The sequence below is a fragment of the Populus alba genome, chromosome 16 (assembly GCF_005239225.2).
Source record: "Populus alba chromosome 16, ASM523922v2, whole genome shotgun sequence".
Lineage (NCBI taxonomy): Eukaryota > Viridiplantae > Streptophyta > Magnoliopsida > Malpighiales > Salicaceae > Populus > Populus alba.
Genome location: NC_133299.1, coordinates 10,942,099 through 11,230,456, shown reverse-complemented (window position 1 = coordinate 11,230,456; position 288,358 = coordinate 10,942,099). Strand labels below are relative to the sequence as shown.

The 288,358-nt window shown below is 32.0% G+C and overlaps 23 protein-coding genes and 3 pseudogenes across 33 annotated transcripts in view; 18 read left to right on the top strand and 8 right to left on the bottom strand.

Annotated features, from left to right (window-relative positions):
• LOC118045015 (ATP-dependent zinc metalloprotease FTSH 8, mitochondrial) overlaps positions 1-4,477 on the top strand; it is a 7,752-nt gene extending 3,275 nt beyond the window's left edge. For all 3 annotated transcript variants that reach the window (XM_035053493.2, XM_073405280.1, XM_035053496.2), the window contains 4 exons: positions 1-156; positions 482-1,249; positions 1,890-2,117; positions 3,766-4,477. The exon at positions 1-156 is cut by the window's left edge and continues 315 nt beyond it. In XM_035053493.2, the coding sequence (XP_034909384.1) occupies positions 1-156; positions 482-1,249; positions 1,890-2,117; positions 3,766-4,233 (1,620 nt within the window). In that variant the 3' untranslated portion in view covers positions 4,234-4,477. The remainder of the gene's footprint in view (positions 157-481; positions 1,250-1,889; positions 2,118-3,765) is intronic.
• Positions 4,478-11,252: 6,775 nt separating this feature from the next.
• On the top strand, positions 11,253-12,580 carry LOC118045014 (UPF0161 protein At3g09310). The gene is made up of 5 exons (XM_035053492.2): positions 11,253-11,474; positions 11,555-11,626; positions 11,704-11,844; positions 11,924-12,031; positions 12,162-12,580. The coding sequence occupies exons 1-4, from the start codon at positions 11,303-11,305 to the stop codon at positions 11,983-11,985; spliced, it is 447 nt and encodes a 148-aa protein (XP_034909383.1). The 5' UTR covers positions 11,253-11,302; the 3' UTR covers positions 11,986-12,031; positions 12,162-12,580.
• A 4,622-nt stretch (positions 12,581-17,202) lies between these two features.
• On the bottom strand, positions 17,203-24,726 carry LOC118045013 (membrane-associated protein VIPP1, chloroplastic). Its single transcript, XM_035053491.2, has 11 exons — positions 24,469-24,726; positions 23,692-23,816; positions 23,457-23,567; positions 23,111-23,175; positions 22,924-23,005; positions 21,758-21,832; positions 21,370-21,440; positions 21,187-21,269; positions 20,360-20,424; positions 17,793-17,867; positions 17,203-17,449 (listed from the first exon to the last, which is right to left on the bottom strand). Exons 1-11 carry the CDS (start codon positions 24,620-24,622, stop codon positions 17,336-17,338), a joined length of 1,020 nt encoding a protein of 339 aa, XP_034909382.1. The 5' UTR covers positions 24,623-24,726; the 3' UTR covers positions 17,203-17,335.
• Positions 24,727-33,053: 8,327 nt separating this feature from the next.
• On the top strand, positions 33,054-35,963 carry LOC118045012 (uncharacterized). The gene is made up of 5 exons (XM_035053489.2): positions 33,054-33,539; positions 33,856-33,956; positions 34,153-34,260; positions 34,349-34,450; positions 35,546-35,963. Exons 1-5 carry the CDS (start codon positions 33,071-33,073, stop codon positions 35,714-35,716), a joined length of 951 nt encoding a protein of 316 aa, XP_034909380.1. The 5' UTR covers positions 33,054-33,070; the 3' UTR covers positions 35,717-35,963.
• Positions 35,964-50,228: 14,265 nt separating this feature from the next.
• On the bottom strand, positions 50,229-52,228 carry LOC118044970 (uncharacterized). Its single transcript, XM_035053439.2, has 3 exons — positions 51,945-52,228; positions 51,634-51,763; positions 50,229-51,269 (listed from the first exon to the last, which is right to left on the bottom strand). Exons 1-3 carry the CDS (start codon positions 52,078-52,080, stop codon positions 50,537-50,539), a joined length of 999 nt encoding a protein of 332 aa, XP_034909330.1. The 5' UTR covers positions 52,081-52,228; the 3' UTR covers positions 50,229-50,536.
• Positions 52,229-63,641: 11,413 nt separating this feature from the next.
• LOC118044962 (uncharacterized) lies at positions 63,642-66,411 on the top strand. Its single transcript, XM_035053427.2, has 6 exons — positions 63,642-64,112; positions 65,310-65,407; positions 65,514-65,585; positions 65,681-65,805; positions 65,903-65,975; positions 66,153-66,411. Exons 1-6 carry the CDS (start codon positions 63,803-63,805, stop codon positions 66,255-66,257), a joined length of 783 nt encoding a protein of 260 aa, XP_034909318.1. The 5' UTR covers positions 63,642-63,802; the 3' UTR covers positions 66,258-66,411.
• Positions 66,412-68,890: 2,479 nt separating this feature from the next.
• Positions 68,891-71,168, bottom strand: LOC118045011 (uncharacterized; annotated as a pseudogene).
• Positions 71,169-73,593: 2,425 nt separating this feature from the next.
• Positions 73,594-74,849, top strand: LOC118045010 (expansin-A4). Its single transcript, XM_035053488.1, has 3 exons — positions 73,594-73,825; positions 74,128-74,446; positions 74,540-74,849. Exons 1-3 carry the CDS (start codon positions 73,594-73,596, stop codon positions 74,847-74,849), a joined length of 861 nt encoding a protein of 286 aa, XP_034909379.1.
• Positions 74,850-94,347: 19,498 nt separating this feature from the next.
• Positions 94,348-97,085, top strand: LOC118044961 (probable xyloglucan endotransglucosylase/hydrolase protein 32). Of its 2 annotated transcripts, XM_035053426.2 has the most exons (5): positions 94,348-94,627; positions 94,700-94,928; positions 95,070-95,170; positions 95,342-95,559; positions 96,315-97,085. In XM_035053426.2, the coding sequence occupies exons 2-5, from the start codon at positions 94,730-94,732 to the stop codon at positions 96,679-96,681; spliced, it is 885 nt and encodes a 294-aa protein (XP_034909317.1). In that variant the 5' UTR covers positions 94,348-94,627; positions 94,700-94,729; the 3' UTR covers positions 96,682-97,085. The 2 variants fall into 2 exon arrangements, with proteins under 2 accessions (XP_034909317.1, XP_034909316.1); XM_035053425.2 differs by having other exon boundaries at positions 94,348-94,928.
• An 11,696-nt stretch (positions 97,086-108,781) lies between these two features.
• On the top strand, positions 108,782-111,190 carry LOC118044960 (heme-binding-like protein At3g10130, chloroplastic). The gene is made up of 8 exons (XM_035053424.2): positions 108,782-109,306; positions 109,392-109,478; positions 109,582-109,652; positions 109,741-109,842; positions 109,953-110,027; positions 110,145-110,268; positions 110,487-110,596; positions 110,865-111,190. The coding sequence occupies exons 1-8, from the start codon at positions 109,048-109,050 to the stop codon at positions 110,937-110,939; spliced, it is 903 nt and encodes a 300-aa protein (XP_034909315.1). The 5' UTR covers positions 108,782-109,047; the 3' UTR covers positions 110,940-111,190.
• Positions 111,191-118,052: 6,862 nt separating this feature from the next.
• On the top strand, positions 118,053-122,263 carry LOC118044959 (serine/threonine protein phosphatase 2A 57 kDa regulatory subunit B' beta isoform-like). Its single transcript, XM_073405465.1, is given in 2 exon segments — positions 118,053-119,619; positions 121,640-122,263. Coding segments are annotated over 2 exon segments (1,479 nt in total). The 5' UTR covers positions 118,053-118,464; the 3' UTR covers positions 121,964-122,263.
• A 20,750-nt stretch (positions 122,264-143,013) lies between these two features.
• On the bottom strand, positions 143,014-144,224 carry LOC118044965 (probable aquaporin TIP1-1). Its single transcript, XM_035053432.2, has 2 exons — positions 143,730-144,224; positions 143,014-143,606 (listed from the first exon to the last, which is right to left on the bottom strand). Exons 1-2 carry the CDS (start codon positions 144,111-144,113, stop codon positions 143,232-143,234), a joined length of 759 nt encoding a protein of 252 aa, XP_034909323.1. The 5' UTR covers positions 144,114-144,224; the 3' UTR covers positions 143,014-143,231.
• A 17,447-nt stretch (positions 144,225-161,671) lies between these two features.
• LOC118044993 (zinc finger protein ZAT5) lies at positions 161,672-162,888 on the top strand. Its single transcript, XM_035053466.2, has one exon. It carries the CDS (start codon positions 161,849-161,851, stop codon positions 162,740-162,742), a length of 894 nt encoding a protein of 297 aa, XP_034909357.1. The 5' UTR covers positions 161,672-161,848; the 3' UTR covers positions 162,743-162,888.
• A 5,117-nt stretch (positions 162,889-168,005) lies between these two features.
• Positions 168,006-171,589, top strand: LOC118044976 (uncharacterized). 2 transcript variants are annotated; one of them, XM_035053443.2, is made up of 7 exons: positions 168,006-168,221; positions 168,504-168,759; positions 169,952-170,043; positions 170,137-170,215; positions 170,336-170,430; positions 170,750-170,845; positions 170,927-171,589. In XM_035053443.2, exons 2-7 carry the CDS (start codon positions 168,591-168,593, stop codon positions 170,987-170,989), a joined length of 594 nt encoding a protein of 197 aa, XP_034909334.1. In that variant the 5' UTR covers positions 168,006-168,221; positions 168,504-168,590; the 3' UTR covers positions 170,990-171,589. The 2 variants fall into 2 exon arrangements, with proteins under 2 accessions (XP_034909334.1, XP_034909335.1); XM_035053444.2 differs by lacking the exon at positions 168,006-168,221 and having other exon boundaries at positions 168,257-168,759.
• A 7,723-nt stretch (positions 171,590-179,312) lies between these two features.
• Positions 179,313-182,690, bottom strand: LOC118044992 (ras-related protein RABC2a). Of its 2 annotated transcripts, XM_035053464.2 has the most exons (6): positions 182,208-182,689; positions 181,682-181,750; positions 181,255-181,320; positions 180,373-180,494; positions 180,079-180,207; positions 179,313-179,680 (listed from the first exon to the last, which is right to left on the bottom strand). In XM_035053464.2, the coding sequence occupies exons 1-6, from the start codon at positions 182,335-182,337 to the stop codon at positions 179,570-179,572; spliced, it is 627 nt and encodes a 208-aa protein (XP_034909355.1). In that variant the 5' UTR covers positions 182,338-182,689; the 3' UTR covers positions 179,313-179,569. The 2 variants fall into 2 exon arrangements, with proteins under 2 accessions (XP_034909355.1, XP_034909356.1); XM_035053465.2 differs by lacking the exon at positions 181,255-181,320 and having other exon boundaries at positions 182,208-182,690.
• An 11,055-nt stretch (positions 182,691-193,745) lies between these two features.
• Positions 193,746-195,195, bottom strand: LOC118044991 (expansin-A4). Its single transcript, XM_035053463.1, has 3 exons — positions 194,964-195,195; positions 194,310-194,628; positions 193,746-194,195 (listed from the first exon to the last, which is right to left on the bottom strand). Exons 1-3 carry the CDS (start codon positions 195,193-195,195, stop codon positions 193,886-193,888), a joined length of 861 nt encoding a protein of 286 aa, XP_034909354.1. The 3' UTR covers positions 193,746-193,885.
• Positions 195,196-205,343: 10,148 nt separating this feature from the next.
• On the top strand, positions 205,344-207,193 carry LOC118044990 (UDP-glycosyltransferase 73D1). Its single transcript, XM_035053462.2, has one exon. The coding sequence runs from the start codon at positions 205,489-205,491 to the stop codon at positions 206,968-206,970; it is 1,482 nt and encodes a 493-aa protein (XP_034909353.1). The 5' UTR covers positions 205,344-205,488; the 3' UTR covers positions 206,971-207,193.
• A 10,197-nt stretch (positions 207,194-217,390) lies between these two features.
• On the top strand, positions 217,391-224,232 carry LOC118044986 (uncharacterized). 4 transcript variants are annotated; one of them, XM_073405422.1, is made up of 7 exons: positions 217,391-217,851; positions 218,241-218,445; positions 218,543-218,651; positions 222,947-223,039; positions 223,275-223,349; positions 223,595-223,653; positions 223,853-224,232. In XM_073405422.1, the coding sequence occupies exons 1-7, from the start codon at positions 217,741-217,743 to the stop codon at positions 224,038-224,040; spliced, it is 840 nt and encodes a 279-aa protein (XP_073261523.1). In that variant the 5' UTR covers positions 217,391-217,740; the 3' UTR covers positions 224,041-224,232. The 4 variants fall into 4 exon arrangements, with proteins under 4 accessions (XP_073261523.1, XP_073261525.1, XP_073261524.1 ...); XM_073405424.1 differs by having other exon boundaries at positions 223,587-223,653; positions 223,853-223,993; XM_073405423.1 differs by having other exon boundaries at positions 223,554-223,653; positions 223,853-223,993.
• Positions 224,233-224,256: 24 nt separating this feature from the next.
• On the top strand, positions 224,257-228,960 carry LOC118044989 (increased DNA methylation 1-like). Its single transcript, XM_073405427.1, has 15 exons — positions 224,257-224,296; positions 224,686-224,778; positions 224,955-225,047; positions 225,187-225,268; positions 225,344-225,403; positions 225,490-225,542; positions 225,638-225,804; positions 227,074-227,285; positions 227,460-227,517; positions 227,783-227,839; positions 227,911-228,003; positions 228,180-228,273; positions 228,413-228,494; positions 228,570-228,768; positions 228,864-228,960. The coding sequence occupies exons 5-8, from the start codon at positions 225,365-225,367 to the stop codon at positions 227,259-227,261; spliced, it is 447 nt and encodes a 148-aa protein (XP_073261528.1). The 5' UTR covers positions 224,257-224,296; positions 224,686-224,778; positions 224,955-225,047; positions 225,187-225,268; positions 225,344-225,364; the 3' UTR covers positions 227,262-227,285; positions 227,460-227,517; positions 227,783-227,839; positions 227,911-228,003; positions 228,180-228,273; positions 228,413-228,494; positions 228,570-228,768; positions 228,864-228,960.
• A 2,845-nt stretch (positions 228,961-231,805) lies between these two features.
• Positions 231,806-233,901, top strand: LOC140954252 (increased DNA methylation 1-like). Its single transcript, XM_073405426.1, has 4 exons — positions 231,806-231,852; positions 231,939-231,991; positions 232,087-232,253; positions 233,522-233,901. The coding sequence occupies exons 1-4, from the start codon at positions 231,814-231,816 to the stop codon at positions 233,707-233,709; spliced, it is 447 nt and encodes a 148-aa protein (XP_073261527.1). The 5' UTR covers positions 231,806-231,813; the 3' UTR covers positions 233,710-233,901.
• A 24-nt stretch (positions 233,902-233,925) lies between these two features.
• LOC118045009 (increased DNA methylation 1-like) lies at positions 233,926-251,795 on the top strand. Its single transcript, XM_073405428.1, has 11 exons — positions 233,926-233,965; positions 234,355-234,447; positions 234,624-234,716; positions 234,857-234,938; positions 235,014-235,073; positions 235,160-235,212; positions 235,308-235,474; positions 236,743-236,954; positions 237,129-237,186; positions 237,450-237,506; positions 251,503-251,795. Exons 5-8 carry the CDS (start codon positions 235,035-235,037, stop codon positions 236,928-236,930), a joined length of 447 nt encoding a protein of 148 aa, XP_073261529.1. The 5' UTR covers positions 233,926-233,965; positions 234,355-234,447; positions 234,624-234,716; positions 234,857-234,938; positions 235,014-235,034; the 3' UTR covers positions 236,931-236,954; positions 237,129-237,186; positions 237,450-237,506; positions 251,503-251,795.
• LOC140954264 (uncharacterized) lies at positions 237,634-239,980 on the top strand. Its single transcript, XM_073405425.1, has 5 exons — positions 237,634-237,926; positions 238,118-238,228; positions 239,074-239,138; positions 239,226-239,263; positions 239,757-239,980. Exons 1-5 carry the CDS (start codon positions 237,828-237,830, stop codon positions 239,954-239,956), a joined length of 513 nt encoding a protein of 170 aa, XP_073261526.1. The 5' UTR covers positions 237,634-237,827; the 3' UTR covers positions 239,957-239,980.
• LOC118044988 (protein RGF1 INDUCIBLE TRANSCRIPTION FACTOR 1-like) lies at positions 239,878-242,115 on the bottom strand (annotated as a pseudogene).
• Positions 251,796-253,738: 1,943 nt separating the features above from the next.
• Positions 253,739-257,042, top strand: LOC118044984 (vacuolar protein-sorting-associated protein 37 homolog 1). Its single transcript, XM_035053453.2, has 7 exons — positions 253,739-253,949; positions 254,140-254,358; positions 254,844-254,931; positions 256,086-256,125; positions 256,216-256,262; positions 256,363-256,483; positions 256,595-257,042. The coding sequence occupies exons 1-7, from the start codon at positions 253,936-253,938 to the stop codon at positions 256,756-256,758; spliced, it is 693 nt and encodes a 230-aa protein (XP_034909344.1). The 5' UTR covers positions 253,739-253,935; the 3' UTR covers positions 256,759-257,042.
• A 775-nt stretch (positions 257,043-257,817) lies between these two features.
• On the bottom strand, positions 257,818-259,823 carry LOC118044985 (uncharacterized). Of its 3 annotated transcripts, XM_073405335.1 has the most exons (4): positions 259,709-259,784; positions 259,499-259,669; positions 258,576-258,906; positions 257,818-258,227 (listed from the first exon to the last, which is right to left on the bottom strand). In XM_073405335.1, exons 1-4 carry the CDS (start codon positions 259,747-259,749, stop codon positions 258,141-258,143), a joined length of 630 nt encoding a protein of 209 aa, XP_073261436.1. In that variant the 5' UTR covers positions 259,750-259,784; the 3' UTR covers positions 257,818-258,140. The 3 variants fall into 3 exon arrangements, with proteins under 3 accessions (XP_073261436.1, XP_073261435.1, XP_034909345.1); XM_073405334.1 differs by having other exon boundaries at positions 257,818-258,241; positions 259,499-259,823; XM_035053454.2 differs by having other exon boundaries at positions 259,499-259,818.
• A 15,572-nt stretch (positions 259,824-275,395) lies between these two features.
• LOC118044983 (uncharacterized) lies at positions 275,396-278,221 on the top strand (annotated as a pseudogene).
• The last annotated feature ends 10,137 nt before the right edge of the window (positions 278,222-288,358 follow it).

Sequence of the window (288,358 nt, the reverse complement as noted above, 5' to 3'; positions counted from 1 at the left end):
GCCCCAACGGCCATGCTTCTAGGAGTCCTGTGGTTCATGGGGCGAAGAATGCAGAGTGGCCTTGGTGTTGGTGGTCCTGGTGGACGAGGAGGCCGTGGAATATTTAACATGGGAAAAGCGCATATTACAAAGCTGGATAAGAATGCCAAAGATAAGGTATCATGACTCATACTCTAGGGCAGCAAGCTATATATGTTCTGCTATGGTTCTGTTCATCCCGTTCCACAAGAATTAAGCACCATCTGGTTTGGAAAACATATTGTATGCTGTCAATATTTTGTCCTTGTGTCCATATAATGCTTCTTCGTTGTGGAACAGGATTCACAGTGCACAATGCACTATAGTCACTGTAACTGAGTTCTTCCCCACCTTTGCTCGCTTGGATCATTACAGTGCTCCGATTATATCTCTTTTCTCTAAAATGATGAAATAAAAAATTTCTCAGCCTTGTAATCCTGGCATGTTTCATTTGCCAATCTAGGTATTCTTTAAAGATGTAGCTGGCTGTGATGAGGCAAAGCAAGAGATTATGGAGTTTGTACACTTCCTCCAGAATCCAAAGAAATATGAGGAGTTGGGAGCTAAAATTCCAAAAGGTGCCCTCCTTGTAGGTCCACCAGGCACAGGGAAAACGCTTCTTGCAAAGGCAACTGCTGGTGAATCTGGTGTGCCTTTCTTATCCATGTCCGGGTCTGATTTCATGGAAATGTTTGTTGGAGTTGGGCCATCCAGAGTTAGAAGCTTATTCCAGGAGGCAAGACAATGTGCACCTAGCATTATATTCATTGATGAAGTAGATGCAATTGGTCGAGCAAGGGGTCGTGGAGGCTTTTCAGGTGGCAATGATGAGCGGGAAAGTACTCTTAATCAGTTGCTTGTGGAAATGGATGGATTTGGGACCACCTCCGGAGTAGTTGTGCTTGCTGGCACAAACAGACCTGATATCTTAGACAAAGCATTGTTGAGACCTGGTCGGTTTGATCGTCAAATTACCATTGACAAGCCTGACATCAAAGGCCGAAACCAGATTTTCCTGATCTATTTAAAAAAGCTAAAACTTGATAATGAGCCATCTCATTACTCTCAGCGACTTGCTGCTCTTACTCCTGGATTTGCTGGTGCAGACATCGCAAATGTTTGCAATGAAGCTGCTTTAATTGCTGCAAGGAATGAGAGTGCACAAGTGACAATGAATCATTTTGAGGCAGCCATAGACAGGGTAATTGGTGGTTTGGAAAAGAAGAATAAGGTATCTTGTCCCTTTGCTGCATTTTTTCTTTTTTTATACTAGTTCATGACATGTTGATTGTGTCTTCTCCATGCTTCACACAGACATGGATGTGCCATGTATAAGGACATGGTTTTATGTTGTCGGTAGACATGGCACTGCTTTAATAAACTTATCCTGATCATCTGGAATATACCTTTCTTCCCTTCCTTCTGTGCAGTTCTCACATGCAAGTGTGTGGGAACTTTAACTGATCTGATGAAGTATTGCATTGAGATGTCTATCTTGTGCTCACTCCCCCATGACCTCCCATGCTTTTTGACACACAAATTTTTCCATTTTAACCTTTTAATCTCACTGCCTTCTCCTGTTGTATATCCTTCTGAATTATTTCTTCTTAAAACATGGAGCGGTAAGTAAATTATACTGCAGAATTTATGTTCATGAAGTCTTTCTTAGTTTTATGTTTAAACCCATAAGTTGAAACATGCTAAAGGAAAATCTCTTGCTCTCCACAGTTAATTAATGTCTCTTGTTGACATCATTTGAAATTCAATATAGTGGACCTGAGATGTATGTTTTGTCTGGTCCCTGAAAATGCATTTTGTTATCATCATTGGTTAGAAGCTGAGCTAAATTATTTTACTGTTTCATTGTTTAGGTTATAAGCAGGCTTGAAAGGCAGACTGTTGCTTACCATGAATCTGGCCATGCTGTTGCTGGTTGGTTTTTGGAACATGCTGAACCCTTGCTTAAGGTAACAATTGTTCCACGGGGTACTTCAGCACTGGGTTTTGCTCAGTATGTTCCCAATGAAAATCTTTTGATGACCAAAGAGCAGCTTTTTGATATGACTTGCATGACACTTGGTGGTAGAGCTGCCGAGCAGGTAAATACCAATCCCTCTCATCCTGTTTTTTTTTTTTTTTTTTTTTCTCTCCCCACAGTATGATCTCGTATTAGTTAATCAGGATTTCTTGAGAAGTTGGATTCTTGATCTATCAATACAATTTTTAACATATATTTAATAAAACTGCATATTGCTTTAGTTTTAAGGGTTAAAATGCATAAAGATCTCCTGAACTATAGATTGCTTTGATTGACACCCCCTATTTTTATTTTTTTCTCTCATTTGAATTTAGTACCTAAACTACGAGGTGTTTGGATTGTGACCCCCTCTATTAGGTTTTGACCATGATTAGTGGTGATACCACCACCAAATGAAAGGTTCAATCGATGACCAGGACTAGTGATGATACCACCACCAAATGAAAGGTTCAATCGATGCTAATTCTTGAATGCCAATTTTAAATCCAAGCATTACTGGGATTGACTGTTTTAAGACTTGGACATTTTAAATCAAAAACTAAAAACTCAAATTTTCGAGTTTAAAAATGGTTTTTAATATCAAAATGTTGTTTGGGAGGTTGAAAGGATTATTTTATTGATTTTTAAGTTGATTTAGTGGTCACGAAGGTGGAGTTTCAATGGTGAGTTCCAAACACATCATAGTTCCTGTAATGAAATCAAAAGAAAATAAATATAAGTGGTGACAATCAAAACGGTATATAATTAAGTGGGTCTTTATACAATTTAGCTAGTTATAAGTATTGAGTGAAGATTCCTTAATGTTGTGACCATCTAAATTTATTGTATGACCCAGGACTTGTACATAAATAAGTTTAAAATCTCAATCAGTTCTTAAATGCATGCACTTTATAGGTGTTCATTTAGATGTGTGCTGAAGCTTTTAGCTTCTTGAATTAAAGAAAATGAGCCTCCAATCTGAGACCTCAAAACATGATGCCTTTTGTGCAGTCAAGTTGCACCATGACCTAGTAGTATTGTGTATTATCATATAAAGGAGCTGCTGCATCATATGTGAGACTACCTTTTTTTTCTTATAAAAAAAATCACGATACTTTTCTTAATCATAATGTTGGTTTTCATTACTAATTAAATATCTGCTATTCAAAGTCATTAAAATTTTAAAAAACAATTCTGTATTATGCTATCATGTTTTCTTTATTCCTGCTGTTTATTTTGTGTCTTTATCTTTTGACATCTCATTGACAACTGATGCATAAAAACCGTGTCAAAGTTATATGAGGAAGCTCTTCACTAGATTTGCCTATGCATATTCTTAATGTTGTCATAACATTTGTGAAATGTATGAGGTGTAAGGCTTAATAGATCTTGAGTTTACTTTATAGGGTCAGTTTTCAACATCTGGTCCCTCACTTTTATGTTAAAGAGAACCGTGTTTTAATAGAACATGTAGTTTCTAGTAGCCATAGTTTCAAATTGTGGTTGTGGTTGTGGTTGTGGTTGCATTTGATATAATCTTCTTTTTTTTTTCCCTCTTTTTACATCAATCAGTCTTTTTATCTGATTTGCTCGCGTCACGGGTATTTTATTTTAGCTATAGGAACTGTGCTCATTACACCATTTAATGGAATAGTTTTTTTAAGGGCAAGAACCTCAGACTCTTTAAGATTCTGTATAATGTAAATGGTGCTGTAATTTACCTATGGTAGGTTTTGCTGGGAAAGATTTCAACTGGAGCCCAAAATGACTTGGAGAAGGTCACTAAGATGACTTATGCCCAGGTGGCTGTTTACGGTTTTAGTGATAAAGTGGGACTTCTTTCCTTCCCTCAGAGGGATGATGCGTTCGAGATGAGCAAGCCCTACAGCAGTGAGACCGGAGCAATTATAGACAGTGAAGTACGGGAGTGGGTGGGCAAGGCATATGGCTCTACCGTTAAGTTGATAGAGGAGCACAAAGAGCAAGTGGCACAGATAGCAGAGCTGTTACTTGAGAAGGAGGTCCTACATCAGGATGACTTGGTTAGGGTTCTGGGAGAACGACCATTTAAAACTAGCGAGCCCACAAATTATGATAGGTTTAAGCAAGGATTTGAACAAGATGACAAGGAGACAGCAAAGGGTGAGACCTTAGATGATCGATCATCACCGATGGAGCCGCAGGTTGTTCCTGCATAGTGATCGGAAAAAGACAGTGTAAATGGTTTATTTTATTTTTTCAAATTGTAGTGCTCACTACACATGGAACCAAACAAAAACAGTGTGTAAGATTCACTAAATGTGCTCATGCTTTGTCGAGCGTTTCCATTAAATTCCTAGCATGATATTAGACATGTGAAAAGCTTTGACACAACATGTAAATGTAATAGGTGAGAAGGTTTTAAACGACTTTCTTGCGTAGAAATTCAAAAGCATTCTTGAATTGGCTTTTTTTTTTTTAATAAAATTATAATTAATTCATTTATGTCAGAAAGCCTGTGTATAATAAAGGACACCTGGCATCCTGATTGAGTTCAAATTGTTGGAATTAAGGATTTGTGTAAGGTATTGTGGTTGTTGTTGTGGTTGTGGTTTTAAAAAAGTGTTTTATAAAAAGTATTTTTAGTTGAGGTTGGTTTGAAAAAATATATGTTTGATTAAAACTGTGGTTGAAATTGGAGTTTGAATAAAAAATAGCTTAATGTGTTTGGTTAAAAACACATACTTTTTAAAATTGAGGTTATAAAATAATTTAAAAATATTTTAATTTAAATATTATAGATTTAACTATTATTATTATATCATGAAATAAATAATATTGATATCAAATATTTTTTTTATTATTTAATTAAACTATATGCAATGTCATCACAATACGAAATCTATCCAACAATGACTATTTTTCATGGTTTCTTAAGCACGCAACAACAAAAACTGAGTTTTTTGTTACGTTATCAAGCGATATCCTTTTAATTTTTTCAATAAAACACAATTAAAATAAAAATAAAAACTGAATTTTTTTTAACTGGGTCGGACCCGGTAAGAACATAATTAGAATTGCGATCAAATTCCACAAATGCTACGTCATCATGCGATATTCTTCTAATTTATGTAGTGTTATTAAATAATATAAATACTAGTTTTTCGAGTAAAACTCAATTTTTTTTAAAAAAATTTACAATTTCATTTACGTACAAAATTCATTCGACAAGAACTATAGTTTTCATGATTTTTGAGCATGCAATAAAATTAAGGTAAAATATTATCAAGAATAAAATTGAGATTATAGTACGAGTAAATTTAATTCATCTTAAACTATTTTTTTAACAAACAAAAAAAAAATATTGTTTACGTTCACGTGAATAGTGCGAGTAAAATCAATTAATTGCACTGGTTTTTCAAAAAAAAAAAAAACAACCTAAACTTTTCATGTGAAAGTGTAGCACACTGGTTTTTTGAAAATTAAAAAAAAAAACTGTTTCACTTTAGTGAACAACTACAGTGGAGCATGGCTCCATTGTTCACTAAATAGTGGAGCCATGCTCCACTGTTAGACGAGAAGCATTTTTTTTTTGGTTCTCATGAAACTCCGGTTCCATGTAGGTCTTATCCACCAAAAGCAATTTTTTTTTTGGTTACCAAACATTAATTAACATGGCTGCGGGTGAACCTCACTCGCAGCCACGTTACCAAACAACCTCTAAGTAGCGTAAGGCAGTGGATGAATTGTGGCCACATGCTTTTTTATGACGTCCGTGAATGCGATATGAAGCGGTTGTGTGATCTCCCAAGAAAACATCCCGTGTGATAATGAAGCCCGATATTTTCTACAAAAGATCAAGAATTCCATACAGGGCATTTTTTTTTACCAAACTAACATAATTTAGTAGAAGTTTAGAGAATATAAAAAAAAGAAAAAAATATTTAAAAAATAATACATTTTTACATAATTACAAATTAGATTATTGATTTTAGTAAACAATCGTCAATAGAAATAGTGGTTGAGTGGCTAGGAAAGTGATTTTATTATTAACCAAAATTCTAGCCCTAACCCTAAATTTACCCTAAGACAAATCCTAAACTACTCTAACCCCAAACCAAACTCTAAAGTACCATAACTTTAAATTAACCCTAAACAAAACTCCTAAATTAACCCCTCACATAACTCTTAACTCCAATCTCCAAACCCCTAATCTCTAACCATACCAACCCTAAACCTAAAATTCTAAAATCCAAAACCTCAAACATATAATCTCTAACCTTAAACCCTAAATTTTAAAATCCTAAATTCTAACATCAAAACCCAAACCATAATCCCTACCTTGAATCTCAAATGAGTGTAGCATGATAGTTGGTGCTATAACCATAATTGCCATGATATTTTAACATTGTTTTTGTATTTTTTAATTATAACTATAACGATAATTCATGCAATTTTATTTATTAATTATAAAGATAATTGATGCTGATGATAAAAAAACATAAACAATGTGTCTTTTTAACATGTAAAATACTTGATTTAAAATTATTAAAAATCTATTCGCAATATTCACATGTTTACCTATAAATTAACGATAGTCGTAACATGTCGACCATTGTGTAACAATTGGCCAATATAATATTAGCAAATACATTTATTAATCGATAAACAAAACACATCGGTTTTCACCAAGCTTAATACTTATAACATTTTGAATCCAACGTGCATATGGATCATACTCCATCTCATTGCATAGAGGAATCTGCGCTAGGTTTGGTGTAAAGATTTAGCATGTTATACCCAAGTATTAGTCCATGTATTCCTTCTTGAAGATTACAGGATACACCTCCTTAAATATCACATCTCTTTGTGCATCCCACATCGATATGTACTGGAGATGGTGGATCATTCAGTTGTAATCGGTGTGCTTACTTGAACAACTAATGTAATGCAATTTATCACTTGTATCTATGTCACATGGGATGTTTTGCTGAAAGCCAAATTATTGCATTACACGATCCAGGAAATGCATATCAATAAGCTTAAAAAAATATGAGGGGGCCACTAATGTCCATAAGTCTATGGTCATCTTCTGAATAAAGATTCCACACAAGCTATTTCAACATCAACAATGTAATTTATTGTCATATGAACATCAACCTATTTCAACATCAACAATGCAATTATTTCCAATATTTTCTAACATCAACCTATGTAAGTATTTCTCAACATTCCCCAATATTAACCTATTTCAATCAACATCAATAATGTGATTTATCCCAATATTTTCAAACATCAACAATACAATTATTTTCTAACATTTTCCAACATAAAAAAATTTCAACATCAACAATGCAATTTATCCGAACATTTTCCAACATTAACATATGTGATTACTACCCAACATTTTCTAGTGTCAGCCTATTTCATTCAGCATCAACAATGAAATTTATCCCAATGTTTCAAACATCAACAATACAATTATTTCACAACATTTTCCAACAAAAAAAAAAATCTCAACATCAACAATGCAATTTATCCCAACATTTTCCAACTTCAACCTATAAAACTATTTCACATCATCATCTGACCGCATATGTGCATCTTCATCTTATTATACAACCACGTGAACTTTTATAAACCTTAACCGGTTTCCCATATGGAAGGGTTTAGGTATACCTGAGGACCAATATATTCATTCCAATCTAATTCATCAGGTAAAGGACATAATGGAGTCCTATATATGTTATTATATATTTAAACACTACAATACGAGTCAACATACTAGGTAACATTAAGATGATTTTTTGTACGACATGCAAAAACATGTGAACAAGGTTGATGAGAACTTTGCCATTTACCATATGTGCATATTTCTTATGCCAACTTAAATGTTTTTTGAGACCTAGTTTATGTATGATCTTTAGATCTAAGTATGTTGGCATACAATCCTAGTTGAACAACAAGAAGCCATAATATCCCATGTGCAATGTAGTTATATAGATTGCCTTTTTGTGTAACAAAATAAGCATTAGTCCTATAAAATATCGATTGGACTAAAATAAAAATAGAAAAAGATCGTGCACCTTTCCAAACATGATTGAAAGATTCAAAAAGGATTTGTTGTCATATTGCTTTATCAGTGATCCCCATCGTAAGAAAGTGCCTATCTTTCTTTTAGTTTACGCTCAAGCTATTCTTTTCATTCTGGGTGACTATTGTTGATATCATCAAACCATGAATCAAATTTATGCTTGAAAGCTTCATAACAATCTTAAGCAAGTTTTTTTTGGCTAAATTGTTTTTGAATTTGTGATTGAAGTTGCTTGCCAGGTATCTAACATAATATTAATGATATCCAATCGAATTAGGCTAAATTTGTATAATTTAAATTTTAATGCCAACACGCCTATCCAATATTATACAAATACTACTATGATCACTTGTAATGTGATGTTGAAGGAAAAGTAAGAACTATTTTGATTTGATATTATTTTCTTCTTAAACTAGTGCATAAGCCAAAGGTAAAATCCTTTTTTTTTTTCATCAAAAGCAACTGCAATCAACAACTTTTCACTAAACCTTCCATACAAATAGGAGCCATCCATAATGATAATTGGCCTACAAAACTTGAACCCTTTAATTGCAAGATCAAATGCCTAAAAAACTCTCTAAAAAATAATTACTTCATTGCCAAGCTGTCCATTATGTTTCCACTAAAAAAACAGTACTAGGATTTGATTCATATATTGCCAAAAATAATCTACGTAGCATTTCAAATGAGTCCTCATGTGTACCAAAAAGTTGTTTGAGTATCTTTTGTTTTGTAGCATATGCCTTATAATAAGAAAATTTGAACTTATACTGTAATTTGATTTTTTATTGGATGCTCACAACAATATAAGTAAAGTTATTTTGAATAAGAGTTGAAACATTAATATAATAAATTTTTTATTGTTTCAAATGTTATGTTATGCATCATATTTGAATTTGATTTTTTTTTAATAGGTACATTTGGTTAGGATGTTACATATGCGAGGTGCTTCTTCATATACATGTAGAGGTAGAGTTTCTCATTATATGAATTATAGTTTGGTTAATCTTTTTATTTTACGGTTGCAAGAGTTGCATAGATTGGAGGCCATATGAAATGAAAATGTTAGTTTGTTTTTATATCACAAGATATTGAAAGTATTATGCTAATTATCCTATAATTCATGTTAACACATTATTTTAATTTTTTTTTATTTTGCATGATTCACGTAAGATGTATTATAGGTTTTATAAGTTGATGTCACTTTTAGATCATGTAATTTCGCTCATTATACATGCGGGTTTTTATTACATTATTCGTCTTTAGTATATTAAGATGGATCATGACTTGCTCAATGCACTTATTGGGAGTGGAGATAGGAGACACACACATTTCATCTTCGTGTAGGTGAGATAAAGCCTACATTATAGGATGCTATCTTTTTGCTAGGTTTGCCCATAGATGGGAAAACACTTACTATTATAGGTATCCAAAATAAGGTTGTTCTATGTGAGCGTGCATTCGAATGAGCACCCCCTTCTGAGATGTTTAAGAGGAATTTTTTTTATATGAGATGGTTTCATGAAAAATTGTTTGAATTACCTGATGATTTTAATGATAAGATGGTATGTTAATGTAGACTAATAGTAAAATTAACATATTTATTTATCTATATTTAATTTTAAGTCGATGTTCTATTACACATGTATGCTAAAATATACATACTTCACATGTTTGACAACATACTCTTTATGGATCTCAGCGGGATATATGTGCCCTTGTCTACCTACCACTACTAGATAACTTCGATTCCATTCCACTATATAGTTGAAGTTTAGGTGTCTCTTCATGTTTGTACAAGCACCTATTTCAAGCTAGCTTGGAAAATGTAAAGCATGTTGGAGGATTTTTATTGTTTATAGGTTAAACAATGTACAATTGTTTTTTTTTTTTTTTTTGTAATTGTATCATCTATCAAATGTTTAAGTTGGCTACTAATTACTAGCCATTTTTGGATACAAAGCTATGGTAATGTGAGCATCTACACTTGAGGTGTCTCCAAATTGAGCCAAAACCTGATATATATGTTTAGGTTTTGAAGGTAATATGTTGTTGATAATGCAATTGATGTTATTAAGATTAAGAATAAATTTTATTTTAATATTATTTAATAATTCTTATTGGTAGGAGTAGGTACTTTAAAAATAACCCAACACACATTCTGTCATATACAATAAATATACGATAAGCAACTAAAATTGAATAAAAAGAAAGATGACTGAAAAAGGAGAACTTGTATATATGAGAAAACTTCTTTGCTAACAAAGTTCGTTTAGGCTTTGATGATAATGCTATTTTTTAGCTTGATACTGGTTTATTTTCTTCAAGAGATGATTTTAATGTTATATATTTAAGGATGAATCCTTTCAAAGAGAGAGGAGATGATACAAACCAAGTTAGGTCCTAGTTTTTTCTTAAACTGCCTATTGACTAGTTTTGCAAGATCAATAATATCTCTCAAACCATACGTTGAATCAAACTTATCTTTCACAATGAGATACTAGATACATGAAACTATATTTTATTATAATTTTAAGTCAATTGAAGTTTGGGAACATATTATTTAAATTAGTCAACGTTGTTGTTACTGTTTTGGAAAATTCATTTGGCCTAACCAGTCTAGACCTATGATAGGTTTATTTTTGACAAAGAAGGGAGATTAAATGAGACTTATTTAGGCTATAAAATTATGCATGATAATGGGCTACAAGAATTTTTAATATGACTTGAATTCATTAAAAAATTAGAATATATATTTTGGAAAGATTTCAAGTCCCATATAGATTTGATGTGGTGGCATCTAAAAAGATTTTTCTTTTAGTTTTTTTTTCTTTCAATATAAAAAACAAAAATCTAGCTATCAAGACAAAGTGTTTTGATTGAATTCTTACACTAAAAGTTTTATTTATTTTATATGTAAAAATCTAACTCACATTAGTTTTAACCAAATATATTTTTTTTAACCTACTCTTTTAAAACAATAACAATTTTTTTAAAATCTATTATTTTAAAAAAAACAGTAATTACAAAAACTACCCCAATGATAGGTTGCCTGGGTAACTTTGCAAGAAGCGGGTGATAAAAACGGTGTCGTACTTTAACCAACCTGATTGGATGTTGAGAAAAGGAATATATATCCTATCCATCTGGTTTGGCTCGCCGTAGCCAAAAGAAACGCTGGTAAGGGGAGAGAGATGTTTGCTGCCGCCGCCATAGCCGCGAACTCAGCTGGTTTCAATGTTTGCGGAAACCAGCGGACAAGGATAAGCTTTTCAATGAGAAGAGTAACTGCAAGGCACCGCAGCCTGGCTATTAATAATAATAAAAATTTAGAATCAGAATCGCACCAAAACGAGCAACAACAAGGTGCTCTTCATTTCTCTCTCTAATTACTCTTCCCTACTTAGCCTATTATTAAAAAAATAAAATGATTAATCTTCAATCAGACGAGGAGGAAGATCATGTTGAAAACAGTTTAGGAGTTGAAGCTGCATTATCCATGCTCAGATTCTACAAAAGTAAGTAGGTAAACTTGTCATCGTAGGTTTTGCTTTAATTTGGTCTTGTAATAAATTTATAATAATCTTACAAGCAGGGGAGATATCGCCGCTGTTACCAAATAGTTGTAGATATGTACCCACCTGTAGTGAATATTCCATGGAAGCTTATAAGAAATACGGTGTCGTCAAAGGCACCGTCTTGACTGCCTGGCGTCTTTGTCGCTGTAATCCACTTGGTAATGTATTCTTTGTTTTGCAGATCGTGTACATTTTTGTTCTTAATTAATTTTGATCGAGTTTTAATTTCTTTTGTAGGTGGGTCTGGCTTCGATCCTCCGCGATGGTTTGATGAGGATCCTCCTTTTCAAGAAGAATGAGATGAGACGAGAGAGCCAGTTTTAATGTTTTCCTCTGCCTCCTCAAGTAAGCTTTTTTTTTTTTTTTTTTTTTTTTTAAACTTGAATTTTATGGCTTCGCCGTAATTGGTTATACAATAATTTTATAGGGAATAATTTATAAAATATATCATCTTTTATTATTCTTTATTTTTCAGGCAGGCGTCAAAGAGGGGATGGCAGAGGACTCTGTCGATACAGAAAATCGAATTTCATTGAAGGTTAAAGATGCACTCTTCAGATTTGCACTAATGGTACTGATTCCTTGTCTATATCATTAGGTTTCTAGATTCCAACACCTTTTTCTTTGTGTATATAAATCGTTAACAAAGAAGAGCTTAGCTGATACAGTCATGTGGTTTCATGAGTGTTAAAAACACAAGTATTTAGTGAAGCTATTCAGTGTTGTTTAAGCTGCCCTTAGAACACCATTCAGTTTGTGGCTGTCTGGCTGAAATACTGCATTCTCTTTTAACACTAATAGTTTCCTAGTCTGATAGTCTGAAATGTAATCATTCTGCTGTATATAAATGGTGTAGCCCACCACTATCGTATTGTCTGCCTCCCAGGTTATTTATTTTTTTGAGTCTTCTTGGAGGCTCATGTTTTCTTATGGACAAAAAACATGATGAGTTAGTTGAAAGCTTGGAGCACCATTTGATCTTGAAACGCCTTCTCCCATGCTTCTGTGCCCATGTTTTAAGGTAACCTATTCATATAATGGTATTGACTGGGGTTTTGAACTTTCAAAAGAAACATGCTCATTTGTTAAAGTTTTCATCCTTAAAGTTTGCGTTGAGGATTCTCATTGTTTATATCAACTTTGGCTGTCACAGTCTCTTAGGTTATGTTAGAGCTGCTGCTTCTGATAAAGAATTCATTTATGATCATGATTGAGGTGATTAACCTAAAATGGTCAAAAGAATAGAACTCCACTATTTTGAACTCATTTTAGAAGCAACTAGGTTAAGCTGTGAAAACACACCCTTTAAAGTAGGCATTTTAAGCTTTTGGTTTTGATCACTAACCCTTTTAAAATTTTGATTTTAACCTCTTCAGTAAGCCTGTATCTACTGTTTGTGTAATTGTGGTCATGATATTGGGCCTTGCATGTTCCCCCCCAACAATTGCAATTTCCAGCCATTCCAATGAACAGAAATAAAAAGCACAGCCTTCTCATCACCTCCTTATCATAAATCACAATCTTCCTGAAATCCGAAGAACCCCCGCACATTTGCTAAGATTTTTCACCAGCTCTTGTCATCAGAGTCCAGGAAACCATAATCTTGTTGCACCTCCAAATTGTATACCTTACTGGTTGTGGTCGTTGCATTTATTGAGAGAAACAGAGAAGAGGTGGCCAGTATAAGGTGCTCTCCTTGGTCTTGAACGAAATGGGGAAAGTTGGGCTTGGATTAGGGCATGGAGGGCAATGTTTAGGATAAGGGTTAGTGACCTCTTAGAGAGTTTTCTGTTTTAGAGCGTGGGAGAGAACGATCCGTTGTTATGAAGACCGAACAAAATGATTTGAACTAGTTATTTTTTTATCACTAAAATGCTAAGAAAAAACAGATACTGGGGAAAGAGTTTGAAGTAACATGCCTGTGAACAGAAGTAGTTGGAATGATAAGAACGCTCTCCTCTTTAACTTGATGCGGGGAAAAAAGAGATTTATAAGAAAACTAAGAAGAAAAATGAAGCTAGGAAGAAGAAAGCTAAAGAAAGAAGAAAAAGCTTAAAGATTAGAAAGAATAAGGGTTAGAAAAGTCTGGAACTTCATAAATTTTATTTAATTTATCAAAAACTATATAATATTTAGAAAAATATTATCTGCGCATGCAACATAAACTATATTAATTAGAAAGGGAAATCTTTCCTTTGAAAACAAATTCCTTCCTTGCTTTCTAGATATGCTATCAAAGGAAATCTATTTGAGACTGAAGATAAACCAAATCTCCTTTCAATGCTCTTTACAACCCCTTTCACAAGGCATCCAATGATGATAGTGTTAATATTTATAATTTTCATCATAATTTCTTCCATTTTAATGAATAAAATATGCACATTAGATTTTAAATATTAAAAGAAAGTTGGCAAGTTGTTGTGAACCTAATAGATGTTAGTTTTCATGGTTGTTATGCAGCTTTGGTTCTAGAAGTTGTGATTCTTTGTTTATATATATGTGTATGTGTGTGTGTGTGTCTGACCTAGTTTGTGTGTATCTTAATTAATCTCACGGGTTCTGAAGTTAACGACCATGTAAGTCTTGTCTGAACTAGTTTGTGTATATCTCAATTAATCTCACGGGTTCTGAAGTTAATGACCATGTAAGTCTTCAATGGCTCTAAGATTTATGGAACTCGAACTAATGACTTCTAGAGACCAAACTTAATACCTAACTAGTTGAGCTACACCTTTCATTTTTGTTATGAATAATTAATATCATAGGTTTTGACTAAAGCAATATAAATGGATGCGGATGCCATTACTATGTTAAAAATATTGAAAAAATATAAATGAAATTTTCATATGTTTTTACTAAATAAATTAAATACACAATGTCTTTCCCCTTTCACTTCATCCATCCTTCCCTCAATTGCTTTGGAAAAATTCCAGCTGTAATAAGAGTTTAATTTACTCGATTCCTATTCATTTTCTTCCATTTCCGACTGAATAGATTACAAGCTTAGTCCATGTAATTAAAAAAAAAATAAATCAATTAAATATACTAGTTAAAAGAATAATTAATTTTTTTTGCTTAAATTATTTTCACAATAATCCTTATACCCTATCTACCTATTCTTTTACTTTTCCTATATCTTAAAATAATAAATAAATAAATAATATGAAATAGAAGAAAATAATCAAGTTATGAATGGATTTAAAAACATAATAATTAAATTATATAGTTATAAGACTATAATTACCAATTAATTAGTTTTTACTTGGAAGAATAATAATTAACCCAATTATGAATTTGTTTAGTTTTACTAGTTTGCATGTCTGCATTACACTACGGGAGGTATCAAAATTCTTTTGAACATAAAAAAAAAGAATGTTAAGGTCTCGAATAATTATTTGGACATTGTTATTAAACTAAAAAATATAGTTGTTTTAAACTTTTCTTTTCACCAAGATAAATTTTCATTGCAAAATAAGGCTAATATGTAACGTTTAATAAAATAAATTGAGATTTATGTATTTATAAATGATAATATATTTGTTTATCTAAACCAAATATTAAAAAAATATTAAGAAAACTGAGATAAAGATACATATTAAGATATCTAATCTCATATTAAATGTATTTTTTTAATCTAAATATAGAATTTTTTTAAAAAACATTTAACTCATTTTAAATAATCACAAACATATATTTTTCAAGTCTAAAATAAATTTTCTTATTAACATATCTTTTGTATATGATTGAAATCATTGTTTTTGTTAAAAAATATATTTAATGGCTGTTCTATATATGTGTTAAAATATCAAAATATTATGTCCAATTTTTTTTTTTTTTTGTGATTGAAAGCTAAACAAATCATATATGTGTTAAACTCATGGTTCAGCATCTATTTAAAAAATCAATTTGAATTGAATTTTCATGAATAATGTATTATTAGAATTATTATTTTCATATTAGATACATAATAATTGAATAAAAAACTATTAAAATTCAAATAAAAATTTATAGTATTATTTAAGAACAATGTCAAAATTGAAAAGTAAGTGAATCATTATTATGATAATTCTTTATTATTGAGTGCTAAAGAAACAAAGGAAAAAAAAAAGACATAAAAAGGCTAGGCCTAGCGTGTAGCGCCCCATAGCAAGCCAATAACACGCAGCCCATGCATTTGTCTTGCTCATTTTTTTTTTTGTTAAAGAGGTGGGCGACATGCCATCCACTTTTTTTAAAAAAAATAACATGAACAACGCGTTCTTTATCTTAACAGATGATATGTCATTTGATTACCTACTTTTTGTCAACCAAGCGATAAAAAACTAGGTAGAAACTCTCCTTTAGTTTCTTTGAACCGAACAACTTGTTTTTCAACCAGTTTTTGACTTGAAAACACATGAAAAACAACATTCACAACTCAATAAATCGACTTGCACTTTTAAAGTTTTTAAAAATCAATCATAAAACAAAAAATTAACTTGAGACCTCAAATATTTCCAAGTCTCGATCTACTTTTTGGCCAATATAAAAGCTAATAACCAACGCCATCCAACTCCCGTAATCGAACAAAATATTTGAGCACCAAACTTGATCACTTTTGTGGTCGAAATCGAGACAATCAATGATTTTCTCTCTTTATCATTGTTTCTTAGAGAGCATTTCTCTTTCATCCAAGGACCCAAAAAAAGAGTAAAATGAACTTGTGGATCAAAATAAACATTGACAAAAAATTTGGATCAAACTTATTGTTGTCCATGTTTTCTAGTTAAGTACTTCTATTATATTTTTAATACTAATTCTATCTAATTAGGTCATTGAAGGATGCACTTGTGTAAGTACTTGCTTACACATGCTTTATACCAACATAATACATAATTGGCAGGATCATTCTTTTATAATGTCCAGGAAAATCTTTCGTGTTCAATATTCTTTATAATGAAAAGTTTTGCCACTTCCTCTTTGAATGAATCAAACATTGGCACATGCTTTCCATCAAACAGCCTACACCTTGTGCCCCTTGACCCTCTTTACATGTAAGATTCTAGTTTCGCCATACTTTATTGGCTATGTTGAATTTGCTTTCCTTTTACATTTTTAGCTGACAAACAATGCCATACAGTCCTTACCAAATTGCATGACGAAGATTGTGATTGAAGAAGAGAACATTTCTGGAAGAAATTGGTTACGTGCATCATGATGATAATGGCTCTATTTAATCTGCTTTCTTCTTATATTTTTGAATCATTCTTGTAAGTTTCCCTCTCATTGGTTTATGACAATGCAATTGTTGAACATGATGCAGAATCAGAAATTATATTCTCCGGCATGTTCCTAGTCGAAGGCTCAAAGCGTATGACCATATAAGCTCAATGGAACGTGCTTGAGAATTTGCCGTGTTGGGCACAACCAACTATTGGCTCGATGGCCACAGTTCACACCGCGGCTACGGTGGCATCTGCAGAAATCATCTCTAATATATATATATATATATTACAACTGCAAAGTGACAAGGTGTGTACCATCAAACCCATTCAACAAAACTTGTTTTATTTTAGTATGGCTCAAACTATACAGCGATTTTCTATTGGCCTTTACATAGTAATTTGCTGGAAAAACAAGACCTGATCCAATATTGTACTTTCACGTACTCTAAAAGTTCTTTCTCTTTTGTCTCAACTCATTGAGCTCCATCTCTATGTCAGGATCTCGGAATGAATTGTTTGAGCTGGTGACAACTGTTCTTCCTGGTGGAAGTTCTCCTTTCTGATACAGAGAATCAAAGAAATAAGTGTTCTCAAAGAAGACAAAAGGAATAGAAGTTACACGAATTTTACAACGAGCGATATTCACAAAATAAGCTTTAAACCCATCAACAATCTTTTCTCCTCCTCCTCTACATCTTGTATACAGAAATTATTGCAGTCCAAAATAATCCAAACCGCATAATTCCTTGTCCTGGTTCTATGGTTGTCATCCTCAGAATGAATACCAGGATAAGATTTTTTTTTTATGTACTCAAACTACGGATTCTGACAGTAATTATTTTTGACAAGAAAGTCTTACAGTGCCTTTTTTCTCATAAACTAGTAAGTTGGATAAAGCATACCTTTGAGCTACCAGCTAGTTCCTTCTTCAGATTCTCAAGGTCATCATCAACTGATGACCCTTCAAGTAACGCAAACTGCATAGACAATGAAACACAAAAAATGGCAAGGATCACAAAGAAATCTGCTTTTCGGAAATAAACAACCAATTGCAAGGTTAAAAGCACTACATCAAATGTATTAAGATTGGGATGATCAGCAGTTTGTTTTGTGTAGGAATTGGGAGTTAAAATCGGGCAGAAATATATTGTCAGTTTCAGATATGGTCATATTTCGGCTGCAGAGTGAGTGGACTGCTGGAAAAAGAGGGGACATGAAGAACAGATAGCAATAAGGAAAGATGAAGCTAATCTAAGAGTAGGAGAGAAGACCTAAGTACCAAGTTTACAGCAATGTCTCAAAACATAAAATTCTCAGTAGTATCCATTGTTTCATAAGAAAGAAACTACAGCCTGAAATAGACTCCAAAACCTAGAAACATTAAACCCAAATCATAGAAGAGTTGTACCATAAGTCGTAAGAAATACATCTAAACTGAAAAAAGAAAACAAAAGGGAGAAAGGCCATGTTCAGTGAACAGTGCCTGAGTGACAAATAGAGGAAATAAAACTGCTACATTAAGTTGACACTAGCTTGACTAAGAACTATAAAAGCAAAACATATTGATTTTTTATGAATAAAAGACTGAAATAGCCTAACTGAAAACCATCATATATCTACAGAAGTTTTATTCAGAAGAAGAAGAAACCACCATGGACACTTCAGGAAAAAAAAAAAAAAAAAAACACCCTCTCAATATATGTAGAAACAGTCAACTTATTCTTGAGTGGAGGATGGTACTGGCTCTATCTGAAAAATTGGCTTCCATTCTCTATGTCATCAAAGGATTCAACTACACTAACAGAGCAGGACCTACTCATAAACCAGAGAAAAAAAAAAAAAACTGTATCTACCAAGGAATGCCTCAAAAAGTAGTTTCTACTGTCTAAGATCCTCTTCAGGCATGTTGAAAATTTTTACATCCAATAAGAACTATGATGTGAATCATGTTTCACCTTTCTTCAAATTATCATGGATACCTTGAAAGAATGGAGCAAGCTTCAAGATGTAGAAAATATATGGCACCTCATTAACTAAACCAGACAATAAAATAACTATTCAATAACTGTTTTGTTGGATATTAGTAGTGGATGATAATCCTCCCTTTCAAATCTAAAATATTCACAGCATACACTGGTTAATACTATCACAAGCCAGAATCACCCAAAGGTGCCCTGCATTTAATTCTAGAGTAAAAGATAACCATGCAACTCCAATCTCCATCAACTTCCCTTGGCACTGGAAGGTTGAAAAGTTCCAAGACAAAGGGAAGCATCTTTCCATCAGTTCGGTGGTATCTATAGCCTCCATGGTCATGGTCTCATAATATTTTAGTTTTCACTCACTATCCTTCAGGTGTATCTTTTATACTAAGAGAGGGACATCACCTTATAAGGGCATCAACCTTGAGCACTGTCCAAAACACTTGAAAGAAAATAAAAATAAAAAAACAAAATCACAAATCTTCCATTATCTTAGAACTCAACATCATTTTAACTGTCCCACTGAAGAGGTTGGTGAATTAATAGATCAATCAAGCAAAAGGTTAGAGCTCCTTTACTTTTGAATTAACCTCTCAAGTTTCACCAGTAAACATTTCTTATGGAAGGTTAATAAGCACGATTAACAAATAATCTATTTCACCTGATGATACCCAAATAAGGAATTTATCTTTGTTATTCCCAATAGTCTACGTTAATAGCTACCCTTTAATTATACATCATTTGTCGCATTTATGCACTGAATGGAAACTAAGCTTGAAGTCAGCTACCATGCATTTTAGCTTGAAGGGGTAAAATGATTTCATTGGATTCTATTCCAATGAATTTTCAGCCCATCAAGGGCCAGAGAAGTCACGTTCTCAGAAAGGGGCTCAAGAACCGCCTTTGGTCATGAGGTAATAAATAGGAAGGGAGAAAGAATAAGCCCTAGCTGCAGAAAGGAAGCAGAATTAGAAAACAAAAAAAACAAAAAGCAAAGGCAAGTGCCAATCCAGCTTCTCTATCATGTTAATCACAATTGAATTCATTTCTAAATAACTTATTTTGACTCTAAAAATACAAGTAGAGAAAATGAATTTAAATTGGCTAAATTCATGGACTTTTAAATAGGACCTGACTGCATGCATCTTGAGTGATTTGGCAGGTGGAAATCAATCACAATTGTACAAATATGTGCATGCATGCACATGATAGTTTTATAAAATCAGTTATGGAAGTCAGGACATGCCGTATGTCTCTGTATTTAGCATTTAGAATAATTTAACTAATGATTCAAAATTAATTAATAAATAAAAAGTTGCCACTCCATTGCTCAATGATAATGCAAGGATCAACAAAAGCGAACACTGATGTTTCCAATAATTTATGGAGGGAGAATTGGACAGCGAATGGTTTAGCTCATTAACATTCTTCAAAATTATAAAGGGCACACATATAAAAAATAGTTGAAGGCCAAAAATAACAGATACCTTTCCATCAAGCTCGTTTGTAGTCAGCTGGCCAAGAGCTTCAGCTTCTGATTCCATTGCCATTACTATCAAGAGAGAGGGGGGGGGGGATCTTAGATACAGTTAGGTGCCAATGGTAATCCACACTGGAATGATCCAATAATTAACAAGGCATCTAGATGTCCCACTGCAAGCATCATTTCTAGTAACCAATGCCAAGGTAGAATAACCATAAACAGTATCCAACTTATGGTTCTATTGATTATTCAATAAAGGAACCATTGATATAAGGAATAGGGGCTTAATATCCAAAATTATAGGTATCAGGGAAAAAAAAATCATTTTCATAAAATGGGCAGAAATGGAAACAGGCACTTGAAAATGCTGGGAGTACAACTTTCGGATGATGCACAAGAAACACAGCGGAAGTTTTTTTATCAACCATTTTAAAGGAGGATACAGAGAAGTAATCATGTGGAGACTAAAAACATGGTTATATAAGCATCCATATACTGGAAAAGAATTGGCAAAGTTAAACAGACATCCTAGATAAGTATCCAGGTCACAGCTAGAAAAATTCAATTTGGAGACATGATCATTCAAATGAAACAAGAGAAAAGAAAGATTGTAGCATGAGTTTTGGATAGACTGAAATGGAAATATAGGAAAACAGTTATGAGCATATATGGTGATGTCTACGTGTAAGTGGATTCTAGAAACACTGGCATAACTCATGTCACAATGTCCTGTTTCCAGCAGATATTACCGGACTCTGACAAAGTCCAAGGAAGACAGGAAATGCATACGAAATAGAACAATGATGAAGAGACTAGATCTAAATCTTTTACCTTTCTCTTCCATCTTTTCAAAAGCTGCAAGTGCATTACTTGTATTAACATTTCCCAACATTTCATTCATTTTGGTTGTAGTCCTACAGGAACACAGAAGTGCACAACAAAGCAAGCATCAGAAAGGTAACACACTTAAAGAAACAATGCTACTTTGAGAGGGGAACTGGGGGTAGAGACAACTTTGCAGACTGAGCACGTGCTTTCAGAGTATCTTTCTTTGATTTTGCCTCCTGCATTTTGCTCTCAAGAAGCTACACAGAAAACTTACAACAAGGTCATTAGTATATCCCAGTAGCTATCAAAAAGATGAAAACCAAAAGGTAGAATGGAAACAAGCACGAAATATGGCCAAGTAAATTTGAAAATTTTTACCGAAAGAATTTTTTGAAAAAATGTTAGTCAGCCCCAACACCAACAAAATCCTAAAACAGAGAACCTCAAGCATGGTTTAAAAGCAGGTCTTTGGTTTATAGTGGAAAGAAAGGAAAGGAAAATTGAGTTTTGAAAATAGCTTCAACTGAAAATAACATAGATGTATGGAAATAGCACTCCAATGGCACAAGCATACCCGAGTATTAGAGACGAGATTCTCAACGACACCTTTCTGTTGATCAAGTTGAGCTTTGAAAGAATTAGCATTATCCTGCAAAAACAAAAACAGAAAAATTAACTTTCAAAAGGATTCCTTTATACTGTGACAACATTTGCACATGCAGATTGCAACATCTACTCAATTCTTTGTTTACACTCACAGCTGAATTCTCAACAACAAATAACAGCAACTTCCACATTTGTTATTTTAGACGTAACAGAGCTTAGAAAACACGAGGGAATAAGTTTGTTGTTTTGAAGCTAACAAGAATTTACTTGAGATGAGGGAATTGACTTGAGCAACATCACTCTAAAATACTTGCTCTTGTAGTTTAAGCATAATTTATCAGAAGTAACATAGTAACAAAGTAACAATACTCATCAAAAGCCTCCTATCCTAGTATCCTAGTTTCTCTACAAACTAGGGATGCTCATAAAGAAAGTAGCTAGAAAATTATGCACGGATAAAAAATTAAGGAAATAGAAGACATTGTTAGTTAGTGACGACATCTCATCATTAACAAGCTAGATCGAATAACTCTCTGCTAGCTCAACATATCAAAGCAGTAATAAAAATAAACAACAAAAGTTGACAATCATGCAGTTAGGAAACTTATGATGAACTAATAGGGAGGTTCCAATTTTACCCATAAACTGGGGATGTGTATGGACTGTTAATTCAAAAGAACCATTTTTTCTTTTCTCGCTCTTTCTCCCTATCTCTTTCTATCAGCAATTTGATAAGGCTTGAATGCCAATCAAGTAACATTTAGCATTGTTCACCTAGCATTGTTCACCTTGTGTGATACCAGTGGACCTTTAGTCCAAGTATCTCTTTCTTTTTTGATTCACGTGGGGTGTTCGGGCCAGCTTGCACGCACTTCGACTAATCCCCACAGGTCCTAAAATTAACGACCAAGTAAACCTCTAGTGGCCATCAATATTAGCAACCACAGAACTCGAACCTGAGACCACAGGAGGAGTAAAACCCTTGGTCTCAAGCTCTTACTACTGTACCACCCACTAGATAGTTAACCAAGTATCTTTCTTGCTTTCGAAGGTAGAGATACTTGGTATGAAGTGCAATCTAGAACTAGACAATTTCATTCACCATGCATTCTCGTTTAGGAAGATTCAACTTACAGCATACGTTTTACGTCTCTTGAGAGCTTCACGTGCAAGGTCTTCCTCTCCCTTTTGAAGGGCAAGTTGTGCCTTACGGTACCTACATGGTGCAAAATAACTTCATTTCTATAATAAGAAAGCAATCATGTAACGAATCTAATTGATTTGTCGCTTGCTGGTAGTAATAGCTCCAACCATGGTTTACCATTCTTCAGAAGCTAGTTGTGCAGCTTTATATTTATTTTCCAACCTTTTTTGAGAAGCCAGAACCTAAATAAAACGTAAAAAGAAGAAAATTAGAAAGGAAAAGGGGAAGAATAAAGAAATTCCACATTAGCAGAAAATTGAGAAGCCTAGAAATTTTATGTCTATTAATGATACTACCATTTGGGGTTAAATGCTTGACATATTATACTCTCGTAGTGTATTAAAAAGTGTGTGTGTGTGTGTGTATAACAAAAATGACAGAAAGTGTAAGAGAAAAGATGAAGAGAACAGGGAAGAAGGAACCAATAGTAATTAAAGAAGGAAATAAATGCAAGATAAATTACTTGTGCTGTGGCCTGACGCATTTTTGTTAAGTCATCATTCATTTCAAGTACTGTCTGCTCTAGAATTTTCTCTGGATCTTCAAAGGAACTTATGATTGCATTTGCATATGACTGTAACAGAAGAGAATTAAACCATGTTGGTTAATGTAGAAAAAGTATAAAATTATCAGCGATGGTGGTCAAAAATGACCAGAGAGTCATTACATAAACATGGATGAACACTCCAAGATCTCACCTTCACAACTCTACCAAACCGATCAAAAAGGTTCATGCAAGTGCCAAGAGCACCTCCACCCTGTCTGTAACATTGGGACCGAGTGGATAGACTGGTCCTTATCCTAGCAACTTTTAGAGCTTCAACTGCAAGCAAAATTAATTCAGCAAAGGGATCAATATGTGTCTAAACACACAAGTGAAGCGCCAACTGCATACATGTGTATTCAGAACCAGATTGCTGACATTTACATAGAGCTACTCTCTTATGCTTGCCTCGTCAACGTTTTTAAATTTATTAAAGATCTATATCAAATTACTAAAGTATCTTGTAACAAAAGCTCACAAATAGCATTCCCCTAAACCGAACAAAAATGAGAAGAATATCCATACAGCCAACCCCATCAACTCTTGTGACTTGCAACACTCAGATGAATTCATTGGACTTTGAACAATCAGCCCCTACAAAAATCCCTCCTCACAATCACAACACTCCACCGTAGATATTACAAATTCATCCAAAAGGGTCTCCTTATATATCACCCCCTAAAAGAAACCAGCTTCAAAAACAAACAATTGGGCACACCGCACTTCGCTCGTATAACTAACATCAGAAACAGTCAATTATCTCATCTGGGTCTCCTCAATTCACATTTAACACTATAAAGCACCAAGCTTTGACGCAAAAAGGACTGAAAATACAAAAAATAAAAATAAAAATAGATTAAATTTAGGAACTAAAACTAAAAACTAACGGATGCCCATTAACACATACGACAGAAAAAAGTAAAGTGCCTACCTCCACCATTGAAAAACGACGTCGTGAGGGTCCTCCTCTTCACCATACATAAAGTATTATTATTGTTACCGTTGTTGTTGGAGCTTGAAGAAGTAGAAGGAGGGTGTGGCATTGGCAGGGTTAATCCTGTAATTAACTGTGATTTAATGGCCATTTTGCAAGTGAGTGTCGACCTTGCTGCTTTGGTAAATAATAACAGAGTTGCTCCAAAATAGAAAGAAAAAAATCTTCCGGATTCTGGATAGAGGAGAGGAAGAGACCAGGATCACTTTATATAACAGTTTTGTCAATCTCGTTTCCGGTTTGAATTTTTTATCTGAGCCGGACCGAAATATTTTAAGGTGAACCGGGTTCGGGTTTTATTATTATATTGCTTGTTTTTATTTATTCGTTTCTTTAAAATGTAATTTTCTTGTGCATTTCTATTTCATATAAACTATCAAAAACGAACCAATTTCATCCTAAACATTTTCTTCATAAATTGATTTTGTTTCTAATCCATCATTGAACCGGGTTTATATCAACTCTATGCTAAGAGTTTATACTATTAGTATCTTGTGTTGGTTCAATAATTGAACTTCAATTCCATCCATAATTTATACTAATAGTAACTAGTTGATTTACTCACATGAATGTTTTATATTTTATAAATGTTTTTTTATTTATTTTATATCATGTTTATTATAATCAAATACAAAGATTTTAAAACAATTGAAAACATAAGAGATAACATGTATATTTTTATTAAACAATTAAAACAATTGCAATTTTAAATAAGAGAAAGAAAGTAGAAGAAAATAAAAGCTTATGCATATTTAAATTTGTTTGGACTCATATAGGATCAAAACTCATGATAAAATAGCATAGAATGTATATGAATATGAGCAAGAAAAAAATATATGTATATACACAAGATAAATTGATAAACAGGTGAGAAAATATAATTATTTAATAAAACTTGTACATGAGATATCTATTTAATAATGAATAAAAAGAAAATAATCCTTCATAATTTTAAACAAAAGGTATCCAAAGCATAAGAAGAAGGGCAATTATATCATTCTAGAATAATCACTCAATAACAAACTTATGCTATCAAATTATCCTCAAACTTCTTGATTATGTAGTCAGAAAAGAAATGTGCACTCATATAAGAAATCATGAAAAATAGTTAAAAGAGATCAAAAATAGAGTATAAAAGCTATAGCGAAAAACTATGACACACACATGAATAATAACTCAAAAAACTCAAACTAAGCACCCTTTTCAAGTTTTAGGCATTATAAAATTTTAGGTTGTAAAACATAAGAGAAACTTCCAGAAACACATGCGCTTTTAACAATAGAAGAAACGCAAGCATAATTTAATGCTAGATTTAGACAATCTTATTCTCTTATTGAGTCAATGTTTCAAATCATCATCGAAGACATTAAGAGTAAGCATGTAATGAAAATCAAAATTATAAGTAATCATTATATAGATTTGATGTTAGCCAACAATCACACATACTATGTTAAAGTATAATATTAAGAAAAGGAAAAATATAATATGAGTAATCAAACATGAGATAATTATCTTGTAAGCTTTATGAAAAGAAGTTTACATAGAGCTAAAGCAAACCCTAATGGACATATACTCTTTTTTAGAGTCTAGGATAATTAAAAAAAAAAACAGATGTAATCATAGCTAACTTTGAACACAATGTTAGAAGCAATGCCTAAAATTTTCAAATAAGTGAATGTAAAAGTAAAAAGTCAAATGGATAACAAACTTTCTAAAGTAATAGGTCAATTAAGTTTTGCTAATGCAAACTCATCTCAGAAGGCATACAATAATTTATATTGAGATGTAAAAGGTTATAATGCAAGAGAAAATCCTTCGTATAAACCTAAACATATGTAAAGTAGGCCTTTGATCATTGGAGAAACAATAATATAAGTGATCCTTTTATGGAACCTCACAGTAACTTAATTTCAAGTTTAGGGCTTCTAATAAAAGACCTAAAAAGGAATAACAGGTTGGAAAATAAAAATGGCTAATAGTAGAGGTAGGTACGGGTAAACCAACCAAATCTATAATTGAAATTGGAATACATAGTAAGGATAGTATAACAGGCTTATGGTCCAAGGATGCAACAAGTATATATGCATACCTATAGTAAACCATGTCCAGAATATATAGATAGGAGATATCCCAACCATGCATGTAGCCTTTAAGTTTGAAGATTTTACCTTTTTTAATGAGTATAAGACTTGTAATTATTATAAAACACATTGCAAAGTTTATATACCAATATAAAGAAGTTGTTGATTTTAACTACCTTAAGCATAAGTCATTTATAAATTCATTGATTAGGGTAAGGGGATTTTCTTGGTAAATAAACATACCATCTAACTTAATATATTCCTAAAGAGAATTGTAAGTCATTTTTAGGCTTATTTTTCAAAACAAATCCCAAAATTAAATTAGTAGATTTAGTAAAGTTAAAACAACATTCATATGAACCTATCAAAGAATACTTAAGTAGAATTATAATGGCTAATCCCAAATGTTAGGCAAAGATTCCAAAGAAGAAATATGTGTTTATAAAGTTTAAAAAGCATTCAGGCTTGGAGATTGAGCTTAAAGAAGATTTTTGAAAGGATAGAGTATAATGATGTGTATGAGTTACAAGCCCAAGGTATATATAAGAGTTTGTTAAAAGAAAAAAAAGACGAAAGAACATTTTTATTTTTGGTAGTTATTACTGAGAACCAATTCAATTAGAGAACCATATTGCATAATTTTTCCCAGAATAACCTTTAGCGTGTGATGTGTTAGCGAAAAAGAATGCAAAGGCTTTAAAGTCATTGAAATCCATTAAAAACTTACTTGAGTAGGTGTAGATCCATAACACTAAAGGCAAATAAATCATTTATGCTAGATTGAGTAAAAGAGAAGATTGAACCTAGAACAAAATAAGTTAGGAAGTATTTAGGTAAGAAAGAAAATGTTAAAATTATAGAAATTAAAGAATTAACTAGTGACTCTAAGTTTGGTTGACGAAGAGCAGTGTTTTATTTAATGTTTACCTTTGTTTATTAAGATGAATATTAAAAAATGTTCTTATTGATTTAAAATAGGCTAATTGAGAAGAGACATTATAGAATATTTGTTCATCATATAAGTAGTAACATATGGGATCGAGAGTGGAACATGATTATATTTCTCCTTTATTAAATTAATAATTATTGGCACTTGATTTTTCATTATTTTTATAAGATAAGTTATTAGATGGAACAAAAGAAAAACCTTTAACTTGTCTTTCTTTAGCCAAAAGAGCATTGTTATAAGGAAAAAGGTTTGAGACCTTAAATATTTTTTTTGGTTAAATCTTCATATTAATAAGGCATAGATGTTGGAATTTTAATAGAATAAGTTAAAATCTTAACAATAATTGAATAACATATAAGAGGTTCACTTCTCATCATCCTCTTTTATTTATCGTATTTATTAATGAACTTTATCAGTCAAACAACCTAATTTCTAAAGTCTTTAGTCAAAGGTGAGAAGTCAATCTTAATTTGTTAGATAATGATTAAAAGGTGTACATTAGCACAATTAAAAAATAAAACTTGTATTTTAAAAAAGAGAAGATAAAATCCTATCGAGGGATGAATTAAGTTTTATATATATATCTTCTCAAATATGGAATCAAGAATCACAAGTTTCAATTTACATCTTTTTAGAAATAATGTTGCTCTAAAAAAATAAGATCCCTAGCTACATGAGAAGATATACTAATAAAACTATATGTGGCTAAAGGTTTTAAAGAATGAATGAAGTCATCATAATCATCATCTCTTTCAAGAGAAACATCTCCTTTTTTTTTCCCTAGCAAGTGCTTTGGCCTTTCCTAGTAACATGAATAAGAGTCATTTTTATATATCTCTTGAACATGTTTAATTTTTAAAGTTGGAAGAGTTAGAGTTTTTTAAAAAGGAAATAATGATAACTTCAAAGTTTGGATTTTTTTTTGATGATTTTTTTTAAAAAAATCAAATATAAGAAATGTATAAATAAAAAATAAGCTAGAAAACCAGCAAAGTACACAATATTTACAGAAAAGCGAAATCCCAAAGACTAGAGAACATGCTTCCTAAAGAAATACAAAGCAAGCATATCTTACAGAACAATAATACAAACTAAAAGGCACGTACAGGGGAATAGACTTCCCAGGACAAGCACCCCAAAAGCAAATCAAGGGAACATACTCCCTTATACAGATAGAAGCAATAACCAGACTATATAAAAACATAGAGAAGCCATAGTAAAGAGCAAATCAGAATTCAGAGCAACAAAATAAGAAACCAGAAGCCAATTAGTAGCAATGTCAACCTGCAACCATATCAGAATTGACCAGCAAAAAGAAATAAGGGAAAAGGGAGAACCACACTGGAGGAATAATAACTCTAGCAACAAAATAGCTGCAACAAAACAACAATCAACATCGAGTTTCAATATAACTAGCTGCACCAAGGACAATAATAAACTGTAATAAACAACAGATCCTAATAACTTGGGAATAACAGAAGCTAAAGGGCTGGGCAAGCATCTCAGAAACACAAACAACAAGAGAAAAGGGCCAATACAACCAAACAGTAAGAACAATAGCCAGCAAGGATCACCAGTTGACTAAGAACCAACAATAATGGTAGTCATTTATTGATGACTAACTGACTTCTTGCAGTTTTTCCTACGACTCTTATTCAGAGGGAGACCATGATTAGGGGGCAAGCCTTTGCTTCGCGTTAGGTAGTTATGCTGAGTAATACGTATGTCAATGCCATTAGAGTCCGATCCTAAGGAATCATCAGAAAGAGTGATAATATTGTCATCTATAGAGTACAGTGCCTGCTGGGATTGGGAAGGTGCCTTAGAGGCCACCTCAGTAGGATCAGAATGCACTACAGGGGTTGATTCAGCAGCCTGGAGTACATGACCATGTTGGGGAGGTTTTAACCTTTTTCCTCTCTTAATACTATCCAAACTCCCAAAAATAGTTCCTACTGGTTGAGATATATGGTCACCTAAAGGTTTGGGACCAGTATCTGCTGGAGGGGGGTAACAAGGGAGTCGGGTGTGTCTTTTAGCATCCTAGAGGTAGATGTATCCTCCGTGCCACAAACAAGTTTCTGGCATGTATTGCTAGTATGACTAGCTACATAACAAATAAAACAAAACCGAGGTCTATTTCTAAACAATCTTTTGCTTGATAAGAGTGCCATTAAGCATGGAAAGATTGAGAGCTCGGGGTAATTTTGCAGACAAAATTACTTCTATCATAACTCGAGCAAATGATACCAGAGACATGGATAGAGTAAGATCATCACATCTAATATATTTCCCAATAACATTGTTGATTTTAGACATACAATTTGTGACCAACATTCTAGTGGAAGGTTGGGAAGCCGAACCTAGACTGGAATAAAGGACATATCAGGTTTAGCGAAATCAAAAAAGGGAGGCATTGACTTAATGACTAGTGGTTTCCCTTAGACAGAGTAAGGACCTCTGCATAACACTCTGCTCATGTCTATAGTAGAGGAGAAAGAAAGATAAGCCAACCAGAGTCATGTAGGTGCAGGGTGACACTACACTTTCAACGAATTTGCTAAGGATAGTGTATCCCGGGGTTTTGCCAATAGAGTAGCCAATTAAACATGATTTCCATGTCTTTGTGTTCACCAAAATCCTTAGGTATCAAAGAACACACATCAAAATTTTAGATTGAATAGACTGTAGCATAAATGGGTTCCGAAATAGCAATGGGCATTGCAGAAACCCTAGAGCAATTAGCTTCATCAAGAGATAAAATAGTACCTATATGAGGTACAGTAAATGTAGGCAGGGCTTGCCCAGAAACAGCCTAAGGGTTGTCATCTGAAGATTGCCCATGAGGACCGTTGACTAGCAATGGTTGGGGAAGGGATGAAGTTGGTTGGGAATTGACCACAACCAGCTCTTGATGAACAATCTGAGCATCATGTCCTTTAAGAGACACATAACAAGCATCTTGCTTTTGTCTAGTGACCTCAACTATAGAAAAGGAATCAAAGACATCCATGTTCCCAGAATCTAGGGTTTTAGAAGGTACCTTATAAACTAACATCTAGGATAGATGACCCTTCGGATTAGAGTCCCTAGGAGGAAGGGGGAACAATCGAGGGTTGTTGTTGCGGGAGGTCTGTGAGGCAAAACAACCCTCTGCTGATGGAGGATCACAAAGCCTCAACATCTTCTTCTTGGATTTACCTATAAGTCAGGTCGACGGACATATACCAGCAAAAAGAAAGAGAAAATTCAAACACTGCACTAGACAACCCGCCGTTTATTGGGCCAGCGCTGAAAGGGAGTCTAAGGTTGTGAACCGAAGAAGAGCCGTGTGGAGGGTAAGGAGTAGGAGCTGAGATGTTGTACAGTGAGAGAACCAAAGGTGTGCAACAGATTGCAACCTTTCTCTCACTACAAGGCAGAGCTTCTCTCTCTTGACCCGCGACAGATTGAGAGCTCTTTCTTCTTTTTTGCTCTCTTTTTTTGGATGAATTGATTTTATTATTGAATGTGATAAGTGGGCCCTTATAAAAGCATAAAAAGTTCAAATAGTTCTCTTAAATATTTCATCATTAAAAGATAAAATGTTTAAGATTTGAATAGAAGTTGATTTAGTGTTAAAAGAATCATAACTATTCTCTTTATAAGAAGGCCTCATTCTTTTGGACTTTATAGACCTTTTATCATGAGTATTGATTCTAATTTTTTTTATATATATAAATTACAAGTAATCAAATGGTGCATATAAGCAAATCATACCAAAGAAATAAAAGAAACAAAAAAGTTAAAATACAAAAATGATGTCCCTTTAGGCTTACTTTATAAAGGGCATTACATGTATAATTTGTGGTGCTTTCAGTTTATTTGTAAAGTCCACATATTTAGATTTTGAAGTTTGTAAAGGATCTAACCTATGAAATCTTTTTTTTTTTCATATGCTTTAGGTTTGATACGAGATGGACAGTATTATGAGTATGGTTTGGAAGTTATATATAGCTAACAAGGAGATTGAAAATTTTAACATAATATAAATTGCCTGGTAAAGAGGTTTGGAAAGTATGGTTCTACCATAAATTGGTTATTCATGAAAATATGTATTTTCTTGCAGATAGTACAACCTTCTGATATTATAAATTCTCCATTTCTAACTCATTCTTTGGTGTGTAGACTTTATACCAATCAAGTCCAAATTTTTCTTTCATAGGATGGGATTTAAGTAGGAATGAGCAAATATGATTAGAGTAGATTTTTAAAACACAATCTTTATAATTCTTTTTTCTTCAAGGTAGTAATGTAATGGTTGAAATTATGACCATAAGCTTGGTAATCACTAGCTTCTCTAAATGTGTGTTTGTTATTGTGGTACATTGTGTTTTTTATTTGAAAATATATTAAAATAATTTTTTTTTATTATTTTTGATATCAGCATATCAAAACCATCAAAAAACACTAAAAAAATTAATTTAATATTTTAACAAGTGAAATGTATTTTTAAAACTCACTAAAAAACTACTCCACTGTCAAATATTCCTTAAAGCCATGAGTTTTGATCATAAAGTTAGTGAAGCATAATCTTAGAGGTTTAGCTTATCTGATCAGGTTTTAGATTTGCTCTTTAGAGGTTACCAGTTCGAGTCTCACAAACTTCAAGACTACTGGAGGCTTATATGGTCATTAACTTCAAGACCTGTGAAATTAATCGAGATGCATGCAAGCTAACCCGGACATCCATATTAATAATAATAATAAAAAAAAGGTTAATGAAGCATGTATTGTCCTAAAAAGTCATCAACCAAAGATGGTCAAAAAGTTTTAGTTAGAACACGATACATGCTATAATTAGCATGGGAAAGAAGTAGAAGGGTAAAAGTAAGAGGTTCTTAACAAAAAAAAAAAAAATATGGTGCAGGTTATAGAAGAACTTTGGTACCTTTGTACTTATCATGGACTCCTGTAACAAATGATATATTTGTAGAACCGATCATTAGAAGCTAGAAGCTTTTCAGTATAGGTAGAACAAGTAAGAACTTTTACAAAGGCTTTTCTTGTAATCCACGAAAAATTATGCTTTTAAGGAAATCCACTTCAATTAGAACACACAGTTAGGGATATTATATAAATGTTTGATATTGTGGTGTAAGGTTTTTTTTTAAAAATATTTTTTTTTTTTTTAGTTTAGATATCAACACTAAAAAATATCAATTTAAAATTATTTTTGACTTTTGTTTAATGAATTAATCTCTAGAACTTTGATTTTTCATCTGATATTTACTATTTTAATCACGAATCTTGACTTAATTTGAATAATGGTTAAATTTGAATTTGAATAATTAGAATTAAAAAAATAATAGTTAAACTTCTCTGTAAAATTCTACTCAACCATAGTTAATTTTAGCTGATCAAATTCATCATCACTGAGGCATGCGCTTAGAATTATGAAACAAGTTGGAGAGTAATATGATGATGACGGAATAAATAAATTATCGGATAATTTTGCCACCGACCAAACATGAGCAGCGCCGCTGGCTGGAAAAAGCCCGGGACCACCCGTTTTTCCAAGACCCGGATTCTCTGGCTCTCTTGCAATAGATGTCATATTGTGCCACGTGCTCATCCATTCCATATGTGGCGTCAAAACTCTCTCCTTTCCCTTCAGGCCGTTTCCTTCATTTTACTCCAGATTCCCTATCCTTCCTCTCTCGTGAATCTTTTTTCCTTTCCTCTTCTGTTTCTGATTCTTCAAATTCTAATGGCAGAAACCTCTGCTCTTTGTTTCTCTCCCTTCTCTTCCCTCCCTTCTAACGTTTATCGTTCCAGAGAACCCAATTCATCTCTCTCCTGTGCCTCTCCTTTTAAATCCTATGCTTCGCACTCTCGCTCCTCTCGCTCCATTCGATTCACTTGTAAAGCTTCAGACTCTGGCAACTTCCTCGGCGATGAATCTCTTGGTTTCTTTCCTTGGTCCGATGGCGACAACGGTATACATGTCTTTTGTTCTTCATCGTACTGTTTTATTATCTTAAAGAAAGTTACGTGATTTCGGCTGTAAATCTTTAATTACCAAATTAGAATGTAGCCCATTTAGTTCCAGTTTATAAAATCAACATAAAGTATGGGACTTTGTATTTTCTATTCTTGGAATTAGAAAATAAAATTAAGGGTTATGTTCTTCGAGTTTTAATACGATTTGAAAATACTGAATTCTTGTTATATTTGTGTAAGAAAGACTCTATTTTTCTTTCTTGGTTTCATGAGATGAAACCAAATGGGGTTGTTCTTGCATTTTGTTTTCAGATATTGAATGGGTTCGGGAAGAAAGAATCACGCTTTTCACAACTGATGGGCTCGTTCAGATTGGAGGCTCTGTAGTTCCTCGACTTGTCGCTTCTTCCAACGTATGCCGTTTTGCTTTTGTTTGTGTTATTTTCTGTTTCTTTCTGTGTTTTTTCTTTTCTTTTCTTCCAATTGAGATAACATTGGTGAAATGCTGCTCATTTACTTGTCTGCATGAATGTAATATGTGTATATTGTTCGCTACTTTCCGCACTTGATTGATTGTAAGTATCTGATTTTTCCAATGGACTTAAACAGAGGAAGCGAGGGAAATCAAAAACTTCTCAGAGATTTCAAGAGAGTGATTACATGGATCCAAATCAAGGCTTATGCTTGGGTGCACTCTTTGATATTGCAGCAACTAACGTAAGTACTTTTTTGACCCATTGTTTTAGGGTCTTCTTTAAAATCTGTAGCCCTGATATCTTATTTATATGAGATGTGGTCATCTTAGGGACTTGATACGGGGAGAAGGCTTTGTATCTTTGGGTTCTGCCGATCGATTGAGATGTTGAGTGATGTTGTAGAAGACACTGTTTTGGAGCATGGTGGGGAGGTAATGCTTATTATGACTAAATTAATCTAGCATTTCCATGGTATATTTTGATATCGAGAGTGCAGTCTTCATCTAATCCTGTTAACTTCACTTGGTTTATTTGATCATATTCAAAGCAAGGAGAAAAATAAATTAGATGTTTACGGTTAATTATTTCATTCTTTCTCTTCCAGCGACAGCTCCAGTGTTGCCTTACAAAGTAGGGACGGTTTTTTTTTTTTTTTTTTTTTATATATATATCTTTTTACTCCCAAATTCACCGGAGAGTGTTTTAATATTTTTTTTATTTGCATGCTTAGTGCTGATTGGGTGTTATTCACATCAGTTTTTTAGTCCACCGAGGAAAGTCACATTGTGTTTTGAGAATTGTACTGGACTTGAAGTTGAAGTTCCCGTTTGAGTTCAATTTGCTTCTCATGAATTTTTTTTTTTTGCTTGAAGTTATTTTTTTAGTGTTTTTAGATTGTTTTGATGTTAAAAATGAATCTAAAAAAAAAAAAAAAAAAAAAAAAATATTATTTTGATGCATTTCTGAGTGTAAAACATTTTGAAAAGCAACTGCTACTGTACTTCCAAACACCCTTTAAAAGAAGAAAATAAACAATTACCCTTCTAGCTCTTAATTGTTGGCTCTAGACTTGATATATACGAAGTAGACAATATTAAGATTCATTATATGTAACTGAATGCCAATATCATATTAAGTTCTGTGTAAATGTTTAAACTAATTTGAGCATTTTTTTGGGGGTGTCATTTGGAGTTTCTGCAAGTGGGTTGCAGGATGATGCAACAGGTAATGGGATCCAATTCAGTATAGGAGAAGGTGTTTTTGTGTATTCCCTAAGCGGCATAGTCATCCTTTCATACTTATCATTCTATTTCAGATTCACATAGGGCTAGTGTTTAGCTGAACGGGAACTATTCTCAAAAATGCCGGTCATGTCTACCTCTGCAAAGGACTATCTTTTAATTCACATAGACATCTTTGTTGCCTTGCTTTTATTTGTAGTCATAATTTAATAGGATTCCTGTCCCTGGAGGTTGTATGTGTGGATTGGCTATATCTGAGAATGCACATGAATCTTCACTTTTCAGGTTGTGACTGCAGAGAAGGCCATCAAAGGTGGATTGCATGAAAAGCTAACAATGACGGTGGCAGTGCCATATCTTTGGGGGGTTCCACCTGCTTCCGAAACACTCCGTCTTGCTGTGCGGAGTGGTGGAGGGATTGTAGAGAAGGTTTATTGGCAATGGGATTTTTTGTAAACAAAGAATCTTTTTACCACCATGGGTCCATTCTGTACATAAACAAAAATAATTGTATTGTGTAAAAAATTTGATTGTCGTTGTATTCATGCTCAATGTGAGCTTGATGTTCATATCTAATTGATTATTTGAGACTGCCCTGTACCATTGGCAGTGCCAAGTTCCAAACCTTGTTTTCTGTATTGGAGTCAATGACAGTACCTAAGAAGCTAATGATAATCTTCTGAACCCCTGGGTTTTCTATTTAGTTGCTGGTTTGGAGCTAATTATCCTGGTAGCGCGTTTCCAGTTGGTTCAGCTGTTCTGGAACAGTGACCTGGCAAATTTCTTAGGATTGGTTTAATGTGGTGGAGCCAACGGCTACTGGCAAGTCATATAAGGTTTGTATTTCTTATCTCTCCCTGTTGTAATATTTTATATGGTAATTAATATAGTTGGGCCTGTTAGTGATCTAAGCTTTAATTAGATAAAGATCTTTCCAAACATATTACATGCAAGACCTAACAAATATATTTATAGACTAGTGAAATAGATTTAGGTTTAAGAAAAGATCTCGTTGTGTCATATAAGAATAACAGGTTAAAATGGTTATAATTTTTTATTTGACTATTAGAGCGTGCTTGAGTTTTCACAGGAGATTCCAGAGGTTGTTTTTCCTTTAGATATCACAAATCTCTTTTTAAAGTCCTGATTTTGATAGTTTTTATGATATTCCTTGTTATTTTTTAATTTCATACTATTTTTGAATTTTATGCTTCTTTCCTTTGTAATTTTAAAATTTTGTTTTATTTTTTAGTTAAGATTGAGTTTTTATTCTATTTAAGGCTTTGTAAACCTCTTGATAAGATAGACTTGATTATCATTATTTTTAGAAAAATAAAACTTGTGAATTTGGGGCTTACATCTGCAACTTATTCACCCATACAACCATTATGTGTTCTTTGTTTAATTGTTATCTTTAATTTTTAGTTGCATCTGTAGTATCATAAAAAATTATAATATGAAATAAAATAAATAAAGTATTGAATGGATTAAATAAAAGGATTTCAAGTATTGTAATTGGATACAGTAAAATGAAATAGAAAATGTTATGGTGTGAATTAAGTAAAAAGAAGAGTTGAGTGACAAAAATAGAAATGAGAAGAAATGAGGGCTAATGTGTAAATAGTAAAAGTTAGAGTATAAATGCTCCATTTGGCCATGAGCTAGAAACAAAGAGAGGGGGGGAAGAATTGTGTGATTTTCTACTTAAATTCTTATTGATTCCACTAATTAAAATGAGTAATTAAAGTAATTAACTTAATTAAACATCAAGAGGAGGTGATTTTAAGGTGGTGAGTGTATTGGAGGGAGATTTTCAAGCTAGGGTTTCAAGAGGGAGAAGAAGAAAACCTGATTTTTCTTGCATTCTTTCCTTAAATCCTTATCAAAGTGAGGTAAATAACATGCTCCAAATGATTTAATATCTTTAATTTTATGTTTGATGAAGGATTATGCAAAATTATGATTATGTAAAGTTGTGGATTTATGTTATAATTTATAGGAATAAATTATGTTTGAACCATGTTAGATAGCATGAATTATGACTGGGTAAGTGTTTAATTTTAAATAAAAACAACAAAAATTATTTTTTCCCTATTTTAATTGAATATTTGGGCAAAAGAAGAATAATTTAGGGGATTTGAGGTTTAATACAATTGCTTGGAAAATATGGGAAGATAAATGTTTATAAGTGTTATTATATGGATGGAGTAAGAATTTTTCAAAGAGAAATGAAAAATCTTCAATTCCTTCCCTAGGTTATTTTCAGCTAAATGGAGAAGAAAAATTAGAGAATGGAATTCTAATAATATTATTGAGGAATCTTACCAAATTGAAGACAATTGATGTTGATAGATTAAATTGAATAGGCATTTTTGTGAAAAAATAAGTAAATGTTTTCAAAAAAAGAGGTTTTATCCCCCTTGAATTAAAAGTTAATTAAGCTTAATTAAGAGTGATGTATTTAATTAAAGAATATGTAATGGGTATTAGAATTTTACTGATTCGAATAAATGAACAATGACAAAGTAATTTTTGTTGGTACAAAGGAGGTCGCAGGACACTAGGTAGGTGTTCGATACCTTGGAGTAATTAATTAGTTTATATTTTTTTTTTATTGTAGAAAGAATTTTATAGATTGTAAATTCTAGTGTTGGTCTGGAAATAATGCCTTGATGAATGGGCAAGCCTTGAAGATTATTTCCTGCTTACTGGAATTTATGCTTGGTTGAATGGTCATGTTAAGAAAAATTAATTTATGAATTAATAGGATAATCACTCTAAGTAAAATAGATTAATTGTAAAACTTTGAAAGTATATATGCTGGTTTGTGGGAGACACTCTTGATATTATTTTAGTAGATTGATCTTTATGTCTAGAAGAGAATTTATGAAATTAGAAATTTCAAAAAGAAAATAAGACAATTTATTTAATGATATGAAAGCAGATTTAATATATATTAATAGTTAGTTCTTAATCAATTACTTACTGAAATGTGTAATTTTTTTTTAATCATGTTTAATGCAATTATGTTTTTAGATGCATTTCACCCTTGATCTGGAAAGTAGATGCTTGGATAAATAATTTTGTTATGTTATTAATGTAATTGGAAGAACTAATATTTTGTTGTAATATACTTCCATATCTAAAAATTATAATGTTTAGCTTATTATCTTGTGTATGAGGTAATTTATAATGTTATTATTATTAAGTTGAATTATGGTTGGTTGTATATATATTTTGGGCACAAATACTTGAAAAAAAAAGAAAGACGAGACGAAGCATGTTATGAATTTATTAGCTTTTATCATAGTGTTTTATAGAAAACAGAATTGTGATATTGAAATATGCTTGAGTTTTGAAAGTCTAAATGATGGAATGAATATTGTGATTGATGCTATAGGTTCAGAAATGATTGATTTGATAACTTGGTTTCTAAATAATACAAAGAAAACTCTGCTGAAATTTCAGGAATACATACATACATACATACATACATATACATACATACATATATATATTGGTAACTACGAATATATATATCATATATTTTGAGTTTACAAGTTGAGACCATTACACATTGCCCGACGATTCCAGATTTATTGTGAGTTGTGTGCTACAATCATATGAAAGAAAATTTGTTTGCTGCTGTGTGCGCTAACAAACCATGCTAAGAAGAGGTCAAGGAGTATGGCTCAGCCAAGAAGGGGATGAGGAGCCCCTTCTTTTGAGACAAAAACGTTTAGGAGCTCATCATTGAAGACATGCAAAGGCAAATCTCAGAATTAACCTATAGACTAGAAGAGAGGGACCTACAAAACTAGGGGTTGCATGACTAGGATTAGGAGAGTGATCACGGGTTCCTGGCCAGTACTGAAAATCTAAGGTGGATTTATAGGAGACCACCCCTTGAGCAAGAAAAGAATAAATTTAGGAATTTTGGATTTTGTATCAAAATTCTTGAGTTTCTAGGTTCTTTACAAATAGAAGAATTTATATATTGGTTGAATGAGATTGAATGAATTTTTTAATACAAAGATGTGCCTGAAAAGACACAAGTAAGTTGGTTGTAATCGAATTAAAGGGCAATGCATCTGCTTGATGGGAGCAGTTGAAAAAGAGACAAGGAAAAGCTAAAATCGATGACTATGACAAAATGAAAAAAAGAAGATGAAACAACACTTTCTTCCTTTTGGCTACTCATAAACTATATACTAAAGGCTTTACATGTTAAAACAAAGGTAAATTTATCAATGACTATACTGATGATTTTACCAACTAGTTTCAAGAAATGATATGGCAGAATAGAGGAGCTACTAGTGGCACGATACCTTAGTAGCTTGCTACAATCAATTCAGGATGTATTGTGTCTTCAGACTTCATAAACAAAGTTAGAGGCGTATTAGAGGGCTAACAGTGGAGATATAGCAGGCTACTAGGACTGTTGATAGAAATTTTAACTAGGATAAAATAATAGAGGATGCAATAATGACCTTAGGTGGACCCCCAACTAGGTTAGGACAAACCAACAAAGTTAATGGGCAACAAGTTAAGGTTTTGGTTTTAGAGTTTGTTGTTTTAGATGTGGTGAGTTTGGATACCAAATTAACAAGTGTAGCAAACCAGATAATTGTCCGAGAAAGAATTTTCTAGTAAAGGAAGAGCCCATGAATTTTACCAAGAATAAGGGTGATTCAGATAGAAAAGGTGGTGTTCTGCACATAAATGACAATATAACCCTTATGATCAGAAAGAGTTTGTTGATACCTAAGGGTGATTCGGATAAAGATTGGAGGCGTAACAATATCTTCCACTCTACATACATCATCAAAGATATATTCTGCAGTTTGATCATAGATAATTGGAGCTATAAGAATGTGGTCTCTACAAAGGCAGTAAGGAAACTTTAATTGTCAACTTAAAATCAACCCTACAAGTTGACATGGTTGAATAATGATACTGACATGGTTTAATTTATGATAGACATTGCCTTGTTTCTTTCTTTATGGGTCAAAAATACTTTGATAGTGCTTGGTGCGATGTGGTCTCGATGGATACTTATCATATTCTTTTAGGGAGGCCATGATAGTTTGATATGACTGTGGTTTATAATGGTAGAAAAAACACTTGGACCCTTAACATTAAAAAGAAGTGTGTAATTCTGACACCTATGAGAGAGAAGATGAAGATGAAGATGAAGATGAAGGTTGATAGTGGAAAGACTTTACTATCCTTATCACAGTTTTTACAGAGGAAATAAGAGTGAGTGAGTGGTATTTTCTCTACTACCTAGAAGTATATCCCTAGAGAAGAAAGAGGATGATAGTCTCGAGAAGACACACAGTGTGTTAGTAGAATTTTCAAATTTAATGCTAGATGAGTTGCCCCAAGTTTTAACTTCTATAAGAGAGATACAACACCAAATTAACTTGATGTCAGGTTTTATCTTGCCAAACAAAGCAGCTTACAGACTTAATCTTAAAGAAGCTCCAGAGTTATAGAGACAGGTGTTGGAAATGCTAGAGAAATGGTATATCTAAGAAACTATGAGTCTTTGTGTCATGCTAGCCCTTTTTGTCCCAAAAAAAGATGGGTCATGGCGTATGTGTGTAGATAGTTGGACTATAAACCAAATCATAGTAAAATACAAGTACCTTATACCGCGTCTAAATGATATGTTAGATCAGTTGGCAAGGTCTAAAGTATTTTTCAAGATTGATATCAAGAGTAAGTATCATCATATCAGAATCAAACTAAAGGATGAATGAAAGATAGCCTTAAAAACTCACCATGGGTTATATAAGTGGAGTGCCATATTATTTGAACTGTCTAATGCTCCCAGTATATTCATGAGGTTCATTTAAGGTCATTTATGGGCAGATTTATCGTCGTCTATTTCAATGACATTCTAATTTATAATCCAACTCTGGAGTTTTATTTGGAGCACCTACAAAATGTTTTCAATACTTTAAGAAATAAACAATTTTATGTCAACATAAAAGAAGTATAAGTTCTTCACTGATTTTGTTGCTTTTTGGGCTTTATTGTATCTATTGATATAGTTCAGGCTGATTAAAGTAAGATTTTTGTAATTATTGAGTGGTCGACACCAAAAAGCATCCACGGTGTTCAGAGTTTTCATAGACTTGCAATTTTTTTTTTTTTTTTTATAGAAGAATCATCATGAACTTCATTTCCCTTATCGCACCAATTATAGAATGCCTAAAAGGATGTACCTTTGAATGGATAGATAAAGCTAATGCTAGTTTTCATTAAGTGAAGTAGAAGATGATTGAAGCTCTAGTTTTGATATTACCAAACTTTGAGAAATTATTTGAAGTAGATTGTGATGCTTCTGGGGTAGGTAATGAGAGAGTTATTAGCCAAGATGGACGCTTCATTGCCTTTTTTAGTGAGAAAGTATCTAGTTTTACCTATAATTTGGAGTTTTATGCTATTGTTCAGACTCTAAAGTATACGAGACACTACTTTGTGTAGAAGGAGTTTATTCTAATTACTGGCCATGAAGCTCTAAAGTACATAAATGGCCAGTATAAACTAAGTAGTTGGCATACAAAGTGAGTGTCATTTTTGCAAGGGTTCACTTTTTTCATTGAGGCACTTATTAGGCAGCCTAATAAAATGGTTGATGCTCTTAGTCAGTGTGTGACCTTACTTAGTACCATACGTACCCATATGCCAGGATTTGATACTTTATGTGAGCTATATTTGGTTGGTGCCTTGTTCAATCAAATTTATGCTGAGTTATTGGAAGGAAGTAAACAAGATAACTATGTGCTTTTAAATTATTATTTTTTTCGTGGTTCATAGCTTTGTATTCCAGCTTGTTCTTTACAAGAACATATCATTCATGAATTATATTATGAATGGCATTTTAGACGGGATAAGATGCTGGCTCTAGTGTCCACATAATATTATTGACCTAAGTTACCAGGTCAGGTTTCCAACTTTGTCAAGAAGTGTGCAATTCGCTAAAGATCTAAGAGGGCTTTATTGAATGCTATGTTGTACACCCCACTACCAGTTCTTGATGCTTTGTGGATAAAAGTGGGCATGGATTTTGTATTAGGCTTACCCCATACACAACATGCTATGGATTCTATTTTTATTGTTAATGACAGGTTCTCGAAGATAGACCATTTCATAGCCTGTTAAAAGACCATGGATGTATCTCAGGTAACCCAAATTTACTTTAATGAGGTGGTTCTACATGACATTCCTAGGATCATCACTTTGGATATGAATGTTAAGTTTATGAGTAATTTTTGGAAGAGTTTGTAGGAAAGGATGAGAACTTAGCTGAACTTTAGCAATGCTTATCACCCTTAAAAAGATGAGTAGATAGAGGTGGTTAATTGTAGCCTTGACAACTTACTATAAAGCCTGGTTAGAGAAGCCGAAACAGTGGGATATGGCATTACCATATACAGAGTTTGCTTATAATAGGATTGAACCACCTATATAAGTCCCTTTGAGATCATCTATGAACAAAATCCTTCTAGCGTACTGGAGCTAGTTCTTATTCCTTGCATTGGACAATTGAGCATCCAAGCTACTGATATGACACATTAATTGCATGGCATTCATGAGAAGGTTAATGAGACAATCATTTACAACAATGGCAAGTATAAGGCCCTGGTTGATAATCATCATAGGAGAATGGTGTTTGAGGTTGACAATTTGATATGGGCAATCCTTACATGTGACAGGTTTCTAGTTGGTGAGTATAACAAATTAAAGGAAAGGAAGATAAGTCCTCGTGAGGTATTGCAGATCATAATGCTTAGATAATTCGTCTTCCCCATCATCTAAAGACTTATGATGTCTTCAATGTCCAACACTTGACTTATTATTTGGAGGAGAAACAGAACTTGAGGATGAGTTCTCTCCAACCTGGGGATAATTGTGTAGTCGGGTCTGCGATAACGGGTGATTTTTAATAATCATGTGTGGGTTTGTCTCAACTAGAAAAAGATTTGCTCTGGAAAAATTACATGCATGGCCTAACAATTGCATTTATGGATTAGTGGGATAGGTTTAGATTTAAAAGGAGGTTTGGTCGCGTTAAACTAAAATAACAGGTCAAAAGGATCATAACTTTTGATTCAACCATTGGATTGCACTCAAATTTTTACAATAGATTTCAAAGGCTGTTTTTCTTATATTGGCAACTATGTCACTCTACTCATTGTTGAATCTTTAGTTATCGCAAATCTTGTCATAGGACATTGATTTTAATAATTTTTGTGATTTTCCTTATTATTTTTTAATCTCATGCTATTTTTAGATTTTATGATTCTTTTGTTTTTAACCTTAGATTTATGTTCTGTTTCCTCAATGGTTTCTGACCTATTTAAGACTTTGTAAAATTCTCAAGGATGCAGACTTGATTATCATTATTTTAAGAAAAATAAAACTTATAAATTTAGGGCTAACATTGTAGCTTCTCTCACCTATACAATTATTCTATATTCTTTGTTTAATTGTTGTTTTAAGCTTCCACATGCATCGGTAGTTTTCTCCATTTTGAGTTTTGCTTAGTGATTTAACATATCAGAAAAATGAAAATTCTGTGTAGCTGCCTATTGTCTACCCTCCTTTTCTAGTTGTTAGCATATATTCCATGATGATTATATATTTGAGGAATCGAGATGGTTCAGTGAAACTGTTGCGCCTATGACTGATATTCAGCAGCCAACGTAGACCTCAACCTCTGCGCTGCAATCTGTGATTCATTGCTTAATAATTTCTTTCATTTTTGAGATTTAAGGGGAAAAAATTATGCCGATCCGAGAAAATCTTAGGAAAGTGCTATGCACATAGATATTCCAATTTCGAAAATGTAGTTGCCGTATTAAATTCAAAGGTAACTTTTGACTAATAGCAACTACATTTTCTCAACCTTGAATATTTGTGCGATATACTTAACAATCGTTGAATACGGTTCCATTCTATTTGCAGATGTTTACCCTCCTCCTTAAGTACTCTGCAAACGTTGTTGGTTTAGATAACTTGTGGCTGTTTAATGGCAACCTACATGTATCAACTCTATGGAATATGCTTGAGAAAGTAAAGAATATACAGCCAATATGGAATTTTGATGCTTGTTTAACCATATATCAAATATAGTTCGTGTAGACTTGGACTTTTTCTATGCTTTCTATGAATCTTGATGCTTGTTTAACCATATATCAAATATAGTTCGTGTGAAGAACTTGAATTTATGACCTAAAGTTAAACTATCCTTCAGATTAAACTAGCCCTCAGAATTCTTTTAAGGCTGGTTCCTAGTTAGCTTGTTGTTGGAAGAGAGGTAGGCTGCCTTCGTTGTTTTGAACATCTTTCTTTATGTTATATTATTATAGCCTCCCGCGAGGAACACGACTATGTACTGGCGGCTCACAGAAAAAGGTGTTGGTTTTTTAGTCTGATAGAGGATGATCAGAGGCAGAGATCGATGTACATTCATGCATATGATCGATCCTTGATTAGTCAAAAGGTATGGTCAGGAAAGTCCTCTCGTGCAGTTCAAGCTACGCAAGTATACATTACAAGTGTCAAACTACAAGTTGAATATCTCCAAAGTATTTCAAGCATTAATTATCGTCAAAATATATATAGAGCTTTTTATCTGGTATCCATGAGTTCCTGTCTGCAAAAAGTCTAGGCTTCCAACCTCGCTTCTGTAAAAAGAAAAGATTATTATTCCCGTAATTATAAAAACATAAAAAGTAGATTTTTCAAGTCATATATGGTATGTTAATCCATGTTCAAAACACCAATCAATGAACTTTTTGGGTTACATGAAGCCATGTACGAATTCTCTTGCAATTAGTAATGATTATATATACTAGCATTATAACTTTTATCAATTTTTTATTTTAAAGAATTCATTGGGTTATATTTTTTTAAGCATTTTAGAGTTTTGATAGTCAAAATAAAGTATCAATAAGGTTTTATATGGGCTAGGATGATTTAGAAATATTATTTTATATTATTTAAGGCTCCATGTGATGTCTAAATAGGAAAAATGGGATTAATATATTTTTAGAAAGTATATTAATATATGTTTAAGTCTTTTTTTTAATTAATTCAAGATGGAGTTGATCAGTTTATATTTTATTATTAAATATATTTTGTATAGTCTTTATTGTATATATATCTATGGAGCAGGAGCATTTTTTTTTCTTTTTTTTCCATAGAAAGTTTTTAAATGCGACAATATATTTAGTATTTATTAATAAAGTATTTTAAATACATGCGATTCTTAAAATTTAAAAATATTTTTATGGAATTAATTATTTTGACATAGATTTTATATTCTTATATATAATATAATTATCGATGTGCATAATAGTAATTTTGGTAGGAGAAGATATTTTAATTTTATAATATTTAAATATAAATATTAGTACATCAATTTTTTTTTGAGAGTTTTTCAAGAATTCTTAATTACAGATATCAATAAATATAAGTCATCAAAAAAACAAATACAAACACTTTTTTATTCTAATTTATGATATATTTACATTTATACTTGATCACATTTATTTTCATCATTTAATGAAAATAAAATTACTTTTAAATAAAAAGATAAGATATTTCTTTTAATTGAAACAATTATTTACATGCATTCCAAGGAGAGATGAAGCATCTTTTAAAAGAAAACTACATGAGACTTTTTTTATAAGAATATTTCTAAATAATAATGTTTTTATTTTAGCTATCCTTACAAGAAAGTTATACAAATTTTTTAAAGATTATTTTTAAATAGTTATTATAATAAATACATATGGGCTTTGAATTCCTATCTATTAACTATGAAATCAACTCACAAAAACTTATTAAAAACATTATATTCATTGTCAATTTCTAATCATAAAATTGAAGTTATTTTATGTTTAAATCTTTAATTATTTAATTATAACCACTTTTTTTTTATTATTCTAAAAAAAGAAGTAATTTTTTTTAACAATTCTTACTTTAACATAAAGGTGGTTTATGGTTCGAAAATCGAGAATGCTTAATTCACCTTGCAGCTATGATTTTGTCTAGAAAAAAAAAACATTAATATCGAGAATGTGTTATTAAAATTTCTATAAAAAACCCTAATATATATATATATATATATATATATATATATATATTTGTTATAAACCAATGCATATTACTTAGTTAATTGTTAGTGCTAAAAGATAGAGATTAGAAAATAATATAAATCATATCTTGAAATTTCACATATTAGCTTAAATCTATTAGGTTGTAATGCTTTTTTTAAAATAGTATTATAGTCTTGATGACTAAGCGATCACAAATTCGAATCTTATTATCCTCATTTATTTGATTAAAACTTTAAACATAAGGTATCATGGACATATGCAAGTTTCAAGCTCAAAGAGCTTTAACTTGAGGGGGTATATTAGAAAATAATATAAATCATATTTTGGAACCTCGCCTAACAATTTAAACTATTGGATTGTGATGGTTCTTTGAAATAAAAAATTAATTTTAATACGGGGCACCAAAATAAAAACACGGTTTAGTTTTGATTAGCTGTGTAGACAAATTTAACTCTTAAAAATTATGGTATAAGTAGCTAGGCAATCTATTGTTTCAATTGTTGTAGCTATATATTCAATTGCATGTGGATTTGCGTAGTGTATTTTTTTCCTATGTAACTATTTGTTTTCGAACTAGTTTTTCTACATTTATTTTATTCATGGTTGGTCTTGATAGTTTGATCAACAAGCTTGTTGTGGGTTTTCGAATGTAAAAACACATCCTATTATTGGGTTGGGACTTGATTTTGCAAAAGATTGTTTTGATTTTTTATTTTGGATTAAAACTAGAGAGGTTGTAATTGAAAATTAGGAAAAAATACATCCCTTTAAAAATTAAAATTAAAATTCAATTGTAAATCCAAGGGTATAAGAGAAAAAAAAAAAAAAAATTAAGGTCATGCCTGGGTGAAATACTAACAAAGTGTTATTTTGAATGAAAACTCTCATCGAGACATTCCTTATATGCCAAGGAAGTTCGCTTTTGAAGGATAAAGGAAGTTACATGCATCACCTAATTGTAGTGACTCCTTTCCACATATTGGTACATGTTTTCCACTCCTCTCAAATTCAATTGTAAAATCCAAGGGTATAAAAAAAAAAGTTCGTTAAGGTCATGCCTGGGTGAAATACTAACAAAGTGTTATTTTGAATGAAAACTCTCATCGAGACATTCCTTATATGCCAAGGAAGTTCGCTTTTGAAGGATAAAGGAAGTTACATGCATCACCTAATTGTAGTGACTCCTTTCCACATATTGGTACATGTTTTCCACTCGCCAAGTGTTTTTTATCCTCTTCATTCAATTTACTTTCTATTATATAATAACTCTTTAATTTAGTCTCAAATTTCATCCTACCTGATATTAAGGCCTCTTCTTTTAATTTTAGTCCTTGGTTCTTTAAAAACTCTTCAATTTAGGCCTAAATTTTACCCGAACTTAGCCTAATGAAGGCCTTACCGGGAAGAGAATAAGAGAAGGAAAAAAAAAAGAGATGGTTGGCCACCCGGTAGCACAATGTGATCATGTCAATAACCTGGGTCGTGAATTTAACTAATATATTATTGTCTTAATGTTATATATATGGGTTGATTATATATATATATGTTCATCCTGATTTTTTTAAAATCAACCCATGTTTTTATTGGATATCAAGGTTGTCTTTTGGTCCTGCAAAATTAAATGGATTATTTTATAACTTCTACACGATTTAATTTGAAGTTTGGTCTATGCAAGCAATCAAGTTAGGATATTTAAAAATTTCTTTTTGAATCGAGTTTGATGATACTATTAAAAAGTTTTTTGTGTCCTTTTTTTTATTTTTATGTTCAAGAAAAAGTTGCTCATATTTAAAAAAAAATAATAATTTGGACAACATTGTTTAATGATTTTTTTAAAATTATATCAGGTCAACCTTGTATACTATGAGTTTATGCATGTGGTTAGAAAAATTGCTTGCAAGCATGTTATTGAAATCTCAAATTCATAAACATATTTGGCATGCTTAGTCTAAATTATAAACATATTTGGCATGCTTTAAGGCATGTTTTTAAGTCTTTTTTGGCATGATGGTACAATTATAATATTATTTTAATATTTTTATTAAAAAATAATTTTTATTTTACTGCCAAGCTATTATCAATAGACTTAAAAGCCTATTATTTGATTTATTATAGGTTGCTATTACTCCTTTCATTTCTCTTCCAGAATTATTTCATTGATGACATATGAGGAACGAGTCTAGAAATTATGATAGGAGCTTCTCAGTCAAAAATCAGTATCAACAAACCTATTTGAGAACTCTCGGCTATTTTATTATTATTATTATTATTATTATTTACCTTAGACATTGATTTGGCAAAATTAAGATGTAAACGATATGTATCATCCTTAACCTGTCTTCAAGAAGACACGGTAACATGATTTCTTTCTTTCTTTACTATACTTTCTCACTCCATAATTTATCCTTTCATACGAGAATATCTTCTATTATAGAATTAAAAAATAACTTATCCTCTCGGCCAGTCCAGCGCAACTTCTGACAAGACAAATAAAGAAAAGTTTTTCTGGAGAAAAAACAAGTGATATGGAGAGATAGTTGGCAGCTCTGTCTGCCTACCACCAAAGGTATTCGAGTTGTTTATGCTCTGTGCTCCAGTCTGTTTCTGATCCCCATTGCATCAACATAATATTTGTGGGGTTCATCAGATTTTAACCACTTCCATATACAATTACAGATTTGTAATAAAATATTTATTTATTTTTTCTGTAAATACATAGGACAAACTCTTTGTGGATCAAAAAGAGCACTGAATTGGATTGATAAAGCTGGACAAACATAACCTGCATAAAGAGAGAGGAGATCGTGGAGAGCCCTTTTCACTGTAGGCTGTGCTCTGTTGTCTGGCCTTGTTTCAGCCAAATTTACATCGTTACATGGCATGATAGTTCACCAATAAGTTGTTATTGTTGCATAAAAGGGGAAAAAAGAAGAAAAAAGCTATAGATGCACATATGATTACCTAAAGAAGTGTGCAGACTGAACTGTCTCAACACTCGGTGGTTCTGTAGGTGCCACAACTTTTGACCTTTTAAACTCCATCGGAAAAGACATTCCAAGAAAATCCTTCCCATTTGCTTCAAAGACAATTTGATTTTGAACTTAAATAATGCCCGTAGCTGGCAAACTCCATTAGTCCAATCTCTTACATGAGAAGCAAACAAAATGGTGGAGAGGTCAATGCATTCATCTTTCAACTTTGGCTTTCTGCTTTTCTTGGAAAAACATTAAAATACATAAACCATCTTGTCTTAAACCAACCCAAGAGGTATCATTATCCTGATATCATTTATTTTTGGACTGCCTCCCTACGAGGATTCTCTGTTACTGGATGTGACCTCGATTGTTTACTCTTTAAATCTTCTCCAAGTTGAATTTGTTTATCATTTATTCATTTTCTAGTCAGTTTTTTCCCACTTCATCCTCGCACAAGTCCAATCGAAGGGTTATCAATAATAGAGGCACGGTTCCCATGTGTCACTCATCTGAACCATCTTCTGCATCGTGTGTGTTTTTTTTATATAAAAAAAGTAATGAAAACTTTGTTCTCAAATCATGTCTGTGGACCTTTGATATAATTGGTCACAACCCGTGAAAAAAAACCAAGATGAAATTAACAAGCCATGCATCTCTGAAGTCTATTCTGGCGTTATGCCTGCATTGCATGATATAATAAGGTTGAGTTCATATATTAACATACTTGTTGAGGAAGACTGGGATTAGGATTGGCATCAAAATCTTTTTAAAAACCTCCTGCTTGACTAGATTCAAAAATCTTCAATGAAAATTAAATCCTTAAACGACTGCATATTTAAACAAAATAGAGGAATATACAAAAATAAGCGATTTCAGTGTCTGATCTTCAACTTTTATTCTTGAAAGATGATATTCATGGCTTCTATAGTTTCCCTAACATTTATTGCTGAATGTTGCCGTTAACTGTACTAACATAGATAACATCATTTCCAAAAAAGAAATGCACAAAGGAAACTTTTTAGCACGTACTGTCAAAAAGGTTTTCCATAAAAAAAAAAAAAGAAGAAAAGAAGCCCTCCACAAACTGATGAGCCTGAAGTCTGAATCTTTGAATCCCTTCCTTCCTTACCTTCAAATCTTGTGGTTTTCACTCACGGTCAGCATCAGTAGTACATGGCCTTTTCCGCTGTCTTGTTTTCATCAAACAAAAAGTTATTACAACTGCTAGTGCTAATAAGTTGTTTTATCTCCTCTAGACTATAGTCTAATGGATTCTCTCCCCATAACCCAATTGGCTTCCCAGTCCACCCATTAAGTACACCATGACCAGCAACACCACTTGAAAACATCAACTTTTGGCCGTCTTCAACCCCATTGTGTAGATAATTTTGCAAGCCCACCTGTCCAGTGTTGTTATTTGCACCATCACCATGTTCATACTCCTCTTTGACATGGCTCATCTGATTGCTCCAACTTCCGTCAGAAGAACTGCAGCTGGCTTCACCTCCAAACATTATGAGATTATCTTTCACTTGATAATTTTGCATAGATCCCACAAAGGTTTCTTGGGGTTGTAGCATAGAAGCAGTAGTGAAAGAGTTATTGCTCAAAGGACTTGATGAAAACGAAATTGGTTCAGTGAAAGACCTAGCCAGGGTGTAATTATAACTGTTGCTGCTGCATGTGAATGAAGGTGATGATGACAGGGGAGTGGATGGTGAAGACGGCAATGATGTAGCGTGAAGGAGAGATGAGAAATGAGCAGCTTGCTGAGGTTTTCTCAGAGCATCAGGATTAATCGAACCCATAATTAGTTTCTTCTTGAGCTTGGTGTTCCAGTAGTTTTTTATATCGTTATCCGTCCTGCCTGGCAACTGAGCTGCTATTATTGACCACCTGCATTTTGATGTGAACAAGTTATGTAAGAAGAAATGAAAGTGAATTCTGATCTTTAAAGAGTAGCTCAGCACTCTTAATAAGAAATGTAAGCTTAGCATGGATGGATAGACTTCATATAATTATATAATTATCCAAAATTGGCATATTCTGGGAGCATGCACTTGTTTCTTGAGGTTTCACTTTTTTGCCAGAATTGTAGATACACTCGTACAATTCGTTGATGTTATTCCCTCCATGTCTTAGATAGGAAAAGGAGTCATACAAGACTACAAACAATCAATTTCAGTAAGGATGACAAAATATGTGAGAGAAACACATAATTTTGGAGTGAGATTTCTGGAAAAGAAAACTGAGAGAATACCTGCTTCCAATGTTGGCATATAGGCTGCAGATTATCCTATCTTCATCATCAGAGAACTCCCCATGTTTAATGTTGGGTCTGAGATAGTTTAGCCATCTTAATCTGCAGCTTTTCCCACATCTTTTAAGACCTGAAAAACAAATCCCAGAGATTGTAAACGAAACATAACTGGAAATGACAGAAAAGGAAGAGCACTGAAACCTTAAGATCACTTTTCATGGAGTGCGAGTCGTTTCCATTAAAATAATCTTACAGGTCAACTACTCAGAAACCACTAACTAAAAGGAAGAGGAAAAGGTGTTTATGCTTACCAGCCTTTTGTGGAAGAGCAATCCAATTCCCTCCTGTCCCGTGTTTCGCCATGTACTCCTTCAGCTTTGCGTCTTCTTCAGGCGACCAGGGCCCTCTCTTCACTTTGGCCTTGTCACAGCAAGGAGCCCTTCCCATCTTTCTCTCTCCCTCTTCTTCCGAGAAACCAACAAGTTGAGTCAAAACAGAGAGGCCTGATGAGTGCGGTTCCTAACTTTCTTTGACAGGCTTGGTTTTCTGAACAATCAGGGAGAAGATTGGTTGCATTTATGGAGAGAGAGCACAAGTCAAGAAAGACTAGTCTAATTTCAATAATCATTTTTCTATGACTCCTGTTTGTTGATTAGCCAAGAGAACTTTCCATCATAAACAAATCAGCAACAGGGTCCTTCCATGTCTACCCTTGCTTGGTCTCCCTTCCAACTTCAGTCACACTGTAAGAATCCAAAGTCTGCTCAACTAATAGAGAGAAATATTAGTAATATAATTACTGAAGATGACGTCCTAGTTTTCCAAATTAGAGGCCAAGTCATAGGGTGAGGTATCAATTGCTAAGCATCTACGTATATCTTCTTCTTCTTCTTCGCTACACGTATGGTATATCACGTATAAAATAACAAACACGTATGTAAATACGGGGGCGTTTTAGGACTAATAATTGCTTGAAGGATGTAAAAAAACAAAATGCATGGCGACCGCCAATCTGCACATACAGTTTTGCCGCAAGCCAACAGAAAACAGGTATAAAAAGATGGTAGTATTCAACTCACTGTCAGATCAAGGCCAGTGTTGTGATTCTCTAGTCAAAAGAAGACAAGTGATATTGTGATTATATTAGCTACCTCCAGTTAGATTTGCGAAGCCACTAGCACTTCGCGTTCAGACAGCGTGGTATGGAATCCTCTCTCTTTGCATGCGGTAGCATTCAGTAGTACCTTTGTAAATATTGATTGATTATTTTACATTTGAACCACCCATGATACAGTCAAAATCAAACCATCTTTAAGTATTTATTAGCGAATTTACCCGCGCTCCTTAGATTAAAAGTTAATTTTTATGCTATGATACGAAGTTAAAAAAAAAAAAAAAATTAGGTCTGTCAATGTTATCTTGAATTGTCAAAATAATACCTCCCTTTCCTTTTAATGATTATCTTTCACCCACCTATCTCTTTAGAAGGTAACTTTTTTTCTTATCAATAATTACCTATCGAATTTCTTGCTAATATGTCTCCTCATAGAAAGTCAACAATTTTCTTTAATCACTTGCGAGTTTCAACCTTTTCCACCAATAACATAACATATGACAATCAACAATTTATTTTTTCAAATTACCTAAAAGGAAAAAAATTATTCTCCTTTATTATTCCACTTTTCATAAGGTAAACTCATGTGATTAAGGTGTATAAATATATTAAGTCACTAAATAAATAGACAAGTTTATCTAAGAAATCACAAAAGAACATGAGTTCATACAAGAACAAACATACACTTGTCTACACTGTTCATGCTACATCTCTTTATTGTATATTATTTCCCTTCTACATTTACTAACTTAAGCATTAGAGGGCTCTCTATTTTATTAGGGCTCTTGTTTTTATAAAAAAAGTGGAACGACCATGTCTAGTCACCCTGTCATATAAAAAAAGAACCCTCTCTTTTTAACGTCGTAAATAAATAAAATAAAACAAAAAAGAATATACAAGTGTTGTTAACAAGTGCATTTAATAAGATAAATCAATAATTATACACACTAATAAATGTTTAAAAGAGTTGTTAACAATAATTAAAGATTCAATAAGAAAACTGAGAGATGGATACAAATTAAAAGATCTGATCTCGTGTAATGGGGAGTCACTCAAATTTTTTTAATGATATGTCGATATTTTTTAAAGAAAAGTAATCATTTTAATTCTATTGAAACAAAATAATTTGCTACTATAATCCCTCCTTTTCTTATTAATCTTTTTTTAATAAAAAAAATTAAACATTTTTGTTATATGTTCTTTATTTAATAAAAAACAAAAAACAATTAGAATAAATATAAAAAAATTGTACAATTTAAAATAAGGTTAAAAAAACATATTTCTAATTAAAACTCTCTATCTTATTAATGCACCTTTTTTTTTTTCAAGTACTTGTGTTTTAGACAACACCTCATCATAATCATAAAAGCAAGTTTATATTTTTTTTATTAAAAAAATAATACCATGATAATTTTGATGTGAAAGTATTTAAAATTTAAAAATAATACACAGCTTGCATGTGATGCGATGAACATTTTGAATGTGTTATCAAACTCAGTTTACCTTGGAAGGTTAACCTAGAGAACCCCTGACCCATTCCTTGCCTAGCCTGTTTTTCAAATTAAATAGGGCTGAGTTAACATGATGTGACCTGGTAACTTGTTGGGTCCAAACATGACTAGGTCAACCCGATCAGAATCCGATCTGATTTAAAAAATAATTAAGATAACATCATTTGAGTTTTTTAAATATGGAGATGAAATTTTTTTAGAATGACCCAGATCAACCTGAAATAACCAGTTGAACCCTCTATCCAAGTCATGAATCTGATTGGATTTAATAACTTTGTTTTTTGAAACATTATTTATTTAATTATACAATAATACAAATAGAAAGCGACCAAATAAAATCTTATAAGAAAATAAAAAAACAATCATGAAGGGTTTTACAAAATGAATGCATGCTATAGAAAATTACTATAATCTTATTTAGAAACAATGTAAAACTTGAATGGTATTTTATAAAACACTATCCAAAATATATTTTAGATTAATTTATTTTAACAAATGTCAATTAAAATTGAAGACTGGGTCCAATTTCAAATTAAATTGGGCTAGAGATAACCTTATGTGACCTATTTAACATACCAATGTAGTTGTAAAATTCGGACTAGCCTAATGGGTCATCTTGAGATGCGGCTAACAACCCAGATCGGTCTAGGTTAAAAAAAAAAGAAAAAAGAAAAAAAACTCGACTAACATAGTCAAAAGTTTGGGTTGACCTACTAACTTGATTTACTCGAGTTGAACCTAGTCAAAACTCGCCCTCAACCCATTAAACTTTTTTAAAAGCAAAACAATTTTGGTCAATACCATGTTGATTTGATCCTTTTCTAAATGTTTTTTAAGGTATACTCGGGTTATACCCCAGGTTAAGGTTTTCTAAACATGACTTTGTTAAGACCAAGATTACTTTTTAAAAAATAAATTTATAATAAATTAGTTTTAACTTTTAAAAAACAAATATTGTGACGATAGTATTTTAAATCGACCTAGGCCATGTATTCAGGTAAGTTTAATAATTTTGTTTTTTCAAAAAAAATTATTTAATTAAACGATAATAAAAATAAATATGCATGAAAGTGACCAAATAAAACTAAAAAAAAAAAAACATCATGAAAAGCTATACAAAAAAAGTGTTTTCTAATATTATAAAAAGAATGCTATAATTTTATTTGAAAACAACGTAAGAATTGAATGATACTTAATAAAAAAATATTCAAAACATATTTTTAATTCATTCATTTTAATAAAATCCAATCAAAATTTAAGAAAAAAAATAAAAAAAAAAACAATGAAGGAAAAAAAAGGAGGTTAGGCACCTCGGCTTGGGTGAGTTAGCATACCTAGCCTAGGAAAAGAAGGCTAGGCATAGATGGGTTTGCAAGGCTAGACCCACATCTTTGACTATTTTTTTTTAATTTTAATTGGCGGAGGACGCATCGTCACCTATTGTTTAAAAAATAACCTCTATTCTCTTTATAATTTAAACAAAAATTAACCAAATCAAAAAATATTTCAATACTTTGATTTACTTTTTTTTTAGACACTGTGAAAGGAAAAAACACAATGAAAACACCTAAAAAAAAAAAAAAAACCTTATAAGCCTTTGTAAACCTATTTTTAACCACAAAACAACCTTTTATCTCTCATAAAAGCATATAATAACTGAATTAAAAAAATTAATGACCTCAATTTACTTTTTATTCGGTATTGTGAGAGGGGGAAACCACCTCCATTAAACTCCCCTAAAAAACTCTATTTATTGACAACAAGATCATTGTTTTTGGTGGTCGGAATGTCGACAATCGGTAACTTTTTCTTTTCTTAATTTTTTTTTGATGATTTTCTCTCTCATCTCTTAACTTTCAAGGACTAAAACATAAAAAAAATAAAATTTTTTACCTAAATGTGAAATTAGATAAACTAAAAGTATAGGGAGCAAATTGTAAATTTTCTTGCAAATATGAAAATGGGATCTACTTTGTTTTGTTGATTAACTTTGATCCTTATTCTTTAATTTCTATTTGTTACAACTGATACATTTGGTTTTGAAAAATTAGTCTTCAATTCAATCACAAGAAATTTCTAAACACTTTCTGTGCATGAGAAAATACAAATGTAAAGAAATCTCAACCTACAAAACCATTATAATATATGTTGGGAGGATGAAGTTGTAATTAAAAAGTTTGAGGATTAAAATGTAAATAAAAATTGAGGTTAAAAAATCTTTAAACACTTTGTTTACATGAGAAAATACAAATATAAAGAAATATCCACCTACAAAACTATTATGGTATAATTTGGAAGGATGAAATTATAATTAAAAAAGTTTGAGATAAAAAAAAGTTGATGACCACTGTTTACATTAGCAATAATCACCAACCCCACACGTATTTACTATATGTAGTAATAGTTAATAGGGTTAATGGAAGTCCAAAACTATAACTTTTCAAAATCTTTAAATGGCTATTATATGCTTTATATGTCTGGAACATTAAAACATGAAGAGACAATAAGGTTATTCAAAACAATAATATTAAAAAAGACTAATATACATGATGTGAATGTATTAACATAAAAGCAAGGAATGACATGATTATATAGAAATAACCAAATCAAGAGGGAAAATGTTTTTTTTTTTTTTTTTTTTAAGAATATCTTCATGATTCCTGTAATATTTCCTCCTTTTTTCAATAGTTTTTTTCCACTATAAGAAGCATGGTTCATTGAATAAAAAGTGAAAGAAATTCAAAGAAAAATATTTGTGGTAACTATCAATGAAGCTAAACTTTATTTTCATAGAATGTTAATTACTGCAAAAATAAATAAATAAATTGGCAAAAAAGGTTTACATAGAATAATCAACGAAATGATTGATAACATCATAAAAAGAAGACAAAAATCTTATTTGAAATAAAATGTTAAATTGATTGGTATCTAGTGTAGGAAATAAAATCAATCAAAGAGGGGGGCTTTGAATTTGTTAAGAGTGAAAATTTCTTTTGAGCATAATTTTAAGTTATTCTATTCAATGCAGCCTTACATAAATTAGTATATTTGTTTCAAAAATCAATCATCGGTATAGGATATGCACTCAATAGAAAAGAAAGGAAAGAAAAGAGTAGAAATTACACACAATACTTTTTCTCGGTTCCCATCAAATTGGAGGTAGTACTCTAGTCCTCAGGGATGGCCTTGAGATTTTCACTACTTAATGGATTTATGTGTTTGATTTTACAAAGCTTCTATTCTTGCAATCTTGCAAGTTCAACCTATATGTTTGATTCTTGACTCAAATCTTTTTATTAACATCAATAGTTTTGCATTTTTTTTTCTGTATTACTCTGGTTCTGTCATTGAGTGGTTTTCATAAGCATATGTTGTGTGTTATATGCACTGTTTTCTAGCCATTGATAATCTCCATGATTCTTGCTTTGATAATCTTGAATGCTTTAATCTAGTTTGCCACACAAGTATTCTTACTAATCATCAAGGAAACTGATTTTTCTCCATGATTCTTGGTTTCTGGGCATATTGGTGTCTCTATAGCTTGGCATGTGCTACTCTTATTATTATTTTTATTTTTTTGTGGACTAGGGATGGTAGTATAGACTTTGAATGCTAATATGGACTAGGGTTGGTAGTAAATCTTCCATGGTCATTTGCATGGGTTTTCAACAAAATTAAGCTGTACAAGTCACATTTTAATTTCTCCTGCAAAACTTGTAAAATTATCAGTAATCATCTTATGATTTGTAATCATCAAAATCATAGGGACTACATGAAAGAGTGCTTGCTAACATCATTGAAAAGTATGATAATCTCATTAGAAAAAATAAATTTCTAAGCCATTTTATTTAAATGAAGTCTAAGAAGAAGAAAAAAAAACCAGAGAGCTAGACTCTGGCCCAAAGTAAAATTAAGTAGGTGTGCAGGGGGCTATAAAGCCAGGCCCACATGTCCGGTCCATTATTTTGTTTATTTATGTAAATGACAGTGTCATATACCTAACTCGTGTTTTTAAAAAAAAATAACAAATAACACATTGCTTATACTAGCAAACGCATGTTGTCCTTGGTTCAATGTTGGGCACTGGAGGTAATCGACAAGTTAGGTTTTTGACTTTTTGAATATAAACCTCATTTACATCATATTCTCATCTACAAACACATGAAACATCCTAAAGGTTTGAATAAACCTATTTATGGTTATTAATTAGCAAAAATCAGTCAAAAAAAAAAAATCAACATGTATCAAAAAACTTTCTGAGCCTAGATTTGTCTTGATAGGGAAAAAATATCACAATAGAATTCCTCTTGATTAATGAAACATGTTGAAAGCGAAATTGGCTTTTTTCATCATGAAAATTGTATCAACTAACAATTTTCTCTCTCTCTGTCTTTTTTTTTAATTTTAAACAATTCTCTCCTTTTTTTCTCAAATTAGAAACTAAAAAATTACAAGAATAAAATTTGAGATCAAAACTAAAATTTCAAAAGCGATCACTGCTTTGCATTTATCACTTTTATCATCTTTCTTTAGATCATGTTTTCCTATAACAAATAAAGAGCAATCTGTTGTTAATTTGATAACGAAAGAATGGAATCCGAAAGCTAATTTTTTTTTTTTTAAAGTGACTACTTAAATTTACAGTGAATGTAGGCATTTGCAGTGTATATTTCCCACTAGATATCTTAATACTTCGGACACTGATGAGACGCCTATCATGGAGAAAAATTTAGTCGAAGGACTAGATGCAATCAATCATAGTGCTGATAGAGCAACAGGTCAATGTTTGTTTCTTTTGTCCATGCTTGGATTTTCGTGTTAAGTTCCATTGTTGTTGATAGATAGCTTCACATAATCTAGAAGGCCAGGATGAGAAGGTGAAGTATAGTTCCTTGTCAACCAAAGTTCCTGTCGTCAAGAGCCATTCTGGAAATATATATAGATTTTGATCCAGAAAACAAATTTAGTGGACAAATTTGCATGCCTATAGAGTTGCCAGTTGATTTGTCATTGGAGGAGAAGGCTTTGTAAGATGAAAAGTTTCAGACCGTAGTAGAAGAAAGATTGGTGTCATCACCCTTGAGTACTCTTGAACAGCAGGATGCGGAGGTTAAATGTTTGATTGAAGATATTTCCTTGTCAGCACCACTATATGACGTGGTACAGCAAGATGAAGAGGTTTTAAGCATGGTCAAACACAATTTTCCTTGTCAGCTAAAGTTTCCAATGCAGATAGCAACCTTGGTGTCTTGAATGTGTGTCCAGATCTCAACTCCGATGATGATACTTCCATGGCTGTAGAAACTTCAGCAAAGTTCTACTTGGAGGAAAAGGTCAAATATGATTCAAGTCAGGATGAGAGGGTCAGCTTTGGGGCAGTAGAAATGCCTTTGTTGAGCGGGGTTTGAGTCACAATATTATCCCAGGGTAAGAAATGTTCCAGGTCTTGTTGATGACAATTATGGTTGCATGTCATCCAATTCATCATTGGAGGAAAAGGTGGCAGAGTTCATTCGAAATGGAAAATCGGACGCCATCGAAGGTAAGTTGATTGAATTATCTTACCCTCTTTTCACTTCAGTTATTACTATTGGCCTCTATGGAAGAAGGACAGAAAAAGTGATGGTTCTGGCATGCATAAAGGTGTTCAGTGTAGTACTAAATATATTTGTAAGGAGTTGATGAAATGGGTTTGAAAGAATTGTAAGTATGTTTCAGTTTTCTGGTGTCTGGAACCTATAAGCGGAAAACCACCCTGAAATTTGGTGTTCTTCAGCATGCATGTTGCTGGGTGTAAAAGCAGTACTGTGGGATTTCGACTAGTTAAATTATGAGCTTTCATGTGGGAGATGCTCCCTTTATTATCTGTTGTCTAAAGAAACATGTTTGCCCAGTTGAATTATTGATTAAGAAATTTTCAAATTGCTAAATGGCTATCCTACAGTGAGGCTAGAGACGCAGTTGAGTCCCTCAAGCTGTTTGAAGCTTGTCTCAATATGAGCTTGTTTAAGCTCATTTATCAAGGTTATTGAGTCAAGCTCATTTCCAAGAAGAAGCTGAGCTTGAGAAAGTTGAGTTCAACATATTTATTTATTATGAAGGAAGAAAGCTCGTCTTATTTAGGGTCATGTATCGGTCTTGGTTCATTTATTATGAAGGAAGAAAGCTTTTGAGCCTGTAAATTTTGTAAAGAATATTGATTTTTTTGGAGTAAATTTACAAGCACTCTTTTGTGATTATTTTTAGTGGAGCTCAGACCAAACTTGTGGCTAACAAAAATTAAAAGAGAAGCTTCAGTTCCCTGCCTTTGGCTGCTCACAAACATGATCTGGGTTTGAACTTTCCAAAAGGTTAGTTGAGCTAACCATATCCTCATGAAAGCTTGGATGGACTTGGATCATCAACTCATTTGCAGCCCCCAGTGAGGGTTTTGTTACTTGTGGGATTTTACTGGGATATTATAGTTTCTTCTGTAACCAAATTCTCTTCTGTGCATCTGATCGTCAAAATTCATGTAGTTATATTGATGCATTCAGCACTTCGACTTCACATTAATGGCGTGTGGACTGTCATCTATGTTCCTCTGTTCATATATATTTGGCTGTTGATGATCAGGTAATGTCTATGGTTTGTCACATGGAAGTGGTAGTGGAGAAAGCAAGGGAATTAGAGAACCAGAAAAAATGACTGAATTTCATTCGAAGATCTTAACTGAAGGGAACCAGAAAAGGTTCCTGTTAGCTGCTGATTATTGCATTAACTGCTGGGATAAAAAATGAAGTTTTGTGATGTACTCATTTTTCTCTTAGATCTCTTTCACCATTTACTTTTATGTAGGAATTAATCGCCAGCTGAAAGTCTAGCCAGTGCTGATGTTGATCAGGATTTGGATGTCAAGGTCATCATATAATTTATAAAGCATGGAGCTAATCATTTGAAATTGTGTTGCTGCTTATTTCTGGGTAATGTTATACTGAGGTGATATAATGATATAAATCTAGAACTCACGAAGAACATACTTTCTGCAGGAAAACTTCCTAAATGATTAAATACTTCTTTGATTCCCAATATATTTGGATCCACCCTGATTCTACCAACAATGCGAGAGATAAGGTAGAAAAATATTAGGCTCCAGTAGACCACAAAATCATGAACAATTTTATAATCCTTGTAAAACATATCATACATGAACTATTACCTGTTATTTCCACGAGTGAGGATGTGACTTGACAGGTTGAGATCCAGTATTGTGGAATGGTGAACTGGTGGAGGTGGCAGGTAGCTTCAATGGTTGGCATCGCTGGATTAGATTGGATCCTCAGCCATCCTCTAGCATCTGAGATAATTTTGGTTCAAGGTTTTCAAATATACTCTTCTTTTATGTATTGCATACATGTTCAGTCATAATTTTCAGGCGACTAAATTATGCTCTTCTGTCGCGATTCAACATTTTATATTGAGTTACATCGGTGTTTTTCCTCTGGTGTTTCTGTTAATCTGCTGCTTACTTGGAACGTGACATGAAGTTTGAAGATCATTCCATTTCAAATTGAGTCCCCAAATATTCATTTTGGCTCTTGTGGGCGCCATTGTTGAATAATGCTGGCATCCATCAAGGTTGCAGGCACTATAAAATTGATAGAACATGAGCTTTTACAGTTACAGAGTGTAGCTTGGAAAGGTGAATATGGGAGCATGAACAGTCTGGAAACATCAATTAGGGGGTTCCTGTCTTTTCAAATTGGGAATCAAGGGGATTCCCCCCTCCCATACTATTTCCTTGCTTTATGACAGGCTAAAACAGATTTGTGAAGCTATTATTCGAATTGCATGCTTCCCAACAGAAGCATTTATCAAATGAATGTTCCAAGATTCTCTGTTAGTGCTAACAATATCATTTATGGGAAAGTTATTCTGCTACATGGAAGAAATCTGAGACTTATTATACCTTCCATAAAGATGAAGTCGAAAAGTTGATGCAGCTCTGCTGGTTTATTCTCCATTTCTCTGTTAGTGCCTGTAGGTTTATTCTAGACAGAGGAATATAGCGACGAGGTTTTGGGTAATTGTTTCTTAGGAACAGCAAAATTTGGAGAAGGAATGAGCTTCTAAAGATGCTATTCAAATCTTATTCAGTGAAGTGTTATACCTGTTTTTTGTAATATAAAAGTATTTTTTAAAAATATTTAAATTTTTTTATTTTAAATTAATATTTTTTAAATATTTTCAAATTATTTTGAAGTGTTAGTATCAAAAATAATTTTTAAAATATAAAAAAAATATTATTTTAATATATTTTTAAATAATTTTTTTTTTTAAAATCACAAATACAAGTATATTTGTAATTAAGATTCTCTCGTGTTTGATTTTTGTATTTTCAGTTTGCAGTGACAGTTATTTATTTATTTATTTAATGATTTGATGTAGTACTTGATTGCTTGTATTGATTAGATTATAATTTAAAAAATATTTTCTTAACTTATTCCTATAAAGTAATGAGATTTTTAAAAAAATATTTTATGCTTTTATATTTAGAAATAATATTGAAATCTTGATGAACATTTTGAATTTTAAAAAGTGATTTCAATAAGCCAAGCTATTCAATCACATAACCAAAGAAAAGAAAATAAAATCTATGAGACAATATTTAACTCTATGTAATCCATAAAAAATATAACTTGAGGTTAATATTTAATAAATAAAAAAAATACCATAACGTAACAAAAATAAATAAATCTTCAAATTGTGAAGATTCGAAGAATAAATTAAGATTATTAAATTATAGAATTAATTAAAGTTTAAATTACGTAATCAAATATAAATTTACAGTAATAAGATTATTTTCTAAGGGATGTATGATTATGAAAAAAAAAAAACAAAAACAAAAAGAGTTAACCAATTTTTTTCTATTAAAGGATATACGGTAATGATAAAAAAAAAGTTTTAATAAAAAAATAAAAAAAATACTAAAAAAAAACTTAATGATTAATATGCTACTAGTTCTACACACATACAAGACAAAAGATATTAAAGAAGTCAATATAAGAAATGTTAGAAAAAAAACTTTATTGATAAGATAATTAATATATATATAAATACAATCAAATAATTATTAAAATAAATTACAATATTTAATTATTTAAAATTATTGATTTAATCTTTTTCCTATATTTTGTTTTCACTAATTTTCTATTGTTAATTAATTAGGTTTTGCAAGACACCAAAGGAGGGGAAATAATAAAAAAGGACTGAAATCAAAAGGAAGGGCATTTTTTTTTTTTTTTCGTATTTTTGTGAATGGAGTAGTTGCATGTTGGTGCGACTCAAAAATCCAAAGGAGAGCTTATGGCGACCACGAGCAAAGGGTCCTTCAATGCACAGTCGTGTCTAAAGCCTCACCTTTCTTGCCAATCGCCACTTTCACTCCTCTTTTATCTTTTTCCCCCTCTCCCCAGCCTCTTCACCTCAGTTCCACCAAGAACATCCTCCACTAGCGTCAAAATACACTCTCGTGTTGCTCTTAACTCGAACTCTCTTCACAAAAATGGCTTTGATACTTAATGCTTCCTTCTCCTCTCTTCTTCTCAAGAATTCTTCTCCTCTTCTCTCTTCCTCTTCATTTCCCAATACCTCTGCATCTTTCTTTAGGGTCCCAACCCATGACCCTTCACAATATACGTTGTCTGGTTCTACAAGAAAAATAAGATACTTTTATTCGTGTTTTGAAAAGAAGAGGGAGTTCATTGAAGCTGTTGATGAGAGTGAAGAAGTACAACTTATGGACAAGCCAAAAATGACCCTTTTGTACTCTTTCATTCCTCTGCCTCTGCTATTTACAGCTGCTCTCCCTGGAGGTAAAATTAACACTCTACTACCACTACTACCACCACCACTATCATATACATGCCAGTATTTCTTGGTGAGATTTGTTTGGTTCTATTGATAACTATATATAGATTGCGATAATTTGATCGTAACAGGGTTACATGTGATTCATTCTGCATACACATTTAGATGATGCTTAGCATAATAAGGTAGTTCACATATATAGGATTCAATCTTCTTTATACTAAACCAAAAACTAGATCATAGGATTGAGGTAGTGCACTTGATTTCAGGCAGTAGGCGTTCTCGAGTTAATTTTATTTGATTTCGGAACAATGCCAGTAAGAGCAGTGACAGTTTCTGTTCAAAGGAAAAAAGAGCAGTGATGGTTTCAGAATCTATTCCATATATCAGTTATTGTGAGGAATTAAGGGTAGAGTTCCTTCTTGAACTGAATTCTGGACTGGATTTTCCTTCAACTTGAGTGGGTTTGAGATCATAAATCATGGCAATGAAAAGTTGATCTTCTTTTGGTTGAATTCTTAAGATTGAAAATAAGGCTAATGTTTGTTTAATCATACCAGTTAAACTGATGCATGGTGAGTAATTTTCGATACATTAAATTGCCAAGACTGAGAGCACTAGAGTTTGCATTCTCTCATGACTCACAGATGCTTCAATCACTTTACTGAGGGAAAGACAAAACAACTGAGGTTAGGAAATTAAGTGTAAATATAGGCTAGAACTTGAACCGGTAATCCAGGTAAAAATATATGATTAAATTCAATAGAAATTTCACTTCTGCCCAGTGTGGTATTGGAGCTTAGACCCCTAGAAGGTGTCTTTTTTCTCCTTCTTTGCCTCAGCTTTCATTAATTTTTTCATGGTGATCAATTAGGGAGCGGAGTGGGAGTGCTTTGCTTCCATTTCCACAATCAATCTCAAATGTGCAAGCACTGCATCTCCTTAAAATGGAATTTATATTCAGCCCAAGGTTCTCATGGATCCAAGAACTTCTCATCTAACTGACAGTGTTTGATTTTAGGTCCTTCTTGCTTTACTACACCTTTCCTCGGCTTCTTCTATACATAGTACTGACTGACACTAGCTCATGCTGCATCATTAGGTCTCTATTTAATTATTCCCGAATCATAATAATTTCATTTCTATATTTGTGTCATTTTTAACTTTGAGTATTGACTAGAGGTTGATTATCTGAGTAACAGCTGCGACTGTAAGGTCTCTTTTTGGGCCTTTCGTTGAGCTTGTCAAGTCATTGAATCTTCCTGACTGGCTCGTGCATTGGGGTCATCCTGGAAACATGGTATATAATTCGTCCCTTTTCCATTGTTCCTCAAGCTCATACAAAGGATTTATCTTTTGTTTGCCTTATTTGAGTGTCTTTTCTTCACTTGTAATATATTACTTAGGCTGTCGTGCTCTTTGCCATGGGTGGTTATGGAACATATCTTGGATTTCGAATCCGGTTTTCTGATGATGTGGTAAGATGTTATTGCACAACATTTACTTGAGTGACTAAGACTTTTGATTGTTTTCCTCTTATAATTGATAGCTGAATTGCTTACGATCCCAACAGGAGGAGAAGGCCAAGGCCAAAGACTTGCATCCAAAGCTTCTTGGTGGGATGTTTTTCTTTTTCGCTCTTGGAGCAACTGGTGGAATAACATCTTTATTGACTTCAGACAAAGCTATTTTTGAGAGGTGATCTTAGATTATATGACAATCTGTTTTCCCCCTATCCAAATACAATACACTGTTTCTTTCCTTGGAGAATTGATACCTTAAATTTTGTTTGCAGTCCTCATGCTGTTACAGGTTTGATTGGCCTTGCTCTCTTGACCATGCAAACCATTTTACCAGCACTATTTGAGGTAAAAATACCCAAGTTTTCAACTCCTAACAGATACTGAAAAATGTTGTGACAATAATTCTGAAAATAGGAAAAGGGAGTGACAGTTTATAGCGGCATATCATGAACTTGTTATCTGTCCTTGGTGTTCATGCCAATTATTGGATTCTCACTTTAATCATATAAATGAATGATGCAGGGGAATCCTGGATTGCGAAATATTCATGGAATCTTGGGCAGTGGGATAATGACCCTCTTTCTCTTCCACGCTGTCCTTGGACTTCAACTTGGTCTCAGTTACTAATCCACGCATAGATCCGTAGGACCTTTTGGCAATTCATTTTCCCTTGTTGTGTGTTCTTTCCGGTTCTGGGAAACATGCCTCTCCACTATAAACAAGCAAGTGAAAAATCATAGTGTGACATTTGGTACTATAAAATTTCGTTGATAATTTACAATTTTCATGGAGTTTCCAAGTACAGATACAATTTTTTCATAACCAAACCAAACATTGCCGCTTCTTTTTAATAACAAAATTAGTCGAGTGAATATTGTGATCTTCGACGACACATGTTATCAAATCTATGTTTAAGTGTTTGAAACTTGCAATGGTTATATGGTCAATAATCAATTAGTTGGTTATATATGATATTGTTTTATTTATGTAAGTATATATTTATTATTAATAAAAGTTTAATTTATTTTTAATATTTATATAATATTAAATTAAAGAATTTAGAATAAAGATAAAGGTCACAGGACAAATATACTTTGCAAATGAAATTTTAAAGTTATAATTATGAGATTCCTATTACATCAAAACAGTGTTCTCAAAATGTTTCTAGTCAATACTCTCTTATATACTGGATATTCATTAAAGTCATAAAGATTTATATTATGTTCTTCTCTTTTATGAAAGGAAGCAGTTGTTTTTATAAGCTGGGGTATAAAAAACACCTAGAACTAATATATAGGTGTTTGTCATAAGACAAGTACACTAAACTGACCTGCATCTGCATGATCACCCGTGTCTATAAAAAGGCTCACGTGACGGTTGTATAAGTAATTCTTAGACTTGAGATCACCAAGTCATCTTATATAGATAATGTTATGTTTTAAACTTGTTACATGTTATCTTAATCAAGGTAACAAAAGCAGACATTGGTTATAATATGAACTATATGAAAGTACTTGAGTGATTATGAGAGGAGTCATCATCTTAGGTGAATTTGAAAAAATATTTCATCTATTCTCAAATGGTATATTGACTAAGAAATCCCTTGGCTATGGTGAAATGAGAGCTGAAAAGAGTTTTAATTTTTTTTTTCTTCAAATAATCAATGACTATTATGTAGAGAATAAACATGATTTACCATGACAAACATACTCCATGCTTTAATGTTAAATCAAAACATTATTGATGAAAAAATATTAATTACACTTAGAAATCAATCGCTAAAAGGTTAAGTCAAACCATTAATGAGTTTTCTAATATTTGAGGAATCATGACATGTTATTAGACGATATTGTAGACATAATTTTGAGCACTTGAAATTAGACAAGCATACGTGGACAAATATATGATTTTATTAAATATATGATTGGGTACAATCTCTATCTAAAGTATTCTTTCAAAAGAATAAGACAATCTTCTGATTCTTTTATTGGATTTGATATATAGTGACTTGATTTATTTGAGAAATCCAAGATTTATGCTTTGCAAGAACGCAAATTTTGGTATGTATTGCGAAGCAAGATTTGATAATTTAATGCTTTAAAGAGTACTTGTGATTTGTATTCAAAGTGTTGTTAAAGAAATTTTATGGGGTGTTTAGGCTTGATTCAACAAAACTTTATTTTTTGTAAACTTCAAGTATAGATGAAGGAGAGTTGAGAACTTTTGAGAGAGCTTCTTTACTTGAAGAACTTGTCTTGAAAAAAATTTGTATCTAAGAGAATTCTCTCCTTTTTTTCTAGGTTCAAGCCCTCTATAGAGGTTTGTGGGGGCTCACATGTTGTTTTCCAATATCACCTGGCATGATTTTATTAATTGATCTTTATTGATGGGATCTTGCATTTATAATAAGATATTTTGAATATCTCATCATAAGTGTCAACCTTTCATTGGTAAAAAAATATATGAAAGTTCATTTATTTTTCATGTAATTTATTTCCATTTATTTTATCTTTTCATATAAAAATAAAATAAAAAATACGATGTGGAAAAAATTTAATTAGTAGAATTTTTTTTATTTCTATAGATACATTCTCGGACATGTCTTGAAAATATGATTGTGAGAATTTTATAATTGAACATATTTTTTAAACTAAAAAATTAATTTGATCATACTAAATTTTAACAATATATATATATATATATATATATATATTATGGAAATAAAATATAATTATTAAAATTAAAAATTTATGAATCAATCTTGATTGAAATTTATAATCAAATGATAGAATATCCAATTTAAAACAACAACATATTTTTTAAGAACCAAATAAAATTTATCCTCATGTATAAATGGTAATTAGCAACTTTGACTGGCCCGTGAATTTTTTTTTTTATTAAAAGTAATTACTGTAACATTTTATTTTGAAGATCTTGTTGATTTGAATTTAACGGCGGATTCCGACTAACGGTTAGTATATTCCGAACCGTGCCATCCATCCTTTGTTAATTTCAACCTTTTCCTGAAAGAATTTTCCAGAGAGCAAAATAACTTCTTTACGTAAACAACTTTGCTTAATTGATTTTCTTTCCTGAATTATTTGCTTATTCTGAATTAATTGATTAAATAGAGCAAAGGATCCTCCAGTACTGGTAGCCTGACTTAGCTTAATTGACTACTTTCTTTACTGAATGAATTGTCCAACGTGAATGAATTATTGAGACAGAGAGGAAAACATTTCCAGTACTGGTAGCCGACTTTACTTAATTGAACCCTCTGGAAAATTTTCTTCAACTGGGAAAAAGTTCACAGGCTTTTGATTCTTCTGATGAGTCCACTCATCAGAGTAAGTGGCTATAAAAACCACACTTGTCCCTTCTTCTTTTTTACAGACAGCTCGGGCTCCGATAAGCCAGGCAACCAATCTTAGCAGGCGCGCGTCTGTCTCTTCTTCCTTAGCACCAACAGGTTGCTGCTTCTCAAAGGAATCAGCCATATTATTTCCATTCAATAAGTTGCGATCATTCTGTTTGGTTTTAATAATCCTGATTCCCGTATAGATAGAAGTCTTTCAGGTGAAAGTATTGGTGAAGAGTGGGGCTGACCTTATGTGCACAAAACAAGAAATCAGGAAAGAATTCCTAGGGTGGCTATAAAAGAGCATCACTGTCAGTAAAGCCTCTACCAGTCCTAGCAGGCATGCATAGCTGTTTTTCATTTTTTTTTTTTTTTTTTGAGCATGTAGGTAAACATAATTCTGGGATTTCAATTATTTGTATGGAGCTTTTGGAATTTAATGACTTCAACTGCAGGCAGGCAGTCTCAACTGATAGCTTCTTTGTGTTATCTGGACGTGGATCTCCTCTGAAAACTTCAGGAGCTTCAGTTAGTGAACATGACCGCTTTTCCAACACAATTCCTTTCTCAAAAGCTTGTAGAGTTATTAGCAGAAAGCCACATGCAAATGAAACCAAGCACACGTTGTCAACAGAAATCTGATTTCTTTGGTTTTGGTTTTGGTTTTGGTTTTGGTCTTTGGAGCAGGCGCGGCAGCAATGAAAAAAAAAAGCCCCGCTTTTCTGATCATGAGGCACTATCCTCATACAGCGTTCCAGGTGGAGATCAGAAACTTCCTCAATTAAATCTTTAGTGGCAGCGTTCTCCATCGGTTGAAGCCCATCTTCAGAATTCTCATTTTCACCATTCTCTTGCTCAAGGTCCTTTTTGGTTGGGGCGCTGTAGCTTTTGCCTTCCATTTTCTGACACCAGGCCAACAAACAAGTTGAGGAAGTTCCCTGGAGACGTCAACAAGTTCAACAGACCCTCCTCCACATTTCTGTAGAATCTCAGATACCACAGCCTCATTTTCAACTGGATTCATTGTGCAGGTTGAGTACACCATTCTTCAACCAACTTTGAGCAATGAAATGCTTCGCCAGTCGCCACGCTATCTGAATTTGTAGACTACAGAGCCCATTGCCTATTCCTGGATTCCATTTCCTCCACATATCTAGAGCCTTGCGTGGGGTACCATCACTACAGGGAACATCAGATAACACTCGATCATAAAGAAGTTGACTAATTTATGGTTCGAATTCCATTTCAGAAGCTTTTAGGGCTATTGTTTGTCTGAGCGGCAGTACCCAGGTAAGTGTGGGGCTTCATTATCTGTGACTATCAAGTTAGCAGTGCACTTTTTTTGTTTGGTAGATTAGAAGATTACATCTCTAGACATCCAGATCATTAGCTATAACCATTTCGTCAGGTAGTGATCCTGGTTTTGTTGATTGGTATATAATATCCAGTAACTGGAATGTTTTTGAACCTGGTGCTGCACACATATGATCGAGTACGAAATGATCCCGATGTACATCAAGGAAGAGCGGAGGTACCGTGCTTACAGCCTCCTGTCTGGTGATGTTTCCGATTTCATTTGCTAGCTTTAAGAACTCATGGAACCTCTCAAGGGTTTGGTTCTGCCCTTGCTGCATCCTGGAAAAATTTGAATGCCAAGCAGGATTATCATGGTACCAAGCCAATGGTCTGATAGCCTCCACTTCATCACCATAAGTGATCTCTACTTTAAAAGAATTCATAAAGTCTTTCTCGAGCTGTGATTTGATATCTTCACAAAATTGGCTACTTGAATTGATTCTAAAAGCAGCAGGCAACAGTGTTATAAGAACTTCCACAAAGGTATCCCAATCTGATGGTACTATCACTATCCCTTGCTTCTTGTAGTATTCATCAAAGCCAGGATTTTGAGTTGTAAAAGGCTGCCAATGAGTCTTATTCTCGGAGTTGCTGTTGTTGTTAGGATCAGAAGAGGCACTATATATAGATTTGTGGCATTTCTAGACATTCTCTCTGCCATCAAGAAAATGCTTTCTTTGAGTTCGTGACCTGTTTTCCTCTTTCCTTGTGATAAGTGAAACTGACGTGGTTATTCTTCAAAAAAATAAGAGGATTACTAGAGACCAAACAAAAAGAATAATAAAGACATACCTGGAAGCTCTAGTATGCTTATGGTTTCTCATGCTTTGGAATGCTTTTTAGTTTTTGGCAACATTAACTTATAACTTTTTGTTGAGAATATATACTTTATATAATAGAATTCTTCTTTCTATTAATAAAGTCTATATTTTGCCTTCGCTTACGCCCACCCCGTATATAAAAGAATATGGAGTAGCTTAAATCTGCGTCTGGAATTTAGTATGATAAGCCCATAACGCTTCTCCAATTCTATCATGTCTTAATCATTCTTTGAGTGATATATTCACCACTTGCTTAAAAATATTACATAAGATCTTGTTACAAGCTTCTCCCAAGCCATTAACTAGAGTATTATACATAGAAGAGTTATGTTGTTAGAAACCAAATTATACACACAACTTGTTCATGGTTGTATTGTAGAACTCCTTACCATTATCAGTTATGATATATCTCGATACCCCATGATAGTAGATGATGTTTGTCTGAATGAAGTTTATAATTATCTCTTTCTTAACCTCTTTTAATGTTGTAGCTTCTGCCCATTTTAAAAAGTAATATATTGCGACCAATATGTAACTATGCCTCATAGAGCTTCTTGGTAATGCCTTCAATATTCCTTGAAACAACTGTTAGGTGTAAAGGCTCGGGTGGCTGATGGATCAAATCAGCATGCAATTGACAACTTTGGCATCTTCTAACATAGTTTATGCAATCTTGCACCATTGTAGGCCAGTAGTATCCCATTCTTTTGATTCAAAAGTGAAGTTTGGGACTCGTTTGGTGCGCTCCACAGATCCCCGAGTGTGTTTCTTCTAGTGCTTTTGTAACTTCTTCTTCTTCGAAACAACGTAAAAAGATTTCATCAAAAGAGTATCAATAACGAGTGCCTTTGAAGTATATGAAGCGAGAAGCTCTTCGCCTCACCTTTGTCTTATGGTGTAGGTCTTTAGGTAGCTTACCATGTCTCAAATAGTTGATAAGTGGTTGACACCAATCTTCTTTTTCAATCTCATAGACAAAAATTGCACTCACTTGTTCTTTATCTTTTATGTCATGAGTTATTGGTGGAATGAGCCATTTTTGACATACAAAGACTTTTGTTTTCTCAATATATGATACTATTATTGATGCTAGATTTGCCAAGGGATCAACTTGCTTATTCTCTTTTCATGGTATATGTTCTAAAGTGACACAATCAAGTGATGTCATTACTTTTAGTGCATTACTTATGATATGGGATGAATTCTAGCTTCTTGACGACTTTATAAAGTGAGAGGAATTGTCTAATTACTAATAAGAACCCCTAAAAACTTTAAGGTGAGACATCTTTATATTCACCGTCATTTCCAACCCAAGAATCAAGGCTTGATATTCGGTCATATTATTGGAACAACATTTAGTAAGTGAAAAGGAGAAAAGAGAAGACCTCTTCTTCCGGTGCGATAAATATTACCCCAGCTCCGGCTCTATTTTGTCATGCTACACCATTAAAGAATATATATATATATATAAAAGGCTTTTTAAAGAAAAGAAAAGTTTTTTTTTTTGGGACAAAAACCACACACACAAGAAAACAAGAATTTTTATTTTTTCAATATGGGCAAAAACTAAACACATGCCATGGAGAGAAGAATTGAAGAGTTTCTATTTTTATAATATGGAACAAAGTTTTATGATTAAAATGTCATATTATGCCAACTTCAAGATTAATTTTTAATTCATCTAAAATTGGGTTTAGATATTATGATATTTCATGTTATAGCATCATATTGAGAATATTTTTTATCAAATTTTTAACCAAAATGGATGGATTTATTCTTAATTAGACTTTAAATGTATATAAAAATCATGTCTAAAAGCCATCTAATTTCCAACATGATGTTGTATAGCATCATATTGAGAATATTTTTTATCAAATTTTTAACCAAAATGGATGGATTTATTCTTAATTAGACTTTAAATGTATATAAAAATCATGTCTAAAAGCCATCTAATTTCCAACATGATGTTGTGGTGGTTAATTCCGCTGCCATTGCCAGAGGAAAAAAGATGTTGACAGAATCGGTAATTCCCTAGCCGTTATCCCACTTTTTTCTGCGGTGTTACTTCCTAAACATGGGTGCATGGTACTTGAATCAGGCTGGGAAGGAGAATTAAGGCCTGTGCTCGACAATGGCAAGCAGGAAAACAGGACTGTTACAAGAACAGTTCATATATGCTTCTAAAAAGGGGAAGGCACAGAGCGAATGCCATGCCTCTGCTGGCGGCCTCATCATTCCTTTGGATACTCTCTAATATTTCCTAACCTACGTAGTTAGGCACAACAGACTTGTAAAATCTAGCACTATATATACCTATTGCCCCTCCAAGGATATAGTATAACATCTTTAACATATTTCGAGAGAGAAATTGTATAACAAAGGCTGTGCAAACTTGTTTTTTATCAGATCGTTAACGCCTGCATATATAATGGCATCGCCTTTGAAACCCATGTTAGCAACATTGCTGCTTTTAGCCATTGCCTTTCCTCATTGCCAGGCAAAATCAAAACCTTCCCTCTCAGGGAAACAAGCCATTCACCATGCAATTGGACGACAAGCCCACGACATTGAACTTCCCAAAAGGCATAAACCAAAGTTCCAGTCAGGACCATGGAAGGAAGCTCATGCAACTTTCTATGAAGGAGGCTCAGGAACATTCGGTATCGATGCGCGCCTTCTTTTCCTTTTTTCCATACTGTTTTCTTACATCCTTCGCAAGTGATCGATGATCTTGCTCACCTTACAAAACGACCAAATCCAACTTCCAATATGGTCTTTTCGTTAGCTAAAATCTCATTCAATATTGCGAGGCTTCCTGCCAAGAGCAGTATGATGAGAACATTTTAATTTCTATATTTTCATTAAAAATACATTGTAAGAAAGAAACGAAAAACATCGAGTCCTCGAGCATCTGATGATATTAATTGTAACTAGTGCTCCTGGACTAACTTCTTTTGTACAGGGGGAGCATGCAATTACAAAGATGTTGCGGGCCAAGGATATGGCATGAATACAGCTGCACTGAGCAGTGTTCTGTTCAAAAATGGACAGGCCTGTGGTGCTTGTTTCGAAATCAAGTGTGCTGACAACCCTCAATGGTGCAAGCTAGGGCAGCCATCTCTCATTGTCACTGCAACTGACCATTGCCCACCAAATCCATCTCTCCCGAATGACAATGGAGGCTGGTGCAATGTGCCACGAGAGCATTTCGATGTAGCCAAGCCTGTATTTAGCCAGCTTGCTGAGTACAAGGCCGGCATTATTCCAATCCAATATCGCAGGTCACATGACTTTTTAATCCTTTCCCATTTGGCGAAATTTTACAATTTAAAAGGGTTGGGTTTCTTAATTAAAAGGGTTCGTTTTCCCTGCAGGGTTCCATGCCAGAAGCAAGGAGGTATTCGATTCACTATACTGGGAAATCCCTGGTTCTATCAGGTCATTGTGTGGAATGTAGGGGGAGCTGGAGATGTTGTTCGTGTTCAAGTGAAGGGTGATGACAAGCTTAAGTGGACACAAATGGAAAGAGATTGGGGGACAACTTGGAAAACCAGTGCTATTTTGCTTGGAGAGTCACTGTCCTTCCGTGTTAGTGCAAGCGATGACAGGGACTCGACTTCATGGCATGTTACCCCTAAAAACTGGCAATTTGGGCAGACATACGAGGGCAAGAACTTCAACTAGAAAGCAAGAAATAATTCGGAAGAGAAGATATTTGTGTTCTGATTGCTATAATACATAAGTCTGGCTTTCTGATGTAGAGGGAAACAATGGACAATAAATATTGGCAACATAGAATTCTGCTGAATGGATCACCACATAAAAAAATTAATCTGATATTAATTTGGTAACTAAATATTTTATCCTTAACTAATTTACCTAAATACATGCAAGCTAAATATCTACCTTTATGATAATATCATAATAAGTTTGTAATAAAACGGAACAACATAGCCTAAATTAATAATTTTCTTTTATTAGTTACTTTCCATATTCTTTTTGCACTCAATTTCTAACTTAAGGACATTATTGATGACATCATCTCTACCATTATTGTCATTGTTTATGCTATCATTATCATCATAATTATCATTAAAATAAATAATACAACAACTAACTACTAGGAATTGTTGGCTCTAATACCTACAAACACAAATAAAACAAATACCAGAAAGACAACAAGCACAAACAACACAAAATTACATTGAATAAGGTTATCATAAACAAATCTTAATTCAAAATTTTATTACTGAATATTTTCTCTTTCAAGTAGTATGTTAAAATATAAGCTAAACAACCTCTTTATATTAGTCTTAAGTTTTTTTATACTAGTCCTAAGTTTACCTTGAAGTAGCAAAAATACTAATAAATAATTATAGAATTATTATAATGATTCTTAAACCAAATAGAGAAAATAAAATTGTCAAGCCAATACAGGATTTCATAGTTTTACCGACAGATATAATCCGTCGGTGTAAGATTTAGAATCTGTCGGTAATATTGCATTCCATCGCTAACGATGTCGGTAAAAAAATATATAATGCTCGCCAAAAACAAATTCCCACTGGAAATATACCTACAGCTTTATTCTGTCGGTGATAGTGGTATATCCAATAAATATTTTTCAACTCTCGGTGAAATGCCAACGGACGATATTCTTTTGAAATTCATCGGTACTTGTGGCATTTCCACCACTCTATGTGAAATGCCAACGGACGTTATCCGTTTGTAAAGTCATCGCTGATGGTGGCATTTCCTGTTCTATGTAAAATGCCAACGGATACATTCTGTTTGTAAATCCCTCTGTAGGTATTTTTAAATTTGTTTTTTTTTTAATTATTTAGAATAAATAATATAAAATTATATAAATCAATAGTAAAAAAAAACCAATTATGCAAATAAATTTTTTAAAACATCAAAAAAAAAAAGTTAAATGATATTCATTACAAAATATTATTAGCACAATTGTCACACCCGGACATTGCAGCGACCAATTAAAAATTTAAATCTTGATATGAAAAAAAAACAAATATATGGTATGTTGTTCTTTTAGGGGAAAAAGTCTTTTTTAAGGGGTCACTACCTAGTATTATGGTTATTAGAAACTCTAACTGGTCAACAAAGATTCTATAGTACAAGAGTGGTTACGTGAAAGGGAAGATACTATCACCCCTTAAGTGTCCTACCTGAGACAAGCTGCATTGCTTGTTTTATCTTAAACTTCTAAAGGTTTGTTCATGTATGCTATGATGGTTTGCATTGTTTTTGCTTGTAACGTTCCTGACTCTAGCGTTAGTGAATATTCAATTACGGATTACTTCTAACACTGATGTTGGTAAATATTACGTAGCTGATAAATAAAATAAATTTAATTCAGTATTTTTATTCCTGACTCTGATGTTAGTGAATAAATCAATAAAATATATTTATTTTTATTGCATGCACATATTTTATTTTATTTTTAGGCTGGGTTCGGCTCAGCGCAATCGAGTCACTACCCAGTCAGTGACTCGGTTTGGCTATTGTTGCATGCATGCAACAGTAACAAGGAAATTAACTTAACAAAATAGGGAAAGATGAACTTACTTGGCAAGACTGTGGCTAGAGACGAGGCTTAGGGAGACGGTGCTCACGGTTGACGATTCAACTTGTTATTCACGGTGGAGAAGAAACTTCTCATGACTGAGCAGTTGGTGCACGTTGGCCTTGGGAGCACGATGAGGAGAAAGGGTTACTTATTAGAGTTTTTAGTTTGTTGGAGTTGATGCAGCTCTTCTGCTACTGCTGGTTTGAGCGAAAGAGAGCTTCTAAATGTTGCTTCAATGGAGGCTAGACAGTCAATGGTTGCCATGCTGGAGCCTTACAGTTCTTGTGCATGAAGAAGCTGCACCGTTGGAGGAAGGGAAAAAAAACTACACCACACGAATTTTACTACTGCAGCTGAGTTCTAAGAAAAACTCTTCTCTGTTTTGCAGCTACCTGTGGCTGGAATCATTGGGTCTTCGGGTGCTACTTCTCCGTTGCTCATGGTAGTCAGCTAGGGAAGAAAGAGAAATATTACGGATAAGGAAAGAAGACCATGTGTGGTCAGTTTGAGGGATCAACCGGTCGCATAAAAAGATAATGAAAGGGCAGTCTGTGTATGGGTTTCCTTCAGTTTTTCTGTGGATGAGGATTGTATCAGGATTAAGATCATCATTTCATATTTCAAATTCAAATGTCCTTGTATTTAGTATCAGAGTCCTAAAGTCTAGGTGTAAATTAGTTTCTCTGTAACCTATATGTACACTTCCTTTTCATTAATGAAAGACAGGGCAATATTATAAGAAATCTACTACATTACATGGTATCAGAGAAATCCAAGGTTCTCCTTCATTAGTCTCTCTTCTCTTCTGCTAATTCACGATCTCCGCAATACTAAATTTTTCTTACTTCCCAACACAAAACCATGACCACCCCAACCAACTCCTTAGATACTCATCGTGAGGTTCCTCTCATTACCATCAATATTATTGCTCAAACACCTCTTAAACTAACATCTACAAATTACATCTCTTGGAAACTTCAATTTGAAATGTTGTTCATTGGGTATGATCTCATTGGATATATTGATGGCTCAACACCCTGCCCTTCAAACATTATCACTACAGACAACAACACGATCACAAATCCCTCTTATAAGCTTTGGATTCGACAGGATCAACTATTGCTTAATGTCATAATCAGTTATTTCTCGCCTACCATCATTCCTTTCATTGCCTGTGCAGGTACTGCTAAGGAAGCATGGAACATCCTTGCCAACACATATGCAAAACCTTCTCGTGGTCACATCCAACAAGACAATAACAGACTTAAAAACCCAACCAAAGGAACTCTAACCATCACTGAATTTGTTCACACCATTAAAACACGTGCTGATGAACTGGTTATCCTAGGCGCACCAGTCGATCCAGAAGATCTCACTGACAAAATTCTCGATGGCCTAGGAGATGAGTACAAGGAACTAGTTCGACAAATCTAAAGCTCGTGACACACCTATCTCATTTGATGAGCTTCATGAAAAACTTCTCTCTTTTGAAGCCCATGTAACAACAGACACCTTGGCTACATCCTTTCCCATTACAACCAACCCCATGCAAAAGATAGCTCATGCATGGTGTGCCCCTCGTTTCAACAATCCTCGTCCCTCTTATTCCTCTCCTGCCACTACTCATCAGTGGCGTTCTCCTAATTTCAAACCTTCCTATTCATCAATTAATAGCTTTCCCTATCGCCAAAATCAGCCTTCATCGAAACTATATCAAGGTTTTTGCCAAATTTATGGCATTCAAGGTCACACAATCAAATGTTGTCCCTCCTTCCAATTGATCCCAATACAGTCTTCAACTACTAAGCATTCCCAAGCACAACATTCCACATCTTATTGGCAACCACGAGCTAATTTTGTCATCAACACTACCTCTACTGATCCAACATGGCTACTTGATAGTGGTGCATCTCACCATGTGACAACAGATCTCGACAATTTATCACTTCACTCCCCTTACAATGGCTATGATGATGTTATGATTGGCAATGGTACCAGTCTCTCCATCACACACATTGGTTCTACAAATATTTCCTCTCCCTAGTCCACTTTTACATTGTCTAATGTCCTTTATGTGCCAACTATGAAACACAACTTAATTTCTGTCTATCAATTTTGCAATTCTAATAATGTTTCAGTGGAATTCTTACCATCTTTGTTCTTTGTGAAGGATCTTCAATCAGGGGCACTTCTATTTCAAGGCAAAACTAAGGATGGAGTGTATGAATGGCCGGCTTCTAACCCTACGTCTGCACCAATCCTAGCCTTCTCCACCATCAAAACTACATGCACCAAGTGGCATCATCACTTAAGACACCCAACATTACCTATTTTATAGCATATTTTGTCTAATTATCAGTTAGAATCCTCCTTTACTATCACCGATGATTTCTCCTGTAATGCTTGTCTCTACAATAAAAGTCATAAATTGCCATTCTCTACTTTTACTCTTGTGTCCATAAAGCCTCTGCAAATTATTTTCTCTGATGTCTGAACCTCTCTAGTTACATCTTCTAATGGCTTCAAGTACTATGTCATATTTGTCGATCACTTCACCAAATATCTTTGGTTTTATCCTCTCAAGCGTAAATCTGAAGTTTTTGATGTTTTCCAATGTTATAAATCCATTGTAGAGAATTATTTTAGCCACCGCATTGTCACTCTCTACTTTGATAATGGAGGTGAGTATTCTGCACTTAAAGCCTTCCTTTCAAAAACTAGAATCACTCACCTCACAACACCCCTACAAACACTTAAGTTGAATGGCTACTCCGAACAACGACATCATCATATTGTAGAAACTGGACTTACACTCCTCACCCATGCCTCCCTTCTATTATCCTTTTGCCCTAAAGCATTCAGTACTGTTGTCTATTTAATAAACAGAATGTCTGCTAAAACACTCAAATTCTCTAGCCCCTTTGAATTAATTTCCAAACTACACTAAACTACTCTAAGTTAAAAAGCTTTGGCTGCTTATGTTATCCATGGCTTCGTCCTTATTCCTCACATAAGTTATAACTGAAATCCAAGCTCTGTGTCTTCATTGGTTACTCATTATCACAAAGTGCATATCTCTATTTTGAGCCAAAGACTTCCAAAACCTATGCTTCCTGTCATGTAAAATTTGTTGAGTCAATTTTTCCCTACACTAGTCTCACATCCATGTCACTTTGTGCATCCCACCCACCAGTTGGCTCCTGGTTTCCACATGTTCTCATAGTTTTTATACCTCTTCCAGCACAGCTACTTTCTCATACTCCTGAAATACATGCACCAGAATTGTCTCCTGCTGCTGATCTTTCTCCATTTTCTTCATCGTTCTCCCAACTTACAGTAAGTCCAACTCACCACTTCCAAGTCTCACAAACCAATACTGCCCAACCCCCTAACCATCCCATGATTACCAGAGCCAGAAATCATATCACAAAACCAATATAAAGGCTTAATCTTTATGTAAAATTAACCTCCTCAACACCTCAGGAACCGACTTCCATTACACAAGCTATCAAAGATCCAAACTAAAGAAATGCAATGTCAGCTGAATACAATGCTCTTATTAGCAATGGCACATGGGAACTTGTCTGTACCACGATGGCCACCAACATTATAGGTTGTAAATGGATATTTCGTATTAAAAGGAATTCTAATGGCTCTGTTGACAGGTATAAGGCACACCTTGTGGCCAAAGGTTTTCATCAACGGGCAGGTGTATATTATCTTGAAACTTTTAGTCCAGTCATTAAGCCAACAACAAGTCGCCTGGTGCTTAGTCTTGTTGTCGCCAACCATTGGTCCCTTTGCCAGTTGGATATCAATAATGCATTCCTTCACGACAGTCTTTCAGAGATAGTATTCATGGCTCAACTACCTGGCTTCATTGACTCTGATCATCCTAGTCATGTATGCAAACTTCACACAGTTATATACGGCCTCAAACAAGCTCCAAGGGCATGGTATCATGAATTACGGTCATTTATACTAGTTGCTAGTTTCACAAACTCTCATTCTGATACTTCTCTATTTACTCTAGCAACTAGCACCAAACTGCTTTACCTTTTGGTATACGTTGACGATATTATACTAACTGGAAACAATGCTGATCTTGTGTCTTAATTTGTTACTCGTCTAACTCAGAGGTTTTCTCTCAAAGATTTGGGCAATCTCTCATACTTCCTTGGTGTTAAGTTGTTCCCTATCCTAGTGGTATCCTTCTTTCCCAGGGGCGATACATTCAAGAACTACTTACCAGAACACACATGGAACAAGTTAAACATGTCCTTACTCCATTGCCAACCAACTCCTCATCCCTTACATTGTCTTCTGGTTGGCCTCTTTCAAATCCTATTGAATACAGAACAGTCATTGGCAACCTCTAGTACTTATCTCTCACATGTCCTGATGTGTCCTTTGTTGTTAACAGAATGTCTCAGTTCATGCATGCACCAACAAATGAACATTGATAAATTGTTAAGCGCATCCCATTTTACCTCTGTAGTACCCTCAATAATGGTCTTCTTCTTTATAGCAACTCGCTAATATCACTTCATGCCTTCTCTAATGCTGACTGGGAAGGGAACAAAGATGATTACTCCTCCACTAGTGCCAACCTTGTTTATCATGTCAATAATCTCATTTCCTGGAGTTCTAAGAAACAAAGGATCGTCACTCGTTCTTCAACTGAAGCCGAATATTGAGTTGTTGCTACTACAGCTACTGAACTATACTGGATTCATTCCTTGTTGTCTGAACTTTACATTAATTTGATCCACACACCAGTCATAAACTGTGATAATGTTGGCGCCACACAGTTAAACTCAAATCCAGTTTTTCATTCCAGGATGAAACATGTGGCTATTGATTATCATTTTTTATGTGAAAAAGTTCAAACTGGTAAACTACGTGTGGCTCATGTTTCTTCAGCATGCCAACTTGCAGACCTTCTTACAAAGCCTCCACCTCGTTCCCAATTCCAACACTTGCACGACAAGATTGGCCTCTCTACTCATAGCCTATCTTGAGGGGGCATATCAGGATTAAGATCATCATTTCCTATTCCAAATTCAAATGTCCTTGTATTTAGTAATAAACACCTTAAGTCTAGGTGTAAATTAGTTTCTCTATAACCTATATGTACACTTCCTTTTCATTAATGGAAAACAGGGCAATATTGTAAGAAATCTACTACATTATAGATTGACGGGTGGAGGCTTGTGTTCTCAGTGAGGAGGTTGAGATGAAGGATGATGGTTAATGGGGAGAGTGAGAGCGGGGAAGAGCGGCTGAAGGTCTGTGACTTCGAGGGAGAAAGACTTTTTTTTTTTTATGAGGAGTTGCAGCTCCTTGGGGTTGAGATTGGAGAAAGAAAAATCAGTTTGATAGGGACACGCCTGGACCCACTCGCATAATCAATGGACAGGGGAATTTCGTGAAGAGGGGGGAGTAACGACGGGTTCGGCTGTGCCCTCTTGTTTTATGTTTTTACTGTGAATTCTTTTTTTCTCCTTTTTTTTTTTTTTTAATGTCTCCTCCTTTAAGGTTTCCTTCTAATCATCCCTCTTTTTGCATACACCAAGATCTGTATTTATAGTACAAAAGTCTTATCACTTGTGAAAAATAAAGTCCTAATCAAACTCATTCTCTTTTTTCAAAGTTCAAATCAGCATCGAATTCGAAAGCAGGCACCTATCATTTTCTTAAAGGTAAGGATTATCTTGAACATAAAGATAGAATGACAAAAACACATTATAGTCCCTAGTTTCCATGCAAGCTGACAAATCACATTTTTCATCGAAATAAATCTCTGATATTTAATTTTATATTTTAAACCCTGTAAAATTAAATTAAAAACCAACGGGCTAAAATTAGGTTACAATAACAATGGCGAAGCTGGAGGAGGAGGAGGAGGCTGATTGTTCCTAGAACTATATTGCCAAAAAAGAGGGGCACATATATCACCATTTTGTGATGTCAAGTTCATGACCATTTGGCAAAGTTGTTCATAATTCGTCGAGAGTTGCTCATATTTCTCAGTGAGATAAGTCATGTGTTGCTACAAGGCCACAAACTCCTTAGATTAGGTGCTCGATACTGATTAAACCCTGTAAAATTAAATTAAAAACCAACGGGCTAAAATTAGGTTACAATAACAATGGCGAAGCTGGAGGAGGAGGAGGAGGCTGATTGTTCCTAGAACTATATTGCCAAAAAAGAGGGGCACATATATCACCATTTTGTGATGTCAAGTTCATGACCATTTGGCAAAGTTGTTCATAATTCGTCGAGAGTTGCTCATATTTCTCAGTGAGATAAGTCATGTGTTGCTACAAGGCCACAAACTCCTTAGATTAGGTGCTCGATACTGATTAGGAGCTCCCAACGGTTCAAACACTACAGGCCGCCCAAAGTTCTCAACCGTAGTATAGGAGCGCCCGTACACCTGATTTTTATTGAGTCTATCAGACGATCCTGCCTCTATCCACAAATTCGAATCGAAATTCGAATGGATTGAAGGATCATCCCCATATCTCTCCCTCAACTGGCTATTATAGATCTCCTGAAAATGAAAAAAAAAATCATCTTATTCAATTCAATAAAAATAATACTTACAAAATAAAATGGTTGAACGAACATACAACATAATGTTGAGCGCAGTTGTCAACATTATGCGAGAACATAGTGTACGGGCTCTCCAACACTACAGCCGAGAACTTGTGGGTGGCTCATAGCATCTCAATCGGTGGGAGCTCCCAATCAGTATTGAGCACCCAATATAAGGAGTTCGTGACCTTGTAGCAACACTCGACTCATCTCACTAAACAACAAGAGCAACTATCGATGAATTATGAACAACACACGGCTCACATGGCTCATCTAACCCGAAAAATATGAGCAACTCTTGGCAAATTATGAACAACTTTGCTAAATGATCATGAACATGACATCACAGAGTGGTGATACATGTGTGGCCCTTTTTTAGCCATAAGTCTCGGGAACAATCAGCCTCCTCATACTCCTCCTCCTCCTCCAGCTCCTCCTCTGTTCTAATTTAATATTTAAAAAAAAAACACATTGAATTTGTAATGAATATTATTTAACTTTATTTTTTTTTATTTTTGATGTTTAATAAAATTTTATTTGCATAATTCATTTTTTTTACTATTAATTTATCTAGTTTTATATTATTTATTCTAAATATTTTTTTTTTCTGATTTTTTTAAACCCCACCGATGGATTTATAAACAGAATGTATCCGTCTACATTTTACAGAGAGTTGAAAAATATTTATTGGAAATTCCACAATCACCGACGCTTTCACAGATGGATATAGTCCATCGATATTTTACAGAGCTTCGGTATTTTACAGAGAGTTTAAAAATATTTACTGGAAATGCCACGATCACTGACAGAATAAATTTGTCAGTATATTTTTAGCGTGAATTTTTTTTTTGCGCGCATTTTATGTCTGTAAAACCATTGGCAATATTTTTTTTTTCCCGACAAACTTAGCAATAGAATGTGGTATTACCGACGAAAGACATGCAGGTGAACTATTTTCGTAGGTGATTTAGTCGGTAAAAAAGTTGTTGATGAAGTCTGGATCTCATACTGACGGATTGTGTTCATCGGTAAAACTGTGAAATCTTGTAGTGTATATTGTGGTCACAGAAGAGAATAGCAATCCAACTGGTATCAATTGTTTTTACAGGAGATAAGAATGCTTTTTTATTAGCTTTGTTACCCACTAAGAGCGTGTTTTGTGGTAGCTGTTGCTTTTCAAATAGCTTTTCGAGCCGAAATACATGCCAATGATTTTTTTCATTTTTTAAAAATTATTTTTTGACATCAGCACATCAAAACGATCCAAAAAGTACTCAATTTTAGCAAAAAAAAAATTAAAATTTGAAAACGCCGGTTGAAACGCAGAGCCAAACGACTCTAAGTTTCCTTCTTTTTATATTCTTCAAGTTTCAGAACTAGAATTCTTATATTTACTGACGGAATTTTCCGTTGATATTTGTACTATCATTTCATTAGTAATTAATTTACCAATGAGCAGGGGCGAAGCTAGGATTTTTTGTTAGGGGTGGCCAAAAATAATATAACAAGATATAATATTTGTTTTAATTTATTGTACATGAGTTGTAAAAAAAAAAAAAAATACCTGCATGATTTAGTTTTATTCAAATAACTTACTACAAACATATAATGACCTTTGTATAGGGTAAAAGGTTTGGAGCAATACAAATTTGAGTCAAAGCAATGAAGTTAATTTCATCTTTATAATGTACCCATCACTTTAATGTTGTTGGTCTTTATACTTATCAAATATAGACATACAAAGTATATATGAAAAATTAGTTAAAGCGAAACATTATATATGTTCGATAAACTTTGAAATAAAGTAAAAAATAAAAAAGAATGATTCTTACATATTTATTTTAATTGTGCTCGTCATTCTTTCATAGAATAGAAATCATCGATTATTATATTAATTGTGAATCTTTCAGCAATTTCTTTTTCTAAATAGACGATCTTACCTTAATGTAGTTGCGAGTGAAGTTGAGAAGAAAAAAAAATCTTAAAGTATGTTAATTAAAAAAAAACCGAGAAAAGAAAAGAAGAAAAGAGGAGAAGACATACTTGAGCATGAAAGGAGAATAGAAAGAGTTGAGCAGAGAAGAGAAGAGAAGAGAAGAGAAAGGGATGTTAATGTTTTGTACATAATGGAAGAAAGAAGAAGAAGAAGAAGAAAAGGCTCGTCTATTGTGAAATGAGGGATTTCAATATTAATATTTTTAACCATTTTGTTGGTGATTTCATTCTTAATATTTAATTTAAATTTTTAATTTAATCTTTAATCGCCAAATTTCATCGATGACTTTTCAATCCGGCAGTGATTTCATCTGTAATATTTAATTTAAATATTCAATTTAATAAAAAAAAATTCAAAAACCCGCCAAATAACACCGATGACTTTTCAATTCATCGATGATTTCATTTGTAAAAAACAGTGATTAACATTGCAGTTGAGAAATGAACAGTTTCAAAGTTCTCTAGAAAATACTGAGAAAAAATTACATCAATAATTCTATTGGTAATTAACATGATGAACAATGTTAAGGAGATGTAAACAATTTACCAACGAGTTTACCAACAAATTTTACTGACAATATTAAACTGTGAGTAATTTTGTTAGTATAAATAACATGTCATTGTACTTTTAGACTTTGTTTTAATTTTTTTTCTCACTGTAACTCCCTCGGCATATACCAATGGAATATTTTCATCGGTAAAATTTATTGTAATTTATCAATGAAAACATTCTCTTGGTATTTCTGTTTGTATTTATTAATTTTCTGATAGTGTTCTCCATGTATTCCTAGGTTTTATCTTTATTTTTCCAATATCATTGTTACATCATCATTACCAATGAAAACATCATAATATATATATATATATATATATATAGTTATATATAATAAACAGTAACATGTGAGGAGTGGTGTCGTGATTCCCCTTCCTGATTTAGCTTTTTGCTAATTTCGTGCATATATGTACGTGAAGCTGAAGTCGTAGCTAAAAGGAGAAGAGCGAAGACAAAACTTGGAGAGGAAACAAGTTGAAGTTGAAAGCATTAACATTAGACCCAAAAAAGAGACAAAGATGATCTACCACATTAAAAAAAAAAAAAAAAAAACAAAATTCATCGTACGCATACGTCTTATGTCCTAAGCTAAGCTGCATGATTTGTCGGTCGAGTAGGTCCATTTTGGTTTTCACTCGCCTTCACTGTTGGATTTTCTTTTAATATTTTTAATATTATCATAATATATTAAAATACATTTTTTATTTTTAAAAAATTTATTTTTAATATTAACACATCAAGTCAAAAAAATTTAAAAAAAAAATTAAAAAAAAATTATTTATTTTAAAAATACTTTTAAAACATAAAAAATAAACCAGCTCTCGTTGATATATATATTCCGTAGCCGACACAACAGTGTCACCATACGACCTCCGTTTATGTAAAATTGGTGCCCCCTTTCATACTTTGGTCTACAATAAAGGCTCTTGTCTGCAACTTGCTGTTGAGGTACAATGGTACAATCCAAATGCCAGTGTTGCTTTTTTAGTTCACACGTGGCTTCTAACATAATATTTAGTTCACACGTGGCGTCTAACCGACAGCATTTAACTTTTTTAATAGTCGCCAGTGTTGCTTTTTAACATAATAGATTGAATTATGTCGACAAAACTTTCATCTTGTTTAATTTTAACAACGAGTTAAATTAAAAAGGTTTTTTCTATTTATTTCTCAATTTTATTTATAAATTTTTTTTTCACATGCATGACAAGATTACTTTCAAATCAAGAAAGTTAACCTTATATAATTTAGTTTTAAATTTAAATTAAAGAAGAAAATTAATCAGAAAATTAAACTTAAATATTTTTTTATTGACAAACCAAGAAATTTTTTATTTTTTTATTATTATCTTATGTCAGAGTAATTCTCATGTAATTTAATTTTAAAAAAATTAGAATTAGTATGAAAGTCAAATAAAAAGATTTCAAAGCTAGTGTTCTAGATCAAGTTTAATAAAAATATCTTTTTAAAATCTAAATATTTTTTTATTAAATTAAAAGTTTTGTATTTAACCCACCAGATGACACGTACGGTAAACTAGTTCCATCTATGTAATAATTCCATAGCTGCGGTCTAACGTAAAGGCCATAAAAGAATTTATAAAAAGAAAATAAAAAATTGAGAGACTGTGGAACCATGTGATATGTTTTGTATACATGCTAAGAAATCAATCCAATGCTTGCGTGCTTGACCTTAACTTTCAACAATTTTCATAGTTCTCGATCGATCCATGCGTGTACGTATACAAGTAACTCTACGTATTCATTTCGACAACTTGGTAAATACTTAAGCATGGAATGGAATGGTTATGTATAAATATGGAAAGGCCAATTAATACTTATTTTAAAATCGCTAGCTAGCGTCTTCCTTTAGTATACTTGAAGTGCCACCATCCATGTCTTGTTGGATTTTTCATAATACATAAAAGTAGCAAATACTTTCTCATGTTTTGTTCGATCGATCCATGTTTTGTTGGAATTAACAATAATTTTTTTACATTTATTGTATTTTATGTGCTTAATTATTTGAAGTTAACTTGCGTTCAAAATCAAATTCCATATAAATCTTTCATATGTATCATGGAATTATTTTTTTGGAGTTGATTGATAAACTAACTACACTTTTAGAGGTATTTAATATATATATATATATATATATATATATATATATATATAATAGTCGTTTTTCATTATAAATTTTGTTAAGGACACGGGAGTACTTGATAGAAAATAATTAAATTTTGAAAAAGATTTTGATTGGAATCTTTAGAGGTCAAAAAGAAAACCGTTATATATAAAAATATTTATATGAAGTCCTTTAAATTTAACAAACACAACATTGGCGGAGATACTCTTTTTTTCTTTTCTTTTTTTTGAAATTCCTATTTTAAAAGAAAAAAGGATAGCTTTCTGACATTTGATCACAACGATGGGATGTTTGATAATGAATTCCATTTTATTGGATAGAAAAGGTTGTGTTAGTGCGAATTAACTCAACAAAGTCGTTTTATATATCTTTCAAAGATGGAAGATAAAAGATTCCATTATTCATATTGCATAATAATTGAGAATAATTGAGACGATCAATGCCCTCTCAATTTAATTTCTTCCTTAGGTAAATGTTCATACATATTACTCAAAGGATGATGACATTACCTTATCAATGATAAAAACTCATATGATGGAGTTCATGGCGAAGGAGAAGATTCACAACTGCAATATTGCATAACACTAATAAAATATTTTATTAGTATTTAAATATTGATTTTGTTAGAAAAAAAATTAGAATCATCGACAATAGCTGGTTGTCAAAAAATATATCGTCGGTGATTTCTATTATATCGATCATTCTATTAGTAATATAATCCCTAATGGATTTACAAACAAAAAAAGCACTTCGAACAAAAAATTATTTATCGGCATCATTCCGTCGGTATATTACCGACAAAATTAAACCGATAAAGATTTACATATTACCAAGGACAAGTTCTGTAATTGTTTTGAACTCTCTAGAACTTTCTGAAGGACTTAGTCTATTTGTCATTCCATCTATGATTCAAATTATATCGGTAATTCTATAAGTACTACATTAAATATTTTTTTTAAAATAAAGAAAACAAGAAAAAATGCTAAATAAAAAAACAAAAAATTTCATATTAATTTAAAAAATATTATTGAATACAATTTATCTAATAGAAAGAAGCTGAAAGAGAAGGAGGCAAATATTTGTCAAGACCAGGTAGATGATGATGTAGACTACATGTACCAGTGAGGGTACACAAGAACTACTCGGGAATATTCACTAAATCCCTCAATTCAGTCGTCTCATATCTAAGTTGGTTCATCTCAACATTAAGTCAAGTCATTTAAGCTTCAACATGTTTTCATACAATCACCTGGACAGTCGGAGATTGGAAGCTCAAACCTGATTGAAAGGAACCAACAGTTGATACATTATGGTCTGACTGCATATCCTTGACCATGGTGTTTGAGATACCATAAACATGATTTCTATCTAGTTTAATGGATAAGACATCCTCAAACCACCAATTTAGATTGAGTTCTAGATGGGTTGAAGGATAGTCCTCATATCTCTCTTGCAATCAGGTATATGTTTTCTACAAAAAAAAAAAAAAAAACAAACAAACAAGTTTTAAAAAAATACTAAATTGAGAAAAAAATATATTTGAATGCAACTTACCACGAACTTCTGAGCTCGGTTATCCACAAGTTGTTGCACCACTTTTCGAAGGTCTTTATTTTGTATATGAGCTTCAACAAAAAGCTCCATTGATCTTAGATCACGTCCAAGAACCGTAGCCCGCAAAAAAAATCTAATGTTAATTAAAAAGTTTCATATAATGCAATCATTGTTTTTTTTAAAAAAATACATGTAATAAAATAGAGTTTCGTCATCCATTTTGCATGCAAAACAAATGGAATAAATCCACTGGTGTATGTGGTAATTCAACCATAAATCTCCTTGTTTTGGTTCTCTGTACCAGACTGCGATTGTTGTACAAAATGCTTAGACATCACATGCTGGATATAAGTGTCCCAAATAGCCTCTAAGACATATAGAGGTTTGAAATTCTCTTACACAAGCCACGTCTTCCCAGCCTAAAGACCTCTTTATTTTGCATATTTCATGAATTTATTTTACATCTCGTACTAGAAATCACACAAACTATATGGTAGATATAAATTATTGATTAAGATAATGAAAAATAAAATTTAAATATTTTAAAAAATATAACATTTTGAATTCAATCTTACCTAATGGCGTTGCGATTCTCTCACACTCTTCTAGCAATCTCCTCCTAGTAAGATTTTTCCTTGCACGTCAATTTTATAAAATAATTAGTTCATTAAAATTAAAAATTGACCGAATTAAAATAATAATAACAATATTTATGTATATATTAACCTTAAAACTTTCTAAATCAAGCATTAATCATACGTTTTCATTCAGAATTTTTTGAAAACTTGACTCCATTGAAACTAAAGCACTTTCATTGACGATTTCATTACTGATGTTATCATGCACGAAACCTTCATATTTGTGAACCTGAAATTTCATTCGTTTATTGAAGATATTTATTCTAAAGTTATCTAGTGTTATTTTTTTTTTTTGAATTGTGCAAAAAAGGAAAACAAACTTACATGTTGTAGTCAAGCCTCTACTGAGCAATGTACTTCCCAGTGTATACATCCTTCTTATAGGGGACATCCCCTCTGTGAGGAGGCCTCGTGCTCAATGAGCCTACATCAAGAGAGGGTGCATGTGCATTCAGTGCTTGATCGTAGTTGGCACCTAGCGACTCATAGTTATCAGAAGTGTTACCAGAAGAACTAATAATGCGCATGTCTGTATTACTCATTAATGACCTTTCCTTCATCATCAATAATAACATTATCAATGTATTATATTTAAAAATAAATTGACAACACCTTCTTTGTACAAGAGACTACCTAAAATTTTATTTCCTGCAAAAACAACCATAAAAACAACCCAACAAACATTTATATTCCTCATAAAACATTCATTAAGCCTTATACAAATTAATCATAATAAAAACACAATAAAAAGAATTAAGTTTGAAAATTATGTGTGTGTGTGTGTATTTGGCAAGAGTGATCCGTTAAGTGTTGGAAATTTGTTTCTATAACATATGGGAAATTATGCATGGTAGTGCTTGAATTTATGGAATGCATGGCAAGTCCAATGGTGAATAGCCTGCAATTTCTTCCATTTTACTTCTTTTCTCTAAACCCCATCCTTATTACAAGAATATGTTTGTGTTAAAAAATGATAAAAAAAAAATCTAAAGTTTCGTCTTTAAAATTTGATGAATTTTCCATATAAACTCTAACCATCTTATAATTAAAAAAAAAAAAAAAACATAGCAGCATTATAGAACATGAAAAACATAATATAAGTGTTTGATTCTTCAAGTTCCATAGAAAATCATACAAGTCTTAACCAAATTAAACCTTTTTTATGGCTTCTTATACTATGATCCCATCTTCTCTCATAGTCAAAATTAAAATGCATGCCACATGGATGTTTTTGTTAAATATTTTTTTTTCTTATACTTAGATCATGTAGAAAGATGAAATATATTTTATCATTGGAAAAAAAAATCTAAATTTAAAACAAGAGAAAATATCTTATGATCCTTAAATCATGGATTTTATATATGATTAATTCTTCTCTTTTCTTTTTTCAACGCTTAATTTTCATATATATCAAACATCAAATAATTATTTTAAAGTATTTTTCATTAATATACTTAAACCAATATGTTTTAACTAGATTTTATCCCAAGTAGAGTTGATCAAGTTAGGATGTGTCGTTTCATTGTAGAATGTCAAGCCCGGATGACGTGAGTCTTTCTTAATTCCAGGCCCAACATCATTCCATTTAGCTATGCAATAAGCTTAAGTGCATATGGATCTTGCATGATGTCAAACCCAACATCTTTGGGTTCAACTATGCATTGAACTCAAGTGCACGTGAGTCTTGCAAGATGTCAAACCCAATATTTTTGGGTTCAGTTATGCACTATGCCCAAATACATATAGGTCTGACAATGTGCTAAACTCAATACCCTTTAGTATAAAATCATTCCAGGTCCAAATACATATAGATTTTATAACATTTTTAGGCTTCATATTGGGTCATGAGAATTTTTTTATTATTATTCTTATGTCTTTTAACATAAAATATTAAAATTCAAGAATGATTATTTCCCTATATCTCTAGGTGCATAAATCTTCTGATGACCTACTATATTTTCATTAATATTAACATTGTGGAAAGGATATCTATATGTCATTAATACTGTGCAAAAGATATTTATCCCTTATTAATACCATCAGGAGAAGATTACGACTCAACTCCTCCGTTCAAACAACATAACAAAGTTCAGAGTCTATATATACCCTCTAAACCACTTTGGTAAATGCCTCACACTTTTCATATTAAAATATTCATACTTATATTATTAGAGCATTTATCGTATACAACTAAGAATGAACACTTTTGTTCTTACAATTAAAAGATCATTCTCTCATTCACAAACTTTATTATTAGAGAGTCCCTAAATTCCACAAAAAAAAAAAAAAAAATTATTTTGCAGGTGTCAAGTCTTCTATAACTAACCATCAATTTTGTAAACTACGAAGAAGGGAACATTGAAGTGAACATATGATTACCTATTATTCAAATATTTTAAAAACCTTATTCCTAGGCATATTAGATATTTGGAACATTATCAATTGGTATTGTCTATAAGAACTTGATAAAAAGCCATTAATTGTTCTCCCTAAACAAGTTTTTGACATCCCTAATCGCTATTAATAGTAGACAATCAAAATACATTAGGATGAGATTTGTCATAGACATCTTTACAGTTGCTGACATATCTTTTTATTGATACTTTTATCTATACTCTTTCCATTATTAAAAGCTACACCTTCTCAGAATAATCATCAATAAATCTCGCTCCTTACCTTGACAGGTGGAGTCATAGGTACAAGGTTTTAGTATAATGGAAAGGAAGGAAGCATGTCTTTATCCTCTCTCTTTTTTATTTTAATCTTGTCTCAGTCATAAATCTTAAACTTGCCTTGTCACTTGCTGATTCTCTTCAACTGCTCTAACCATTTAGAGGCACGATCCTTAAGCCTACAAGTGATCAACTTCAACTTTATCCTCTCCGAGAACTCATTGTATTAAGATATATGTTCCATCTCATAAGGTTAGTAAGCAAATCCCTTAGCCTATAAGAGCTTGCAAACTTTGGGAGTTCCATTGAAAAACCTAGATCTTCATGGTGATCATCCCAAACACAAAGGTGATACGGGTTCTCAAAACTGGATGTGGAGTCACAATCATTTATATCATGATCATCCAAATCCCAATATGCTAAATGACAAGTTGGTTGTGCAACCTAACTTTATAAATACTTTAATTATTAGTTTCTTAATGTTGGGTTCTATGAGGAACCTCCTCGTTTAGAAACTGAAATCTTTTACTATGACCTCATCATATTTTATGATCTTTAGCTATGATAATCAAATAGTATAACCAAAAAACAACTTGAAAAGTTAGATTTTCATGTCAACTGATGTTATGATTTATTTCATGAATTAGCCCACTAGAATTCACTGTATTTTTTTTAAGTATTTTAATAATAAATTGATATTGAAATGAAAATCAAAAGACATTGAGATGAAAAAGGCTTGAAAAAAACCTTAGACATTGTAAATAATCTCATAACAATAAAGAAAAATCTGAATAATATTTTGAAAATGAAAAGAATTGAAAAATGAAATAAACAACTTTATTTATACAGCTATAAGTTTAGATTTTAATCTTTAAAGGGAAAAAAACCCTAATTTAAAAGCTATATAGCTAATGAAACATCTTTATAAATAAAATAAACAAAATAACTTAGAAAAATAAATAATAATCGCAAATTGAGCCTTAAGCTACAACAATTGTGGGCTAGTTTGAAGACTCGAACAACACATCAGCATCATCACTTTTAATTTTCCCAATTACCCAGGCAGACACACGCTCATAATCAAATCTAACATGGGACCCCGTTTCAGATACCTTATGGTCCACTCAATTAATGAAGAACAGAGAGATGCTCAAAGACCCGATAACTCACATTTGTTTCACAAAATTGACTAAATCAGAATCTAACCCACATTTCACCCCGCTTGGTCTAGGAGCTGACATCCCTAGGCCTAAAGAGGAAAAATTGGGTCGGTAAAAGTTTTTTTTTTTAAAAAAAAACAATGATTTAGGTTATTCCAGCTTTGTCGTGTTAAAAGCTGAGAGACAAGAATACGTGTACCTTTTGAATTAGAAAGAGAACTTTAGTCCAAAAGTCCAATTTTCTGTACTCACAGAAACCTAATTTAATATACACCCGCTTACCATTCTCCCCCTACCTTAATTTCCCACCACGAAACCCTAATCTTACACAGGGTTTTCCATAAATATTAGGAAAGAAAGTTGTTGTTCACTTACTGCAACCTGGGTTTATGTTAAGATACGAACTGCCATGTTTTTATCTAAATTTACAAGTATAATTCTGATTCTCTGACCCTTGATGAACAACAAATCACTACCCATCAATGGAGGAAGGGGACCCACCAATCTTTTCCCTTCTTTATCAACTGTACCACTGCCAGCCATACTGAATTCCTCCACGTAACATTGCCTTCTGATCTCTCACTCTCTGCATTTATACACACACACACTCACTCTATTCTCTCCATACAGGTTCTCCACATCCTAGCGACTCCCTCGTTCATGGCTCTCTTTCCCTTACTTCTTCTCATTCTTATGGTTCCTGCCTCTAGTAATGCTCAATGGCCACCTTCACCTGGCTACTGGCCAGGTTCTAGGTTCAGGTCAATGAGCTTTTACCAAGGATACAGAAATCTCTGGGGTTATTCACATCAACGAGTAGACCAGAATGCGTTGACTATCTGGCTAGATAGCACATCAGGTTTAACTCGAGTCCATTAGCTACCTGACATTATAATGCGTATCTGCTGTCTGTCTGAATTAATTTCTGTTAGGTATCTAATCATAAAGCTTTCTGCACATTTAATTCATCATAATATGTTGTTTTTGATCTTTGTAACAGGGAGTGGATTCAAATCAGTTAAACCATTTCGATCAGGGTATTTTGGTGCTTCCATTAAGCTCCAACCTGGCTACACTGCGGGAGTTATAACAGCTTTCTATGTGAGGATTGGACTAATTAAACTATATATGCTCATAATAATTTACTGTAAAACGTACCTTTCTCTGCTAGTATTACTCTTCTTTAATTAACACAGTAGTCGGTATAGTATATATAAAGATGTTCTTGTATTAATGTCTACTTAATTAATATCTGTAATCAATTAATTGCAGCTTTCAAATAGCGAAGCTCACCCTGGGTACCATGATGAAGTGGACATAGAATTTCTTGGCACAACATTTGGGAAGCCTTACACTTTGCAGACCAATGTTTACATCAGAGGAAGTGGGGATGGGAGAATAATTGGGAGAGAAATGAAGTTTCATTTATGGTTCGATCCAACCAAAACCTTCCATTATTATGTCATTCTTTGGAGTCCCAAGGAGATCATGTAAGTTAACCACTACAGTGATCACCTATAATATTTTACAACCAAGCAAATTAAAAAGTTTTTTTCACAATTTATTAGATTTTAAATTTATTTCTAATAATAATAATAAATTTAAATCTCTTAAAATTACTGGAAGCTTATATAATTATTAATTTAAGGTTTGTAAGATTAGTTGAGATACGTGCAAATAGGCTCGGACACCCACATTAATTTTTTTTTAAAAAGTGCTTCTTCTAATTGTTTTTTTTATATATGTATATTATGTCTACTAGCTCTAGCTCTCAGTAGCTTCTTCTAATTAATCAGTGAAGAACCAGGTCCTAGTCTGTTTATGATCGGTGAGGATAGGAAGAAGTTTCCTGTGAGAGGGTCTGAATGATAAGAAAATAACATTATTTATTTGGTGATTTTCTCTCTGGCATTTAGCATCATACTGTCTCTTCACTTAAATAACGAGCACATTTGTTTTTATATTGTTTGAATACGATGATTTTAAAAAAATAAAAATATTATTATAGTATATTTTTAAAAAATAAAAAATATTATAAAAAAAAATATCAAACATATTATTATTACATGTTGTGTCTTCCACAACATCAATCATAAATTCGTTTTCCCAGCTGGCCTCATAGCCAATCGTACATTGCAGCATTAGTATTTAGTAAAGAGCAAGCAACACCTATGAGACATGCAGAGAATGATCATGTCACATCGCATTCATATATATTAAATTTGTAATTAATAAATGTTTTCAGATTCCTGGTGGATGATGTGCCCGTTAGGAGGTACCCGAGGAAAAGCGCGACAACTTTTCCACTGAGGCCGATGTGGGTTTACGGTTCAATCTGGGATGCCTCGTCTTGGGCTACTGAAAACGGAAAATACAAAGCTGATTACAGATATCAACCATTTGTTGCTAGTTACACCAATTTCAAAGCAAGCGGCTGCTCAGCCTATTCACCAGCCTGGTGCCACCCCGTCTCCGCCTCTCCGTTCCGGTCGGGTGGGCTCACCAGGCAACAATATAGAAGCATGAGATGGGTCCAAAGACACCACATGGTCTATGACTATTGCAAGGACTACAAGAGAGACCATTCCCTAACACCTGAGTGCTGGGGTTAATATGAGTGATTGCTTTGAACATTGATGTGTCCGCTCCTGTATAGGGAAATGGAAATCACTTGAAAAAAAAAGAAAAAGAAAAAAACAGTTTAACTTGCCTTGTGATTTCAGATTTTTTGTGTTTTATTTATGAAGGTGTCTTGAGAGGGTTCCTCGCTAGCTAAAGGCATTATACATGCCGGAGCTGCTGAGCGTCCAAGGCTCCCGAATGGAGAATTTGTGTCGAATTTCTTTTTGTAGTTCGGTGTAAATTCTTGGTAGCTAGAGAAACACAAGATACCAGGAAAATAAATGAGAAGGGAAACAGGTGGCAAAAGGTTAAGGGTCAAGGAGATTTGTGTGTTTTTAGTATGTGTGTGCTTTCTTTTATTTTTTAATAAATTCAAAGTATTTTTGTACCTTCATATTGTAGATTTTGTTATTATCATGTTTGATCTCTGAATAATATATATATATATATATATATATATAATATATATATATATATATATTAATTAGTGTCTTTTTATTCATAATGTTGTTTTAAGCATATCTTCTAACCTTATTTGTGTTTGAGTTTATACTTTATAGATCATTTGGCTTTTATGACAAATTAAAAAAAAAAAACTTAAAATAGCATATGTTTTTATTATACTTTTTTTCATAAAACATTATTAATTAGAATAATGTTTTGTTTTTGGTTTTTTTTTTTTTCAATTAATACTTTTTTTATTATTTAATAATAAATTTATTTTCATTATGTTATCATACCCTCATAACTCGGATTGTGGATTTAATAGGTTAACTCAATTCACTCAGATTTTTTTTTCTTTTTCTTAATTAACTTGTTTTTTCAATTTCATCATTTAATATTGGTTTGAATCAATGATTTTTTTAAAATTATTCTTTAATATTATAATTTTTTTTGTATTAGGTTATCCCAATTTTCATGATACAGATCATGGGCTTGGCGGATTAACTTGTTTAATTCAGGGTTTTTTTTCTTTTTATTAATTTTTTTTTTTATTTTTCAATATCATCCTTTTATATTGGGCTGATTAAAAATTAAACTTTATAATTTAGTTTGTTTTGCTTTCTATTAGATTATTCCGACTTCATAACCTTGAAATAATGCTTAATGGGTTAATCTAAGTTAACTTAAGTTATTTTTTATGTCATTTTTTTAAATATGTTTCTTTTTCAATTTCATCATTCAACATTATAGGTTTGTTGGGGATTGAGCTTCATAATTTGTTTTAATTTTTTTATATGGGGATATCTTTTTTTCATGATCATGGTTGCGAGTTTTAACATTTTAACCCCGACTAAATAAGGCTATTTTTTATTTTTATTTTTCTAAGTAGTTATCTCAGTATCATTACTTATGTCACAAGTCATTCAACATTGGATTTGCTTCTTATCGGATTGTCCTTATCTCATGACCCAGATCACCAGTTTAATGGGTTAACCCAACTGACTTAATTTTTTTAATTATTGACTTGTTTTTCTTCTAATTTTATCATTTAATATTGTGTTCGATTGAGAATTAGGTTTCATGATTTGTTTTGGTTTGATTTTTATTAGGTTATCTTGATTTCATGAACTAAGAATAGTGCTTAATGAGTTAATCAGGTTGACTTCACTCATTTTTTATGTCATTTTTTAAATTGAAAGTTTTATAAATTTTATCGTTCAATATTAGATCTAATAGGATTGATTAGAAATTAAGCTTCATAATTTATTTTAATTTGATCTTTATAGAGTTATCTTAGTCTCATGATCAGAGTCTCAAATTAACAGGTTAACCTGGTTTAAATCAGATTGGTTTTTTTTTTTTTTATGAAGTTATCATAATCTCATGAACTAGATCATGAGTTGGTGGATTAACTCAAGTCTTTTTTTTATTATTATTTTTTAATTTATTTCTTTTTTTAATCCAATCCTTCAATATTTGATTGATTGAGAATTGAACCTCATAATTTGTTTCAATTTGTCTTCTATAAAGTTATCTTGGTCTTATGGCTCAAATAATGAGTTTAACATGTTAACTCTAGTCGCTATTCAAGGTCCTTTTTTTAATTTGTTTTTTTTTTTAATTTCATTCTTTAATATGGTGTTGATTGAGAATTAAGTTTCATAATTTATTTTTATTTATTTTCTATGAGATTATCGTAGTCATATAACCTGGATAGAGGATTTGACATATTAACCCGAGCTAACCTAAGTCAACACAATATGTTGTTATCTGAATATTAAAAAAAGATGTTATCTTGAAAAAAAATTAGTCAGACTATATTTTTATAAGTTATTCGAGTTGTTTTATAGCTTGCAAAGTCTACCAAATCATATTAGATCAACCTCTACTTGGTTTAAATTTTATTTTATTAGAAAAAATACATTAATAATATTTAAATATTTTTCTATATTAAAAAAAATTAACTTTACCTGTAACATGCCACGGTTAAGCAAGCTAGTTATTTTTATGAGGTATAAATTTAAGTCCATTTCTTGTAAGATGAAAAAAATGTGTAAGCTACCATGGTTATTATCCACCGACTCTTTGTGCCATTAATTGTTTTCAGCAAGTGTTCTGAAAAAAAATGTGTAAGCTATCATGGATTTTATTATCTCTGTTCTATCTATCAAAGAGTACAGAACGTGGAGGTAAAAAAAGGGCTATTGGATTCTCGTGATTGAACAGTTTGTTTTGTTTCTATGTGAAGTCAATTATTATGTTTGGTTTTCTTTCCATACTGTTTTTGCATTCTTTTTCTTTACCCATATCATTCCACAAAGCATATGGAAAACATCAATGATAAAAGAAGGTAATGGTAATTGAGAGTATAGTTAAAATTGTTTTTTTAAAATATTTTTAATTTAAAAAAATATGTTAATAATATTTTTTTTTTTTTAAAAAGGATTTTTAAAATAACATATCAAAATAATTTAAAAATATTAAAAATATATTAATTTAAAATAAAAAAATAAATTTTTTTAAAAAATACTTTTAAAACACAGCGCACTAAACACACCTTATATTGTCAGCGAGAGATTCAATCTCCAAATGTATGAGCTGATCCACACTCTACAATTGGCAATGTAGGAGGCATTGTACGCAATGTTGAGGCCCCACGGTCTTGACAAAATTCGACCTAGCATCGTACCCACGTTTCGCCCCTGACGGTGGACTATTTTTTTCATAAAAAAATGATGATTGCGCCATTCAATTCAAGAAACAGCAGTTCACTGTGTGGACGCAGATAAAAAGTATCCTTACATCTGACCATGAGCTGATCACATCAAGCTTTCTGCGTAAAATGATTTCCGAAGCTCTTCGAGTCTTCAAGAAGGGGACAGTTTCTTTTCTTCTGCCATGACGCGTATCGATCAACTCTGTCGAGCCTGCTCCTGCAATTTCGATGATAACATAGATCCTCCAATACTTTACATGTCCGGTTATATTTTTTGGATCGTTTTAATGTGCTGATATCAAAAATAATTTTTAAAAAATAAAAAAACATCATTGACATATATTTCAACATGAAAAGCTATTTGAAAAACCACTACCACTTGCCGAACAATTACTTCAAGATGGCAAAAAAAGATGGCTTTCCTCTGCATGCTTTCTGCGTAGAGGTAATTTTTTAGGACAGTGCCAATAATTGTAGTCAAGAACATGAAGTATTCCCCCACATGAAACCTGGAGGAGAGCCCTCAGATCCAACATCCGAGATATAAGCTGATCCTCCTCCTGCTGTCTGTACTCTCCCACAAATCACAATTGATTTCAAACACAATTACTAACCATGTAAATATTCACACGGAGAGATGATCATGAGTATATTTAGAATTCCAACTCCAAGTATTCAAGTTGAGAAATTGTTGTTCAAGCTAAAAAGCCATGTCTCCAAAGCCTCTCAATCTTTATATTTTATCAGGATAAGCATTAGACACCAGAGTAAATAGTTTAAACGATGTTTTAAAGTTTTTATTTATTTTTTATATATAAGAAAATTCAAACTAAAATTTAATAGTACACAACATCAAACTATGTCAATCTCATCCCCTGGCTAGGCCAAGTTTAATATTACAAGACACAGTATAAACAATAAGATTTAAGATTTTATTTTTTTTGAAGTTTCAAGAATCTCGTAAAAAAAATCTAAAGTATTTTTTTTTTTTTTATACAAAGATTACCTAAAGATTATATGTTTTTTTTTTCTTTAAATAATTGCTTCAAGGCTAAGTTGTCACAAACTACAAGTTATTCAAATATTTGATATCTAACAATAATTTACACAAAAAACTAGTAAGAAATCTCCTATACACTTTTAGGAGAGGGATTGCTATGCTTTAAATTGTTAACTTTTTTCTTTTGTATTTATCAAGTATTATGTAACTTATGTAGTTTCTGTATACAAAAAATAAAAAGCAAAACATTTTATTTATAAGAAAACTTTAAAACCTTATAAATAACAAAATATCAATTTACCTTCCAGAATAATATCATCTATATTATTGTAGGATGATTTTTTAAAAATTTATTCAATCAAGTGTATACTTTATTTTTCTAAGTATAGAACTGTAATTTCCTATATGAATTTCACTCTAGTTCTCGATTTCTAAAACTTAATTACAATCAAGTTATACTTGATTAATCATCTAATTTTATTTTATGTCTAGTGGTTTTATGTGTGTGACCCTTTAGGTTCCTTAATAACATGATCCAAATATAAATCACAATTCTAAATAAAAGAAGATTAAGTAAACTAAAAAAATAATTTATTATTAATTCAAAAATTGATTGATTTATATTTGAATATCAAGTACAATATATAACAATCTCTCATGATTTTTCAAATATTATGAAAGTCATAAGTTGTTTAACTTAACCTTTTAGTTATAAATTTCACAATGTTATTATTATTCATTCATCAACAACGTTTCAATTTAGACATTATAGCATGAAATGTATCTATCTTGTCATAGTCTTTAATTATTTGGATAAGATTTAAAACTCTTTTTAAATCTCATTTTAACTTGCATAAGGATTTACAATCAATACTATTTAAAAACATATTAAATATTTTCTCTAATTCACCTAGGATGATGAATCTTATCTTGATTACTCAAATAGTTTCATATGTTAGTTCATGTTATACCCAATATTTATTTGTTTGTTACATTTGATTAGGATATCGTGTACTAGAATCAAAACATAATATTCCTTATATAAGATAACTTAATGATTTTAAGTCTAAGGATCACTTACATAACTATTACATGAGCCTTTTGTATAGACACAAGGTGATTTCTCCATATAGAATTCTCATGTGAGTCTGTTCAGTATAAATGTCATCTGACAAGCATTTACTTATTAGTTTTAGGTATATCCTTCATACCTCATCTTATGAAAAAAACATAATATATATGAATCTCAACAACTCTAATTAATAATCAATCTTAATAGATCATTGACTAAGAACATTTAGGAATAATGTTTTGATGTAATAAGAAACCTATAATTATATATATAAAAAAAAAGTTTCCTAATTTTCTTTACAAATCATTTTTATCTCGATGATTTTATCTTTATTCGAGATTCATAGATCAAATATTAAATTTATTGATAAAAAAATTGATTAATACTAAAGATAAATAAGCATTTATTAAAATTAAATATGCTTAGATGCACAAAGTCAATGGCATATATAACCAAATAATTAGCTATAAGTTATATACACTAACATTAAATACCCTTGTTAAGAAAAAACATCAAACCTCACTTAATTTATTTATTTATTGTATGAAAATTACAAAGTTATGCATTGTTTGCAGTGATTCCAAAAAAGGGCTTTGCAACATATCTTTGCAAATATATGTAAATTAAATATACCATGCTACTAAAGATGCTTAACTACATTTCTCTCACAAACAAGCTATTTGCTGGTCAACAAGTCCCATCATAGTTCTGCTCACACTCTTTTAGTTTGTAAAAAATTATAGGCCAGCTCATAAGACCACCATGCTCTCTAGTTAAAGACCTATAGGGTGATCAATCGATACTAATGACGATGATCTTCTCCTGAAAGCAATGTTAGCTTCAAATAAATAAAATAATTACCCTTATTCTTGCCTCGACTTGATACCTGATGAGAGAAACTGCTTGTCTGGGCACCTGTAAACCAACAATAACAGCGCCCTGGTTTTAACACCTTCTAATTTCCATAACCAACAACAAAAAAGGGCATGTATGAGTAAGACTAGTTTAACACATCAACAATCTATGTCTACATAATGGTCAAGAAATATATGACAATTTATCTATTCAAATGCCATGTATTTGGGCACATATGCCTCATTAAATAGTCTTTGCAACACATTGGGTAAGGCTCGGAGCTTAGGAGAAGAGGTATAAGTAATATCCTAGCATAGGTTTTTATCAACTTAAGAAATTTACCTGCTTTTTCCTCACTCATGGATTTTTTTATTTTCATATCTTTGATGTCATCTAAAACCTCTTTATCCTAGGCTTTTTTTATTTTCAATTCCTTTCAATTTGGCCTTTGATTTCACCAATTTCTACTCCAAAATTGAGTGCCACTTACAAGCTGGTTCTTGGTTTTGGAAATCTACAATTAAGTCATTAAATGACCTTCAAACTTTAATTTTTAACAATTAAGTACCTGATTTAATCAATTAAACCTTCCAAAGTCTAATTTTAATCCTTAAAATTGATTTTCCTTGTAATTAAGTCCTCAATAAAATTAATTAAACCTTTTAAAATTCTCATTGAGTCCTTACCCCTCCAAATTTGTGTTTCTTTACTCCATATAAAAATATTTTCACAAGTAGAGCCTTTTGTCAATCAGAATTGGGTTGCCAATTGTGGCAATCTTATATATTTTAGTCCTTCAACTTTTTCACTTGTCATCTTAGTCCTCCACCAATAATTTTGGGCAACCTTCTAGACTTTCTTCATGTATGACCTATTGTATTTTGGATATTCTTTTTCTATTTTTTTTTCTTTTCTTGATTTTTTGTGGGGTAAAAAATGACTAACAACATACATGTTACATCAATTTACTTTCCACAAACATCTCACTTCAACAAAATCTTAATCCAAACTCTAAATTTCTAATATACTCATTTCAATCTTCCAACAAAATCACACCAAACATATATAAAAATGAAGGAAAAGAAGTGTACTTACCCTTTTAAACATAAATCAAGAAGAATATAGAAAATTTGCTCAAGCTTTCGCTTTCTTTCCTTAAATTTTTTACTCCCTTTCACTAAGTTCACCATTTCAAAATATGATTTTTCCTCTCTCAAACAACTTGGATCATGTTTTCATTTCTTAAAATCATCTCAATCTTTCCTAGACTCACCATTTTCTTGTGTTTCACTCTTATTTTTTAAAAGAAAAGATGAAGAAATTAAGATCTCATGGCTTCTGGAGAATTCGTCCAGAACATCCCCTTTTTACAATGGGATTTTATCTCGTTTTACTATTTTACGCCTAATAATAAATACCCCCCTGTTTTTTTTCTGAAACATACCCGACTTCTGACCTAAATTTAAAGGCCTTTAACAAACTTTGATTGAATTAATATTCCAACCCAAGGTATAAACATGTGTCAGGAGACGGCTTATAAAGTTTCATCTCGATCAAATATCAGATTGAGAGTTATGTTTGATAACGTAAAATTGATCAATATATGATTTTACATTAAAAAAAATATAAATTTTCTTTTTCAATCTTTGTTGAAATCACATCATTTATTTTAATAAGTCCTCAAAACCATTTTTCTTATTTCAAAATATATTTATTTTTTCTTTTCATCATTTATTTCACTTACAAACTTATTATAGTTTCTTGATAATGTTACCGATTTTTACCTGGGATTTACACCAACACTTTTTCGTGCAACTTAGTTTTTATTCCTCATTTCCATTATAATTGATCAAAATTATTTTATCATTCTCAAAACATATTTATTTTAAATTCATCGAAATTTATTGCTAGCTGGTTTCGCTATTATAATGAATTTTAAACCTAAAATTCATAATCCTTATTTTAACTTCAACAATACTTTTAAATTTATTTAAGGATGTCATCCCCTCCATTACACACCATATTCATTATTATTTCAATTTGTTTTCATCTTGATTTTTCATTACTCATCGAAGTCTTATTACCTTCAGTCAACATTTACGTGGGGGTTTATTACACCATTTTATTTTTATATTCAATTTGGCCCTCCTTTTTTTTTATTGATCTTTCTATGTGTTTTATATACTTTTCTTGATTAATTTCTTTTTTCAATTTTGTCCCTTGCCATTTTATTGCATTTGTTTATTTAATTCAATTTTATTCCTCATTATTTTGATTGTTATTTTCTTGATTTATCTTTTTTTTTTAATTTTATCTCTCAATATTTTATTTCATTTTATTTTTTATCCAATTTTGGTCATCATTCTTTCAATTATGTTTTTTTTAATCATTTTCTTAATTTATTTTGTTTTTCATTTTAGCCCTAATTATTTTCTTTAATTTTTTTTTTATACCATATTTGGTCCATATTGTTTGAGTTTTAAATTGTTTTACAGTTGGAAATTTTACTTTGTCATTTTTTTATGATTGTCTTCCTATAGAGTAATCCTTATTTCATGACCTGAGCTCGATTAAGTTTGGCCTTATTTTAAGGTTGTTTATTAAAATTGATTTTTTTTTTCTAAATTCATTATTTGACATTTGGTTATTAGATCCTTGGCTTCATGTTTGTTCCACTTTTTTTTTTATTGAGTTATCATGATCACATATCTCGGGTAATAGGTTAGTCGAGTTAACTTAAATTGACTCGGATGTTTTATCTATATTTTTTATTAGGTTGATTTTTTTCTTCAATTTTATCATTTGACATTAAATTATGGGCCCTTGAGCTTTTTTTTTTTTACATTTTTTTGGTTTTTTTTTCTGTTGGGAAATGCTAAATGCAAGTTAGTTAAGTTAACCCGGGTTAGCTCGAGTTTTTATTTTTAATATTTATTATTTAAATTCTTATTTTTTTATAGGTCCTTCTTTTGCAATTATATTTTTTTCTTGATCTCATATCGTAAATGACAGGTTAGTCAAGTTAACTTGAGTTTTTTTCCCTCGGCATTTTTTTATGACATTGATTATTTTTATATAATTTTATTATTTTGCATTAAATTATTGGCCCTTTACTTTTGTCGTTTTTAGCTTTTTTTTTTTTTTTTTTTTTTTCTGTTAGGTTATCTTCAGAGCTAGTAACTAAAGTTAACCCATATTAACTCAGTTTTTTTTTTTTTTTTTTTTAATGAACTTGGGTCTTTTTTTACAAGGCTTTTTTAATTAAAATCTCATACTTCCGGTGCACGTCTTTGGTTTCTCCGACTCCGTGAATCAAATATACTACCTTATATTCTTAAATATGTCAGATACAGCCCCAACATGAAGTTTCGCCTGAATTTCAATTGAACTTGGAACTATTCTGTCAAATTCAAATACATTTTTTCTTTGGATGTTTATTAATTGGGGTCTGAGTAACACCAACTGGGGAGCATATTCTTTCTCTTCCTCAAATTTCTATCTAGTTTTGCTTAAAAATTCATACCTCAGGGATCTTTTTGTGGAACCAGTAGAATTTAGTTGTCGAAAAGGAAATAATAAAAGGGCCTGGGGCCAGCAAATCTAATAAATACAATACAACACTATCAACTAGGAACGTGATTGGAAAGCGAATGGGGTTTTGAAGCTTCTGGGATGGGTTATTTAGATCAGATTCTCCGGCAACAATAATGCAAAAGCAGAGGCCATGATGCTCAAGTGAAACCAAACGCGGTGGCTGGTGGGGGCCTATTTTAACTATAAAATAGATTGAAAATGATAGAATATTTCCACACAGAAATCTATGGTCAAGCAAAGGTCCAAATCATCCATCTCTCTCGCCCTTTTTCTTCTTTTGGCATTTTTTGGGATTTTATTCTAAAATGTTTGGTTACAGCAAATTTTAAGAGGCGATGCCGTCCAAGCAATGTACTGGATAGAACATGTACAGTGATCGTGGAAAAAATAAAATCTAGTCATGTCGACATGGTTTGATTGACCTCACCCATGTAGATATACTATGCTACTACACATATCTCAATGTATTTTTAAGCTTTAGAGAAGCCAAGGATATTAAATCTCTATGCACACAAATTCATAGAGTAAATTAATGTGACCAGTATATAAAATACATTTAGCCACCGTGTAAAACATTAAAGTACGGCAAGTCCAAGCCATTCAAACTCATTCAAGATCTACACCCTCCAACTATATTCATTATATTTCTCTTTCTTATATATAATTGACTTAAATATTAAAAGGTTACATGTTCTTGTATAATACTTGTTTTTTCATGAACCCAGAAACAAAGCTACATTGTAACCCACACACTTTGACTCAAGCGTAGCATGAAAAACTCAACTCAATCATGAAGTTTTTAAGACTTTATCATGCGAAATTACCATTCTAGCCACAGCAGGCTCTTCTGTCATCATCTTTCTATGTTGTTGTATATGTGATGTGCATCCATGGCAGAGTCATGATGTTTTGGTGCAGAGGCTCCACATATACGCGCGTTGATGTTGGAATCATCTCTCTGATGTCTAGTCCAAGTGTCATTCTCGCTTAAGAAAGAAGGGGGATGGGACTTAAATCATCTATACTTTTTCTAATTAGTCTTTCGATGATAAAATGAATGATTGATGGAAGTATCATTTTTGGGTGTAATCCCATGTCATGTTTGTACAGAGATGTCACGTTCGATTTGTCAATGTCCTGGCAAAAACTATATAATAATATACTCAATAGAAAATGCGTATTCAAGTGATAATTACTTAAATACCAAAATCAGGCCAGTAGACGACGGACTGTAGTTTGTTTTAGTTTAATATGTAATGTAAGTATAATATTATATTTATGAAAATATATATTTATTATTAATAAAAATTTAATTTATTTTTAATATTCATAGATTAATAATATTTTCTCTTTGAATTTAAAATAAAAATACAATTTATGAAAATACATCTTATAAGTTTATAATCTCATATATTAAAGAAACAAAATAAATTTTTGATATTTTCAAAATCAAGCAACACAAAAAATCCACACAAAACTTAGTGATTTCATGAACTTCATTTAAATTACATGTTAATTCAAATAAATTAATATAAATCTAAACATAATCCATGAATCAAGATTTAATTTTCAATTAGCAATTACAATCCTAAAAATAAACTCACAATGCAACAAAAATCATAAGATTAATCTCAAATCAAAACACCCACCAATTCAAAACAATAATTGCCCAAATAGTTCAATTATCTACATCACGAGTTTAATGATATAATTTTAAAATTAAGTCTTGGCATTGATTTTTCAGCAGTAATAAAGAAATATATTAGCTATCCACGCCAAAAAAAAATAATTGATGTTTAATTCAACTTTAAAGTATATAAGAAGTGATACATATGATAGCAAGCAACATAGAAAAAATGGTTGATGGATAAAAACTACCCCAAATTTTTAGGTCAACAGGAATGTAGTCCCTATTTTTTTTTTTAATATAATTGAAGTCCCTAAACTTTTTGTTTTTTTTTTTTTCTGCAATGTCATCTTTTTGTCTATGTTACCATCTATTATTATGTTATGTTTAACTAAATATATATTTTTTATGATGTGACACATAAATTAAAACTCAAGAACAAACAAATAAAAACTTAATTAAACTTAACAGGATGGAAGGATGTCATTGTAAATGAAAAAAAAAAGCTAGGAACTAAATCTTTATTGACCAAAAATTAGGGTAGTCTATGATAAATTAGCCAAAAATATTATGTGCGCGTGATATTTTAATTAGCTGGGCTGGTGGACAGTGATCCAGAAACCCCACTTCTCAAATGTCCTTCAAGCCCATTTATGGTGGGCTATGATGAATTTTCAGTCCAAGTTTGTTGCTGCGATATTTTCTCTCTTAGAAGATTCGGAGGAGCTTGTAATCTTGACTGCACAATCTTATTGGGTTGCTGAATTAGAGTTATTAGAGGTCGAAAGTACTTTATAAATTCACAAGTTATACTCCTTGAATTGAGAGAAAATATCGCCAAATCCCAACATATTGAAGATCAGCTCCGCCATACACAGAAGAATTATGCTGATGCTGCCTTGGAAGTTGGAACCATCTCCAACTCATCGTCGTATGTGGGTTGTGCCAATTATATAGTCAGAAGTCAACAGCCCAAATCGAACTTGCTACAGAAAAAAGAATATCTGAATCACATCTTAGTAATAATGTAGAAAAATATCTCGTTCTAATGGCCAGAATCTTCCGTCAGAGTAGTTGGAAGCAAGCCATAGAAAGCAACAGAACAAAAACCAAGGATATGCTTCTCAGCAAATTCACGCCTCCGGTTCTTACCATGATTCGGTATCCTTCTCCGTCTAAAATCAAATCCATGGCTACAGACAGGACCACAGCAACTTCTCCGCAGAGAAGGCCCATGTCGGCCTTCGAAGCTCGAGTCTCTCTCGTCCTTGCGCTCGCTTCTCAGGCTTCTTATCAGTCTCAAAGACGTAAATGTTAATCATCTCTGCTATCATCATGATTCTGTTTTTCTTTTATTTATTTGTTTGACTAACTCTTTTGTTTTTGTCGCAGTTTTATTCGATTTGGCTAATGAAACTACGAAATACTTGTTTCCAAAGAGAAGTGGGAGCCGGGATTTGGAGGAAGCTTTGATGGCAGGTACGCACATTTCTTTTCTTTTCTTTTTTTGTTTAAATTTTATTACTTTCGAAGTTGAACAATCGGGAAAATGGCTTGGCTCTTCTTGTTCGGGTGTATTTAGTTCCAGACCTTGAAACGTTGAAGTACAAGGTATTGAGCAGGAAAGAAGGGTACGAGATTAGAGAAGTTGAGGTGCTCATAACTCATAAATACTATTCTTTCAACGTAAATCTTGGTTGTATATGCATAATTGGATTTGTCATCGTTTAAAAACAAGCAGCCGTATTTTGTTGCCGAGACGACGATGTCAGGGGAGACTGGATTTGATTTCTATGGTGCCTCTCAGTCTTTCAATGTTCTAGCGGAGTACTTGTTTGGGAAGGTAGGTAGGTAGGACGACGATCTATCCTGAGATGATCGGTTGGATTTTCTCTTCTTTTTTTCCTGAAATATAGTGTAATTTAACTGCTCATCACTCTTCGTTGGATTTAGAACACGATGAAGGAGAAAATGGAAATGACTACGCCTGTAATTACTCGCAAGACCCAGCCTGTGATGACCAAAGAGGTGATTTTGGAGCTTATTTCCACCATCGCATGCTCATATATCACATCCACATGAATCTTTGACTCTTAATTCTGAGTTTGATTTCTTCCTCCACATCTGTTCTGGTTTTCAAATCAGGGGAAGTGGCGAATGTCCTTTGTCATGCCATCCAAGTACGGCGCTAATCTGCCGTTGCCCAAGGATCCAACTGTGAGGGTTGAAGAGGTTCCGGGGAGAGTTGTTGCCGTCGTTGCTTTCTCAGGTTTTCCTTTCCACCATATATAAACTGCATCGATTTAAATAAAAAAAATTTAAAACACTTTCTTAAAAAAAAATTAAAAAAAAAGGTGAAATGACTAAATATTTTATCATTGTTTTAAATACCTTTTAATTTATTTAATATAATTTATAAAATTAGAAATCACCTATTTTTTTATGTCTGGCTGCAATCTTCTGTCTATTAATTATTGTTTGAAGCAGGTTTTGTTACTGATGAAGAAGTTAAACAACGGGAATTGAAGTTACGTAATGCTTTGAAAAAGGACCCAGAATTTAGAGTAAAACACAGTGCTCCGGTGGAAGTTGCTCAGGTAAGGTATTCGGTATAATATTAGTGAACGGTGATTGTTAAAGGCTGGTTGCTTTTCTTCTTCTTCTTCTTCTTCTTCTTCTTCTTTTGTGTTTATGTTTTATGAAGACAAGATATGAAAACATGAAGACAAGGAACAGAAATGAACTCCTTTAACAAAAATAACTCCAAACCACCCTAAATTTTGTTGATTTATCGCTTCTTATACATTTCTGGCACAAATTAATGAACTCCTCGTATTAATCTAGTTTTCATTGTTTTGGTTGCAGTACAATCCACCTTTTACTCTTCCGTTCACACGCCGCAACGAGATTGCGCTGGAAGTGGAAAGGAAGGAAGAGTAGCTGCTTCACGATGATTCTTGATGCATACAAATTAATATATGAATGGTAGCGAAGAATTAAGGTCATGCATGTTGGTGTTCGATTGGCAACCATGAAAATGAAGGAGAAGAGAGAAGCACGTATATCAGATATATGGAAAAGCATTAGACATTGTTGTCCAAATCGTGAGATAACTAGTTAACATGTATCTAATGTGTAAACTCAAATTATAAACTTATAAAGCAATAAAATCAAACTTTACTAGTGTAAAATCGGTAAATTCAATCAAAATCGTGCAAAATTATGATTTTGTACTTGAGTTTACGAGTTTATAAGAAATATAAATACCATTGTTGACTCTTGAATTCTCCAACTCCTTCTCCAAAAACTCTACTTTTGCACTCTTACTAGACTATACAGCTCAAGAAATTACACTACATAAGAACCTCCGACAAGGCAAACCCAGAAGTTGCGACAGATCGTGGAACTTCAGAGGTATGGCATAAGATTTCGTCATTGTTTTAATTAAGAATACCAGGCAAGTTGTTAGGGTTTGATTTGGATAGAAGGATAGTAGCCAGAAAATTAACCTCGGGGTTACTAGAGCGAAGTAGCTGGTCCTAGCGCAGAAATAACCATATGGATCTTATTTTTTTCTTATTAAGTGAACATAATTGTATTACTCAATAAAGTATTTCAAAAAAACTGAGTATGACTTTATGGAATCCCATGCAATGTAAAGCAAAATATGAAAAAAAAAAAAAAAAAAAAAAACTTTAAACAAAAAGGTCAGTTTTGGTTCACACTACTAGACTTTTAAAATTGTTACCAAAAAATTATATTTTGCTTTTTTGCATACAAGTATTTATGATATAATTCTACATTGAGCATAGGAATTAAAAAATATATATAAAAAGAAACGTGACTGTTATCGATTTTTATAACTAAACATATTTTTGTCTCATATATATATATATACTAGTCAAACACAACTTAATGTACATAAATGAGGATCCATATTGTACATGGAATGGATACTGAAGAGATTTGATAAATCTAATTAATAGTTGACGAACTCAATTAACCAAATCTATTAAGTATAGGAACTATGTGTATAATTAACTCAATTTCATTGCAGACTATATAGAAAAATACTTTTGTTTTATATTTTTTTTTTAACGAAGACGATAGGTGAATATTTGGTCAAAATTTTCTTGGATTAGAAATTTAATAAAAAGAAATTAGAATTATTAATGAAGTCAAAAATATTTTTTGTTAAAAAAATTAAAATAAAGATAAATAAATAAAATAAAATTAATTAGAGAGGGGTGCAATTGAATAACATTAAGCAAATGGTAGTGGGATTGAATCAAATAAAGAGATGGAAGAGTGGGGTCTAAAATGATAATTAAAAGAACTTAGGGCTATTATGCAAATAAAGAAATTACATAATATAAATACATGAATGGCTTCATGGCCGGCCAAGAGAGGGATTTGTGTGAGATTTTCTTGCATCTTTCACCTAGATTACACTTAATTAAACACTAAAAAGTAGAGAGTGAGGGATTAGAATAAGTTTTAAAGAGATTTGGACAAAGAATCAAGAAAAATCTTTGGGATTTTGGAAGGGGGGCTAGTGGGTTCTTGAAGAGATACGGAGGAAGAAAAGAAAAAAAAAAATTATCCTAGGACTTTTATCTTCATTTTCCTTGTGAGTAAGTGGAAAAGTGCTTAAATTTGTGAATTTCATGCATTCCTAATAATGTATTGATGAGTTTTGCATGAAAGAATGTTACATGGAATTGTGTAGAATGATTTAGTTCTTGAATTAGTGTTTATAAGATATATTAATGTTGATATGCATGAGAAATTATTTGGGTAATGAGTAATTGAAAGAAATTATTTGAGTAAAGAGAATTGTAAAGAATATGTTGATTAGATAATTTAAATGTGTAAAGGTAAAGAATTGTTAAGATAATTTAACTGTAGGTGGTGTTTGATGTTGTTGTTTGAAGACTATTATGCATTTATCTTTTTAATTTATTTTTATTTGTTTGAGTGTTTGGGGTTTGATCATACTTGGATTGTTTATCGCTTTGCTTATGAAAATAGAGGTGATATAACCTTGTTCCTTTTGCTTCCTTCACTCATAGGATTATGGATTATTTATAACTTGTTTAATCTTTAAAAAGGTCCAATCTGGAATAGCATAAAACTCCATTGTAAGACTGGATCACAAACCCTGTTGATCAAAGCTTTTATGAAAATCAACTATAATAAATTTTTTACCTTTAACATCTCCTTATCAAATATGGTTACATGTGCCTTTGTGGTTTTAGAAATCATTAAAAGCTCCCTAAACTAGTTATTAGAGATTTTATAATATTAGTAGAGTTATGATGGTTAAAATATCATTAACTCTTTAAACCATGTGAGTTTCTTGATTCTCGACCATAATAAAATACTAAAAGTGTCTAAAGTTGAGTGAAAGAAACTGATTTTTTTTTTTTACTAAAAAAATTCCTATAAAAAGTTCAGTTAATGAGGTTGCTAAATTAGAGATATACTAAAACTGCTCAATATTTCATTGTGCAGTTCACAGTGAAATGCTGAGTAGTCTTCTTTTTTTTTTTTCATTTTTTATGCCTTTAAGGTTTTTTTTTTTATGTTCTTTTCTTTTAATGATTTTTTTTAATTTAGTTTGTTAATGTTAACTTTTTGATTTTTTTTTAATTTAGTTTATTAATGTTAATTTTTTTATTTAGTTATCAGACTTTCATAACACGGATCCCGGGTTTGACAAGCTAACCTGATTTGACTAGTGAATCCGGAATTTTATTTTTGCTTTTTTTCTTTTTAATTAATTTTTTTTGTTTATTTTAGTTTTTTAATGTTAAATTTTTTTCTATTTAATTATTAGATTTTCATGACACGTATCCCCGACTTGACGGGTTAACCCATATAATTTTGGGTTAACCCGTCAATTTATTGTTCTATTTAGTTATCAAACTTTTATAACACGAATCCCAGATTTGATGGGTTAACCTGGTTTGAAGGGTTAACCTAGTTAATTCAGATTTTTTTTTCTTCATTAGTTTTTTTCTTCTTGTTGATTTTTTTCTTTATTTTTTTCTTTTTAATTAATCTATTTAATTATCACATTTTTATAACACGACCTTGCAGCCAAACCCGCATCCAAGGCTCTTGGGTCCGGTGTTGCAGCTAGACTCACCTAAACTTGAGTAATGTAAGTTTAATATTATTATTAATATTATAAATATTACTCTCAGGTCAATCGTTGCAGCTAGACCCAAGGTTTTTGGGTATATCTTTGCATAAAAATCTAACACTCTTAAATCTTAGCTTTTTTTATTTTTTATTTTAAAGAAAAAAATTAACCCGTGACGTATGTCTTTTTTTTTTTTTTCCTTTTTAAGCTTTTTATCGTGGACTACACAGTGCAGTTCACAATGAAAAAACTGATGCATTTAGTTTTTTTTTTCTTCTTTCATTGTTTTTTTTTTCTTTTTTAATTATTTTTTTTATTTTAGTTTGTTGGTATTAACTTTCTTTCTATTTAGTTATCAGACTTTCATGACACGGATCCTAGGTTTAACGGGTTAACCCAGTTGATTCAAATTTTTTTCTTTTTCTTCATTAGTTTTTTTTTTTATTTCTATGGGTTTTTTTCTCTTTCCTTTTTTCTTTTTAATTAATCTTTTTTTTTTTAAATTTAGTTCATTAATATTAAATTTGTTTTCTATTTAGTTATCATATTTTCATGACACGAATCCTAGGTTTAACAAGTTAATCCAATTAATTCATATTTTTTTTCTTTTTTATTATTAGTTTTTTTCTTTCGATTTCATCTTTTAATATTGTATGCAGTCCACAATGAAAAGTTCGATGTCTTTAGTTTTTTTCTTTGACTTCTTTCTTTGTTTTTATGCCTTTCACGATGGACTGCATAATGCAGTCCACGATAAAAAGGTTGATGCCTTCTTTCTTTCTTTCGTTTTCTTTTTAATTAATTTTTTTATTTAATTTGTTGATATTAATTTTTTTTTTCTATTTAGTTATCAGACTTTCATGACACGGATCTTAGGTTTGACAGGTTAACCCAGTTAATTTAGATTTTTTTCTTTTTCTTCATTAGTTTTTTTCTTCTTATAAGTTTTTTTTCTTTTTTTTTTTCTTTTTAATTAATATTTTTTTTATTTCATTTCGTTCATCAATATTAATTTTTTTATTTAATTATTGGCTGATGCCTTTAGTTTTTTTTTTCTTTTTTCTTTTTTGATGTTTTTATATAAACTAATGCCTTTTGTTTTTTTGTTTAAATTAATTTTGGGTTAACCCGTTAATTTTTAGTTTGTTAATATTCGATTTTTTTTTCTATTTACTTATCAAATTTTTATGACATGGATCCCGGATTTGACGGGTTAACCTGATTTGACAGGTTAGCCTAGTTAATTCTGGGTAACCCGTTAAATTTTTTTTTTTCTATTTAGTTATCAAACTTTCACGACACGAATCCAAGGTTTGACGGGTTAACCTGGTTTAAAGGATTAACCCAGTTAATTCAGATTTTTTTTTTTCTTTTTCTTCATTAGTTTTTTTTCTTCATGTCATACTTTTATGACACGACCTTATAATTAGACCAACATCCAAGACTATTTGGTCTGATATTGCAATCAGACTCACTTAAACTTGGGTCATGTAAGTTAAATGTTATTATTAATATTATAAATATTACTTTTGGGTTAGACGTTGTAGCCATACACAAGACTCTTGGGTATAGATTCGCAAAAAGACTTAACACTTTTGGATCTTAACTTTTTTTATATTTTTTTATACGGAAAAAAATAATGTAACTAGTTCTTTTACTATAAATGGCCTCTCAAGGTTATAAAACTTGAGATAGCTATAAAACTTGTAAAACAAATCTTTTTATGGGTTCTAAAAACTCTTCAATACTTAAGTTAATCTACATAGGAAGTGAAAGCCCTGTAAAATAGTGAATATATGTTTATCTGGAGAGAGAATATTAGGGTTAAAGAAATTATATAAAGTTTTTTCATAAATAATATCCTCTCTTATCTTAATTTTCAAGATTGTTTATATAACTTTGAACTCATATAAGTGTGTCTATGTAGGGTTAGGGATGGTTAATGTTTTTTACCACATATAAATTTTGAATTACTTACGAACAAAGTCTAAGAGTAGCAATGGACCATTATAAAAGTTATCTCCATTTCGAGTTTTATGGGTTATATACTATGAATTATAATAATTTGGTTAATCCCTAGTAATAATGATTGACCATATTTTCATTTCCACTCATATATAATTCTTCATAACTTGTTTGACCTTTAAAAGGTTTCAATCCATTACAACATATAACTCTTTTTATAAGGCCAATCATAGACCTTATTGATCAAAGCTTTATTAATAACTGGTTGTAATAAGCCTTCTACCTTAAACATCTCTTTATGGACCTTATTGATCAATTTTCTTATGGTGACTGGTTGTAATAAGCCTTCTACCCTTAACATCTCTTCATCAAATCTTGTTAGATATGCCTTTTTTGCTTTAAGTGACTATACATCTTTTGTATATATTTTTTAGGTTTAGTTAATCCATTATATGTATCTAAGTTATGGTACTAAGTTCGAGCTAATTCCTTGAAGGTTGAATATAGAATTTCAAATATGATGTTGTGTAAATAAAATCTTATGAGAGACAATGAGTATTCAAAACAGAACTTGTTAGTTGAGAGGTCTTTAGTTGATGGGGTTTGTACAACTTTACTTCGAGGGTTTTAAAGCATTGATGTAATGCTAGTGGTTAAAAGATCAATAACTCTCCTAACCTTAGGAGTTTATTGATTGGCAACTATAAAAGAAATACCAAAAAGATCTAAAATGAAGAGGAAAGAACTTGTTTTTTGCTTAAAGAGATTCCAATAGACAGTTTCACTAATGAGGTTACTTAAAACCTCTACTATAAAAGGTCTTCCAAGGCTAGAAAGTTGAGAATTCTAAGCTTTAAAAACTATAACACCTGTAACATAAGTCTTTTTAGTTGTGACTAAATTAGTTTACGCAGGAAATAAAGCCTTGCAAGATTGTAAATATAAGTGTTTAGTTGAAGAGAGAAAGTAAAGTTAAAAGGAATAACATGAAATTCCGAAGGATATCCTTAATGAACCTAAGGTTCAACATTGTTTATATAACCTTGAACTCACGTAGGTTTGTCCATGCATGATTAGGATGGTTAATATGTTTGTCACTTATTAATTTGAACTCCCTAGGAATAAAGGCCTTAAATGACATTTGATCATTGTAAAATCTATACTTTTCTAGGTTTTGTGGGCTATGTATTATTGATAATGATAATCGGATGAATTCTTAGTATGACCCGTGCTAAAATATGTGTTTATATTTAATGAATGTATGTGTTTTCCCCTTCTTAATAGTGGTGATTGAAACAAGTTTATTTAGGAATTGTAGAATTAAAGATATACAATGGTATTGAGTAGGATTTACGAGCATTTCTTCTATTATGAGAGTGTAAGCATTTTACGGGGTATTGAATTTTTAAAGTGTCTCTTAACATTAACAATGTACATCAAAATATATTTTTTAGTCTATAGTAAATTTAGCAAACAAACAATAAATTTTTTACATAACCTATATGTTTGATTGCATTTTTCATGGATAAACATTTATCAAATCCACATGAGACATTTTCCTTTAATTAAATTAAGTTATGAATAATACAAAATTCTATTGAAAAAAGAAAAGAAAAAAGAGTAGCTCTTGATGATGCACCGAAACTCTGGTAAAGAAAAACAGTTGTTGCTCCATGGCCCCTCGATTTTTCTTTTCGGACGTCACTTTAGCCAATTCTTGGCTTAGAAGCCACGTGTATAGGAACTAACTACACTGTCTTGTCTCTCTCTGCTCTTTAATTTTTTCCTTCTTAATAAAAGGTAAGTACAAAAAAAAAAAAAAGAGTTTAGTTAATTAACTAAAAAGAATAAAGATAAAGGCGTTTACTTTTTATTAATTAGTTTTCGAAAATCTGTAATAGAAGCCGTTTATGCAATAATTTTTTTTCTTCTTCTTTTATTTTATTTCCCTCGTTTGGCCCTTTTCCCTAATTATCCTCTACTGTCTCCAAAGTTCTCTTTCTTGAGGTATCTCTCTGTCTCGCTGTCTCTATCGGATTAAGCACCGCCATCCGATAACCTGACCAGCATTTTACCGATCGGTTCAAATGATTCCTCATCTCGTTTCCCCTCCGGTCAAATATCTCAACGGTTTGGTTCTCAATCGGGTACACTTCATTTTAAATCCCTAGCTCAGATCCAATCAATTAATTAATATATTTTTTATTATTTTCTTAATGATTTTGAATAACTGGATCAAACATTTATTCCCTGTATACTGATCCATCAAAACTCTCAACCACCTCCACCTAAATTGATAATCAATCGCAAGATTTTCTTAGGATTAGGGTTTGTTGTAATTTGAATTGAGAAATGTTGAGGAAAATCATGAAAGGAGGGCATCGTAAGCCCTCCAAATCGGACGGTAATGATTTTGGCTTCGGGGCTCCCCGAAACTCCGGCTCTGGTCCTGCAAACAATGTGGTTGTTAACCATTCGTCACGGGCTGCCCCTGGACCACCAAGCCCACACACTGGGTCGGCAATTGCTGCTCCTCCGCCAATGAACACAGTGGAGCCTCTCCCTTTGTTCCGGGATGTGCCGGTTTCAGAACGTCAGAACCTCTTCTTACGGAAACTCTAGGTATGCTGCTTCCAATTTGACTTTACTGATACCTTAAAATCGGTCCGAGAGAAGGAAATCAAGAGGCAAACTTTATTGGAACTTGTGGATTTTATTCAATCTGGCTCTGGAAAGATTACGGACAATTGTCAAGAGGAAATGATAAAAATGGTTTCAGCGAATATATTCCAGTGCTTGCCTCCGGCATCACATGAGAATACAGGGCAAGTATCCGCTGATCCTGAAGAGGAGGAGCCTTATTTGGAACCATCTTGGCCTCATTTGCAGCTTGTCTACGAGCTTCTCTTAAGATATGTTGTGGCGTCGGATACAGATACCAAGGTTGCCAAGAGGTATATCGATCATTCGTTTGTGTTGAAATTGCTTGATTTGTTTGATTCTGAGGACCCAAGAGAGAGGGAGTATTTAAAAACTATTCTTCATAGGATTTATGGCAAGTTCATGGTGCATCGCCCATTTATTAGGAAGGCTATAAATAATATTTTCTATCGGTTTGTTTATGAGACTGAGAGGCACAATGGGATTGGGGAATTGTTGGAGATTCTAGGGAGCATTATAAATGGGTTTGCACTGCCGATGAAGGAGGAACACAAGTTGTTCCTTGTAAGGGCGCTTATACCGTTGCATAAACCAAAGCCGATATCTGTGTACCACCAGCAGCTGTCTTATTGTATCACTCAATTTGTTGAAAAGGATTACAAGCTGGCTGATACGGTTATTAGGGGTTTGTTGAGGTATTGGCCAGTGACTAACTGTCAAAAGGAAGTTCTCTTCCTTGGAGAACTTGAAGAAGTGCTGGAGGCAACACAGTCTGCAGAGTTTCAGCGCTCTATGGTCCCTCTTTTCAGACAGATTGCTCGATGCCTTACCAGCTCCCATTTTCAGGTCTGTGATTGTTTCAACTTGCTAAGCTCATAATCTTTATATGTCAGAAATTTGGATAAGTCAGTACCAAGAGTACCTTGGACGTGTTTCCAGATGATAAATGTGCATTTGTCGCTAAGAGAGCAACACATTGGTTGTTTGAGACTGATGGTTGTTGATGATGTCTCATTTGCTTGTTCAGTGTGTATGATGTACTCGTATTCTTTATTTTTCCCTTTATTTCTGTCTGCATGTAGAATCCCTCTCCTTACTACATTTCACTCTTGCACTACACATAATATTTTGCCTTGTCATTCATAACATTTGCTGGTATTTGGTGAATTGGTATTCTACTCAGATTTACTGGTGATCCACTTTGTTGGCCACTCCCCTTCTCTGTAGGAACTTGATCACAGATTAGTTATTTCTTACTATACTTTTATCTCGACAGAGAGATGTTTAATGTTAGTAATGTTATTTACATTCCATTTGAAAGGAGAAATCAGGAGCTTTTACCATTTATTTTCCAAGGGAAACTTTCTGCTTTGTTTTATCTAATGGTTGTGATATTCTTTGGTTGTGTGTTCTTCTTACTGCCCATGAATTAATTGTAACTATTCTAAATACCAGTCGCCTTTCATGATCACATGGAGACTAAAGGATATATATATATATATATATTTCAAATAGAAAGGTTTGTTGGTTAATGTTATTATTAAATGTTACCCTTGGGTTGCTGTTGTTATTCTGTTTCTTCCGAACTTATTTGGCAGCTTCTGTCTCTCTGCTCATTCAAGATGACAATTTTTTTTATCATTTTAATCTTCCCTGACACTTTCAACTTATGCATGTTTCACAAAGTTCCATTGAACAGAATGCAGCATGATTAATTTTGGAGTGGAATTTATGTTGTGAAATATAAGATTGAAGGCTAATTCTGTTGTAAGGTCATCAGCTGCAGCTTTTAAGTTTTTATTCATCCATCTCTGCACTGGACCTTTGGTGCGTTTCAGAAATCTGAGTTGAAAAATTCCTTATCATTTATTTTCTTTGCAGTGAGTGTTGCTCAATGGTTATGACAATTGCCCATTCTGTTTATTCTTGCTTACAAGATTTACACCTTCAATCTGCTAGTCATGATTAATGAAAGTGAAAACCAAAACTATTTTCTTTTTGAAGCTGCTATCTACCCACTATCAACTTTCTATTTCATTTTTTGATGAAAGCCTTTCTTTTTTTACAAATTTTAAATCAATTCTAGTATTCCCCAAGAATTTGCTTCAAGTTATGAGTTATTGCTTCATCATAATTGTACTTTAATATCCTGTGTGTTCAAGATATATTTTTCTCAGGGATTAATTCTTCGTGATTGTTATCAATGGTAGTTGTTAATTTATAGCATATGGTGTTTCCTTTATGGAAGCATGGGGTTTCTTCTAAGTTTCCTTGGATATACTGTTTCTTCTCTGTCCAAAGCCACTTTTGTTTTTGTTGTGTTCCCTGTCAGAATTTGCTTTTAGCAACAAAAAAAAAAAAAAAAAAACCTTGCCAAAATTTGGTATGCTTCATTTCCAAGTTACGCACATTGGATCTGATATTCAAAGCATTGTTTTGGATGTTGCATATTAGTGATGAAATCGTTCACGTGGATTCTTAAAGCTTCCAAATATTTAGAAGGGGATGACTGCAAATGCTGAGGCTGAGCAGTAATGCATTCTTGTATGCAGCTGCTGCAAAATGGTGTTGGTGGTTGAGAACCATTTAGTTAGTTTCCTTTTCTTTTAAGTGCAAAATCAAAGTTTTTGATGTTATGGTGAATGCATGAGACTAAAACTTGACATTCATTTGGTCAAGGATCCTTTAATTTGTACTGAGATTGACCTTGTCGCTATAAGTTTTGTTCTTTTCTATTTGGCTTGCCTTCTTTCTTTTTTCAGTTGGCCTTCAGGAATTGTTGAGAAACCTTTCAGATAAAATTACTCCACACATATACTTGGCATGGTTTTGTAGTTACATTTGAATACGAAATTTCTGTTGGCAGGTTGCTGAACGAGCTCTGTTTTTGTGGAATAATGAGCACATTGTGAGTTTAACCGCCCAAAACCGAAGTGTTGTATTACCAATCATTTTTGAGGCATTGGAAAAGAATATCCACGGTCACTGGAACCAGGCAGTTCATGGGCTGACTGTTCACGTTCGGAAAATGTTCTTGGAAATGGATACCGAGTTGTTTGAAGAGTGTCAGAGGCAGCATGCAGAGAAAAAATCCAGGGCCAGAGATGTGGAAGAGCAGCGAGAATTGACATGGAAGAGACTGGCCGATGTGGCAGCACAGAGAGGGGGTGAGGATATGATCACTGTTTAACTGATTTCTCAGGGTTAGACGGTCATGGTCCATACGAAAAATGGATGGATGGTAGACAAGGGAAGTGCTCGAGGATATCCCCATTTTTGGGTGCAATTCTTTTTCCATTTTTTTTATCTCAATCCAATCATTAAAGATGTCAGAAAAAGCAACCATAGTGTTGTAATTTAAAATCTATGGAATATGTTAGTAATATGCTGCACATGAAGAATGATTTGTGAGCATCTCTTTTGTTCTTTTTTTCCCCCATTTTATGGAAGAATCTCTTTGCCCCAAAAGGTAGTGAATCATTTTTTTTCAGGTGATGGTCTCGTCGGTTGCTAGTATTTGATGAGAATTTTATTTGCTTAGGTGAACGCCTCACTTTTTGATGACAAGATGCAGGAATTACTGCACCAAATACTAATAATACATGCTACTGGTTATATTGCTTGGTGGCATTATGAAAAAATATCTGTCTTCCTTCAGTAGTTTTCGGTTTTATCGTTCTATTTCGTTGTGTTCAACCTGTGACGTTTAGTAACAGCAATTGTTTATTTATTTATTTTTCTTGGTACTTTTAAATGTAAGGGACACATGACCTTAAAATTAACTATAATAATCTGATAGGCATGGTGAAATCACTATTCACCGTATCTTTCCTTACCCGTGAATAGCTATGGTGATTATTTTTTTCCTGTCCTTGTATTTTTTTCAATTACATTCTTATAGGCTAAAATTGATCACCAATTAAAGCAAATTTATTGAGAAAGGGCATGATTAAAAGACAGAATCAAAGTGAAATAGGTGAAGAAAAGGGTTGTTCCAAACTTAGGGCAAAAAGTTTAGTTTGGTCCTCAAACTTTTTCAAATTATAAACTTTTGGTCCTCAAAATTTACAAAATTTAAATTTGGTCCAAATTTTTTCCCCTAGTGATTAGTACTTAAAAGTGAGTTTTTATCAAGGTTTTATATCATTATTTTGCACTTGAAGTATCAATAAATCCTTAACTAAAGCATGTTTTATAATAATATACCTAATAATATAAGATTTCTTTAATTTATGGTAAATATTCATCTTAAATGCATGCCTATCACATAAATGAAAGGATTGATTGATGAGTTTAAGTATTGAAATTGAAAGGACAAAGAGAGGGTCAAACTTAGAAAAGAGATATTGGTGCAGTTCAAACTGGAACACTGTTAGGTAATTGGATCATATCTAGAGCTGTAGATCTCAGATTTAGGTCTGCTTTATATAGATGAAAAGGTAAGACATAGGCCTATAACTTTTATATGGAGTATAAGATTTAAAAAGGTTATTTTCAAGTCTAATTTATAACAACAACGAAAAAGTTTGAATATGTTCCTGCAACCCAGAAACCTAGTTTTAAAGAAGAGTAAAAGTTGTCGGATTTGATAGAATGGAGAAAGTCTTAGAGGCCTCTTAGAAATCGTTCATTACTCTTAAGCCTCAGAGAACTTTTGCAATTTGTGGAATCCACTCCACTTCGAGTAAGAACAAGGAATAACAAAATTAAAGAAGACTTCATTAACAAGAGATGTCCAATCCACCTCCTATAATGCACATATTAGATTTTGATAATTATCAACAACATAAATTATAACAATACATGTGCGCGCTGATTATTTTTCATGTTTGATTTAGGGTTTTTAATTATTGAAAAAAAAAACTAGATGAAAAGATAGAAAAAAGCGAAAAATTATGATGTATTATTTATGAGGTTAATTTTATCGTCTCATTAAATTTAAAAATTTTATTTAATCAATGATGTCAAGTTTAATTTATAAAAAAACAGAGTGAAAGTGAAAAAAATATGAAATAATAGAAGGCTAACTGTAATTTTTTCTATTATTGCTTTTTGGTCCTTGTTAGATCCATAATACGTTATACATTCCAAACTTCAAACAGCTGAATAAACCAATCCATGTCTGCACATTCAAGCATACACACCATCTTCTACATGCATTTAAATGTATCATACAATTAAGTTGCTCCACTTCAGAAAGCACGACAAAAGGCCATAGGGTACGGCCATTTAAGGGCTTTCCGGTGGTCCATTTTGATTATTTGTATAGCCACCGAATGATTGCCTCGGAATGCTATGATGATTAGTTACATCAGGCTCACCACTGCTATCTGCCGAATTTTCCTTCACTGCGACCTTCTCATTTTCCTTGCTTGATATCTGATCACCCAACAATTTGTTATCTTCAACAGCCAACATCTTTCTACTCGCAGCAGAAGTCATGTCAGCCATCACAAGTAGCAAGATGTACATCAAGAACTTGGACTTCATGGTGTTGAAGTTTCTTTATCACTACAGTTTTTAGCTTTTGCAAGTGGTTTTATGGTTATGAAGAAGATGCATTCATGGCTACTTATAGAAGGGGGGGAGGATAGGGGAGAGTGGCTGTGGGTGGAAAGCTTAGAAAAATCTGATTGTGGGCTTTCCATTAAGGTCAGATCGTAAGTTAGTTAATTCAAACAAGGAGCTATAGGTAGTGCTATGATTAATCAGTGCTTCATATTGTGATTTATGCTAGTGATATTTCACTAAGAGCAATACATAGTGGTGCACTTCCCTCGTGTCTCCAAATGGGAAAGATCCACCTTACCAACGAAGGGGCCACTTGAAAATCATTACCAGTAGATAAATATAGAAAGAAGCATTAATTTCATCAGAAGATGTTGGAAGAAAAGAGACTGGTAATATAATAATAGCTTAAGTTAAGATTATCAACTATATATGAAATAGGCCTACCGACATCAACTATTGAGTTGCATATTATATTTGTCCACATTGAAGCCAGCAGTACAGTTCTATTCTCAGCAATGCATGCAACAAATATACATCCTCAGCATCAACAGTAACGGAGCTGGCATTTGTTAACTTCTGGTGCAAGCCACAGTAAAGGAGCTGGCATCTGTTAAAGCTGTTGGGAGTTAGTTACAACTGTTAGGAGTTAGTTTAAAAACAGTTATACGAGTTTGTTATTTCTGTTAAATTAACTGTTGCTTAGTCTGTTAAGCATTTTTGTCTATATATACAGTGTAATAGACAGTAATTGAATTGATCAAGTAATCAAAGCGAAATATTCAGCTTCAATCTTCTCAATCTCAGTTTTCTATATGGTATCAGAGCATTTTCTCTGAATTTTTTCCGCATCTTCAAAGTCTCTTTATCTTCCTCTTTCTCTTTTCTGCATTCTCTGTTTTTCCCTACAATGGCAGTCAACACCAGTCCTCCATCAGAAATGGATTCTTCCAATCCCTTCTTTTTGCATCATGGTGACAGTCCTGGCGCCATGATCGTCTCAAAACTTCTCAATGGTGAAAACTACAATTCATGGAAGAGGGCGATGATGATGGCTTTAACAGCCAAGAACAAACTCAGCTTTGTCAATGGCACTTTGCCTAAACCATCTGATCCCTATGATGCTCAAGGATTAGCGTGGACTCGTTGCAACAACATGGTCCTCTCATGGCTACTCAACTCTGTCTCAACAGAGATTGCTAACAGTATCATCTACATTGATGATGCTTCTGAGATATGGAATGACCTTCAGGATCGGTTTTCTCAGCACAATGGACCACAGATCTTTCAGCTCCAGAAATCCATCTCATGTTTATCACAAGAAAACAATTCTGTAAGTTCATATTTTACTACTATGAAAGGACTATGGGATGAATTAGGAAATCATCAGCCAATCCCTTGCTGCACATGTGGCGCTTTGAAAACTATCTTGTCTTATCATCATCAACAACAAGTTTATCAGTTCTTGATGGGATTAAATGAAAGTTATTCACATGTTAGGGGTCAAATTCTGCTAATTGATCAGCTACCTTCAATCAATAAGGTTTTCTCACTTGTCATCCAAGAAGAGAGGCAACGTATGATTTCTTCATCAAGCCTCTCATTCAATCAGAACACTACTGCCTTACTTACAAAGACCTTGTCTCCAACTCGCTTTGCTGGTAACAAATCTTTTCATATTCAAAAAGATAGACCTATATGCTCTCACTGTGGGATTTCTGGTCATACTGTTGAGAAATGTTATAGAATTCACGGCTTTCCACCTGGTTATAAATTTAACAGAGGCAAGAATGCACCTCCTAGTGCTAACCAAGTTTCTAGCAGCAATACCCCTCAGCTTCCTATTACTTATGAGCAATGTCAGCAGCTCCTTAACATGTTCAAGCCATCCATCTCAGAACATGACTCATCTGTCAATCAAGTTTCCTCGTCTGTGGTATCATCTGAACCCAGAGAATCAGAGGTGCACATGCAAGGTGAAAGTATAACAAGTGCAGGTGGTTCTTCACTACAATTCAATAATCTACATTTCACACATTCTGTCTTTGCATCATCTTTGCCTTTAACTTCACAGGATTCCATCACAAACTCTACCAAAACCTCTTGGATCATTGATACTGGTGCTACAGATCACATGATCTGTTCTGTGCAATTATTTTCAAGTATTACTTCTGTCATTTCCAAATCTGTGAAACTGCCTAATGGTCAATATGCATCTGTCACTCACATTGGCACAATTAAAATTTCAGACTCTCTCATTCTAACAGATGTACTTTGCATCCCTTCCTTTTCCTTCAACTTAATATCTGTTAGCAAATTGATTAAGAATCTCCATTGTTGTGTCATCTTCTTATCACAATTTTGTTTTGTTCAGCACCTTACAAGCTGGAAAACGATTGGTGTGGGTAAAGAAGCTGGAGGTTTATATCATTTGCTGCACAATCCAGTTTCTGTTTTACCTAGGAATTCTGTTTCTTTCCATTCTGCAGATTCTATGTCCAATAATGTTGTCACTGCTTTCACTTCTAAAAGCTTCTCTGTGAACTTTGTTAATGAAAGCTTGTGGCACTATAGATTAGGCCATCCCTCCAACTTTCCTTTAAGATTGCTTTCTCATGTAATTCCTCAGATTTCACATGAATCAAATAAGAATTGTCACATCTGTCCATTGGCCAAACAACATCGTCTTTCTTTTCCCCACAGCACATCCATCTCCACAAAACCTTTTGACTTAATCCATTGTGACATTTGGGGGCCTTTTTCCACAAAATCTCTCACTGGCTCATCCTATTTTTTGACCATTGTTGACGATCATACAAGATTTACATGGATTCACCTTTTAGAAAATAAAGCTCAGACCAGAACTCACATTCAAACTTTCTTCAATCTGGTTGAAACACAATTCAATACTAAGATCATATGCTTACGGTCAGACAATGGAGTCGAGTTTGATATGAACACTTTCTATGCCTCCAAGGTTGTTGTTCATCAACTTAGCTGCGTTGAAACCCCACAGGAAAACTCCATTGTTGAGCGCAAACACCAGCATATTTTAAATGTAGCTAGATCCATTCGGTTTCAGTCACATTTACCTCTACAATTTTGGGGAGACTGTGTTCTTACAGCCGTGCATTTAATCAATAGAATTCCTACTCCTATACTACACAATAAATCTCCCTATGAACTCTTGTTCAAATCTTCTCCATCCTATTCTCATTTACGTGTATTTGGTTGTCTCTGCTATGCCAGCACTCTTCTTCGAAATCGCCATAAGTTTGATCCTAGAGCTAAGCCCTGCATATTTCTTGGTTATCCCCTGGGAATGAAAGGTTACAAATTATATGATTTACATCTCAATTCCTTGTTTGTTTCCAGAAATGTTGTGTTCCACGAAAATGTATTTCCTTTTGCTCTTAGGCAGCCTACATCCCATAATGCTTCTGCATTACCTCTGCCTATTCCAATACAAGACTCAGCTATTACTTCACTTGATCCCTTCCATATCAATTCTCTTCCCTTAAACAGTATCACCACTTCACCTTCCAGCTCAAGCCCCATACATTGTCCTTCAGAACATGATACACCATCTGCTACAGAAATTACCCCACAACCACATAGAAAGTCTTCTCGGGTAAAACACACACCTGGATACCTGCATGACTATCATTGTCATATTGCAACCTCCACTTCAGCTCCTGCACCTTCGTCTACGGCTTCAGGTATTTCTTATCCTCTTTCTTCAGTTCTTTCCTATAATCATCTTTCCTCCACTCACAAATCCTTTAGTCTTTCTGTATCTGCACTTGTTGAACCTACCTCATATACTCAAGCTGTTAAGCATGAGGCATGGCGTGAGGCTATGGATAAAGAGATCACAGCACTTGAACAAAATAATACATGGACCATTGTTGATCTTCCTACTTCAAAGCACGTTATCGGGTGTAAATGGGTTTACAAAGTCAAACTCCACTCTGATGGGACTTTGGAACGATTTAAAGCTCGGCTAGTTGCCAAGGGATACAACTAGTGTGAGGGATTGGATTACTACGAGACCTTTTCTCCTGTGGCTAAACTCACGACTGTAAGAACTCTTTTAGCAGTCGCAGCCGCCAAGCAGTGGGATCTTCGTCAGTTGGATGTCAATAATGCCTTCCTTCATGGGCAATTGGATGAGGAGGTCTACATGTCTTTGCCTCCTGGATTTGCTAGACAGGGGGAGTCCAAAGTATGCAAGTTGCACAAGTCAATCTATGGGTTAAAGCAGGCCTCACGGCAATGGTTTGCAAAATTTTCTTCTGCTCTGCTCGAATTTGGATTCATGCAATCCAAAGCTGATTACACTTTATTTACTCGCACTTTGGAAGGTTCATTCATTGCCTTGCTTGTCTATGTTGATGACATTATTGTGGCCAGTAATAACTCGGCTGAGGTTTCAGGATTTATCACCTTACTTAATGATAGATTTAAGCTCAAAGATCTTGGGAAATTGAAATATTTCCTTGGTTTAGAGATTGCCCGCAGTGAACTTGGAATCTCTGTCTGCCAAAGAAAATATGCACTGGAAGTCCTTGAAGATACTGGTATGTTGGCTTCCAAACCGGTGCAATTTCCAATGGAACCTAATGTGAAATTATCTAAAGACTCTGGCCAATTCTTAGATAATCCTACTGCCTACAGACGGCTTGTTGGGAGGTTACTCTACCTCACCATCAGCAGACCTGACATCTCATTTGCAGTGCAAGTCCTCAGTCAGTTTATGGACAAACCCAGAATTCCTCATTTAACTGCAGCAACTAGAGTCCTGCGATACATTAAAGCATCTCCAGCTCAAGGATTGTTCTTTTCAGCTAACTCTAGTTTACAAATGAAGGCATTCTGTGATTCTGACTGGGCCGGTTGTGTTGATACCAGAAGATCAGTCACTGGCTATTGCGTTTTTCTTGACAACGCATTGATATCTTGGAAATCAAAGAAACAGACCACTGTTTCCAGGTCTTCTGCTGAGGCTGAGTACAGAGCCATGGCATCAACCTGTTGTGAGATTGTATGGCTTCGTCATCTTCTTCAAGACCTACAGGTTTCTCCTCACACTACACTCCTTTATTGTGACAGCAAAGCTGCTCTTCACATTGCAGCTAACCCTGTCTATCACGAGCGTACCAAACACATTGACATTGATTGTCATGTGATTCGCGAAAAGCTTCAGTCAGGCATTTTGCGCACCTTTCATGTTTCATCCAAACATCAGCTCGCTGATATATTCACTAAGGCTCTTGGCTTCTCTCTTTTTCATCCTTTGCTGTCCAAGATGAGTCTTCACAACATATATTCTCCTTGATTTTGTTTGCGTCTCATCTTGAGGGGGAGTATTGAGTTGCATATTATATATGTCCACATTGAAGCTAGCAGTACAGTTCTATTCTCAGCAATGCATGCAACAAATATACATCCTCAGCATCAACAGTAACGGAGCTGGCATTTGTTAACTTCTAGTGCAAGCCACAGTAAAGGAGCTGGCATCTGTTAAAGCTGTTGGGAGTTAGTTACAGCTGTTAGGAGTTAGTTTAAAAACAGTTATACGAGTTTGTTATTTCTGTTAAATTAACTGTTGCTTAGTCTGTTAAGCATTTTTGTCTATATATACAGTGTAATAGACAGTAATTGAATTGATCAAGTAATCAAAGCGAAATATTCAGCTTCAATCTTCTCAATCTCAGTTTTCTATATCAACTCTGTTCTTAAATCTCTCTTCAACAGTATTGTCACTTTGCTAAGATATCAAAATCTTAGGATTCGGGACACGAAGTCTGATAAAAAAAAAAAAAAAACATGATAAACTATTTATATTCTCATCATAATCTAGTTTTAAAAATGTGTAAAAAGGGATTGCCCAAGAAGGTTGGAGGGTAAAATTAAGAGGTTGCTAGCCACAGTGCTGATTCTTTTAGCTTCGGTGAACTGCTGGGTTTGAAGACAGCAAGAAATCTTGTGGTTCATAGGGGCATTGGTAGAATCTAGAATATTTTTTGGCTCGATTTGTCGGTGAACATGGGAGGTCAATGATCAATTTTACAATCCAAGCATGTTTCTAGCCCAGTATTTTTTTTCTTCCTTTTTTTCTTTTTTTCCAAGTATATACTACTAGTACTAGATAGCCTAGTTTGTTCAAAAACGCGTGTCCCTAAATTCAATGTTGTTTGGTATTACGGTGCCGGATTTGGACATTCATGACAGCTGTATCTAGGACTCATTTGACACCTGCAATCAAAATTAAAATAGCTCACTTATTTGTTTTATGCAATTTTAATTTGTTTTCACCTTTTCCTCTTTTGTTGGAAGGTCGATTAGCCAAATGCTATGCTTACAAATATATGTATTTAGCGAGATATTAGATCCATTATCTTTAGGCTATACCGAACATTAAGCCTAAACATATATGAATCTGGTGAGCTGACTCACTATCTTTAAACTCAGCTAAATGCTAAGTTTAGATATATATGGGTCTGCCGAGCTGTTAAACCTACCATCACTAGACTCAGCCAAATAATGAGTCCAAACATATATAGGTCTAGCAAGCTACCAGACCCACCATATTTGGCCCAGCCAGATGATGAGCTCAAGCTCTTTTTAGCTTTGAAAAATCTTAGGCTCCATGATTACTCTATTCAGTTAAAGTTATTTTACTTTGATAACTCAGAGATTTTCTACTCTATGACAAGTCAGAGATATTTTATCATAATGAGTTAGAGATATTTAACTTACACTATAACCCTTCTCTTTGAAAAAGAGAGAAGCCTCATGGGTTATAAAAGGGACAAGAATATCTCACAAAGGTAGGTTTGGAATCTTCAATCTCTACGGTATATTTATTTTTATAGTATTATCTAAAATATGATAGTTTTTTCTCTAAAAAAGATTGTCGCACCCGACATCGTGGCAGCTCTAAAAATTATCTTGATTATGGAAAAAGAACATATTTATGGCATCTTGTTCTTTTAGGAAAAAAAATCTTATTTAAGGAGTCATCACCTAGTATTATGGTCACTAGGAACCCTAACTGGTCAACAGAGATTCTATGGTACGGGACTGGTTATGTAAAATAAAAGATATTTTCACCCCTTAAACGTTCTACCTGAGGTAGACTACATTGCTGGTTTTGTCTTATATTGCTAAATGTTTATTAGTTTTTTTGCTATGATAATTTGCTTATAATATTCCTGACTTTAGCGTCAGTAAATATTCAACTACGAATATCTCCAACTTTGACGTTGGTAAATATTACGTAGCTATAAAATAAATTTTATTCCCTACTCTAGTGCCAGTGAATAAATAAATAAAAATAAATTTATTTTTACGCAAGCACATTTTTTTTTTATTTTTCTAGCTAAATAAAATAAAATACAATGAATAAAAATAATATAAATTTAAACCAGTATTTTTTATTCCTGACTCTGGCGTCAGTGAATAAACCGATAAATTTACATTATTTTTATTCATGCATACACTTTTTTTATTTTTCAGTTTTTTATTTTTTTATTTTTTATTTTTTTGGGTTGGGCCCATCTCAGCCCAGCCCAGCTCGCCCGGCCAGGTCACTGGCCCAAGCCAGTGACGCGGCTGGGCAGAACTTAAAGAAATGCACGCGTGAAGTGATTTCTGCTTCTTTTATCTCCTCGTTATGCCCACTGTCTCTTTTTTTTTTTTTTTCAGTTCTTTGAGATGAACAAGCTAAGAAGATAATGGGTATGCCGGTGTTCTTTGAGTTTTTTCTTTAGATTCTGGGTTACTCTTTTTCTGTAGGGACGAAGACAATTTCAAAAATAATGCTCCTCCTTGAGTACTGCACTCTTGCTCTCTCCTTCTTTCTATGTATTGCTTTTCTTCTTCTTCTTTTATGCTATGTTTCTTTTATGTGATTTGCTCTATTTTTGTCTCTATTTTTGGGTTGATTTTCTTTCTGTTTCCTAGTGTTCTCCCCACTGGTTCGTGGCCTTCTCTCTCTCATTTTCGGTCCCACCCAAAATCCCCTTATTGCTGAGGCCTTTCTCCGGTTTCCCCTGCTCGTTCCTCTATCCCCCTGGGGTTTTTTTTTTTTGCCTCCCTTTGCCTCTGCTCTACTCTGCCTTTCATAGAGCCAGAGAGCATGAAGAAACTAGTTCCCCTATTAATCAATCCATGAGCGGGATCGTGGGCAAGAGATCGTGGTGTCACGACTGTGATTTGCTGGAATGATCTGCCGGATTTTCTCCCCTGTTGAATTGGTCTTCAGCCAACATATGATGAACAGTACGACCCAAAACGACGTCATTTGGCATGAAAAATGATAAATTGTAGTTTGGTCCCTAGTGTTTTGAAATGTATCAATTAGGTCCCTTAATCAAATAAATTTTTAATTTTACCCTTGGATTACTTTCAATTAAGTCCCTGAATTTATTTAATTAATTAAATCAAAGTTTAATTAAGTCCACAAACTTATTAATTCTTCTAATTTCATTAATTAAACTAATCCAAATTTTAAGTAAATTTCCAAACTTATTAATTCTTCAATTTCTGACCAATTTACTCTCAAATCTGATAATTTCATCCTTGAACTTTGAATTTGTGTTATTTTAACCTTATTCTCAAATATATTTTTAATCATTGATTTTGTATTGTTTATTCAAAAATTGGGTTATGAAAAAGATATTTACTTAAACATTGGAGAATCCTTAAATTTACCAAAGAGGACCTTTTCCAGGTATCATGCACTAGCCATCTTAACTATGGGGAATGGATCAAATTGTCAAAACCAAAGGATTAACTGATTATCCAAGAAATAAGTCTTGCCCCCAAGCTATTTGAATTTATTGAGACAATATTAGTGGCACCGTCTATGAAAAACTGATAAAAAAACCATTAATTGTTCTTTCAAGAGTGGGGTTATTGAGATCCTTAACACCATCAAAGGTAGATCATCAAAGCACTATCAAAATCAAATGTGTCAAGGACTTTGCTACATCTACTAGCACACTTGTTCTATCAGTGCGTTAATAATTCTTAGTTACCTAGCAAAGTCCAGAAAATACTTTGATCACTTTAATTCCTAGAAAGACTTTCTTCTACTTTCATTTGGGCTTAGTAAGACAAGAAAATCTAGGTTATGCATATGTCCACTTCATAAGCGCAGTTGGAGTCTCGAGATTTTTGAAAGCTTTAAATAAGTACAAATAGAGTATAAGTTCAAACCACATCATCAGAGAAATCTATTCATCGACCATCTGGAAGACATCTACTAGAGAAACTCTATCATTTCCCCTTTTAGGCCTGAGAATATGATCTTAGTAGAAGTGTCATAAAATTGATTGTACTTTAAGGGAAAATAAAGATGTATAATGGTCACTAACTAAGAATAAAGGTTTCTTATATATGAATTAAGTTGTTCAAAATAACAATGCTTTATGTTATACAAGGGCTCCCGAATGTACAAGCCCTTTAACCTTTCCAAGATAGGATGGTTTCACTCCCTTTAATATGATTGTACATTTACTTTGGAAGAAATCAATATCTCCCTAGTGTTACGGTATAATTTATCTTGGAAGAGATTGACATGGTCTTTCTAATGCCATCACACATCTCTTCAAGGATGGCATGGACACTACCTTAAAAATAGGGATGGATATGGTCTCTTTAAGGCATCAGCCCCCTAACCTTCTTATGATGGGATGAATTCACTCTTCCTAGTACGATTGCACATTTACTTTGTAAGGAATGAATGTCTTCCTAGTTCTACGACATAGTTTATCTTAGAAGGGATTCACATGTTCCTTCTAGTGCAATAACACATATCTTCAATGATGGGATAAACACTACCTCATCGAGGAAAAATACGGTCTTCTTAAGGCACTAACCCATCAATCTTCCAAGGATGGGATTGATTCACTCTCCCTAGTATGATGACATATTTACTTTAGAATGAATCAATATCTCCATAGTACTATGACATGATTTACCTTAGAAGGGATTGACATGGTCTTCTTAGTGCAATTACATATCTCTTCGAGAACAGGATAAACATTGCCCTAGCAACGGGGATAAATATGGTCTCCTCAGGGTACCAGCCCCTCAACCTTCCAATGATGTGATGGATTCACTCTCCCTAGTGCTATTGTACATTTACTTTGGAAGAAATCAATGTCTCCTTAATGTTATGACATGATTTATCTTGGAAGAGATAGACATGGTCTTCCTAAAGCAATCACACATCTCTCCAAGGATGGAATAAATATTGTCTTAGCAATGAGGATGGATACGTTCTCCCTATGACACCAGCCCCTCAACCTTTCAAGGATGGGATGAATTCACTCTTCCTAGTTTGATCGTATAGTTAATTTAGAAGGAATCAATGTCTTTCTAGTGCTATAACATAATTTACCTTGGAAGGGGTTGACATGGTCTCCCTAATGTAATCACACATCTCTCTAAGGATGGGATGAACATTGCTTCAACAACGGAGATATATAAATTCTCTCTTGGACACAAACCCCTCAAACTTCTAAGGATATGATGGATTCACTCTTTTTAATTCGATTACACGTATTACTTTGGAAGGAATTAACGTCTCCCTAGTTTTATGGCACAACCTTGGGAGTTATTAACATGGTCTCCTTAATGAAATCATACATCACTCCAATGATAGAATGGACGTCACCATAACAACAAGAATGGACTTGTTCATCAAGCACATTTACGCTCTCCAAAGACAGGACAAACAAGGCTTTTTAACAATTCACTATAGATACATCCAGACTAATTAGAGGACACCTACAAGAGAGATGTGTGATTAATTTAGATTTCTTTCAATTAATCCTTCATAACATTCAAAATTGTCCTTCAATATTGGTATCTTTTGCACTTTAGTCCATGGATTTTCAATTTGTGAAATTTCAATCAAATTGACCCCAAATTATAATTTTTCTCTTCAATTAAGCCCCTAATTTAATCAATTGGATCCCTAAAATTTAGCACCTATTCCATTTTAATCATTGGTCCTTTAATTCTGTAAACTTTGGTCAAACTTTCTCCAAATATAAATTGTTATCTTTAATTACACCCCTGATTAAATTAATTGGGTTCTTAAATATCAGTGCCTCTTTTATTTTGATCCATGGTCTTCTAATTCTTTCAATTTCGGTCAAATTGACTCCAAATCAATTTTTCTCTTCAATTAAGTTATTGATTGAATTAATTGGAATTCCAAACATTTCCATCTCTTTCATTTTTGTCCTTGACTTGCAAGTTTAGCTCATTTTTCCCTTAATTCCAATTTTTCATCTCAATTAGACCTCAATTGAATTAATTGGACTCTTAAATTTTGCCATATTTTATGTTATTTTATTTTTTGATCCATGGTTTTTCAATTCTTCTAATTTTATTCATTTAAGCCCTAAATTACATGCTCATGTGAATTTTTTTTACCAAGTACAAATTAAATTCTTGTTTGATTGCAACCTGAAATTTTATTTTTTTTGAAATATTTTTCTGAAAATTTTGTTTTCCTGAAAGTGTTTTTTTTTTAACATGATTGTTTTGAAAATAATTTTAAAAATATTTTTTTTGAAACCTTTCATAGAGTTAAATATTGAGTTATGACAAGTTGCATCCTAAAGCATGAATATTTGAAGATAGGAGAACATTAAAATTCGAATAGCAGAATCTCATTATTGATGCTGACATCTATATATATATTTAGAGAGAGAGAGAGAGAGAGAGAGATGGACTAGGAAATGCATATAATGTAACGCTTTGTTACACTATTATAAGATCATATTTTGAGATACCCATGTATGTAGTATGATTCTCACGCATCAAAATATAATAAATTCATATGAATTATTTTTTTTATCATTAATAAATATAATTTTTACATATCTTGCTTATTGATATATGTTGTGTAAATATTATGTCGGAGTGTTGCTATTGCAGTCCATGATGAATCGCTGATGTTATACTTGCCATTACCATTAATTAGTTTGCATCTTACCATTCTAGACTTGACTCAGTTAAAGAGGTTTCACATCTAGATAATGCAATAGCTAATGACGAGGTAGCTATGCCAAGATGAGGACATACATGAATCCCACGACATGGTTTTGATAATGCAGGCTAGTCCCCGAATAGCATGCAATGAACTAATTAGATGTTGTTAATTTATTAAATGTCATTAGATTAATGTAATCATTCATTATATTAAATTGTTATAATTACTTGTGTTTTTTTAATTATAAGTTTGGGTTTTTATTTTGATTATATAGGTATAATTGGACACTGTAATGATTATAAACAAATAAATATACCATAAATAACTATTGAAAATGCTTATACGAAACCAGGTATTTACCAATATTTAAAACAGGTTACATGAAAGTAAAAAATCAAAAACAAGAGAAAAAAATGCAACCAATTGATTTTCAAGTGGTTGCACTACTATTATAGGTAGAGGTAGTGGCAATGGTGTGTGAATGAGAAGGGGGTGATTTGGTGATGGAATAGGGTGGCACAAGGAGAAAATGAAAAGGAAAATCACTCTGGGGGGTGGGTGGTGTTGTTATGGTAAAGTAGGGATAGAATTAATGGGGGGAAAGGAGGCTATAAACTTAGATGGGTTGGTTGCACCATCGAGATTGGCTCAACCATTTAAAATTTTATTGGTGGCGCCACTTCCACTAACACAACTATAAAATATCATTAGGAGCCACAATCCTGGGTAAACTTTCATTATTGCGACACTAATAATGGCTCAACAACTAAAAAAAATGCTATTGGTCTAATTTTTTTTCCTACTATTTTAATTTTCAAACTACTTTTAAAGGGTGGTGGATCACACTTTCTGCTGTGTATCTATAAAGTGCATGCAGCTTTAAAGGTAACCACCCTTTGGCTATCAACTTACCTAGCAGTATGCAATAAAAAATGCAAGACCATTGCAACCATTGAATCAAAGAGATATCACATCTAGTTCATAAAAAATACAAGACCATTGCTCCATGCTCGTGTGGCTAATAGATTGGAATTTTACAATACATAAGCCCAAATGATTTATCATTTATCATTTAAGATTGCCTGAAAAATGGTAGGTCAGCAAGTTCCCAAAATGACATGTTCCTAAAAGACACCATTGTGAACTCTTCTAGAGGCAAAACAAGATATGCTTGTTAAGGCCACAAATTTTTTTCTTGAGGGCAAATATTTGGAAATATGTAGAAATTGAAAAGTATAAATGCTTTTAAGTTATGATTATTTGACATAATAGTAAGGTTTGTATAATAAAATAACCATAAATTTAAATCTCTCCACTCACATTCTATCTTTTAATTAAAATATACCTTACATGGGTGTTTGTTTTTGTGGCTACTTCTTCTTTTGGAGCAAACCACATAAATAAATCGTTTGGTTATGTTCTAAACACAAGTTTATATTTGTGGAATCCATTACCATTTGCATTTAAACCGCAGGATAACAAAAGGCACCTTCAAGCTGTTTTTTCTAAGTTGCAGGGTGTGTTTGTTTTAGCTTTTGTGGTTGAGGTTGTGGTTGGGTACAACCCAATTATGCACAAAACTCAACCACAAAAGCTATTTTTTCTTACTTTTTATAGCTTTTTTAGTAGGTCCCACACCCAAACTCAACCTCAACCTCTAAAACAAACACACACGCAAACACCTTGTTTTCCAAACTTCCCAAGCTTTGTCATCTTCCTCATCCTCTCTATCTTTTACTAGTTGGGCATCCCACTTGTCATCATTGTGCTTCAGTAAGAAGAGAACTCAAAACTTCCTAGAACCTCAATGATTCCTCTAGAAAGTACAAGAGAAAAAGAGAAGGAAAAATAGCAGAAGCAGAGGAAAAATAAGAAGGACCATCGTTCATCAACCATGTAGCTCCCTCAGTTTACCACCATCAATGATTCCTCCCTTAGTTGCCTTAACTCCCTCGATCCAATTTAATTCATATACAAGAGATGCAAAAAAAAAGAGAAGGAACAAGTAATTGAACAAATATATAAACAGATATCGGTTATCATGGGAAACTAAAAAAACCGACTTAAGAGTCACGGAGTACCGTTATCCACCATTTGACTGGGGTTAGGAAGAGACTAGCAAAACAAAAAACAAATAAAAAAAAAACATAAAACCAATGTGAAAAAAACAAAATAATCAACCTTCATATACAGGATCACTCAAACCAATGGATTCATTTTCACTAGGAAAAAGATACAAGGTATTTTTTATAATTTTAAGAACATAAAACACATTGAGCAAAATCAATCTTTTATCACAAGTAGATTACAATCTAATCATTTATTTTTAGAACGCTTTGATAGTTTTGAACCATGTTTTGTTGTTGCATACATGAATTGTTGTACTAGAATCTAGCTACAATTCAAAAGTCTTCATAGAAATAGTTGTCATGTTCAATTCATTAATCATTGCAATTGAAATGTTTGAAAACATGGCAACAAATTCCTTAACTTCCTTTTCAACTAGATTCACTTTGTTAGCATTGGCATAATCAACTTTCATTTGAAATTCTTATATTAACATTTTTCTTATAAATAGTGTCCTTTACTTTTATATTGGAAACAAATCATATCCTTGTTATTATTATTTTTTAAAATTTATTTAATTTCTTTTGCACTTTCATATTGTTTTAAGTTTTTACCAAATTAGTTTTAGTTATCAAATTCACTTTAGAATTTATCACTTGCACATTATGGATATGGGATTCAACCTTAATCTTTAGATATGCATGAAAATGTTGAAGGGTATAGTTGCTTTATTAATGCAACATCTTGCTTCAATAGTTATTCTAAAAAACAACCCCATTTAAAGTAAAACTAGAATCTTATTATTAAGAACTCTATGTTTTTACATTTTATGAACTTGATTAACGAGCGGCTTGTTGCTAGTGATCTCGTATTCAAAATACTTTAAAGCAAAAAAATTAATCAACTCTTGACTTTTATTTTTTATTTTTAGTTGCATCCAAGGCTTCTCATGTCTCTTTTGATGAATTGAATTTGAAAATGTTATGAAAAAATTGACCTTACAGAGTATTTAGTATATTACTTCGACAAAATAGTTTAATATTTTCTTCATAGTTTAGCCTTTTATAATTGATAGTGGTTGACACATCTTCTTTTTACTCAAGCAATACTGACAAGTCTAAATAAAAAAATATTATAAATCTATATAAAAAAAAAATATATTATTATGTCCATTCACCATGCTAAGTTTGTTCCATCAAAACAATCTAGTTGAATTGTGACGTACTAGTTAGTAATGTTGATAGTTGAACTTGAGTTTGTCTCCATCAAATAAACACCTTCAATTTATTATTATAATTAGAAAAGGAGACAAATAAACAAAAAAAAATAATAATTGACATTGAGGCATTTAAAAACACTATTTAAGGTGTTTATTTGTTCTATATGAAAACAATATCTCTAAAATAAGACCCTAAACCTTTTAATAATATGAAAAAGAGATAGAAAGAAAAATATATTTTGATTTGTGTAATAAATTAACTTATTTCTAGACTTGAACCTATACATTTGTTAATAAAAATAGCATTTAAGTTTCTGAATTAACCTAAATAACTACTAACTTTTGGTAATAAAATTAAATTTCAAAAATAAAAATAAAATAATTAACTTTATTAGCAATTTTAGTTTGTGATATTTAATATTATAAATATCAATATAGCAAACCCAATACAAAACCTACTATGAAGCCTGCAAAAAAGAATTGTAATAATTTATTACATTAAGGCTATGTTTGTTTCCCGGAATTTATTTTTCGGGAAACTACTTTCTAAACTTTTCTGTGTTTGTTTGTCATTAGAAAAATTGGTCAACGGAAAACACTTTCCAGTCAAAGGAAAATTTGGCTTGGTTTCCAGGAAAGTATTTTCCTGGAAAATTTGGGCGGAAAACACTTTCCAGAAGTTGTGAAAAATTTAGAAATATCATATTATTTGCTGATTATATCAAATTTGATCCTCAAACTTTTGATTGCTATATATATTTTGTTTTCAATATTTATTTTTTAATTTCATCTCTTAAAATTAATTTTGATATTAACTTTGGTCCTTATTTTTATAATTGTTATTTGCTTTTTCCTTATCATTTTTTTATTGAAATTTTTTATATATCAAATTTGGTCCTCATTCTTTTGATTATTACTTATTATATTTGAAATAATTTATGAAATGCTAATTATTATTATTTTAATTTCTTCATCTTTTATTTTTTTTTTATTTTTTAGATTTGATCTCTATTATTTTGATTATTATTTATTTTATTTGAAATAATTTATGAAATTATATTTCTTTTCAATTTCATTCTCATTCAACTTTTTAATTTGTAAGATTTGTTCCTCATTATTTTAATAAACTTGAGAAAAATACAACATTAATAAGTTATTTTCCAGTTTATTTTTCATGACATAATCAAACACTAAAAAGTATTTTCCGACTTATTTTTCATTACACTACCAAACATTAGAAAATAATTCACTTTCCTGGAATTTATTTTTCAGAATTCACTTTCCAAAAGTAAATTACTTTCCAACAAACAAACGGAGCCTAAAATACTATGTTTGTATTCGATTTGAGAAAAACTTTCTTCCTTCTATTCCATATAAACTATTCTAACAACCCCTCATTGATTGTATTTAAGGATGTTTTTGTTTTTTGAAAAGTAATTTTCAGGAAATTATGTTTTAAAATTTTTTTATATTTGTTTACTATTAGAAAAGTTGGTCAATAAAAAATATTTTCCGATCAACAAAAAACACTTTCATGTTAAAAAAATAAAATTGATTTGATTTCTAGAAAAGTATTTTTCTTTTATTAAAAGTTGTGCAAATTTAAAAATATCATATTATTTGCTGATTATCTCAAATTTCGTTCTCAAACTTTTAATTGCTATATATTTTATTTTTAACATTTTATTTACTTTTATTTTATTATTTTTAAAATTGATATTTTTTGTTTGGCTAATCACTATTTTGAGATGAACTTTCTTTTTTTATTGAATTAAAAACAAAGTATTCCAATATCATCAGACATAAACAACAGGCATCACCAGATTGTACAGACAGTTCGGGAAGCATTGAAGACGGATTCATGCAATGTAATTTTGTGGTCGAAAGTATTGACTGCAGATTCGCAAAATTGAGTGGCTTAGGCAAGCCGAGGGCTCAACTTTCCAGCTAAGGAAGCGTACACTGTAAATTATTGGACTTATTTCCATTATGATCACTACCCCACGCTCTATACAACACCATGAAAGTCACTCTCCTTCTGATCCTCAGCAGATATTCACCCTTTTATCTATTTGTAAATAAAAGAAAGCATTTATTTGGAACCGCCAGTGCTCCTCCATATGATGAATCAATCGGTGCGGTGGGTCCTAAAACCCACTTTAATATCCGCTTCAGAGACGGTGACGGTGACGGTGACGATGACATGGGACATGTTGCACAGCCCCATTGGATGACGATGCTCTCTACAGGATACCTCGCCTTCACGTCAATGCTAGGTTCCATCAAGATGAGGCTGCAAATTTGAAATACTAAAGATGATTATCACTAATCTGACCATGCAATTTTATTTAATAACCATTATTCACGGTCTTCCTTCAACACATTATAGAATATTTTAACTGGATTAGCTTTTTTATTCATATTCGTTTCTATCACATTATATAATTTAATTTAATTTAATGTATAATAATAAATCTTAATTAAAAACCAATCATAAACATGCATCGCCAAGAGAAGAATTGACTACGACAGTACGTACGTAGGAAAGGAAGCGTTCGAAAACCGAAAGAATGTTGAGAAAACAGTGGAGTAGCTTCCCCTTACAGCTTTCCTATTGGATGATGAATCCGAACAGTGGAAAAGACAGGACAGGGAGTTGGGTCCGGAGTGAAAAAGTACAGTGGTCTGAAAATGGTCGGAGAGTTTCACGTGCTCAGCCGCTTCAGTCCCCCATAAAGAGGGCAAGGTTAAGCAAATCACCATGTAAGCTGGGGCTGGAGCTCTGCTAGAACTGGGAACCCAGCTATGCCTTGGCCTCAAAATCTATGGGTTTTTTTTTTTTTTTTGGGAGTTGAATTTGGGATCATCATAGCGTTCATGGGTTAACAGTGGAAGCCAATATGATTACAAGTTCAGGAAAATGTATTAACTCAGGAATTAGCAAAGGGCCAGACCTATCTAGAAATTAGTAACGGACAAAAATAGGATCACGGATTTAACTACCTTCCTATCCGAATTAACAAAATAATGCAGTCCAAGTCACTAGAAATTGACATGTGAAGCTTCTCCACAGCCCATAGACTAAAACCAAATGTATGGATTTAGAAAAAAAAAAAAAAAAAAAATGTTCCCCCTTCACGGAATAATCTCTCTCTCGTTAAAAAAGTGTTTTATATTCGTTATTTTTTTTTTTTTGGCTACTTGCTCCAGTACTTCTTCATTAATTAACATGGAAAAAAACATTATGTTATACACGAAAGAGACCAAAAGCCGCGTGTAATTTATATTATAATCTTTTCACCATTATCCTTTTTCCTTAGGCTTCATGGACGGTTACCCAAAAGTTATGGGTTTTTTCATTTAAAATAAAAAAAAAATAGAAAAAAAAAAAGAGCAACCGAAGCAGATCGAAATGAACAAAACAGAGAAATAAAACAAAGATAGAAAGATGATTGGGAATAAAAGCTTACAGGCGAAGCAGATCGAATACACAAACCACACCGCGACATGGTGATGGGAACGATCACAAATGAAAAGGCAGAACAAATAAATACCCTCTTAAAGAAATAGGTACAGAGAAGGAAAGAAAAGCCGTGGCAGTACTTATATTAAAACCATCTCATGCATGCACATTGCCGTCCCACTTGTTTAGTAGTCAGTAGTCGGCAACTGCTCGTGGGTGCCATAGCCGATGAAGAACAGCTCGTAAATGAGCCCTGCAAGTCCACCGCCGATCAGTGGTCCGGCCCAGTAGACCCAGTGATTGGTCCAGCTCCAGCTCACCAAAGCAGGGCCGAATGAAACAGCTGGGTTCATTGAGGCTCCATCAAAGGCACCTCCGACTAGAATGTTAGCACCCACAATGAAACCAATTGCAATCGGGGCTATGATTCCCAAATTGCCCTTCTTTGGATCAATTGCTGTGGCATATACAGTGTATACAAGTCCAAAGGTCATCACGATCTCAAGAACGAAGGCGTTCCATACACCAACTCCAGTCGACAGAGCGAAAGCAGAGGTTTCCTGCGTTGTTCCATGTCAAAACCCAACATTTAGTTCCCGCTGTTACTTTAACTATAATAACGAGCTTAAAACTGATTTGTCGAAGAAAAAGAAATAGAAAATGGTACGTGCGTCTAAACTCACCAAGCCACCAGTGGCGAATTTAAGAAGCAAGCAAGCAACAGTGGAGCCAAGGAGCTGAGCAATCCAGTAAAGGATGCCACGGAACAGGGTGATGTTGCCACCAATGAAAGCACCGAAGGTGACAGCGGGGTTGACATGGCCACCGGAGATGTTGGCACCAACAGAAACAGCAACAAAAAGAGCGAAAGCATGGGCTATAGCTGCAGCTATGAGTCCAGCGGGTGTGTTGGAAGCTCCGTCGGTGAGTTTGCTGAAGGCCATGCCGGACCCTTCACCGGCAAAGACAAAAATAAGGGTGGAGATGAACTCAGCCAAGGCTGCCTTCAAGGCATCGGGCTGAGCTGTCTCATGGTAGTGGCCCACGGCAATGTTCCTGATCGGCATCTTTTCTGTCTGATCAAATTGAAAGGTGGGAATCGCGCTCCCTGCTTGTTTACTCTGGCTGCGGAAGCTAGCTAGAGAAAGAGAATGGTCAGTGCAAGAACTGGTGACCCCTTCGCAGCTTTGTGGCCATACTTATACTGAGAGCACTGCAATTGGTCAACCTGTATTATCCGGTCTCCGGTTGAGATTTGAAGGGTGAAAATGTGATTGGTGGACGGACAGCGTGTGAAATGATTTATTTTTTCCTCTTTGTTTTTTTCACCTGCAGTTGAACATGCGTCTTTGATATTTACAAATATTCAAAACATTATATCGTCTTGAAGCCTACAGATGAAACATCACTGTATATAGGTGCAACAAAGCTGAGGGTCAAGTTATTGACACGTGGTTGTTTAACTACGAGACACGTAACGAGCGGCTGGGGTGGATTTTGTCTTCTCTGCCCTGTCTCTCGAAAAATCGAATATTTAATAATAATGATGTCTCCTAAAATAATAATTAGTGCTTTTCTTTTCTTTTTATAAAGGAGATAAATCATAAATGGAGGAAATTGAAATGTAAGTGCTCCTGAAACTGAACTACACAACTACTGTGCTTTGCGTCAACAAGCACAAAATGACGTAATGTGCATATATATATATATATATATATATATATAATTGTTTTTAATTGTGTTCGTATCATCATCTAATTAATAAAATAGTATTTTTTTAATCTTTTACATATTTTTGAAAAAATAATTTCTTTATTTTTTATTTTTTATATATTTTTTTAGAATACTTATTAATATATTCAATTCATATTTCATACATTCTTGAATATCTTCTTATTCACTAATACATTTGATTAATTTCATAAATATATCATTATTTTAATTTTATATATCTTGAAGCTGTATTTTATATACTTTATTTATTTTTTTTTAAAAAATGTAAAAAAAAATATTAATTCCCAAATAATTAATTTCTTTTATTTTATATTTTCATTAATATATATTTATTTTTACAAATATCGCATTTGGAAGTTTAAACTTTTATAAGATAAAAGAGTATGAATAGAATGCTTGGATAAGTTTTGCCGCACAAGACACCATGTGCTTGTCTGAAGAGAAGCAGTGGGATATAAGTTTGGATAAGAGACTAAATATATATATATATATATTGAAAGGAAAAATTATTGCACACATAGACTTAGATTACTATTTATTGTGAAAGTGTAATTATTATTTTACTTTTCTAAAACATATCAAATGTCTTGGTCTTGGTACTGGGGATATTTCAATCTTCGTGCACAACTCATTAGTTATTAGAGGATTGATGGAGAATATATGTGTTTTTTTATAATTTTTAAATACAATAAAATAACTTAAATATGATCATAATTAAAATAAATAAATAAATTTATAAACAAGGGTATTTCAATCTTTTTACTTTTTAAAACACAATTAAATAACAATTTTATCCTTAAAATAAAAAAAAAAAAAACATGCATTCACAACCTTTTAATCTTTTTATTATGATTTTTTATGTTATTATCAATTTAACGGAGGGGAGTTTGGTTTTTTTACATAAATTAAATATTATTTTAATGGGAAAAGTTGTTGGCGTGTAAAGGTCACATGTGCAGTGCCTCTTGCCGATCAGAAATGCTCTTCTGTCATGTCGTTAGAAGTGTTACCACGTTCTCTTTCTTTTAGTGTGATGCATGCCAACAATGATAAAGGTGGTTTATTGTTATTAAGATTTTTTTTTTCTTCTTTTCTCTTTCTTTCCCTATAAATTACACTTGTTGCTTCATGTTGTTAGTTTGTCACTTCTTTTACTACCATTCATTAGGTAATTGTTCTTTGTATTTTGCGATATCTTAAAAATATAGCTTTTTAGAATCTTTTACTTCCATCCACGTCTTTCTTGGCGTTGCTTGCATGCTTCAATGCTGATCATGGTAGTGATTTCACAAATCACAAGTCTGCTACTGATTTCTATATCTTTTTATATGATTCTTTTATTTTTTTAAAAGAGCAAGAAACAATCTATTATTTCTATCATGCTATGACATCCACTATCAAAAAAATTGTTTGGTTACGTTGGCTACTTACAGATATGAGATTTTTCCTTTCTCATCTCACTTCTATGCATTGTGATAATCAAAGTTATATTAAGATAACATATAACTCGGTTTTTCAAGAACGAACTAAACACAATGAGATGAATTATCATCTTATTCGTTATCATTTCAAGCATGACACCATTACTTTGTCTTTTGTTTTTTTTTTTTTTTTTTATGGATTGCATATTTATTTACCAAGTCACATTTCTATTTCCTGTTTTTTTTTTTTTTCTAGTTGGTAAACTCTCGATGCTTGTAGCTGCTAAATCGTGAATTTGAGGGGAGATGTTATGTAAAAATATAATATTTTATTTTATTTATTAAGGGTGAAATAATATTTTTATTTTCTTTTCAATTTAACCTATATATAATTTTTTTGTATTTAAATTAAAACTATTTATATTATTGTTCACGTTGTTTACATAAAAAGAAATCTCAAATGAGATTATGAGAATATAAGGAGGGTATACCAAAGACTCTGAGTTCTTGAAGGTGATCGTTGAAACGATCATGGCCACTAGCACTGTAGGTCGTTCGATATTTTTATTCAAGATTGAGCTGTCTCTATCATTTTAATATTTGTTATCATATTAATTATGTCGTCTGATTAGGGATTTTGTTTGCTACCTCATCAGATGAGCCTTCAAAATTAATTAAGAAAGCCCTAAACAATAATTTAAGAGGGATTAGGGCAACTCTGGGAATTCAACGTGTTCAAAAGTAATTCGGTAATTTCACTAATTATTGTGAGGTTTTGTAGTCACTTTCTCGGCTCCAATTGATCTATTCTTTTTGTGTTTGCAAAATATTAAGGATAACTCATAAGGTTCTGTAGGTTTGAGTTGTTAAAACTTAAAAGCCATTCCAATTCTTGGTTTCCACGTCATCAAAGGATATACTTCAGCTCTTCTGGCCCTACTGCACTGTGCAAATTACGAGAAAGGGTCCCATAAAATGCTGTCCCTCTTTATTTTCAAATTAAAATACCTCATTGTTTTTTAAAATATTATTTATTTAAAAATATATTAAAATAATATTTTTTATTTTTTAAAATTCATTCTTAACAGCAGCATATCAAAACAATCTAAAAATATAAAGACAATTAATTTAAAGTAAAGATAAAAATAAAAATTTTAATTTTTTTAAAAAACACTTTTAAAATACAAAAACAAACGAACTCTAAATAGAACTAACTAGATCATTTATTTTTTTAAAAAAAATATTTATGTATTGTTAACATATTTTTAAGAAGGAAAAAAAAAATCATGTATAGATTAATTTGATATAACTTCGATCAACTTGACAAGTTCAAAAACAAACTTGGATAACAAGGAAAAAAAATAATTTGACTAAATTAAAATGATGTTTTTTTAAAAGAAAATATTGAGATGACAGTCAACACTGGTCCTCCCAAGTTAACATGTAAAATATATGACTATGATTGTAAGGATCGTGATAACTTCATAAAAAAACATATTAAACCTCAATTTTCAATCAATCTAATGTTAAATAATAAAATTAAAAATAATTAATTAAAAAAAACTCGAGTCAACTCAGATTAACCTGTCAAACTTAGATTATGAGATCAAGATAACCCAATAGAAAACAAATTCATGAAGCACAATTCCAATCAATCTAAAATTGAATGATAAAATTAAAAATAAAATCAATTAAAAAAACAAAAAACTCGAGTTAACTCGGTTTAATCATTATACCTTGAACTCGAGTTATGAGACAGAGATAACTTTATATAAAGTAAATTGAGACAAATTATTAAGTTTAATTCTCTATCAATAAAAAAAAAATTAAAAAAGTTTGAGTAAATCGAGCTAACTTCAAAACTCGTGATTTGAATTATGAGAATATAATAACTTTATAAAAAGTAAATTAAATATGAAGTTTGATCTTTAATAAACATAATGATAAAAATTAAAATTAAAAAAAATAAAATATTATTTCAATGAACTGTATTTTGTGATTGTTTAATAATTTTAAAAAATGAGAAAAAAAAATAACAGAGCTGATCAGCTCTGTGTTTCTAAATATCTTGTCTGTTTCGTGTTAGATAGTTTGTAACGGGGATATTCCCTGACCAAACTCTCACGGGATATATATATTTTAGTATCATTCATCCTCCCGGTGGAGGTCGTTGTTGGCATACACTGCTGACCTAACTCTCACGGGATATATATATTTTATTTTTTTTTTTTTTACGGTTTCAATTTTTTCTCAGTTTAATCGATTTTTTTTTATTTTTTTATTCACCCTTAAGTTTGCAGGGCGTATTAGTGTTAAAAAAAAATCCATCTAGAAGTTTCCACTGTTGAACAAAGTTATATAAGTGATTTTGTATTACTTTTTTAAGTTATACACCTTTTAAAGAAAATGTTTAACTCACTAATTCCTTGCAATGAAATTTTTATTTTAATTAAAACAATAGGGATGGTAGAAATTACACTCAGTTTAACCATTAAACATTTATTATTATTATTATGTTAAAAAATTATTTTAACCTAAATTATTGGGTGAGATTCAAGATATAATTTTATATTAATTTTTGCTAAAGAAATTGTACTCCATTAAATTAAAAAAATATATTTTTTAATATTTTTAATTGATAAATATATAAATGCTATAAAAATATTATTTTGGAGATTGAGAAGGAGATAGAAGCTGAAATTAAGGAGAGAAATATGAGAAATTTAAGCTAAATACTAAGGGTGTCAATAACAGTGTACAAATCTACATCAAGATCATATTTAATTTTTATTTTTATTTTGATCAATAAAGATGTCATGGGATTGCCTTCATCAGTTAAGTTGAAAAACTCATTTATGGATAGAATGTAAAATTGTAAATCGAAATCATATTTGATTTTAAAATTTGATTTCATTTTTAGAGGATGTAAAGTATATTAAAATAAAATTTTAAATTGAAATGAGTTGATAAAGATTTTTACTAGCATTTTGTTATTATCTCGAAATAGAAAGAAAATAAATAGCTAGGATAAAAACATAATTAAACTAGGAGGACAAAACCCTAAAACCCATAATTAAAAACTGAAATACTTATCTAAAAAAACTAAAATCAAATTATAAAACCTTAACTAGTTGGTTATTTGAATCAAGAACTGAAGATTTACTATTAGAATGCCATAAATATAATTTTTTTGATAAATTGTGAAAAGTTGATGAAGAACCAAAAACAAAAGTGTTCATGTAAATTTTTATTTAATATCAATAATTTTTTTAACATCCAAAAAATAAAAGATATTTACTTGTTTAACTTAAATAAAAACAAACCCTAATTAAAAATGACAAAAATATTAGACTCAAATAAATAATTAACTTAAAAGTATGGTTAAAATAAAATACAAAGCCCAGATCTTGTATAAATAAAAACACAATCTATACATTCCTAAATAATAACGTCTTATTACTATAAAATTTTAACTTTATAAAAAATAAGATTTTTATAAACTTATAGCAAAATAACAGGTTAATGTCGTTGGTTATATGAAAATAAACCATCAATTGAATTATAAATGGTTTTTTATTGATAATATATTATATTTACCGATAAAATTATTGGAAAAATGATATTGACAATATTTTTTATTTGACGTGCATTTTTTATATAAATATTTTTGATCAGCAAGGTTTAATTTATTTTAAAATTCACAACCAAGAAGCACCGAAAGCGTTTCCAACTTTTGAAGCATTGTTCTCCCTTCACGGGGCAGCCACTAATTTGGATCACACGTATTATTTCCAAATACAAACCACATCGAGGATAGGAACTGGGCACGTGGGATGGAAGGTGAGAGCACGAAAAAAGCATCGAGCATGTTACCTTGCCAGGCTGGAGGCAGTGATTGGTCACTCCATTATTACTCACAAACCAGTAGTTGACAACTGTAACCGATCCACTCTTTAGTTGTGAGGGGACCAGTAGGACCCTTCGCACTGTATGACTGGATAATTGTCATCTCCTTTGGGATCATCCGTGCTGTCTAGTCAACCAAACCAAACGGATCGAGAATACTTCATAATCTCATCCCCTTTTTCTCTCTTTTTTTTTTTTTGGCATTTTTTTGTATTTGGAAAAAAGAGTGACAGAGAGATACTGACCACTGCATATGGTACTTAAAGAATTCTTGATAAACAAAAATATGATGGTTTGTAATATAAGATTTAAATTTTGATTAATAAATTATTTTTATTTGATATAAAATCATTTTAACATAAGTAAGGGAAAGGTTGCCATATAAATTTCTAATAGCATCAAGGACTCCATATAAAAATTCATAATTTTTTAGAAAATAATGTATTTTTTGTTTTCATATTTTGATGACAAATTTTAGACCCAACCTTAAACATGCCGTCATCTCTCATTCGGATAAATTAACGAGCTTACCATATATTGTTAAAAGGTAAAGACGTTTTGTTTCCAACTCAATTGCAACATATCCAAAATTGTCATGTATCTTTATATATGACCCAAAAAGTAAACATATGTTTAGACTGATGTATTTGAATATTTTTAATTAAAATCTCTTAACTTAACCCATCAAATTCCTCTTGGATTCACTTTGTTTTAGGTCTTAGAATAGATCCAATAAACAATCTTAATGGATCATTTGTTATTATAATCAATATCACATCAAATAAGATTCTGTTCTGACGATAAGAGTTATATTGAGATGTTTTTAATCCTCCAAGTTGTTTGGAAAAAAGGATCAAGGTTTAGAATTATTTTTTTGGATTAATTTAAATGACTTTATTATTATTTCAATGGTTCTTCTTAAGTGTTTTTAGAAAAAAAAAAAAAAAGAGTTTCAAACTAGTTTTTATTTATTTATCTTAGAAGACAAACCCTAACTTTCCACGCATCTAAAAATGAACAAAATCATTACCAAGATACAATGCATCATATGTTTTGGTTTTTCTTTTTTTAAAAAAAGCTAGGTATATAGGCCTAATCTTGTAGATACACACGCACATCTAGCTTTATTTGTATTGTACTAGGAACCTAGACTCTTTGTATAAAGCCCTTTATTATGTTTTATTTTTTATTATAATAAAATAATTATCATTATATTTAGGATATTATTTCATTAAATACAATTCAATTTTGACCTTTTTTTAAATAAGATTATAGCATCTTTTTATAATATTAGCAAGTGCTTTTTTTTATACACCTCTTTATAACCTTTTTTTTTTCTTTCAATTTTAATTAAAATTTTTTATAATAAAATAATTAAAATTATATATAGGATATTATTCCATTAAATACAATTCAATTTTATTGTTATTTTCAAATAAGATTATAGCATTAGTTTAATAATATTAGCAGTCATTTTATTAATTATTATATATGAACATAGCATGTAAGATTTTTTTTTCAAACTTTTGTGGTCGTAAATATTATATAAAAATAAAATATATATTTTTTATGTTTTTATTAGAAATTTGTTCAATAATTCTCTCAGATTAAGTTTTTTTTTCTTTGACTGCATAAAAATAGCAAGACATGATTTCCAATGTGTTTTATTATTATTATTATTATTATTGAAACTTCCTTTTCAAAGTTTTTCAATTGAAAAAAATATTTATGAAAAAAAAATTTTGTTAAAAAAATAAATGCATTGGTAAGAAAATGTAGTTTAGATATATTGTTTTCCTGATTATTTTAAATTATTTCAATTTTTTTTTTTAAATCTCTTGATTGACTTTACTTTTAAAGATTCTACTACTAAAAAAATATTTCTGCAAAAATATTGATGAACGAGGAAAGAATAATTTGTTTAATGAAATACCTTTTTTCTAAGGAATTTAGATCATAGCTTTTCATACAAATATATATTTTAGTTTTTAAAATAAAATACGTATTAGTATTGAATGAGAATAAAATATAATTTTTTTTTAAAAAAAGACATGTTTCCTTTATAGTTTTATTCCTTTTTTTTTCTGAATTTTTATTATTATATAATTAAAAAAATAAGATTTCAAAACAATTCCGCGGAAAAAGACTCATGGAACTAGAGAATTCTGTGTTTGTAATTACGGAAAAGGACAAAGAAAATATATTTGTCATTGATGTATTTTGTACTTCAAGGGGAATCAAGTCGAGGACCACACTCGTGCAAAAACAAGTGATAGAGAGATCCCCGGCAAGGATGAGATGGTTATTTATTTCCTTTTTCCTACTAATTTTTTAGTTTCTCATTTCTTTTTTAATTTTGGTTCCACCTAGTCCCTATTACCCTCCGCCCCTAGACTGGAGGTGGAGGTTGTAGGGTCACTTGCAAAAACGAAGAAGCCCCTGGACCGTTTGATGGTGTGTCCACGAGGAAAAGAATAAAGATGAGAATGCCCTTTACCTCAAGCTATTTCCTGAATTTTAATTACAAATTCCAATTACAAACAATAATAAATAAATAAATAAGGAAAAACTATAGTTATTAAACCCGAATTGGTCTAGCAGGTCGACTCGATAGCTGGACCAATCTGGGTAAGGTGAAAGATCGACAAGAGCAAAAAAAAGATCAAACTCGATCGACCCACTGGGTCAACCCGTGACCCAAGCGACCCAGACAAAACCTGTTGAGATTTTTTTTTTTAATTTTAAATATTTTTTTTCTCCTAGCCAAATACCCTTTTTTTCATATTTTTTTAGTTAGTTATTAACCCTTTTCAAAATTCACAATATAAATACTAGCAAAATATTTTATTTTTTCAATGTGGATTTGAAGCTCTTTAGTATATATACTATATATTTACAAGAAAAAAGTTATGTTTTTTCAATGTGAGATGAAAAATCTTTTTAGTTTAAATATTTCAATTTAAAAGTATATCATAATATCTTTTCAATATGAAATAAAATAATCTTTTAAACTTTATTATTTACAATATGTATAGTTTATATTCACATGGATTGTTTCTTAATTTTTTCATATGAAATATTAAAATTTTAAATATGTTTTTTTAATTTTTCCTGGTTGACTCAGATCAACCCGTGTAACCCAGGACTTGGTTTCTTGGTCAGGTCAACCCCCAAATCGGGTTTAATAACTATGAGGAAAACACCCTATATCTTCATACAAAACACTAGATCATAGTAGTTTTTTTTTTTTTTTTTCCTTGAAGCATTTTCTATTCCTAGTAACTAGATATTTTGTTTTCAAAACCACAAGTCCATCTTTTTGGTATGGATGCTTTGCCACTTTCTAATTTTTTTTCCAATTGTTTTTTGAATTTTGATTGAAATGCAATATTAAAAAAAATGTTTAACATGAAATTGAAATTATCTTTATTTTTTATGGTTCTTAAATAACATTATAGGTTTTTACTAGATAAGTGACCTAAGCTATGTTGCGGGCCAAATTATTTTTTTTATAATGTAAAAAGAAGATGTTCAAGTGACACCAACTTTTTAAAAGAAGCAAAAACAATATGAGACCTATGTTATTGACTTGGTTAGGTTCAATAATCTCGGGTAATTTAATAATACGATTTAAAAAAAACATTAACAATAAATAAAACGAACAAAAAAACAACAATTAACTATAAAAAAATGAGCTATCAATATTATACTCGGAAAAAGAATAAAGAAAAGCCCATTGAAGATTCAATGTTACTCTACTGTGGACACTGTCTCATTACTAGGAAGAACTTATTAGGATGATTATAATGCCACTGTGAAAGGCTGCATGACAACACTAAAAGAGGCCACACACGCCATTGGAGTAATGACCCAGAAATCAAATCAAATAAAACATCATGAAGTGAGTATCTCATACTTATATTTAATCAATTAATTTAATTTAATTCAAAAATAAAATTTCTTAAAAAAGAGCTCAATTTAACCAAGTACGATAAATAAAAAGACCCACAATAATCCAGATATTTTATACAATTACTAAAACAAATCTTATAAAAAAGAAAATAATAATAATAATAATAATAATAATAATAATGGAGCCCAATATCTTATTAAGTGAATACTGAAGAACAAAACTGAAAAATCATGAGCTTAATAAAAATTAAGCAAACTTAGGTAAATTTTCTAAACCCGGTGAATCTCCAACACTCATAACTCTTGAAATCATAATCCTGACTCAATTATTATTCTCATTTCTCAACTAATTTAATATTGAAGAATGGAATCAAAATTTTTTTTTAGCAAATTAAGAAAATTTTGAAAGTAAGAAAAAAAAAAGCAATAAAAAAATAAGGATGAAATCATTAAAAGAATCTAGTTTTAAAAATTATCTCAAATATAATAAATAGCAATAAAAAGAACAAAAACTAAATTTGATACATGAACAAAATTGAAGAAACAAATATGGTTTTCTAAATGATTTAAAATATAACAAATAGTAATCAAACGAACAAAGATCAAATTTGAAGGAAAAACAAATTGAAAGGCTATTTTGAAAATTTAGATGGTTAGATGTGAAAATTTTGAAGAGTGAAAATAAAAAAAAATTATTGGTGCTAAACTAGAGGTCAATAAGCTACACACACCACCTAGAAAGGGAGGGATGCCGAGACGATTCTAACATTGTCAAGTGAAGGCCATCTTTGGCAGTCGGAATCCACCGCAAGTGTTACGTGAAAAAATGATGAAGTAGCGGAAGTATTGTTGCATGCAATGCATGCACCAACTAGTTTTTTTTAATAATATTTTTTATATATTAAAATATTAAATTGCCTCTGATTCAATTTGATTATAACTAAAAATATATATTGAAAATACAAAAAGCTTCTAGATGCTAGTTTTAAAAAAAATAAAATAAAGGTAATTTAGTTATTTTATTATGCTTTTAAAAAATAAAAATTCAAAAAAACCCTGAACACCAGTTTAATAAAATCTAATTTAAACGTCTCTAGACTCTAGTTTAATAAAATATAATTTTAAGGATAATTTAGATATTTTATTGTACTTTAAAAATATAAAAGACTAATAGACCTTGCAAAAAGATCATAATACCATCAATAGCTAGTCTAATAGTTTTTTTAGAACCCAGGTTTTAACCTCTATTTTTGTATATTTCAAAAACTAGAAAAAACATCCTAAAAATATATCTTTTAGTAAATTTAGTTAATATTATAATTTCATTATTCACGTCATTTTTATTTAATTTTTGTGAGTTAAAATTTTTAAAATAAAATATACATATATAAACCAAAAAATAGAAAAATAAAATTAAAAAGACAAAAAATAAAATGTAGTTAGGGTCAAAATTAGAACAATAATTAAGTATCACATGTAAAAATATAATTATGTAATTTTTAGGTCATATTGGAGGGGAGGGTTGAATTGAAGAGGAAATTGAAGGATTGACTTAAATTGATTTAATGTGGTTAAGATGGAAAGGAATTGAAAGTTTAAGGATGAGTTTGAAATAAATAACCAAGTTATAAATCAATTAAAGGCTTACTTGAGAAAGAAAATCAAAATTGGAAGTTAATTTGGTAAAATTGTATAATCTTAGGAACTCACGATGAATTTGCAATCAAGTGCTTCAATCTATAAGTCTAAATTGATTCAATTAGAGAAGCAATCATAAAGAAAACAAATTCCATTAAAATTGTAAGAATTTGAGAAAACAAGAACTAAAAAAAAAAAGAAGCTAAATTAGAAAGATTAATTTAGGGGTTAAATTGAAATAAAATTTAAGATTTATCCTTGTTTGAGTAAAATTGGAAAAAATAAAAGCCAAAGACTAATGAAAAGGAGAAAATATTCCAAGCACCAAATGAGTATTTATACAACTTCGTTTCAGTCTCATCAGTTTCATTCCAATCAATTTAGTCCAATTAATTCTATTTCAGTCCAATTGAATTGGATTAATTCAAACCAGCTTATTTAATTTATATTTGTAGTCCAAATGTTTCCAATTGATTCAATTCAATCCCACTTTAGTCCAATAATTTTGTCAATTTAATTCAATTTAGTTCAAATAAATTGAACCAAACAATCCGAGCAATTAAAATGAAGATCTCAATCCATCAATTCAGCTCTTCAATCCCAAACTTCAAGCATATCAGATCAAGTCCCAGAACTCTAGCAATCAAATATCCAAACTCTCCATATCGATCCAACAAGAATCACGCTCAATGATTGCAGCTGCAAAACATAAGGTAGCCATATATAGCAGGAGACCAGCCTATGATTCCAGGGCAACAAAACCGAAAACTGGGGACAAGCCTCTCATTCATGGGATCAGGAACCATCATCATCATCATCATCATCATCAACAATCAAAAGAACTTCATATATCCTCTATTCCTCATCAACGAACAATGGAAAATCTTCTTGTTTCTCCTCCACTTGTGATCCCTCAATCTGTCTCTCGGTATAATCAACCCAACCCAACCACACTCCTCTCCTCTATCAAAAGATTCAAAACACAACCTCCAGCTTTCCATGATCAAACGCTTTCATTGCCCCAATCGTGCCTCCTCTCAACAGTTTCTCATCCACCATAACCAAGCCTTTCAAACCGAACCACCAAAAACTGATGAACACCATGCTAGTTGCTACTGCCCCTTGAATGAAACACCACTACTATCTAGAATATCAAGAGCAATTCTAGGAGAAGTCAGCCCCTAATTCATTCGAAAGGAAGAACAACGCTGGAAAAGCTCATCCATTACTGTCCTCTTCAACCAATATACCCTCGACAGACCTCCTCTCTAACAAAAAAATCACTCCAAAATCTACCACTGAAACCGTCATCTTCCCCAAACCAAGCCATTCATCACCATGACTTAAAAATTAAATGTTGGTGTATGACTTCTCATGATTCATCAAGTTGTTTATTCTCTCAAACTTTAGCACAAGTTTTTAAGTATTGATGTATACTAAATAATTATAATCAAAATAAAAATTTAGAAAAACCAATAGATTGATTTCAAGTTTTTGAGTTGTTTTTTAGGTTGTTTGAAGTCATAAATTAATTTATCAAGTTGTTTATTGTCAAAGAATCATTTCAACCCAATAACTTAAGCTGTTAGGTAAGGTTTCCTAGGATATGATTTATATTATTTTCTAAACAGACCCCCTCAAGTGAAAGCCCTTTGGGCTTGAAACTTGCACAGCACTACCTTGTGCTTAATTTTTACCAAATAAATGAGGGTTGTGAGATTCGAACTCGTGACCACTTGGTTATCAAGGTTTTGATACCATGTCAGAGAACCATCTCAACCCAATAACTTAAGCTGTTAGGTAAGGTTCTAGGATATGATTTATATTATTCTCTAACATTTACTATGTTTTCTATGTGTTTTAAATAAACAATAGATTTAAAATGAATTTTTTTAAGCAAAAAAAAAAAAATTAAAGCCTTATTTTTCCTGCGACCCTCCATCGCTGAATTATGCAAATAGAAGACAACACATCTTCTGCCTATTTTGGTGGAAAAAAGGTGGATAATAAGTCATCCTCCCTCTTAAGAAATAGAAAGAATAGAAAAATCCTAGGTGCATGGGCTGGGCAAGAAAGGCCCACATGCTCGGGTTCTTTTTTTTGGAATGCCCATACATCTGCTTATTTGTTTTTTAATTTTGTTTTTTATATTTAGTTTCAAAATTGATTTTTAAAAAAAATCATTAAAACAATTTGACTTCATGATTTAACCCACAAGTTTAACATGTTAGTTCACAACATGCAGGTAGATACAATATTTTATAATCTTGATATTTTTTTTTTATAAAAAATATGTCTAATTGAATTTTTTTTAAGAATTTGGTTTATTTGAATTTGTCTTCATGATGTATTCTTCCTCTTCTTTTTTCATGTGGTATTGCTTTTATAAATTTTATTTTTACATAATTGTTATGGTGTAATTAAGTCATGAAACCTAGATTAATCTAATATGTTTTTGTTTCTTTTTTTTTTAATTGAAAAAAAGGCAATGCTCAATTTTTTATAAGCATTTTTTTTTTAATTTGAATTGGTCTTTATGATATATTTTGTTTTGGTTTTTGTTGGATTAATTGGTTTTAATTTTTTTATATGTTTTTTTATCATCTTGGTTTTTTATAAATCCAAGCCATATTATTATCGATTGTCCATTTTGTCAGGTTATATTAATGCCCCCCCCCTTTCTCTCCCCCATTGAAAATCACATTGACTATTCAAATTTTTAGAATTGTCATCTTAGTTGTTGATATTTCAACTTTAATTCTTATTTTTTTTTATTTTTTATTTTTGTTTTTGGCCCATTTGTAGAATTTTTGTTTGTTTTCAACTTCATCCTTTAATCCCGATTTATTATGTTTTTTTTTATTTGTTCTTTAATCTTTTGATTTTTATTTTTTTCTTGTCTTTTTTGTGAATTTTTTATTTGTCTTGAATTTCATCATTCAATTCAATTTTATGATATATTATTTTTTTCAACTTATTCCTTATTCTTTTGATGTTTTCCAATAAAAAATTCTATAAAAGGGCTAAGGAAAAAAAATACCAAATAATTTTTTATTAGAGGATTAAATTGAAAAGAAAAATAACTCCAATAAAAAAAATTAAAAGAATAAGAATCAAATTAAAAAAATAACAAACTATAAACTTGGATTAAGGGGCATAATTGAAAACTACTAAAAACTTTTATAAAAGGGCTAATGAAGAAAACAAGAAATAAAAAAAAAAATAAGGACCTAATCTAAATATATATAAATTGAAATTGAAAAGCTAAATTGAAGAGAGATAAAACTTTTACAAAAGGCTCAAGAAAAAAAATTAAAAATTAAAAGAAAAAAATCAAAAAAGAAATATCAACAACTAATAAGACCAATTTGCACAATTTAGGGGGGGGGACAAGAAAAAAAAAAATCCTAGACAAACCACCCACCCGCAATTGACTTGTGTCGAGTGTGGTGGTGCTTCTAATGACATGATAGAAGAGCAGGTTTCACCATAAGGACGAACTGCACGCGCCAATCGAAGAGGACGAGTGCCTCCATACACTGATATCTTCTCAAATTTAATATTATTTTATTTGCATTAAAAGACCATAATACCCTCAATAAATCAATAAATAACAAAAAATGGAGCTTGAAAAGGCAAAAATAACCCTTGCATTTAAGTAATTTAATTTTGCATCCAAAATTAAAATACAGATACTATCCCTAGACGCCAAGCATATATATATATATATATATATTTCTCTCTAGGGGTATTTTAAGACCTTTACCTCCATGGACAAATATTATTCAATTTAAATGTAAAATAGTCAATTAATTGTTATAATCTAAAGCAAAAGTTAATCTTGTACTACAGTAAAATACTGTTTAAATTTCATCCCCTTTTAGTTTATTCTTTTTATATATAAGCAGGCTTTTTTTAGTTTATGAGAGGCTGCCAATTGCCAAAAAAAAAAAACATTAAAAAGGGAAATCTCTGTCATAATTGAAACTTTGAGAGTATCTCCCAAAGTTTCCTTTGATTTTGCATCGCTACTCTTCAACCTATTAATTTTGCCGACCTGCGCATTTAATTCTGCACTCATATGCACCATACGAAACATCCATCCTCTATATTTAAATGGAGAAGGTTATAATTTTATAAATATAATTAATTAATTAATTTGTTCTTGTGAATTATCATGATAAACAAGCATCTGGAACCCTCATGCAGCATTAAGATTTCAAAGGGCGAGCTTTAATGACCCTGACATATCATACACTTTCAATTCCATTTCTTTTTTCTTAAGAGAAAGAAAATAATATAAATACGTCTCTGTTTATTCTATCCATCCCTATGCCAACTATATATCTAGATATCAATTTCCCAGGGATGATGACGGTTTTTGTACTCAATAATGTAAAGAAATATATGGCATAAAATATTGCAGCTCTGTCAGTGCTGGCAGGCTCGTTCCTCTGTCATTCAGCTAGAGCCCGAATTAAATAATGAACATTAACAACTTATTTATACAATCTACAAGGTGTATTTGAAGCCAGATAAGTGTAGTGGTTGCAGAAGAGTACATGATCTTTTTGAAGAAAACAAGAAGAGTGTATATAAAAGGGGCAATCGGGAAGTAAAGAACAATATAATTAAGGGATCTGTTTAATTAAATCCACCTACAAAATCCACAAAATTAAAATGATGCTTTACTTCGGAGAACTACAGCTGATGCATGCTGGTGTTAGCCCTTACGTGCTTCTCACTACACCTTCCAACTAATTCCAGACGCTAAGAATCTCTTCACAACATAAAATACTCTTTAATTACGAAACACTCTACCTTGTAGGCAGTGGAAACCTTGTTATGTGGCCACGGATCAAAACTATGCCCTAGCTAGCGCTATGAACAAAGAGTAGATGGCTAGGAATAAAGAAATGGTAGATTAAAAAGCTGGTGCTGACGGTGCTGACGGTGCTGTGTATTTGCATAGCTCTAAACATTTTCTTACATGTAAAACACCGAGAATCATGTTCTTCATAGTGTTCACCAAAGCTAAATACTACGTGCTCATTTAGACACCCATTTATAATCATTGGCAAGCTTTCATTGAGCTCTGTCAGAATTAATTAACACATGGATTTAACGGAGAAAGTACTCAATATCTATTAATTGAAAAAAAAAAAAAAGTGGCTATTAGTTCTCAATTATTACCGTAATGGACGCATATAATTACTCATGAAGTCAAAAAAATAAAATAAAAAATCGACTACTATAATGAGAGATCTGTTCACAATTTCATGCTGACACCAAACCTTATGATTGGCAAAGCACAATCATAAAAATGATAAAAAAAAAACATCAAGTCATATTGGCCGGCGTGATTTTTGGGTCATTGTCCGTCTAAGAAGTTATCTCTGCTTACAATGTGAAGGTGAAGTAGATGTGGGTCAACTCCTCATGAAGCCTCTCATAAAAGGCTATCATCCCATGGTTCATGTACATACAATCTCCCATTTCTAGGGTTAACACTATCTAGGGTTAACACTATCTCCACTTAATGGTTAATTAAGAATTAATTAATATAAAATTACAAATGAATTTAACTGGTACTGTTTTTTTGATTCAGCATATTGAAAGATTAATATACTATAGCGAGCAAAGCAAACAAAAGTTGAGTAAACAAAACTAGCGGAAAATGATCAAGAAAAGCAAAAGAAGAAGAAGAGAAAGGGATAGAAGCCGAAATTCTGTGGTTCCAGGCTTGCAAGACAATCCAATCACTTAGAAAAAGTAATGGGTTTGCTTCGAAGCCAACCGAATCTCATTGGCTCCATCACCTCCGCATACTTGCGTTCTTTAATTTATGTTCTCTGTATGTGTGTGTATTTCAGTTTTTTTTTTTTTAAAAATAAAATATGTCTATATTTATATATATATAACTAACTTCCAAGTTAGCGAAACTCAAGACTTGCAAGCAAGGAAAATTCACGGTAACTGTCCAAGGGTTACGGCTCTACTTAAACCCCATCCCTCCCTCCCTCCCTTGACAACATTCACTTCCTAACTTGGTACCTTTTTATTTCTTAAATACAAGATTAACTCCCACGTACTCTCCTACCTTTCTTGATCTTTCCTCCTCACCACCGTCGCTCCATTCCTCTGTACGTCTTCCTCTTGGTGAAATATTAAGATCATCAAATTAATTGAGGATGGGTTCTCAAGCAATGGTGTCTAAGGAATTATCACAAATCATCAAAGGCAAGCGTGCCAAGCGACAAAGGCCATCTTCGCCACTAACGTTAGCCATAACTTGTAGCTCATCTAGCGTCGGAGAAAACGGAGGTGAACGTGGTCAAAGAATCTACAACAACTCATCATCGTCTGATCCTAGCACCTCAGTTAAATTCACGGGAAGGACGGACGAGGAAGAAGACATGGCCAACTGTTTGATTCTTTTGGCTCAAGGCAATCGCCGAAACTGCAAATTATCAAAGCCCGTGACTACTGCAGCAACAACTGTTACGTATACCAACAAGGACGCAGGTTTATATGCTTATGAGTGCAAGATCTGTAACAGGCGTTTCCCTTCATTTCAAGCGCTTGGTGGACATAGAGCGGGTCACAAGAAATCAAGACCAGGTAATATTAGTGAAGACAAGAAAGCGTTGGCAATGACAGTACGAATGGGTGATCAAGAGGAAAATGGAAATGATATTGATATGAGCACCACCCTTTCATTGCAAATAGTAAATGATAGGGTTCTATGTAGTAACAATGTCAAATCTAATAAGGTCCATGAGTGCTCCATATGCGGTGATGAGTTTTCGTCTGGTCAGGCTTTAGGTGGTCATATGAGACGGCACAGGGCGTTCGCTCCCACCGCAACCGCAACCGCAGCCGCAACCACGTTAACATCTGTAAGTTTGGAAAGAAGTAAGCCTGATCATGAGTCCGAAGAATCCAAGAAACCAAGAGATATCCAACTACTGGATCTTAATCTTCCGGCAGTAGAAGATGATCTCCGAGAATCAAAGTTTCACTTTGCGTCCAAGGAACAAGTTCTTGTCTTCACAGCTTCTTCCTTGGTTGATTGCCATTACTAAATATCACAATAAAAACAAGCTACTGTTGTTTTTATCGTTTGGGATTATTTTCACCCCAAATTGAATGGACGAACTTCTTAACTTCAGTTTTACTATTGTAATTCATATTTTTTTAATTAATGTTTCATAATTCTTTGAAATGTTTTTCATTTTGATCGCAATTCTTGAATTAAGTTGCATTATCTGAGTCATTAATTTTGGCTGGCTTGTTCATGGTGGCATTTACTTCGCGAAAAACGATTATTTTTTTTTTCTTTGTTTTGCTTGAGAGGAAAATGTGGAAAATTGATGAAGAAAATTAAGCTTTGCATGAGTTTGCGGCCACCACTATCACAACCGAAAGTGGTGTATTAGGTTTGCAGGAAAGCTAAAGCTCGCCTATCTGCCTACCTGTTTCATTAATATGACTAATAATATAAAAAAATAATATAGGAATTTACTTGATATATCCAGTTAATTTTACAAGTTCAAAGATTAACACATTCTGAATCTAAAGAATTAAGTAAAACTCAATTTTTAATCAATTATATATTAAAATATAAAATTAAAAAAACAAAACTTGAATAAATTCATATTAACTTAATTATTAAATCTGTAACTTGAATTATAAAACTAAAATAATTTAATGAAAAATAAATCAAAATAAATTATAAAATTTAATTTTTAATTAATTTAAATATTAAAAAATAAAATTAAAAAACAAATTTAATTACTAAAATTTATCTAAAAATACCCAAATCTACTAAATTAATAAACTTAACCCGTGATCATATTTACAATTATTTTGATTAACAATACTACGATGAGAAGGGGATTAATAATGATAATAATAATAACAATAGTCCTCAAAGAACGTAGTATGATTGTAAAGGGTTTGAAATCTGCACAGCAAGTCTCGAGTTCGAGTTAGAGCATGCACCTTTTATAAGAGTCTGGGACAACCGGGATTTTACTCGTTCATCTGGGCCCACAAAATATGCTTTCCAGGAGTAAGGTTTCCTCGAATCCAAAAAAAATAAAAAAAAATAACAATATATATGGTTAACTATTAATTATATATGTTCTCAATTTGTCACATGCGATCACATTTACAATTGCACTGTATTGATTGGTTCACCGACATTTTAACACTTTTTACTTTTCCAGGTTTTCGCACTTTTTGATTGGTTCACCGCATTCTACTTCATAAACCAAAACTTTCTAACAACTACGAGCGTCTTTACTATGAAAATCCCTTATGAGATTCACGTGTAAAAAAAAAAAATGTTCATAAAGCGGTTTTGCTCTATAATTTTTTAAATTTTATTTTTTTTTAAATAAATACATTTTTATATTGTTTTAAAATATTAATATTAAAAATAATTTTTAAAAATAAAAAATTTTATTTTAATATACTTTATAAGAAAAAAAAAACTTTGAACCATCATTGCTACCACAATCTCAAACGTAAATTAATATATTTTTTTAAAGTAATTTTTTTATTTAAAATTAATAATTTTTTTAATATTTAAATATAAAAATAAATATTAAAAAATATAAAAATATTATTATTTTTAATATTTCTTTTTTTAAAAAAAAAACAATAACAACTACCGCCCTCAAGACACCATTTTAATCTCGGCATTATGGTCTTTAGATAATGGGCGGTGCCATAAAACGCTTTTAGAATATGTTCAACTTTTAGTAATTAATTTGTGGCATATTCCATAAATTATTTTTCAAGAGTCAACCCTTTTTTTTTTGTACAATGCCCTTAACGGAGTCAACATGACATGGGCTGTCATAAAGTAGGATATAACGCCACCATTCATGATAAGACCATGGAGGATAATGGAGCTTATACCTTAGTCTCCTTTCTTTTGTCTTCTGCTACCACTTTCCAAGTAATTAATATGTGCTGTGTACTCATTTATTCTCCGGAGAAATTTTTATATTTATATTTCATAAAAAAAATTACCATGAAGATTTTTTTTACTACAATGTAAATAATTTATTTGTATATTTAATAAAATAAATAAATAATTATATATTAATAAATAATAATAAACTTATTAATTCCAATTAAAGATTAAATTGGAAAGATAATATAAATATGCATATTAAGATATATAATCTCATGTCGTGGATACCTCTTCAAATATTTTTTATTTAATTATACAATAATAAAACTTCATCAAAAAGATTCTAGTATATTTTTTATTTTTCATATTAATGAGAAAATTATTATCAAGATTTTGTGTTGTGTTAATACATAATACATAAAGTAATCAATAATACTATTGTAAAAAAGTTTTAAACATCTTAGAAACAATGACATTTTTTTATATTATGAGCACAGCTTTTCTATTAAAAAAGCAATAATTAAAATAAAGATTTTTTTTAAAATTAAAGCGATTTGAAATAATTAGAAAACATATATTTCTTAAATCTAAATTTAATTTTATTATTAATGTATCCCTTGATTATTTTAGTGAAAGCCTGTTTCTTATTTGTAATTATTATTTTAAAAAATATTTTATGATTGTTAACACAAGTTATATATATATATATATATAGATATATATATATATATATATATATATATATATATATATATCAAAATAATGTGTTAAAAAACCTCCCTGCTCCTCTGTCTCATGCTAATAATACCGTAATCAAATCTCTCTAATTACGAAATTCCTCTTTATTCTTTTTTTGGGCCTCAAAGTTTTCTTAAAAAAGCAAACATTTCTTGCAATCCCCCTTGTTTCCTCGTATGGGTCTGTCTTATATTAATTTCTCAAGATGGGTACAAGCTTACAGAGCTATGTAAATTAGAGCCAGGTTGGCTCTAGCCCTGGTGGTCGTCAAGGAGATTGAAGTCTATACCGTTTCATACTATTCTTTAAATTCTCATTACATTATTGTTTTTCTTGTTTCTTTGTAATTTTTTATTTTAAAGTTTTGTTCTTTGCTTAATTTTTAGTTTTTATTGAATATTTTTTGCTAATGAATTAATAGTACTATTTCTATTGTTATATTTTTATTATGGATTTGTGAGCATGATTATTGGCTTGTTGATATTCATCCCATCAAGAAGTTAGATGTTATTAAAAATGTTTTTGTTTTTTTTTTTTTTTTTTATGGAGCTTAATGAAGCTTCATAAGAAATTAATCGAGGTACTGTTTTAATTATGTAGGTAATGATTCAGCAAGTTGGGGGTTTGTTCAGAAAGGGAATTAATCAAATATACATATGCAAGTTGAATTTTAAAATAAAACCTTTTAGATTCAATATGTTTTCTCCGTGCAATGGTCCTTTAGTAACTACTGTTTTTTTTTTTTTTTTAACGCAAATAAAAATTGAGTTTGAAAACTACCGCAAGATTAGCGCGTTGTGACAATTTTTAAAATCAATTTCGAGCTATAGTTTTTTAAATCATTTTTTATTTAATTTTATTATAATTAAAATAAATGTTTGTAAGATATAAGATTCAGCTTCTTAAAAACGAATATAATTTATTAGGTGAATTTTCATTTTCTTATTAATATAATTTTTTTTAATATAAAAACATGTTTTTTTTTCAATAGTATTTTTTTTTTTGAATAAAAACTAAAGTTCATTAAAATAAATGTTCATAAAAAATTTAAATGATTTTAATTAAGGAGAAAAAATTGTATTTCTTTAATCAAAACACGTTTTCCTTGTTCTTTTATCTCTTCTTAAAATATCTCCAGTAGCTTTTCCTGGATTTGAAAAATAATTCTTCGATTCTCCCATTAACTAAAAAGTGTGATGTCTGGATGTAATTTGAGGAGGGTGGTGGTGGAATTATTAGGTGAGTATGGTATTAGAATTACAATTTATATTTTTTTATTTATTTAATGTAAGTGATGAATTAAGGGTGAATCTTTTTGAAAAGATAAAAAATGATGCAATTCTAATTTTAACATCAAGAAATCCATTGGAAATTTCATTGGGTTCGGTGGTGAACTTAAAGCAAAGAGGTTTAAGAATTTAATTAATGAACTTATTTAAGATATATAGACTACGATGGACTTCAAGATAATATCAAAGAATAAAGAACAAGTCTTAATATAATTTGATTCATATAAAAAAAAAAAAAAAAAAGCTTGTATTGGAGCTTCAAGACACTACAAAAATAAAAAAATAAAAAGATTCAAATATATCAATTTTGACCTTTTACTATTGTTTTGTCATAACTAGAGTTATAAAATAAATTTTGATATGAATCTAGTTGTATTAAAAAGTTGACATTCATATATTTCTAGTGACATATGATAGATATTCTAATTCATTGAAACAAGGGAGAACCATTCATTTAAAGTTGAGCTTCAATTCTGCTAGCAAATTATAAAATTCAACTTTGGACTTATTTTGATTACTTGAGCTATTATTTATTTATCTTATAGGTTTTTATAGGGCCGCCAACATTTTAAGGGTTATTTGGGTTAGGTTTTATTTTATTATTTTAGTTATTTTGAACTTTTAATGTGTTAAGTCATATTTATCAAGTTTTGGTCCATTAAATCAAATTAGAGTTAGTTTTCTACTATATAAATTAATTGTTAACATTATTTTAGGATTGCTGAAGCTTTATCCAAGGTAGTCGCATATTATACATCATTTTCTCTTTGTGTGGTTGAATGATTTTCATACTACGTTCTTGATTGAATTTGTAAATTTTTTAAAAGATTGATCAACTTCATTGTGATTTATATTTTTTATTCGCATCTCGTTATAAGCATAGGACATGGATAATCAATTACATATAACTTTTTTTTTTTTTTTTGATTAACCTGGGGTGTCTGGGCCAGCTTGCGCGCACCACGACTAATCCCCAGGGCCTAACTGAACACCCTGCAAGCCCAGAAGGCAGGTAAGTCACCGCGGGGATGGCAGGAAGGTATACAAAGGGGTTCTAACTTTTTGATTTTAAGATAATGTTCTTGTTGAGTCAAGTTATAATTTTTTTCTTCAAACTTCAAATTAGCAATCTAAGGAACAAGTCCACATCATCTTTGATATCAACTTCAACCTTCTATATAATTCCAACAACTTATTCTAACTTTATTTTAGTTAGTTTAATTTCAGTATATTCACATAGATTTCACATTTATTATGTTTCTCTAATTTTTCAGCATATTTAGTAAATTTAAGTTGTTGATAAAAAAAAAAAGAAGATAATAATTGTGTCTTCTGTATGTTTTGGAAACAAACTCTATAGATAGAGTAATTGATTTGCATCATGGGAGTTAGAAAATAAGTAGAATGGCTGAACTGATTTGTATTGTTGGGTAAAGATGGAAGAGAAAATTGCTGCTTCTTCACTAACCTCACCCTCTTTTAACGCTTCTTGTTAATATCTCATGTACTTTCTTTAGTCTATTCGTCCTTAATAAAATCGATGCCCATCGCCATGAGAAGTACAGAAGGGGAATATACTTGAAACTTGACTGTGGAGAACCACACACAAAGGTGAGGTTAGGGATCTTTTCATAGCGACCACCAAAAGTAATTGAGTTCCGATCTTCTTCTCTATGTTCTTAGGCCCATTAGTTGCCCAATGAGGAGATGGTTTCGGTGCCCATCGATTTCCCAGTTCCATTGAGAAGGCCCACTTTTGTTGATCTCTTGGCCACTTACAACACAAATAAATTCAATGCCACCTTCTTCTTCTTTTTTGTTAATTTAATTTAACTTTATTTATTGAATTTGAAGCCCTTCTTCTTATATTAATCGTGTGCTTCCACCTTCCAGTGTATGTTTCACAGACGCGAGGGGCAGAGAAAAACAACACCATAGACACGGAGGGTTTGCCATAATAAACAACAGAAAGAAGAAGAAATGGCAGTACACCGCGACAATCTACTGGAAGAAGAAGAGAACGAAGAAGACAATGCTCTCTTTGAGGGAGACGGCTTAGTTGACCAAGATTCCGATATTCCTCCTCACCTCCGTGACCTTGCCCGCGCCGCTCAGACCGGTGACGTCGACGCTCTTCGCTATGCTTTAGGTGAAATGAATATCCTTCTCTTCTTCTCTCTTTTCCTTTTATTTTCTATTATTTGCTTGAAATTCCAGTTCTTGGAATTTAGATGAACTGTTTTTCTTTTCTTTTTTCACAAGAGTTCACTTGTTAATTGGGATTGGTGTGACAAAAGAAGGCATCTAGGCCGAGTTTTTGTTCTAATATTTGGATTAGTTATTGGTGAGTTTGGAAGATTTTGAGTAAGCTGAGCAGTAATAGCAATCTCTATTGAATGCCATTCAGCAATAGTGCTGTTGCTTATAAATTGAATAAAAGAAAAAAATTCCTTTGCGCGTCTACATTCCAACTTTTAATCTGCTGAAGACGCTGTATAATATAAATGATCTCCTTCGGTGGTCATGTTCTTACAAAAAAAAAAAAAAAAAACTAGCCTGCTGCCTGCATTTAGGCTACCTTAACTTGTGGCTTTGAATTTCTGTTTCTATATCTGATAGATAGATTTTTGGGTTCATTGTTTCGATAATAATGGAAATAACTTTATGAAAGAGTTCGATAATGGGTTCATTTGCTCGCCAATAGTGTTTATAATGCTAGAACTTGACAAAGCTAAACCCCAAAAGCGAAGCTGCATAATTGAATATTTGGAATATGGGATTCGTAAAGATTTGGAGTTTGAACTTGAGCATGATCAAACATCAAACATTTCATTCTTTGATTTTTCATGAGATTAAAGGAGTATATTGCTGGTGATGGAGATCTTTTCTTAGCTTCTCTATGCAGGATGTTTAAGTTTCTCCAAAATGTCTGATTGATGATGGTTTGTTACATAATTTAGAGGTTATAAACAATATTGTAGAATGGCATTGACTTGTAAAATGATAAAAATCTTTTGGATTTCCAGCCAAGGGGCTGTCGGTTCAAGGCTTCAAGAGTAGCTATTTTATACAAAATGTGAAAGGGTAGCTTTTTCTCTTGTTGAAGTAGAAAGTAATGGAAGAGTGGGAATTACAAGTTTTGTCTAGAAATCTCTAGAATTAGGGAGGATGTTTGCAGAACCCATTCCACTATAAAAGTTAGAAATCAGAACTTTGAAATTACAAATGTTTTATTTAAAGTTTCCAACTTCCATTTCATTCGTTTTCATCATCGTGTGACAATGAAATGCCAACAGGGTCAAATAGGATCTTTCTCGCTCATGCTTTAGTTTCTGATTCAGATAACCTGAATGGCAGCATTGATGAACCAGTGGAAGATGGGGACACGGCTCTCCATTTGACATGCCTGTATGGCTATTGTCCCTGTGTCCAGGTTGGTTGACTCAATTTGTTCTCTCTTGCTGCTTTTCAGTGGTGCTTTATAATTTTAAGCAGTAGTACAAATTATGTTCTCTTTCTGTTGTAGCTACTCCTGGAAAGGGGAGCAAACTTGGAGGCCAAGGATGAAGACGGGGCGATTCCTTTGCACGATGCCTGCGCAGGGGGTAAGAACAAGAAATAATTACCATCAACATGTTCTGTATTCTTTCCCGATGAAATTATTTAAACTAATGTTGATTTTTGTTTTCTTTATTCCACCTCACCTCCCTTGTTCTCTGCTGCAGGATTTACTGAGATAGTCCAACTTCTGGTGAACAGTGCTAATAGTGCAGAGCGTGTGGAAAGGATGCTAGAGATAGTTGATTATGAGGGTGATACTGTAAGTTCCAATAATAAATTGAATGGTTTTTGTATTTCGGTTGGAGGCCTCATTCTTAGAAAATAGGTTGCAAAAAGAAATTAAGAAATTATATCATTTCTGTTTCCTTTTCTTTTTAATCTCTTTGGGGATGTTGTGTTGGACCAGCTGATGCCATTGCTGGCTTTGCCTGGTCCTTCATCTAGTGGGAGCTGACGAGGGTTCCAAGAATGACTGTATAATTTGGACCTATAGCTGTTAGCTGTGTTGTAACCCCCACCCCACCCCAACAACCATTGTCTACTTCCTCGTGATTACTGATATTAAAACCCTTTTGCAGCCTCTTCACCATGCAGCAAGAGGTGAACATGCCGATGTTATTAGATTGCTGCTGGCTTCTGGTGCCTCCGCTACAACAGCAAACTCTTATGGAAAGGTTACTGACCATTGATTTCATTATGAAAATTATGTTTCTCATCTCTGTCTTGTACCTGTCACTAATTAATTGCTATGGCAGACTCCAAGCGAATTATCTGAACCAGATACTGAAGCGCACAGAATTTTGGAATCGGCTGGATGAAACTTTCTTTCGTTGGCTCTGCATTTTGCATTTGTTGGCTTCTTTAGAGTCTAGCTACTTAATCTTGGAACAGCTTCTTGTTGGAGAACCCATTTCAGTTTATAGAATTACAAGGCTTCCATCTAAAGCATATAATGTATGCACTCCTAAGGCAAGTGATATAGCTCTAAGTTACCAGAAAGTGACAATACGTGTATTTTTGAACGTTACAAGCCTATCATGCAATGTTTTGTTTGGCGAGACACGAGGGAAAGGAATGGTTGAGGACAAAACTGGAAGTATCTATAGTACATGGAATATCATATCAATTCCTGCTGCTTTTATACTACATTAGTCACTGCAGTGACCCAAAAGCAACGAAGAGGATCAAGAAATCCCGATATTACCTCTCCCATTCGATGTTTACATGGTTGGCTAAAGAATTATGTAATCGTACAATGAAGAGAATTAGCTTGAAAGAAAGGAAGAGTTAGTTTGAGAGAGAGAAAGGGAAGAAATTGTTGAGCTATAATCTTGTAGCTGTTGTCTTGTATTTTTTTCAAATAATAACCAGTAAAAGTAGACAGTGTAAGATGCACTTAACTGCCTACATAATATCAATGAGAGTGCACTGACATACCTTACTAATTAAAAAACATATGCTAGATTGTGTGAATGTAAAATATTGAAGAGCACCCATAATTGTTTGAATTGGGTAGGATTTGAGTGGAGTAACTAATTGGTTTGAATAAAGGAGAACCACTACAATAGGAGTAGCAATTGGTTTACACTAATATTCTAGCTTTCTTCATAATTTCAACAATGTATTACTGTTGTGAAAGAAGCAAACAGTTTGTAATGGAAGAAAACTCAATGCTAAGAAAATAGAAGAATAGGTTAAAATCATGAATGACAAACTCAGTTCTTAAAAGACTAATAAGATACTAAAGAAAGACAAGATTATCATTTGTAAGTAAAATTTCATCAATATAAACAAATAAAAATATTGTAGCCTCAACAAAATAAAGAATGAACAAGTATCAGTTTTGAAGTTATGAAATCCCAAAAAAAAGTGAAAATTAACCGGGCCAATCAAACCATGCATAAGGTGATTATTTTAGATCATAAAGAGAACGTTTCAATTTGCAAACATGGTTTGGGAATTGAGGATTACAAAAGCTATAAGGTTGAGCCATAAACATATTTGTATCAGGAAATCCATTAAGAAAAGCATTATGTACATCAAGACGATTAGTTGACTAGCTTTGAGTAACACTAATACAAAGCACTATTAAAAAAGTTGAAGACCTTACCACTGGACTAAATACTTCTTAAAAATCAACCCCTTCTTATTAATGATAACCTTCAGCCACCAAACATGCTTTGTAGAGCTTAAAAATCTCATTTGCCTTGCTTTTAATCTTGTATACTTGTCTACAACCCACCATATTCATAGTCAAATCATATGGGACCAAGTGTCCTTAGAAGCAAATGCATAAATGTTAGCAATCATAACAGATTGCCACTCATCATATCATTTAACCTCAATAAAAGATGATGATTCAAGGACAAAATTGGAGGATGCTAATAGTCTTTTAGGGGACGAGTAGGACGAGGTTGTAAAATCATATGGTGTTGATTTTCAACGCTAAAATAAGATGTAAAAGTGAAAATAGACGACATGCCAACAAAACTTACATTAGCAAGAAGATTCAAGCCAATGGTGATAGGATAAGGGTGAAAAAGACATGAGTAAGTGAGTCACGACACAGCGAGAGGGAGAAGAAGGGGATATAAGAGACTAAGAAGAAGAGTAAAGAGACTTACAACATGTTGGTTTTTGTTGCAGAATGGGCAGAAAAGAGACAAACTAACAAGCAATATTAGAAAGAAGCTTCAAAAGAGACAGGGTGACCCAATCGAAGAAGTAAAAATCCACTATGAATAAGATTAAAAAAAAAAAAGGAAACATTATTTGGACTAAAGGAATTGAAAAAAAAAAGAATGACTCAAGAAAAGTATAATGACAAACAATGTAGATATAATGAGAATGAATGTCCATACATTAATAATAAACATAGAGTGAACTATGGAACAAAAAGTCATTTTATTATGATTATATGAAAAAAATAGTGAAAATATAAGCATCCAAAAACTTTAAAGAAACCATATTCATAATGAAAGCAAAATAACATTTTAAAGGAAGAGTTAAAACATAGAATTCGAGTTAGCATGTGATTAATAAGATATACAACAGTTTCAAAGTTATATAACCAAAACGCAAATGGCAAAGATGCTTAAGCAATAAGTGCAAGTCTTATTTTAATGTAATATCAATGATGACATTCAATAATTCTATTTTACTCATGATAAAGAATGCTAGAATTATGGAGAAAACAAAGGTGTGAAGTTTTTTAAATTCACCACCCTAATCAATTTGTAAGATTTTGATACAAGTAGAAAATTGAATTTAAGTAAGTTCTTAAAACTAAATTAAAATTTCAAAAACTTTTAATTTAAAATGTATAGTGTAAAACTAAAAGAATTTAGCAAAATAGTCCACAAAACAACAAAATAATAGTACCTTTCAGCTAGAAAAATGAAGGAAAAACCCCAAGCATCATTAAATATTAAATCTAAAGAAGTAGTGCTCGCATGTTTTAAAGGAAGTATAGCTGATCTACTAGATTTGCCCATAAGATAAGTAGTACAATTGAAATTAAAAAAAATGATAACATAAGAAAATGTTATTGGAAACTAAATGACATAACACACATTAGTGAAGATGACCAAGATGACAATGCCAGAGTTTGGGTGACACATAAACAACAGGAAAGGTATAAGGATTGGGTAGAGAAGAAGAATCATGAAGGATGTAAAGAACATCTTTATTGGTGTCAAAAAAATGATATCCTTTGAAGTGCAATCCATAACAAGATAAAAATGATCATGAAATTCAAAAAAGAAATTATTATTAATAGCAAATTAAAGCACAAAAAGTAAATACTTTATTATATCATGAACTTATAAGATAGATGATAAATTTAAGATACAAACAAGTGTAAGAATGTTAAAATAACCAATAACATAAATTAAAAAACACTTACTAGCCCCCACTTTAAAGTGATCTGAACCATAATAGTATTATTTAAAAGGACATGATGGGTAACTCTAATATCTGGTGCCGATCAAAAGAGTCAGAACCACCAAAACTACTAGCCAAATCTATTTACACTATTGAGTTTACTAAGCCAACTGACTACAATCTTTTCCCACCTCCAGACTGATCATTATTGTTGCCTCTATGATTGATCCAAAGAGAGCAAGAGGTGGCCAAGTGATCCCAACTACCATATAATTGACATCATAAATGTGGTTGCAAGTTGGACTAATTCCAAAATTGTCGTGATCCAAGATTTTGATAAGTATTGTTGGTTGGACCATGACCACACTATTGATGACCTCTTCCACGATGGTTAAACCCCTCATGATCACGAAGAAATTATTACCAAAATAAAAAGTTAATGAATAGTGTTTTTATTGATAAACTCATGGCTTAATAGTAAATAGTGTAGTTTAGTAAAATATATAGGTTATGCATGAGTCGTAAGAGTAATTACAAGATTTTTAAACTCTACATGAAGCTCTTTAAAAAGGTAAAGGTTAAATCTAAAGGATAAAAGAGGTTTACCAATAGTTATAAGTTCATCATTATAGGTCTTTCCATGTTGAAAGTAGGCTATGACACTTTCATTAGGTTTCTATTAAGGCAAAATGAATAGACATAATAGGTGTAATAGAGGAAGAGACAGTGTTAATGATAGAGTGGTCAAAATGACATAAGGATGGCACAACTTGTAATTAAACACGATACCTCAATAGAGATGGAGGCAATTAATGGGCTCTTAAGTAATTGATCTTGTTGTACTCATATGGTATATGCTAGATTGATTTCTATGGTATTATCAAAAATGGTGATTTTGGTAAGACATGGTCACTATCATCAATGAATTTCAATAAGCCATAACTTATCAAAAAGTGTTGAACTTGCGTTTTTCAAAAGATATTGATGTTTTTTGTAAGTTTCATAAAAAGATATTGATGAGTGTGCTGAAAGTTACAACTATCATGGTTTAGTGGTATGGAGTTGACACCGTTATAATTGTAAAAGGATGGTGGAGCTAAAGTAGGATTTGTTGTGGGTTGTAATATAAAAGAGATTTGTGTAGGAGATTGATTTTCTGAAATAGTCATGGATGCAATTATCCAATAGGCTTTGATACCATAATACAACAATGAAGAGAATTAGTTTGAGAGAAAAGGAAGAAATTGTTGTGAACTATATTCTTGTACTTGTTGTTGGGTTTCCCAAATTATATAGATGCAGCGGAAATATTAAATTTAAAATTCTTTAGAAGTCCCAGTGATTCCATTAGACAAATCTAAAGTTGTTTTAGAATTTTATGTGAAAATTACCTGAAAATTAAATATTATTTTCGGCTTTGAATATTTGCTTCAAATGATGGGTTACTGCAAACCACAAGCCGTCTAATTGTCCGACTTCTAATACTAATCCACACAAACCAACCAGTGAGAAATCTTTTGAACCCTTTTTGGAGAGAGGAATTGTTATACCTTAGTTCTTTTCTTTTGTGTTTTAAGTATTTCAATATTGTACTTTAATCAACTTTTTCACCATCCACTGAAAATAAAAGGCATAACTTTTTATTTATAAGGAAACCTAAAATCCCTATAAATAACAAAATATGAATTTGCCTCTTAAATAATATCATATTTATTATTTTTGGCTAATTTTAAAAATTTATTCAATTAAATCCCTACTTGATTTTCTCTATATAAATTACACTTTAGTCTATATCAATTAAGTTTCTAGAATTGTAATTCTCTATATAAATTACATTTTAGTCTTTAATTTCAAAAACTTATTTATAATCAAGTCATTCTTGATTAATAAACCCATTTTAATTTATAACCAATGGTTCTTATTTGTGTGACTCATTGAGTTCCCTAATAAGTTGGCTCAATTATAAATCACAATCCTAAATAAAATAGAATTAAATAAATTAATTTATTATCATTTCAATAACTGATTGATTTATATTTGAAGATCAAGTCTAATATCATGATCCCCTAAATATTACGAAAGTTAAAAGGGTTTGACTTAACTTTTCAGTGACTAATTTCTTAGTGTAATTTTATCCATATATCAACAATATTCCAATTTAAACATTATAGCAAAGTGTGTGTCTACTATATCAAATCATATTTGTTTACAGTATTATAACCATTGATTTTTAAAATAAAATTTAAAAACTTTTTACAAATCTCATTCCACCTTGCATAAAAATTTACAATTAAATCAATATTATTTAAGAACAGATTAAACATTTTCTCTAATTTATCTAAGGTGATTAATCTTCTCTTGATTACTTAAAAGACTTCATATATTCATATTGTCATCACTCAATTTTTGACCATTTTATTTTAATTATTATTAGTATTTTATTTACTGAAAATGATAAAAAAAAAATGATGGAAAAAATAATAATAATAATGATGGAAAAAACAAGTAAAATGAAATAGATGAAGAATGAATTAAAATTTGGGTTAAGGGAAACATGATTGGAAGTTTTGGGGTTTAATTAAACTTTAAAATTAATCTAATTAAGCTTGGAATTAATTTAATTAATCCAATTAAGGGTTTAATTGGAGAATTGATAAATTTTTAGACTTAATTAAGCTTGAAATTAATTTAATTCATCCAATCAAGGGTTTAATTGGAGAATTGATAAGTTTTGAGACTTAATTAAGCTTGGAATTAATTTAATTAATCCAATCAGGGGTTTAATTGGATAATTGATAAGTTTTAGACTTAATTGGACTTGAATTTAGTTAAATTAATGAACTCAGGGACTTAATTGAAGAAATAGCAAAGTTTGGGGTTAATTGGGGCCACGATTGCAACAGATTAAAGTCCAAGTACTAACTTGTAAAAGGCGCCGAAATGCAGGGAAAATTATAGTTTAAACCAGGGGCTTAATTACAAAAGTTTCGAAACTTCACGGGTCAAAATGAAATAGCCGCCTCATGCCGCAAAACGGCGTCGTTTGAAAGAATGATGTTCATCTTCTTCTTCTTCAAACAGAGACCGTTTCCAGCAGTAATGATCAGCCACCTCAGTTATGGACGTTTTAATGTTTTCGTCCCTCTGCATGTCGTCCGTTACCACTGATCGAACTCTATAAAACAGATGAAAAACGAAGAAAATGAGGCAGAAAAAATACCCAAGAGAAGAGAGGGCAGAACTGAAAAGCCACTGGAGACCTAGAATAGAGAACTGAAAAAAAGACACAGAGCAAAAACAGAGACAAATGCAATAGAAAAACCCAGAGGACCAACGCTAACATCACCATCTTCTCGAACGCAGGGGACACAGAGAAGAACGAAACGGAGACTGAGACGTAGAAGACTGGGAACTAACAAACAAACCCAGAGAGACAAGAAACCAAAACCAGGAGAGAAAGCAAAGGAGGACAGAAGGGAAGAACGAGGTGTTGCCTAACGAGTGCACCAATCACCCACAGCTTCGTCTTCGTCATCAAGCACACCAGACCAGGTAAGTTCATCCTTTCCCATTCTACAACTTAATTCATTAGATATGGTAGCTTTGAATTATAATTAACCCTTTTACTGCACCACACGTGTCATACGTGCTATTGTTTTGTCCAGCCAGGCCACTGGCTTGGGCCAGTGGCCGGGCTGGGTCTAGCCCAGCCCATGTGGGCTGAGCTGGACCCAACCCAAAAAAATAAAAAAACAGAAAAAAACAGAAAAAAAATAGAAAAAATAAAAAAATGTGTATGCATGAATAAAAATAATGTAAATTTATTGGTTTATTCAATGACGCCAGAGTCAGGAATAAAAATACCGGTTTAAATTTATATTATTTTTATTCGTTGTATTTTTATTTTATTTAGCTAGAAAAAAATATGTGCATGCGTAAAAATAAATTTATTTTTATTTATTTATTCATTGGCGCTAGAGTAGGGAATAAAAAAATATTGATCTAATTTTTTTTTTGTAGTTACGAATTTTTACCAATGCCAGAGTTGGAATTATTCGAGCTCGAATATTCACTGGCACTAGAGTCAGGAATATTATAAACAAATTATCATAGCATAATCTAATAAACATTTAACAATTTAAGACAAAACCAACAATGTAGTCTGCCTTAGGCAGAACATTTAAGGGGTGATAATATCTTCCCTTTTACGTAACCAATCCCGAGCCATAGAATATCTGTTGACCAGTTAGGGTTCCTAGTGACCATAATACTATGTGGTGACTCCTCAAACAAGATATTTTTCCATAAAAGAACCAGATGTCAAATAATATGTTCTTTTTCATTAATCGAGAATTAATTTTTAGAGCCGCCGCCATGTCGGGTGCGACACATATTATACCCAATATATACACGTCTTATTACACTTGATTAGGACAATGTGTAGTAAGATGAAAGCATAACAATATGAGATAACTTAATGATTTCAAGTTTAAGAATTACTTGCACAACTATCATGTGAGTCTTTCCATAGACACATGTGATCTCTTCATATGAAATTCTCATGCGAGTTAATCCAGTCAACATGTCATTTGACAAGCACTTATATATTAGTTCTAAGTATCCATCATACATCAGCTTATAAGAACAATTGTTTCCTTTCACAAAAAAGAAAAGAGATAAAATATGTATTAGTCTCAACAACTCTAATTAATATTAAACTTTAATAGAACATTAACTAGGAATATTTTAGGAGCGGGCTTTGATACAATAAAAATCTCATAATTATAACTTTATAATTTTCTTCGTAAAGCATTTTTATCCCAAAGACTTTATCTTTACTCTGGATTCATTAATCGAGTATTTGATAAATATTAAAGATAAATAAATTTTTATTAATAAATTAAATATATATTCATGAACAAAATTAATGTCATATATAACTAGCTGATTAGCTATATACAATTGTTATTATTTATTCTCTTAAATAATAAATATAGATATATACAAGGACGAAGACAACTAACATTAGCCAACTCTAATAAACTTTACATAGTAGACCCTAATATCATAAATACAGTACTAATAATATAAGAGATAATTGGCTAGGTCTAAAATTATGTTTGATCATATTACTTATATTATGATCATTGTAACCACCTGAATACAAAGATTCAAACTCACAATAACTTAATCAATAGAACATAGACTGTTCTTTTAGACATGAGTAAAGATTGGCCAATAAAAACAAAGGCAAACAAATTTACAGAAGCTAATAAATGTTATTTCAGTGCCTGAATTTCCACAATGAAATGGTACAGTACTGGCTAAGGCAACTCATTAAAAACTGGAACAGCACACACACAAAGAAACAAGGAAAGCAATTACAATATACACGATCTGTCTATGATTTGTTAAGGTGGAAATTCAATGTACAGGCACCATCAGAAGTGCTATTTGTGACTTTTATTGATCTGCAAGTCATGATTCTCGTGTAGAGGCCACTTCTGTTACAGCCTTTAAGAGCAACAACCACCATTAGAAGCTACATGGTGTTCTGGTTTCTGCTTTAAAATGTTTCTCTTCCCGGCCGTAGATCCTTCTTCCAAAAGACTAGGGACCTCCATTATCTAAAACACAAAATCATTAAATTTTAGTTTCGAGAACAGAAAAGGTACATGAGAAGCTTCCCTTGGGATTGTTTTCCCAGGCATCCTACCCATAGATAAAGTGGACCAATCCTTCTATCAGAGAAATGGCAACAAGGAAATAATTTAATAAATGTTTTCATTAGGAGACATCAACCTATCTGACTAATATTTTACACTAATAAATGAAAATGGACATGTATACCAGACAGTCAAGCATGAATTTACGTTGCATGAAAGCTCCAATTGCAAACCAATATGCTATTTTAATTCTGCTTATTTTAACAAATCATTTACTCTTTTACGGTGGCAAAAATCTAAATTGTGATTATGGCATGGAATGATATTTGCCAGACAGAGCATGCAGTCTTCGATAGTACCTTCAATGCCAGCTCTTCAAAGCATTGCTCCACATTTTCTCCAGTTTTCGCACTACATTCAAGAAACAGACAACCATGCTGTTTGGCAAGAGCCATCCCCTCATCTTTAGTTACATCCCTTCCAGACTCCTGAAATCATGGAAAAAATGGAACAATAATATCAAGACAAATAAAAGGGAGTTGTAGGGCACTCATTATACTGCATTGGTCTACATTAAGCTTGCATCAAAGTTATATTATCACCTTCTGTTAACTAGTTTATCCCTCTTGAGAAAATAAAAACAATAAACTTACTTTATCAACTTTATTTCCAACGAGCATCTTGACACAGTCTTGATTTGTGGAGAAGAGCTCAACTTCTTTACCCCACACGTCTGATAAGTTTGTAAAGGTTTCTCTCCTTGTCACATCATAAACTGTAATCAGAGAAGATATCAGTTATTGATTGGGCAGTCAAAACAATGGGAGTTTGCTTCCAAAGATTTTCTCAAAACAATAATCAGTTAACAATTGGAAGAGCACTGGTGGAAGTTATAGTCACTAGCATGTTTATGACAGAAACAATCAAATGAGTTTCAGCATGCCGAAATTCATATTAATTCGTCCAACCACAATGACAAGCAAGACCATAAAAGTAGATTCCCTAAATGAGCTAGATGGTATAACAGAAATTCTGGTAGGCTGGCATGACACGTGCAGAAGCTGGTTGTATGATCAATTCATGATACATTTGACAAAGCCATCAGTATGCTACTACGTTAAGAGATTTAAAGGAAAAGATGAAAGCACCACTTCCCCCCTCCTTTGTAGACTTGTTTGGGATGCGCTGGGTTAAAAATTTCCATCTATCTTACTTGTAAGCTGCATGAATTGCTTTAAATTTTAAGGCAATCTCCTAAAAAATTGGAATGTGATACAATACCGACCATTTTCTATTATAAATGAAATATGATATTCTATATTTAGCATGATATATGTACAGCAATATAAAAAATTTGAACAACATAGACATATAGATTTTATCTTAGAAATGAAGTTAACATGACAGCTAGATTCAAATATTGCTATCAGACTTTCATGCCCATAAAAGGAATTTGCACTAATGCCAATTGATGATTAAAGGAAAGTTGCAAGCAGCATCACAAAATCACATGATGGATAGTGTTTGTTTCATACTAAGAATGATCCCTTGGGCATTTCTGTAGTAAGAACTAGTCAGTGCTCGGAACCTCTCCTGTCCAGCTGCAAGAACCATAATGGTTTTATGAATCAAATTACACATACTGGAACATAAATGGCTGATATCATTAATGTTAACAGAAACATGGGTTAAAAACAAAATTCTATTTATTGAAGCCAGAAAAGCCACTCCATGTCTCAACAGAAAACAGTTTTTCTAAATTTTCTGTGTTATAATTGATATCCCACTGTTACATTGCTAGCAACTTACAAATTAGTGAGATCAATATTTAAGAATCCTTTGACATTGTTGGCTCCATCACTCAGCTCATAAGGTCAAAATATAGAGACAAAAAAGTCTTACAGAGACAACAGGAAACATATATAAACAGAAAGAAGAGAATACTGTGACTTCATTACTTACCAGTATCCCAAATTGTCAGCTTTAATCGCTTTCCTCCAACTGTTAGCTGCTTGATCTTAAAATCCACACCTTCATAAAAAAAACAGAGACAAAGAATCTCAATGCATATTCATCATAGAGAATTCAATTATTCAGTTGATCACTCAATTGAAGTTATAGGCAGAAATCACGAGACTCCCTTTTCTATGTAATGATTAACATCTAATCACACATTGACTTGGTTAAGCATTGAAGGAGTCAACATAAAAATAAGGCCCCAGCTACTCGTAGCCGACAAAGACAGGTTTTACTATATAACAGTCACCATCTAATAAATCATAAGAAATAAAGAGAACTTAGTATCGTTAATTGAGAGCAATTAACAAAAAGCAGAAACTCAAAACTGGGAACCATGTTTCATAATCACTAAACAAGTTTCAACCCATGAAGATAGATCCAAAGGCATTACAGACTGTTAGCTAGCTAAGAAAACCATGTAACAGTAAAGAGAAAGCAAAATAATGATAGAGAAGTTTTTAATTAATACCAATAGTTGGTGCAAGATCCTCAGCAGAACTGGAAATGAAACTGACAAGGAGACTACTTTTGCCAACCCCAGAATCACCGATCAACAAGATCTTGAATGATAGATCATATGATCCTGAAGAGGATCCCATTCTTATTATTCCAATCCGAAAAACAAAGCCCTTTATTGTCTCTCTTTTTTTCTTTTCTTTTTTAAGTATTAAGTATACTTTGTTTGAAAACAATTTTGAACTAAAAAATCCTTTCAGAAAAAAATCTACACTGTATCTGCGTTGTCTATAATGATGATCAAAACTGTTGTGCTTGTTTTTTTCTCTCTTGAAAAGTACGGAGTGAAAAAGAAAGAAATGCCTGAGTTGAATTTATAGAAGAAATTGAGGAGAGAAAAGTAATGGCATCAATGTTGGTTATTTGAGAGAGAGAGAGAGAGAGAGAGAGGCTAAACAAAACGGCTAGCTCACTGGAGAGAAACAGAACACCTGACTGACACCAACGTTATTCTTTTCTTTTTTTTAGCAAAATGCATCATTGACCATAGTCTTTTTCTAAGCCAATTTTTATAGTTATTTAAAGGTGTTATAATTATAACTGGATATTTGATTGAGTTTCATCGCAAGTTAGATAATTTTTTTCAATAATTATATATATATATATAGGTTTTCTTTATATGTTTTGTAGTTAAAAAAAATTTAAATGAAAATTAAAAAATCTATGCATATGTAATTAGATAAATTGAGCATGATATTTATTAGTAAATGAAAAAAAAAAGATAAATAATAACTAAAATTAAAAATTAAAAAATTAAGAGATAGATGTCAATTAATATATTTAATCTTGCAAGATAGGATATATTATCTAGTTTGTGTTTGCTATATTTATTTATTCAAATAATTTTTTTATTCAATCCAATAATAATAAAAATAGACACATATTAATTGATTAAATAAAAAAAATAGTATTCAAGCCTGCATATATTAAAAATATTATTAGTAAATAATTTTTTCTCCTCTCCAAAACAAAGTTCATCTATACAAATGAGAAAAAATGTTATAGATTAATAAGAAAAATCTTTTCAAAAATTAAATGCATAATAAAAAAAATAATTGTCATTTAAAAGAGACTTCCTAAAAGAATAAAGAAAAGAAAAGAGGTATTGATATAAATACAAATAAAGTAAAATTTTAAAAAATATATATATAAAAAAAAACATTAATTGAAAAAAATATAAAACAAAACAAAAAAAGATCAAGCATTATTGGACCTTGTCGAACTAGGCTAGCCTACCTATCCCATTTCTTCAAGCACCCGGTACTTCCTAGAAGGCGCGAGCGACTGGTGTCAAATGTTTTTGAAAAAAAATCAAATGATGTGTTGTTTAATGTTGTTAAATTGCAGCCATTATGGTGGCTGGGAAATCAAGCTTCAAATGTTTTTTTACCCAAAACCTATTTTTAATCTATTTTCGACCCAAAACAGTAAGAAAACACTTTAGAAATCGTGATAAACCTATCAATTGTCTTAAAAAGTAAAAAAAAACTACCTCAAAAATTAAAATAAAAAATCAAACCAAGCTCAGATATATTTTTTCAAGGACTTTTAAGGTAAAAAAAACCTAATATTAACTCCCCTAATCAAATGAAACTATTTGACTCAAATATCGACTGTTTTAGTGGTCTAAATCAGTATTAATGACATTTTTCTCTCTCTAATACTGGAATCCGGTGGTCTCTTTCTCTCATCTCTCTATCTAGGAATTGGAAAATAATAAAAATAAACTATTCATACCAAAATTGAACTTGAAAAATATTGAGATACCAAAATTGTATATTTTGCGTTATTTTTTAAGTTCAGGAACCCAAGTGAATTTGTTGCTGAAACTTATGATACGCCACCCTAATTTGACACATTTTTCATTCAAGCAGCTTTTCTTTCAACCCCAATTTTTCCTGAGAAAGCATAATTAATTGTTTTTCAATTAGGACTAAATAACAAAAAAAAAACTTTGATAACCAAAATGAATTTTTAACAAATGCACATTACATGACAGTGTCGTCCATAATTATTTGTGTGTTTGTGTGTGTATGAACAGTAATTGACTCTATAGTAGATAAACAAACCCACGTGTTTTAAGTTATAGTATAATATCCTTTTGGATTTCATAATTTAAAAATGTGTTATCGTGTAACAAGTCATCTTTTTTTAGTCAGCTAACCATTTACTCTAGTTATATTAGTTGCTAAAACTATTATATAATTACAGCTCAAAGTGCATTGTTTTAAAAAAAAAAAAATTGATGTTAATTATTAAATAAAAAAGTAAGTGATTACGAATTATTAAATTAAATAATTTATTATGTTGTAAAAAATTATCTTACTTTTTTTATAATTTGATTAATTCCTCTACAATTGTCATAGTTAGGTTAATGAAGTGCAAATTCAATAAATAAAAAATAAAAAACGGGTAGCTTGTTACCTTAGGAAATAAAAGAGAGGAAAAGAAATTATTTACTTCACAAAAAGAAAAACCATTTTTAATGATTACAATCTAAGTTATAATGAGGTCGTTTTTGCGGATTAGGGCCCAGGTTATAATCAGGTTTGCAAATTAGGGACCACGGAATAATTTGCTCATTTTCTCAGTTATTGTCCGAGATGCGATGCCGTTTTTGCGGAACACCGTGTTGTGTCTAAAGACTCTAAACGCGGTCGCACGTGGAGTTTGTCTCCCATCCAACGAGCATGGTTACACGCTCCGACCGTCAGGTGACGGGGTCTTGTCATGGGTTGTTAGGCAAAGTGTTAAGGTCACTTATGGGCTACACAACAAGGGTCCGTTCAAAGCTATGTAGGGGGGTGTCCTCATAGCCATAAATAAATAAAATTTATTTCCATGCATCCCATTTGCTGAATTTATTTTAGGGATTTGTGGTCCCTTTTTTTGGACTCTTTTTTCAATTTTTATTTTTCTTATTCAGGAAAATTAGTTCTGTTATTTTAAAAAAAATGTGACAAGCTTAAATAATAATAATAGCACTACATTAGACAAAGTTTTTAATTTTATCATCATCATATTAGATATTTAAAAATATTAAAAAACATCAATTTAATATTTATTTAGACAAATAACATTTTAAAAATGAGTTGAACTACATTACTAAACAAAACATAAATACTAAAAAAGAGCAATAAGACTACATCATTAACCTATTAAATTTGCAAAGAATCATTAGATTTGTGAGTTGCACTTTGTTGCTGGTCAATTAATTTTTTTTCAATGTAAAAGAAATGCTAAAAAAAGAGATTTGAATTATTGTGTCAATTGATAATTTAAATAATATGAATTAAAAAAATACAATAACAATAAATAAAATGATAAAAAAATAGCAATGAAAAAAGTTACAAAGAACCTAAGCCCATCTAGAGCATAAAAAAACTCAATATTATACGGTGAAACTAAAAAAAACTAAAAAAATAAATTTCAGTTAAATCGGGTTAACTTACAAACTCCATGATTATGGACATAAGATTGGGATAATATCATATAAAAAAAATAAAAAAAGGATAAGTTGAAAGGAAAGGGAAAAAAAGATGAAGACTATTTTTCAATACATCAAATGTTAGAATGATTAAGTTGAAATAAATAAATTTTAAGAAATGACAAAAAAACAGTTAATTATTTCAAACTGGCAAACTATTAAATACTAGACCCAAGCAAGATTAAGAAACTCAATTCACAACCAATTTAATATTAATTAACCAAAGTAAATTCAACATAGAACAACAATTAAAAAGACTCAAGAAAATCCAGGTTATTTTTAAAATTAGTAAAAAATCCTAGAGAAAGAAAATAAATAAATAAAAATTCAAAAATTGATCTCAAATAAAACAAATAGTAATAAAAAAAACTAAATTCAAAAGAGGAAAAAAGGGGGTGAAATAGAGAGACTTTTAACCTTACATTTTAAAAAAAAATCATTTCAAATATTGAATGATGACATCAAGAAAAAAAAATAAATTTAAAGAATTATAAAAAAACCAACAAAAAATAATAAATAAAAAGTCTCGCGATAACCAATTCATTTGCAAGACCGATAAAAAAATCCATATAAAGCAAGCTAAAGAGAAATAGAACACAATGTTTTATTGAATAAATATTGAAGAATGAAACAAGAAAAAAATTAGCTTGGGCAAAAGAAAATAAAAAACCAAACAAGTTAGGAAAAACATTTTCAACCTACTCAAATCTTTAAAACTTGCAATTTATGAAACTCTGGATCTAGGTCCAATAAAAAAGTTTTTTACAGACCAATTTAAGAATATAAATTTTAAAAACTTGTCAATGAAAAGAAATAACAATTAAAAGAATGAAATCAAAAAAATATAAACCAAATTTGAAGATAAAAAAATTAAGGGCTGAAATTTAAAAAGCATACCAATTTTTATAAACTATTCAAAATAAAAAAAAATTATAATAAAATGGAAAGGAACCAAATATGAAGAATCAAAAAATTAAAGGGCTCTAATGGGTATTTTAAGGAGTTGGTGTGAAAATCTAGGTAGGGAAAGAGAGAAGAAGGGGAAAAAAATATGGTAGTCGATGCCAAACAATTAAAAATCTTGGAACACGCACCACCTTAACACGTTAAGAACATCGAGACTTTTTCAACACTACCTTGAAAGGGAATGTTTGATTGTTGGACGACCCCACAAGCATTGCTTAAATGATGAGGGGTTGTCAACATGCTAGCGTGTATGTTGCACACGCCAACATAATATTTTTTTTTTATATATATAATATTTAATATATGTTAATTTTTAATATATCTATGACTAACCTTTAAATCTACAATAAAATCAATATAAAATGACAAAAAACAAAAATCTTGTTAGAGTTTTTATTTTTTATTTTAAAGCATCAAAGTAAATACCTTATTTAAAAAAAATTAAAAAATCCAAAATAAACCTTAGTAATATGCATTATATTTGTTTTAATCAAGGGTTGTATTAATGATTTTATTGTGTAATAAAAAAAAATGACCAATATAAACTTATATAATTTATAAAAGATAATTATGTCATAGTAAAAAAATAACTTTACCTTTAATTTCTAGTTCAAAGTTTTTTTTGAGTTAGGTACAATTTTATCCTCTGACTATTTCAATAAATAGTTAAATATCTCTGGTGATATAGTAACTTCTCATTCTATATATATATATATATATATATATATAATTTAATAAAGAAGCGCCTGCCCCCAACTTTATTGGTAGCATATCCTTTTCTTTTGAACTAAAATTAGCAATTGGAATGCGAATTTTGTTTATGGGCTCAACCCAAAAAGTTTTCAATTGATTGCTTTACAGCATGACTTTGTGTTAGATACCAAAACCTTTGCGTCGGTTTCACCACACTTAAGATTGTCTTGCTTCCTTGACAGAATCCAAATGCTTTGGTCTGTTTGGTGGGCTGAGTTTGCTAAGCCTTTTTTTTAAAAAAAAAAAAATTATTTTGATATATTAATGTTAAAAATAATAAAATATTATTTTAATATATTTTTAAATAAATAGCATTTTGAAAAATAATTGCAATTGTATTTCCAAACAGATTTTAAAAATTAAAGAAGACACCTCACCAACACGACGATAGCAACAATTACCACTACAGGTGGAAGCAAGGAGAGCAAACAGGGCTGGCCCCTACAAGACATGTTTTTTTTAATTATTGAGTATTATTGGGTAATTAAATATGAGGAGATATTATATTTTTTTATTTTAAAGAAGTGAGCCTGAAATTAAATGTGATTTTATTTTTGATTTCTTTTGAATTTACTTTTGACCTACTTGGGAAAGAAAATAAAAATAAAAGCATTACTTTGTGAAATAAAAAACAGAGCCATTAATTTACTCTAATATAAAACATGCAGCCGATCAAAAACAGAATTAAAAAACACAAATCACGAGTAAATTTTTTTTACAAAAAGATTAAAGTAGAACAACCAATTAATTTATCTTTCAACAAACAAAACAATGTAATTTAAATTTAAAATCTAATTCTATTTTGTTTTGAGATGTTTGTTAATAATTTGATGATGTTTTAATATATATATATATATATTAGCAGAGCCACCAAAATTATCAATTTTTTTCTTGCGATATATGTTTTGATTTTAGGTTGAATCATGAATAAAATAAGAAGAATTGATTTTTTTAAACAAAAAAAATATTGATAACTCATAGCCTACTGAACGAGCTTTTTCTGTGATGAAGATTTTTAAAACAAGACTTCGCAATCGGATGGAGGATGATTTTCTTGCGAATTATTTGATTGTTTATATAGAAAAAAGAAATTGCTGAAAAATTACAATTGATATGATAATTGATGATTTCTATTCTATAAAATAATGATGAGCATAATTAAAATAAATATGTAAAAATCATTCTTTATTATTTTTTGTTTTATTTCAAAGTTTATCAAACATAAATAATGCTTTGATTTAGCTAGTGTTTATTCTATACTTTGTATGTTTATATTTGATAGGTATAAAGATCAATAACATTAAAGTGATAGATATAGATACATTATGAAGATGAAATTAACTTCATTGCTTTGACTCAATTTGATATTGCTCCAAACATTTTACCTTATATAAAGATCATTATATATTTGTAGTAAGTTATTTGAATAAAACTAAATTATACAGGTTTTGTTTTACAACTCATGTACAATAAATTAAAACAAATATTATATATCTTGTTATATTAATTTTATATTTTCTAACAAATAATCCTAGCTTTATCCTTGATTACCACAATCACACCTTTGAATTTTGTGTTTAGGAAATTATTCCCAAAAAACTCTGTAATTTCATAAGCTTTTGGCCTAAAATTGTGGACTCGATGTTTGCACGTTCAATATTGCTGTGTGCTTAAAGATTGTAGACCAAGTTTGGTGATCGGGATCCACTGCCCATTTTCTTTTTGTCTTTGCTTCTGTGAAGAATACGCTGGCCATGCTTATGAAATTAGTCATCAAAATAATATAATTTTATATTGTCTATTAATATATCCTAATATATTATTTCATATATAAATATATTTATAAATTATTATTTTCTATACTATTATATTTTTTAAGTTATGTAATGTTTCCAATCTCTTAAACTAGAAAACATCTTCCTGATTCATGAGAAAATAACTGTAATTATAAAATAAATTAAAATAAATTATGAGATTCAATTTATAATAAATTTAATGTTAAATAATAAAATTAAAATAAATAAATAAATAAAAAACACAAAAAATATCCTAGTCAAATTAAATTAACCTATTAAACCTGTAACTTAAATAATGAAATCAAAATAACTTAATAAAAAATAAATAATTTTTTTTTATAAAATTTGATTGAAAATCAATCATATATAGAAGAATAAAATTTAAAAATAAAATTAATTAAAAAAATTTAAATTAATTTATCAAACCATAAAAAGACTGGTACAAGCAAATCAATTAAATGATAAATTAAGAACAAAAAAACACCTAAACCTTGAAATAACAAAAAAGAGAGAAGAAAAGACATTGTTCATTGTTTTTTTTTTATATGTATACAGAACGCGCGCAGCATGAGCTTGTCGCTTAATAATTTAATTAGCTGTATTTAAACTAATATTATTATCATTAATTATAGGAGTTACCCGTATCATAACCATAAAGTATAAATAATCATCCAACAAACATATATTAATATTTTAAATATTAATTCATATTAATATTTTGCGACATTTTTTGCATTTAATGAGAAGTTAAGAACTTAATTTTGTATAAAATTGACCTAACACAAATTTGATCATTAAAAAAAGTTTAGTTAGTTAATTGAATACCCTCATTATTTTTTTTTTTGGTAAGCTGACTTGTGTATTAAAAAAAAATGATACAAAGAATATAATGGGCATACCCAAGATTTACAATGCGAACAGAAATGAAAAACAACAAATGGCTACAGGCTAGCCACATAACAAAACAAAAACTTAGACCAACTAGATATACTAGGGGTACAAAAACAACCAGCTAAACATCAAATTAAGAGTCTATGTTATTGACCCTCTAAAGTCTTTGGATCCTTATGTTTTCATCTGTTTGTTGAACATTCCTCATCAAAACAAGCTTATCGCGAATGATACATTCGATTTGATCAAAAACCAAATTCGAAGCTTTAGACACATCTGCAAAGATCCTTGCGTTCCGTTCTTGCCAGATACAATACACTGTAGCTGTGAAACCCAGTTTACGAGAAAAGTTGACGAAACTTTTGCCATGCCAAGAGACAGTGGCCAATCGAATCCATTCATCCAAGCTTTTTGTCATTCTTGGAATGTCGCATCTGTCACAAACATTCCACCATAATGATTTCGTAAAGGAGCATTCAAAGAACAAGTGGCTGTGATCTTCATTATTGCGGAGACAGAGTGAGCACCTATTGGGACCATTAATACCAAACCGATGAAGTCTATCATGCGTTGAGAGTTTTCGTTGGATAGCTACCCAAAGAAGAAATGCATGTCTTGGGACAACATTCTTGAACCACACGATGTCATGCCAATCAACCATTTGATGATGAATTCTTAGTTAACGATAGGCTGAAATCATATACATTTCATTAACGAGGGAAAAATATCCTATACACATCATTAACAAGAAGGGACGTGTTGTGGGCTCCCTTATGACGTATTTTGAATATCCAGGGATATAGGGAGATCATTACCTTGGACATTAATGGATCATGTAATTGTTCTAGATAGAGAGGCATAATGGTTTTTTATGCCTACAATATTTTAAATCTAGGGGATCATCTAGGATAAAATGCATAGTTGTAGAACCTAATATTCTTTGAATCCAAAATTTTTAGGTCTTACATGTTTTTCCAGACCCATGTTTGCTTAGGGTTTGGCTGATTTTCAAACTCAAGTATTTTGGGCCAGATATGTTTGTTAGACCTCATGTTGCTTTGAGTTTGATTGATTGTCAAACCCAAGTGTCTTGGGTCTAGCGTGTTCACTAAACCTATAAGCATTGGGTTTGGTTGATTGTCAAACCTAAGTATCTTAGTGTTGCGATGTCGCGGTCGCACAAATTAATTACCCTAGCTTTAAACATAACACATAAGATTGTATAGAGCAAGCAAGGGGTTGATCCCATAAGGAAGGTTCAAGTCAGATTTTTATACTAGATGTTATGCAATTTGGGGGGGGGGTTTGGACGTTATCTAGGCTAAAGCAAAATAAAACAGAAAACTATCAAACAAAATTTAATAAAATTAGAAAATTATCAAGAGAACAAACCTTAGTCGCAAGCACACATCCACCTACAGAAATCAGAATTGATCATGGAAATAAAACATCAATTTATATTTTGAATATTTATCTCTTCTTAACATTGGTTAGTTAACGGATGCCGTATAACTAACCCTAACCATCAAATAACCACAGTGTCCGCACTAGTAATTTAATTCAATGGCAGCCTTAAAAACTAGATAAGTTTATTAATCAAGAAAACATAAATGTCCGTAGTCTTTGTTTGATTTGATTGAATGTTCTTTCTAAGATTAGTAACGTAGATCCGCCACAATTATTAAACTCAGTTGCTTCACAAGTTCATATACCACAACTCCGGTTTTGATATCAAACTTAGCAATAGATTATTTACAATAATAACTTAGAGTCCGCTCTAGCAATTAAAATAAACAATTATAGATAAAATAAGCAATATGAGAATAAACATATTCATATCATATAAACTAAAAAGAAAAGGTAAAATAAATCTCACAGTTCTTGAAATCCGAAGGTTTTCGTGTCCTTGCAACCAAGAAAAAGTGTGCATGTTTGTTAATCAACTAATAAAAAAGAAGGAAGAATGCATAATTTTGAGTTTCTTAGAGGAGGGGGGTGTTTTTCTCCTCTTGGCTGGTTGCTCCCCTTCTTTTCTCTCATTCTTTTTATATCCTATAAACCCTAGTCTCTATTTTACAAAATAATCTTATCTTAAGTAGACTGTTTATATTTAAGTATTTCAATAATTATTTTCCTAAAAAAGAAGGAATAGCCTTGCATAAAATCTTCAAGCTTTGACTTAGAGAAGCTAAATTGCTGAAATAAAAACTTGGTTATCGGTTTAAATGCTTCAGAACGTAATTTGGACTCGTTTATTCACGAAACCTGTTTGCTGGCAAAATTCAATTGTTATTTTTGAAAATCATATCTCCCTCATATGGCATCGTTTTTTGCTGAAATTTGAGCATTTATAGTATTTTGAGTTAGAAATCCAAAACAATTAAGTTTGCATCAATTAGGCTTCTGTAGCTCTAGATATTCAAGTTGGAATGACCGAAGGTCAACACTAGCAGATTGCGATATTTGACTTTGAAAGTTGCGATTTCCATGCTCTTCCTTATTTTATTTTCTTGCCTTAGATTTCTAGACAGGTATGGATGTTAGTTTTTTTAATGCCATTGGAATAACTTCATTTCGACCTCTAGAGCTCACGTTTTGCACAAAACATCGACTGAAAGTCAAATCTGTTAATTACCTCCAATTTACTCCTTGTTGCATCTTTCATCCAAAAGTGCCTTTAAAACATAAAACAAAGATTATCAAGGTATTTTATATATAAAAAATAGGCAAAATACTATTTAAATGTGGGTGAAACTATCGAATAATATGGTTGTATCATTTAGGTTTTATATGGTCGCCAAATATCATGTTGTTTTGGGTTTGGACTTAAGTGTTTTGGGTTTGCCATGTTCACCAGACCCATATTTCCTTTAGTTTGGTTGATTATCAAACCCAAGTGTTTTGGGTGTGATATACTCACCAGATTTTATGTTACTTTATGTTTAACTAAATGTAAAACCCAAGTGTTTTAGGTCTAGAATGTTTGCTAAATCCATACTACCTTGGGTTTGGCATGTTTTTCAAGCTATCTTGGGTTTGACTATCAATTAAATCCAAGTGTTTTAAATTAGGTATAATTACCAAACCCATTTTATTTTAAAACCCTTTTCAATTTATAAAAAATTAAGTTAAAATTGGTGACTCATCAATCTTTAATTCTGAAACGTATATTCATTTAGGCCCATGTTGTGGATTGAGATGGTGTCAGAAATGAGGTGAACGTGATATTTCGTTGAACGTGATATTTCGTTTTGTTCTCATCAATCGCTCAGTTTATAATTCTACTTCACTTTGGATGTCTCCCATCACATATCTGCACTGAAAAGGAGAGGTTTACACATGACAGCATTGTATCAAGTCTAGCTTATGTTTGATTATGAATATTCCAGAGGATGATGTAGTGATGATATTGGGAAACATAAACATTATTGTAATAAATGGAGAGCTTGAAGAACAAAAAGAGAAGGGATGGGAAAACTTTGTGGATAACAAAGCTAGTAAAAAAAAAAAAAAACTTTCATATTGTCTTGTAAACACAAGTGATGCCAGTTGCATCGCTATTCTCTTCTGCAGTCAGTATCACTACAATGGCCGTAAATATAAATAAATCTAGCCTATATGCTGAATTCTATTGATTCTGTTATTATAAAGCCAGATGTGTTTGTCCATGGCCTGCAAACGTTACGTATTTAGCAACCAGGACACAAATAACTTCCCTTCCGAAATATTTTTTGCGCTCTATTTGAAGTTCTTGCCCTCGTATGTCTGGCCAAATTGCCAGTTTTTAGGGGTAACATGCCATGAAGTCGAGTATCTCTCATCGCTTGCTCTAACACGGAAGGACAGCGACTCTCCATGCAAAATAGCACTGGTTTTCCAAGTTGCCCCCCAATCTCGTTCCATTTGCGTCCACTTGAGCTTGTCATCACCCTTCACTTGAACACTAATGACATCTCCAGCTCCCCCTACATTCCACACAATGACCTGATAGAACCAAGGATTCCCCAATATATTGAATCTAATACCTCCTTGCTTTTTGCATGGAACCCTGCAGGGAAAATGAACCCTTTTAATTAAGAAACTCAATCCAAGCATCCTAGTTGGCCAGCTAAATGGTATAATTTTGCTAAATGTGAAAAGATTGAAAAGTCATAAAAATGACCTGCGATATTGGATTGGAATAATGCCGGCCTTGTACCCAGCAAGCTGACTAAATACAGGCTTGGCTATATCGAAATGCTCACGTGGCACATTGCACCAGCCTCCATTGTCATTTGGGAGAGATGGATTTGGTGGGCAATGGTCAGTTGCAGTGACAATGAGAGATGGCTGCCCTAGCTTGCACCATTGAGGGCTATCAGCGCACTTGATTTCGAAACAAGCACCACAAGCCTGTCCATTTCTGAACAAAACACTGCTCAGTGCAACTGTATTCATGCCATAGCCTTCGCCTGCAACATCTTTGTAATTGCATGCTCCCCCTGAACAAAAATGTTTTTTTTATAAGTTAGTCCAGGAACAATGAAAATAATCTAGTTGTAGTTACAATTAATGTCGTCAGATGCGTGAGGAGATGATTTTCTTCTTCTTACAATCCAATTTTTTTATGAAAATATAGAAAAATGTTCTCATCATAGTGCTCTTGGCAGGCAGCCTCACAATATTGAATGAAATTTTCGCTAAAGAAGAGTCCATTTTTTTCTTTTTTCATATTGGAGGTTGGATTTGGTCGTTTTGTAAGGTGAGCAAGATCATCATCGATCACTTGTAAAGTAGGGTAAAGATAAAGGAAAAAGGGAAAAGAAGGCATCAATACCAAATGTTCCTGAGCCGCCTTCATAGAAAGTTGCATGAGCTTTCTTCCATGGGCCAGGCCGGAACTTTGGTTTATGGCGTTTGGGAAGTTCAACGTGGTTGGCTTGTCGTCCAATTGCATGGTGAATGGCTTGTTTCCCTAAGAGGGAAGGTTTAGATTTTGCCTGGCAATCAGGCAATGCAATGGCTAAAAGCAGCAACGTTGCTAATATAGATTTCAATGGCGATGCCATTATATATATATGCTGGCGAAAACAAACTACTAAAAAACTCCCTTTGATATATAATTTCTATCTCTCGATATGTTAAAAATGTTATGGTAGATCCCTTATCGGGCAACAGGTATATAAAGTGCAAGATTTTGCAAGTTTGTTGTGCCTATAATATATATATATATATATATATGGGTTAATTAGGAAATATTCCTGCTTTCATGCTTCGCCATTGTTGGGCAAGATTTCTATCTCTCGAGTATCTAAGTGAATGGTGAGGCCGCTAGGAGAGCCACAACATTGGCTCTTTGCCATCCGGTTTTTAGAACCATTGAAATGTTTTCTGTAACATTCCTGCTTTCATGCTTGGCCATTGTTTAGAGAGCAACACCGCAGAAAAAAAGTGGGATAACGACCAGCAAACCGATTCTCTTAACGTCTTTTTTCCTCTAGTAATTGATGGCAACCACAACGTAAAACAGGAAAATTAATTGGTGTACTCTATAATCTGATGATCTTCTGCTTCCTTTCTACTCTCTTCGTGCTCCCAAGCTTTCTTATATATTTTCAGATGTCGATATTTATAATACATGCCAGCAATCGAAACAAACCTGAAGAAGTGTGTGTGTGTGTGTATGCCTCAAAAATCAAATATATATGCCAATGTAATCAAACTTATTAAACTCTATACGAAATTATTCAAACTTAAATACCAACAGGTTTAATTATACAACAAACAACATTTTTTTTTTGTTTCTAGCTAATTTAAAATAGTAGCAAAAACGTGTTAAATAATGATCTCTCATACGTGTGTGTGTGAAGAATGAGACGTGCACGCGATAAAGATATTGTGAATGACCTCTCCCGGAGAGGGAATGACGTGCTGAGTAACGGTGTATCAATTGCTGCTTGTACGCTTTCTTGTTGTTCTGAGTAAGAAGAGGTCATACACACCTTGAGAACTTGGATTCATGCAAGAAAGTAGATAAATTTAAGCAAATGCCCAACAACTCTTTTCTTTTACACTACATCGCAGCTTGGACGGTCCAGAGCATTACTGTGAACAACTTTTCTGGGTCGCTACGCTTAAGCAAGCAAGCGCGTATAGACACACAATTTGGTGTTTTAAGATGTTTTTATGCTTCTGTGTAGTTGAAAAAAAGTAAATTAAGATTGAAAAAAATATATTTTAATTTAATTTATATATTTTTTTATTGATTTGGTGTTTCCTGAGTTAAAGAGTTGGTTTATTAGGGTAATATGAGGATTGTTTTTAGGTGTTTTAAGTGAAACTCTTGCCCAAACTTTTGGCCACCTCTTCGATGCTGAAAACTTGGCATGCAGACAACGTATTTTTTTGTTCTTGTTGAGAATGCTTCATCTAAAAAAAAATTATTATTTGCCCAATTTTGAAAAAAAAAAAAAAAAAAAAAAAACTCTAGACCTATTCTCCTAGCTTTGTTTATGATTTTCCAACAATTTCAATTTAATTTTTTAAGAATTAATCAAGTTAAAATATATTAAATTAATTAAGGATATATTTTAGGTTTTATTTTATTAAATGCCATTCAAATTTTACTTTATTTTCAAATAAGATTATAGAAAAAAAGTTTTGAACATTAACAAGTATTCTTTTTTAGAAGCTCATTATAACCATTTTTTTTAATTATATTTGATTGTTTTATTTCAATCATTGTTTTTTTATATATAATTAAATAAAAAATAGTTTCATAAAAATAAAGTTATATCATCACCTTTGTATTTTAGAAAAACAATGTTTTTTTAGAAATTAATGAGCTCCCTACAACTCATGATCAACGATCTTTATATACATCTGATTCTCAACTCCACAACTTAGTTTGTGGTTAGCGTTAAGACTTTTTTTTAGCATTTATTGTCTCATTTTAACCTCCATGGATTGTGTTTCATGAAAAAAGATGGCCTACTTGCAAGAAAAGGCAGGCACTCTCGTGTTTTGGCTCCACTAATCTATTCTATTAAACATATGCATCTATTTTATTAAACATTAGTATGTTTGGATAATCTTTTTCATGTTAAAAAAATTGCTACTACCTATAGTATAGCGCTTGTCAATTATTTAGTACATAATAAAAAATCAATTTAAAAAAAAAATATTTTTTTATTAAAAAAAAAAACATTAACATTTTAGATTGATTATGGTCAAATTGGGTTAGTTTGCTCAAATTATGACCTAAGTCATGGAGAGCTAACAAGTTTTAATAACTTTACTTTTTAGAATCTAATTTTTATTTAATCATAAGATAGTAAAAATTAACATTCACAAGAAAGATAACAAACAAAACAAAACCATGAAGTAGAAATGTGTTTTTTTTTTTTTTTCAAAACATGTCTAATTCATGTAATTTGTTTTTGTTTCGACAATAGAATGATTTTTTTTTTCTATAGTATCATATTTCATTGATAAAATCAAGAAAAAATATAATAATTTGAACTAAAAAGGAAAATGCATATATTTCTAGTAAAAAAAAACTAATTTTCTTATTCAAGTAATTGCTTTAAGCAAAAATTGATTATGATCAAGAAAACATATATCAATTAAAAATTATGAATCAATTATCTCTCTACAATTGTGTAAGAAAAAACAAGAAAAATACGAGAACAACAAATCTGAAAAACTTAAATAAAAATCTACAATTAATATTAATGGAAAAAGAGAAAATAAATATTTTTTATTCTAAGTTAATATTAATGAGAAAATTATTATAAAACTTATGCATATCATGTTAGTATATATTATCCAAGAAAAAACCAATTATTTTTTTATCAGCAAAAGTTTTTTTGAATGAAGGTTGCAACAATTAAAATAAAAGAATTTTCAATCATTTGAAATAAGAAAGAAAAATGAACTTCTTTAATCTAAACTTCATTCTCTTGTTAATGCATCTTTTTGTATTCATTGTTTTTAAATAAAAATACATTATGATCTCAAAGGTAAGCTTTAATAAAACAATATAAAAAAAAATCTGAATATTTTTTCATGATTAAAAACAAAAACAAAATAATATGATAAAATCATTTCAAAAATCTATCAAAACAATAAAAGAATATAAATTGTTTTCATTAAATATGCATGAGTAATTTTTTTATTTTTTTTGCATATTAGGTATATAATAATTAAAAAATAAATAGTTAAGTTACTATAAGATTTCACAGTTTTACTGACGAAACTATTCTATCGATCTATGATTTAGAGTTCATCGGTAATTTTTTTATTGACGACATCCCCGACAGAAACCATCTGTCGGCTTTCCTTTCGTCAGTAATACCTAATTCCATAGCTAAGTCGGTCGGTAAAAAAAAAATTACCGATGGTTTTACAGACAAAAATTGTGCGCCAAAAAAAAATTTCCCGCTTGAAATATACCGATGGATTGATTCTGTTGGTGATAGTGGCATATCCAATAAATATATTTCAGCTCCTGGTAAAATGTCGACGGACTATATCCCTTGGTAACTTTGTCGGTGAGTGTGTGAAATACCAACATAATTTATCCATCTGTAAATTCATCGGTGATTGTGGCATTTGCACCAAGCTACTGTGAAAGGCCGACGAAAACACTCCGTCTGTAAATTTGTCGATACAATTGGCATTTCCTGCTCTCTATCAAATGCCGACAATATATTTCATTTAAATTAATCTTACCGTCCGTTTCGCATATGCAACAAACAAAACAGAGCCACCGGTGTGCGTTGTTACTGAGCCATGAATTGGCTGATTCCGGTTGCTAGCACCGGACCATGAGCTCGTGTGAACCGCTCAGATGTCACGTTCTCAAGATATTACAGCCATATATCTGTCGGGATGTATATCGATTTGAAATCCCTCTAAACCGCCACGTCGTTCCAGCCTTGGAAACTATTATCTCTCGCGGGTTTTTTTTTTCTTTTTTTATGCTTCATACCAAAAATCACGCAACCTACTTCCATAGCGAGAAATTAGATTTTGAAACATAAATTTTTTTCTAAAAAAAACCTTGTATTGTTTTCGATGTTACCTATTTACCGTGTGATTTTCCCACACCCTCCTCACAATAGTGTCATACACACTGTTCCAATCGAATTTGTCTTGTGTATAAATAAATAAATTTAAATAAAAATAATAATTTATTTACAATTATATTAATAATTTATTATAAATAAGCTAGAAATTAGAAATTAACATCAACTTCAAATCTATCAAACCATGCATCGATTTGAGGTATCCATTTAGGATGTCTGGATACTTGACTCTATTAAAATAATAGAATCTCCATTGATGATTTAAACGCCGATGATATTACTCGGGCGGCATCAATGTTTGTGAACCTGAAAATAAATTAAATTAATGAAATATTGACTAGTTGTTCATAAATTATGTTATAATTAAAAAAAAAAAAAAAAAACCTTAACAAACTTACATTGAAAGGTTGTCCTTCCACTGTGCCTCGTACTTACGGGTGAATTGATTCCGTTGCGAAGGCACGCCGTCTCTACGTTGTGAAACTGCGCTGGAAAAGGCAACATCGATTGACAGCGCAAGTCCCTCTTCTTGACAGGCACCTAAGGGTATGTCATCCTCGCTGCTAGAAGAGCTAGTTGCGACCATACGTGAGCAACGAACTTTGGATTTTGTTCTACGCATCTACACAATTTTATACAAATAATTATATAATTAAATTCAAATGTTAAAACAAATTTGGCGGCACCTCTCCTATACTGGAGACTACCCAAACTTTTCAAACCTGTAAATAATGACAATAGCCACAACCAATTGACCCCATCTATACTAATCTTACATATAACATAACATCTATACAAATAACATCCATACTAATTACAAGTAAATTCAACAATAACAATTAAAATTCTACAAATTATTCAATTATTATGGAAATACAAACAATAAAATATATTCAAAAAATTCAAAAAAAAACTCTAGACGAAGAATTAAAATTAATGGAAATAATTAAACACAAATCATGCAATAATAGAGTAAAATTGAGAGAAAACAATTAAATTTATTCCAACATATTCAATTACTAATTACAATGTAAATTCAACATTAACAATTACGATTCAACAAATTATTCAATTAATATGGCAATACAAACAATAAAATATTGCCAATAAATTCAAAAACAAAACTCTAGACTAACAATTAAAATTAATGGAAATAATTAAACACAAATCATGCAATAATAGATTAAAAGTACTAATTATTCCAACATATTCAATTACTAATTCTAAGGCAAATTCAACATTAACAATTACAATTCAACAAATTATTCAATTATTATGGCAATACAAACAATAAAATATATTCAATAAATTTTTTAAAAAAATTATAGACTTTAGGAATGAAATATGCTTACCTTAATAATGTGTTTATTTCAATATTTTATCTACATTATAAAAATACACCAAAACAAAAAAAAACATAACTAAAATAACAATAGCTAAAACAAAGAAAAAAAAATCTTTAAAGTAAAATGAAGTAGAGGAAACACATATCTTTTAATTTGATGAAGATTCAAGCAGAAATTACAAGCAAAACAAACAAAAGTCTTGAAGTAAATGAGAGGAAAAAATTTGAAAATGAAAGGGTATAACGGAGCAGATGAAAAAATGAACTGAATAGGCGATCGCTAGGATTTATAGAGCAGTTTTACTGATGAATTCATCGACGGGAAGTAAAAAAAATATTATTTTAAATTATTCCGTCGGTGATGTTTCGAAAATCCGTCGGTAACTTTTGAATTTCTCACCATCATTTTTAATCACCCTCCATATTTTTCGTCATCCGTCAGTAATTCTATCGGCAAACTAACGCGGTCAGAGATGCATTTAATGCCCTGCCCTTTGGAATTCGCACCGTCCGTCGGTGATTTTGTCGGTAATTTTGACCCACCGACAACATACCGATGAAATGGAATCCGTCTGCAACATTGTCGGTGATTATGGCATTTCAGTAATTTTTTTTCAACTGTCTGTGAAATGCCGATGAATGGTAGTTTGTCTGCAAATTTGTTGGTGATTGTGACATTTCTAGTAAATATTTTCCAACTCTCTATGAAATACCATGAGTCTGTCGGTGATAGTGCATTGTACAAGAAAGATGATGTTTGTATTGCCTATTTACCTTAACACTTAAATGATAAATTGTTCATCGCACAAAACAATAACAACAGCGCTTAAACAATACAAACTTATAAAATAAATATTTTTCTTTACAAAATATATCATCCATAATATATATTATATGAAAAAAATATTTTACATATGGCTTCATTTTGATAGTTAGTCAGAATTTTCTTTTTTTTCGTCGTCAATTGAATAGTCGTCACCTTCATCGCAATCTTCAATATGGATATCATCATCTTCATCGACATTTACTTGTTCAGTAGAGCTCAAAACAACATTTAACTCCTCTTCGTCAATATCAATAAAATTATCATTGAAAACATAGAACTTTGAATTTTCTTTCAAGTCAATCGAAGAAGCAACTCGATATGGTTCAACCAACACTTCTTGCGCAATTAAGATATTATCTGTTGTATTACATCCAGGAATGAAACTGCTTTGAAGTGGACCAATAAGAGCATCTAGGTAAGGACGCAGCCTGTTGAACGACACCTTTATTACATTGCAGAGGCTTCGTGGATGAAATTGCTTAAAGTTTGGAGGCCTTTCTTCCTTGGGGATCAAGACTACAAGTGTTTCTGTGATCCTACAGCTGAAATTGCCTTTCTCAAACGCCATGTGAACAAGCCTCCATACGTCATCTCCCATCGGCCATCACATCCCAATAAATCTTGAAGAAGGAAGGTTGGAAGCCACATCCATACCCGGAGATTTAAGAGAATCCATACTCAATAAAGCTCCATTAACCTCATCTTTGGTCACTGGTTTCAATAAATCAGCAACACCCCTCTGCGACAGCTTTGGAACATCAACTCCATCCATGGCAGAAATATCAACTGGATATGTGCAGCAAAACAGGTTTTTGTAAGAGTTAACAGCTTCCTTCTGCAGTTTTGCATCATCTGTACACAAATGTAGTTTCTTCCTCTTCTTCTTCTTCTTCTTCTTCTAATGTTCGTGAGAGAGTGAAAATACTTAGTATTTCTATCACCATTGCGCACCCACTTCTCCCTTGATTTTTGGAACCATAATAATTCTTCTGGCAGCAGGATTTCATTGTATTCTTTTCGTAAATCAAGATCTAGCCTAATGAGGCCATCATCTGTGTTCCCCACGGATATTCCAAGAGAGGATCGATATATCCTTAAATAGATTCATCATAAGGTAAGCCAAAATTAACAAGAACCAACCCAGCCTCCTTGTCGATCACGACACACCATCCATCTGCATTGGCAAAGTATCTCCCAGCTCTTCAATTCTACGAGACACATCTGATCCCTTATCACAAGTCCCTAATTGATTGATGATATTTATAATTGATAGTTCTTGAAAACCCTTCGAAGAAATTAAAATAGATAAAACAATAAATCTAAATTAATAATCTTTATATTTAAATATTATAGTATCGCAATTTCTTCTCCTATCAAAATTATTCCTTATTATAATACGTTTGAATTGCTTTTTTTAGAGTCCACTGGTTTTATATATATAAAGCACAAATAGAAAAGATGGATGATGTGGATAAAATCTTATTTTAATTAATAATAATTTTAATATGATAGAAGTAATTTAAGGCTAACATGATTTTTTGATCAAATAAAAATTAAATAAATATAATTTTAAAAATAGAAGGTTAAATTAACATAATATAACTTCATTTTGCATTTACAAACCCAAAATTACCCTTCTTTTGTAGGGCACCCCTATCAGGATCAACCCATATAAAACACTCCTTAGCTACAAGGTCCCCAACTTTGCCTGCACTAAAATTGCCGAAAACGGCATGTCCATTAACCATAACGTGAAATTGGGGAGCGTCCAAGTCCGGAAAGGAAGAGAAAAAGGCGTGGGTATACATGAAGCCTTACCATATGGGTTGGAGACAGAGTCAACAGTCAAGCCGCAATCCGGAGGTGAGTTTTTCGTTTCTCACTACAGAAGTTTTTGTCGCTTGCTCAACTACCCATATGCGCGTGTTCACTTGCGCGGTGGTATCTACGCTCGCAGGCTCAGCAACTAATGGTGTTCTAGAATCTAGTTTGTTAAATAAATATTTTTATTTCAGTTATTCTAGTTTGAGAGAAGGAAAAAAAAACACACTTTATAAAAAATTATCACATTAATATTATTAAAATAAATTAAAAAATATCAATTTAATATCTTTTCAATGTAAACACATTTTTAAATAGTATCTAAAAATACTACTATTTTTTCAAACCGGTTCTAAATTATGAGGTTCCCTACCTTCACAAATAATTATGAAAATTGACTATCAAAGCATTTGTATTTGTGGTTGAACTTATTATTTTAAATGCTTTTCAAACTGTTTTTTCAACCGGTCAATTAATGTTTTTTTAAATGTTTTTTAATGATTTTAATGTGATGATGTTGAAAACAAAAAAAATCTAAATAAAACATAATTTTAATATATTTTTAATTAAAAAAATTTATTGTAAAAATATCATATATAACCTTACCAAACAAATACAAAATCAAATCATAATGGTACATTAAAATGACACCCAAAATCCCACATTAGATAACGAGTATTTTATCTTTCAAAAATAAACACAATAAAATATACAACAATGTTGAGTTTAGAATCCAAGCCATACCAACAAAATCAAAATTACCCTTATATGAATAAAAAGTTGTTATATAGTAATATCTTTAAAATTATTAAAAGGTTGGGAAAAAAAAGAACTTATATCAAGAATTAAATGGCGATCCCATTAAAAAATTAAGCATCAAGCTATTTATAATTGAAATTTATACTGATATTCTAGAGATCATCTCTTATTTATTTTACAAGAAAAGAAGGGTATTTTTAAAATAATTTTTTTACAGATTAATTGACTAAGAAGAAAAAAGTGTCCCATTGACTGTTTATTACAAAAAAAAAAAAGGAGAAGAAAAGAAGCATATTTATATATAAAAAAATTACTCAGATCATCATGTCATTTATTTTAAGAAGTATAAAAAAAAACAGCATCGATGGAGGGAAGGAAAACTCATGGAAACAAGTGTCCTTCCATGCTAAAAATATATAAAAGTAAAAGTAAGAGTAAAGAAATAGGGTATCGCGTGTGGCACGCTATCCCATTTCCAGGGCATTGACGAGTCAATCAAACCAAATTTTAAGTTTGAGAAAACTGGCGCCATGTAATTTGTCTTACTGGTGGAATCGAATGGAGTTGGTCAACGTCAACTCAGCGTTACAAGCTATAATGGTAGACCCGCCATGCCAGCACAAGCTAAAGCTCACATGATTTTTTACTAAATTTTTATTTTATTTTATTGTTAAATATTATTAATTTTTCTTATTTTTTCTCTTAAATCTTGCTTTGGCCTTTCAACAGTAAGATTTTTTGTGATTTTTTTTATATATTTTATGTAATGCAAAGTTCTTGTCCGGCACTATATATTGCTAGCACTCAAATTCACGAGAAATGGGTTTATATTCTGCAAACGCAGTTTTAGTGGAGGGAATAATTAACAATAAGGGCACAGCCCACAAGTGAACAGGAAGTCAATTACTCTCCAGGGACAAACTATGGTGGTTGAATTGAGATGGTCGGGACGATGAGTCTGCTCGACCATCCTCTAACTTCCTCTAGCAATCTTGCCTAGAAGTACAGGTTTCAATCATTTGTTAATTTATACAGCAAAAACCCTTTTTTTTAACTGCCCAAGACGACCTCCGTTAAAAAAAATGGCAAGAAAAAGAATATATAAACCCAATTAAAGAAATATCTAGAGTTCTTAGAAAAACGAGCCCATAATATTACCGCTCATTGGTTACTGGGGCGAGGAGGTTGGGTTAATTAACGACAGGCAACTTGCATGTGATTGCACCCCTTCTCCTGGCTTGAATTCAAAATCATGGTATGCATGCATTGACTCAATCAAAGGAAAATCCAAGGAGATGGGTCAAGCAAGTAAATTTAGAGGGCATTATTCTCAACAATTATATTATACATTTGCTATATAATATGTAATCAGAACTGGGCGTTGATGACTTATTCAAAGTCAAGCTCAGAATAATAAGACTTGGCAACATGGGATTGCAAATCATTCATATGACAATCCTCCGATCCTTTTCTTTTCCCTTCACCACTCTGTATACATAGAACCATTGCCAGCTCTGCTGTCATGGCGCCCCCGATCTCTAGCCAGCTGCACTTCGTGTTGATCCCACTCATGGCACAAGGGCACATGATCCCTATGATAGACATGGCCAGGCTCATTTCAGAGCGAGGTGTGACTGTAAGCTTGGTCACCACGCCTCACAATGCATCAAGATTTGAGGCAATCATTGACAGAGCGAGAGAATCTGGGCTCCCTATTCGACTTGTACAGATACGGTTTCCATGCGACGAAGTTGGGCTCCCTATCGGCCTCGAGAATCTTGACACCTTACCTTCAAGAGACCTGCTGAAGAAATTCTATGTTGCAGTCGCTAGGCTGCAACAGCCATTAGAACTCCTTCTTGAACATGCGAAGCCTCCTCCAAGCTGCATAATATCAGACAAGTGCTTATCCTGGACATCCAAAACCGCTCAACGTTTCAACATCCCCCGGATTGTTTTTCACGGGATGTGCTGCTTTTCTCTGTTGAGTTCTCATAATATCAGGCTTCACAAAGCTCACCTTTCAGTTACTTCAGATTCAGAACCTTTTGTTGTTCCAGGGATGCCACAAAGTTTTGAGGTAACAAAGGCTCAGCTACCGGGAGCGTTTGTTAGCTTACCTGACTTGGACGACGTCCGCAACGAGATGCAAGAGGCTGAATCTACAGCTTATGGGGTTGTAGTTAATAGTTTTGACGAGTTGGAGCATGGTTGCGCTGAGGAGTACACGAAGGCTCTAAAGAAGAAGGTATGGTGCATTGGACCAGTTTCTTTATGTAACAAGAATCACTTGGATAAGTTTGAGAGAGGCAACAAGGCTTCAATTGACGAGAAACAATGCTTGGAGTGGCTTGACTCTATGAAGCCAGGCTCGGTTATTTACGCTTGCCTCGGTAGCCTATGTCGCCTAGTGCCATCGCAGTTAATAGAACTAGGTTTGGGTTTGGAAGCATCTAAACAACCATTTATCTGGGTTGTGAAAACTGGAGAGAAGGGTTCTGAATTAGAGGAATGGTTCGTGAAGGAGAAATTCGAAGAAAGAATCAAAGGAAGGGGGCTTTTGATAAAAGGCTGGGCTCCTCAAGTCCTTATTTTGTCCCATAGAGCGATTGGAGGATTCCTAACTCATTGTGGTTGGAACTCTACAGTTGAAGGGATCTGCGCGGGGGTGCCAATGATAACATGGCCTCAGTTTTCTGAGCAATTCCTTAATGAGAAGCTAATTGTTGAGATTTTAAGGATCGGCGTGCGAGTAGGCGTTGAGGTTCCAGTGAGATGGGGAGAAGAAGAGAAAGTTGGAGTGTTGGTGAAGAAAGATGAAGTCAAGAAGACAGTAATTACGTTGATGGATACAGGTGGAGAAGAAGGCAAGAAGAGGAGGACGAGAGCAATTGAACTTGGAAAAACGGCAAATAAGGCTATGGAATTAGGTGGATCTTCCAACCTCAACTTGTCATTCTTAATCCAAGATATTACGAAGCAACAAACTCAAAATAAGGGTTAAATATGGTTGGAGATTGGACCTGAAGCTCTCGATCGCATTTTATATATATAAGTATTATGCGTGGATTTTCTTGTCTTGGGATGCAGATGATTGTGATTATAATTATAATATATATATGTTCGTCGTCAGGTTGCGAGCTAGGAGGTAATTTCTGGGTATTTGATGAGGTGTGTTAGGTTTTGACGATGCCTTTAACCATGATTATAAAATTTCAATTTTTCTCTCCGGATGTCAATGGTCATTTGATTCAAATAATAAATCTCCATTTGTTCGGTCCTTAAATTCAACCTCATACTCGATTTTGAAAAATCTTTTTGCTACTCATTGTTCTGCCCTCATCACGCAAGCTTAAAAATTAAATTTGTTTATTTTTCAACCTTGTGAATGCTCCAAATCTATGGACAACTAAAACTCTCAAAATATTAATCAATAAGAGCATAACAGAATAAGTTTACCACAAAATAATCAAGGCCAATCTGGATAAGTTCAATACCCAATCTATGGAAAACTTGAAACAAATATTGCCTAGACAATCTATGAACTTGAGATGATATTCTCTCAATTATTCTTCTACTTATTGGAGTATCTATCCATATATTTACCATTTGAGATAAATGTTGAAGTCCTTATCCAATACAGATAGATGTATCCATTAGAAATTACACATGTGTCCTAATTAAATTTCTAATATATATTTTTTAAAATTTAAAAAATTCATTTAACACTACATCATTAAACAGTTTTACTGACGGATTAATTCCGTCGGTGTAAGACATAATTCGTCGGAAAATTTTTATCGACAGCATCACCAACAGAATCCGTCTGTCAAAATATTGATCATCGGTAATTTTCATTTATGTTGCTACTTTTGTCAGGAAAAAAATCATCGACGGCCAATCCGTCGGTTATTGTGGCAAGGACAGTAAATATTTCAGAACTCTCAGTAAAATACCGATGGATACAGTTTGTCGGTATTGTCAACGATAAATCACCGACAGAATAACGTTGTCGGTGATTGTGGCAAGGGAAATAAAGTTTTTTCAACTCTCTATCTAATACTGATGGACATGTTCCATCTATAAGACTGTCGGTATTGATTTAAATTTTTTTAAAAAAACATATTTAGAATAAATAATTTTTTAAAAAATATATTATATTGATTAATGGTAAAAATAAACTAATTAACCAAATAAAATTGTAAGTAAACATTAAAAATATAAAAATAATGTTAAATAATATTCATCCAAATATTCATTACAAATTTAATGTATTTCAAAAACAAAATTAAACTAGAATAACGGCGAAGCTGGAGGAGGAGGAGGAGGAGGAGGAGGCTGGTTGTTACCGGGACTGTACGACCATGCATCAATATTAGGTCTTCACTTAGGATGTATGGAAACCTGACTTCATTTAAATAATAGAATCTTCATCGACGATTTAAACGCCAATGTTATTGTCCGCGCAGCCTCAATGTGTTGCAAACCTGAAATTAAATTAAATTAATAAAATATGAATTAGTTGTTCATAAATTATGTTATAAGTTTATATATATATATATATATATATATATATATATATATATATATATATATATATATATAATTAAAACCTAAACAATTTGACATTGAAAGGTCATCCTTCCAATGTGCATGATACTTATGGATGAATTGTCCCCATTGTAAAGGTACACTGCCTCTACACTGTGAAACCACACTAGAAGAGGTAGCATCACAAGTTGGCGCAGGTGACTCTTCTTGATCAGCACCTAAGGATAAGTCATCATCACTGCTAGAAGAACTAGCTGCAAACGTCTACTGACCACGTGCTGTTGATTTCATTCTATACATCTACACAAATTTATACGAATAATTACATAATTAAATTCGATTATTTAAAAAAAAATCGGCAGCACCTCCCCTATATTGGAGACTACCCTCAGTTTTAAAACCTGCAAATATTTACAATAACCAAAAACCAATTGACTTCATTGGAAAATCTTATATACAACTAACATTTATAGAAATTTAACTTCTATGTATTTTCAACTAACATCTATAGAAATACATAAATGACAATTAAAATTAATGGAAATAAATAATAAAAAACATAACAAGCAATAATAGAATAAAATTAAGATAAAATAATTAAATTTAATTCTTCATTTCCAATTACCATTTCCAAGGTAAATTCAACAATAACAATTAAAATTCAACAAAATTTTCAGATAATTATTACAATGCAAACAATAAAATAATTAAATTTTCATTCTACACATCTACACAAATTTATATGAATAATTACATAATTAAATTTAATTATTTAAAAAAATTCTTCAGCATCTCCTTATATTAGAGACTACCCATAGTTTTCATTCCTACAAATATTGATAATATCCACAAGCCAATTGACTCCATTGCAAAAATCCTATTTACAACCTAACATATATTGAAATTGAACATTTATATATTTTCAACTAACATCTATACAAATTCATAAATAACAATTAAAATTAATCAAAATAATAAAAATAACATAACAAGCAATAATATAATAAAATTAAGATAAAATAATTAAATTTAATTCTATATTTCAATTAATATTTTTAAGGTAAATTCAACAATAACAATTCAAATTTAACAAAATTTTCAATTATTATGGCAATACAAACAATAAAATAAATTGAACAAATAAAAATAAAAAACTAAAGACTTTAGGAATGAAAATTGTTTACTTTAATTGTGTGTTGATATCAAGATTTTATCTACGAACAATACACAAAACAAAAAAAAAACAACAAAAATAATCATCATAGCTAAAATAAAAAAAATACAAAGATAAAGAAAGGAGAATACATACCTTTTAATATGTTGAAAACTACAATCAAAATAATAAAAATTCCCACCAATTCTTGCAAAAACAAAACACAAACAGAGAGGAGAGGAGAAGATGAAATGAGGAACGAAGAAAAAATGAACCATGGAGGGGGGGGGGACTAGGTTTTATACTACAATTTTATTGACGGCTTTACCGGTGGACATTAAAATAATAATTTAAAGGTAGTGACATTAAATTTCCGTCGGTATATTTTGAATTTTGCACTAAAATTTTAAAAATCCCTCCAGAATTTTCAAAGTCCGTCAGCACGTCCATCATTATAGAGGTGTCAAAGCATGCACATTGGAATTTGCAGCAGCGTTTGTCAGTGATCCTGTCGGTATCTGTACTGACCGACCTAGCACTCTGACAGTCGCACGCATTGGAATTTGCAACGTCCTTCGAAAACAGCGTCAGTGGTTGTGGCATGGGCAATAAATATTTTTCAACTCTCTGTTGAATACCAACGATCACAAACCGTCGATATGGTCGTCGGTAATTATGGCAAATACAATAAATACTTTGCAACTCTTCGTAAAATACCGATAGATGGTTTCCATTAGTATTGACGTTGGTATTTGTGGCAAATGTAGTAAATATTTTGCAACTCTTCGTAAAATACCGACGGACGATTTTCATCAGTATTTGTGTCATACTTTTACATATTTTGTTTGTATTGCCTATTTATCCTTCGGCGCAAACGCTTAAATTGCAAACTTACCGCACAACACAATAACAACAACAAATAGTTATAAAATATTTCATGTTCCAAAATATCATCCATAATATTATATTATAAAAAAAGGCTTTACACTTTCGTGTTTTCATCATATTTAGTCAGAATTTTCATATTCGTCGTCAATTGAATTGTTATCAGCTCCGTTGCACTCTTCAATGTGGTTATCATCATCTTCATCGGCATTTGATAGTCCACTAAAGCTCAAAACAACATTCAACTCCTCTACGTCAACATCAACAAGACTATCATCAAAAATTCAAATTTTCTTCTAAGTTGACCAAAAGAGCAAGGTAGTAAATCATGCAGAAGTTAGGGCACATGTTAATATTTTAGTATCCTAAATTGAGGGGTTTCATCATAGACTTAGCAACATAGAAGTTCTCTTTAAGCTTGTTCCCTTCAGGTAAAAGGCTTCTCACCTATTTTATAATTTTATCATAACTGGTCTCACTCAACCCGTAATCTAACTTGATGGTGAACACATGTGCTATGGCCGACAATTTACTGTGGTTCGTGCACCCATCCTATAATGGTTCGTCAGAATCTTTCAACAGATCAAAAAACCTTGATACATTTGCATTATGTTCTTCTATGATTGGACATTGACTGACATTACCTTGATTCATTCTCATTGCATCCATAACCATATTCCTGTAAGGAGTGTTGTCATTTACCGCTTCATGCACGTTTCGATCTTCAACTCCCTCTTTCTAATGACAGCTGGCCCTTCCCTCTTCTCTTCTTGTTTAATTTTTCTTGTTAATCCATTGCCTACCAGTGTTTATTCTACCTATAACCCTTAATCTTAGATGGGTTCTTGAAATTTTGGTATTTCTCTCTTGATTTGCAAAAATGAATACAAAAACTTTCTCTTTTCTTTCGTTACGATTACTGCAATTTTTGTGTGAGAAGAGGAGTATTTATGCTCTATAATTATTCTTATTTGCATTTAAACCCCATTTTCTTTAAGTGTATCATTTTTGCCCCCACATCTTTTTTTCTTCTTATAATTAAGCTATATCTATTTTCTTTTCTTATAATTTCACCCCACAACTTTTAGTTTAGTTTATTTTCTTTAATTTAATCTAGTCTTGATTTTTTTTTCTCGGGGTTTACAATAAAACATGCTAATGTGTAAAAATAATAAGCCAAATGCCAAATTTTAAACACATCAAATCAAATAAACCACATAAAACACACAAAAGCCTAGTCAAAAACTAAAAAAAAAAATTCCCTAATAGAGTCACCATTCTATTGCATGTGGGCGCACGACGTAGTAGGACATCAGGATCAAGGAGTTGCCACCTAGTTGTTTGGTTTAGACTCACTAGGAGATCCAAGTGTTTTGGTCTTATCAGAAATTTCTAAGGTAAGGGACTGATTATGATTAAGGAATGTATTAGCTCCCTTAGCACACCTTACCTGAGGTAAAATACATTGTGTGGTCTAGATATGGTTTAAAAGTTTTGACGGGTTCCTAACTGATGGTTTTATTATGGGCTTAGAATAAATATTTAATTCCATGAATAAATTTGGCATTTTGAATTTATTATAGGCTTGTATACCAAGATAAATTCTTATAGGTGCCCTAATAGGATTCATATATCCTAGAAAGCAAAAGGATTCTCCACAACTCATATATTATGGTGAAAAATACTTTTAATTAAAATTGATGAATATCTAAAATAATCCTGAAAATTTTCTAGTCAACTCCTGATATTTAAATATCAGCTTACTTATAGATTCAACATTTATACTAGGATGTTGACTATTAATTTTCATGAATTAAAATTTTAGAGTTATTGAAATATTGGCCACATCCTTTAGAAACTTTACAAACTTGGTGTAAATTCTAAAAGAAGCAAAGAAAAATCAACACAAAGTATTTTTCTAAAACCATGCTAAAAAATGTTTTCTCTCTTTTTTATAAATAAAAATACAATTTTTATAAGGATTGAGTCGTATACAACAAACAAAAATCATTTTTTTTAGGATCATGTTTGGCAAAATCATACTTTTGTTCAAAATAAAACTGTTAAAACAAGTTTAAGGATGTGTTTACCAAAAACACCCTAAGCCAAAATTTCTTTTATCAAAATAATGACAAACCAAATAAAGCCTTAAGTATTTGACCTGGTTTTGACCTGACTGAATTGACCCAAAAGCACTGGTTCAACCATGAACTGAACAAAAAACCAAGATTTAACCCAAAACTAAATCAAAACAGAGATTTAAATTGAAACAAAATCAAAACTTAAAAAAAAAATGCAAAAAACATAAGATTCTCTAACAAAAACATAAAATGAAGATCAATAAAGAACATTCAAACTCAAACTCAGCAACGTAAACATCAAACTAGATTAGATTTCAATCAAGAAAAGGCAAGGTTTTGTTCACAATCAAGCATAGATAAAAAAAAATCAAGCATCCATTTACTTTGATTATTACTTAAACATCATGATTTTTGTCAAAATAGATTTCAGTTTAAAACCAAAACCCTAAGATTAAAACCTATAAAAAACATATTATCGATGCATGAAAAGCCTAGATTATTTACTAATGATAATAGACAAACTTGCAAAAACCAAAATCAAATTAAAATGAAAACTAAAATTAGCACTCAAGACAATGTTCTTCAGATGAATATGAAGAACATGAATCGAGGTTGTCGACTAAAAAACCCAACATTCACTATCAAGCATACAAAATACATTATAGGCCTCCAAACTAAGTTCTCTTAGCCCCGACAAGTTACATTATCATAAACAAATATGTTTGAATAAAAGCACTAATAAATAACCTTAAATGATTAAGACCATGTATAAGATTTCAACTTCGAAAACTGCAGCCTTATTATTAGCCAACAAAAACATCAAAACTCAATTCAAAATTGACTTTTTAAACACTTAAGACCCAAACTAAACTAAGAGATTAATAACATACATTAGCAACCTAGAAAAAGCTATTAAACAACTATTATTATCTTTAACAGGTTTCAAAACTACTATACTTCATCAAAACTAAACACACAAATACCATTTAAATATCCTAACAATATTAACAACAACTTTAAAACAAGATTAATCAATCAAAACAACATTTTCATTCATCAATCCACGTAAAATGCTAACACACAAAAATCATGCTAAAAAAGATTCAAAAACGACATTAAACATTGAAAAAACATGAATAGTCAGGCCATATGGATTTCTCCCTTGAGTTTTCATATAGTTATATCTTCTCTAAGCTTGTTGGTTATAGGCTGCTACTTCTCTTGTCTTTTGCTTCATTCTTTCCCTTTCACTTTCTATTCTTTTCAAAGCTTGTTAGACTTTTTATGTTAGGTCTTTGAACCTTCACTGTAGGGTCTTTTTGTATAGACTATATGCTCCTGTTTTTCATGAATAAAAAGGAGGAAAACATCAAGCAAGGTTATATATATTAGAAATATTATCTGAAAATATATTTTTTATTTTAAAAAATAAAAGTTCATCCATATAAAAGATAAAAAGAATCATAGATGAATCATAAAAACTCTTCAAATTTAAATGCATAACTAAAAAATAATTGTCATTTAAAATAGGCTCTCAAAATAAAATGAGAAAGAGAAGGAATACTAATTTAAATATACATTAAACAATTTTAGAGGAAAAAACCATAAAAAGAATTATTAATTTAAAAAATTAGAAAAAAAAGAGAGCAAATGACAGGTACTGCTAAGCCTGGCAAGCCAAGTGGCAGCCCTGCACAATTAAACCCTTAATTTTATTTTATTTTTGCAATTAGGGCAAGCAACATGTTGTCAACCCTAGATTTTTTTGAAAAAAAAAATCAGACGACGTGTCGCTTGTTAATGTAGATAACACGTTATCTGATTTGCCCAGATTCCAGCCACTACAATGGCTGAAAAACCGGGGATTAAGTTTTTTTTACCATAAAATCCATTTTTCAACCTATTATTTACATAAAACACCATAGGAACCGATATAAACCTATCTATGACCTCAAAAAATAAAAAAACCGCCTCAAAAACCAAAATAACCCAAATCCAAAAATTAACCCAAGCTCAATTTTTTTTTCCACAAACTTTAAAGGTAAAAAAACACCTAATATGAACTCCACTCATCAAATAGAACCATTTGACATAAATATCATCCGTTTTGGTGGCTTAAATTGGTGTCAACGACATTTTTATCTCTCTATCACTCAAATCTGGCGACTCTCTCTCTCTCTCTCTCTCTCTCTCAACTAGGGATTTAAAAATAATAAAAATAAAATTTTGTACCAAAATTGAATTGAAAAAAAATCGAGGTACTAAAATTATATAATATGCGTTATTTTTAAAGTTCAAGGACCAAAGTGCATCTTTTGCGAGACTTATGACATGTCACCCATGCTTGATTCCCTTTTCATTTCGGTCTATCTTCTTTCAATCCCACCTTTTCATAAGAAATCAAAATCAATTGGTCTTTAATTAGAATTAAATCGCTGAAAAAACGTTCGAGGATCAAATTTAAAAAATACAAAATTTTGCACAACCCATTCATAATAATATGTGAGAGGACGAGCAGTGGAGCCTTGCACAGTAAAAAACCCATATCTTTTAGAGTAATACTTAATTCGGTAACAAAAAAAACTATTTTTCTTTTCTATTTTCAGAGTTTTTATTTTCCTTCTAGTTTTTCATTTGCAATAAAAAATGAAAAAAATGTGTTCATTTATTAAAAAAGAAATATGAATTTCTCCATAAAAAATAATAGAAATATGTCAAGATTATAACTATTTTTTTATATAAATAATCAAAACTATAATTTATAATAATTATTTTAATATTTTGTATTTATGATAATCTAATTATAATACTAATATTATTCCATTAAAATTATAAATTATCATAAAAATCTATATTTTAAAATCAATTTTTTTTCTTTATATTAAGTTTATAATAAAAATTAAATTTATGATACTAATTAAATATGAAAATATATAAAAAAAACAATTCTAATCTTTTACATTGCTAAAAAACACTTATATATGTATATAAATTATACTGTTCATATTATTTTATTTAAAAAATATTTAAAATCTTGTATTGAAAAACTATGAAAAACCTCTGTAATGTATTTTTTAAATTTAGTACAAGTTTGAAAATCTGGAAAACTAGTTTTCTAATTTCCTTGGTGGATATATATTGCTTTTGAACATAAAGTTCCACGTTTTGTTTTTCTATCTCTAGTTTTTTAGAAAATTAGAGTATTATTTTATTTTTGAACATCCTTAAAATCTACTTCATCATGAAAATAAAAGGTTTGAACAATTAAAAAAGTGAATACTAGACATTGTGGTAATATGTGGTTTTTAAAGTGATTTTTAAATTGATTTTTATTTGAAAAAAATATTAAATTAATATTTTTAATTGTTTATTGATAATTTTAATAAGTAATGTCAAAAACAAAAAACTGAAAAATATTATTTTAATATATTTTTAATTATAAAATACCTATATAACAATAACAAATACAAGATTTGCAAACTCTAGAACAAAATATTTGAGATTTTATGAGAAATAAAATAGAGTGTGGTTGTGGTTGTTTTATTAAAGTACTTTTTCACTCAGAAATATATTAAAATAATATTTTTTTATTTTTAAAAATTTATTTTTAATATTAACCCATCAAAATAATTTTAAAAAATCAAAAAATATTAATCTAAAATATATTTTTTAATTATTTTAAAATATTTTTAAAACACAAAAACAAAGAAGTTATGTTGAGGAAAAATGAGGATTAATCATATCATTCGTGTTTGTACTCTTAATTAATATTGCCCTTTACTATTTTTTATATGGTTGGTTTCTTTACTCAATAAATCCTTTTAATTTGGTCCCTCCATTAAATTGTTGTCCAATTCTTTGTGAATTCTTGAGACATTTTGCGCATCAGGTTCCGTTTCAAGAATTGATAGTAAACGGAAGGATTATATTAAGAAACGTGTTGGAGTAGAGGGGCAATATGAGTAATATCAAAGACTATAGGGACCAGATATGCGGTTTCCCATAAAACAGGAATAAATAAATAAAAAAGGAAAGATAGGGTTGTTAGGGAAGTATAAAAATCAAGCGGGGGGTTGTAATAGTAATAAAACAGGAATAAATACTGTAGTTGCATTTTAATTCTTACTGACAGGTCCTGACATAGGCTACTATCTCCTCCTCACTCCTCAATTCATATTAGCATTTCCAAGGCAAAAATTTAAATTAAAAAATTAAATTGATAAAATAGCTTTTTAAATAATATAAATATAATTTTTTTAATTATATGTATTTTAATGGTAAAAAATCATTTAAAAAAGCCATTTATATTTTAATATATTTCATATTAAATTTATTTTTATATAATTATGTAACTAATTTAGATATTTTATATATAATATAATTATGATGTTATTAATTATATATTTAATATTAGTAATTTATAAAAATAATATAAAATTTAATGAAATAATATGAAAGTTAAAAGATATAATTTAAAATTAAACTTAAAATTTATTTATATTAATATTTTTAATTTTTAGTTTTATATATTGTTATTAAAAATTTAATTTTTTTTTTAAAAATAACCGTCATTATTTAATTTTTAAATTTGAGAGAAGGATGAGGTATAATATAAAAATTTAAAATTATAATTTTTTTTTCATGTATTTATAAACAAAATTTTCTATATAAAATAAAATAAAAAAAAACCTGCTGGCCAACGGCTATAAAAATAGCCGTTGGCCATTTTAGCCATTTCTACGGTTAATCTTAAGAAAGCAAAAAAGCAATTTTGCCTATTGCTTTCCTCTGCCGTTGGAATACAAGAAGTAAAGAAATAAAAGGCAAATTACAAATGCCTCTTCATTTGGCAGCTCCGTTCCCCCTGCGCTCATCACCTCCTCTCCCCTCCCCTCCCCTCCCCTAGAAAATCGACAAATTCGAAATCCAACCCTCAATAAAACCCTACCCCTAACCAAAATTCAAAAATCCTAATTTCTCACATCTCTCCATTTTCAATTCCTCTCTTCCACTCCCCGAAACCCTAGAACAAAATATATAATTCAAGATTTCATGCTTTATTTTGTTCTTCTAATCCTCAGTTTGATTTTCGCGATTGGCAGGAATGAAGAGAGAGATAGGTTTTGTGAGTTCACTCGGTCGGACGACGCAGTCGAGTTCCTCCTGTGTTCACCTATCTGACGATGATCTCAATAAGAGGTTCAAAGTTACTAAGGTAAATGGTTTCATTGTCTATACTCGAGGAAGGAAGACTAGAAACAACAACAACAACATCAATCATGATTGTGATAAATTAATTGCGGCGGAGGATGGTGATAGACATATTAAGAGAATTAAGAGCTTAGATGAATCGAAAATTGATGTAGCAAATGCAATAAATGCTTCGATTAATGATGATAATTTTAAATGTCGTCAAGTTAATAACAAGACTGTAATTGGAGAGCATATCAATTGCAATAATGTCGAAAAGGGAATTTTTAAAGATGAGAGTAAGGGATCTCTGGCGATCAAAGGGGCAAACGAGATGGCCGTAGTTGTTTTTGGTGAGAATGGTGAGCCTAACAGTTTTTGCTTATTTCTTTTGTCGTATTGTCACCAATGTAGGTTATTCCACCATCCCAATTTGAGATTCATGCTATCAAACAATATAGACGAGCGGCACAATACATATGTTTTGAGAACGGGAAGAGCCTGCTTGATGTATTGAATGCATGCAGGGCTGCTCCTTTGGACTCGTTGGAAACAACTATTCAAAGTGCCATTAGTGGTTTGCCAGTGGAAAGAACTTTCACCTGTAAAAGATGCAAAGGTGAGCTATTTGCTTTTCTTTCATTTCATTAAAATTCTTATTGAAAGGATATCCAAAGCTTCTTGATGTTGAATCCTTTGGTTGTTGAATGATGTAGGTATCTTTCCTTCTATTTGTGTTGGCAAAATAGGGCCTTTATGCAACTTATGTGCAGAGTCAAAGGAATCTTATCCCACCCTAACTATTGGATCTAGTATAATATCCAGGTATGTGTATTTTTTTAATGGTTATCAGTTGCAGCTATTAATTCCTGCACTTTCTGATTTCTAATTCATGCATTTTGGTGAAGATTGCAAATTTTCTTTTAATCTGTTGAAATTTGGTTGTTTAAGTTCATGAAAGTAATGTAATTCGTGGGCTTTGGTGAGCTAGGTTTACTGATTTTCTTTATTTTCTCCCCCTAAAACTGGTAGTTTAGGCTCAGTATGATGATGTTCTGATTTATTGTTTATTGTAATGTTTTGTATTTTGCTTACTACAATAAGGAAAGTAGGATAATTTATTCTTGGCGTTCATAAAAAGCTTTTAGTGGTCCATGCTTCATGGTATGTTTGAGTCACCTTAGAGAAAAATTTTAATAGATGTCTTTTTTAGAATATATGATGCATCATCTAATGTAATTTTCTCCAATTGGTCTTATTATCCTAAGTTAGATGGTTTCATGCCTACTTTTAAAAAAGTATCAAAACCTGCCATCCTTGATCTTAATTAGTTGGATTATAAATCTGAAGACCATAACATCTGGACAGTTTTTATTAATGCTGGCACACTGTTCCTTTAGGCTCTCATTTCTTTTAATAGATGTCTTTTTTAGAATATATGATGCATCATCTAACATAATTTTCTCCAGTTGGTCTTATTATCCTAAGTTAGATGGTTTCATGCCTACTTTTAAAAAAGTGTCAAAACCTGCCATCCTTGATCTTAATTAGTTGGATAATAAATCTAAAGACCATAACATCTGGCCAGTTTTTATTAATGCTGGCACACTGTTCCTTTAGGCTCTCATTTCTGTTCGTTTTTCCTTTGTTATCTCTTATTAAGTTCTTTCGGGAATGTGTGGGTCTCTGGCGTGCCTCCTGCAAACTTGTGTTTTGCCTTCATATCTTTTGGTTATGTTAATTGCAGAGAAGAGTGATCTTTTGATTCTTGATTTTGGGTGCGTGGGTATGCAAACATTCCCACAATAACATCTGGCCAGTTTTTATTAATGCCCGCTCTTCCTTTAGGCTCTCATTTCTGTTTTTTTTTCCTTTGTTATCTCTTATTAAGTTCTTTTGGGAATGTGTGGGTCTCTGGCATGCTTCTTGCGAAATTGTGTTTAGCCTTCATATCTTTTGGTTATGTTAATTGCAGAGAAGAGTGATCTTTTGATTCCTGATTTTGGGTGCGTGGGTATGCAAACATTCCCTTCAGAAATTTTGCAGATGCTTTCATCAGTGGAAATTTGTCTGTTTTATGATGGGGATAAGTAAATAAACTCTGTTTGAGATGATCCTTGTATTTATATGGTTAAAATCAGGATGCTAGAGCTGGCAATTTGACAATACTTGAAGTTATGACTTTAAACATCTAAGGTCACTATTACACAAATGATTTTGCTATTATGTCATGTTAAACATGCAACAGATTTTGGTAAGTCAAATATGTAATGGATGTTAGGATCATTATTATGCTTTAAATGGCTCACTTGTACAAACAGCCGCTTCCTTGCATAATACAATTTCAGACTTAAGCTTTGACTGTCATGTAATGCCTGCACATGTAAACGTGACTGTGATCTCAATCTAAAACAGATTTCTTATTGCCTTCATTGCTCGATTCAATCGAAATGCTTTATGTGAAGTTTGGCATATCACTCATATTGCAAATTTATGCCATGCTCATAGCATTGTGGTGGTTAATCTTTTGATTAGTGTGCATCATCTACCCTGTTCATGTCTATGGTTGGGCTTCTATTACAAGCAGTGTTGTCAAAAGGTGCTTAGGTGCTTGCTTAAGCGCTATAGGCAAGGTGAGGCCACGTCGCCTTTATTAGCCTCAGGCAATGAATTTTAATGAAGCGCTGCCTAGGCGAGCGCCTAGCACCTCGTGCATTTTACAGGTTTGGCCTTTGACAACACTGTTATTACTTTAAATTTTCTTATTTTGTTTTAAGGGTGAAAAATATAATTTTATATGACTATGTTACGGTATTTTATATTTTCTAATGATCTAATCTTAATTGGGAAGATATATATTTTAGATTTATATATTATAATATAATATAATATTATACATATATTATTTTTTGTTAATTTATAGCATTTCTCCTTGGTTTATTCGAGCATGCACTTAACCCCTCGGGCATTTTACAGGCTTGGCGCCTTTTGCCTTCGACAACATTGGTTACAAGGTAGCCTTCCCTCACCTTCAAAATCCTTGGTGTAGGACCCCATTTCCAAGACTTTGGTATGATGCCATGATACCTTCCCAGCATACTGACGAGACCTAATTTTCGTGCTTATTATTGAAAAATATTTGTGAATGTTTTAATGTTTTACACCAATCCTGTGTTTTATCTTTTCTATTAACACAAACAGTGCATCTTTTGGTCAGACTTGAGCTACTATTGAAGGGAGTATAGCTTTTTCTAGAGAACATTAAAATGTGCTGAAGCTGTATTTTTGCACATGGGGTGATTGCTGGTGAAATATGCTCACTGGCTGCTTGCCTTACAATTGGTTTTAGATGGTTGATTGCTTTTGGTTGGCGTTTTCTTCAGCTTACCATCATAACTGATGTTCAAGTTGACATGCTATTTAGATGTCTTTTCCAGTGGATAAATTAATATATAAATTAGCTTTGCTTGTTTCATAATATTTCAAGTGCATTGATATACCATGAATGTCCAGGTCTAATAATCATGAGCTCAGCTTGGCTAATTGTGTTTGAAAAGGACTCAACAAAACATATTAGGAGAAGATTCTTAAAGAATCCCCATGTCATGCCATGCATGTATGAAAAGTCTTGCACCAATTCTGTGTTTTATCTCTTTTATTAATACAAGTGGTGCATCTTTTTGTCAGGCTTGATCTACTATCATAGGGAATTTAGCTTTTTCTCTAGAACATTAAAACGTGCTGAAGTTGTATTTTTTGCACATGGGTAATTGCTGGTGAAATATGATTACCAGCTGCTTTCCTTGCAAATGATTTTAGATGGCTGATTGCTTCTGGTTGGCTTTTTCTTCAGCTTACCATCGTAACTGATGTTCAAGTTGACATGCTAATTAGATATCTTTTCCAGTGGATAAATTAATACATAAATTAGCTTTGCTTGTTTCATAATATTTCAAGTGCATTGATATACCATGAATGTATCATGAGCTAAGCTTGGCTAATTGTGTTCAAATAGGACTCAGCAAAACATATTAGGAGAAGATTCTAAAAGAATCCACATGTGATGCCATGCATGAAAAGCATTTATTATACATCTCGTCTGACAAGTGCCATTAATACAGTAAATGGCTTCAGCTTTTTCTATTTTTATTTTTTAAAATTTTATTTCTCTGTGTGTATTATCAAATAAGGTTTGCTTTTTAGATGGTTATTTTGTATTTAGTACAATCTGTGTTATTTCAGCTCACCAGAACAAGTTTTGGCCTCCTAATATGGTTTGCTTTTTCTTCAGCTTACCATCGTAACTGATGTTCAAGTTGACATGCTAATTAGATATCTTTTCCAGTGGATAAATTAATACATAAATTAGCTTTGCTTGTTTCATAATATTTCAAGTGCATTGATATACCATGAATGTATCATGAGCTAAGCTTGGCTAATTGTGTTCAAATAGGACTCAGCAAAACATATTAGGAGAAGATTCTAAAAGAATCCACATGTGATGCCATGCATGAAAAGCATTTATTATATACATCTCGTCTGACAAGTGCCATTAATACAGTAAATGGCTTCAGCTTTTTCTATTTTTATTTTTTAAAATTTTATTTCTCTGTGTGTATTATCAAATAAGGTTTGCTTTTTAGATGGTTATTTTGTATTTAGTACAATCTGTGTTATTTCAGCTCACCAGAACAAGTTTTGGCGTCCTAATATGGTTTGCTTTTTCTTCAGCTTACCATCGTAACTGATGTTCAAGTTGACATGCTAATTAGATATCTTTTCCAGTGGATAAATTAATACATAAATTAGCTTTGCTTGTTTCATAATATTTCAAGTGCATTGATATACCATGAATGTATCATGAGCTAAGCTTGGCTAATTGTGTTCAAATAGGACTCAGCAAAACATATTAGGAGAAGATTCTAAAAGAATCCACATGTGATGCCATGCATGAAAAGCATTTATTATACATCTCGTCTGACAAGTGCCATTAATACAGTAAATGGCTTCAGCTTTTTCTATTTTTATTTTTTAAAATTTTATTTCTCTGTATGTATTATCAAATAAGGTTTGCTTTTTAGATGGTTATTTTGTATTTAGTACAATCTGTGTTATTTCAGCTCACCAGAACAAGTTTTGGCCTTGGAGTACTTCAAACCTGCTTCATTGTCTACTTCCTCACAATATAATACTCTACGGAAGAAAAAAAGAAAGTCAGTATCCTTTTTTTTTGTCTTGTTTATTGTTTGCAGTGTAGCATATTAATGCTGATGTTTAACTTCTTGCTTTGAACTGCTAAGCAACTTTTTAGTTATTGTTTTCAAAGCATGTGGAAACATGCTGATGTATTTTAATTATCATCTTGTTCTGATGTTGTACTCTGTGTTCCTTGTTCTGCTCTAGCTATTCTTTCCCTTGTGTATAAGATTCGTATCTTTGTGATTTCAGGTCTTCAAAAACAGATTTGAACAAAAGCGCTCCAGTGCGAGTGTCCTCAAGAATTCAATCCAAGATTACATCAAAGTCAGTATCCTATTTTATCTTGCTGTTGTATTGCTTATTATGATATTGTGTTCCGGCTTAGGGTTTAATTTTCCTCTTTGGGCAAGTTCATAATCTTTATGGTTACATCAAAAAGCCACCTGTTCCACAACATTTTAGGTTGTACTCTTAAGTGGCATTCAGTTTATGCTTTAGTTGGCAGTTTGCCATGTGCCTTTTTTGTAGATGCTTACACATGTTTAATCTGCATAAATTCAGACCAGAAGAACCAGATTTGACTGCAAAACCATCCAAAGTTGTTGTGAGAAATTAGCGGCTCCAATAAGTATGCCTGGTTTCATTGCATTATATATTGTTCTTTAAGCATGATATGTGAGCCATTACAATCACTACTCAGCATTTGTGTGTTTATGCTTTTTGAAATTAACAAATTATCGATTTATTTATGGTCAATTCATCTTTATCTCATAAGACTATGTAACTCTAGATGATTTCCTGACTGCACAATTTTATTGCCTTTGTAGGATGTGCTTCTCTATCAACTGTTCCCAGTGGCAATTGGTATTGCCAGCATTGCCAGAATACGTTCCAAAGGGAAACGTATGTTGAGCATAATGCAAATGCTTTCGCAGCTGGAAGGGTTTCAGAAATTGATTCTGTAGAACAGATAACTAAGAGATGCTTTCGTATTGTCAAAAATGTAGAAGGCTGAACTTACAGGATGCGCATTATGCAGGTCATAGCTACACTGATAAACTGGAATAGTTGAGCTTATTTACTTTGTTACAACTCATGACCCATGTCACACATTTTGTAATGAAAAGTTGTCGCTATAAATATGGTTTTTGGTCTTTTAATCCCTTTGGACTTAGCTGTGGCTTGATATATCTTTAGTATTTGTTTTATGCAGAGGTTATGATTTTATGAGATCTGGATTTGGTCCACGCACAATTATACTTTGTGATCAGGTAATTTTCAAAGTTGTTCATGTCTTCTTTTTTGTTGTAATTGAAATTGAGTGATTTAGATGGGGAAGTTCTTTTGTGTCAATAGTGCATGCATCTATATAATTAACTTGATGCTCACTTGTTGATTAGGTGCGCTTTCCTCTTTTTCATGTCATCTTATTCTTCTGTTTCCTCTATGTGGACATGGAGTTACATTTTTAATTCATTGTTGCTTGAATTTGCTTAGAGGTTGGTACGCTTATTATTTATTTATGATCTGTGCCAGTGTGAGAAAGAATTTCATGTTGGCTGTTTAAGGAGTCATAAGATGGCAAATCTGAAGGTTAGTTCTTACAGGATCTTGTTTTCCTTTTAAGATGCTTACACATGTTTAATCTGCATAAATTCAGACCAGAAGAACCAGATCTGACTGCAAAACCATCCAAAGTTGCTTCAGTACATCTCTCTCCACGAAAAAGGAAGTATAAGAAGATCTCACCAAGGTTTGTTTCATTTTTATCTTGTTGATATTCTGTTTGGTGTAGTCATGCTTTCTCCTCTTTCTGGCTAGTAAATAGTTTTGGTTATTAAATTGCATGAAACATAGAAGCGTAGTTGTGATGTGATATGGTCTTCATTAAAAAATATGCTTACTCATTTCCTTTTTGTCCTTTTTCAGGATATCAAAGTCAGTTTTATTGTCCAAGTCCTTCAAAAATGCAACACCAGGCATCTCTTCACATAAGACATATCAGTGGAAAATAACAACAAAGTTGGTTTCTTCTTTCTTTTTCCCCTCTTATTCTCTCCTTTCCTTCTTTACTTTCGGCTTGAATGTTTCTTCTCATAGCAGTGTTTTATGTCTTCTGTTATTGCTACTAATATGGCCCTTGGTATCTTATTTTCTCAAGAGATCAGCGGTTGCATAGATTGGTTTTTGAGGAAGGTGGATTACCTGATGGAACTGAACTAGCATACTATGCTCGTGGGCAGGTGATTAGTATCACATATTCTTATCCTTTTACTTTCTTATTGTTTATAGTAAATAATATAAATTCTTCTGCACAGAAATTGCTAGGCGGGTATAAAATGGGCTTTGGAATACTTTGTCATTGCTGCAATTGTGAGGTAGTTCTTATTGGGTAAACTTCTCGACTCCTTTATCATCTGTCAGACATATTGTCAAGGACCTATGGTTTATGACTAACGTGCAGGTCAGCCCCTCAACATTCAAAGCTCATGCAGGTTGGGCTACTCGCAAAAAACCGTAAGTCTTCTTTTTCATTAGATGTGACTTGCCTTTATATTTTGAGCTATTTTTCTCTTCACAAAATTTCATGATTTCTTGTTTTTACCCCACAGCTATGCATGTATTTACACATCTAATGGCGTATCGCTCCATGACTTGGCAATTTCTCTCTCAAAAAGTCGGAAGTATTCTTCTCAGGATAATGATGACCTCTGCATCATTTGTGCAGATGGTGGGGATCTTCTGATTTGTGATGGATGCCCAAGGGCCTTCCATAAAGGTGAACATAAATTCTAAAGGTTATAAGAAAAGTAAAACTTTTAAATTGCTGATTAACTAATCAAATTGGTACCTACAAGAAACTTAAAAGCTGCTTCTGGACACAGCCCTCTCCTATCTCTGGTTTGGTCGAATTTTTGATCTTCTGCATTAGTTTTCTTTTGACAGGTCAATTAATGCAATGCTAACAGTGCCTCATGAATTAATTTTGAATCATATAAGTATTTTAATTAGTATATTCGTGTATGATTTTAATGTTTTATAGAAAATTAGCTTAATTAATATTAATAGTTATTATTAATTAAGAGTATTAGTTCATTTCCTATTTTTGATAAGATTCTTTTAGCACTTTCTTGCCTTCCAATATAAAGCACAGTAATGCATTCCTATATTGAAGGTCATTTTATCATTTGAGAATTCAAGTTTGTCTTTGAATGGAATCTCCTCTTGTTTCTTTGCACTTGTGGATTCAAGAAAAAATGAACATAGATGAATGATATTTGAGAATTTGCTATTCCACAAAATTGTTTGCTCTTGTGGACCTTAAGAACCCCAATTTCTTTGTGGATTCAAAGGCTGTCCAATTGATTGTAGGTTTTTCTGTCCTTATTGTAGCTCCAACATGAGAAATTTCTGTATATTTTAATTTTCTTGTCCTATGAAATGCTTGCTTGTATTCACTAAATAGTTAAGGCACAAAAAATTAACAGTGTTATGAGTCCCTCATCTCTCGAGAATGATGGTCCATTTAAAGTCCTGTAAATTGAAGTTTAATGTTCAAATTCTGATGTCCTTTGTTATTAATCTTCTTTGATGAGTCACTGTTTGGACTTTGGGCAGCTGAGAACTGAGATGACAACTTGCTAGGCATACTCGTACCAAGCTTTGTAGCATTTTCATTTGTACACCTTCCATGAATTTTTGTGTGCTGTGTCAAAGTGTTTTTAATACCATGACTGGGGTTGAAAACATATATTTCCCAGCAAGTACTTGTTCCTTTTTTTGAGCTTGGTTAAAAGAAAGATCTTCCATGACTTTTATGTTGTTGTGAGAAATTAGCGGCTCCAATAAGTATGCCTGGTTTCATTGCATTATATATTGTTCTTTAAGCATGATATGTGAGCCATTACAATCACTACTCAGCATTTGTGTGTTTATGCTTTTTGAAATTAACAAATTATCGATTTATTTATGGTCAATTCATCTTTATCTCATAAGACTATGTAACTCTAGATGATTTCCTGACTGCACAATTTTATTGCCTTTGTAGGATGTGCTTCTCTATCAACTGTTCCCAGTGGCAATTGGTATTGCCAGCATTGCCAGAATACGTTCCAAAGGGAAACGTATGTTGAGCATAATGCAAATGCTTTCGCAGCTGGAAGGGTTTCAGAAATTGATTCTGTAGAACAGATAACTAAGAGATGCTTTCGTATTGTCAAAAATGTAGAAGGCTGAACTTACAGGATGCGCATTATGCAGGTCATAGCTACACTGATAAACTGGAATAGTTGAGCTTATTTACTTTGTTACAACTCATGACCCATGTCACGCATTTTGTAATGAAAAGTTGTCGCTATAAATATGGTTTTTGGTCTTTTAATCCCTTTGGACTTAGCTGTGGCTTGATATATCTTTAGTATTTGTTTTATGCAGAGGTTATGATTTTATGAGATCTGGATTTGGTCCACGCACAATTATACTTTGTGATCAGGTAATTTTCAAAGTTGTTCATGTCTTCTTTTTTGTTGTAATTGAAATTGAGTGATTTAGATGGGGAAGTTCTTTTGTGTCAATAGTGCATGCATCTATATAATTAACTTGATGCTCACTTGTTGATTAGGTGCGCTTTCCTCTTTTTCATGTCATCTTATTCTTCTGTTTCCTCTATGTGGACATGGAGTTACATTTTTAATTCATTGTTGCTTGAATTTGCTTAGAGGTTGGTACGCTTATTATTTATTTATGATCTGTGCCAGTGTGAGAAAGAATTTCATGTTGGCTGTTTAAGGAGTCATAAGATGGCAAATCTGAAGGTTAGTTCTTACAGGATCTTGTTTTCCTTTTAAGATGCTTACACATGTTTAATCTGCATAAATTCAGACAGACCAGAAGAACCAGATCTGACTGCAAAACCATCCAAAGTTGCTTCAGTACATCTCTCTCCACGAAAAAGGAAGTATAAGAAGATCTCACCAAGGTTTGTTTCATTTTTATCTTGTTGATATTCTGTTTGGTGTAGTCATGCTTTCTCCTCTTTCTGGCTAGTAAATAGTTTTGGTTATTAAATTGCATGAAACATAGAAGCGTAGTTGTGATGTGATATGGTCTTCATTAAAAAATATGCTTACTCATTTCCTTTTTGTCCTTTTTCAGGATATCAAAGTCAGTTTTATTGTCCAAGTCCTTCAAAAAATGCAACACCAGGCATCTCTTCACATAAGACATATCAGTGGAAAATAACAACAAAGTTGGTTTCTTCTTTCTTTTTCCCCTCTTATTCTCTCCTTTCCTTCTTTACTTTCGGCTTGAATGTTTCTTCTCATAGCAGTGTTTTATGTCTTCTGTTATTGCTACTAATATGGCCCTTGGTATCTTATTTTCTCAAGAGATCAGCGGTTGCATAGATTGGTTTTTGAGGAAGGTGGATTACCTGATGGAACTGAACTAGCATACTATGCTCGTGGGCAGGTGATTAGTATCACATATTCTTATCCTTTTACTTTCTTATTGTTTATAGTAAATAATATAAATTCTTCTGCACAGAAATTGCTAGGCGGGTATAAAATGGGCTTTGGAATACTTTGTCATTGCTGCAATTGTGAGGTAGTTCTTATTGGGTAAACTTCTCGACTCCTTTATCATCTGTCAGACATATTGTCAAGGACCTATGGTTTATGACTAACGTGCAGGTCAGCCCCTCAACATTCAAAGCTCATGCAGGTTGGGCTACTCGCAAAAAACCGTAAGTCTTCTTTTTCATTAGATGTGACTTGCCTTTATATTTTGAGCTATTTTTCTCTTCACAAAATTTCATGATTTCTTGTTTTTACCCCACAGCTATGCATGTATTTACACATCTAATGGCGTATCGCTCCATGACTTGGCAATTTCTCTCTCAAAAAGTCGGAAGTATTCTTCTCAGGATAATGATGACCTCTGCATCATTTGTGCAGATGGTGGGGATCTTCTGATTTGTGATGGATGCCCAAGGGCCTTCCATAAAGGTGAACATAAATTCTAAAGGTTATAAGAAAAGTAAAACTTTTAAATTGCTGATTAACTAATCAAATTGGTACCTACAAGAAACTTAAAAGCTGCTTCTGGACACAGCCCTCTCCTATCTCTGGTTTGGTCGAATTTTTGATCTTCTGCATTAGTTTTCTTTTGACAGGTCAATTAATGCAATGCTAACAGTGCCTCATGAATTAATTTTGAATCATATAAGTATTTTAATTAGTATATTCGTGTATGATTTTAATGTTTTATAGAAAATTAGCTTAATTAATATTAATAGTTATTATTAATTAAGAGTATTAGTTCATTTCCTATTTTTGATAAGATTCTTTTAGCACTTTCTTGCCTTCCAATATAAAGCACAGTAATGCATTCCTATATTGAAGGTCATTTTATCATTTGAGAATTCAAGTTTGTCTTTGAATGGAATCTCCTCTTGTTTCTTTGCACTTGTGGATTCAAGAAAAAATGAACATAGATGAATGATATTTGAGAATTTGCTATTCCACAAAATTGTTTGCTCTTGTGGACCTTAAGAACCCCAATTTCTTTGTGGATTCAAAGGCTGTCCAATTGATTGTAGGTTTTTCTGTCCTTATTGTAGCTCCAACATGAGAAATTTCTGTATATTTTAATTTTCTTGTCCTATGAAATGCTTGCTTGTATTCACTAAATAGTTAAGGCACAAAAATTAACAGTGTTATGAGTCCCTCATCTCTCGAGAATGATGGTCCATTTAAAGTCCTGTAAATTGAAGTTTAATGTTCAAATTCTGATGTCCTTTGTTATTAATCTTCTTTGATGAGTCACTGTTTGGACTTTGGGCAGCTGAGAACTGAGATGACAACTTGCTAGGCATACTCGTACCAAGCTTTGTAGCATTTTCATTTGTACACCTTCCATGAATTTTTGTGTGCTGTGTCAAAGTGTTTTTAATACCATGACTGGGGTTGAAAACATATATTTCCCAGCAAGTACTTGTTCCTTTTTTTGAGCTTGGTTAAAAGAAAGATCTTCCATGACTTTTATGTTGTTGTGAGAAATTAGCGGCTCCAATAAGTATGCCTGGTTTCATTGCATTATATATTGTTCTTTAAGCATGATATGTGAGCCATTACAATCACTACTCAGCATTTGTGTGTTTATGCTTTTTGAAATTAACAAATTATCGATTTATTTATGGTCAATTCATCTTTATCTCATAAGACTATGTAACTCTAGATGATTTCCTGACTGCACAATTTTATTGCCTTTGTAGGATGTGCTTCTCTATCAACTGTTCCCAGTGGCAATTGGTATTGCCAGCATTGCCAGAATACGTTCCAAAGGGAAACGTATGTTGAGCATAATGCAAATGCTTTCGCAGCTGGAAGGGTTTCAGAAATTGATTCTGTAGAACAGATAACTAAGAGATGCTTTCGTATTGTCAAAAATGTAGAAGGCTGAACTTACAGGATGCGCATTATGCAGGTCATAGCTACACTGATAAACTGGAATAGTTGAGCTTATTTACTTTGTTACAACTCATGACCCATGTCACACATTTTGTAATGAAAAGTTGTCGCTATAAATATGGTTTTTGGTCTTTTAATCCCTTTGGACTTAGCTGTGGCTTGATATATCTTTAGTATTTGTTTTATGCAGAGGTTATGATTTTATGAGATCTGGATTTGGTCCACGCACAATTATACTTTGTGATCAGGTAATTTTCAAAGTTGTTCATGTCTTCTTTTTTTGTTGTAATTGAAATTGAGTGATTTAGATGGGGAAGTTCTTTTGTGTCAATAGTGCATGCATCTATATAATTAACTTGATGCTCACTTGTTGATTAGGTGCGCTTTCCTCTTTTTCATGTCATCTTATTCTTCTGTTTCCTCTATGTGGACATGGAGTTACATTTTTAATTCATTGTTGCTTGAATTTGCTTAGAGGTTGGAACGCTTATTATTTATTTATGATCTGTGCCAGTGTGAGAAAGAATTTCATGTTGGCTGTTTAAGGAGTCATAAGATGGCAAATCTGAAGGTTAGTTCTTACAGGATCTTGTTTTCCTTTTAAGATGCTTACACATGTTTAATCTGCATAAATTCAGACAGAAGAACCAGATCTGACTGCAAAACCATCCAAAGTTGCTTCAGTACATCTCTCTCCACGAAAAAGGAAGTATAAGAAGATCTCACCAAGGTTTGTTTCGTTTTTATCTTGTTGATATTCTGTTTGGTGTAGTCATGCTTTCTCCTCTTTCTGGCTAGTAAATAGTTTTGGTTATTAAATTGCATGAAACATAGAAGCGTAGTTGTGATGTGATATGGTCTTCATTAAAAAAATATGCTTACTCATTTCCTTTTTGTCCTTTTTCAGGATATCAAAGTCAGTTTTATTGTCCAAGTCCTTCAAAAATGCAACACCAGGCATCTCTTCACATAAGACATATCAGTGGAAAATAACAACAAAGTTGGGTTTCTTCTTTCTTTTTCCCCTCTTATTCTCTCCTTTCCTTCTTTACTTTCGGCTTGAATGTTTCTTCTCATAGCAGTGTTTTATGTCTTCTGTTATTGCTACTAATATGGCCCTTGGTATCTTATTTTCTCAAGAGATCAGCGGTTGCATAGATTGGTTTTTGAGGAAGGTGGATTACCTGATGGAACTGAACTAGCATACTATGCTCGTGGGCAGGTGATTAGTATCACATATTCTTATCCTTTTACTTTCTTATTGTTTATAGTAAATAATATAAATTCTTCTGCACAGAAATTGCTTAGGCGGGTATAAAATGGGCTTTGGAATACTTTGTCATTGCTGCAATTGTGAGGTAGTTCTTATTGGGTAAACTTCTCGACTCCTTTATCATCTGTCAGACATATTGTCAAGGACCTATGGTTTATGACTAACGTGCAGGTCAGCCCCTCAACATTCAAAGCTCATGCAGGTTGGGCTACTCGCAAAAAACCGTAAGTCTTCTTTTTCATTAGATGTGACTTGCCTTTATATTTTGAGCTATTTTTCTCTTCACAAAATTTCATGATTTCTTGTTTTTACCCCACAGCTATGCATGTATTTACACATCTAATGGCGTATCGCTCCATGACTTGGCAATTTCTCTCTCAAAAAGTCGGAAGTATTCTTCTCAGGATAATGATGACCTCTGCATCATTTGTGCAGATGGTGGGGATCTTCTGATTTGTGATGGATGCCCAAGGGCCTTCCATAAAGGTGAACATAAATTCTAAAGGTTATAAGAAAAGTAAAACTTTTAAATTGCTGATTAACTAATCAAATTGGTACCTACAAGAAACTTAAAAGCTGCTTCTGGACACAGCCCTCTCCTATCTCTGGTTTGGTCGAATTTTTGATCTTCTGCATTAGTTTTCTTTTGACAGGTCAATTAATGCAATGCTAACAGTGCCTCATGAATTAATTTTGAATCATATAAGTATTTTAATTAGTATATTCGTGTATGATTTTAATGTTTTATAGAAAATTAGCTTAATTAATATTAATAGTTATTATTAATTAAGAGTATTAGTTCATTTCCTATTTTTGATAAGATTCTTTTAGCACTTTCTTGCCTTCCAATATAAAGCACAGTAATGCATTCCTATATTGAAGGTCATTTTATCATTTGAGAATTCAAGTTTGTCTTTGAATGGAATCTCCTCTTGTTTCTTTGCACTTGTGGATTCAAGAAAAAATGAACATAGATGAATGATATTTGAGAATTTGCTATTCCACAAAATTGTTTGCTCTTGTGGACCTTAAGAACCCCAATTTCTTTGTGGATTCAAAGGCTGTCCAATTGATTGTAGGTTTTTCTGTCCTTATTGTAGCTCCAACATGAGAAATTTCTGTATATTTTAATTTTCTTGTCCTATGAAATGCTTGCTTGTATTCACTAAATAGTTAAGGCACAAAAATTAACAGTGTTATGAGTCCCTCATCTCTCGAGAATGATGGTCCATTTAAAGTCCTGTAAATTGAAGTTTAATGTTCAAATTCTGATGTCCTTTGTTATTAATCTTCTTTGATGAGTCACTGTTTGGACTTTGGGCAGCTGAGAACTGAGATGACAACTTGCTAGGCATACTCGTACCAAGCTTTGTAGCATTTTCATTTGTACACCTTCCATGAATTTTTGTGTGCTGTGTCAAAGTGTTTTTAATACCATGACTGGGGTTGAAAACATATATTTCCCAGCAAGTACTTGTTCCTTTTTTTGAGCTTGGTTAAAAGAAAGATCTTCCATGACTTTTATGTTGTTGTGAGAAATTAGCGGCTCCAATAAGTATGCCTGGTTTCATTGCATTATATATTGTTCTTTAAGCATGATATGTGAGCCATTACAATCACTACTCAGCATTTGTGTGTTTATGCTTTTTGAAATTAACAAATTATCGATTTATTTATGGTCAATTCATCTTTATCTCATAAGACTATGTAACTCTAGATGATTTCCTGACTGCACAATTTTATTGCCTTTGTAGGATGTGCTTCTCTATCAACTGTTCCCAGTGGCAATTGGTATTGCCAGCATTGCCAGAATACGTTCCAAAGGGAAACGTATGTTGAGCATAATGCAAATGCTTTCGCAGCTGGAAGGGTTTCAGAAATTGATTCTGTAGAACAGATAACTAAGAGATGCTTTCGTATTGTCAAAAATGTAGAAGGCTGAACTTACAGGATGCGCATTATGCAGGTCATAGCTACACTGATAAACTGGAATAGTTGAGCTTATTTACTTTGTTACAACTCATGACCCATGTCACACATTTTGTAATGAAAAGTTGTCGCTATAAATATGGTTTTTGGTCTTTTAATCCCTTTGGACTTAGCTGTGGCTTGATATATCTTTAGTATTTGTTTTATGCAGAGGTTATGATTTTATGAGATCTGGATTTGGTCCACGCACAATTATACTTTGTGATCAGGTAATTTTCAAAGTTGTTCATGTCTTCTTTTTTGTTGTAATTGAAATTGAGTGATTTAGATGGGGAAGTTCTTTTGTGTCAATAGTGCATGCATCTATATAATTAACTTGATGCTCACTTGTTGATTAGGTGCGCTTTCCTCTTTTTCATGTCATCTTATTCTTCTGTTTCCTCTATGTGGACATGGAGTTACATTTTTAATTCATTGTTGCTTGAATTTGCTTAGAGGTTGGTACGCTTATTATTTATTTATGATCTGTGCCAGTGTGAGAAAGAATTTCATGTTGGCTGTTTAAGGAGTCATAAGATGGCAAATCTGAAGGTTAGTTCTTACAGGATCTTGTTTTCCTTTTAAGATGCTTACACATGTTTAATCTGCATAAATTCAGACAAGAAGAACCAGATTTGACTGCAAAACCATCCAAAGTTGCTTCAGTACATCTCTCTCCACGAAAAAGGAAGTATAAGAAGATCTCACCAAGGTTTGTTTCGTTTTTATGTTGTTGATATTCTGTTTGGTGTAGTCATGCTTTCTCCTCTTTCTGGCTAGTAAATAGTTTTGGTTATTAAATTGCATGAAACATAGAAGCGTAGTTGTGATGTGATATGGTCTTCATTAAAAAATATGCTTACTCATTTCCTTTTTGTCCTTTTTCAGGATATCAAAGTCAGTTTTATTGTCCAAGTCCTTCAAAAATGCAACACCAGGCATCTCTTCACATAAGACATATCAGTGGAAAATAACAACAAAGTTGGGTTTCTTCTTTCTTTTTCCCCTCTTATTCTCTCCTTTCCTTCTTTACTTTCGGCTTGAATGTTTCTTCTCATAGCAGTGTTTTATGTCTTCTGTTATTGCTACTAATATGGCCCTTGGTATCTTATTTTCTCAAGAGATCAGCGGTTGCATAGATTGGTTTTTGAGGAAGGTGGATTACCTGATGGAACTGAACTAGCATACTATGCTCGTGGGCAGGTGATTAGTATCACATATTCTTATCCTTTTACTTTCTTATTGTTTATAGTAAATAATATAAATTCTTCTGCACAGAAATTGCTTGGCGGGTATAAAATGGGCTTTGGAATACTTTGTCATTGCTGCAATTGTGAGGTAGTTCTTATTGGGTAAACTTCTCGACTCCTTTATCATCTGTCAGACATATTGTCAAGGACCTATGGTTTATGACTAACGTGCAGGTCAGCCCCTCAACATTCAAAGCTCATGCAGGTTGGGCTACTCGCAAAAAACCGTAAGTCTTCTTTTTCATTAGATGTGACTTGCCTTTATATTTTGAGCTATTTTTCTCTTCACAAAATTTCATGATTTCTTGTTTTTACCCCACAGCTATGCATGTATTTACACATCTAATGGCGTATCGCTCCATGACTTGGCAATTTCTCTCTCAAAAAGTCGGAAGTATTCTTCTCAGGATAATGATGACCTCTGCATCATTTGTGCAGATGGTGGGGATCTTCTGATTTGTGATGGATGCCCAAGGGCCTTCCATAAAGGTGAACATAAATTCTAAAGGTTATAAGAAAAGTAAAACTTTTAAATTGCTGATTAACTAATCAAATTGGTACCTACAAGAAACTTAAAAGCTGCTTCTGGACACAGCCCTCTCCTATCTCTGGTTTGGTCGAATTTTTGATCTTCTGCATTAGTTTTCTTTTGACAGGTCAATTAATGCAATGCTAACAGTGCCTCGTGAATTAATTTTGAATCATATAAGTATTTTAATTAGTATATTCGTGTATGATTTTAATGTTTTATAGAAAATTAGCTTAATTAATATTAATAGTTATTATTAATTAAGAGTATTAGTTCATTTCCTATTTTTGATAAGATTCTTTTAGCACTTTCTTGCCTTCCAATATAAAGCACAGTAATGCATTCCTATATTGAAGGTCATTTTATCATTTGAGAATTCAAGTTTGTCTTTGAATGGAATCTCCTCTTGTTTCTTTGCACTTGTGGATTCAAGAAAAAATGAACATAGATGAATGATATTTGAGAATTTGCTATTCCACAAAATTGTTTGCTCTTGTGGACCTTAAGAACCCCAATTTCTTTGTGGATTCAAAGGCTGTCCAATTGATTGTAGGTTTTTCTGTCCTTATTGTAGCTCCAACATGAGAAATTTCTGTATATTTTAATTTTCTTGTCCTATGAAATGCTTGCTTGTATTCACTAAATAGTTAAGGCACAAAAATTAACAGTGTTATGAGTCCCTCATCTCTCGAGAATGATGGTCCATTTAAAGTCCTGTAAATTGAAGTTTAATGTTCAAATTCTGATGTCCTTTGTTATTAATCTTCTTTGATGAGTCACTGTTTGGACTTTGGGCAGCTGAGAACTGAGATGACAACTTGCTAGGCATACTCGTACCAAGCTTTGTAGCATTTTCATTTGTACACCTTCCATGAATTTTTGTGTGCTGTGTCAAAGTGTTTTTAATACCATGACTGGGGTTGAAAACATATATTTCCCAGCAAGTACTTGTTCCTTTTTTTGAGCTTGGTTAAAAGAAAGATCTTCCATGACTTTTATGTTGTTGTGAGAAATTAGCGGCTCCAATAAGTATGCCTGGTTTCATTGCATTATATATTGTTCTTTAAGCATGATATGTGAGCCATTACAATCACTACTCAGCATTTGTGTGTTTATGCTTTTTGAAATTAACAAATTATCGATTTATTTATGGTCAATTCATCTTTATCTCATAAGACTATGTAACTCTAGATGATTTCCTGACTGCACAATTTTATTGCCTTTGTAGGATGTGCTTCTCTATCAACTGTTCCCAGTGGCAATTGGTGTTGCCAGCATTGCCAGAATACGTTCCAAAGGGAAACGTATGTTGAGCATAATGCAAATGCTTTCGCAGCTGGAAGGGTTTCAGAAATTGATTCTGTAGAACAGATAACTAAGAGATGCTTTCGTATTGTCAAAAATGTAGAAGGCTGAACTTACAGGATGCGCATTATGCAGGTCATAGCTACACTGATAAACTGGAATAGTTGAGCTTATTTACTTTGTTACAACTCATGACCCATGTCACACATTTTGTAATGAAAAGTTGTCGCTATAAATATGGTTTTTGGTCTTTTAATCCCTTTGGACTTAGCTGTGGCTTGATATATCTTTAGTATTTGTTTTATGCAGAGGTTATGATTTTATGAGATCTGGATTTGGTCCACGCACAATTATACTTTGTGATCAGGTAATTTTCAAAGTTGTTCATGTCTTCTTTTTTGTTGTAATTGAAATTGAGTGATTTAGATGGGGAAGTTCTTTTGTGTCAATAGTGCATGCATCTATATAATTAACTTGATGCTCACTTGTTGATTAGGTGCTTTCCTCTTTTTCATGTCATCTTATTCTTCTGTTTCCTCTATGTGGACATGGAGTTACATTTTTAATTCATTGTTGCTTGAATTTGCTTAGAGGTTGGTACGCTTATTATTTATTTATGATCTGTGCCAGTGTGAGAAAGAATTTCATGTTGGCTGTTTAAGGAGTCATAAGATGGCAAATCTGAAGGTTAGTTCTTACAGGATCTTGTTTTCCTTTTAAGATGGATATCATTTGCATAAACTCATTTTCATCTGTGGCGAACATTCTAGTCTATTTGTGGATAAACATGTTGATGCTACTTGTTTGGCAGGAACTGCCAAAAGGGAACTGGTTTTGTTGCATGGATTGCAGTAGGATCCATTCTACTTTGCAGAAGTTGCGCATTCGTGGGGCTGAAAAACTCCCAGACTCTCTTTTGAATGATATAAAGAAGCAGCATGAGGAAAAAGGTTTAAACACTCTCTTTTGAATGATATAAAGAAGCAGCATGAGGAAAAAGGTTTAAACATGAGTAACAGTATTGATGTGAGATGGATGCTTCTTAGTGGAAAAATTGCTTCTCCAGAAAATAAACTTTTACTCTCACGGGCTCTTTCTATTTTTCAAGTAAGTGCTGTCCATTTATTATGGAATATTTCTTTGGCCATTGATGCCTGAATATAGTAATCAGTGGTGCTGCTGCTCTAAATTAATAGCTGTTGACAGGATTCTGGATTTTTGTTGTTATTGGGTTTTATTGTTTTACCAATTTAAGGACTTCAAATCTAATAAATGAAAATCTTTTGTTTCTGTCTTAGTTTCAATCTTCAAAGAAGAGTGCTGGAATATCATTATGGAATTTATTTTTGTCCTTTTTGGAAATGGTTTTCTTGCTATGCAAGAATAGCACGTTGGCTGTGATGTGCAAGGTGCTTTTCACCTCAATGCTCATTCAAATGCTGTTTAACAAGGAAAAAAAAAGGTGCTTTTAGGAATGATGCTCTTTCACATGAAGTTTTGATGCTTTTAGTCAGGATCCACTGGCAGATTTGTTTTCTTAATTAAAACTGCCTTTCAAAGAATTCCCGTGCATTGGTGTTCTAATATTTAAAGAATTCCTATGTGCCACCCTCACTCTATCTGCTTCCCGCTCTTTCTTTTGTTCTCATTCAAAATCCTTAATTGATGGAATTTAAAGCAAGCAAGAGTATCATTAAGAACATAACCTGCATTGATCTTTTGTGGTCAACATGCTTATTATCATTTCTTTGATTTTTTGATCCAACCATCTTATCTATTTTTTTTTATAATCATCATTCTGATTGTCAATAAGTTTCGAAAGAGGATTTAAGTGCTCGTGTTGAAAAATTATGGAGCTTTTTGAAAATACAGTGCAGAAACTTGTCAATCCCTCACTGACTGCTGCAACCCAACTTGATAAACAATGCATGCCTCTGACTGCTCATTAGGAGGATGCTGTTATCACTTTTTAAATCCCTGCATGTGCATGCTTGCAGTGATATGTGAAATTTGATGATTTGTTTTCAAAGTCCTCTTTTGTTGATGGTGTCATGCAAGCATTATTTTTTTTCCTATAACTGTGACATTGTTAATGTTAAATTTAATCATTTACTTCACAATCTTTACCTGTCTATATCATAATGCAGTTCTATTTTGTGTTCCTTTTATGTGCTTCTGTATTTTGTGTAATGCTTCATCTGCAAATAGAAGTAACCAAGATATGCTAAGCTGATGTTTGTCATTTATTTTCCAGGAATGTTTTGATCCTATAGTTGATTCAACAATTGGACGTGATCTTATTCCTTTGATGGTTTATGGGTAAGCATTCATATTTTTTTCCCCATTATCTACAGCATAGCATTTCATTGCCAGTTTCTGCAGTCATTAACATTAACTATTTTTCAGTAAAAACTCAAGGGCCAAGATTATGGAGGAATGTACTGTGCAGTGTTAATAGTCAAGTAAGATATAGTTTTGTATCTCCAAGCTGGTTATATCTGGAGCTTTAGGAATGCTTATGAAGTCTAAATCTCTAATTTTGCAGCTCATGTATCGTATCAGCGGGTATACAAAGAGTTTTTGGGGAAGAAGTTGCAGAACTTCCCTTGGTTCCAACAAGGAATGGTGACCATCATGGTTGTTAAAATCGCGAGTCAACTCGTAAAATCGTACCGTAAAATCGTACGATTTTACGAGTTGATATAGGCTAAACGTGCTAAGTCGTTCACTAAACTCGGAAATAGGTAAAATCGGATCAAAATCGGGTAAAATCGTTAAAATCAGGTAAAATCGCGCAAAATCACGATTTTACACCTGATTTTACGCGCCTATAACAATACAGAAATTGGGCGCCACAGTTCTCTCCATCTCCACGTGTCAAGCAAGTATTGGCCTATTGACTATTACACAACACACAGTCACACCGTGTGACTAACACGCAGAACAAAACCAAAATCTTCATCTTTTTTCAGTCTTTCACAATTTACAGAACTAGAACAAATCGAAATCCCCAAGTCTGTGATGGGTCTGTGAATGGGTTTCTCACCGAAAACAAGTATGTGAATGGGTCTTTCACCGACTGCTTCAATTTTTATTTTGTGATTACAGTGTTTATGAATGGGTCTTTCATAATCTAAGAAGCTCTGCGGAAGTTTCTGCCTCATGATTGAAAATTCGGGTTTATTTAGAAAAGCACGGCATTAACTTGATGGACTCCGGCAACCTGAACCGTCTTTTAGTGAATATCCATATGAAGAGAATAAAGGTTAGAATCAGAGCAATGTGAATGCTGAATAAACTTCAGATGAGTATTTATTGAATTTTGAGAATTTTTTGTGTGTTCTGATTTTGGTTTTTGATGCAGATCGGCTTTAGATGGGCGAATACTATAAGACGGACTCCACAAATACTTGCTTAATTTCTTAACCACAATGTGCACCTTGCAACTACCAATAACAAATGTGCATTAGTGAATTCACAAGGGAATTTTGTTGCATGGGACCCAAACCTATAAGGGAAACTTACTAGCCCTTTTGTTTTTTGGGCACCCCAACCAAAACAGGGTACCCTACAATTCTTTAGATAGGAAAATGACACCCTATAGGAAAAAAGAGTAGGCTGCTTAGGAAATAATGGATTCAATTTTGCTTGAGGTTTTTAAAAGTGTTTTTGAATTAAAAATATATTAAAATAATAATATTATTTTTTAACATGAACATAATTAAAATCATTCAAAAACACTTAAAAATACAATTTAAAAAATGTTTTGAAAAGAAAACAAATACTCAATATACAACTACTCCTCGTTTGTAAGACTGAGGGTAAATTAGCTAGGAGCCAAAAGGTGCCTTGTGAGGAATGCCTTTTCTTCTCCTTCCACTGGAAGAAGGTGGAGGAGGCGTGGGCGGGTATATGTCTTGCTGTGAGCCTTCACGCAACTCTTCTTCCCCTCTCGAAATGCCTTCTCTCCTTTCCATTAATGCCTCATTCTTCGCCTTTATGATAAAGCTTGCATCACCATTTCGTTTTACTCCTACAATCTATATACGTTTTTAAAGAAAATGTCAAACAAACCAACACATCCTATATAATTAACAAAACCATCAATAATCAGTATCATGTTTTTATATTTATTGTCATTAATTAACTATAGGAATATTTTTCTTTATCATGACGAAAACGATGACGATGCTGACAGATTATAACCATTTGATGAACTGTGAGAAAGTGAAGTATATATATTTATGCAATATTAAGGTTAAGATCAAAGCAAAAACTAACCTTGCATCCTAATGAACAAAAGCGAAAAGGGTCCAAAAGGCTTCTTCCACAAATTACACAAATATGAGCAACTCCTTTTCCATATTTTGGCTGTGGGCCTCTCATTGAGAAACAAGACTCTAGCAATGTTTATCACATAGGTTTGAACCCCACTTATGTCCAGTACCTTTTGAATCTCCGCAACCCTCACTACATCGTGATATGAAGATCTCCTTATCTACCAATTGCCAAAGAAGAAAAATCATTACAACAAACGATAAACCTAGCTTAGACAGACAGAGCCTCATTATTGTCCTAGAACTAGATATAATGAAAATGTGAACAAAATGACCTGAATTACTTGATGATCCTTGTGTCTAGAAGAACGGCAATAGAAGCAAAATGCATCACCTTCACAGTCTAAGCAATACATATTGCATTCATTCCTTGATTCATCCCCATGTGTCCGGCAAACGGTGAAGAAAGATGTGCTTAGCAATGACTCTAACCATGGTGGTACCAGCATTGTATCCTATTAAACAAAATTCCCCGGCCCAAAAAAAAGAAATAAAAAAATTAGCACATATAACCCAAGAAAAAAAGAAAGAAAGAAAAGGTAAATAGAATCGTGAGAGGGAGAGTAAATGATCAACAATACCATTTTCAAAGCTGAATTTGCCTCATTAATGAGATTCTCAAGGAAAAAAGGTGATTGTATTGTCTAGGTAGATGATAACGGAGAGGACTCATCAGCTTAACGATAAAAAATGTAGAAGTAGAGAGAGGAGGAGAACCTAAACAAAATGACCCGCAGCTTACAAAACGACGCCTGGACTAACAAATAGGGCAATGTTGGAAATTGAACTCCTGAGATCAGTTGTGGTGGCTAAAGATTGTCTAGAGCCTTTAGATCAAATAGACAAGGATGGGTGGGTTTGGCGCTTTCGCTACTTTGGATCTTCTTTGCGTCTCTACGTGGTCGGCCACTTGGCTACGCATGGACTGTGATTAGCCTCTTCACACCAAAGATCTTTCCCATTTTTTGAGTTTTCTTTTTTTAATTAATGTAAGAATCTGTAAATAAATTCTGAAATTAATAATTATATAAGCAATTTAAAAAATATTCAAACTCATGACTATTTTAAAATAACAGTCGCATTTTAATTTAGAATTTATATTCCTTTGTTAATTTCGTTAATTGAATAGTTATATTGTATATCCCACAAAAAAAAAAATGAAAATCCTTAAAAATATTGCTTAAGTGAAAGTTTAGAAATTGGAAATCATGATGATCATGGTAAATTGGCACTGATAACTGCTAATGGTACTTACTTTAAAAAATATATATGTGTGTGTGGGATGAGCATAGACATTTGAATTTTCTAGTAGCGATTAGGAGATACAAAACAATAAAATTTTACCCAACAGACATGCAAATGCACGTGACAATTTAATTTAAAATTTATTGATCTAAAGATTGTGAATTCGTATTGTACCTACTCCGAATATAAAAGCTTCATGTTGTCTAAATGACTTAATTTTTTTAAAAAAAAAAAAAACAAAAAACAAAAAGGGACTATTACAAAGCACAGATTTTCTATTTCCTTTTTTAGAACGAAAAGTATATAAATTGGAAGCCAATTATAAAAATCTTTAGTTTAAACTAGTTGTTTGACCGGGATTTGCTACAAATTGAATATTAAAAAAAAACAAAAAAAAAAAAACACAAGCTTTTCAAATGTGTTATTTTTAAAAAAATTATAATGATAAATCAAAAAGGTTATAAATGTATTTAATTAAATATATCGAGAACTATTTATGTTAATAAATACAAAAAAATAAAGTGTTAATATTTTCTATTCAACTCGCATTGCTACAAGTCAAATAATTTTTTTTATATAACACAAAAGAATTAATGTGTACGTGTTATTAGCACAAGTTAGTACTTATATATAATAAAAATAGTAAAGATTATATCTGCAAATAAAAATATGTAAGATCTCAAGCTAATTATTACAATTAAACGCTATTTTCTTGGTCTTTGTATAAAAAAATTCAAAGAATTCTTGGTCTTTATATTTTTCAAAAAAAAAGTGTAAAGAAAAAATATTAAAAAAATACAAGAGAATAAAGAAAAAAAATAAAAAGAATAGTATAAATAGGCCAATTGTAAGAAAATAGGAAATAATATTTTTTTCCCAAAAAAAAGTATAAAGAAAAAAAAAAACCTTGAAAAATATTACAAAAAATGAAGATAAGAAACAAAGTAGTAATAAATGGGTTAAATATAAAATGATAAAAATCCCTAGTATAAAGAGAGAAAATATAAGAAAAAATTGTTTTTAAAATTGAAAAGAAAAAAATTACAAATAGTATGCTAGAGTAAAAAAATTGGGAAAATTTACAATTTATTTCAGTGTATGTATAATAATAATCAATATTTCCTTCTAAATACGTACCGAATATATCTTTTCCTGCTATATTAATATACACCCAAACGAGCATTAACCTCTGTTGATACGGTGAAGACGAAATGCATAGTCAAAATAGATTTATACCTTAGTCAAAAAGAAAAGAAGAGCATTAATAACCAAGTGTGTGTATATGAGCATTAATAACCGATCGGCAGCATTTGGTGTTGGGTTTGCATATGTGTTTTGCTCAAATTTGAATTTTTTTTTTTTTGTTAAAATTGAGTTTGGTTTGTACTTTTTGGATCGTTTTGATGTGTTGATGTCAAAAATGATTTTTAAAAAATAAAAAAACATCATTGACATGTATTTCGGCACGAAAAACTATTTAAAAAGCAACCACTACCACACTACCAAACACGCTAGAAGTAATTCTTATTCCGTCGGTTTTATTTTCGACAATCAAGTACATATCTTCGGTTCAAATATTTGATTGGCATATTTTGTAACCCCAACCCTCATTCTCATGTTTAAATATATTAAATTTTTTTTTAGTTTATACAGTAAGAATTTAAAAGTTAAAATTAAATTATTAAAACATAAAATATTCTAGAAGAGAAAAACCTTAGTCTAAATGGACTTTATTCAAGTCTAGGGTGTGTTCTCTGTAAAATAATTTATAAGACCTATTATTTCTTAAAACAGCCCATGAACAATCTATTTCAATAGTTTTTCTTTTTAATGGATTTTTTTTAAAGAGAAAAGCTGTCAAATTATTTTTTTAATAACTGATAGTTAAAGTAACTTCATGAGAGTTGCCTTAATATGATCCAATTGACTTGATGAGTTCAAAACAACCCAACTAGCTAGTAATAAGCGTTGTTTGGCTTTAAATTTTTTTTAAGATGACATTTTTTTTTTAATATTAAGATAATGATATATTAGATTGATTTAGATTTTGCGGCTTAATTCACCAAACTCGTGACCGAGAGCATAGACTTTGTGGGGTTTAACAACTTTGTTTTTTAAAACTATTTTCTACTTAATGATATGATAACAAAAATATCAAAACAATTATTCAAGATTATGATAACTTCATAGAAAACAAATTGAAACAAAATTATGAAAATCAAATCATAATCAACCAAATGTTGAAGGATAAAATTGATAAAAATAAAAACAAAAAGGATTATATCGAAAGAAAAAAAAAAGGAATATGGAACTTAAAAAAAAAATCTGTTTGGCATTGTTATTAAACCAGACCCAATAAGTCAACCTTGAAACCTCTCGACCTGACATCTTGTCTAGCCTGAGTTTAAAATTAACTCGCAAGAGATTTGACTCTACATGATTTAGTTAGTTTACGGGTCTAAAAAAAACCTAGATAACCAACAAAAGCATGATTTTGCTTTAAAAAAAATTCATGAGTTTTTTTGTTTACTATTAAGAACACAACATGCTAGATCAAAAAAGGATTTTCGGCATAACTTGTAAAATTTGCGACTTAGATTATAGACTCCACTAGGTTTATTAAAAAAAAATTAATAAAAAATAATTTTTTATTTAATAATATGATAACAAAATTAAAAGTTTGTAAACATAGAGTATCAACCAAAAGCTAGGATGTTTGTTTGAAATTGTAATAATCTTATAGAAAGAAAACAAAAATAAATTATGATGATCAACTCAAAATCAATCAAATGTAACATGATGAAATTGCAAGGTAGAATTAAAAAAAAAGGGAAAAAGCTTGAAAAAAAAAAATTAAGGTGCTTCACTATTTATATGAACACTAAAGTACTATAATGTGGATAACAAAAATAAATGCTTGTAAATATGTTGATTAGTGGTGGTATAACCTTACCAAACAAGAAGTATAAATCATCCATAAGTACAATTATATATATACACGTGCGCACACACATATGAATCAATTGGATTATACTTGGAAAACTTTCCAATCTTACAATTCAGCCTTTCTAAGGACATCTTAATCTGACATAGATAATAAATGATATACTCATACTATTGTATATTTTTAGAACATTATTTTTAGTCTTTTATGCATGTTTTATGTCTTAGAATAACTTATTTACTTTGTTTTGTACTTAAGAGTACTATAAAGATACAAAGTGTATAAATAAGTTAAATGAAGCATTTTTAACATAATTTCAAGGAACTATAAAGAGCATATTAAGATGAATCATTGGAGCTTAAAAGTGAAAATCTTAATTGCATTAGAAATCCAACTTGAATAAGAAATCTTAGTAGGATTAGGAATGGTCCAACTGGATCTTTGTGAAATCTTTGGATCATATTTGTAACTACAAGTAGAAAATTTCTACTTTATAGTTAAGATCAGCACTAAACATCTCAAGCTTTTCATCCATATATTTGTATGTGTGTATGGATGAAAGTTATTTAAGTCATTAATGATGACATCTTTAAAGTCATGCTTGAAATCTACCAGCAAATTAGTATGAATCCAACTCATCTTTTTAATAATAACATGGCAAATCATTAATGACATGGAAAGAGTCCGATATGACCAAGAAACCTTTTTAGAAGTTCAAATCCATGTTTGAGTTTTTTTTTTTATATGAAAAACATAAGTCTTGATCAAATTAATTCCCCATGCATGTTTAATTATTATGAATCAATTGCACCTATCTTGATCTTAAAGCTATCACATAATTAAATCTTTCACATGTAATGAAGATTGTTATTATATGATTAAGTTATAATCTTAAAGCTATCACATAATTAAATCAATTGCAACGACAACCTATATCGAGACATCAAGACTATAAGCATCCAAACCCCCACCTAACACCTATAAAGAGACACGAACAATAAGTATAAAAAATATCATAAAACTTGATTAATTCTTTGATAAGTTAGAGTAATTAAATGAAGAACCAAAAAAATATGAGAAAAACCTCTTACGCACAATAATAATTACTGAAATCAAAGTTTGTCCAAAAATAAAAACTCAAATACAAGCTAAATAGTCCTATTTATAATAAGTAAAAACATCTCAAACTATGTTGGAAAAAGAATAAAAAAATTCTAAATAAAATAGAAAACAAATCTTAAATCAACTAAAAAATCAATACGATTATAATACAATATCATCTAGATCTTATCGCAAGGTCTTTTTGATATTTTCTTTCCCAAAGATTTTAAAATAATATAGAAAAAGACTTCTAAAAACTTCTAGTAAATATCAAGCCCATTTCAACAATCAGATAAAAAATTGTGCATAATAGAGTAAAAACTATATATTAAAAAAATAAATCTCAAAATGTTGATCTATTGTACATAGATTAAATTAACTAAGTTCTTGTCATCATTTATTGAAGATGTAGCCTTCTTAAAATTTATTTTGATTTATATACTCTAAATAATTTTATTAAATACATCTTTGAGCTTTTTTTCCTTTAATTTTATTTACCCCAGTATATTTTGTAGAAGTGAGACTAGTTCTTAATTACTATTCTAACTAAATGATTCCTCGTAGAACAAAAATAACTTTAATTAAATGATCAAATTCTATTTAAATATCATCCAATGTGGCTAAAAATACCTAAACGTGGATTAAAAAAAAAAGAATAAAGAAAAGGTCAAATTACAACAATGACCTTAAAGTATCATCAAAATTATAGTCAACACCCGAAATTTTGTGTATTTCTTAGAAACCCCCTTTGTATTTAAGAAAAATACTACAAAACCCCTGCTTTATACCAAAAATTCCATTACTAACCAAAAATTTTCAAAATTAATATTTTCCATCTATCAAAAAATAATGACGATTCTTTTTAAATATTTTCCTTACAAGGTTCTTCTCAATTTAACTATATTTTTTAAGAAAAATAATTGTGGGTATTTTGAATATAAAAGAAGAATTATATCAATATTTCATACTTTTGCGCAGTAAATATAATTAATTTATAAAATCGTAAAAAGTTTATTATAATTTACTAAAAAAAAAAGGGAAAAGCATTAGTACTCTCATGAGGATTTTATCCCCCCAACGTGATGTTAAATCAATTCTGTCCTTTAGAATTCTTTTGAAAATGTTAATTTAAACTATAAATAGGATGCAATTACTAAAAAAAAAAAAACCTTTGATTTGCTGCGGTAATTTCCCTTATAGAACGTTATCCTAAAAAGACCCTAAGCAAATTCGGGCCAACATCTTCATCTGGCAGAAAGAGAGAGAGAGAGAGAGAGAGAGAGAGAGAGAGAGTCTCAATCTCAAAAATGAAAGCTTACGAAAAGACAACTAACTCAGTGTCTTTATCAGCGACAAGTTTATCTAAAGCCAAATGGGTGGTAGCAGCCCGTGCATACACAGTTCTTTTCACTGCACTTTCATTAATAATGGCAGTAGCGCATTTCATGAACTTGCGCAAGAAGAAGAAGCTGAAAATGGATTTTGTCTTAATTTTCTTGTTCATGACATGTTGTTTTCTATCAATTGAATTTTGTACTTCGATTTTGGTATGCATGGAAATTTCTCAGTTTGAGATTCAAGTTTTGAATGTTGAATATGCTTGATAGAATCTCACAGGTTTCCGTATCACATAATACATAAATTTATTATTATGAAATTTATTTGCTTCCTAGTTTATCATTCCAAGTTTATTTGCTTCGTGCTAGTTTAATATACTATCTAATCAATTGTTATATTCATAAAACTACATATTTATTATTAAAAAAATTAATTTATTTTTAATATTCATATAATATTATATTAATAAATTAGATTTATGAATCTGGAGTAAAGATAAAGTTTATGAGACAAAAATATTTTGCAAAAAAAATTATAAAGTTGTTAAAATTATAAAATTCCTATTACATCAAAATATTATTCCTAAAATATTTTTGGTCGATGTTCTTTTAAATACTGGATATTTATTAGAACCATAGAGACTAATACATATTATGTTCTTTCTTTTATGAAAGAAAGCAATTGTTCTTATAAACTAAAATATAAGGGATACCTAGAACTAATATATAAGTGTTTGTTATAAGACATGTATGCTGAACTAACCTGCATTAGAATTTTATATGGAGAGATCATTTATATATGTGGAAAGGCTCACGTGATGGTCGTGTAAGTGATCCTTAAACTTAAGATCATTAAGTTATCTTATATATAAAGAATGTTATACTTTGATCCTGTTCCATACTATCTTAATCGAGGTAACAAGGGCAAACATTGGGTATAGCATGAAGTGTATGAAGATACTTCAATGATTAAGAGAGGATTCATCACCCTAGATGAATTAGGAAAAATGTTCTATCTGTTCTCAAATAGTGTTAACTGAAAAATCCTTGGCCAAAGTGGAATTAGATTTTAAAAGAGTTTCAAATTTTATTTAAACGATCAATGGCTATTATATAGAAAACAAACATGATTTAACATGATATACACACTCTGTTGCACGTGTGTGGCATCGTACTGACCATTCTCCTAGATCAGGAATGGTTGGGAATGGTGTTGGTGGAAAGAACAAGGAATTTTTGTCCTTTATCAGTAGAAAAAGAGAAATGAGAATTGTCACGTGATATTTTGATCATTAGAAACCCTAACTGGTTTCAGAGTTCGGGCAAGAGGACTAATTGCATGAAAAGAATGTACTAGCACCCCTAATATGTCTTACTATAGGTTAAATTATATTGCATATTTGTCTGATATAAACTAAAATATTGTTGTGTTTTCTAATCGTTAATCTGTTTAAGATTTAATAAAATTCATCTTCCGTAAAAAAATCTTTATGTTATCTAGCTAAAAACTAAAAATTCTTTGTTAATGCAACTAAACAATGCTCATAAACCCCACGTTAATCTATACTTGAAATGTGGTTCTTGTCGATTTTACAAGCATATTAGTAATAGAAAAGAAAATTGAGGGAAAAAGCATGATAAAAAGACACTATTAGGAATCTACCTTGCTTTCAATCTCTCAAGAACTTTAATAGTAACAATCTGCGAAGCCATACAAGCATCAAGGTTCACATATACAACACGGCTCCCCTGAGGTTCAGCCACCATGAATGCACGAGCTCGCAACCTGAAGTGAACACCAGAAGCAATCTGTTCCGTATTTGCATACCCCATCATGTTGACATCAGCTGCAGGCCCTGTCATGTCACAGCTCCCGAGTCCAATCAAGTACTTGGAAGTTGATAAACTCCCTCTAAAATTCTGCATTAACACCACCAAGAACCAAACGGATGCAATTTGCAGCCATAACCCACTATACCCTCTCGGAAAAATGTCCATCGCCTTCACTCAATCTGCATCCTTCACCAAGAAAAAAAGTGCTTAGTGAAAATAACTCTGAATATTATTCAGAACGAAGATCCAAGGCATTGTTAAAGAAGACAAAGGGGAGATTCTATGCACGGAAGTCCTCATGATTAGAGCTAAAATGGTCGACAATTTAAACAGTAATCTCCTTCCATTAGTGAAAGTAATTAGTAGACAATTAAAGAAAATCACGACCATATGATGGAGTTTTAATGCAAAAGGGAGAGATGTTTATTTTATTTAAGAGGGAAATGTTACAACTGCGTTGCATAATAATACAATATAGAGACCTTATTATAATTTTTTTTTAAATGAAAATAATTCAAGAAAGAGTTGTTTAAAATATGAGAAAAGCTTGGATTACCGAGAGAGGTAGATAAATTTGTAACTCTTCAGTTCTGCTGTGGTTATAGCAGAAAGATAGCAGCATCGATACATACATCCATATATATATATACATAAATTTGTATGCATATGCAGCAGACAGAGAGTGAGAGAGAGCAGAGAGTGGAAACAAAGTGAAAACACCCAAGTTTCTCCCTTCCTTGTGGGGCCGGAAGGAAGAAAGTACAAATGGGAACCCTAGTTTTTTACTTAGCAACTCGGCTCTTTCCTCTTTGGGCTTATTTTTATTTTAGTTTTTTTTTTGCTGGATTTTCTATCTGCAGTGTGTCGTGTTTTTCATCTGCATTTTTCTTGATCTAGCCGCAAAGGTTGAAGAATTCATTCGTGTTTTGGCCATTTCAAGGCTGAACCTTCTTCATATTATATAAGACAAAAACTCACGATTGAGACTTTCCGATTTGAACAGTTTTATTATTAATTTCTTTAATATTAAGTTGCATGATGCTTGTTATGCATGTCGGCCATGTTAACCCGATTCGGATTCATTCTAGGTTCTATTCCGAATTGTTTTTCATATTAATTTGATTAAATTTAGATGATTTATTGAGTTGATTTTTTACTTAGATTATATTTTATATCCAGTTCACACTTATCCAGATTCAAGAATTAAAAAAAATATTATTTTTTTAAAAAATATATAACTAAACTGATATAATAATTTTAAAAAAATATAATTAAACTGATATAATAACTTGTGAGCTCACCTGGTAATTTAATAACTCAAATTTTAAATTTGTCAGATTCTAGTTTCGGGTAAATTAACTATATTTATTTCATAATATTTTTGCAGCACTCATATTTATATTGCAGTAATTTCATATATTTGTTTAGCAATTTCAAATATACACTATGGTGTTGTAGCCCTCTAAAAATAATAAAAAATTATTGATAGGAAATGCGGTCATAATCAAACAATTAAAAGGTATTTATAGGAATAAATAATTATAAAAATAAATTATAATCTTTAATTATTCAAAATTTTTAATTTTATTATTTAATATGATATTTGATGATTATATTAATTAAATTACAATCTAAAATATCTGATCTTGATTCACTGTTATTTGCTGTGTTTTTTTATTGTCACGACTTTTAGCTTTTTTCTTTTTTGTTTTTATTAACATGATTTTATATATATATATATATATGTTTCAATTAATTTTATATATTTTTAAATTATCGATCATAAAACCTTTTAATAACTCCAAAATTTATAACATTCATTATATTTAAAAAACCGATGAATTAAACAACAATCCTCATAATTAGCTTTTAGCTTTTTGCTTTAGCGTGCAGGTTCGGGTATGCCGAGGCACTTGGGCATATCACCAATCTTCGTGGATCTCATGATTGCAGTGAGAATTGGCTTGAATGTGCCATCGAGAAGAAGAAATGATTTGCTTATTCATCACGAGAGGATGCTTAAATGTGAACGTGTCATGTGTTGGGTAGCTCTTGAATTTTATCTTTTTTTTGAAAGGTACTAGCTATTTAAATTATAATGTTGGGGTCGGTGAAGCTCACAGAGGAGATGAGCCCTTATTGTTTAATTTCTAGCTTGGTTTCGTAATGATCATGTTTTTTTTTTAAAAATATATATAATATAACTATTATATTAATAAATATAATTGTTGAATATTATTATTTTTTATTATAATCAAAATTATTAATATTAAAAATATTATCTTTTGTGTTATAAATATTATTATTTTATAATAATTAATATTATTAATAAAATAATTACAAAATTAAAAAAAATTATTGTTAATATTTAAAAAAAAACTATAGATTTGATTTGAAAAGTAAAATTAAAAATTATTATTATTATAATCATTAATAAATTTTAAAAAATTCTTATTACTATCGAAGAAAAACCACATAGTGACACATTGTGTCTAGGCTTCTATCTATGTGTTGGACACATTGTAGCTCACACATGACGCTTGGGTTACCTGCCTAGAGGCTGGGCACAACGGCGCACACGTGGAGCTTGTGTTGCGCTGGGAGGGAGCCATGCTCGCGCCTCACTTGGGGACACTTGGTGCTTGGGTCATGACGCTAGACCCAAGGGGAATGGGTCCGGCGTCAAACCCACAATCAATGGGTCTTGCATAAGGATCCATTTCGAGTGGGGTCATTCATCAAGACCCAAGGTTCCTAGAACCTAGGATTCTAAATATTATTTTTTAAAAAAATATTATTATTTTTGTTATAATTAATATTAACAATAAAATAATTAATAAATGTGAAAGAAAATATTTTTGATAAAATAAAAATTGTGCTCGCGGCTCATTATTATTAAAAATATTCAAAAAAATCCAAGTATTAATATAAAAATAATAATAATTTGATTTGTAAATATTATTATTTTTCTTATAATACATAGTATTCATATAAAAAAATATTATTATTTTTGTTCTAAATATTTTTTTTATTTCAATATATTCATATTAAAGATATTATTATTTGTGTTATAATATTATTATTTTATAATAATTCAAAGTTTTAATATAAAAAAAACATTATTATTTGTGTTCTAAATATTCTTGGAATTAAAAATAGTATTATTTGTGTTATGAATATTATTAGTTTTTACTATAATAAAAAATATTAATATTAAAAATATTATAGTTTATGTTATAAATATTATTAATTTTATAAATAATGAATATTATTAATAAAATAATTACTAAATTAAAAAAATTATTGTTAATATTTAAAAATAACCATAGATTTGATTTGAAAAATAAAATTAAAAATTATTATTATTATAATCATTAATAAATTTTAAAAAATTCTTATTACTATCGAAGAAAAACCACACACATGGTGTCTGGGCTCCTATCGAAGAAAAATATATTAGTATTATTATTATCACTAATAAATTTTAAAAAACTTATTATTAAAGAACAATGTGGGGACATGTGGTGCTTGAGTTGATGCCTGGGTGCTGGACATATCGCAGCGCATACATGACACTTGAACTCTCGCCTCAGTGCTAATCACATCTTAATGTACATGTGGTGTTTAGACTGTCTACTTGTAGTCTGGGCATAACCCGATGCACACTTGGTACTTGAGCTATACCAAGATTCAATTATCTTTGAATCCCGCATCCTACAAAACCCAACATAACCTTGGGTTATTGATTGTAATAGACCCAAAATATACTTGAATTCTGCCTATGCAGGATTCAAAGAGCCTTGAATTCTGCTATTGTTTGGACCCGACTTTCTATGAAAATAAAAGGTAAACCCACAGCTTAACACGGCCACCGAACTAGTTGTATGATGAGTCATGCTACTAAAATCCATCGACAACGTTATTAACAGAGGGAACGCGTTATATAAATTAATTCAGAAGAAGGATTCAATTAACATTTAAATTGTTTGAAGGGTGTTATTAACCAATCGCTTGTAACGGAGGGACCGTATGTGAGGTGTTATCAACCAAGGGAGAAAAATAAAAAACGCGGTTCTGAATGTGCTGTTGCTCTATCTCTCGGGAAAATTTTGGCCAGGAGGCGAGGGGTTTAAGCTTCGGGCACACGTGTCCGTAACCATTAAGACGACGCCACGAATACAAGTTAAAAAAGACACCCGTCAAACAAAATCCTTCCAAGCATCAACCAAAATTTCTTCCAACACGAAAGAAAGAGTCTGTAAAGACTTGATTTCTTTTAATCAGAGGATCGAGATCTCCTTTTCTCTCTTCAAGCAGCTATGTTCAAGTTCTGGTATCCCCCCCCCTCTCTCTATCTGGGGATTTGATAGATTAATCTGAATTTCTAGGGGTTTGATTCGATTCGATTTGATTATGTTGTTGTTGTTGTCATACCGTGAAAATGGTTTTTATTTATACAATTACTGTGCTGAAATCCTGATTGATTGATGGTTTTATGTTTTTTTCTTTTCATTTTCCTACAGGGGTTCTCAGGAACAACAAGAGCAGGCGCGTCCACAAGATGTTAATCCTGCACAATCGTGGTACCCTCCATCTGTAGTTACTTCTCCTTCTTCTTCACGCCCTGCAACACCAACTAGTAGTTCTTCTAGTTCCCACAGCTTTCAAAGGCCTACTGAACGCCCACTCTCTCCTTCACCTGCTGAAGCTGCTGCCATCATTACTCTTTTGAAGGACAAGAGGTTTGTTGTTTAGATGGGATAAACTTACTGCATGCTATTCTCTATCTGATATGCTCATAATGTTCTAAATCCCTTTTCATCTGCATCTGTGTTTTAGCCAATATCAAGGCAAAGCTTTTATGTTTTTTTTCTCAGAATCTCTTAGTTAGCTTTCTTTAAGGTTGTTCTCTCCCATGATTTTTTATTGTTCTATCTTGTAATGTTAGTTGCTACATCGAGGCATGGAGCTTTGCTAAATATTGCCTTTATAGACAACAATTTCTTTTACCAAAATGAATAAAAGTAATTAAAGAAAACGTTACGCACTTGTTTCTGTAAACATTTGAAGGAGGAGAGTTTAAGTCTGTGTCTTTGGTGGGAATGTTTTCGATCAAAATAGATAATTGCTTCTGTAGAGAATTAATACAGGTAATCTAATTGCATTACACGATGTCGTGTTTTGTTCTTTTTCTAATTACTTGTTTTCTTTGAAATTATGTCTATAGTATTGATGAGCTACGGAAGCTATTGTCTGACAAGGATGCGTACCATCAATTTTTACTTTCACTTGACCAGGTTAAAATTCAAAACAATGTAAGTTAAGCTAATTCCTTCCTTTTTTTTTTTTTTTCCCATTAACTGCTTTTACAATTAATTTTACCCCTTGAGTGGTATGCGTTAAACACTAGTGGACTCCATTCAAATTGGTAGGATCAGAAAAGCCTAGTTACCTGCTGGTATTGCCTTCTTGCCCTCATCTTGCTGTTTGTTTCTAGGGATCTCATTTTCCAAGGAACTTGCAGTATTCTTTGTTGATTCTTTAAATGATCAATTGAAGAAGTGATGACTGAACAGTAGTTAGTAAATGGAGGAATAGACATCATTTTGTCTTTCACTAGATCTTCAGATTTTGAGAATTGTCTAACATTATTACCAGTTAGGAGAAGTGGATGAAAATTTCAAACAATTTCCTCTGTTTGGATACTTTAACAAGGAGATAAATGGAGGTAAGAAACAAAATTAATGATTATAATTTCCCTCTCGATTCACTTCTTATTTCTCTTGAAAATTATGCCTCATTTGTAACTGACTCTGAATATACATAAGGAACAAGCCACCTCCTGTTGTAAATTTATCTCACTTCTCTGCATCTTTACAGCATCCAAATTATTCCAGCCAAATGAACTTTGCTTCTTTTCATTTCTCTTCTTGTGTCCTTAGTTTTAGCTCCATCCCCTGCCACTAACTTACTCAATTAGTCGATTATTATCATTCTGGTAGGTATGCAAATAGACTTAGCTTCCTCTTCCTTTCTCCAGAATCAAAAGTGAAGATGATGATGTGATCACGAGGAATAACACTGTTTGTTTATCTGTAGAATAAACTGCAAAATGTGCAGTTATAGTCTTAAGAGTAACTTTGTTCCCATGGTAACAAGTCAGGCACGTATGTAAATACAGACGTGCGTGCACATACAAACATGCTCTCATACCCAAGGAAGCATGTAGGCATCAGAATAAATCACCTGACTTTTGTTTTCTTGATGTGATTGGATGCTTGTGCTTTTCTGAACTGCACCATAACTGCAACTAAAAATGCAAAACTGCCATGTCTTTTGCATGATATTAAGTCATACCTTTGTTTCCTTAGTCTTGCAAGAAGAGGGGGAAATCAAAACTTTTCTTCCCCTTCTCACCTTTTGGAAAGTCCGCATATTAGTTTGTGACTGCTTTTGTTGTTTCCATCAGATAAGAGATGAGCTTTGCAAGGAAACTCTGCAGCTTGCCAGTAAGTTGCTGGAGCCTTTTTTTGAAATATTGAAAGTGGTTTAGCTATAAATGCATGAACTAATGCCATCTAATTGTTTTTTATGTATAGGAGAGAACTTGGAGAAAGAGCCACGCATAATGGAGCTAAGAAATCAAGTGAGGTTTTGTGCCGTTTGTCATTTCCATGCTTGCTTGTTTAATCTAATTTGAATTTGAAACCAACTTGAAACCAATTTTCCTTTTCTCGTGTGCTCAGTGCAGGATAATTCGGACAACTGAGCTGGCTGCTGCTCAGGAAAAACTAAATGAGCTAGAAAAACAGAAAGAAGAGTTGTTGAGGTCCTGCTCTCCCGCCTCCATACTGCAAAGGCTACAAGGTACACTTTGAAATTAAAGTCAGTCCATTTGAAGGCTCAAAACATATGGTAAAATGAGAAATGAAAGGCATTTTCTTAGGCATAATCTGAATATATGTTCCTCATCTGCAGAGGCAATGAATAAGACAGAGGAGGAATCCGAAGCCTTCCATAGGCAGTTCCTTGATAAGGAGATAGATCTTGGGGCTTTTGTGCAGAAGTACAAAAAACTCCGTACCACCTATCACAAACGAGCACTCATCCATCTTGCAGCAAGAGCATCTCCGACTGGGTGACCTGTACTTGAATGTATACAAGTACACTGAGATCACATGTTAACTTGTTTGTGTAGTAGATTCATATATTCTGATGTACTTTCGACATGGTGGTGTATCATTCGCTCATTATATTTTTTCAGTATGGTCGTGTATCATTTGTTATTAGTGTTTGGTGCGATTCTGTCTCTCTGCTCACCAATTTTATCCGTTTCAACAAATACTATAGGGAACTACCAAAATAATAATAATTTGTGTCTGTAAATGGATTTTAAAGCTCATGAAGGTTTCCTATGTTTTTCCTACCCTTGTGGGAGATGTTCAGTAGAGTTTACTATTTGTGTCTGTATAATTTTTGTCACGAATGATTTCTCTAGCACGTTGAAACGATTAGAACAAATGCTTCAGACCCTGTTATAAGTTACAAAAGTTAGTGACTCTGAATATGCTTGGATAGAAATTATAACCAACTCATGAATCTAGATCATAGAAAGCAGTCAAAGTCAAGATAGAATCTATTGGTCATTTCATTGTAGCAATTGAAATCTTTATGCAGATAAATGGAAGGATGAGAGAAAGAATATAAGATTCCAATATGTGTAAGGTCTAGGTAAAGACTGGTTTTTGGCCTGGTTACGAAATTATAGCTGTCAAGTTCCACCTATCTTTTATCATCACGCAAGCATATACCGGTATCTGGCCTGGTTATTAGTGGTCTCAACTTCTAAATCTTTTACTGCAGGGTCAAATCCTTGCAGAAATAGATGTGCTTAACAAGTTATATTGGGCTCTAGTTGCAGAGGAAGAAGTAAAAGTTACATTTCAATGGAAATCTCCTTGTGGAAAATAAAACAGGGTTTCTATTTTTTGAACATGAAAGAGAGATAGTAGCTCTTAAATTCTTCTTTTTGTGCAACTTCGTCAAGGGAAAAAAGATGCACTCTAATCATAGCTGTCTCACTTGATCTTGTTAGCATTATTTCTCTAACTTTGGTCCATAAACTTGTACCTTCAAGTTTAAATCTTGCTTCAAGTAAAAATATTGATTTAGACTCGAAAGTCATTTGACACAAGATAATGTTAAAGAAACAAACTCATACCATATGTTGCTATGTTATTACCAAATATAGTCACCGCATAATCATGTGATAGAAAGTATCCCTTATCTTTCCTACCGAGAATTTGCATTCCATGTACTATTATTTGGCCAACAAATAAGTTTACAAATAACCTATGATAACGAAAGATAATAAAGTTGGCTAAGCAAAGAAATGAGCTTCTTGTCAAGGGTACTAATAAATAGAACAGAGATTACTAATGTTCATGAGATCCTACCAATATCAGCAATCAACAGCTCCCAGAAACACTATCTCAGATCCCACCCGGCCAGATAACAAAAGGTCTCATTCTCTTACACGATCTAGTTCTTTTTCCCACTTAAGACCAAACATCTGTCGCCCAAATGGTACGATGAGGTTGTAGCGGAAAACCTGCAGTGCATCATCTACATTCAAGTCATGTGCATATCAACCATACAGAGGAGAATATTTACAGGGATAAGATGAAATAGTAACAGCAGAAGGAGATGCTCCATTGCCACTAGCTGCACATGGGCATTGACAGAATTGTGCCCAAGATAGTGCAACAAATGTTTTAACTTGGTAGAATTAGGACCATCTCCTACAGGAAGTTTCGACCATCTGTGAATGTTAAGCAGCTAAGCATCCACAACTGGGAGACAAACCAAGGGCGCGGCTCATCAAGGTTCAACAGCTCCAACTGAACTAAAGGCCACATGAAAGTCAACATTAGGCAGAGATGGGTAACGAACTGCTGACCTTATTGTTGATATGACGCAGTTGAACTTGCAAAATCTCTGACCCTTCAATCCATTCGGAGTGATCCCCATTGCACTTGCTCATCCAAGCTTTCTTCAATGCTAACCGCCATTCAGATATCTGGCACCTTATCTCTTTGTTAAGCTCAACCCACTCGGGTGCACATCCATTTTTTGAAAGGATTCTATACAAGGTGTCTTCGGCTGGGTCAGCATGAGGATTCGTACTGAGGTTAAGGGGTTTTCCTCTCCCTGGTAAATTCTCAAATTGGCCTTCTTCCATTGAGTGCCATATTCTTTGCTCTACAACGTTGATAATGTCCGTTTCTGACCTGTCCAAATGACAACCAGACATCATATTCCAGAATCATGACAATCAAATTGGAAAAAGAAGAAGAAGAAAGAAGAGAGAGATCTTTGGTAGGATAATAGCAATTATGCGCCATCAACCAGCAATTCTTTGGTGAACTGAGCTAAGATTTTCAAGTACAATGAGATAGGAGGTAAAGTTGAAAGGCCACTGATGCTGCTGAGCCAAGCACTCGCATACTCTAATAATTAAAGGAAGAAGCAGCCTGAGCCTGTGCGTAAAAATCCCAAGCGCACAGGAAATGTGGCAGTGTGATAACCCCCCAAGCGCATATAGTTTTTCTACAACATTAGCTACTTCTTTTGTTAACCCCAAGCACCCCCTGCATCGCCGTGACAAGGCACAATTTTCTTTGATGGAGCATTAAAGGTAGAACAAAGAAGATAGCAAGTAGTAGTTGTAATACAGAATCTCAGCACTTCAATAAAAGAACTCAAAACAACGGATTTTATTTTCCTACAGCCAAATAATAATAATAATAATAATAAAAAGAGCATGAATTGTTAGTATTACAAATAATAAAAGCAGGCAGAAGAGAGCATGAAGGAACTAACCTAACAGAGTTGCGTTGGCCACGGAGTTCAGGAGGGAGCTTGCGGTCATTGACAGCGTCAATTACAGCTGATAGACGACGTTCTTCTTCCCTTATCTTCTTGTCCTTATCACCATCAATTTTGGGAATGGAAGAAGATGATGCCGCCCTCCAAAAGATGGCTGACTTCTTATTATTATTTGATTTATTAACCAACCATGAAGACAAGACAACTTTTCCATTTCTCGCAGAGCGAACCGCCATGGTGGTCATCGCCACACCCACACCCTCCTTGTATACAAATTAAGCTATTTCTTAACTATTAATTTTAATCTTATTTTATTATTCAATATGTGTGTGTGTGTGTGTGTGTGTGATTTACACTCCGCCTCGTCAACATGTGTCATCCCCTTTACAGGTGCGACTGGCAAACGGAGCCTGCCTGTCATTGTGTAATCAATTATTAAGATTTATTTTGTACTAAAAGCCAAAATTAGATTATTGATTATAGGAGAGAAATGAAAAACTTAAATAACTAATTTTTTTTTTCCAAATTCTCGTGTTTATCTATTAAGAATCTGTCGAACTGAAAAATAATCATAATCTTGTGATCAATTGTTCACAAATCAACTAACCCGTAGTTGATTTTGGTTTTTTTTTTTTTTTTTTTTATCAATTAAGCTATTTATTTTTAGTTTAGTTTTTTTTTATCACATTGTTCACATACAAAACTCTCTTAAATCAAATCAAATAAGTAATGAAGTTATCACTAATTATTAAAGAAAATTAAAAATTTTAAATAGATATTTATCTTAAATATTCAAGTGTTGGGTTTAGTTATGCCTAAAAGAATATTAATATCACGCTTATCGCATCTTTTAAATGAAAAAGTTTATATTTATTATGTTTTTCTTTTAAATTTATTCTATCACGCTATTAATTATCTAATTTTATTTTTAATCTTATTTTGGATTTATTTTAAAAAACGGTGTAGGTCCCTAAGAGTCGGAGATTTCTTCAATTTAAAAAAAAAATGATAGCAATCCCTAAAGATAAGCGATTTTATCAGTTTTGATGATTTTGATATTAATCCCTAAAAATAACCTTCATAACCTTACACACACCCCCATTGTCTTCCTTAATAAACATTTTCCACCAAAAAACACTTTTCCTTCTCCAACCCAACACCACAATAACCCATCATATTCCTCATAATAACCCAATTATAGATCCTTTAAAAATTGTTTTATAAAAAATACAGTTGTCATAACCCAATTTTAGATCTCTCAAAATACTTTATTCATCCCATCTTATTTTATATATATAAAAACATATATTTCTTCTTTTATTCAAAAATCCCAAAGAATAAAAAATTCAAAATTCAAAAATATTTTTGAAATACGAAGAGATAAGTCATTGAGCCACAACAAACCAAAATGCTAGAAGAATAGCTAGATTGAGAATATTTTCACAAGATAGGATGAAAAAAAAAGAAAATTGAGGTTGAAATCTAGACTTGACCAAATTAAAAGAATTAATTAAATCTAAGGATTTAATTAAACTTCTAATAGGTTTAATTGACTTATTAAATGACTTAATTGAAGAGAAATTAAGTTTGAAAATCATTCGGCCAAAAATTAAAAGAATCAATTAAGCTTAAAGACTTAATTAAACTTTTAATGGGTTTTATGGATTCAATCACGGACTCAATTGAAAAAAAATCAAGTTTGAAGGCCTAATTTAGATCAATTCACAAAGATTAAAAGATTGGGGACATAATTTAAACTTTGAAAAGCTAAATTAATGCCAATACATGTTCAATTGAAAGAAATTTAAATATTAAAGGTTGATTGATGGTCAAATTGAATAATTTCAAAACCAAGGATCAAAGTGCAAGAGGTGCATAAGTTCAGGGGTTGAAATTAATAAAATCAGGGGTTAATTGAAAGAAATTGGAAGTTTGATGGTTGATAGGGTTCAAATTGCATAATCTGAAAACCAGGGATCAAGTTGTAAAATGTGTTTAAACTAAAGGATTTAAATCAAGGTTTCAATGTGCAATTTCAAAAATTAAGAAGTTTTAGGATCAATTGAGGATGTCTATGTCTATGCTAAAATTGGAAAAGTAGGGACTGAATTGAACCCTTGTTGGGTTTAAATGATCGACATGTCACTCGAAATTTAGTGAAGAAATAAGTGATAGATCATTTTTTCCTTATGTCTTCTTCTTTAACCAAGAAGGCATATAGAGATGTCACCTTCAAGTGAATGAACGTAGTAACTCCGACCACGTTAGAAGCTCCAACCACCACCACTCGACTAAGAATCATCTTCGCTACAAGGATCAACTACCATCAAACATTTACATCCTATTTGCTTTAACAAAATTCACAATGTTTTGTCCCTAATTAGTCACCCCTGCATCGATAGATTCAAGTTGATCGAGGCCCAACCTTCCAATCAATGAATGTGAAGTTCTAGACCTCTAAATCAAGTGTGGTTTGTTCCTAATGATATATCCACATCCCCTCTACAAGGTTTAGGTCTAGCTATTACATGTTTATGGCTCAATCTCCACAATTATCTTGACAAAGTACTTAACCCAATCATCTATGATTGAAGAAAAATTCACCATGACATAAAAAACTCCAAGGTTATTTTTTCATGTTTGATTTTAGTTTACAAGAGGACAACAAGGAGACTTAACACCACCTATTTTGAAAAGAAAGGTTTTGGAAGAGAAATGATGAGATTATTCTACAAACCCTCTTAGAAAAACCACCATACTTTTGCAACTTCTAGTTTTTGTTTGCTTATAAAAGGGCATATGTTCTTATGTAAAAGGGAGGTGGTTTGGAGAGAGATAAATAATAGAGAGAAACATAAAGGAAATTAGAGAGAAAACATAGAAGTATTCTTGAATAAATAGAGACAAAAGTAAAGCAAATCATGTGAAAATTTGAAGGAGAAAAGGAGGAGGAGAAGTTCATACAAGCTAAAGAGCTAAAAACAGGAAAAAAAAGAAGAGTAACAAAATCCATAAAAAGAAAGCTACATAGTCAACAAGGTGTACCTAAAATTTTGGTGAGATGGTGTAGCCCAATGGGCACACCTCTTTTTTACTATCTTCCATGTTAATATTTTTGTTTGTTTATTATTGTTTTTGTTGATTTCATTTCATTTTACAAGCTATGTTTAGCATATTATTGTTCATGGATGTGATATGCACTTGTTAAAAAGGTAAGTTCAAAAATAGTTTTAAGTATATAACTTGCTGATTTTTTATTGTTAAAATCAAGTGTTAGTATGCTTAAATTTTTGTTTTTAATGTCTTAAAGTTAAGTTTAATTATTTGGTTTCCTTTTTTATATATATGTTAAGACCTTTTATTGGTAAAGATAATGACTGCAAGTTATTTTTGGTGTGTTATTTCGTGTAATAAGGCTAAGTTCATGTCAAGTTTTGGTTAGGAATGTTTGTTAGGTCAGTATAATAGTGTTTTTAAAAAAATGTTTATGAAGTTTTGAAAATGAGGAACTATTGCATTATTTTCTATGTATTTTTAGAAGTTTTGTTGTTAAGAGGGGTTGTCATGAGTATTCTAAAGTCAGATCTACCATGTTTAGACCATATTTCTAGGTTTTTATGCATCTATATGGGTTTTGGTTGGTTATTGTCTATTTTTAGGTTGTCTTTGAATTTAAAAATCTTTGAAAACAAAAAAAGAGCCAAAGTGGCTTCTTTCTCTCTAAAATGACTAACAACCAGTGATCCATTTCTTCTAAAAAAAATTGCCTCCCTCATACATACTATCAGTCTCCACAAGCAGCCACTAACACTATACCACATGAACTACCACCTTTAATAGCCTCTCTTTCATCCTTTTTTTATATACCAACTTATAGTTGCCACCATACATGAACTAGCCTATCTCATTCTTCAACTCATGACAAACACAATGACCCATCTCCACTATTATTTCCAATCAAAACTAACCCCAAAACCATCTCTAAATCAAACAAGAAACAACCTCTATACCATTGCCACCAATCCATAAAAACATTAAACTTGACGCTACCTTCTTCATCTAGTTATGGCAGCTGAAAAGAAGGAGTCCACCACAAATCATAACCATCATCTCATCCTTTACTTAATTAGCTTATGAACACTTATACCATCAAACAACCAGCAATGAAAGCAAAATAAACCAAGAGATAATAAGAGAAAGAAAAACATTTATGAAGATGATATAAAATCAAAACTATTCATGTGGATTTATGTTTTTTACAAGTGACGATGAATCTCATCGCTAACATTAATGTGAAGAGGAAAATGAGATATACCTAATTTCACCAGGTATCGAACTTTTATAAATGATAACACATGTGCCCATGTGCTAGCAGTGGCAGTAACACGTGGAACTCACGGGCCAACATTGTTCCTGCAACACCAGCTTGCTCCCAATAGCTTTTTTGTTTGATCTCAACAGCTCTAATCTACTTCTAACATCCTGGAAGGTTCATTTTAGATTTAGGATGATTTTTGAAGTGTTTATTGTGATTATTATTTCATAATAACATTGTAATTATGTATAATTGTAAGGTGTGTGAGTTAATCAATAAAAGGGTATATATGTTGATGCATAAATTTTATTTTGTTAGCATGTGTTAGATAAATAGATAAAAGAAAAATGAGATTAAAAAAGTTAACCATTTTTTTTAACTTGCATTATGGCCAAGTCCTAAAAAAATAATTTTATGTATATTTGTTTTTCATAAAAAGGAAAGATAAAAAGAAAAACATTTATTTACATATTATTGCATATTTCAAAAACAAGAAAATTCAAAGAAACAATTTTTGCATGTATGGATTTTATAACAGGCTTGTATAAATCCATTAGAACTTGACCTAAATTTTAAAAACATAAAAAAATCAATTTGTTCATATTTAATATCAGGATTTACAAACTTACATAAAACATGTTTTTAATATAAAAAGGGTCAAATTAGGCCTATAATAAATAAAATAACCCCTTTCTCTTTCTCTTTCTCATTTTCTTTACTTTTAATATTTGAGAATTATAACCTTATATGTAATACATATTCCTAGTATTAAAGGAAAAAAAAATATAAAAGAATATATTTTGGCTTTATAACGGTTTGGTTTGACCTACAAAGCCATTGTCCATCTTACTGATATGGGCCTACTTTAATCAATAAACAAACTAATGGTTAGAAAAACATAACAAAATCTTAGTAATTACCAGACAAATAAACAATCTAACTTACCTTAAGGGTATATTAAGAGTGTTAGTGTCTTCCTTAAACATAACTAGTCGTCTTATTCAAACTTTATAGACTAATTATAATCCCTAGTGATCAAAATGTTGTATGACAACTCCAAACCTTTAAACCATAAAAGGACAAGAACTCCTTGTTCTTTCCATACTCGAATTCGATATGGAAGGATGAATATCATGATATCATACACACACACTAGAATGACGACTCCATTATAGCCTTACCTGTGGACTAAGTTTTGTTGTATGCTTGATTATTGTGTTTTATTTTGGTTGGTCTATGCATTTATTTTTAACATGTATTTTATAAATATTGCTCATGCATTGTATATTGAATGTGGATTAATTCATTCATGCATCACATGCTTTAATTTTTTGAAGTACACATAAACGTTTTGGTTAGGTAGGAGATTAACAGTTTGCCCTGTGACTATAGATCAAAGTTCAGGCTCGTGAAACACCCAACTGAAATCCAAGTATTTTGCTTAGTAATGGTAGACATATGTGTCTTAATTGTTTCTTGGAATGCCCTCATATTGTTCTTACAAAGACCGTCATTTGACAGATCTGAAACCCTTTTAAGGCTAGGTAGAAAACCTACCCATACTCACTTAATAAATTAAATATATCCTTAAAATGTACATAGCATTTATAACTTACATCAAAGAAAGCCTAACATATAGCATCCTAAGTTTTAGGACTTTTAAGTTGCAAATGGTTATCATATAGATTTTACAAGAGTCTAAGCTATTATAAAATGACTAAGATGGATATGGATTCTGATTAGTATTTAAAAGTATCAATAACTCCTTAACTAGATCATGTTTTATAATAACAAGTTTGATACTATAAGATACCTTAATTTATGGTAAATGCTCATCTTAAATGCACGCCTATCACATAAATGAAGGGATTGATTGATGAGTTTAAGTATTGAAAGTGAAAGGACAAAGAGATGGCCAAACTTATAAAAGAGATGTTGGTGCAGTCCAAACCGGAATATTGCTCGGTAATTGGATCATATCTGGAGCTCTAGATCTTGAATTTAGGTTCATTTTATATGGATGGAAAGGTAAGACATAGGCCTACAACTTTCATGAGAGCCTAAGATTTAAAAAGGCCGTTTTGAAGTCCAAATTGTAGGAACAACGAAGAAGTCCGAATCTGTCCTACAGCCCAGACACTGTTCAGTGTTCAACCCATATCTTGAGTTCTAGAAGTCCAAATGACCTCATTTTTTTTGTTGGAAAGCTGAGACAATTTCCTAGAACTTTCATGAGGATTCTGTGCAAATTATGATGTTAGCAATGACATCTTGTTCAGACAAGAAGATAAGGATTGTCACAAAGTCAAGATGTGGCCACCCACTCATCAATTAGTCAACAAATCAATAGTTCCAAATTTTGCCTATAAAAGGAGGAATTTACCATGTATTGAGGCATCTTGGTGTTCAGATCAAGATCATGCTCTTGCTCTCTTTCTTTGTATTTTGTAATGTTTAAGTTTTATTTGATGCGATATTAATCTCTTGTTTATACTCTTCATTTCCTTTCCTTTATTTGTATAATTATGTTCTTATCTTGTTTATTTATGTTTCTTTCTTTCATTATGTGTAGCTAAGTTAATTATGTCAAGGTGAAAAGGGTACACTAATGGTGTAATAATAAGTATAATATAAACTTAACATGGACCTTAATGTTGGATACTAACATGTTTTATATTTGTTTTCTTGTTTACTTTTAATACTTTTCTTGTTAAATAGTTAATCTAGATTTATGTTGTGTAACACTTGTTACAACAAATACTTGGCACTTTCATAGCCCATACTGTATGGTATAACCGACACTTGAGCTATGAAAGGAGCTTGATTTGTTGTTAACATAAGTTATAATCATGAATGCCTGACAACATTTACAAGTATTAGCATTATTCGAATAAGATAACTAATGTAATCATGTTAACAATTTATAATCTGATTAGAACCTCTTTTATGTGTGGTTTCTAATTGAGTAATAAGAGTTTATACTATACTTATTTGAAGTACCATTAGTGGATCCTCTAACCTTGACATTTGTTTTTATTATTGTTTAATCCTTACATCAACCTTACCTCTCAAAGCTCTCTTTATTATTACTAATACTAGTATTATTATCTACATTCTTGTTATATTTTATGTACGTTAAGTATGCTCTATGTTTGATCAAGAATCCTGACATTGTTGGTCTTGCCTTGTTCATTCGCATCAGAAATCTGTTTATATTATTTAATATATCTCTTTGATCTTTTCATAAACTCAGTATATAGGCTGGAAACCTGTGACCCAATCTTTTAGATCATTCTCAGGTATAACAACGCCACGTACTAAAAATTATTATTATTATTATTATTATTAATATTATTATTACTATTACTATTATTGTTATTATTGTTGTTATTATTGTTGTTGTTTTGTTGTATTGTTATTTATAATTTATACAATTAACCTCTTTGTGGTTCGACCCTGGTCTTGCCGGGTTATTTATTACTTCGACACTCCTGCACTTGGGAGAAGACATCAAGCTTTTGGTCATGTCAAGTTTTTAGCGCCGTTGCCGGGGAGGTAAATTCTTGTATAAATTATAATATTTTTTTTTATTTTCTCTTTTCATTTTTTCATTTTTTCTAACTCTTGTTTCTTTTGTTTTGTTTTCTTTCTTTTCTTTTCTTTTCTTTTCTTCTCTTCATTTATTCTCCTTTTTACACATGCATGCGAGTTTGGTCACGTACATTAAGTGGTAGACTTTGTAGGGTATCCTTATCATTTTCAGAAAATATGGCTGAAGAAAATAATCAATCGCTCCATAATGAGAATAATGAGAATAACCGTATGAGAACACTTAGAGACCATATGAATCCCACAAGAACAAGTGCACCCTCATGCATAGTTTTCCCTCCTGATGCATCTCATTTTAATTTTAAGCCAGACATTATTCAACTTTTACCTTCTTTTCATGGCTTAGACCTAGAAAATCCATACTTGCATTTAAGAGAATTTGAGGAGGTCTATAATACCTATAATGACTCAAATTGTACCATGAGCACCATTAGATTAAAACTTTTTTCCTTTTTCATTAAAAGATAAAGCTAAAACATGGCTACAAAATTTAAGACCAGGATCTATTCATGCTTGGGATGAAATGCAACAACAATTTTTAAAGAAGTTTTTTCCGTTTCACAGAACAAACTCTTTTAAAAGACAACTCATCACTTTCACTTAAAAGCCAGGAGAAACATTTTACCAATGTTGGGATAAGTATCGAGATTTGCTTAATACTTGCCCTCATCATGGTTTTGAAACATGGAGATTGGTTTCACATTTTTATGAAGGGTTAACACCTAGAGATAGGCAAATGGTTGAATTGATGTGCAATGAAACTTTTAAAGATAAAGACCCTAATGAAGCAATGGAGTACTTAGACTCGCTAGCCGAAAATGCTCAAAATTGGGACACTACAGGTACTTATGAGGCACCAAGTAAAACTCAACCTCATACATCTAGTGGAGGTATGCACAACCTTAGGGAAGATCATGACCTCCAAGCCAAGTTTGTATCTTTAGCTAGAAAAGTCAAAGCACTTGAATTGAAAAAGAGTGGTCAATTAAAATCTATTCAAGACATTGCGTGTCAAATCTGTGAAATCAATGAACACTCAACAAATGATTGTCCAACTTTGCCTTCTTTTAGGGAATGCCTCCATGAACAAGCCCATGCTTTAAACAATTTCCAAAGGCCCAACCATAACCCATACTCACAAACATATAACCCTGGTTGGAGAAATCACCCAAATTTTAGTTGGAAGAGTGATAGCAACAATGCATAAACTTCACAGCCATCGTTTCAAGCACACCATAATTTTCAAAATTCTCATGGATATGCACCTCCTTATGCTCCACCTCCTAGAAGAAATCTTGAGAAAACATTGCATGTATTCATTGAAAAGCAAGAGGCAATCAACACTCAACTTGGTCAAGACATGACAGATTTTAAAGATACTTTTGCAAAGTTAACATCTGCTCTCAGTTTCTAAGAGAAAGGTAAGTTTCCATCTCAACCACAGTAAAATCCAAAGGGGCAATACAATGCAAATGCAAGTGGTTCTAGAAGCCAACACATGGATCAAGTCAAATCAGTCATCATTGTTCGTAGTGGTAAGGTTATTGAAAAACCCATTCTTGAACCTTGTAAGAAAGATGATAAGTCTATCTCTAAGGGTAAGGAAGGGGTTGAACCTGAACATTGCAAAGAGAAGGCTGATTCCCCGCCAGCACTTCCATTTCCTCATGCCATGACCAAACAAAGGAAAGTTAATCATAACTCTAAAATCTTTGAAACTTTCAAACAAGTAAGGATCAATATACCTTTGTTGGATGCTATTAAACAGGTTCCTTTCTATGCTAAATTTTAGAAAGATCTGTGCACTGTGAAGAGAAAACTGAATGTGAAAAAGAAAGTCTTTTTAGCCGAACAAGTAAGTGTCATTCTTCAGAACAATAATGCTTTGAAATATAAAGACCCTGGTTGTCCTACAATTTCCTGCTTTATTGGAGAACATAAAATTGAAAGAGTCTTACTTGATCTTGGAGCTAGTGTGAATTTACTTCCATATTCAGTTTTTCAGAGTCTCAATTTAAGTGAGTTAAAACCAACTTCCTGTAACTCTTTTACTTGCCGATAGATCTGTAAAAGTGCCTAGAGGAATAATTGAAGATGTGTTAGTACAAGTTGATAAATTCATTTATCCTGTGGATTTTATTGTCTTATATACGCAACCTGTTGAAGCATGTAATTCATTTCCTATTATTTTAGAACGTTCGTTTCTTGCAACTTCTAATGCATTGATTAATTGTTGGAATGGACTCATGAAGTTATCTTTTGGAAACATGACATTGGAGATGAATATTTTCAACATTTGCAAGCAGCCTGGAGATGATAATGATTTACAAGAAGTAGATCTTATTAAAGAATTAGTTCATGATCAACTTGAATCTACTTTGAGTAAAATTGAGTTGGATGAATCTGAAGATTTGCAAATGATTTATTTTCAGGAAGGAATCACAGATGAAAAAGGCACCAAAAATATTGATGCCGATCTTTTGTCAAGAGTGACAACAAATTTGACATCTGACATCTCACTAATCGATGATTACTCTCCTAACAAATCCTCACTTTCTCTTAGTTCAATGCCTTGGTTTGCTAAAAATATCAATTTTCTTGCTTCAAGAGATTTACCAGCTCACTGAAGTACTGAAGACAAAGGAAAGTTTTTGAACGAAGTGAAGAACTTTTATTGGGATGACTCTAACTTATTCAAATATTGTCCTGATAAAAAATTTCAAAGATGCATTCCTGACAATGAGGTAAGTAGTGTCATTAAACTTTGTCATTCTAAAGCATGTGGGAGTCAATTCTCATCAAGAAAGACGACTGAAAAAATATTACAAAATGGATTTTATTGGCCCATCATATTCAAGGACACACATGCATTCTGCAAAACTTGTGAAAATTGTTAAAAAATTGATACTGGTCAAAAAGTTTTGCTTTATAATTCTCGACTGCATTTATTACCTGAAAAAATAAGATCACGATGGAGCGGTCCATTTATTTTGAAACATGTGTATCCTTATGAGGCCTTTGATATTGAGAATTCAAAGAATGACAATGTTTTGAAGGTAAATGGACATCGTTTGAAAGCTTACTTTAATGAGTTTCCTAGTGAAAATGAATCCATTGGTTTGAATGATCTTGTAGATAAAGGTTGATTATTTTGTTTTTCTCACTTTTTTTTTGTGTTCCTTTTTGGTGTGACTTTTGTTTTGCTAGTCTCTTTCTCACCCCGGTCAAATGGCGGATAACGGTACTCCGTGACTTAAGTCGGTTCTTTCAGTTTCCCAAATAACTGATATCTGTATATATTTGTACAATTCTCTACTCTTTTTCCCTTCTTTGAATATTTTCCCCAATTCTCATTTGAAAATGGACACCACTCTTGAAAAGTTGAAAAGGTATTTTCCCGCTCTGCCTCCAAATGCGATTACAAAAATTTACCGTGCTAGGTGTGTAAGATTGAGGTTGTTAATGAATCATGGAATTCCTGAAGATATTCATTAGCTAATTGAAGTAAAGGTCCATTTATCAGGTGAGCCCTTTAATTCTTTCATTTCACACATGCCTGGAACAGGTAAAAACACTTTTGCAAAGAAACGTCGTGCAAAACGACTGCAAGTCTGTCAGAGATGTGCCAGATGGACTTGTAATGCGAGGTGTCGTTCTTTAGGAATGATATCTGTAAACCGTGAAGATAAAATACAATTCATTAAGGATGGCCTGAGTAAAGGGTCTTTAGATAATCTTTTGTTGACCCTTGAGACGCATCCTAGTGGAGATGTGCATCGTGTAATTCATGATTTATGGCCATAATTCCATAAAGAACATGTTCGACTTAATCTTGGGAATCTGACTAAAAAAGACCCTGTTTGCCAGTTTTTAAGAAAACTGGATGGGAAGCCTATCCCCGACCCATAGAGGGCATTTAAGCCGTTCTTGGACGTAAAACCAAGGGAAGATATGAGCCACAATCACAACTACCTGTACATACATGCTTTGTCAAAATAAATAAATAAAGAGAGAGAGTGTGAGACTACAGCTGGCCTACATATAGGTGGTATGATTGCATTTTCACTTTTTTATCTATAAATTCTTCTCTTCCTTCCCTTCATTTCTACTCATCCCATACATTCATCAAATATAGAAGTGTGTAGAAATGGCAGGTTCCTCAAGTCATCACATAAGAAATATTTGTGTTTTCGGTGGATCCAGCCCTGGGAAAGAAAAAGAGTTTTTAGAATCAACAAATCATCTTGGTCAAGTACTAGCTAAGAGAAAGATTCATTTAGTGTATGGGGGAGGCAGCCTTGGGTTAATAGGAGGTGTTTCAATGGCTGCATTTTTAGGAGGCAGTCAAGTTTTAGGGGTTGTCCCCAAAGCTTTAACAAATGGGGACATCATTGGAAAAACAATTGGAGAGGAATTACAGGTCCCAACAATGTCTGATCGACTGAAAGCCATGTTTAGCCATGTTGATGCCTTCATTGCCTTACCAGGTGGTCTGGGCACATTGGAAGAGATCTTTCATATTTCATCTTGGGCCCAACTGCACATTCACCATAAACCTATAGGTTTGTTAAATGTTAATGGTTTTTATGATAAGTTGTTGTCTTTCCTTGATCAAGTTGTGGAACAAGAATTTCTAACATCTTCAGCACGACAAATCATAATCTCTGCTGCTACTGCTGAATAATTGATTGACCAACTACAATCTTTCATCCCTGTTATTGATCCTTGCATGAGTCGCCTAGATTGGTCAGCTAAGGAAAGCCGTAAAAAGCTTAGATTAGATTTGAGCCTTCATTTGTGAAACCTTGTGTCTTTTGGTTTTATTAATAGCATATTATTTTGTTTTGTTACTTCTTATATTTGTTTAAGTGTGTTTCAGGTTTGTCATTGTTCGTTGTTTCAGGTGATGTCTTCTATACTCTATCTTTCTACCTTAGGACATTGAGGACAATGTCTCGTTTTGGTTGGGGGGAGAGAATAGTAGTTTAAAAAAAAAAAAACTAACCAACTAACTGTTTTTTTTTTTTTTAAAAAAAATCATTTGGCAAAACTGTTATTACTAGGATGGCAGAGTAAAGATGAATTATTCTTGAGACGCATCTTAGTAAAAATTTTCTAATGGTTATTTGCAATATTCATAACAAGGCCTATTAGAATACTTCTTGAAATATTCAGGTTTACAAACTCTCGCATTGTTATCACTTGATTCTGCTCATATACTCATTTAACAAGTATTATTAAACCTTTGTTTTCACACACATATTTTAACATATGATTGTGGGTTGCACATTGGATTATTACATTATTTATGTTTTTTTGTTGAAGGTAACAACTAAGGGTAAGGAATAGTATATAATTTGCAAAAAAAAAATATTGATAATATTGATGATAATAAAAACGTAGATAAGTTTGGTTTCGTAGCCTCCCTAACCTAAGCAATTAAGCCCGAAGGGGTGTTTTAACACCTAATACCCTAAAGTCAACTGACTTGGGAGCTATTGGCCCAAAGCTTGTTACATGGGTTAAGGAGAAAAGCTTAAGGGAATCAAACATTGCACTATCTACGTATTAGTATCTGCAACCCGAGTTGTTAAGCTCGTAGGGGTGTCTCAACACCTAATGCCCTAAGACCAACTGGTCTGGGAGTCATTAGCCTAAAACTCGTTACATGGGTTAAAGATACATTGTATTTTAAGTTGTATGTGTATATAAATAAAATAAAATAAAAAAAGTGAAGAAGAAAGAAAAAAAAGAGAAAAAAAAAGTAATAATAATAATAATAATCCCAACCCAAGAAAGTTCACCTTAAACATTTGAACATAATATTGTTTTCTTCCAACAAAAGCCCCATCATCTATGTTTTCATATATTGAGCACATAAAAAGAAGGTTTATTAATATCTTGTTTAAGAAGTATGAAGCAGTAATATAAATTTAATGAGAGTTTGTTTATCTGGATAGATTAATGGAAGTTGAATGATGAATGCCTTGCTTTGTGAAACTTGCAAATTGTTTCTCTACTTTAACGCTTTAGATTACATGGGACTAGTAATAAGCTGGTTGGGGGTTGTGATTAGTACTTAAAAGTGCATGTTTATCAAGGTTTTATATCATCATTTTGCACTTGAAGTATCAATAACTCCTTAACTAAAGCATGTTTTATAATAACAAGTTTGATACTATAAGATACCTTAATTTATGGTAAATGCTCATCTTAAATGCAAGCCTATCACATAAATAAAAGGATTGATTGATGAGTTTAAGTATTGAAAGTGAAAGGACAAAGAGATGGCCAAACTTAGAAAAGAGATGCCGGTGCAGTCCAAACCGGAACATTGCTTGGTAATTGGATCATATCTGGAGCTCTAGATCTCGGATTTAGGTCCATTTTATATGGATGGAAAGGTAAGACAAAGGCCTACAACTTTAATAGGGAGCCCAAGATTTAAAAAGGCCGTTTTGAAGTCCAAACTGAAGGAACAACGAAGAAGTCCGAAGCTGTCCTGCAGCCCAGACACTATTTAGTGTTCAGCCCATATCTTGAGTTCTAGAAGTCCAAATGACCTCATTTTCTTTTTGTTGGAAAGCTGAGACAATTTCCTAGAACATTCTTGAGGATTCTGGGCAAATTATGATGTTAGCAATGACGTCTTGTTCAGACAAGAAGATAAGGATTGTCACCAAGTCAAGATGTGGCCACCCACTCATCAATTAATTAACAAATCAATAGTTCCAAATTTTGGCCTATAAAAGGAGGCACTTACCATGTATTGAGGCATCTTGGTTTCCAAATCAAGATCATGCTCTTGCTTTCTCTCTTTGTATTGCTTATGTTTTGCTTTCATTAATATCAAGTTTATGCACTTCATTTTCTTTCCTTTACTTAGTTAACTTCTTTCTCATTTATGTTCTTATCTTGTTCATTTATATTTCTTTCTTTCATTATGTTTAGCTAAGTTAATTATGTCAAGGTGAAAAGGGTACACTAATGGTGTAAGAATAAGTATAATATAAACTTAACATGAACCTTAACGTTGGATACTAACATGTTTTATATTTGTTATCTTGTTCAATTTTAATACTTTGCTTGTTAAATGGTTAATCTAGATTTATGTTGTATAATACTTGGTACAACAAATACTTGGCACTTTCATAGCCCATACTGTATGGTATAACCGACACCTGAGTTATGAAAAGAATTTGATTTGTTATTAACATAAGTTATAATCATGAATGCCTGCCAACATTTACAAGTATTAGCTTTATTCGAATAAGATAACTAATGTAATCATGTTAACAATTTATAATCTGATTGGAACCTCCTTTATGTGTGGTTTTCAATTGAGTAATAAGAGTTTATATTATACTTGTTTGAAGTACCATTAGTGGATCCTCTAACCTTGACATTTGTTTTTATTGTTGTTTAATCTTTACATTAATCTTTCATCTCAAAGTTCTCATTAATTTCTTCTTCTTCTTCTTCTTCTTCTTTATTATTGTTGTTGTTGTTATTATTATTATTTATTATATGTTCATAAACTCAGTATATAGGCTGTAAACCTGTGACCCGATCTTTTAGATCATTCTTAGGTATAACAACGTCACATACTGAGTATTATTATTATTATTACTATTACTATTACTATTACTACTATTGTTATTATTATCATTATTATTGTTATTGTTGCATTGTTATTTATAATTTATACAATTAACCTCTATGTGGTTAGACCCCGGTCTTGCCGGGTTATTTATTACTTCGACACTCCTGTACTTGGAAGAAGACATCAAGCTTTTGGTCGTGTCAATGGACAAATGGCAATTTTTTTTCTTCCTATTATTATTCAAAGAAGAAGCATTCAACAAATTGCCAAGGCCAAACTCAAAAAAAAAAAAAAAAAAAAAAAAAAAACTTTGAGCCCGTCTCGTTCAGCCAGTTTTATATGCGCGTCACTGGGTTGTGTTTTTATATGCGCGTCTAAAGTCTACACAGTCACCCCCAACCACTCTCTCATTATAATAGAGAAAAACCTTGAAAAACCCTAAACCCTCTCTCTTTCTCTCCTACAATGGCAGACCTCAAACTCTCAGAAACTCGAGACCTTACAAGAATCGAGCGCATAGGCGCTCACTCCCATATCCGTGGTCTGGGGCTGGACTCAGCCCTTGAACCACGCGCCGTTTCAGAAGGAATGGTGGGACAGACCTCAGCCCGCAAAGCCGCCGGCGTCATCCTCCAAATGATAAAGGAAGGAAGAATCGCGGGTCGAGCCGTTCTTATCGCGGGTCAACCCGGAACCGGTAAAACCGCAATCGCTATGGGCATGGCAAAATCCCTAGGTCTTGAAACCCCATTTGCTATGATCTCCGCTAGCGAGATATTTTCTCTTGAAATGTCGAAAACCGAGGCTTTAATGCAGTCTTTTAGGAAAGCAATTGGGGTTAGGATTAAAGAAGAAACTGAGGTGATTGAAGGTGAAGTGGTGGAGATTCAAATTGATAGACCAGCGGTGGCTGGTGCTGCTTCGAAAACTGGGAAATTGACGATGAAGACAACGGAGATGGAAGGGGTTTATGACTTGGGAGCAAAGATGATTGAGAGTTTGGGAAAGGAAAAAGTGCAGAGTGGAGATGTTATTGCTATTGATAAGCCTTCTGGGAAAGTTACAAAGCTTGGCAGGTCCTTTTCACGGTCGAGGGAATATGATGCCATTGGGCCACAGGTTAGGTTTGTTCAGTGTCCTGATGGGGAGTTGCAGAAGAGGAAAGAGATCGTGCATTGTGTCACACTTCATGAAATTGATGTCATTAATAGCAGGTGCATCCATTGTATTATTCCTCGTGTTTGTGTTTCTTATGTGACATTCATTTTGCTAGTTATGAGGTCATGTTATCCTTAGTTGCTGTGTTTTTTTGGTTTGTTGTGATACTTGAGGAAAGATGGAGCTCTTCATTAAGTTAGCCAAGAATGTGCATTGTTTACAGTTTTGGAGAATATTAGACCCTTTGGTCTGTTTTGAGTACATTTTTTTCAAAATCCAAATTCATAACATGGTGAGAATTAAAGCCTTAAAGTACTTGTTGCCTAAACACTGTATTAGCAAAAAAATTGGTTATTGATTTGTGTTAAGATTTTTAGTGATGTTGTGTTGATGAGATATTGATAGAAATACTGCCTCGCACTCTGGTGAATAAACCTTTTCTGGCCTCGGTTAGCTTCTCAATCTATTAATTATGTTTTTAGCTTGTATGTTGTAAGGCGATTATTTGAGATTAGATAGATATAGCATGAAGACACAGATGTCAAATGTTTGGAGAAACAATGAGATGCCGCAAAATGAGATTTTGGAGGAGTTTTCTGCTAGTGTGTTCAAAACACATAGAGAAACAGGGGACTAACGTGAGATTCTTTATAGTTTCATTTCCACAATAAATTAGTCCCTAATATGATATTGTATCCTCTGCAATGCTTCTAAAAAAAATTTAGACATCCATCATGAAATTTTTCTCAAAGAAAAGTCTTGCACTTTTACATGTCCCAAGCCTTTGGTAAAAGAAGGAAAAAAACTGATCGTGATTTTATATTTTGTTTGCAATATTTGGAGTATTTGGATGGGAAGAAATTACACATTTTTAGGAAAATCTCATTGTAGTTATTGGGAGATAGAAATTGTTTCTGCTGTAGATTTGTTTCAGCAGATTCATTATGACTCACTTCAGGTGCAGTTTCCTGGTGTCTACAGTGGTATTACCCTTTTTATTGTTAAGACTCTTTCCTGCCAATTTAAATGTAATGGAAATAAATAGGTCTTGTAGCTGTAATTCAAATTCATCTTTGCCCGTGGATTTTTTGGTTCCATGTTAATCACCACTTGTTATTCTCCTCTTTCAGAACACAGGGATTTCTGGCTCTCTTCACTGGTGATACTGGTGAAATCCGTGCAGAAGTAAGGGAACAAATTGACACAAAGGTGGCAGAATGGAGAGAGGAAGGCAAAGCAGAGATTGTGCCAGGTGTTCTTTTCATTGACGAGGTGCACATGCTTGATATTGAATGCTTCTCTTTCCTGAATCGTGCTCTTGAGAATGAGATGGCTCCAATACTAGTTGTTGCCACCAATAGAGGATTACTAGTATACGAGGAACAAATTATAAATCTCCACATGGGATTCCAATAGATCTCCTTGATCGCCTTCTTATCATTACTACTCAACCTTATACAAAGGATGAAATTCGCAAGATTCTGGACATCAGATGCCAAGAAGAAGATGTAGAAATGGCTGAAGAAGCAAAGGCTCTGTTGACTCATATTGGGGTTGAAACTTCCTTGAGATATGCTATCCATCTAATTACTGCTGCTGCGTTGGCATGCCAGAAACGAAAAGGAAAGGTTGTGGAGAGTGAGGACATTACTCGAGTCTACAATCTGTTTCTGGATGTGAAGAGATCAACGCAATACTTGATGGAGTATCAGGAGCAGTACATGTTTAATGAAGCTCCCATAGGAGATGGTGACGAAGATGGCACCAATGCAATGCTTCATTGAAATTTTCTTAGAGAAGAGATTTCTGTGGTTACTCATGTTTCCTTGTTTATTTATAGGGAGCACAAAACTTACCCACCGGAACATGTTATCATGCTTTGCCTTTCTGCAAGTGTTTAGGTGCCTCTTAGCTCTTCAATGTGCATTTATGAATTTGTGTTCTTTATTATCTGCTGCAGCCTTAAAACTTTTAACCATGTAGAATGCAATGTTTTCAGGATACTGATATACAGGAAGAGAGCCTTATTTCACTTTTGATCTGATTCAGCTCCGTTGAACAAACGGGTTTGAATTCAAAGCCTCACCATACCGGGTTTTATTTTATTTTATTTTATTTTATTCATTCCTAAACATGTACTTATTGAAGAGAAAAAGAAAAATGTATGGTCACAGGTAGGGCTGTTCACGGTTCGGTTCGGTTCAGACTACAAAAACCAACCGAACCGAGTAACTTAAATTTTGAAAAATTTAAACCGAACCGAACCGAAAACCGGTTCAAACCGGACCAGTTCGGTTCGGTGAAATTCGGTTTTTTTTCCATAAAACCGAGAAATCCAATCCTATCATATATGGGTTTTTTTTTCAGTTCGGTTTAGCCAGAATCTTGTTCAAATCCTGCAAATATAGCAAAGCAAAGCCTCAAAAGTTTTAGCATCCCGATTAATAAGAATATTTGTTGATAAAGAAATTTACAAAACAAAAGAAAAGGACAAACTAGATTGTGGAGGCTAGCTTTCTCCCATGAGCACCGATTGTAACTTATAATCACACTTTTCACCCACCAATCCAAAGTTGCACATATAAAATTAATATTAATTTTTGCTATGAAAGCTTTTTTTTAGCTCAGCAACCAATGCAAACAACACTAAATATCAAAAGCACTTTGACTATCTCTATTCTTCTTTACCCATTTAACAAGAAGACGAACCAGATCTTGATGACAACTTGCGTAGAAATAAAGAGAAGCCAAAGAGATGGAGATGTTGATTTTTGTTTGGCTTGCGCAGAAGAGATATGGGTTGTGCAGAAGAGATGAAGATGATGCACAGAAATAAAAAGAGAAGCCAAGGAGATCGAGATGTGTGTTTTTGTTCAGCTTGCGCGGAAGAGATGAAGATGGTGCACAGAAATAAAAAGAGAAGCCAAAGAGATGGAGATGTGGGTGGATGACTTAGCTTTTGAGTTTTGAGATGGAAAGTGGAGGGCGGCGGCTTTTTGTGTTATCAGTTTTGAGATGGATAGTGGAGGGCGGGGCAATTTGTTAGGGTTAGGTTAATTGCAGTATTTATACTCCTTTTATTTTTTTGGTTGGGTCGGTTCGGTTCATCGGTTTTCAGTTTTAAAACCGAAACCGAACCGAACGGCAAAGATTTTATGGTTTTACAAATCAGTTTAATCGGTTTTTCACCTCGGTTCGGTTTTCTCGGTTAAATTTTCTTCGGTTTTCTCGGTTTTCTCGGTTATTCGGTTTTTTTAAACACCCCTAGTCACAGGTGTGCACCAGAATGGAAGGCCTGGAAAATGGTGGGACTGGTTTTTGCCACTCAACAAAAGATGCATGCTTCCGAAGAACCAATCTCACATGGAATTCAAAACTAGTAGAAACTCATAAGATTACGAACGAGACATGACTTAGTTTTCTGGATGGACCATTAGTAATGTAACTAGATTATTGGCGATTAATTTTTATTTTTACATATAAAAATTCAAACGTTAATACTAATTTTTAAAAAAATATAAAATTAATTATGAATTTAACATGTTACTACTATTTTTTTAAAAAAAATAAAAAATTAATTATGAATTTAAAATATGATTCTTATTAGATAATATTTTTTAAAATATTGATATGATGATATATTGGAAGATATTTTTTTTAAAAATATTGAAACATTAATATATTGAATCGACCTGAATTGATCTATCAAATTTACAATCTAAGTCATGAAACTGTGATAATTTTATAAAAAGTAAATCACAATAAATTATGAAGGCTAATTTTTTATCAACTTAATGTTGAAGGATAAAATTTTTTTAAAAATAATAAATTAAAAAAATTATCCAAGTCAACTCAGGTTAACCTGCCAAACTGAACAAATTAAAATATTGAGTTGTTAAATGGTGAAATTGAAAGAAAAATACATTCATTTAAAAAAAAAAAAAAAAAAAAAAGATGAATAGAGTCAGCCTTAGTCAACCTGCCAACCTCGTGATCGGGATTAGTCTGATTTGAGATAACCCCATGGAAAGAAAAAAAAAATATTAATCCTAATTAAAAAAAACCCAGAAAAATAAACAAAGTCAACTCAGGTCAATTTGTCAAACTTGCGATTTAGGTCATGAGATCGAGATAACATTATAAAAAGCAAAAAAAAAAAAAAAAATTAAAGCCCCAATTTCCAACCAATCCAATGTTAAAAGATGAAATTAAAAAAAAATCAATTAAAAAAAGTAGTAAAAAAAATCTTGAGTCCACCTGCTTAACCTATTAAACTCATGACTACATCATAAGATCATGATGAGTTCATAAAAAACAAAATAAAAAAATTATGAAACCTCAGTTCTGAAAATCTAATACTGAAGGTTGAAATCGAGAATAAATTATAAATAAATTCATGAAACTAGTATATAACATAATAGAAAAGAAACTGAAGAAAATTATGAAACATAATTTCTAAAGCAACATAATATTAAAAAAATACAATTGAAAAAAAAACCTAAACAAACAAAAAACAAGGCAAAACACAAAATACTATTATAATAAAAGGTGTTTCGTGGGTGTGGCTATACTGACTTAGCCATATCCTTTAGTGTTTTGTTAATAAGTAGGGATTCCTACTTTTCCAATTCAAGAAGCTTGTTAAATCTATTATTTAAATCATGAAATCAAAATAAACTCATAAAATACAATAAATAAATAAATAAATAAATTATGAAGCCTAAATTCTAACAAATCTAATGTTGAAGGTTGAGGTCGAGAAAACAAATCCATGAAACTGGAATATAACTCAACAAAAAGGAAATTAAAAAATAATTATGAAACACAATTTATAAAATAAACTAATATTAAATATTAATAGTGAGAAAAAACTAAATAAAAAGAAAAGATTAGATTAGATTGTTGAACAGTTAAATAATTGAAGAAAAAAAACTAAAAAACACTCCCAACACATTATTTTAATGAATAATGTTTTATAGAAGTGATTATAATAATTTAGCTACCCAATATAATGTTTTTATTAATAATCAAAGCTAAAATTATGTTCAGAATAAAAAAAAATCACTTATACTACAAATTAGCCCCATTCCCCTTTCAATAAATGCAAGGTCAAGTTGTCTAAGTTAACTAGTTCCATGCATTATGAGCGTAGTTATATATCATGATTGTAGTTGTCAGGTAGTTTAATTGAATATTGGGTTGAGTTAATTATTTTTTTAAAAAGACATTGTTTTATTCTTTATTTTTTTTTGGTGTTGACCTAGTCAGGTTTGACTAAATGAATAAAGATCATATGTCAATTGGGTTTGGCCATTATAAGACAATGAATAATCATCGATGAGGTTTTATATTATCTATATCAAAACTTGAATCCAAAATAACATGACCTAGACCTAACTCGAACTGGTTTGGGTATGAATTCTTAATATCCAAACCTGATCTGATCGAGTTTCGAGTATCAATTGGGTATCCATAACCCGAACCTGAAACTAACTCGAACCTAAATGCTATAATATATAACTATTTAGTGTGTATTTAGTTTGGCATACGTGTAATTTTGTAAAACTTTAAGATTATTTATTTATTTATTTTGAGTCTAGTTTTTGGTTCAAGTTAGGTAGATTAATATTCATACACAACCCAAAACCTGACCTTTTGCTTTCGGGTTGTACCTGAACTTGATCGAGTCTAGAAATTTCCTACCTATTCAGATTGGTTTAGTCGATATCTATTAGGTTTAAGTGAAATTATCATCCCTAATATTCCAAGTATTTCTAGGATTTGTTGAATTTGTATGTTCTGAAAAAATGGAGAAAGCATATACTAACAAGTGATTGTTTTTTTTTTTTTTTAAAAAAAAATTATCTACAGAGTTTAAATGATTCTAGAACTTTCTTGAACCTTGGATCACACAAAACTTGCCTCCTAGTCTTTAACCTTTTTGTGTAGTAGGTTTTTTCTTGGCATGCAACCTTATAATAACAAACATAATTTTTTATTTGAATATTGAATAAAGCTAAAGGCTTTTTAGAAGATTTTGGATGCCCTATTTTCTATAGAGTTAAGATTTTATAGTAATCGAAAAATGAAAATACCTTTAAATAAGGTCCATAAATTACGATTCATGATTTATTTTCATATTGATTTATGGTTTTTTTTTTCTATTTGGTTTAAAAATCTTTTATTGTTTTTTTTAAACTTTGTTTATGAGCACCACATCACAATATTACATCAGTAGCTTTATCAGGCTTTATCACTAATCTTAGTACTTTAACTGAGCAATTTCAAAAGTTTCTCTCCTTACAACCACAAGAAATGTCCACTTTTTCTTCCCTAGATCAGTTGCTTGATAGTTCCTCAGTTATGTCACATTCTGAATGGGTATTGGATTTTGGTGCTACATATTATATGCATTCAGATTCTTCATCTTTTACCTTTGTGTTCCCTTCATCATCAATTCTTGTTATGATTGTTGATGACACTCTCATGCCCTTAGCAGGTGTTGGTTCTCTTATTATATCTCATTTGTCTCTCCTTGATGTTTATCTTTTTTTCAAAACTCAGATTAAATCTCGCTTCTGTTGGTCAACTGTGTGATTTTGGTCAACCATATTGATTTATAGGTTTTTTTTTTCTATTTGGTTTAAAAATCTTTTATTTTTTTTTTAAACTTTGTTTACGAGCACCACACCACAATATTACATCAATAGCTTTATCAGGTTTTATCACTAATCTTAGTACTCTGACTGAGCAATTTCAAAAGTTTCTTTCCTTACAACCACAAGAAATGTCCACTTTTTCTTTCGTAGATTAGTTGCTTGATAGTTCCTCAGTTATGTCACATTCTAAATGGGTATTGGATTTTGGTGCTATATATTATATGCATTTAGATTCTTCATCTTTACCTTTGTGTTCCCTTCATCATCAATTCTTGTTATGATTGTTGATGACACTCTCATGCCCTTAGCAGGTATTGGTTCTCTTGTTATATCTCATTTGTCTCTCTTTAATGTTTATCTTTTTTCCGAAACTCAAATTAAATCTCGCTTCTGTTGGTCAACTATGTAATTTTGGTGATTATTTAATCAATTTTTTCTTCTTTTTTTTTTGTTGTGTACAAGATCTGCAAAGAATGAACTATATATTTTGGATGATTTAAAAATGTCAATTGTCGATACTACCACTATTCATTTGTCTTCTTTTCATTTGAGTCCTTCAGTTTCTAGTTTTTATTTATGACATTCTCATCTAGGTCATGTTTTGTCTTCTCGTTTGAGATTTTTAACGTCCATAGAAGTTACAAACTTGTGATATTTCTAATTGTAGTGGGTATAAACTAGCAAATTTTTTTTTTTATCTTTTAATCAAAGTATTTATGTTTCTTCTTCATCATTTCACTTGATTCATTCTAATGTATGAGGGACCTTCTTCTGTTGCCATAAAAAAAGGGTCTTGATATTATGTTTCATTTATTGATGATCATACTCGTTATTGTTGGGTTTATTTAATGAAACATTATTCCGAATTCTTTAAGATATATACAGTTTTTCGAGCTCTTGTCAAAACTCAACATTCTGCTGTAATTAAATACTTTGGGTGTGATTTATGTGGATAATACACCTCTAATAAAATTTGTTAGTTGCTTGCCTTAGATGGAACCATTCAACAAACTTTATGTACATATACTCTTGAGCAAAATAGAGTTGTTGATAGAAAACATAGGCACATTGTCAAAATTGTTCATTCTCTCTTGTTATCTACTTCTATTCTTAGTGAGTTTTAGAGAGAAGTTGTCCTTACTATTGTAAGTTTGATTAATACAATTCCATGTTTTTTATAATTTAGGTTTATCTCCTTTTGAAAAATTATATGGGTATGTCTCTGATTATTCCTCCTTTAAAGTTTTTTATTGTACTTATTTTGTTCTTCATTCTCATGTAGAACGCAGTAAGTTGCCCTCTTAGTCTGCTATTTGTGTTTTTTTGAGTTTTGGTGAAGGTAAAAAGAGGTATCATTGTTTTAATCTAATAACTCATAAACTTTATGTGTGTCGTCATATTATCTTTTTTAAGCACATATCTTTATTTTCTATTCCATCCATTACTCATAGCCTGACTAGACCTAATCTTATTCGTATAGATCCTTTTTCTGAGGATTCTGATAGTTTATCATCTTACGTTCCTAGTACCTTAGATACCTCTCCCCATGTTCGACCAATTTGTACTCATCAATTTATAGGTACTGACATTTTACTCTCTGACACACCTGAAGCTCTATTCGCATCTATAGCCCCTCAAGCTTCATCTGAGATTGTAGATTCACCTCTATGTCAATTCATACATATTTGTAAGTTCACAAAACTACTAGATTTTGCTTATTCTTATTATTCTTCATCATTTACTTCCTTTTTAGCTTCTATTCATTGTCTCCCCGAACCCTCTTCCTATAAAAAGACAATTCTTGATCCTCTTTGGTAGCAAACTATAGATAAGAAACTTTCTACTTTGCATAAGACAGATACTTGACATTTGGCTCTCATACCTCCTGGTAAAAGCGTTGTTGGTTGTCGTTGAGTGTATAAGATCAAGATTAATTCTGATGGGTCTATTGAGCGGTTGGTTGGAAAAGGATACTCTCAACATTATGGTATGGATTATGAGGAAACATTTTCCCTTGTTGCAAAAAATGACTACAAATGTCTCATATTCGTACTCTAATTGTCATAACTTTAGTTTGTCAGTGATATATCTCCCAACTTGATGCTAAAAATGCCTTCTTAAATGGAGATCTTCAAGAAGAAGTTTATATGGTGCCTTCTCCTAGTGTTTCACATGACTCTAGATATGTTTGTAAGCTCAAGAAAGCGTTATATGGTCACAATAAGCACCTTATGCTTGGTTTGAGAAATTTTCTGTTGTGATCTTGTCTCTTAGATTTGTTTCTAGTGGTCATGATTCTGATCTTTTTATTAAGTGCACTGATGCAAGTCGTATCATTATTTCCTTATATGTTGATAACATGATTATTATCAGTAATGACATTGATGGTATCTCAATTTGAAGATAGAATTGGCTAGACAGTTTGAAATGAAAGATTTGTGTTATCTTTGATATTTCCTGGGTTTGAGGTAACTTACTCACCCAAAGGTTAACTTCTTTCTCAATTGAAACATGTTGTAGATATTTTTAAGCGGGCTAGACTTACTGATAACAAGACTGTAGATACTTCCATTGAAGTTAATGCAAGATATTCTTCTTCTGATGGTTTACCTTTGACAAATCATACTTTATACCATATTATTGTTGGGATCTTCATATATTTCACCATTACTCGTCTAGATATTGCTTATGTTGTTCATGTTATTAGTTAGTTTGTTGTTTTCTTCTACTACTATTCACTAGGCAGTTGTTCTTTATATTTTGCGATATCTTCGGAGTACAGTCTTTTACTTCCATCCACCTCTTCCTTAGAGCTGCGTGCATACTTTGATGCTGATCATGATAGTGATCCCATAGATCACAAGTCTGTTACTAGTTTCTATATCTTTTTAGGTGATTCTTTTATTTCATGAAAGAACAAGAAACAATCTATCGTTTCACAATTCTCAATCGAAGTAGAATATCATGTTATGACATCTACTATAAAAAAGATTGTTTGGTTATGTTGGTTACTTACGGATATAAGAGTTTCACTTTCTCATCCTACTCCTATGTATTGTGACAACCAGAGTTCTATTCAGATTGCTCACAAACTCAATTTTTCATGAACGAACTAAGCATATTGAGATCGATTATCATCTTACTTGTCATCATCTCAAACATGACATCATTACTTTGCTTTTTGTTTCTTCTTTCTTGTAGATTGCATATTTCTTTACCAAGTCGCATTTCATTTCTCGTTTTTATTTTCTAGTTGACAAACTCTCGATGTTTGTAGTTGCCACATTGTGAGTTTGAGAGGAGATGTTCTTCATATTTTACGATATCTTCGGGGTACAATCTTTTTATTTATTAAGAGTAGAATAATATTATTATTTCAACCTATATATAATTTATTTGTATTTAAGTTAACACAAGTATTTTATAATAAACAGATTAATGAGAATTTTAGTTTCTTTCTCTCTTAAGTTAATTTGAATTACTTTAATAATATGCATTTTTATATATCTATATTTATCACCCGTCTTATATAAAATATAATTAAGATTTTAGGGTATTTTAAAATTATTGAGACAGTTCACTTTTCATTGAGTTTTTTTAAACACAATAAATACTTATCTTATTTTTTTGGTATTGATAATTAAATATCATTTTATAATTTAAACGAGACTAAATTCTATTTATTATCATATGATGTAATTTTAGTTAATGTTGAAAATTTTGGTTGAGTTGTTTTTAACATTTTATTATCTTCATTCTTTAATGTCTAAACCCAAGAAAAATAAATAAAAATAATACCTTGTTTTTTTTAAGTGGTGCCTCATGCCCTAAAATCAAGTTGGTTCTCTTTACTCAGAGGTCCGTAGTTTATAATTTAAACACACGAAGTTAATATAATTTGGACAAACAAATAAGCTCTTCTTGTTCCTCGTAATCATAAGCTCTGATTCAGCACCTCTGATTTGAGTGCCTTTTTCAAATTGATCCTTGGTTTTTAACTTGTTGAATTTGACCCTATTAACCATCAAACTTTTTTTTCTTTTTTTTTTTCAAATTGACCCCTGATTTTGATTGATTTCAGTCCCCAAACTTGAGCTTTTTTTGCACTTTAATTTTGAGAGCCTTCAATTTCGCCCTAAATTGACTCCTAAACTTTGTTTTTCTTGTAATTTCACCCCTGATTTCATCCAATTAAGCTTACAAAAATTAAATATGGTCCTTCAAAATTCTAATCTTATCAATTAAGCCAAATTAATCTTTCATACTTAATTTTTTCAGCAATTAAGTATTTAATAAAAAAATTTGACCCATTAAAAGTTTGATTAAGTTCTTGCACTTAATTAATTCTTTTAATTCCAGCCTAAATTAATTTATAAAATTAATTAAATATTTTATTAGACCTATGATTAAATCAAATTAGCCTACTAAAAATTTAATCAAGTCCTCAGACTTAATTTTTATGCAAATTTGTTCAATTTTTTAAGTTAACCTTGAATTTGCATTGTCTTTCACATTTAGGTCATTCAATTTTTCTAAAAAATTCAAAGATATAATATGGCCCTCCATCTTTCATTTATGTATGTAGATTATTCTCCAACTTATTTTTTCCATTCAAGTCGTTTTTCTTCCTATATATTTTTTTTATTTTTAAACTTTTTTTCCTTTTTTATTTTTATTTAAAAGAAATGATAGTTTTTAGGGAACCCCAAATTAGGTTATAATAGAGTCCATGATCTTAATCAGTTTTGATGGGGTAGGTTGCAAAATATAGATTGATTTAATGTGTTTGTTATCTCCATATTAAAAAAGAAAAAGAAAAAAAGAAGCCATGTTGAAGTTTTTTTTAAAAAAGCATTTGTTTTGTTTTGAATAGGTCTTTTATGATATCTTGTATTGGTTTTTTAAAACTCAAAATACATTATTATTAGTCGTCAATTTTTCTATAAATCTAGGTGCTTTTATTTTTATTTTTTTCATCTAAGCTTTTTTTTCTTTGATTTTATTTTTTTACATCAAAAAAATTATTCAACCAACGACATGGTGCAGAAAGATGGCTAATATTGTTTAATAATTAAAAAGTTTAAGATCCCCCCCCCCAAATGAGGACTAGCCTAGCACCATGACTAAATACATCATTGACCTTTTAAAGGTGTGTAGTTGGTCAATTACAAGGATTAGGGCAAAGAAGCCGAGGGAAACATTGAATGGTCTTATATAATATGTTTGGGCCAAGATGGACTTAAAGGAACAAGTGGCACCAATAGAGCTTAAAAAGCAGCCTTTGATTCATCCAATCCATTGGCAAGAAGGGCCCAACCCATGTGCAACATGGGTTTGATGTGTTCGACCTTATGACAACCTTGTTTGGGCAGGATTTTCTAATATTAAAAGGATTAAAAAGTCAATAATTATTCTTGTTTTTATGCAAGGTAAATTAGATCAAATTAGATCTTTAATGGGAGATTATTCTTAACATTCAAAAGAAGAATTTTTGTAGTCCATTAAAGAAA

Coding starts and splice junctions, on each gene's coding strand:
- LOC118045014 (XM_035053492.2), top strand. CDS start 11,303: ATGTTTGCTGCCGCCGCCATAGCCGCGAACTCAGCTGGTTTCAATGTT. Junction 11,475..11,554: donor CCAAAACGAGCAACAACAAG/GTGCTCTTCATT, acceptor ATCTTCAATCAG/ACGAGGAGGAAGATCATGTT. Junction 11,845..11,923: donor TTGTCGCTGTAATCCACTTG/GTAATGTATTCT, acceptor TTTCTTTTGTAG/GTGGGTCTGGCTTCGATCCT.
- LOC118045013 (XM_035053491.2), bottom strand. CDS start 24,622: ATGGCCATTAAATCACAGTTAATTACAGGATTAACCCTGCCAATGCCA. Junction 23,176..23,456: donor TGCGTCAGGCCACAGCACAA/GTAATTTATCTT, acceptor CGTTTTATTTAG/GTTCTGGCTTCTCAAAAAAG. Junction 17,868..20,359: donor CAAACGAGCTTGATGGAAAG/GTATCTGTTATT, acceptor TTGTCTATGCAG/TTTGCGTTACTTGAAGGGTC.
- LOC118045012 (XM_035053489.2), top strand. CDS start 33,071: ATGAGCAGCGCCGCTGGCTGGAAAAAGCCCGGGACCACCCGTTTTTCC. Junction 33,540..33,855: donor TTGGTCCGATGGCGACAACG/GTATACATGTCT, acceptor TTTTGTTTTCAG/ATATTGAATGGGTTCGGGAA. Junction 34,261..34,348: donor TTGATATTGCAGCAACTAAC/GTAAGTACTTTT, acceptor TGGTCATCTTAG/GGACTTGATACGGGGAGAAG.
- LOC118044970 (XM_035053439.2), bottom strand. CDS start 52,080: ATGGGAAGGGCTCCTTGCTGTGACAAGGCCAAAGTGAAGAGAGGGCCC. Junction 51,764..51,944: donor TGCTCTTCCACAAAAGGCTG/GTAAGCATAAAC, acceptor TTTGTTTTTCAG/GTCTTAAAAGATGTGGGAAA. Junction 51,270..51,633: donor TATGCCAACATTGGAAGCAG/GTATTCTCTCAG, acceptor ATCAAAATGCAG/GTGGTCAATAATAGCAGCTC.
- LOC118044962 (XM_035053427.2), top strand. CDS start 63,803: ATGGCTTTGATACTTAATGCTTCCTTCTCCTCTCTTCTTCTCAAGAAT. Junction 65,408..65,513: donor GGGGTCATCCTGGAAACATG/GTATATAATTCG, acceptor TATATTACTTAG/GCTGTCGTGCTCTTTGCCAT. Junction 65,806..65,902: donor GACAAAGCTATTTTTGAGAG/GTGATCTTAGAT, acceptor TTTTGTTTGCAG/TCCTCATGCTGTTACAGGTT.
- LOC118045010 (XM_035053488.1), top strand. CDS start 73,594: ATGGCATCGCCTTTGAAACCCATGTTAGCAACATTGCTGCTTTTAGCC. Junction 73,826..74,127: donor AGGAGGCTCAGGAACATTCG/GTATCGATGCGC, acceptor TCTTTTGTACAG/GGGGAGCATGCAATTACAAA. Junction 74,447..74,539: donor ATTCCAATCCAATATCGCAG/GTCACATGACTT, acceptor TTTTCCCTGCAG/GGTTCCATGCCAGAAGCAAG.
- LOC118044961 (XM_035053426.2), top strand. CDS start 94,730: ATGGCTCTCTTTCCCTTACTTCTTCTCATTCTTATGGTTCCTGCCTCT. Junction 94,929..95,069: donor CTGGCTAGATAGCACATCAG/GTTTAACTCGAG, acceptor TCTTTGTAACAG/GGAGTGGATTCAAATCAGTT. Junction 95,171..95,341: donor GAGTTATAACAGCTTTCTAT/GTGAGGATTGGA, acceptor AATTAATTGCAG/CTTTCAAATAGCGAAGCTCA.
- LOC118044960 (XM_035053424.2), top strand. CDS start 109,048: ATGGCCAGAATCTTCCGTCAGAGTAGTTGGAAGCAAGCCATAGAAAGC. Junction 109,307..109,391: donor TTCTTATCAGTCTCAAAGAC/GTAAATGTTAAT, acceptor TTTTTGTCGCAG/TTTTATTCGATTTGGCTAAT. Junction 110,028..110,144: donor AGCCTGTGATGACCAAAGAG/GTGATTTTGGAG, acceptor TTTTCAAATCAG/GGGAAGTGGCGAATGTCCTT.
- LOC118044965 (XM_035053432.2), bottom strand. CDS start 144,113: ATGCCGATCAGGAACATTGCCGTGGGCCACTACCATGAGACAGCTCAG. Junction 143,607..143,729: donor AATTCGCCACTGGTGGCTTG/GTGAGTTTAGAC, acceptor GGAACAACGCAG/GAAACCTCTGCTTTCGCTCT.
- LOC118044993 (XM_035053466.2), top strand. CDS start 161,849: ATGGGTTCTCAAGCAATGGTGTCTAAGGAATTATCACAAATCATCAAA.
- LOC118044976 (XM_035053443.2), top strand. CDS start 168,591: ATGGCAGTACACCGCGACAATCTACTGGAAGAAGAAGAGAACGAAGAA. Junction 168,760..169,951: donor CGCTCTTCGCTATGCTTTAG/GTGAAATGAATA, acceptor TTTCTGATTCAG/ATAACCTGAATGGCAGCATT. Junction 170,846..170,926: donor CAGCAAACTCTTATGGAAAG/GTTACTGACCAT, acceptor TTGCTATGGCAG/ACTCCAAGCGAATTATCTGA.
- LOC118044992 (XM_035053464.2), bottom strand. CDS start 182,337: ATGGGATCCTCTTCAGGATCATATGATCTATCATTCAAGATCTTGTTG. Junction 180,495..181,254: donor TGCCCAAGGGATCATTCTTA/GTATGAAACAAA, acceptor CTCTGATTACAG/TTTATGATGTGACAAGGAGA. Junction 180,208..180,372: donor TTGGAAATAAAGTTGATAAA/GTAAGTTTATTG, acceptor CCATGATTTCAG/GAGTCTGGAAGGGATGTAAC.
- LOC118044991 (XM_035053463.1), bottom strand. CDS start 195,195: ATGGCATCGCCATTGAAATCTATATTAGCAACGTTGCTGCTTTTAGCC. Junction 194,629..194,963: donor AGGCGGCTCAGGAACATTTG/GTATTGATGCCT, acceptor ATTTTTGTTCAG/GGGGAGCATGCAATTACAAA. Junction 194,196..194,309: donor ATTCCAATCCAATATCGCAG/GTCATTTTTATG, acceptor TTTTCCCTGCAG/GGTTCCATGCAAAAAGCAAG.
- LOC118044990 (XM_035053462.2), top strand. CDS start 205,489: ATGGCGCCCCCGATCTCTAGCCAGCTGCACTTCGTGTTGATCCCACTC.
- LOC118044986 (XM_073405422.1), top strand. CDS start 217,741: ATGAAGAGAGAGATAGGTTTTGTGAGTTCACTCGGTCGGACGACGCAG. Junction 218,446..218,542: donor CACCTGTAAAAGATGCAAAG/GTGAGCTATTTG, acceptor TGAATGATGTAG/GTATCTTTCCTTCTATTTGT. Junction 223,350..223,594: donor CAATCCAAGATTACATCAAA/GTCAGTATCCTA, acceptor TCAGACCAGAAG/AACCAGATTTGACTGCAAAA.
- LOC118044989 (XM_073405427.1), top strand. CDS start 225,365: ATGGGCTTTGGAATACTTTGTCATTGCTGCAATTGTGAG. Junction 225,543..225,637: donor TGGGCTACTCGCAAAAAACC/GTAAGTCTTCTT, acceptor TTTACCCCACAG/CTATGCATGTATTTACACAT. Junction 225,805..227,073: donor CCCAAGGGCCTTCCATAAAG/GTGAACATAAAT, acceptor TTGCCTTTGTAG/GATGTGCTTCTCTATCAACT.
- LOC140954252 (XM_073405426.1), top strand. CDS start 231,814: ATGGGCTTTGGAATACTTTGTCATTGCTGCAATTGTGAG. Junction 231,853..231,938: donor GTCATTGCTGCAATTGTGAG/GTAGTTCTTATT, acceptor ACTAACGTGCAG/GTCAGCCCCTCAACATTCAA. Junction 232,254..233,521: donor CCCAAGGGCCTTCCATAAAG/GTGAACATAAAT, acceptor TTGCCTTTGTAG/GATGTGCTTCTCTATCAACT.
- LOC118045009 (XM_073405428.1), top strand. CDS start 235,035: ATGGGCTTTGGAATACTTTGTCATTGCTGCAATTGTGAG. Junction 235,074..235,159: donor GTCATTGCTGCAATTGTGAG/GTAGTTCTTATT, acceptor ACTAACGTGCAG/GTCAGCCCCTCAACATTCAA. Junction 235,213..235,307: donor TGGGCTACTCGCAAAAAACC/GTAAGTCTTCTT, acceptor TTTACCCCACAG/CTATGCATGTATTTACACAT.
- LOC140954264 (XM_073405425.1), top strand. CDS start 237,828: ATGAGTAACAGTATTGATGTGAGATGGATGCTTCTTAGTGGAAAAATT. Junction 237,927..238,117: donor GGGCTCTTTCTATTTTTCAA/GTAAGTGCTGTC, acceptor TTTCTGTCTTAG/TTTCAATCTTCAAAGAAGAG. Junction 238,229..239,073: donor CGTTGGCTGTGATGTGCAAG/GTGCTTTTCACC, acceptor TTTATTTTCCAG/GAATGTTTTGATCCTATAGT.
- LOC118044984 (XM_035053453.2), top strand. Junction 256,263..256,362: donor TAATGGAGCTAAGAAATCAA/GTGAGGTTTTGT, acceptor TCGTGTGCTCAG/TGCAGGATAATTCGGACAAC. Junction 256,484..256,594: donor CATACTGCAAAGGCTACAAG/GTACACTTTGAA, acceptor CCTCATCTGCAG/AGGCAATGAATAAGACAGAG.
- LOC118044985 (XM_035053454.2), bottom strand. CDS start 259,749: ATGACCACCATGGCGGTTCGCTCTGCGAGAAATGGAAAAGTTGTCTTG. Junction 258,907..259,498: donor GGCCAACGCAACTCTGTTAG/GTTAGTTCCTTC, acceptor TCATTTGGACAG/GTCAGAAACGGACATTATCA. Junction 258,228..258,575: donor TGCGTCATATCAACAATAAG/GTCAGCAGTTCG, acceptor GATGCACTGCAG/GTTTTCCGCTACAACCTCAT.